General features: G+C 37.8%; 6 protein-coding genes across 21 annotated transcripts; 3 read left to right on the top strand and 3 right to left on the bottom strand.

Moving 5' to 3' along the window:
• Nucleotides 1-6,398: 6,398 nt before the first annotated feature.
• Nucleotides 6,399-42,238, top strand: mdfi (MyoD family inhibitor). 3 transcript variants are annotated; one of them, XR_003440322.2, is made up of 6 exons: nucleotides 6,400-6,862; nucleotides 7,619-7,765; nucleotides 22,119-22,250; nucleotides 39,090-39,380; nucleotides 40,208-40,559; nucleotides 41,105-42,238. XR_003440322.2 is itself a non-coding variant. In XM_027144174.2 (5 exons), the coding sequence occupies exons 2-5, from the start codon at nucleotides 7,657-7,659 to the stop codon at nucleotides 40,459-40,461; spliced, it is 786 nt and encodes a 261-aa protein (XP_026999975.1). In that variant the 5' UTR covers nucleotides 6,400-6,862; nucleotides 7,619-7,656; the 3' UTR covers nucleotides 40,462-42,238. The 3 variants fall into 3 exon arrangements, 2 of the variants coding, with proteins under 2 accessions (XP_026999976.1, XP_026999975.1); XM_027144174.2 differs by having other exon boundaries at nucleotides 40,208-42,238; XM_027144175.2 differs by lacking the exon at nucleotides 7,619-7,765 and having other exon boundaries at nucleotides 6,399-6,862; nucleotides 40,208-42,238.
• Nucleotides 42,239-104,996: 62,758 nt separating this feature from the next.
• tfeb (transcription factor EB) lies at nucleotides 104,997-137,381 on the bottom strand. Of its 5 annotated transcripts, none has more exons than XM_027144290.2 (9): nucleotides 136,869-137,381; nucleotides 117,474-117,721; nucleotides 114,685-114,966; nucleotides 113,298-113,372; nucleotides 110,346-110,463; nucleotides 109,896-109,952; nucleotides 108,654-108,729; nucleotides 108,334-108,481; nucleotides 104,997-108,203 (listed from the first exon to the last, which is right to left on the bottom strand). In XM_027144290.2, exons 2-9 carry the CDS (start codon nucleotides 117,657-117,659, stop codon nucleotides 107,667-107,669), a joined length of 1,479 nt encoding a protein of 492 aa, XP_027000091.1. In that variant the 5' UTR covers nucleotides 117,660-117,721; nucleotides 136,869-137,381; the 3' UTR covers nucleotides 104,997-107,666. The 5 variants fall into 5 exon arrangements, with proteins under 5 accessions (XP_027000091.1, XP_027000092.1, XP_027000090.1 ...); XM_027144291.2 differs by lacking the exon at nucleotides 136,869-137,381 and adding an exon at nucleotides 136,772-136,862; XM_027144289.2 differs by lacking the exon at nucleotides 136,869-137,381 and adding an exon at nucleotides 123,641-123,935 and having other exon boundaries at nucleotides 109,896-109,943.
• Nucleotides 137,382-138,940: 1,559 nt separating this feature from the next.
• Nucleotides 138,941-146,004, bottom strand: tmem183a (transmembrane protein 183A). The gene is made up of 8 exons (XM_027144244.2): nucleotides 145,774-146,004; nucleotides 145,445-145,534; nucleotides 144,987-145,145; nucleotides 144,469-144,628; nucleotides 143,711-143,891; nucleotides 143,077-143,157; nucleotides 142,821-142,976; nucleotides 138,941-140,050 (listed from the first exon to the last, which is right to left on the bottom strand). The coding sequence occupies exons 1-8, from the start codon at nucleotides 145,835-145,837 to the stop codon at nucleotides 139,865-139,867; spliced, it is 1,077 nt and encodes a 358-aa protein (XP_027000045.1). The 5' UTR covers nucleotides 145,838-146,004; the 3' UTR covers nucleotides 138,941-139,864.
• Nucleotides 146,005-146,429: 425 nt separating this feature from the next.
• On the top strand, nucleotides 146,430-239,746 carry ppfia4 (PTPRF interacting protein alpha 4). 8 transcript variants are annotated; one of them, XM_027144238.2, is made up of 30 exons: nucleotides 146,432-147,574; nucleotides 210,603-210,704; nucleotides 211,218-211,382; nucleotides 211,575-211,649; nucleotides 214,262-214,336; nucleotides 215,453-215,674; nucleotides 216,583-216,717; nucleotides 216,987-217,121; nucleotides 217,244-217,327; nucleotides 217,869-218,000; nucleotides 218,904-218,966; nucleotides 219,683-219,774; nucleotides 220,054-220,186; nucleotides 222,598-222,824; nucleotides 224,190-224,418; nucleotides 225,794-225,829; nucleotides 226,004-226,134; nucleotides 229,180-229,289; nucleotides 229,388-229,460; nucleotides 230,064-230,145; nucleotides 230,273-230,473; nucleotides 231,983-232,045; nucleotides 233,135-233,161; nucleotides 233,585-233,760; nucleotides 233,941-234,038; nucleotides 236,435-236,610; nucleotides 237,778-237,846; nucleotides 238,003-238,183; nucleotides 238,532-238,620; nucleotides 239,613-239,746. In XM_027144238.2, the coding sequence occupies exons 1-29, from the start codon at nucleotides 147,326-147,328 to the stop codon at nucleotides 238,588-238,590; spliced, it is 3,600 nt and encodes a 1,199-aa protein (XP_027000039.1). In that variant the 5' UTR covers nucleotides 146,432-147,325; the 3' UTR covers nucleotides 238,591-238,620; nucleotides 239,613-239,746. The 8 variants fall into 8 exon arrangements, with proteins under 8 accessions (XP_027000041.1, XP_047666531.1, XP_027000039.1 ...); XM_047810574.1 differs by having other exon boundaries at nucleotides 146,433-147,574; nucleotides 216,571-216,717; nucleotides 220,054-220,185; nucleotides 222,606-222,824; XM_027144237.2 differs by having other exon boundaries at nucleotides 146,433-147,574; nucleotides 216,571-216,717.
• A 3,393-nt stretch (nucleotides 239,747-243,139) lies between these two features.
• myog (myogenin) lies at nucleotides 243,140-245,934 on the bottom strand. Its single transcript, XM_027144245.2, has 3 exons — nucleotides 244,428-245,934; nucleotides 243,880-243,985; nucleotides 243,140-243,752 (listed from the first exon to the last, which is right to left on the bottom strand). Exons 1-3 carry the CDS (start codon nucleotides 244,962-244,964, stop codon nucleotides 243,634-243,636), a joined length of 762 nt encoding a protein of 253 aa, XP_027000046.1. The 5' UTR covers nucleotides 244,965-245,934; the 3' UTR covers nucleotides 243,140-243,633.
• Nucleotides 245,935-254,954: 9,020 nt separating this feature from the next.
• On the top strand, nucleotides 254,955-267,000 carry si:ch211-86h15.1 (uncharacterized protein LOC558435 homolog). Of its 3 annotated transcripts, none has more exons than XM_027144363.2 (5): nucleotides 254,960-255,272; nucleotides 256,416-256,846; nucleotides 263,333-263,424; nucleotides 265,786-265,940; nucleotides 266,078-267,000. In XM_027144363.2, exons 1-5 carry the CDS (start codon nucleotides 255,092-255,094, stop codon nucleotides 266,434-266,436), a joined length of 1,218 nt encoding a protein of 405 aa, XP_027000164.2. In that variant the 5' UTR covers nucleotides 254,960-255,091; the 3' UTR covers nucleotides 266,437-267,000. The 3 variants fall into 3 exon arrangements, with proteins under 3 accessions (XP_027000166.2, XP_027000164.2, XP_027000163.2); XM_027144362.2 differs by having other exon boundaries at nucleotides 256,410-256,846; XM_027144365.2 differs by lacking the exons at nucleotides 263,333-263,424; nucleotides 265,786-265,940; nucleotides 266,078-267,000 and adding exons at nucleotides 258,913-259,010; nucleotides 259,462-261,000 and having other exon boundaries at nucleotides 254,955-255,272; nucleotides 256,410-256,846.
• Nucleotides 267,001-288,358: the final 21,358 nt, after the last annotated feature.

Here is a 288,358-nt window from a genome sequence, read left to right as displayed (position 1 = left end):
GTCATTTTGCACAGCTGCAACAGAAAACAAAAAAAAAAGCAGGATTACGTCCAGAACAAAAACGTGTTCTTGATTAGCGTCAGGCAAAAAAGAAAAAGGAAAAAAAAAGCGTCAGATGTGACACTTAGCCATATCATGTTTGGCATGAGCAAATGATCGGGCCTCATTTGCTCACACTAAAGGCCCTGAAGCTGTTTACGAAGCACTTGCTGTACAAATTCTATGATCTGGACTGACTGCTGGATAAGGATGCAGCGTGGGGGAAAAGGGAAACGTATGTGCGTTCGATGGGATTTCAGGCTACAGAGTTCTGTGGTAAAAACATCTGGAGGGAGGTCTGTCCAAAACCTGGCTGATACAGTCCTTAACGTTAGAGTAATAGGGTAATGTTTACAAGTGCCACTTTGTCTAACAGGATCAAACTAATGATAGTTATTTGCGTTTCATTTTTACTTTCGTTGCGTGCACTCTTTTTTTCCCCCTCTCTTATAAGCTGTCTGTATTGAATGGGTGCCAAGGACCTTCATCTCAAAGGACAAAAATGATAGCTATTGTTAAATTGATAGTGATGCGTGACTCACGAGTGTTCAGGCTTCACAAAAGTACATTCAGTCACATAATAATAATAAAATTTTAAAAATCACGGCTTTAATCAACCCTTGCCAAGACGTGACACTTTTAGCAGATATATTGCTTTATTTTAGTGAATCACAATGATTTAAAGGTGATAAAGAAAAAATAAATAAATAATGTTTATTTGTGTCTGAATTTCTGTTGAGATAAAGGAGCTTTTCTAGAGCCAGTAATTTGAGATTTAAATATCTATCTATCTATCTATCTATCTATCTATCTATCTATCTATCTATCTATCTATCTATCTATCTATCTATCTAGAGAGAGAGAGAGAGAGAGAGAGAATAAAAACAAACAAACAAAAACAAACAAACAAACAAACAAATAAAATTGTAACAACGAATGGGGTGAAGCAGGAAATTGAGAAAAAACAATATTTAATTAATTACATAATTAAGTAATTACATGAGATTTAAGACGGTTGATATTATAAAATCTCTCTATATAAAATATATTTTAAAAAACATATACTGATATATATATATATATATATATATATATATATATATATATATATATATATATATATATATATATATATATATATATAGAGGGAGAGAGAGAGAGTGGGGGGGCATAAATAAAAAAAAAGCAATTATGACAAAAATGTAACAAGGAATAGGGTGAAGAAGGAAATTGAGAGAAAGTAATATTTATACAAATTTATACAAACAAATAAAAAGTGCACAAAAATAAAACTACTCAAAAGAAAAATGGCATATTTTGCTCTACTTGGCTCTGTCACTGCATCTTCTGTTCAGATATGTGCCTCAGGTCATGATGTCCTGGAGACATCTCAAAAATCCAGACTGCACCATTGGCTTTAGTTTTGTTTGCTGTGTTTCAGGCTCCGTCCACCAGGAGGGGTAAATAAACCAGTCAAAAAATGAGTGTAAAAAAAAGAAAATAAGAAAAATAGAGTAGGACAGGCTGAGCCAGTGAGCTTTCACACTCCTGAGAAAATCTCATGCTGACACACAGACAGGGTGTGGAGTGTTATTGCAACCTGCTTAGACTTGCGATCGGGTTCTCTTCTTTTACTTTTTTGGCTTAGGTGAAATATGCATGGCTTCAAAACCTGAATGCAGTGATTGCATCTATGAGAAGGAGTTGCTCATAAAAAGCAGACTGGACTTTTTTTTCTGCAGGTCCAATATGTTTAGAACATTTCAATAATTTTTCAAGAATTAATGGTTTTGTCAGTTCAGCCAGAAGAACACACCACACACACACACACACACACACACACACACACACACACACACACACACACACACACACACACACACACACACACACACACACACACAAACAGCAAGATTCCATGATTGATGTAATGCAATCTCATGCTGCTTACCATTATAAAGCCCTCATGGAGTTCATGACATAGAAGCACAGAGCATACTCCTGTAAGTCTATCCACCTCAGACTTAGAGCTGTTTATCTAATGACTATGTCTATTAAAATCCATCTTACAACACACTGTCCACATCGTGTCCCAGACGTTGTTGCACAATCCGCCTTGCTGTCCTGGCCACCCTAATGAGTCTAATTAAGAAGTCCCTGACAGACCAGGACTGGCCTGGATCACTGGCTCATACAGAACTCAAGTCAGAGAACAAAAGCATCTTTGTGAGTGATTGGAACCACATTTTCATCCAAGTCTTTCTGTCGAGCCGTTCTTGCTGAAAACAATCGACTTCAAAAGGTTAAAATAACACCTCAGAAAGTTCGGCTAGGTATCTGTGGTACGTTATGACTTTCTCTCACACTAACTCCTTCTGCCTTTTATCTCGCCTTAAAAAGAGCTGGGCAAATTGCTGTCAGTTCGACTGAACACTCTCATACACCTCTATCATATCCATGATGAGTTTGCTAAAATATCTTTTACCAGTAACTGTTGTATACACACAGACTTGTAGTCACTGGAAGACAAAGTCTTTCCAGTATTTCACAGTGTTTGGGGGAATTGTGGGGCCAAAATTGTTTGATTTTGCTACATGCTTTTTTTGTGGAAAACTACTTGAATTGGTGAAAATGCAAGAACAGGATTCTTAAACTCTTAACAGTGAAGAAACAAGTAATTACTTCTGATAGCGGTTTTCATGTTCAACACATTTGAATCGAAGGGAGTTTTAGCTGTATGTGCATTTTGATGACATCACACAAGTCATGGTCCAAGTCTGCAGAAAATTACAGTAATTTAAAAAGAAAAGTAAAGAAAAGAAAAGAAATAAAAGCAAGCGCCTTCGGATATTATACTTGATTGTGATTATTTCTGTGATTGAAAACTTACAAAACTCTAAAGGGACTGGGCAACTCTATTAAAGCTGAATAATCCATGTGACTCTGACATTTAATTTAGACAATAATTGCTTAGTCTATTTAAGTCTAGATTTTCCTCCAAAGATAAAAAATCAAGTTTTAAATCAAACTCATTCATATTTCTTACAACTGCTTTTGGATTTCCAGTGCATTTTCTTATAACTAATGATGACTTATTGGATTTGGTTTGTGTCAAGGCATCAAAGCAGGCTTAGATAAATAATGCCCAATACAATTAAATTTTATGCTATTCTATTTTTATAGCATTTTTAACAATGGACCATGTTGCAATAAAGACTAAGAAACACTACCGGAAGCAGGGGTCGAACCTGGAGCTCCAGGGTAATCACAATCAAATACAACATGTGTAACAAAACCATGGGAGCTGGAAAACACAACACAAAACAATGACTGACATAGACATACAAAAGGGCTGATACAAATATATAGGGCAACACATTACAGAAAATGAGAAACACGCGACATGGCATGAAGGGCAAAGCACAAATCACGTGAGAAATACCAAACTAAAAAGCACCCTCTAGTGGTCTGTCAGGGAAGTGTCCCAGAAGGATCTACAGTAAGTGATAATTGATTTTTTTTTTATTTTATTTATCCCTAAGATGAAATTGCCGAGGAAAATCAATGCACACACAATGTTGAAGCTTTATTATTTATTTATCTATTTATCTATTTATCTATCTATCTATCTATCTATCTATCTATCTATCTATCTATCTATCTATCTATCTATCTATCTATCTATCTATCTATCTATCTATCTATTTATTTATTTACTTACTTATTTATTTATTTATTTACCGAATGGGTGCAAATCTAACACCTAGGCTTGAAAGAAACCAGCTCCAGCTTCAACTTCATACTACAGTATACTGCATATTTTACATATAACAGTCAGTGATGCTTTGTGTTTTTTCTACAACGTTGGGAAAAAAAAATTAACAGCAAGTAAAAATATGATGTGTATGCCAGAAAACAGATCCTTAACTAGGCTTGATTATAACATCTATCTGAATGAATAAATAAAAGGTGTTGCACAAAACAAGACACTTTAAATTCACTCTTTTATTTTTCGTTATTCAGCTTCAAGCTTTTTCTCTTCTCTAAGCATATAGCATGCATAACAGTTCTGATGACTGGCCAAGCAGCATTGGGTATTCATTAAATTATTTTATTAAATCTTTATTTCATTCCTCCCTACTGAGCCTGTCATGTGGAATAGCATTCAACTTCCTCTATGGAACAATGTGTTAAACTGGGTCCTACAGAACTATAGTGTTTACTTCTATATAGGAAAATGCATTTGGTATACATTATGGATTGGGGTTGGGACATAAGGGCCTTGTGGTTAACTAAGAGGTTTACCTTGCATCATCAGGGTTGGGGGTTTGCTCTGGGTACTCTGGTTTCTTCCCCCAGTGCAAAGACATGTATTGTAGGCTGATTGGGATCACTAAATTGTCTGTAGTGTGTGAATGGTTGAGTGTGATAGGTTGGCAGACTGTCCAAAGTGTTGCCTTGTGCCCCAATTCCGCTGGGTTAGACTCCAGGTTTCCTGCAACCCCATGTTGAAAAAGCGCTACAGAAAATGGAAGGGATGAGATATAGTGCTTATTTTTGTCTCCCAAACTTATACTTTCTTTCTTTATGTCTATTAAGACAGGCATTATATGATAGCTAAACAAATGAGATTAAATTGTAATTGGAATTGCTTAGTAATTGCTTTACACTAGTCAAGTTGTCTATGGATCCAGATCATGACCAACAAAACAGCCCTTCTACTACTGTGTTTTCCACCATAATGGCAGTGGTGCTACTTTACACAAGGCGTCTTTAGCAATGACCAAAAAAACAATACTGATGTTCATAGTATGTACTGTATAAGATCACTTTCAAAGCTGAGGAAAAACATCAGACTGTATGCTTTGTCTTAAATAAACAGCTATGAAGATTAGAATAAAAAAAAAACACCCGAGCCCAACACTATGACTTGATTGTAAGTCTGAAATGATATGATTAGATGTGAGATTCACACTATTTCAAAACGGAAATATGCCATAGCCCTGCATGCAATTAGCCCATTTCACCCCAGATGTGATGACAGCAGACATTCACACACATTCACACATGGGGAAATTTAGAAAAGTTTTTCAACCTATCTGCATAGTTGTGCACACTTACAGGTAAATAGAAGGAAAAGTTTTCAGAAGAAAACCAATAGATGCACAGGGCAAACAAAAAAAAATCAAGGCCTCGGGATCAAACTAGGGTCCTGGGTGCTATGAGGCATCAATTATGTTATCTTTACTTGCAATATTGCACCACTCAAGTTCTAGGAAAAGTTTGAAAAAGAATAATTAGGGACAGAGTTCATGAATTAATATTAATGAATAAAAACAAACAAACAAACAAAGACAACCACAAACATTGTTCACTTAAACAGTGTACAGTACAGTATACTGTATGTACAAATGTTTAAACTAGTCATGAACTTTGCATGAACTTGATGGTGGCCTAATAAATATCCGTGGTAGTAAAAACAAAGGAATTCCAGATTAAAGCTGACAAAATAAGTTTAAATCGGAATGCGTAAAATCACCCAGATAAAAATGCGGTGCCAGCAGCAGCTAAAACTGATTTACGAATCACAAGACACCAGCCATTTCTTATCATGTCAAATTCACATGCGATTCTCATCTGTTGCACTTGAGGATCTCAGATCTGCTGTTGAACTCTGAGCTGGTCCTTTTACACGTACAGACCTTTTAGAAATTAATAACAAATTATTACAATTACAAAAACAACAATAGAAACTGCATGGTTAGAAACCAGGACGTTTAGAAACCTGTGTGCACACAAGTTGTCATGGGATTTTCCTTGTAAAATGTGAAGAAAGAGTAGCTCTTTGTATGAAGAAATAAATAAGAATCTGAATTATAATGTAAGGTGTACGGGGGAGCCGTATATGATACTCATCATAGTATTTATGATCAGGATAAAGTTAATGACAAAATAATGATTATTAATAATAATAATAATAATAATAATAATAATAATAATAATAATAATATAACAACAATAGTAGAATAATAGTATTATTTGTTTGTTTGTTTGTTTGTTTATTTATTTATTTATTTATTTATTTATTTATTTATTTATTCTTACATACATAGTTACTTACTTACCTAATTATGACTCAATTGTGAGCAGTAACTTTTCCTCTCCATATATTACACCTTTTATTATAAAAAATTAGATGCAATTTCCTGTTGAAAACTCTCTTTCCCTCTCTCTCTCTCTCTCTCTCTCTCTGTCTCTCTCCCTCTCTGTCTCTCTCCCTCTCTCTCTCTCTCTCTCTCTCTCTCTCTCTCTCTCTCTGTGTGTGTGTGTGTGTGTGTGTGTGTGTGTGTGCGTGCGTGCGTGCGTGTTTGTGTGCGCGCGCGCGCGCTTGTGTGTGAATCTCACTTTGAAAGTCTTGAAGCTGAAACTTAAGACTTGAAGCTGAAGACCCGAAAACAACAAAGCGTGTTTATCCTCTTAAAGAAATCCATAGATTCCAGTTTTTGTTTGTTTGTTTGTTTCTTTCTTTCTTTTGAAAGTTTCCTGAGAATAACGTGGACTTTTCTTTTTATTTTGGAAATGTGCGTTACAGAGAGGGCTGTCAAGTCTTTTGGAAGTTAGTGAACGTGGAGCGTTGTGTGGTGCAGACTGTCATTAAGAGCAGTTCAGAGAGAGAAATAAAAAAAGGTTCTGACACAAATGTTGGTAGAACATGTTGAGGACCGAGACTTTTCACCGCGCAAACGGGACTTGTTTGAGGTCCTCTTAATGTCGGAAGAATATGAGTTACTGAAACAGCTCTAAATAACATCTTGTCTTAAAGGTAAGGCTTGATTTTGGACATGATCAACAGGTTTTCAGCCTGATCTTAAGACTGTGTGAACTTGTTTGGACTTGTTAAAAAACGCGATTATTAAAAATTAATAAATAAATAAATAATAACTGTATTAACGTGCAAGAGATTTTCTTTCTTTTATTTTTCAGTTCAGAACTTGTTCTTTTTTCCACAATCACTGTCATTCAAATCTAGACATCTCATGAGAAAGTTGTACTTTAGGATTATAAAATAGCATCTGTCAAAAAATTTGTATTTCAACATATAGCAATGTATAATACTAAAGTCACAAAATTCCAGCAAAGGAAAGTGAGGTGTTTGGATTTCGTTCGAGTTGCAGATCAACATGAAGCCATGAGAAAAGATACGAATTAATGTATCTTTAAGAGTGTGTGTGATGTGGATTGTTACGAATGAAGTACAAACCCAGGTTGAAATAAACATTTTAAATTGTGTAATTTGAAAATTGTATATGATCAAAAAAACAACAGTGACTGAAAAAAAAAAAACAGAAATGTGATTTGCTTAGTCAGCCGCAGTCTAATCAATGTTTGGCTCAGATTATGCCCACTGGTGCCTATGCTTTTGCCCTTGCCAGTCATCACACCCCAAGCAGCCCACTGCTTTAAACGACTGGGAGATTTCCAGCACTGCGAGTTGGATTGCCTAAAATGCCAAACACAAGAAGGGCTTGTGTTGGCAAGGTCTCTGGTGAACCATGTTCTTGGCTGTCTGTGTGTGCAGGATAGATTCTGGTCTCCTGGCTCCCAGCTTCAGAGCAGATGTGGGAGGAGGACCATAGCCCGGGTGCCAGCTTGGCTCAGCCTCCAGATGGTGCCCATCTCGGCCCAGAGAGCTCACCAGAGGAGTGCTCCAAAGGCCCAAGCTCAGGTGGGCACATCAACAAAGTCTTTTGCCCTGTTGAGCATGTTTGGTTAGGACACAAATATGAAAAAGTTTTAAATTGACCTATATGATCTACTACTCCATTAGTAGTGTCTACAACTCCACGATTATTTGCAGGCTGATCTGTAAAGAATCCGGCTAGGAAATGGAATCATAGTGAACCTTCTTGTATACATATAATTCAGAGGCAATAAAGTTTGTGATGCAAATATCCAAACTAATTGAATATGTTACAATTGTCTTTATCCCTTGTTTGTTTTTTATAATTATTTTTGAAATAGGGCATTTGAAGTATGTTTTTTCTCAAACAGACAGAATTCTTATTCTACTCTGTCACGTTTCACATGCTTCTTATTTCTGTAGCAACATGGATTCTAAATGCCATACCTTGCATGCACATATATTTGGTTCAGATTACATAAATTGTACCTTTCTAAGTCCCTACTGCACTCTAGAGCACGCTCAGTTAGAGTTTTCCTATATGTACATAATGCCAGCAGCATGACCTGCATAGTGTTTTTGGTTTAGTTTGCAATAATTATCAAAGAACGAGGTGTGATCTGTTTTTTTCAGGAACGACAAAGATAGCAAAACATACGGATTCTTTTTACATCGCACTGAATATTCTACAGCATAATGCAGTATATGTCTGGGTCTGGGTAGGGATTTTTTTTGTTTTTGTTTTGTTTAAGAGTTTGCAAGATAAACCCATGTTATGAATCTTTTGCATAGTAAATTTACAATCAGAGGAATTTCATTTCAATTCAGTTCAGCATAGACTGATCATCTTGTTAACAAATTGAACAGCTGTGAGCAGTTTGCTCCTCTTACTTGTCGTCTTGATGGGGAATTGCTCTTACTACTAAGCAAGAGTTTGGCTATTTGTGAAGTGACTGTAACCTCATTTCTGATTGGAATTAAGTGGAAGCATGGTGCAGCATGATTCCTTCCCCAGGAACTCCCCAGTTCTGATTTTGACCATTAGGTGCAATAACACTCAGGAGCTAAATGACTGCTGATATCTTTGGTATGGAGAAGTAGGTTTCACTACAAGCTTTAGAATATACACGAACCTTTGACTTGTTTGGGGCAGGGAAAAAGGTCCAGGCGTTTCATCATAAACAAGGTTATTCGAGAGTTGTGTTTGAAACAGTTAATGACAAATAAACGGTGGAGTTTCACCCATTCAATTGTACTTTTCCTATGAAACTGTGTGACTCTAGGTCATGTTTATTAATGAAAGTGACCAAACTTTTTGATCTAAATGTATGGCCTGTGAAACTGTCTAGCAAAAAATTGCTATTGGGTATTGGTCTGAACTTAACCATGAGACTCTGGGGAATAGGACTGTTGGAATAATCCACTTGGGAATGACTGATTGATCTTGCCTGATTTGTCATCCTGATTTTTGCCAAAAGTTGCCAACTGGGTTGCAAAAGTATAGAAAAGCACGGATGTGGTCTGTGCTTGTATGTGGTATGTGCGTTCTTGCATCAGTGCTTGTATATTTAAGTGAGTGTATATTTCAGGCCTCGGTGTGCAGCAACTGTGTATGCTACCACACTTGTTTGCCACAGGAGTTCACTTAGCAGACGGAGTTTAGCAAGTCCTGGCCCAGTCCTTTGTTCGCACCAAGCCAAGGCGAGTCAGTTCCTGCACGGCTGCCACAGCCAGTGGGCCATGAAAACTAAACCACATTCAAAAAATTTGCCCACTAGGCCTTGTTTAAATCTGCCTCGTACCCACTAATTACATTTAGCTATGCATTGTTTTCAGCTCTCTGAGGCTTTGTCTTAACATGAACCTTAGTATTCACACCCAAAGTACTGACATCTTTCTTTTGCCTTTTGTTTCTTTTACAATTTTTGGTAAGTTTTATTCTTCTAGCACATTAGTTGTGTTGGCTAGCATGGCTTACTTCTGAAGGCAAACACCTGAGTTGACCTTACACGTGTACAAAAGCACCCTTTCATGGCTTGACCTCATAGGAATGCACATTATTGAGTACCGTTTCTAGATCTGTTCTTATTATTGACATAGATTAGTGCACTCTGCAAAGATCTGATCTCAGATCATCAGGATAAAAAAGTGCCTATTCTGAGATACATTAAAAATACAGGCTTCAGGCCAGAGCTTGATTGAAAATATGGAGCTTGTCTGAGCTTTAACACTAACTCCATTGACTTAGCTGGCATGTGCCGGTTTCACAGAAGTGTGTCTGTCTGCTGTCTCAGAAAGTCACTATTGAATGTTGATGCTTTGGTCAAATGATAGCCATAATATTCCTTATTTCACATAGTTATGATTTGGGCAATATGTGTGGAAAATACACTGTTATACTCCCTGATTAGTAGTCACTATGGATGAGTTCAATTAAAATTTTTATTTCACATATATAGAGATAGTTTAACAGTTGTTTTAACCTTGATCCATATGAGTGTAAACGGAATATTTGTATTGAGTTACATTGGTTTAAATCGAAGTCTGAGGGAAAAACTGTTTAAAGAAAACAATTCTGCATGCATTCCAAATACACAATTTATTTTTAATATGTTTTTGTATAGATGAGGATCATTCTGTGGAATCTTTTGCAGAAATCTTGACAGTTGTCGTAATTTCTTTTCCAGAAATTATAGGATAATTGCAATTATATACAGTACAATATAATGAGCAGACCTGTTTGACCTCGATTTCCGATCAAGAGGAAAACATCTAATTGTCAAAGACTGCTCAAATAGCTAATTTTTCAATAGAAAGAGTAAATATAGTGACAGCAGCGTTTCGATTTTTTTGGGTAAATAGAGGCTGGAAATTGTGGCCAAAGGCACACTGACCATGATCCTCGTGTGTTAGTGTGATATGTGAGGAAAAACAGAAGAGCATCTGTTCTTCAGGTGAGTCAGAATGTCAGTTTAGGGTGTGGTCAGACTGTAAGAACAGTCTTGAGAGAGATATTATAATAGCGCTGCAGTCCAACAGCAACAGTGAGGGCTGGTGTGTGGCGTAAACCAAGGGAACGTTACAGACCTGTTACGTTGTGGCGGCATTTATTTCGATGGCGTGGTTGGAGACCATTTTTGTCGTTATGAGGCACATTTCTATTCTGATGAGTGTGGTTTCTTCTAGGATGACTCCGCCCCATCCACAGAGCACAAGGGTTCACTGAGTCATTAAAACACTAAGATCATTTGGAACATTGGTGTTTATCCCTAAAATTGTGTATGTAACTATAACTGGTTTATGTTAATGCAATTTGAACTGATCACACTTGCTCTATTAATAAATAAACTTTAAACTTTGAATTAAGTTTAATTTAAGCAATGAAAATTTTAGTGTATGTCAAGGTGCATGAAGCTGTTTTGGTGACATGTGGTGGCCCATCACTTTACTAAGATACTTTATTTTGCTTTTTCCCAGTTTAATTTCTCACCTGTCTCTATAGTATACTGAGAGCCAGATGTGCATGTGTTGGAAAGTGTCAGGCAAAAAAAACTTGATGTACACTCATCATCTCATCATGCAAACTGCAACAGTTCAATCTAATTAAAGCTTCTGTATGTGAGGATCCAACTGCGGTTGTTGTGCACTGGTGAACCACAGAGGCATTAAAATAAAGACTCATTTGCTAAAATATGTACATTATTGAGGGCATTAGAACTTCTGAAAATTGGCTATTGATGGTTTTAATTAATTAGCTGCTGTGTACAGAATAAAACTTCATAATAAATTGTGCACTTTAACTGCATTATTAAAAAACATTGTTTCCCTAATAGTTCTTTCAACATGGTCTTTGTATAAATTAGTATTTTCATATACACAAAATTATTTGAGACTGACAAAAAACCGTAAACCCAATTCTGCAGGAAAAACATGTACCTGGCAACATTTTTATAAAACATATAAGAAACAAAGAATTTAATGTTATTTTACACCTGGATTCAGAAGCGTGACATCACGAACAGAACTGACTGCTGTTAATTTACTGAAATGAGCAACTTACAAACTAATCAGTTCCACCATTTTTTGTGTATTGACTTTTGTGTGTTAATTTACAATACCACTCGCTTCACACAAGCTGTTACATAAGGGTAATGCATGAAAGAGAGAACATATGGCTATGGCCCTGTATATACAACCCACATGCTTGTTCTGTAGTTGCTTCAGACTAAACGGAGAGAAATCATATATTTAAGTAAACAATTTTTTAAAATTTCAGTTCACTGTAAAGAATGAAAAGAAATTATGTTAAATAGGAATCGATTCATTTTTACATTTGCATTTGGACATTTAAATAAAAAATCTTGTGAACTGCTTAGTTTATTCTGGTGTAAATTTTATAATCATGTTATTACAACCAAAAGAAAACAACAAGCATTATTAATGCAAGTGCACATAGACATGTTAGGATGCCAAAAGTAAACTAGGACACATCAATATATTAGTATACTCATAGAAAACTCACAGAAACTTCCAGAAAGTGCAAGAAACATGTAAAAAGAGGATACTGTAGTTTTATACTGTATCTTTTCCATTAATGACTGCTTGAATAATGTTCTTTGACTGAGCAAAATGAGATATTGATCAGAAGAATGACAGAATAACGCTCCATGGTCATTCAGATATACAATAAGCTTTGAGATTTGATTCAGTTGCTCAGTTAGTGACAGATAACTGACTATTTTCTCACATTCAGGTATAAAGATACAGAATGTTTTCAATTGTTCATTACATGGAGGCCATTTTAGACTCTGAAGTACTGCTTGTAATATCATCCCTCCTCTATTTTTCTGTTCTAAAGCACCCTCATACCTTCATTTTCTTTTAAACACATTTTGTCTCAGGTTCTTCAGCAAGCTGATAGAAGTTCTCTTGGCACTTGTGTATCATGAGCAGAAAGCCTTTGCAGCAGGGACTCTATTCATCTTTTCTCTTTTTGCCTGCGTTTCTCTGCTTATGAAGCATCCAGTGTTCATTCTGGATTCTGTGTGGCAGTAAATACACTCCATATGACTTTCTTGGCCTTGGATTAAATGATTTTTTTTGTTGCCTCATATCTTCAGAATAAATTAATAACCTCATGACTGATGAAGGTATGTAAGTATGTGTGTATATAATAGAGATGACACAGATTGGATCAGATATCAGAAGAAAAGAAAATTATAAAAAAATATATATATGTTCCAAGATTTTAGGTCCTATTTTTAAATATCACCTCTATTGAGTGTTTAGTCCTAAGTATCTAAAAGTGTAATAAATGGAAAGATGATTGACAGATAAATATGTTTAGTAATAATTTACAGTAAAAAATAATTTACAAAAAAGTTACAGTTTTATTTAAGATCTTTTTGTTACACTAGCATTCTAAGCTTTATAGAATAATACTATATATAATACTCAAGTTCTCAAACTTTTTTCACAGACAAATGACTCTTAAGTGTAATTCTGCAGGCTCCATCTAAACATTCAAATATTTGGCTCATCGTGTAAACATGTGCACTGATTTTTTTTTTAAGAATTATTGATGTTATAGCCACTTTATTAATTTTGTAGCCTTCCACTGACAGAGCACATTTGGTCCAATTTGACATTATTTATAGGCTTATTTGTTTTTGAAGTTTTGATGACTCAAGTGGTCGAACAGGTTAAACAGTTAATAACAGGTTATAAGAAGTCAATAATAAACATGACCAAACATCTCAGAGGGTTCGATTCTGATCGTGGGGTTTTTTCTCCCTGTGCTTTGGGTGTTTTTTCCAGGGTTTTTTTCTATGGTTTCAAAGTAGTCAGTCCAAAGACGTGTGTTATAGACATTGGCATTTCTAAATTGCCTGTAGTGTGTGTGTGTGTGTGTGTGTGTGTGTGTGTGTGTGTGTGTGTGTGTGTGTGTGTGTGTGTGTGTGTGTGTGTGTGTGTGTGTTTGTACCATATTCACCTTCTCTACTGTGTCCCCTGCCTTGTGCCCCAAGTCCTCTAGGATAAACTCCAAGTTCTTGGGCAGATTTTTAGAAAGATACTAGAATCGAATTATACTCAGGTTTTCAGTATTAGAAAAGAAAAATCATACACACATATAAAAGTGATCTATATATAAATGTCTCTTGTGCAAGAACGTATAACAGTGTTCTATTATTTGTCTTTCATGCCCTGCTGATGGATTTCAGTCTTTCTGAGAAGAATTAGTCACCATGTGAGTCACAGTGACTGAGTGACAAACCACTAGTTAGTCTCCCCTGAATTGTGTGACACAAGAGAGAATAAGTTAGTCTCCCCTTTTGAGACACAAGAGAGAATAAGAAAAGGATTAGGAAAGACCAGGATAGGTACAACTGACCATTCCCCTGCATTGTTTCATTTTTAACCTCCTGTTGATTCGTGCTTGCCAAAGGGACACGACTGCACAAGCATATGTTTTTGTCTTTAAGCGGACGTAGATGGCTGCAGCGCACCACGTCTGCTTGTGTGTTTCAGAATCCCTCACTATTCACCCCCCTCTACCACCCTCCAGCCATCAAACCCAAAATGTACATTGAATAAATCCATCTAAAGCCTGTTAAACACCATCGAGTTTCTCATATAATGAGCTTACACTTTTTCTTCCGCTCGTCAATCCTTATCCTTTTCACTAAATCAGCGTATTTGGACAAATTCCAGCGTGCAGCTTTGAAGCTGCTCGTCAGGTATCTGTTTTCACTCCTGGCTGACTTACAAGCGCCGATTAGGAGCCTATTGTCTTAGACTTGAGGCTTAGTAAAGACGTCAAGACAGTTATCAGTTCATCTCACAGGCAGATCCGTCATGGAAGAGCTGCTAATTATTTTCTCTTTACCCCTTAATTGTACCCCTGAGGGGTCATATTGGTGAAATCAAGCAAAATTTGCAGGAAACGCAAACGAAGGGCGGAAGATGAATGCACACCTCGAATCCAGTCATGGCGTCGTTCTTTTAATCCATTCGAGACGTTCGGTTAAACAGCACCACCTGTTTCTCACAGCCCACTGCGCTGCATTTACATTCCTGCAGCTGGATCGCAATAATTTCTGACAGCCATTGATTGTCAGAAATGGTGTCGTTTTGTATTGGTCGATTTTTTTTTCCTTATCTGAGGAGAGCCGAGGGAGGCATTGCAGCATGTAAAATGTTATATGACGCATGTTAATGCTGTGAGGGACCATTGAAGATGAAGCATGTGCAGAGAACTAGGGCTGGATGGTTGGGATGCATGGCTTCACATGATCCTGATTTCTGAATGGATGACTGGAAAGATGGTTTGAAATGAGAGAGAGAGAGAGAGAGAGAGAGAGAGAGAGAGAGAGAGAGAGAGAGAGAGAGAGAGACGAGAGAGAGAGACGAGAGTGCTTGAGCAAGGGAGAGACAGTCAGTGAGAGTGGGCTTTACTGACGCATTTTCTCTGCTGGAATTACTGAGTGCTGTTTTCACTGTATCTATTCATCTACTACATTCCCTCACAGCCACACACACACAGACAGACAGACTGACAGACAGACACACAACACACACACATACACACACACAGATTTTGTTCTGATTCTCAAACCAAGCAAATTACAGAATATATATTATAGCTGACTCACAGATCACATGTTCATAATTATCATAATTACTTATACATTTGACAAAAGTCAGAAAATCGTGTAACTTTTTTTTACAGCTATTTAAGCAATGACAATTTTGACAATATACTATAGATTTACAGGATTTGTGTGGAGGATCTGTCCAATTAAGAGTGTCTTTTTACCTCACACCTACTGTTTCAGGGATAGACTCTGGACCAGTCGTAACCTTGACCTGGATAAAACCATAGAACTGAAGATGAATGAACAAATAACTTAATCATTATAAGAATCAAATACATTTTAGCAGAAAACTGAAGAAATTGACAATTTTACCTTGTGTGAAATCCCCATACACAGCATCCTTCTATCCTGATTAAGATCACTGACTACAAGCTGACGTGCGTGTGTGTATCATTTTAAGTGGCTTTCCACAAGCGATGGTTTAAATCAATCTAGGTAATTAACTTCTATAGCAGTCTCCCATCACAGTGGACTTCAAGGTCCGTCTTTTGATTTTGGCAGGGACTGAATAGATTTCTCTGCTCCTGCATTGGATTGAAACTGCAATTGCGACCTTTAGGGAAGTCAGACTGAAAAGGTTTTCAGATTGGTGTGAATAATTGCGTTTCATTAAAAAAAATATGCTTTCCATATCTTGCAGCTGCTATGTTTTTAAGGAAGGTCTAATGGAGCCTAAGTAAAAGTTTTGTCAGTGTGACTTTTTAAAAGTTTTTTTTTTTTAAAGCATCTCACTCTTGCCAAGTTCACTGTTTCATCTGGGTGTAAAACATCCCTAAGTCTCTTGTCAATTTCTTTTTTTTTTTTCTGTTGAGTCGACACATCTAAACCGATGTAGTTTTGTCTTTCGCTTCATTGACTGACTTTGGAACAGGTATTAGTGAGGAGTTGTTAGGAGACAGAGCAACCCTGCCACAGAAAGGGGGATAGGGAGGGTTTGGAGGGACTGGAAGAATTTCAAAGTGTCCCTGTAAAGCCACATGGCTCCTTTGCTTCTAATACCAGACCTCATACCTGCCTCCTCTAAGCTCCTAAAAGACTGTCTGTGCTCTCACACATCTCCAGAGAGTAAATAAGGGAGCACTCCCTGCAGGTATAAAGTCAACGAGAGAAAAACTTGAGAGAGAAGATGTTAAAGTTAGCCAAAGTCTCTTGGACATAACTTTTTGTTCAAGATCATAGCTAAACAACTCCTTCCATTCCACTTTATGAAAACATACGCCATACGTCAGTTTTACTATGTGTGACATCCATGAATACAATTGCTATACATATGTTTTTTTTGTTGTTTTTTTTTTTTTTTTCAGTTTTAAAATTTTCAGCCATCTTGGGCTGTTAGAAACAGTTGGCAATGGTATTGTTGAGATTCCTACTTGTTATTTCCTGATTAAAAGACCAACACTTTTAAGTTGTGCCACTGTGGAGATCATTAGAACCTTTAAGAGTGATCACCCTTTGGTCTGGAAATTAGGAGTTTGAATCTTGTTAATGACAAAGGAGCAAAATCGCAGTTTTGGTCAATAATGGGCATCTGTGAGATCATGTATGTAGAAGACGGTAGATAATGCTTTTCTCTGAGTGTGTCCCATGTGACCAACAGTTTGAGAAATTGTTCCTGGTTGACTTCATGTGTCTCAGAGGAAGATCTGGCTCTAAGCTTTGGTAGCATGATTAAGAAGAGCTAGCTGGTGAGTGAGAGTTAGCAGGTGACTAAATTTTGGGCTGCAAAATTAGGAAAAAGTCCAGAAATTTAAGGTACTGTAGTTAATATGTCACTGGTTGGTCCTGGCTGAGGTCGACCTGGAGGCTACTCCGTGAACATGGCATGTGGCAGCTTGCAGAAGTAAATATTAAAATATAGTATATCGAACCAGAAACTTTGCATGTAAATTCAAATCAGAAATCTTGAAAGTCACTCTGTTGGCTAGGTACAGTATAGTACTGTATGTATTGCTGGGGCTAAATCTCTTGCAGAGCAGTTGGAACATTAAATTAAGTTTTTATTTGGTCTTCTAATAAGAGGAATTGTCATTGACACATTTTATCAAGTCTCGCAAAAGGATACTTTGATTTGTTTCTCTTAGACTGCTATGAGGAAACCTACAGCAGATGGTTTCCCTGTGTGATAAGATATGATCCTGAGTAGATAAAGAACCATTATTTTCATCTCAAGAACCCCTGAGGAACACTTTGTTTCATGACACTGTTTACTTTTTCAGGAAGAATAATATTATAGAATCTGAAACATTTAATGGTTTATTATACTGGTTCTAGAGTGACCCATTTACATGTGTGTATACTGTGTTAGATCCAGTTGTTTACTTTTTTTTTTAACATCCCCCAATGACAGAGTGTTAAAGCACTAAGGTTTGAGTGAAGTATAAATCTCTATATCGCTGGCTTCTTAAACCCTGCAATCTAGTACAAGTGGTACCCATTATATCTTAAAGTGTGATATGCTACTTTATAGTTTCCAAACAACAATCTTTCTCAAGATACTAGCCTGTTTCTGTTACTGTGTGAAAAATATAATAAAACGTAGAGGCTTAGAACTCTTAAGGCTGAACAGGATGTCAAATAGCATACCAGCACTTTATGACCAACAGCCATAACAATATATTTTTATTCATACCCTTTTTTTTTATGAGGAAGCGTATGAGCTGTGTTTACAAGTTGAGTAAAAATTCCATATGTTTCTCACCTCAGGTGGTTCATGCATGTACTGTAGCATGCATATGGTGCATCCTGAAACCGTGGCTTCAGTCTGATTTTAATTAACTCTGACTTAACATGTCTTGGGAAGCCAGATATGGGGCAAGAGTGTAAGATGTTCTCATGTCACTTTTGTTCATTCATCACAGAAGCAACAGATTAGTTTTCTGACCCGAGCTTGAGTAGTATTTTTGGTTGATAAACTGACTCTTCTCTCTTCTCTCTTTTAGTGCAAGTTTAATCTTCCAAATCGGGTGAAACACATGGCAATAAAATATACCATTATAACAACAATGGCAATGAGGTAATCCTGATCTTTACTGACTTGCCTTTGAATGTTGGTACCAAAAGAAAATCATAAAAATAACAGCAAACAAATTACCAGCCATTCTTTTATTAGATTTTAGCCATGTATGTTTTAGCAGAACTCACACCATGAAGGTGACCTGATTACAGTAAATATTAACTACTCCTCTTCTATCAAACTGTGGGATGATAAGTTACTTCACCACACTCTGATTCAAACAACCCTTACTTCATCTAACTTTAAATGTGACATGCCGAATCAGTCGTTACTCGGCATGTAACACTGAGAGACAGTGGATAGCGTATACAACTGATCAGGATCATGCCAGGGTTTGGCTGAAGTAAACACAAGATCACTATTTTTAAGAGGACTAGGGATCGACTCTCTGGTTTATTGGCGCTTCACCAAATGCACACACCTTTAGGGAAAAATGCCAGAAAAATGCACACACTGTTCTGTATTAACTTACACTATAAACTCTCTGAATATGACCATAAACGAGCAAAAGGAAACACTTTAGCTAAATTAAAACACTTTTATTGAGAACATTTTGTCACTCTGCCTTTGCCATACTGAGCGAGCGAATCCCATAAAGGTCAAATAATCTGATATCCCCTAATGCATACTGCTTTTTTCTCTTGACTGTATTAGAAGCCGAATTTTTTGAAACCAATAGCTCGGGTTTATGTGATCTCCCCAGACTGCATTAGGAGTGGATTATGATGGAGTATTATGGCGTAGCACTTGATAATGGCTCAGCTCCAGTCGTTAATGCCCACTGATCCAGACCAGTGGGACTGTAGCAGCCGTGAAGCCTGCGTTCATGGGTAATGAAGGCTGTTTTTGGGTCACGAAGAGGAGCCGAACATGTGACGCTGAACATAATCTCAGTCTGTTTTCAGCTCCAGTTTCTCTGTACCGCACACAAAGAAAGCCACAGTTTAAATCTACCCTGTAATTCGGTTCGAGGAAGTTTCTCAGTCTCAGCTTCTCCGTCTTTGTCTTTTTGCTTACGTTTTCACAGTAAGATGTAACACACACGCTCATACTTTCACGGCATCCAGTCCGCAACAGGCTTTGCGTTCAGATTTGTGCGTCCCCTGACAATGAATTTTGTCTAGATCCTGGCACTCTCTTTGGCAGTAATGAAAAAGGCACAAAGAGAGAGAGAGAGAGAGAGAGAGAGAGAGAGAGAGAGAGAGAGAGAGAGAGAGAGAGAGAGAGAGAGAGAGAGGGGTTATTTTGAAATGTGCTCCACATGGTGAGAATATCCACCAGAGAGGGGAGTAAGAGGCAGTAAGTCCTGCAGTAGTTGGGGGAGTATCTCAGCTTTAGGTCTAGAGAAACACTTACTTTTATCTAGCACAGGATTTAGCACAGTTTGTGTGTGTAATGTACTACACAAAGGCAGAAATTATACCAGGATCTGTGCGGGCCAGTGTACAAATGTACTGTATATTTAGGTTTGATAGCATTCCATAGTTTCAGCAAAACAGTAATACAGCATTTAAAATATAAAATGTGATTTATATACTGAGCATTTGTGAAAATAAACCATTTACCTGTGTCAAAAAAATCAACACAAAAAGGAAAATATGTTCAGTCCGATTTAAGAAAAAATAATTAGTATTAGTAGTAAATATTACATTTCACAACAATGTGATTTCACTGCTTATACTACATTTAATTTAAACAAGTTTCTGATTAATAGATCGAAAGATATAAAGTGAGTACGATCAATTCATGTAGAATTAACATAAACCAAATAAAATAAAATTACGGGGACGTCATTGACTTTGGTTGGATTCCCAGCTTAGGTGAGAGCGGGAAATGAAATTTTATTCAAGGCTTTGAAAATACCCACTCAAATCCTGCTGTATGAAATTTCAATGAGATTTTTTTCTCAGCTCCACAGAAACGCATACTAATCTCCGTCAGCTACTTAGACATGGCCAGAAATAGCATTGATACTGCTGATACACTTAGAATGAAGTACAGCAATAGTAAATGATGAAATTTTCTGAGCTGTCCACCTTTACTGTATCATCACATGCTGTTTCATGAACACTTCAACTTTCTTGGAAATGTCTGCCAGTGTCTTGAAATGCTGGGAAATGTGGTCAATCTGTGTGTGTATAAAGAAGTGTCCCCATGGTCCATGGACAGTCCAGCTGTTGAGTTTTCAGGCAAGGAAATGAGGGAGGAAGTTCATTATAAGTTGTCTTGGTAACGAATTGTGTGTGTGTGTGTGTGTGTGTGTGTGTGTGTGTGTGTGTGTGTGTGTGTGTGTGTGTGTGTGTGTGTGTGTGTCTGCTGAAAGGATAAACTGGCTTGAGGAAAGACAAATGAAGGGATAGCTTCTGGTGTTTGGATGTCATGCTGACAGCATCCAAGTCTGTCTGCTGCATATTGTTTATGAAGTGCAATAACTCTTTGACCCTTCTCCTGTGCTTTACCGGCAGAAAAATATGTGTTCTCTGTCCTAAACTTTTAAAATAAATAAATAAATAAATGAACGTCGCCCAGAAAAGAATAAGGACGCAAGTGAAGGATGCCAAGAGCGAAGAAAAACAGAAGTCAGCGAGCGCGAGTGACTAAAGCAAATAAACAAAAGGCAAGCGGTGCTGCAAAGGGGGATGCTGGATATTTACCGGACAGCAAATAAAGCCCAGCTGGCTCCCATTTGGCCAGGAATGAGAGAGAGAGGCCATTGAGCAAAATGTAGCGTAGCACTGTTTTAACTCTCATCTTGTTTTTTCTTCTCCTTTTATCTCTTTTATGCTTTCCACCTCCTGTTTCTTCTTTTCTCTATCCTTGCTCTTGTCCTGTTGTTTATTCTCTTCTCATCCTCCATGCTTTCCTGCAATTTCCCCTCCAGTTCTCTTACTCCTCTTTTTCTTTTTATCTTTGCTTCTTTTTGTCCCCTTTCCTTTCCTTTCCTTTCCTTTCCTTTCCTTTCCTTTCCTTTCCTTTCCTTTCCTTTCCTTTCCTTTCCTTTTTCTTTCCTTTACTTGCCATTTTCTAAGTCTTTGACCCTCTTTCACATTCTGTTTCCTTTAACCCTTTAAGGGTTCTGTTTAACCCTTTCCTTTCCCTTTTCCTTTCATTTTCTATTCCTTTTTCTATCCTTTCCTTTCTTTTCCTTCTCTTATGCTCTCTTCTCATTTCCTCTCAATTTCTACAGCCTTTTCCCCTCATCGAAGCCCAAACCTGCACCGCTTTGAAGTCTGCTCAGTTCGGGCTCTTTCAGACAGCAGTGTGTAATTACTGGGCCGCATAATAAGCCCGCTTGGCTCCAGCATTTGCGTATAAAACACATGCTTGCCCACACACAAGTGCACACGCACACAAACACACGCACACACAGAGTGCGCATGAATGCTCCTTTGAGTATAAACATGCACAGTGCGCAGTGTGCCCCACATGCTCACGCTCACACATGTACAAGCACGTACTGTTGTGGCTACAAAAGTGATGAACAAGCAGAAACGTCTTGGACATGATGAAGCGTTCGTGCCATACTGCATTTTTCTAAACAGACGCTGTTCCGTTTTAGGACAAAACTGTTTGCTCTCCGTCATAAAATTAGCAACTGAAGATGTTGGGAGTTTAATATTTACCGTGTTCCTCAGTTTGCCCTCAACTCATTAACTCGATTTGGAATCAAAACTGGCATGAGTTTAATGTGTGTGTTGTTTTCCACCTTCCTGTGTTTTCTTACCCTCAGGCGGAGATGGAAGTGGCAGGAACGCAGAGCTGGAGCCACGTATGGAGGAAACAACAAACATGGACAATGTCGACAACAACAACAGTCTATCACAGCTGGATTTCAGCAACACATCCAGCAAAAGCATCACATGTAAGCTACTTGCATGTTGGTATATCATATAAGATGCTACTTCTGACTTACATGCTATTATTAAGACTATACATCTCCTTTAATAAGAACAGATGTACCTCGACTCAGTAATCCAGTAACAGGGTTCGTATTCATAAAGATTATAAAATCACCTCAGAGAGCTCCTAATTTAGTTAAAAAAATTTCTAACTAGGAATCTTTGCTTACGGGTGATTCAGGACCAATCTCAGAGCAACTCTGAGCAAGGAAAAGACAGCTTTTATCTTAGATAGGAGGCGGGACAGACCCCGTTGCTAGGTATGAAACATTCTTTTGAAGATTGTGATTGGTTGTCCAATAAAACAAAGATTCCAATATTGATCCAACATTGGTGAGAAGAATAGCTCAGACCCATGGAGATTATCTGTTTCTGTTATTCAACAATTTTAAAAACAGGCTATAGTTGGTCATTCTGTCTGAGAAGGAATGATGCAACATTAGCAGACTTTGTCTGGTGATGGAGCATAAGAAAATAGCAAATAAATGATTTGTCTGACTGTCTTCATGTGTCTTGGTGGAATCACATGTTTGCCTTCACCCAAGTCAAGTCAAGGAATATCAATAAGCTTTTATTGTCATTTCTACCATATATAGCTGTTGCAGTACACAGTGAAATGAGACAACGTTTCTCCAGGACCATGATGCTACATAAAACAAAGACAGAACTAAGGACTAAGTAAGTTTAAGCCACATAAAGTGCATCTGTGCAAGCTGGTGAAAACAGTGCAGGACAAAAGACAAAAAAAGACAGTGCAGGACAAAAGACAGTGCAAACAAAAAATACAAGACATTACACAAAAGGCAAAAGATAATACACAAAAAACAATATACAAAAACAGCGCCGACCAGTGTAAATACTGTATGTTCAATCATCATTACGTGTGCAGAAATACTGGAATGAACACATTATAACACATTAAACCTCTCTAGTTTTTAGCTATGGTCAGATAGGAGAGAACTGTGATTGGGATGGGAACTGGACAAGACAAATTAGAGCAAAAAAAGTATAGAAAGAAATCCTACATTAAAAAGAGACGTTTGTCAAAAGGTTTTATCGTGACTCTTAATGACCTCTTAGATTTAGTGAACCTGTCTACGTATGGACTATGAGAATACTAGGGGTACGTTTGAGACAGATGTTATGGTTGGCAGTTAAAGCGTGTCCTCTTCTTTTAAAGCACTAAATATTGACAAGTGTGAGATGATTATAAATAAATCAGCACTTTGGCAAACATGAAACATACAGGTAACGTGTTCAAAAATGTGCCTGCTGAATCATCATTGGCAAAGTGTACTCCTACTCATCTAGAGTGCTGAAAACAATTGACCACTTTCCAAGAGAAAAGAAGCAACTTGTGCAGAGAATTTGCCTTCAGCTTTCTCATTTTTCCTTCGAGAGCCTGCCTGCCTTTCTACAAGTCCCAGCTGTCATTCAGGCAATCTGAAAAGATTACAAATCGCCAAAATGATGACTGAAAGATAAAAAGAAATCAATTATGTCGAAATCCCTAATGAGTATTCAGAATGCAGCGTTAGTGTGTTTGTACAGATTGTGTTAAATGTGTTACGATTTATCTTGGATTTGGATACAGTCTGAATCGTAAGTACTGTATTTGGACAAGGACACAATTTTCTGTACACCACCACAGTGGATTTGAAATGAGCAAAGCAATCAAGATGTGATTGAAGTGTAAACATTCAGCTTTCAGTCAAGGGGTTTATAAAAATATTGCAGCAACTATTTTGGAATTAGAGCCATTTTTCTATACAGTTCCTCCATTTTAATAGGCTATAAACTTAAATGGACAAAAATTCCAAATATATCCCATGCGCATCAGCTGTCACATCATCAATAAACACCAATGACTGACTTCCATTGGCAGCCATACAGTACACGCTCATGCCATAACACTGCCTCCACCATGCTTGACAGATGATGTGTTATTCTTGGGATCAGCTCTTTTTTTCCTTCTCCATACTCTACTCTTCATATTATTCTGGTACAAGTCAATCTTGGTTTAATCTGGCCAAATAATCTTGTTCCAGATTTGGACAGTTTTTTTTAAAAAGATGTTTTCTAGCAATGTCTAATCTGGTCTTACCAGTGGTTTGTATCTTGAGGTATATTTATGAAGCCATTTCTTCATTTTAGTTGTTAACAATGACACGGCTACGACTTGGCTAGGGCGTTGTGAAAAGGCTTTTCTTCTCCAAGGAAAGAATTTTGAGATCATCCATCATTTATTTTTTCTGTAGTCTTCCAGACCTTTTGGTGTTGTTGAGATCGTTAGTGCTTCATTCTTTTTAACAATGCCAATTTGTTGTTTTGGTCATTCGACATCTTTTTTTTACCTGGACATGAAACTACTTATTAGTCAATTGTCCAGTTCTTAAACCCTTAGAATTAAAGCTGAAAGCCTACACGACAATCACATCTTGATTACTACAGTTCAAATCCTTTGTGGTGGTGTACAGAGGTAAAATTACATAAACTGGCTCACCTTCCAAACACTTATATACCAAAATGTATATCTAATAGTTTCGTAAATGTTTATCCATAAATGGATATGGAAATGCTCATATAATTCAGTTTTGTTAAACTTCCATGTGAGTGTCAAACAAAGTCAGATAGAGTGAAAAGAAAGCTTTGTGTCGTATTTCTAGATTTAGCAAAAGTACACAAGCGCTTGCTAAGACCATATGTATTTTCACCCTGTGGGACAGCTGGCCAAGGAAGTTGCTGATCTTGCGTTTTTTCTTCCTCACGCACAGTACCACTAAGAAGAAATTTGATTCTTCCGCTGGGTTCCATCGTCTGTCAGTGCTCTCTCCATGTGTCTGTGTGTGTGTGTAAGAAGCAATTTTATGTGTTATATAAATTCCAGGTGAAAATAAGGCTACATAGCTAGCTTGCAGTGCTCTTATCAGTATTACTGCAAATTGTTGAATGCCGTATATTAAACATGATACTATTTACCTGAAGGAAAGTGTGTTTTATTTTCAGAACATGCTGTGAAACATGGAATACATACTTCCTTTAGGCAAAAAGGTTGAGCTTGTGTTGTGAGATATCAAAACATTCTCAGACTGTTCCAGATGTGTTCTGTTTTCTGTGTTATAGTAACTCAGAGGAGCATGTCATTATAGCGCTTCGCTAGACTAAATGTGGGTGTGGGTGTGTGTGTTTAGGCGTGTGAGTGTGTGTCGACAGTTAGGTAAAGGCCTCCACTAGACTGTGACTAATTGTTCTGACTAAAGGTGCACTGATGTTAAGATCTGTTACTGAATCACACTGAATTTCTGCAGTCTGGTTTATACCAGTCCAGACTGCTGTATATTATTCACTTTTGCTTAATCCACCTCTGTAAAATATTTCACAAATTATTTGGCAATATATCACTCTTTACTCTCGACTTCATCAAACATAACAAGTTAAATAACCCAGTCCGGAGTTTACTTCTTTCCATGACTACTGTAGGTTTATGTACAAATTCAATTGTTTTCTGTGGTAACCACCATCGTTAGGATGTTGCCATGACACCAGCGCTACCAGAGTTACGTTTGTTATGGGTCAATCGCTCTCTTCACTCCTTCACATGATCGTTCATGTTGAACGTTTGGTGTTTGCATTTCACTTTGGTCCATAAAATCTAAGCTTATGTTTCCTTTGATTTATTATTGAATCTTTCAGCAGGGTTTGACATACGGGTTTAACTCCTCATTCAGTCACAGGAAATTGCTTACATGCCTCTGATGATTACAGCTTGCTCTTTGATTTTTAACATACTATCTTTAGACACTGTATTGTTTTTTTTTTGTTTTTTTTTTTTATAAGGTATTGGCTATTGGGTAGCAAACATGATGTAATGCCAAGCTTGCTATGTAGGTAAAATGATTACACGGATACAGACTAGGGGATTAACTGAGGCTGTGGTGTCCTGGGTAGCTGGTGGCCGAGCAACCGTACTCCTTATCTGCTCATGTTAATGTTTTTATGAAACAAATTGCATTTGTGATGACGAAAAGTCACCAAATTAGTTATATTTTTGCACCTAAAATCTAAACTTTGGGAAACCAAGAATAAAAAATAAACCTTACAATCCAGATGAGAACGTTTTCAGGGCTACCAAACTGTCTGACGTAATTAAATAAGGGGAGGAAATAATGTTCCTGAGCTGCTGTTAGTCATTCGAGCAATTATGTAATAGTAAACCACCTTCAGTATAAACCATAAGGCATGAACTAGGTGTCGCTGATGAGGTCATATCCTGCTTGAGCATCTTCAGCTTGCCTCACTGACACACTGCAGGTCTTTACTACATGTTATTCATCTAATCATATAATGTTATATATAGTGAGCAGCTCAACTGAACTGCTATTTGCTAATCACACGGAATGTCTGAACAGGGTGGCTGAGTAGCAGCGTCGCAATCAATGTAGAAAGAAAATTCCTAAGACTAAAAATTCAACATTGCTGTAATACTTAGAAGTGTTGAAAGTTTACTCTCAGGAATTCTGGGAACTTTGGAGAAGGGAGAGGCATGTGGAATGTGATAGAGCCTGGGGGAAAGAGGTGGACTGGGTGAGAGGGTGGAGGCGGTCTGATTCGTTGCATTGGCAAAGGAATAGAGGCAGAATGAAATGAGATATTGGGTGAGCTGATAAAATGGCGCCACCTCATATTATTCCTCATTCCAATGGTGCCAGTGAAGTTTTAAGTCTTACCTCTATTCCAATGACTTCTTCTTGAAGCCTTCTTCAGCTGAAGCTCTCGTGTGTCCCAGTAGGTTTATTAAAGAGGATATAATAAAAAAAAAACCCTAATCTTTCATACTAGTTAACTTAGAGCTCTTTGGTCAATCACTGTTTAATAGTTCAAGATTTTGAAATAGATGAAAGTGCAAAAAAAAGGAATCATTCTCAAGATATTTAGCAGGTGACAATACAAGGAGTATGAACTCAAGAATTACCGTGTGGTAACATACGGACAGTGATACACAGAAGACAAAGAACAGCTGAACACAATCAGCAACAGACCACTGAGAGAAGGTGAAGGAGACAGGAATAAAATGCCAACAAAGGCACATGGTTTTATAAACAAAAGCACATGGAAAACTAAGAACAAAACATATGTCACACCTCCAGGGATGTGGGTTCAATTGCTGCCTCTGCCCTGTGATCAGGAAGTTTGGGGAGGAAACTGAAGTACCTGGAGGAAAGCCTCAAAGACAGGCATTGCTGATTTTCATCTCTAAATTGTCCGTAACGTGAGATTTTGCCCTGCGATGGTTTGATACCCCATCAACAATGTCCCAATGTTCAAGGTTGCTGCTGAAAATATCTGTCAAGGCCACATACTGTACACACAATATTCTACATTTCTTTATGCAGACGGTGTCAGAATAATTCTCTGACATTACATGAGAAAGAAACCTTCACAAAACTCATCCTCTTTTAGGTGGCACCAAATAGTTCTTCGGCATATTGTATCCTGAGATGTGTCTTTATGATAACAATAACAGCATCGGATATCAGTAGGTACAAATCAACAGGATCCGGGTGAGATTATGTCAATCTTATCTGGAAAGGGTCAGTGTACAGTAGATGCAGGTTTTCATTTCAACTAAGCAACAACTAAAAAGTACTTCATAATATGTGTAAATTCTGAAACCGAATAATGCTTGATTTTTCATTCCTGGACTGACCGAATTGGGCTATATACACTAGACCCGTATAAGTAAGGAATAACATACTCTAGGGTGTTATGATGTAACCATCACAAAGCGAATATACTATATTGTATAATACAATACATTCTATAATACAATATGATGATCAGATAGATTTGGTCGATCTGACCTGCATTCCTGATTGGATTGTTCCAGACAGTCTTGATCCAAATCACTGTCAAATCTTAGATTAAATAATTCAGACTCCTTAAAAGTCATTCATGACATTTGAGAGTAGTGTAATATCGTGGCTCACATGTGCAGTCTCACTGCTTTTCCCTTCTGGTTTCCTGTGACGACAGCGCATGAGAAGTGTCTGTTTGGAACTTGTAAAATAGTGAACACCATTGCTTCATCGGCTTTATGAGGAGAATGTCTCTTTATAGATCCGTTCACTCTCTGAGGCATGTGCTTGCTCTTGTGTTTTTTTTTTTTTTTAAATCTGGTTTGCCCCATATGTCAATCGACTGGACAGTGAAGATAGGAAATAGATTATCAAGTTGTGTGTCAGATTGATGCTGACAGAAAAACCCTGAGGTCATATCACGTTCCACGAGGTCCAGATGCTCAGGCTTCAGAGCGATGATGTCATGAGGGTTGCATGCATCTGGACAAAGTGCCTCCGGCCGGCGTGTCTGTGAACAAAGTGCGGCGAAAGCCATGAAATTCAGCTAAACTGCTCTTTGTTGTATGTCTGTGAGAGAGCATCAGTTCCCACAGGGAGTCATGTGGATAAGAGAAAACAGAGGTCTTGTCTCACATCTGCATCTTTGTTTTTTATTTATCAACATTTACTCACGTCTTTCCAGAAATCCTGCTGTTTTCTGACGAAAAGGAGGTGCATATTTTCCCGACATGTGTGAGATCATTTCTAAGTTTATCCTCAGACCTCAGCCATATGTCCCGCGTTTGTCTGGAAGAATAATAAAACACTCCTGTACCTCAATTCCAGGCTGTTTACACCTCTGATAGTAGCATTTATTGTATTTTCCCCAAGACTAACATGGAAACAATTGGGATTTATCTAAACGTGTTGCTCTTCACCTACAGTATTTAATAGCACTAATGGGAATGTTTACGTTGTTGGCTTTCTGCCATTAGCAGCCTATAGCATTCTTTGTTACAGATCTGCAGCTTCTCTTGGTTTTTAAGCAACCTCATTGTTCACAAATATCTTCTAAAAACTGTGGTTTTAAATATCACTGAATAAAATCAAACACCATGGTCACACCTGAGTTGAGAATCGAACACAAAATGCTGGTGTTTTGCAAAAATACTGAATGAATTACTCACTCTCTCTCTCACTCCACTCATTTTCTACTGCTTTATCCGAACTACCTCGGGTCACAGGGAGCCTGTGCCTATCTCAGGCGTCATCGGGCATCAAAGCAGGATACACCCTGGATGGAGTGCCAACCCATCACAGGGCACACACACACACTCTCATTCACTCACACACTACGGACAATTTTCCAGAGATGCCAATCAACCTACCATGCATGTCTTTGGACCGGGGGAGGAAACCGGAGTACCCGGAGGAAACCCCAGAGGCACATGGAGAACATGCAAACTCCGCACACACAAGGCGGAGGCGGGAATCGAACCCCGACCCTGGAGGTGTGAGGCGAACGTGCTACCCACTAAGCCACCGTGCCCCCCCTGAATGAATTAAATAATAATAATCATATTAATGAAATATTAAAATAATGATTAAATAATTATTAAAAATGTAGTAATTCACATCAGTGCCAACATAGTTGTGAGATTTCCATGTAACTGGTTAACGTTAATACTGTGTACTGTACATGTACACCATTCAGTCTTGTAATTCGAAACTTTTCACGTAAAGGTTTCACGTTTAAATCACGGTTTGTAGCGAAATATAATATCTTCATGTAAACTATACGCAATATTTTTTCTTAAATCTGACTGACCACATGATCCCTTTTTAGTATGCAATCAGTACATGTCGCTTTATTATTATTTCACTCATTTTGCTTTTTTAAACCATTTTTATTATATTCATATATTCTTTTTTAATTCTCTCTCTACGCTTTTCTATTCTTTATATTATTAGTTGTTTTGCAGCAGCAGATCTGACCATCGTTGTTATTAAATGTATTATTAAGCTCCAGTGATTATTAGCTATTTTGACAGGACCTTTAAATTAAATGAGTTTAAACCAAACCTCAATAAGTAGGTTTATATGAATAATGTCACCAGTAATGTTGCTTAATAGGCACTGTTGGTGAAAAATTCAGACATAAAAATCTCTTTGGCTCCCAAAAAATAGCCAAATATTTTTGTACACTGCTAAATCATGAGCCCAATATTTGAATAGCTGGCTTATGTTCATTAAAATAACTTTATGCTGATGAAGACATTGGAATATATTTTAGTTTATATAAGTCCATGTCTGCATAATTTCACAACAGCTGACAGCTACAACAACCCACACATCACTGATAACACACAGCATTCAATCTTTAGCTTTGGCATGGGATTATCGTTTTAACGGTCTGTATTTCCCAGTTTCACTCTTCAAAAATGATTGTTACATTCAGATTTTTGACCATTATTCTTTAGTGTGGTTGTGTGTAGGCATTATTTTGTGTGTGTTTGTTTGACTGTGACTAAATAATCAATACGTTATACAGATACGAATGAGAGGAAGAAGGCTTTTCATGAGCATGTACTTAGTTACTTCTTTTGACAGTTTAATCCAGTGTTTATGGGGACTTCTGGTTTAGGCCACACCCATCAAAATTCAAATACAAATACAGATACAAATATAAGAAGCACTGAAAAGATACAACTACAGTAGGATAACATTACACCCCTAGTGTGGGAGTGAGAATGAAGGTGTGTGTGTGTGTGTGTGTGTGTGTGTGTGTGTGTGTGTGTGTGTGTGTGTGTGTGTGTGTGTGTGTGTGTGTGTGTGTGTGTGTGTGTGTGTGTGTGCGCGCAGTACTGAAAAAAGCCAGAACAAAGGCCTATGTTAAGACTTTCGTCTAATAGCCCATCAGGGATTTATATCCTTGGCTAAGAATATGCTCATCTCATCTCGTGTGATGGAATGCTTTCTCTTTTTCGCGCTCTCATCTTCATCTCTGGCTCAGACGTAAGAGAACATTTATTCAATCTCAGCAGGACTTAAAGCTCAATTCCGGCCATTTTTCATTCATCCATTATCACCCTTCAGAAGGGCCCTATCAGGGGAAATACACTCCTTTAAAGCAGGTGAAAAATGATGGCTTAAGCCTCAGTTCTAAAATTCTCTAATTAGATGTCTCATCACTGGAGATTGTCATTGAAATGAGCCATGGCAAGTGTGGATTAAAGTACGGTTTGAACTTCTTCACCATCTTTTTTTTTTTTTTAAGGAGTCGTCAGATCGTTTTTGTGGATCGGATCTTAATGAAGGGTCCAAGCAACATAATGTACAGCATCTGTAGAAGGATAATATGTTTCCTTTTTACTTTCCCAGTTCACACTGTTCATAAGATTTGGCACACTGATTTGTACTGTCCAGGACAATCTTCTCATCAGTTTTTGGGTGTGCTACTTATTCCCTCTTGTGCTACCAACAGGACAAAGTTAGACATATTGTAGCCCATAATTGTCAGATCATGGACTCTTTAAGGTTTGTAACAAAATCTTACATATTGAAATGGTTTTGCTACCATACCGCTCCTACTCAGTCTAGTGATCAGACTTAAATCAGACGTTTGTCAGTGATGAGCTAAAGATGACAGTGAAATTTTCATAATGAATTAAATTCCATTTTGCTCGTTAGGTTTAAGAAGACACCCTGAGCATTTCCTAAACATGCTGGATCAGTCTACTATTACAGTGAAAGGTGCAGTGTAAAACAGGAAGTCAGGCGTTTAACATTTCTCAAAACTCCATGGCCTCCGTTCAGTTTTGAGCTTGGGGTACTGTTTGTGCAGAGTTTCTTTGCATGTTCTTCTCATGCTTACTGGTTTCCTCTTAACCTCCAGACACACCTGGTCACTCTAGGTGTGAATGTGCATGTACAGTATGAACGAACAAAAACCGACTTGCACTATAGCTCGTCCAAGTAATATCTAAATATACAAACTAATAATCCAGATAGTATTTCAGTTGTACCTGTTAAAAGTTATAAAATTCATTAAAATGATGTACTAATTTAATCAACAGCAAGGGTTGGGGCAACATGGAGCCTATTCTAAGGGGTGGCAAACCCTGGAGGGAGTGTCACCCCATCAGACAAATGCTTTTAACACAACTTTTGACTGGGAGAGAAAACCTAAAAAGCACTGGGAGTAGAAGCAACTACATACAGTACATATACACAGCAAAGGCTGGAATCAAACCCCTAACCATGGAGGGCAAGGCAAACTTAACACTAAGCCACCTTGTCCTCCTTGATTAAAGACTCAAACCCTTAAATGTCTTTGGTACCCACGACTTTAGGTGTAGCTCATCAAACATATCCACGGGGTACATAATATTGTCCATGATATTTAAATGTGTGTAGGTCTCCAAGTCCAATGCTCAATAACTCAAAAATAATGTGCCCTGTGTATAGAATTGGAATATGGCTCCAATAAAACATCCTAAATATTATTCTACACATTTAAGTAATGTTCTTTAAATAAAACTGTAATAAGGGGTCCGAATTTCTTTTACTTTATTTATTTATCTATCTATCTATCTATCTATCTATCTATCTATCTATCTATCTATCTATCTATCTATCTATCTATCTATCTATCTATCTATCTATCTATCTATCTATCTATTTATTTATTTATATTACAAAAAAGATCCCCGGCTATAGACATTTACCATATGATTGAGAAATTTGGTTATCAATCCTGTTTTATGGAAAACATCTCCATCATGAAACAGAAAATGATTTTTGGAGACAAATGAAAAGAATCAAGCCTTGACATTAAAGCATAATGTTTTAAACATGCTGTGTTTTTAGTAATTGTGTGTATTTGTGTTGTAGCCCTTTAGCATGAGTCAGGGAGCACTGAGAGCACTGAGTCATTGCTCTCTGCTGCCATGTGGCTGAGAAACAGGGGCACCATTACTCACTGCATTTTGGATGCAGCAGGAGATTAGGGGTTTAGGTTTAGGAGAAAAGGTTCTTTTCTTTGTGTATGTGTGTGTGGAGCAGAATGTGCTTTTTCAGGGTGGAGTAGTCATCACAGGCTGAATCACCTTGCCTTTGACTCACCTCTAGCTCCCTGATGTTGTACTGCTCGACTACAAGCCTGATGTCCACACCCCTCTTTTATTCGCTCTCAGCATTCTTTTTTTCTTCTTCTTTTTTTTCTAAACTGTGTTTGTCCCTCTATCCACCCTGTCTGTGAAGTTCTCTGTCATTAAGAAGCAAAGTAGTGTATTTTTAGCCACCTGAGGGCTGAATCTCATTTGTTTTAATGTCTAAACAAGTTTCAGGCCTGCAATAAGGTGTTCTTTTTTGGTATTTGTTTCCCCTGCTATCTAACACACACCCCCCCCCCACACACACACACACACACACGCGCGCACACACACACACACAGACACACACACACACACACACACACACACATTCTTTTTCTCTCCATAGTGCACAACTGGGAGTTGGCAAGAGATGGACAGCTTGTCTCTTTTGAGATGTGTGACCCATAAACCAGACAAAGACTCCTTTCTCCTGACTGTACAGCATACAGCAGTTTGCAGTGGTTTGTGTGTGTCAGAGAGAATATTCCAGTGCTTGTGAACTGACACTGTGGTCAGTTATTAGTGTTGATTTGCATTCTGCCCTCTAGCTTTGATGAGCAGATGGCCATGGCTAAATGGCTAACACACACACACACACACACACACACACACACACACACACACACACACACACACACACACACACACAAACGTTTGTGTTACTCTCCTTTGCAGGACCTATTGAAGCTAAATGACATTATACCTTAACCTAAATCTAACCCTAGCCTTAGTAATAAAAATAAATCTTTTGGCTAGTTTAATGTTTTAAAAATAAGGCAACATTCCCATTAGGTCAATACTGTGAGACAGAACTATTCTTTTGAGGACTCCAACAGGATATAAGTACAGTAAATGCTCTCTCTCTCTCTCTCTCTCTCTCTCTCTCTCTCTCTCTCTCTCTCTCTCTCTCTCTCTCTCTCTCTCTCTCACACACACACACACACACACACACACACACACACACACACACACACACACACACACACACACAGCCAATGTAAGACCATTTACAGTTTTCGGTCTAGTAAACAACTTCTTAATAGACTGCTCAGAAATCTCAAGAAAACCATGTCTTGATTTTTTAAGTATGAAACATTTTCAAATTGCTTATTTTTTCACAAGGTTATAATTTTTTAATACAAAATCACATTTCCTTCCTGAGTCACGACGTCAGAGACTTTGTAGCCCTGATCGAAAACATCCAAATGAAATCTGTTAAGGATTTAAAGGGAATTACAGAAAACTGAAAAATCTTTAAAAAAAAAAAAAATTTTGAAATGTTTGTTTAGAGTTTATATTTCCTAATGTCATCAAAACAATCCCACTGAGGGTTAAATTACCTTGACTTGCTGTGGTCGTAAAGCCCGAAATGGACCAGATTATGGAAATGCTGTTAGACTGTTTCCCAAAAAAAGTTTTGGTGGTAAGCGTGTAAGCAGCGGGTGGTTCTATTTGTGTGTGAGAATGTGGAGGGTGTTTAATTTAAAACTGAAAAGCAGTGTGGTTTTTCTAAGACTGGTTCTTGTTAGCGTATAAAGCCATGACTGTGTGACTGTGTTGTTTTTTTTCACATACTAATGAGAAATTGGCTTTTTCTCACTGCTCATATTTGAACTCGTATAGCGAACTGGTTAAGAATCAAATTTCTTTTGCGAAGCCTACAGTACATGACATGACAGCTTCCAGACAGGTAGAGCATGATGCTGTTATGCACTTAACATCATGTCCTGCCCTGTGGCATGTAAAATCCACTGAGCAAGACCAGACGATCTGGATTTTGGACTTGTGTAGAGGTTTCATTGTTTGCAAGGAGCTTGTTGCTCAAAGAAATAGTGGATGTATGCCTGTGTGTCATACGTTCAGAAAACAGTACAGCTCTGAAAAAGTGACCTGTACCCCTTCATCAGCCCTGTTATTATTTTTGAAACATTTTGATCCAATTGTCACTGCAAACCGGTGCAATTCTTCTGTTTGATATTTATCCTTTGGTGAAATTCTATACCAATGCGAGTCGCCTCTTTATTGTTGACTCTGCCCACTTCCATATGGTTCAAAACTCACAGTTTGATAATGAATAAAATCATAAATCATTGTAAATCGTCATCTGTGGCCTTCACAGTAACCATATTTCCACACATACAGGATTTCAGATCTTAGAACACCATCATCAGTGGTGTTACATGGTGTAAAAAAAAATGAAATTTGTCAAAGGATATTTTACAGCATGGATATGTTCCCAAAATGTGTAAGAGGATCAGCTCCATAAAATACTTTCCTTTATAAAAATCCAGATATGCAACTGGCATGACCGAACAGGCTACACTTACACTTTAATGCTTAAGCATTAATTATTGTTTCCTGGCTATAAATAAGGCATCAGTTTGAAGCTATTACCACTAATAGCTTACCACTATTGAGTAAAGGCAAAGACTCTAAACAGATGAGGCATCTGTTTTGAACTAAATGTGGAGAATAATCACACATTTCCCTGTGTATGAAACATTCTGTTGTCAGAAACCTACTAAAGTCTGCGCAAACTTTTTGTTTTCTTGACGGATTGCTTTCGGAGAGCGATTTATTGAAAAACGTGATTGAGAGAACAAGAGAGGATGTGATTTTTTTTGTAAGCCACTTAACACCTCCAGTCTGACTGGTTCAATCTAATTGGTTTGTTATGTTTTTAAGTGGATGCCTGGAAATGTGAAAACAAACGATGTGAAATACAATTAAAAAAAAACAAAAAACCCACAGATAATAGAGGCTGGGATAAGTTCCAGTAGCAGATTAATAATAAAAAGAAGAAAACAATTTAATTGAATTATTATTATTATTATTATTATTATTATTATTATTATTATTATTATTATTATTATTTTATTATTATTATTATTGTTGTTGTTGTTGTTGTTGTTGTTACATTTTCAGTATTGCAGTGACATTTTTGTCTTCGGATTAATTTAAAACAAGTCTGATTAAATAAAATGTTTTTGTTTTTGTTTTTTTAAATAAAGTCCTAATCTTAATGCTGGGACTTTCTGCATTTCATTCTCCAGATGTCTTTCATCTTCCTATCCATCACACTTTCTTTAATGTGAGCTGTGTTGGGCATTTCTGCGGAAAACCGACACTCACTGTAAACGTGGCAAAGCCAGACATGTATACATTAGAGCTCTGGTTTTTATAGGTGGGTTTAGGGAACAGTGGGGGTGGTAGCCAATTACCATCACTCGCTCTTTCTAACTCCAAACCTATGGATCCCATAGTGAAATGCGGTCATATGCTTGTTTTCATTCCGACGGAGAGAACGAGAGACGAGGGCCTACTATGACTTTTTAGCAGCTTGAGGGATTTGACACGCATAAATGCAAACAAAAAATAAGAACTTTACCATCTTTCTTCTAACAGGTCAGACATCTGGAAGTTTGAAAAGACTGAATGAAAAAATATTCAGTCACACTAGATTAGTTGTTGCATAACCTCAATGGCTTCCCAAGAACAACAGAGCACTATTGGTCTAATGTAAAAAATTTTTTTTTCAAGTACAATTTCATATGCTTCAGGCCACAGTGTGTGGCAATCATGAGAGGTGTGTTTATCTACCCATAGGCGTTGGGACAAAATTCTTCTTCTAATGAAGTCCAAATTTCACTTTCCTCTCAGGATCTTTTCAGTGTGACCCAAAACCAGTATGCTATGGTCACGAAAATGTTCAGTGCTACATCAGGATTCTATAAAGTCTTATGATAAGTTCTTATTTCAGATTTATAAAAGGGTATTTCTTTTGGCAGCAAAGGTGTGCTTTTTCACTTAGTTTTTCTTTCGTCCGGCGTAATTAGGATGTGGTGTTCGGGAGTAAAATATATGCATGTCTGGCGATAAGCTGCCAAGAACAACTCGCCGAGTGGTTTTGCGGAGGAACACTAGAACATTTGTAGGTTGTAAACTTATGGGGAGTCTACGTCTGAACTTCAAAAAGCAAAGAAGGAAACCAGAGGGACTGACCCGAACTATATGACGTAAAAATATAGAAGCTGTCAGAATTTAGTCAGAATCTGAGTTTTTTAATAAATTGATTGTAAACAATTGGCAACCACAGTATGTCCTGAGCTAAAGTATTTGGTTTACAATTTCTCTGAGCAAAGTGTTTACTGCCTTCCAATGATACAAGGGGTATTATATTAAATTGTTAAACAGCAACAAAGTCCTTACATACAAAGCAACTAACATGGAGTTACTTTTTAATGCTGACTCATTCATTTTCTTTATTGCTAAAGGACATGCAGAGTTTGTAAGTGCTTTGGGGTTTCTTTTGGGATCTCCAGTTTCCTTCAACAGGCCAAAGACATGCATTGTAGGCTAATTGGCATCTCTTAAATGTCCATAGAGTGTGTTTGTGTGATTGTGTGCTGATGGCTTGGCAACCTGTCCAGGGTGTCCCCAGCCTTGTGCCCCAAGATTCTGTGATAGACTCCAGGCTTCTTAGAGCCAGTGTAGAATAAGGGCAACAGATAATGAATGGGTGAATAGTCTATAGACTATAATTTCGACTGTTTGAACTGGAAATGGTCAGGTTTCTATTTCTACCTCCATATCTCCAGTTTGTCACTGGACTAATGATCTTTCTTCAGCTAATTCATTTACATAAATGCACAGGTTTGGATAAGCCACAGCAGATGGCACAACATAGAACCTGCAAAGTTTTTTGTTGTTTTCAAACGTTAATCGGTTTTCTATAGCATGTTTTCTAATCCTCAGTCCAATTCATTAAAAACTGACTTAGCATTTGGAAACAATCTGCCAAGCTGTCATTTGCTAAATAGCATTTGTCACTAGCCAAATAACATGTGTAGCATGTTTAATAATGAAAAGCAATGCAATTGAATGATTGTATGGACCATTCAGAACATTTTGTAAGCTGTTTTAAGTTAGAATTGCTGCACTTTATTTATAGTCAGCAGGATTTTTTATGTTTGTGTCCCTCAGGTAAAGCAAAACGGTCCAATGAATATACAAGAATTGGATTTCTCTCCTTGTTTATTCTTCTGATTACACAAATGCTTCCAGAGTTTGTAATGATATTGTAATCGGTTCTTGCCTGATATGATTTGTTTAGCTAGGTGTTTGTGTTTATTTGCCATACAAGTCCCCGTGAATGAGCTGTTACTTTAGAAACTAGAACATTTCATGGAGCGCGTTGAATTGAATCACCGCCGTAACGAGTGACAGAGCCGTGCTGTTATAGAAAATTAATCAACACTTTCAGCAGCACTTTCTTCATGTTGCTATAAATTTATTTGTAGTGCTAACATCTGGTTAGTTATTATGGGATGGATATTACAAACACATGGACTTATTCCACCAAGACACATGGTCTTAAAACTGAAGGTCCCTGAACTGGTATAAATCTCCCACGACCTTTTTTCAGGAAAAAAACAACAACGATGCTATTTTCTCAGTGGATTATGTGTATGCATGGGAAGCGGATCTCGCAAATGCTGAGTTATCATTTGTGAGTGTAAGTAAAGTAAAGTGTAAGGGTAAAGTAAAGGCTTTGAACTTAGAAACTCAGGAAATCTACTATGAGTAGCATTCATTTTAATACTCATTAGCATTCCAGCCTGTTTTTGAGGAGGAAACAAGATACTTGATGGGTGTGTATTACAAAACTATGCAGTTTTTGGGATTATTTTTGGGTCTCTAGGCTATATGAGGAGAATAATTGTACTGTGGAAGACCTCATATTTTAACAAAGTGCTTGGCCACAGTGACAATTGTCTCATCTTTGTTGTATTTTATCATTCTTCTCTAGGTCAACCTCAGGCCAGGTCTACACCCCTGCACAAGTCTTTAACCAGCCCCTCGGAGTCTGCAGCGCTTATGAAAAACGGCAAGTCTCTGAAACAGCAGGTGCACAGCAATAGCGTCAAGAGTGGCGCAGCAATCTTGCGGGCAGCGGCGTCGACATCCTCATCTTCGTGTGCACATCATAAGACCCCCAAAAAGTTGCAATCAAACCCATCAATCAACAGCCAGAGCAGCAAGAGAAGTAAAGGAAGCTCCAAGTCCAACAGCTCACAGATCCCCACAGAGGCCCAGGATGGTGGGTACAGTTTACGTTTACATTAAGCATTTACACAGATCTAGAAATGGCTTATTGACTAGGAATACCAAAGCTAAAATTACTACATAGAGGGGATAGTGTGAGTTTTATTTTCACTTAGCCCTAACATTAAAAACACTGAAAGATAAAGTGAATTACTTTAAATCAAATTGCACCTTTCAAAAGGTGGTGGGACATTTTTTGTAGCAAATAAACAGTCAGTTGATGTTCTGGAAGCAGGAAAAATGGCTAAGCATAAAGACCAAATTGTGAAAGCTGGCCCACTGGGGCAGAGCATCTCCAAAACAACAGATCTAGTGGGGTGTTCTCGATATGCAGAAGTTATTACCTACCAAAAGTGTTCAAAACTGCACCTGTGACAGGGACATGGGTCAGAACGATTGCCCATGCTGAGCCCTGTTCACTGTTGAAAGCACCTACAATGTAGCTATCTCCATTAAACTGTAGCATGATATATCCTTAGGGAATCTACAGTAATTACTCTCTCCAACTTGAACTGATCTCGACCCATTTTTAAAGGTCACGTGGCCATTTTGGCGAAAGAACTTCACATAGATAGTAACCCTAGCTCAGGATTGAAGCAGAAACACGAGCTGTGAGACAGCAAAGGTACTGGCTGTGCATCATAGTCCACTAATGTCAGAAAAAAAAAAAAAAAAACCACTTTCGATGCAAATAAAAAACTTCCAGCATCTGCTTCACTGCCAGTGTGAACACAGGGTTAAACATCAAGCAAGTATTCTGCATCACACATTGATTTACTAATGTCAGAATTTTATAACGTCATTTCTCTGTGTGTGTGTCAGACTGCTGTGTTCACTGCATCCTGGCTTGCCTGTTCTGCGAGTTCCTAATGCTGTGCAACATCGTGCTGGACTGTGCAACATGTGGCTCCTGCTCCTCTGATGATTCGTGCTTCTGCTGCTGCTGTGGCTCAGAAGAATGCGGAGACTGCGAGCTTCCGTGTGACATGGACTGTGGCATCATCGACGCCTGCTGCGAGTCGGCCGACTGCCTAGAGATCTGCATGGAGTGCTGCGGCCTCTGCTTCTCTTCCTGAACCTCCTGTACTCCACTGCAGTGTCCGCTCAGAACTTCTTGTGAGAAGTTCCACGTGGGAAATTCAATCAGAGGACTTCTGACTTACTAGGCTTCGAGGTTGGTTTCCCAATGAGAAGCATGACAAATCCTGTGAGGGAGATCTGGTCTGTGTTTCCGAGCTTGCTGATTGTGTTCCAGAGACATTTAGCCTCAGATTTTACAAGAATTCTGGGACACTGGCTTTTTTTGCAGTCTGCTTTAAGACTCTCCCTTCTCACCCATCTTCTGTAGTCCGACATGATTGGGAAAAGACATCTTTAAGACATAGATACTTGCTACTGGTTGCAGATGTTGTAGGCTAAATTGGCCAATTTCACTCCTTCATATTGCATTACAACTTTTTCAGAGAATGAATATCACCATCGCTGCTTAATATTTTGGGGCACCAAATCCCAGTGTGAAAATTCATCAAAAATCTGCACATTATTATTATTATTATTATTATTATTATTATTATTATTATTATTATTATTATTATTAGATTAACCTTTAACAGTCCCACATTACATTCCCAAAAAATGATGCTTGAATGAGAACTCACTGACTTCTTTTTTAAAATATGATGTCATCTTTTTGAAGCAGCTTCCATTTATATTCTCCAGGAAACTGTAAGCAGATTTGACTTCATCCATTTGGCGACGCTGACGGCACTTTTCTGTCTTCTAAGACACTGACCCAATGTACAGTAATGCAAAAGGGTTCTATATATGCACACTTACTGTAACACTCTGCTGTCCATAAACTGTGAGCACAGGACTGAAGTGGACAGGAGTTGGAGAAAGGGCTGTGTTTATTTAAAGATTTTATGCAATGCACAGGTTTGATGATGCCTTGTATTTACTCATGTGAACAGAGAGATTTGTTGCTCTCTTTATCCTGTCCTGTGATATTTTCAGTTTGTTTGTTTTCACTTTTGTTCTTTTTCTTCCAATTCTATTTCTTTTTTCTTTTAAAGCCCTGTTCCAAATGGCCAAAATACCGTGCAAGCCTTACATATGTTTTTTTTTTTTTTTTTTTCAAAAAGTACAATTGGAGGCAAGAAATTAAGGGGGAAAAAATAATAAAAATTCACCTTTAATTTTTAATTCAATTTTAACTTATTGCTTGAAATTAATGTTATTGATTAAAAAAAGAAAAGAATAGACTCCAATAATAAGTATTATTATTAATTCCAAATTTTGCCCAAAATTTTAGTTTCTGCCAATAAATTTCTTTCTAAAATGCCAGCATCCGTGATTGTTCTGTCATTTGATTACATCCTTTATTTACAGTTTCAGTATACAGTATACAATGTTTATTGTGATCATGAAAGTTCTAAAATTGCAGATATCGGTAAACATGCATTAGTTTGAACCCTAAAACACGAATGGCTGATTCTTTATTTTTCAAGATTCTATGGTGATGCAAATGTTTCAGCTTATTTGTTTTAACATGTGTTCATTTCATTTGAGTTTAGCCTATACATCAAATCTTAATAGAAGCTTCTTATTGTAAGAAGCCCGATATTTGTTTTGTTTTTTCTTCTCTTTATTCTTTCTTTTTTTTTTTTTGTTAGCAGTAACACCAAATTAGCAAATCATGTTGTAGTAAGTAGTCAATAATGTTTACATCTTGATGACAATCTACAAAAAAAAAGGAACTGGATATTAAATATAGAAAATAAACATAAACTTGACAAAGAGACTAGATATGTAAAATTCTTCATATAAACTAAGGAATAAAGGACAGTGTTGAAACTCCTGTGTTTGTACCATTTTATTCCCACAGTATATTTGTTACATTTGAAATGATGTCAAATTATGTTTTACACAGTAACCTCTGCATTCAACTCAGTAACTAATGCATTTAATCATTAACTACTGCATGTGATTCAGTACAAATGGATTTTAATTCAGTACCTACTAGTTTTAATACCATACTATTGTCTGTGCCAGCATTTTATAGATCTCTGGATTGGATCTCTTAGTCAAGTCAAGTGCATTGTTTGTCATTATCTTCTATATCTTGTATACAGTGGAATGAAATGTTTCTTCAGGATAAACATACAATAAATAATACAGTAGAATGAGCAAGACTGGTTCAAAAATAGTTGTTAATAAAATATCTGGCATGTATGTCAAAATTCAATATGGTAAATTTTGTACATACTATATGACCAAAGGACACCTGATCATTTCATCTATACACCCATATTTTCTTAGTGAACGTCCCGTTCCACATTTGTCTCTCATTTGTGCTTATAATAACCTCCAATCTTCTGGGAAGGGTTTACTTTAAAATCTTTAGTGTGGTTATGGGGATTTGTTCATCCCAAAGGTATACAGTGGATTTGAGGACAGGGCTCTGTGCAGACCATTTGAGTTCTTCCACTCTAACCATGACAAACCATGTCTTCATGGAGCTCACTTTGTGAACATATGCACTGCTGGAACAGGTTTCAGCCTCTTAGTTCCAGTTAAAAGAATTTGTAATACTACAGCATACAAAGACATCTTATACAATCGTGTGCTTCCAAATCTGAGGCAACATTTTGGGAACGTTCCACATACGGGTGTGATGGTCAACATTTACAAACGTTTGTTCATATGTATAGGGAATTTCAAGGTTAGATTCATTGCCAATTGGGTTGATATTTAAGAAATCGTTAAGGGTACTTGTAGTATAATCAGCCTTCAACATTTCACTATTTTGCCAGAAAGTGTAATAGATGATGATCAAACTTGGATTTTGTCTTAGGGCTCAATTTCAACTGCTTTTCTCTGATCTGAGTGGCTTTTTTGTGAAACAGAGAACTTTAATGCACTTTTTATAGGATGCCAAAGTGGTTGAGGAGAAATGCCTGTTCCAGCCAATGCGCCAGTAAGGGAGGTGCAGGTTCTTGTTTCTTCTTTTTTGCTCAGGAGTTTTTAACCCTCTAATGTAAAAAAAATAAAATAAATCACATCTACGTTTCTCACCTGTTTTATAAGCAGGAATCTGCTTGCTTGATACCAAAGACTGGATGCAGACAGAGCATCCATTCGTTTCTCTTCAAGAGCGTCTACTCTTCAGGACACTGTTAACAAGAACATCGATGGGCATCCAACAGTTCAACAGTGTCCTGTATCCTGGACACCCAGTGCATTGGTATTCACACACATACTTTCCAGCAATCCCCTCAAGATATTCTCATATTCTCACACTTCACGAAGAGAGGACAAGTGGCTATTGAATATTAACCATGAAATTACAAAGCCTGCATTTTAATCGAGGTGATGGGGTCACCAGCTGTGATGAAAATCATAAATTAATACTCCTGACATAGAACTCGCCTTTGGTGCACAGAAATTTCGACTTCCCTTTTTCTCCAGAAGTCGAAATATTCCAAACACAGAACACAGCCTCCACTTTATTAATGTAGGGGTCAACAGAGAGCAATGGTGTCCACAGAGCTGTTGTCTTTCAACTAATCCAGTTCAGACTAGAAGGCCATTGGTTCTTAGGAGTGGAGGGTGATCTGTAACCTCTCAGAAACATGAACCAAGATGAGAAGTGGTTGATGAAGTGCCGGCTTCTTTATATTTTACAAAGCCATTGAGAAGTATTCGCTCTAGAATCGGCTTAAACAACGCAAACTAAACCTTACCGTCATATGTCATGTATGTGGAATAGAGGTCACATCACTTCGAAATGAACTCTACCATCTGGGAAGAATAAAAACAGGAACATTTAGTGAAATTCTTTGGTTTTTGCAAATGAGGACTGCAGTCAATCGCCCGGAACCTTCCTCAGTTACCACTAATATGTGCAGATCCAGCATATCTAGTGGTTTCTTTGTCATTTTGTGGCTTCTTTACACATGTAATGTACACTAAATAGCACACACACCATTGCAGATCAGTTTTGAAGAGTCTTAATGAGACACAAGCGCTGTGGGATTGGAGCCAGTCTCTCACTACGACTGAACATTTTGGATTCCCACATTAAAGAGATGTTAGCTGCCCCAAGGCCTGTTTCAGAGCCATCCCAATCTCACTCTCTCGCTCTCTCCTTCTCTTTTCGGCACATACTGTACGTGCCTTAAAAACATGTAGGCTACATTTACACACAGCCTGGGTACACTCACTGGCAGGCCTGACCACAAAAATATGTTAAAGATTAACTGTACAATTGAGATCAAAACAACAAATACAATATGACTCTGTTTTCTGTTTATAAATTTCCTTTGGGTGAAAATAGGTCAAATTTGAAACCTTCTGCCTTTTTGTTGTTTGGAACGCAGTCCTTTGCCAACTGGATTAGGACAAGGCTATTAATCTTCCTTGCAATATACAAAACACTGGCTTATTGTTTAGGACAGTGCTACATTCTGTCTCATAACACGCTGTTGTGGTTATTTATGTGGGAATTTAAAACTGCTCAGGCTTGCGCATGTCAGCTAAGACAATCCTGTTTCTTGTGCTTGTATTGTAATATTTTGTTTCTTGCTTAAAGTAACCATATAGAGAAAAACAAAACTGTGTGCAATCAGCTGTTTAACTCGTACCCTCAAGGTAAAAAAAAAAGTTTTATTAGAAACAGCTGTTCTTCAGATTGCCCATTGGCTGAAGAATGAGGCGTCGCTGTTTTATGATCATGAAACACTTTATTTAAACCAAATTGTTCATGAGAGACGAGCAAATCAATCAGATGATCAGCGCTCAGAGCACATGATGAGCCAGAGAATGATGAGAGAAGAAATAGCTTATCCAACACTTCTTTTGTGATCAGAGTGAGATTTTTTAAACCTTGCTATGTGCGACTACTCCAAAACTATAAGCCAACAAGCTTGGAGTCATTACAAGAATGCATTTTTCCAGTTAGTGAAATCTTTGCCAGTCAGACAATTTGAACCACAGCGTTTGCTTGCACAAGCTCCCCATAGGTTTAAAAAAATTTTGGCTCTGCCTTCTTGATTTGTTACTACTCCTGTCTCACGGAAGCAAACGCGTGCTGGACACCACTCTGCATGGTGGTGGAAGATTATCCTGGGAAAGCATCCCAGTCTGAGTTATTACTCAAAATGCAGAATTTTTAGATAATTAATAAAGCTCACATTGAAAGCTGAGCATTTATGTCTAATGAGTGAAGCAGAGGACGATAAATGTTCTTGTTTTCCTGGATGAACTGTCCTACAATGCTGAGGCAAATTCTGATAATTCTGAGTTTTTCTTTAGTAAAAGATTCTTGGATGTGCCAATCCACAGTGTAATTCATCAATGGTCTTGGCTCTAACATGACATACCAGCCATGGCACCCTTTGTAACGCTACGCCTCGTCCCCCTCCCTCTTGTTTTTCAAGTTTGTGGTCATGCACCAGTCCCGTGTGGCGTGGAGGCTTTCATAAGAAACACATGTTGAGCTGAGTTCTTCTTCTTCCACACAGAAAACGGCAGAACGCATGCTTGTCTGGACTCCTGTTGGAAGCTACAGAAAAGAACAGCATAGAAATAAACAATAAATGTTAGGAATAAAACCAGTCAAAGATGATAATCCACAAATCATCCTCTTCATATCAAATCAAAGAGGTTTTTTTCTCGTACTGAGGCACAGCCACTATATACGTATATATATATATATATACGTATATATATATATATATATATATATATATATATATATATATATATATATATATATATATACGTATATATATACATATATACGTATATATATATATATATATATATATATATATATATATATATATATACGTATATATATATATATACGTATATATATAAATATATATATATATATATATATATATATATATATATATACGTATATATATATATATATGCCTCCATACTTTTTTCCCCCTCTTCACTGATTTTTTTAATGTAATCATCTCCATGCATCTTCATAGATGCATGACAGAAAGATTAATCAGCCTATCCAAATATCCTTGGTGGGAGACAGATTGCGGAATAATGAATCAATTGATGAATGTCCAGATATATCCCTCTTTTTTTAATTGAAGTTTGCTAGTTGGACAATGGCTATGTGCAACTGCACAATGAAGGCGGGGAGGATAATGGCGGTTGGAAGATGAAGGCGGAAGATTATTTCCAGTGGACTGTGGCAAGCATCATGTGTGAACTTAAATTAGAGGCAGAATTTGCACAACAGATGTGGGGGGCAGCTGGGAGTTGGGTTTTAACAAACAGAGCCGAGCGGACTCGTGAGGCTTTAATGACCTCTGTGCAGTGTTGATTCAGCTCCAGCCACAGCCTTGCGCAATTAACAGCCACATCCACCCCATGGCTTCTTATTTAATCAAAGACATATCTTAGAGAAAGAGAGTGAGAGTGAGGGAGGGAAAGAGAGAGAAATTAAAAAGGGAAATATTAAAAGATGAAGGAGATACTGCAGAAGCCAGTGACTTTCATAATGAACCTGTCCTTATATGCATAATGCAACATTGAATAAAGTGAACATGACTCATAATACCAAACCTATGGAGCTCAGGGTATAACATAACTGGGATACAATTGTGTATTTCTGCACTCTTTAGACATCATTTTTTAATTATTATTATTATTTTCCCAATTCTTCAGATAAATACATATCAATCTGTGCTGTTAGAGGAATCGTAGCAAGATACCAGATGCCATTATTGCAAGATGCTTGTATAACGGAACTCAGTTAAGGGGCTTGGATACTAAGCTTGCTTTCATATTATTTATTACATGTCTATGAATTGTTTTAGAAAGCACCTTTTACTAGTACTAACTTACCTCGGCAAACTAACTAGACTTGTTGCTATGAAAATGTTTGCCTTCATTGTAGTATTTGATGCAGGAAATAAAGAGATGCTGCTTGTGCCATGGTGAATGTCTTAAAAATTGACAAGTTATTATTTAGAGTTTTGACAAAGAAATATTGTCTCACAATTGCTGACCATCACTTTTTTTCACCAACACTTTGTTCTCTGTTGTTTGTGAGCAAATAGTAAGTATTGAAAATATTTCACTTGCAGTATTTCAAGCAGCCCCATTCCATTGAATTTTAATGAAGCTTTCTTTCAAATCCATGACCGACAATGAACCTGAAAGTTGGATTCTTCTCCTTTTTCGTATCTGGAATGCCTGAAGATGTATCAGTGTTTAACAGGTATGACATTAAATCCTAGATGTCTCTGGGACACCCTCATTTTAGATGAGTTTATTTTAGAGTCAGAGAGTTGTCTTTGTGGGAAAATGGGTTAATTATATTGGAACACTCCCAAGGTAGAACTATGTCATTTAAGTGTTGGAAAGCACCTGTCCTTAATACGCCACCCAGGAATTAAACCACGTGCCTCTATTTTTGAGCACAGATGGCGATTCCATCCACAGACATTAAGAGATACAGTATATGCCCCTTGGTCTCGTTGTGCAAGAGTTAATGCCAGGTTATTAGGCTTGAGAATCAATGTTACGTTGCACTGTATACATTATGGACTCAACCCACCATTGTTTATGTTAAACACATTTTTACATACATTTTTGCATACTTTTGCATCACACTTAAAAGTGCATCAGAGAAAAAAAAAGGGTTAGAACTCTACGGATAAATTTGATGATGCTGTGTATCCATGGTAACTTCACACACATTTTTGGTGTGTGTTTGCATTTGTATTCTTTTAAAACAAATCATAAAATAATACAGATACAGGTCAAGAGATACAGTTAATATTCACGTCAAACATCAGTGACTTTAACTGTTGCATGGTTGTTGGTGACAGATGGGTTGATCTGAGTATTTCAGAAACTGCTGGTATGGGATCACACACAAGAGTCTTTAGAGTTTTAGTGCGATAAAAATCAAGTGATTGGCAGGCCTGAGCAGAAATGCCACTATTTACAGCAAAGATAAACAGAAAAGCATCTCAGGTTACACAAAATGCCTAACCTTTAAAGCAAGAAGAGGAATCTTAGGGGACAATTGCAAAACTGGACAATTGAAGATTGTCAATGAGTGCTAATTTATTTGTTTTCTAAATGTAAATTGTCATCAGTGAAATGATCGAACAAGATTACTTTGAAACAAATATGAAGTGTTTTGGTTGTTTAAGTGACATGAAAAGATCAGTGTTGGTAATGCAGAGAGTATTCATTCATTCATGAAAAATTATAAAGCAGTGAATGAAAAAATGTAAATATGCTGCATGTAAGTGAGACGAACAAAGTTATTATTCTTTTTGTTATAATTTGAGCCCCAGTTTGAGATTTCAGATCCTTCCATAAAAATATGCACTTTAAGTCCTGTTGCTAAATAACACACAGCATTTTGGGTATCTGTGCTAAATGTCAAACAAACCGTTTGCCAAAACAGACTGCCATTTCACCCGATGCTGACTCATAGCTACTTAGACAAACACTGAACACACACTGTGGCCTTGTACCATGCAGCGGCCCCTCACGGAGCCTTGCCACATGTAAACATTTTCTCACAGCTAACTGCTTCTCCGATCTCCTACTCATCTTAAACATTTGGAGAATTTTGTCTCCTATAATATTTACGCACGCTTGATTTGAAATGTCCCACTGTGAGACACGCTAAAGCATGGCTAGAAGCGAGTGCACAGAATGTACCAGCTTAATAAAATTAGCATTCGTCTGGCTGGTTTAGGTTCGTAGCCGGACTGTTGACTGGAGGTCTGGCTATTGATTTTGGAAGCATGAAAGCAACTTCATATCCAGCAGGCTTTCGGTCCCAAACTAGAGCAGATATTTGTACAGCTTTGTGAAGATATGTTACAGATCAGCAGCGTCTGAAGGTCCCCAGTGCTCAGATGGAGACTGTTGCAGGTGTTGAGAATACAATGGAATATCTGGGCATCCTGGGCTGGAGTATCAGCTTTTTTCTTTTAAACAGCCAACAACAGGAATATTGACTTCCTCAGTAAAAACCTAAAACAAAGTAAATACTTAATGAACAATATTTTGAGTTAAAACACATGGTGTGGTTGTATGTTTTTTTCTTCAATCTTTTCATTTTCAAAAATTCTGCAATGATTCAAGGCTTTATTCAAAAATATTTGGTAAAGCCACCACCTGGCCACAAAGAAGCAGTAAATTTGCTGAATATATCACGTTGTGTATAGCCAAAATATTTGATTTTAGTCTCTTCTAACCACAAAACACAATTACTATTGTAGTTCCAATGATGCTTTGTGAAAATCAGGCACTAAAATTGTGGGATATTTTAGTGAGGATTAAATGTGTGCAAAGTTTCCAAACAGCTTGTTCCTATAGACGTGGCGTATAATAGCTGATTTTATAATAACCCCAGTTCTTTTACAATCACTCTCACTGTGTGGGCAACTGAGTGTGTATGCTTTTTTTTCTAGTAACAGAACATCTCTTTAATGACCTGATTGAGTTTATTCATATTCAAAACTGTTTATGTATTTTTGCTTAGAGAACAAAAAAGCAAGAAAAGGAGCAATACAAAATCAAAGATTTCACAGAGACTGTAGACCCCATAGAAGCAGTAACAATATATATTTAACTGTTCTTAAAATGCACATTTTTATTGTTATTTTTCATGCTAGAGGAATGCTGTTTTTGCCTTTTCTATTCAAGTTGTGAGCCTTTTCAACTGAAGTTCTATATGCAGTTGTGTAAGAATATTGGACTATATATGATTTTAAGTGCTATATATATCTGTAAGTATGGACTTGATTACTACTGGATTGGTATTAGTACCTGCTGCCATCCATCTTCTTTAGCCTGTAGAGTGGTGGAGCCAGGGTCTATCCTGAGAGTACTGGAGTGGATAGGTAGACACCAAATTCCATGTCTACAGTTACTGTAGGTATCCAATCCATCCACTGGCATGTGTTTGGGATGTAGGAAGAAATCAGAGAATCTAATGGCAACCCATGTGAGCAAGATCTGATTTAAAAACAAATAATATGGAAAAAAAAAAGTAATTTGAAGATAATACAAATTGTTCAGGTTTGTTGATGCTGGAGTGGCTGGCTTCTCCCTTTTACTGTACTTATTATGTCATAGCTAGACTTGCTGGACACTTGCCTGCACCTGAGCTCCCAGAGTTTCTGAATGCTCCTGACAACTTCCAGATTGCCTGATCTATCCTGAATTCCTACTTCTAGTTAAAGTCTCGTCATTGGACTGCTGCTGAAGATGCCCCCACCTAGACACGGAAGTGCTGTTGGCACAGTCGGTTGTGAGTTTGGGTCTCCATCAGTGAACATTTGATGGCTTCAGCAGGTGGGAATTTATGTAAAAATCTACAATTATTTAGGAGATTACACTGATGCTCATAGGTTTCTCAAACATTAGTTTCCACAATTCCACTTGACTATATACAGTTATAGAAAGGAAATCAATTATATAATCACTCTTCACTATCACCCAGACAAGGATGGCTTTCTTTTTGAGTCTGGTTCCTCTCAATGTTTCTTCCTCATTTTGTCTCATGGAGCTCTTGTTGCAGCTGGCTTGCTCATTAGGGACAAATTTTAAATTTATATTTTAAACTTTTTTTTATTTTTAATCTAACCTGGACAGACGCTTTAAGATAATGTAAAATAAATAAATTCAAATTTTAATGAATTTAATAACATACTACAGTATGTGCCGTTCTAGTATGTGCAGTCATTTTAAGTAGGATTTCATACTAAATTCAAGTCAGTTGCAGAAGACTACGTCATGTAGCTATCTGTTTTGTTATCCTGTAATTTATCAGTGTCTCTCACTGGAACGGATAAAAGACCTAGTCAAAATGTGAATAGAATACCACCAGGGAAACTCAGGTTAATTCTGGAGTAAATGCTACAGTGCTACTGGGCATTCATCCATTGGGCTCTTAGAAGTGTGAACATGCTGTGGTACATAATCTATCTGCAAAGAAACCTGACATTTAAAAATTAATTTTTTAATGAAATTCCACTCATGATTTGTAGGACAGCATACAAGTGTAATAATTAAAAATGTTATTGATCTAGAACTTTTTATACATTTCCTGTCCAGCGAAAAAACGCATTATGAGATGGTACATGCCTAAAGAGAGCAAGAGAAGGAGCTGAACGGTGATAAGTTTAATAAATGTAAAAATATTTATTTAGAGAAAGAAATTCTTTCTGCACAAAAAACTTTCTTTAAAAAAGAACTGAAATTTACATTTTTGCCACAGATGAAACATCATGTAATCTTAACACTACACACCCTGGGTGAGAAATAAAATCTACAGACTGCAAACACTACTTCCAGGCTTAATCCCATGGGTAAAAAAATGCTCAAATTGTTAGCAAGTGCTATAGGAATTGGAAAATTCCCAGAATTAAGCAGCTACTTCTCATCTCTCAACATAATGCTGCCAAGACAAACTGGTGGACCAGGGAATGTTTTTGTCAACCTGGTTAAAATTTCAATATAGAAAGCTATTGACCTTGTTAAACTGTAAGGAAGGAACCCAAGAGTGTCACTTGTGTTGGTTCAAATTTCTTAAAGAAACATTTAAGTTTGACAGAATAGTTGGTTCAAGCATTTATTTTAGTCAAAAACTCACAGTTTGGATTTGTCCTTTCTTGTTAGCTTGGTTAAAAAAAAGGACAATTCAATAGTCTGTGTAATATCACCCAGATATTTAAGCACTTACCTAATTTTAAGTCTAGAATGCAGGGATTTATGGCAGTTCCAGTCTTCTTAACTTCTAGTCTCCAAGAGTAATGACCTTTAAAGTCCATCTTTACTTCTGAAATAAGTGCTCTACGATATTTAGCTCTATCGGCACTAAGCTGAGGAACATGTCCAATATGCCCCTTTGTCAGGTGGGAATTAGGATTTTCTCACTTCCACTCTGGGATGAGTGCAAGAGTGCCTAGAGAGACAGAGATAACTCAGATGACTTGAGAAGAGCAATGTGAACTTGTGATTGTCTCGCACATTTAGTCTGGTTTCAATAGGCAAGAATTTCATACTTGATCTTCCTCTGCCTTTTTTTTTTTTTTTTAAATTGGATGAAATGCTTTATTACAAATTCTGTGACCAGTGAGCTGGAATATACTAGGTGGAAGCTTATACCATCGCTATTCAAGTGAAATTTGTGAAGGTTCAGCTACATAAAATTCCTTGCTTATTAAGGTCCTGATAAGCAGCTAGCATGACTGAATGGTGACAACAGTTCCCTTTTCATGCTTCATAATTAGATATTAATTCAAGGCTATAAATTAGAAACATCAATTTGACTCTTAGCAGATCTGAAAAATAAGTAACAAATACTTCTCTGTCCAGTTGTCCTTAAAAATCTGATGAAAGAAAAATAAAACCTATGAAAACTCCTTGCACTCATTGTCATGAGCTGCCATCAGATAAATAATGTATATAAATGCCTGCCATTGGCTGCAACAGAAGCCGTACTACAGACAGTTTTTAAAAATGTTTTGCAGTTCGGATACAATATTTTTTCAAGTGCATATTATTTTTTTTACCCAGTTCAAAATATTTAGTTCGGTAGATACAGTATCCAGGCTGCCGAATGCAAGATTCCAACCTGTGGCTAATAATATGGATGCATTTACCTAGAAATGTATATTTCTAAATCCTCCCAGTGCTTTAGTGCTGCTGATTATCTTTTAGAGCATGTTGGGCCAGACACTTCCCACTGGCCAGCACAGGCATCTCCTACCTTTTTAATGAGGTCTGTATTATTGCAACTGTCAAGACACTCGAACGGTGAGCCACTTCATGCCCTCCGCTTCTCAACCCCCACTTCAGACCCATTGGTTCAGCCTGAGTAACTTTGTGATGTGCTGTGCTCCATTGTAGGACAAAAGAATTGCTTTGTCTTATCTTCCAGTGGACAGAGGGTGACCTTGTGGAGGAATGAGAGAGGCAATTAATACAGCAATCACTTCTGCAGCGTCAAGAGTGCTTCACCGGGTCGTCCATGGTTAACCATTTCAGAGAGACGCAGAAATTAGGTTGGGTGTAGTGTTTGACTTGAAGTTTGTAAAGATAACCGTTTATACCATTAAGTCCAACCGGCAAACCAACCGGGCAAAACTTTGTGGTTTGGGTTATGTTGAACTAAACATAAAATAAAATAACTAAAATTATTTACTTCACCACAATGACTTGAAGAAAGATTCTGAGGTTTACATTTACATTGTCTATTTACAATTCCAAATTAGACTTTACTTTGTTTTCCATTGTTCATTAGTGATATAACTGAATGCAAATATGTTATTTAGATTGCAGGACCAAAAAGCCAAGTGATGTGGGTTCAAGCAATGAAGCTCATTAAGATGAATGGCCTTAACTGCCTACTTAGCATTGTGATGGTTTAAATTAGCCTAATATATTTTGGAAAATAGAACCAACTTAATTTCTTAGAAAATATTGCAGACAAATAGAAATAATCACTGCACAAGCAGACTTTTAAAAATAGATCTAGTTAACCATTACTGTCTTGGTTGGTTCCAAACTTCACCCTGTGTGCTTTGTGTTTGCAAGTTCTCCCCATGATTTGTGGGTTTCCTTTGGGTTCTTTGGGTCCAAGTCTATAGACATCACTAGTTTGTCTGAAGTGTGTGAATGGGTGTGTGTGTTTGTGCTGCGGTGGCTTGGCTTGTGTCCCAAGACCCCAGCGATATTCAACAGGTTACGCAAGACCCTGTGTAGGATAAGTGGTACAGAAAATGGATGTATGGATGTATATGGATGTAGCTATGTTTCTAGGGATGTAGCAGTAGGGTTCATATTTCATTCCAGGTTTAAATCTAATTATATACATTTAATATAGAGATATTTGGAGCAGATACAGCCATTATGATAGCAACATATTGCTGTTTTACAAACAGGGATCCACCTCAATAACTGAAAAATGAGTTAATCCTGTGCTTATTTGTATTGTGCCAGGCAGGGGGTTATGCTGTCTCCAAGGTAAGCAGACAGAGCTGCTGTTTTGACAGAAGGCTTGACTTGCTCTTTGTATCTTTGTGTGGTAAGCTTGGCTGAGAAAAATGGAAAAAGAAAAAGAAATGCCATACCCAATATGATGAGGCGGGACTGACAGCAGAAACCCACTCCACCTGCTTGGAGGAGATAAAAAAGAATGGATCAATTGTGGTGTGTCAAACAGAGCATACACTACATGTCTCTACGTGCTTTCAACAGCTTTTGAAAACAATTTAAGAGCATGTGTTTGTGTGGATGTCTGTGAAAAGATCTCTCATGCATCGTCATCTTTCTGGATACATTACATTTTGTTTTAAGGGCCTGGAGTCTGACAAGATGCTGAAGGATTCTGGGAAATATTCCCATTGTATAATAATCAGATCATTAAAATGGGTTTTACTTTGCCAAGCTAGAATACATTTGTACTTTTAGTCAATGGTGACGAGCCATAGAAACCATTATCAATATGTAATATACTATAAGCTCGAGATCCGTTTATCAGAATGAGATTTGTTTGAGAAGCTTCACATCTCGACAAAGTAATACTCACCATGATTTATTTCGTCACGTGTGGTACTTTTTTCAAATAAGTGTAATTATACTGTATATATGTCTTTGTATAATATGTCATTTTAACCAATGCGAACATTTCTGAGATGTCCAACAGAGTTATTGTGAAGAACTTGGAGTGAAATATTATATTTGTGAATTTTATCCTATAGGTAAATGGGTAAAAAAAAAGGTTCTATGTAGAACGCTTGGAGATCAATGATTTTTTTTGAAAGAAAAGTTTTGAAATAAAATGTTTAAAGTCTGTGTAAGGTGAAATCAGTGCCATTATTTTCTGAAATTTTATCTCTATGTAGATCATACCGAGAGGTGTTTCAAACATGGTTTATGAATGATTTTTAATAGGATCAAATAGTTGATTAAATGTGAGATTTTTAAAATTTTTAAATAATTTTATACATGAATTCATACACAAGTTTAATTGGGAAATTTTGGAAATATCATTACAAAAAAGGAACGTCCCAAAATTACAGCCATTTCAACCTTCATAATGTGCACAGCTTAGAGACTTTAAAGAGTATAATCATTTTAAACACACACACCAGCAAATGTTGTCTGGTTAAATTAGTGGGGAGACAAGTTAATCAGCTCTGGCAAGAAATTTTGAAATAGCATAAACATTGCAGTTAAACTAAACAGTTATAGTCACGAAATGATCCATATCATTTCCCCAAAACACTAACTTCAGTCTGTAGACCCAGTAAAGTCTTTCAGGTCCTGTTAAAACTCTGTTCTCTGTCTGTATAGAGTCCCACTGTGTGTTATCTAGGATTAGAACGTGTTTGTCCAACTTTTCACGCACTGCTTCCCAAAAAGTGTCCTTCTGCATTTTTTTTTCTTTTTAAGGACACTGGCTTGGATCTGGATCACTCTCACACCACCCACCCCAAAGCACACCTGTCTCCATGTCTGCAAAAAGCATCACTCACTGTCTCTAGGTTCACACACACACACACACACACACACACACACACACACACACACACACACACACACACACACACACACACACACACACACACACACACACATCCTTATTTTAAATAGATGTGACTGCACATTGAGCCACTCAGTTCCAGCATTTATGCATTTAGTGAACTTATTTGGAAAGACCAATATGAATTTAATCTGAATTTTCTGGGTCACTGCTTAGCCAAAAAACACAACTGCCTGCATCCACCAAGTAACTCTGTATTCTGAGTGAAGAAGTGGAACATTAAGAAACAAGATGTTTGTGTGATCTATGTGGCAGTGGTTGATAGTAAAAAAACTTCACGTACTGTTATAATACTTTATTTACTGTAATTGGTTCATCATACTTAAAGCATTTTGCTTATACATGTTATTTATTTATTTATTTAGTCAAATTTACAGTTACACTTAAGCTTTGACACCATAGCTGTTTCCCGCATTAAGATTTACGGTTCAGCCCAAAATATTTTAGTCAGCAATAGCAATGTCTGCGACACTAGCTAGATTAGCAGCATGGTCTGATTTGTCATTTGTCATCTTCCATTTTATATGGAAACATTAACTTATAAACTGAAAATTATTCTGGCCAAAACCTGTAGAGATATCAGCATTTTACAAACACATACAACTCACCCATCGGCCAGCTGAGAGAGCTAGATTAGCTGGACAGATCTTTTGAGGCTTTACAGAATGAAAGCCTCGAATTGAACTTAAGTTGCCTGGTGTGGCATCATCAAAATGCTGCTAAAGCCTATAGGTAATGATCAGGATTTTTTCTTAGTAGCGGAGTATGTAGCTACAAACATCTTTCATGCCACTGAAACCACATGTTAGCTAGCCTGTTGATAATTACCTTTTACACTGATTGTGTTGTTCGCTTCAGCATATCTCACTTTGTTCGTTTTATTAATGCATTTCTCATTTGTAGAATGTTTACAAGATTAGTTGTGTGAATTATGGAGATGTACAAAATCAGTCAAAATCAAATCAAGTTTTTCAGCAGATCTATTTTTACTCTGTTTTGTACTCAACAACAAAGCTCATTCATACAGAAAGAATTAAGCAATTATTTTTTTGTCATTATCTGCAGGGAACATTACCTGAATTATTTTCATATTAATGCATAGAACAGAATAGTTAAAGCCTACACTGGGTGACATACGTAACCCGGTTCCCTGAGAAGGGAACAAGACCGTTTCATGGCTAGACACTATGGGAACGCTTCTTGTGGAAGTGGTGTCTGAAAGCACACCAATCTATTGGCTCTAAGTGGTCATGTGGTGAAGCAATGTGCACCAGCAAGTCCATATAAGGGCATCTACATCACATCACTCCAGCTTCTAATTGTCTGAAAGAAAGTATGAGTGGATGCTCAGATTGTGGCATGCGATGCAGTGTCAGGTTCCCTTTTCAGGAAACGGATTACAAATGTAATCTAGTATAGTTCCCTTTAAAGGAACATAGCTTGACACGATGGGAACGTCAATATCACCACCACATGCTGGGAGATGCCTGTCCTGAAGTGCTGAGTGAGCGGCATGGGCAACTACGAGAGGGGAACACCAAATAGCTCCATAAGATGCAGGATCCCGGACTGGGGTCAGTCACAACTTTTTCACAAATTTGATAAAGTCCAGCCTGCAACCGAACAGATAACAGCAAAATGAACATCTAGAGGTTCAAGGTGTGCTTGAAATGTTCCTACAGTACTAGATTCTAGTAGGAACATTCAAGCACACCTTGAACCTCTAGTCAAGGCACTGAGAGAGGCAAAACGTCTAGTAGAATGAGCCCTAATGCCTAGAGGCAAAAGACATATTGCGAACCTCATAGGACTGGAAATGCACTGCCACTACCAAGTGTGCTAGGCACTTCTTGTAGACCGGGTTCCCTTTATTGCTACTGGCAAAGCAGACTAGATGAGCAGAGGATTTACAGATGACACAGTGGGCATTGTGGGAACGTATCCCGACCTGGGTTGCAAAACAGTCTTGCAACGACAACATGCCTTGCGAGTGTGACCCAAGGTTAGAAACTGGTAAGAGGGTAACAAAGTGCATGACACACAACCCCAATGACCTTGAAAGGGGTAAAACCCTTGCTCCTAATTTGAAACGACCTCATGTGTACTGTAGCAGACCCAAAGGGATAATTCATTGGCTGCTGCTGCCTCCATGAGCCCCAATAACTAACTGACTGTGCCTGAGCAGAAGAAAGGTGCTGGCCTAGTGAAATGTCACCAGAGTGGGACAAGCATGCCTGCATTTAAGGTGGTTCTCAGAGGTAAAAAGCACACTCTTTTCCCAAATGAAAGAAATTTTAGGAAAATTCTTAGAAAAGTGAGCATTTCCCCTTAAAGTTAAAGAGAAGGTGAGAGTAAAGATAAAAGTCATTCACAAAGCATCTTATCCCTGGTCTTTAAGCAGACCTGCCTGCCTTTGTTTTGAAATGCTGATGTAGCACAACATGGCTTAGGCAGGGAGAGATACAGTAGCTAGCTAATCATGCTTGATTAGGCGCTGCTTAGGCAGGGAGAGATACAGTAGCTAGCTAATCATGCTTCAGGCGCTGCTTCCGCAAGAATCGTCCCATAGCGTCAAGACATGAATACACATTCATTGAAAAATTAGGACTGAACCCCAAAGCACATCACATGCTCTTAATAGGATGGTTAAAGGCAGGGACTCCGATTTTTGAAAGCCAATGTAGACATTTGAAATCACCAAAACAAACACGTCCCTAACCCAAATGGGTCCCACCCCTGTATTGATAGCTAAGCCCACACATACATACGTAACCCAGGCAACTAATGGAAAGAAATGTGTCTTTATCATAGCTGAAGGGAATAACAATACGATTGGAGATACTGTAAACAAACAATGACACACAAGCATAATCATGCAAAGGACGGCATATATTAGTTCTTTGTAACAAAGCAAAACCAACGTTACTCACCTATCGAGAAGGAAAAAAGCGCCTCGGCGTCGTAAGTAAAGTTGGCCGCATATTCACAAATTGGAGATTCCCGAGTCCATATCCTGAGCTAAACGCTTGTAGCTGCCTCTCTACATTACTACGATAGTAAAGAGGTGTTATTTGTGTAGTAACCGCGTTTAGCTCAGGAGTTATTGACTCGGGAAACTACACCAGGTTACGTATGTAACCCGGTTCCCTGAGAGGGGAACGAGACGCTGCGTCAGTGCTGACGCTATGGGAATGCTTCTTTGAGGCAGTTGTGTCTGAAGCTCTGTGTGCACACACGCCATTTAATGGCTCGGAAAGGACACGTGACGGAGTAATTACTCGCCAGTAAGTCCATATAAGGGCATCTACGTCACGCTGCTCCAGCTCTCTTTGTCTGAAGGAAGCGCGAACGGATGCCTGGGGCGTGGCCAGCAACGCAGCGTCTCGTTCCCCTCTCAGGGAACCGGGTTACATACGTAACCTGGTGTAGTTCCCTTTCGAGGGAACTCGACGCTGCGTCAGTGCTGACGCTATGGGAATGCCAATACCCACGCCGCCACACACCAGTCGATGACTGCGCCAGAGGCCGTGAGAGAGCACGAGCAGACTGGGAACAGCACATCATAGGCCCCGCAGTACCTGGGACCCTGGAGTGGGGTCCAAGTCCAGGTCATAGAATCTGATAAAGGTGTGCGGAGAGGACCATCCTGCCGCAGCACAAATATCTTCAATGGGGACACCCCTGGCCAAGGCACTGGATGAGGCGATACCCCTAGTGGAGTGGGCCCTGATGCCAAGAGGTGAGGCATGACCGCGCACCTCATAGGTCTGAGTAATGGCCTCCACCACGCAGTGCGCCAGGCGCTGTTTGGAAACTGGATTACCCCTATTCCGGCCCCCAAAACAGACAAAAAGGGCAGAGGAGTTACGCCATGAGCTAGAGCGGTGGACATAAGTCCTCAGGGCCCTTACCGGGCAAAGCAAGTGCAGCCTCTCCTGCTCCGCCGACTCATGGGGCGGGGGACAGTAGGCCTGCAGGATGATTGGACATCCCGCCATCCTGGGCACCTTAGGGACATATACTGGCCTGGGGTGCAGGATAGCCTTGGACATACCGGGGGTAAACTCTAGGCAGGCGGGGGCGATCGACAAAGCCTGCAAATCCCAGACTCTCCTGAGAGAGGCCAAGGCAAGAAGCAGAGCCGACTTCAGGGTCAGAAACTTCTCAGAGGCTGACTCCAAGGGCTCAAAGGGGGCTTCCAGCAGCCCCTCCAGGACCACGGAGAGGTCCCAGGAAGGAAGGCGTGGCCTAGAGGAAGGCCTCAGCCGCCTGACACCACGCAGAAAGCGAGAGACCAAAGGGTGCCTACCCAAGGAGGCCCCAAGGACAGGTTCGTGGTTCGCGGCAACTGCGGCCACGTACACCTTTAGAGTAGACGGGGACAGGCCCCGAGAAAAGCAAGACTGCAGGAACTCCAGCACTGTACCAACCGGGCAGTGAACTGGATCCTGAGAGTGCTCGTCACACCAGAGGTGGAAAAGCCTCCACTTCAGAGCATACAGTTTCCTAGTGGAAGGAGCCCTAGCATTCAGCAGAGTCTCTGTCACCTCAGTTGAGAGGCCTGCGTCTAGGAGCTGGTCCCCCTCAGGGGCCAGACCCAAAGCTTCCACATCTCGGGGCGGGGGTGAAGAATTGCCCCCTGCGCCTGAGAGAGGAGATCCCTCCTGAAGGGAACCTCCCATGGAGTGTCGTTCAGGAGGGAGACTAGGTCCGTGAACCAAACCCGAGAGGGCCAACGGGGGGCAACTAGGAGAAGGTTGACCCGGTCGTGGCGCACTCTGGCTAGGACTTGCGGGAGCAGAGCTACCGGGGGAAAGGCGTACAGACGGAGCCTCGGCCACGTCCATACCAGGGCATCCAGGCCCAACGGGGCCAGGTGAGAGAGGGAGAACCACAGCGGACAGTTGGTCGACTCCTCTGAGGCGAACAAATCCACTTCCGCCCGGCCGAAAATCTGCCAGATTCGCTTCACCACGTGAGGGTGAAGACGCCACTCCCTGGGCCTCAGCACCTGCCTCGACAGGAAGTCTGCCTCCCGATTTACACGCCCTGGGATAAAAACCGCTCTTAGCGAAAGAAAGCTGGTCTCTGCCCAGAGCAGAATCTGCCACGCCAACCTGAACAGGGGGCGTGAACGCAGACCGCCCTGATGGTTGATATAGGACACCACCGCGGTGCTGTCTGTTCGCACTAGGACATGACAGCCCTCCAGGTGCAGGAGAAAGTGTTGCAACGCTAGGAACACAGCCCTCATCTCCAGGCAATTTATGTGCCATGAGAGACAGGGGCTCTCCCATAGACCCTGGGCCGGGCAGCCATCTAAGGCTGCGCCCCAGCCCAAAAGCGAGGCGTCCGTCGAAAGATTCCTGCGACGGTGACACGCCCCTAGAATGGGACCCAAGGCCAAGAACCGGGGTCTTTTCCACATAAGGAGGGTACGAAGCCCACGGCGCATAACCCGTATAACCCTGAGGGGATGCCTGCGAGGATGAAAGCCCGCCCCCTTGAGCCAGAGCTGGAATGGCCTCATGTGAAGCAGACCCAAAGGAATAACGTTGGCTGCTGCTGACATGAGTCCGAGCACCCTCTGTGCCTCGGCAACAGAGAGGCTGCGGCCTAGCCGAATAGCTTTCACCGCTGACAAGATGGAGGCCACCCGGGTGCGAGACAGATGTGCCTGCATCATGGTGGAGTCCCAAACCACCCCCAGAAAGGTGGTTCTCTGAGAAGGAGAAATCACACACTTTCCTGGGTTCAGCCTGAGTCCTAAGGACCTCATGTGGACAAGCACAGCATCTCGATGCCTGGCTTCCATAGCCTCCGACTGGGCAAGAATGAGCCAGTCGTCCAGGTAGTTCAGTACACGGATGCCCTGGAGACGCAATGGTGCCAGGACAGCATCTATGCACTTCGTGAACGTGCGTGGCGAAAGGGCTAGGCCAAAAGGAAGGACGCGATACTGGTACGCTTCGCCCCCGAAAGCGAACCTGAGGAACTTCCTGTGCTCTGGCAGAATGCTTATGTGGAAATAAGCATCCTTGAGGTCGATCGTGACAAACCAGTCCTCGAATCTGATCTGGGACACGATCATCTTGAGCGTGAGCATCTTGAACTTGTAAGTCTTCAGAGTACAGTTCAGAGCCCGCAGGTTCAGAATCAGACGCAGCCCCCCGTCCTTCTTGGGAACAACAAAATATCGGCTGTAAAAGCCGGAGTCCCGCTCTGGGAGGGGAACATGCTCTATGGCCCCTTTCTCCAGAAGTGAGAGGAGTTCCTCCCGGAGGAACGCCACCTGGTGCCCGCCCACATTTGTGGGCAACACACCCTGGAAACACGGAGGACGGGAAGAAAACTGGATCCTGTGCCCCCTTTCCACAGTATTCAGGACCCACTGAGACACCCCTGGCAGAAGTTTCCACGCTGCCAGGCTGCCTAACAGTGACGTCAAACTTGTGCAGACCTCCCGGGCGCCCTGAAACAGCGCACCGGCAGGCGCGAACTCGGGAAGATCCGCACAAGAAAGGGGAGCCGACACAGGCCCCACTGCCCCCCGAAACGACAAAGGCGGCGGGGCTGGCAGTAGGGGGAGCGACTCTGAATAGGGCGCTCCCTGGAGCCCCTGCCCTCGGGCATCAGGACTCCTTTGTGGCCTGCTTGGCTGAGAGGACAGACCTAAAGTCCTTTCTTACCGGACGGGTCGGGTCCGGGCATGTGAACCGGCCTCCCTAGTTTTAGACAGGGGGGCTCGGGCCGCCACACTAGCTCTTCTCACTGCCCTGAGTGAGCTAGAAGGGGGGGGGTGGCTAGATGATGGCCCAGGCTGCTCCCCGCGGCGAGGGAGAAACTCCAAGTGCCTCTCCGCGGGAACCAGCGCAGCCATAGTATGGCCTATAGAGCGGGCCATCTGCTTCGTGGCACGGAGCGCGAGATCAGTGGCGCAGCGGAGCTCGGACACCGCCTGAGGTCCCAGCCCTTCACCGCCATCCAGCTCTGCTAGCAGATCAGCCTGGTAGGCCTGCAAGACCGCCATGGTGTGCAGCGCTGCACCCGCTTGACCCGCTGCCTCATAGGCCTTACCCACAATGGCCGAAGTGGTCCTACATGGCTTGGATGGAAGGGCAGGTTTTCTCCATGCGGGCGATGCAGGGGAGAGATAACTGGCTAGCGTCTCTTCAACCCTCGGCATCATCCCATACCCATGGTCTTCAAGCCCATTAATGGCTGAATAGTCTGACATGGCTGGAGAAAATACACGCGCCGTAAAGGGATTTTTCCAAGACCTCGATACCTCAGTATGTAGGTCTGGAAGAAATGGCAGATGCCTGCGTGCAGGTGGCTGACGGCCTGAAGTGAGAAAGCGGTCGTCCAGCTAAGAATGGGCGACACCAACTACCTCCTCAGGCCAATCTAAATTCAGCTTCTCAACAGCCCAAGTTATTACCTCGAGGAGCTCCTCGAACGCGACTGATTGCGTCGGCCGTTCTGAGGTGGAAAGCCCCTCCCCTTCGACATCGAGCTCCTCAGAGACGGACGCGGAAAGCAGCATGCTCTCTTCCGGGTTGGGAGAAATCGCAGCGCGAGCTCCCGAACGCGAAACCGAGCGATCGGAGTCAGGGGAGAGGGCAAGAGAAAGGGGAACACCCGTCTTTTGCTCCGCCTCCGCTAACTCAACCTGGGAACCCCATGATTGAAGCCGCCGCGCTGCCTCGGCAGACGCAGTACCCGAACCATGAGGCGCAGCCGAAGATGAAAACACAGCCAGGCGGGATCGGAGCGTTCGGAGAGGGAATCCCTCACAATGCACGCAGCCGGCTCCCTCGAGAGCCGACCGGGCATGCTCCTCTCCCAAACACACCACACAAAGAGAATGCGCGTCGTCCGCCGTGATAAAGCGGGGGCAAGGATGCACGCATCTCTTAAAGTGCTTAGACTGCAACATTTTGCCTAGTCTTTCCCTATTTTTTTTCTTTCCCTGCACTTGACAGACAGACAAACGACACACATGCACAGAGCGCTTCCTGAAGACAAAGAAAGCTGGAGCAGCGTGACGTAGATGCCCTTATATGGACTTACTGGCAAGCAAACTCCGTCACGTGTCCTTTCCGAGCCATTAAATGGCGTGTGTGCACACAGAGCTTCAGACACAACTTCCTCAAAGAAGCATTCCCATAGCGTCAGCACTGACGCAGCGTCGAGTTCCCTCGAAAGGGAACTCCAATCTGTGAATATGCGGCCAACTTCCGGCTCCTCCAGTTCTCTCCAGTGCTGGAAAAGCTGATCCTATATTAACACTGGTCCTGCTTCTTGCCTTAACGTAAGCCTTTCTTCGCTTTCTTTCTTTGTTTTTATCCTCCATGTTAATGTTGAAACCGCTTTCTGCTAATGTCACATGCGCACTGAACACTCTCCGCCGCATATTTACAAGCCCTGCCCCTTTCTGCTCATTGGCAACACGTTTGTTTTGATTTTTGTTTATTATTCGGCCCGACTCAGTTTTCTGAAGCATTTCTCAAAAATCGGAGACCTGCCTTTAAATATCAGTGATGACCAGTGTTGGGCAGTAACGCGTTACTAGTAACGCGTTACTGCCCAACACTGGTCATTAGTTACTGTCAAAAGTAACTGCATTACAGTAATGCGTTACTAGTAACGCATTACTGTAATGCAGTTACTTTTGACAGTAACTAATACTCTAATGCATCACTTTTTAAATAAATTAACTCCATTACCGTTACCATATTACCGTTACCGGTTATGTCATTCATTCATTCATTCATTTTCTACCGCTTATCCGAACTTCTCGGGTCACCGGGAGCCTGTGCCTATCTCAGGCGTCATCGGGCATCAAGGCAGGATACACCCTGGACGAAGTGCCAACCCAACACAGGGCACACACACACTCTCATTCACTCACACTGTTAATTTTTTTTTAATTAATTAATTTTGGCTGAAGTGTAGCCTACTTATTCAAGTATGTCGGCAGTAATGGCGAGTCAAGGCGAGAGCAAGACGTGTTTCTCAAAGTGGAAACATTATTTCACTTTAGTTGAGCATAAGACAAAAGCATTTTAGTTAAATGTAAGCTGTGTCTTTCTGGTTTGAAGGTCCTATCCATTAATATAAACATTAAAGAATGTTCTTTAAAAAAGTAACTAAAAAGTTACTTTTAACAGTAATGTGTTACTTTTTGGTGTAAGTAATCAACAAAGTAATTGAGTTACTTTTTGAATGAAGTGACTAGTAACTGTAACTAGTTACTATTTCTTAGTAACTAGCACAACACTGGTGATGTGTGTGTAATATGTAGTAGACTAGTGTTTGAGGTGTACAAACTGGAAGGTCATGAGTTTGAATCCCAGGTCTGCCAAGCTGCCACTGCTGGGCCCCTGAGCAAGGCCCTTAACGCTCAATTGCCCAGTTGTATAAATTGAACTAAATTGTAAGTCACTCTGGATAAAAGGGTCTGCTAAATGAGAGAAATGTAAATGTGTCTTAACCACATTTCACTTTATGTGGCTAGGACAACTTACTCTAAGGGTGTTTTTACACCTAGTTCATTTGAGCCCTCCAAACGCTCTCGGAGCGTTTCGGTGTGTATATGTGAACAAACCATGTGATCCGAGACCCCTCAAAAGGACCCAGAAGCGAACCGTACTCAGACCACCTCAGGAGGTGGTCTGAGTACGGTTCGTTTGTGGGTTCGCTTGTGGTTCGATTTGTGTGTGACATGTGAAAGCAATGAGGTCCCGGTCCGCTTTGCGTTTCGTTTCGCCAAATGTCCCTGGAGGCTTGCCATACCTGCAGCCGTGTTCCATCACTGTGACTGCTGGAAACACAAAACTTTTCGCCATGGCAGGTCGCGGAGTCGTGTGAAGAAATCTGTGCACTTATTGATATTTGGAAAGTATTATATTCTCAACACATAAAAACTGTTTTCTCAAAAACTGAAGGAAAGGGGATACAACAGATGAAGAAGAAGTTGAGGTGTGAACACGAAAGGGTCTGAAACCCCTTCAATACTAAAGAGGACCAAAAAGAGAACTGGGTTCTCTTTTGAGTCCACTATATTGTGAACACCAAACGGACTGAGGTCACATTCGGCTAGTACCTTTTCTGGTTCACTTTAAGTGAACTGGGTTTGGTTCTTTTAAAACGAACTACAGTATATGTGAAAACACCCTTAGTCCTTGCAACCTGGAGAAATTGAAGTTGTTTCAACTCTCTATGTACTGCGTCAACTTTATATAATTGAAATGACAATAAAAGCTTCATGACTTGTATTGATATGGTGAAATCAACTCTAGACTACATTACCAATCAACTCCTGCATGTCACATGACCTCGTGAAATAGAACTCTGCACTCTACAATACCGTGACTCTAGGGTAAAATGTGATATGGAACACAGCCAAAGTATTTATGATTCTGAAGATATAATTATCTGCTGAGTCTGCAGAAGTGGTATAAGAATAAAAGCTTTATAGATATTATATATCTACTAATTCATCTAATATAACCATAAAAGCAGAGAAAAACCTGACATGCACTCTTAGTAGCATGCTCACTAAAACAAAGCAGTATATAAAAAGTCATAGATAGTTGCAAACAAAATATACTATGTATAGTTGGCTAGTAGGTGGAATGTGATACCAGTTTCGATAAATACACTATAAAAATCACACACACTATGTACCAACAGACATGCCAACCAACATTCTTTTGCACCTGACACATCCACTGCATTCGATCAGGCATTATTCAACTAATTAAAACAGCTTAACTTACAAGTGGCTAATGATAGAATTCTCCTGAAGTTCACTTTCTTTCTCATCAAATTAGAGAACTGTGGTTTACGGTGTAAGAAAAAGCTAATACTCCATGAATCCTGGCTCCTTTTTTGCCTCTTAACATCCTGTTTACAATCTCAGACTCTGCACTCATTCTATAGATTTATCTCTAAAAAAGTTAATACTTTTAACATTTTCTTGATATTTGGGTTGGAAGAAAATAAATGTTTATTGTAGCACCATGGTCCTGGAGGAACGTTGTTTCATTTCAACATTGTACTGCATCAGCTGCCTATGGTTGAAATGACAATAAAAGCTTCTTGACACTTATTGAGGAGAGTATACATAATATTTATTTACAGTATTCATGAAGAAGTGGCAACATTTTAATATAAAAACATATGCAATTGTTAGTATCAGAGTAAAGATGTTGAACAGCTACATGAGTGGACTCCGTTACTCAAACTCTTCATCTCACTTTTAACATTGCACTTCTAACTATTTTTATAGTGGATACATTTATTTAAAGCCACTTACAAGTCAGTACAAGTTGAGTCTAATCCAAGTACATGAGCAGTTGAGATTAAAGGGCCTTGCTCAAGAGCCAAACAAAAGCTCTCAGGCTCTCAGTCCCGGGGTCTGAATTCATAATCTGGTCACTAGTACAGAACCTTACCCAGTGATCTAACACTGCCCAGCATAGGCTTATTGGATAAAGACGGCAAAATCATGTCCGATTCTTTATTCTTTTTTTTTATTCGAAAGTGTTCCAGCAGAAGCCCTGCGCTCCCTGCTGGCCAGCAGAGTGTGTGGGCGAGCGAGAAGAAAAATGAGAGCACGCCAGGCCTCATTTCAGTATTCCTCCAGCACCCAGCCCCAGCTGTTCCATAATTAACACTGGTGAAAGGAGATGCTCTTCATCCTGCCTTGATTAGATAATTAAATAATTAATTAAGCAGGGGCCTTGCGTAGCCTCTTCAGATCTGTCTTTCTCTGTGGAGAGAGGGAGGACAAGAGGGAGGGAGACGCAGAGAATAGACACCACAGATGAGTTGGTCTCCCTTCTGCAGAGTCTCTCAGCAGACAGGGGTTCAATCCAGTGGCCTTCTGACCACACACCAAATCATGGCCACACACATGCATCTGTCTTACTATCTTAACCTCATTCACCAAAAAGCAAACATTTTGTCTCTTTTACATTTATCTTGTTGCAGTTTTCCTTATGGGGACCAGCCAAATCTTCACACAAGGTCAAACACTGGCCATTCCCACAAAGCTATAAAAACACACCTCCATGCACATACAGTACACACTTATACGTGTCCTAGAGACCCTGCCAGTGCTCCTTATATTACTTTTTGGCACTCTTTGTATCCTGTGCGTCTTCCAGTACACAGTATGTTACAATGTGTGTTCCAGCAATTATAATCTTCATCTGCCAATTATGGTTTCAAGTGAATACGAGAAGCGCTTGTTGAAGCTTCTCAAAAATAAAACGCATGGCTTGACCAGCGTTTCCGCGTCCAACTGCTGACCGTAACAGATGTGTAAACGAATAGTGACTCTGAAACAACATATGGAAGGCTTGGTCACGCCCACTGTGTAATTAAGTGTTGGGGGAGAAAAGGAAAAGCAGCTGAGAGAGAAAATAAGTAATAAATGTCACTGCTTGCTTGTGGGTCTGGAAGCTTGAAGTCAGTAAAAATGTAATAATAATAAAAGAAGCCCAAATGCAGATGTAATGGCCTGTATTTATGTGTTTCATTTCGTCTTCAAAGATGAGTTGAAATGAAACAAACGTGCTGGCACAAAAGGCCACTTTAAAAATAATCCTCTTTTTTTTCCGCCCAAGAACGATCTCATCTCTCGATCCAAAGAGAATAGAGCTACCAGCGGTATGAGACGACATTAAGAGAAGAATACGTGCAAAAGAGAACAGAAGAGAGAGGGAATGAAAGAAGAAAGAAGCAAAAGAGAGAGAGAGAAAGAGAGAGAGAGAGAGAGAGAGAGAGAGAGAGAGAGAGAGAGAGAGAGAGAGAGAGAGAGAAAGGCAAGCGATGACAAAGATGTTTTAATCCCAGTTATTTCCGCCCGCATCAGGGCCCCCACACTTTCACACAAAGCCTGCGCCACTTCCTCTGCGGCTCCATTTTAAACACTCCTTCAGCCATAATCATTTTCATATAATTCACTTTCATACAATTCTTTCTCCTAATCATTATCAGGGCCACTAACGTCTTAATGACTTCATAAATTTAAGCTATAAAAAGTAATGGAGAAAGACAAATGAGATAATTAGGAATAAATCTTGGTGGAAGCCCATTTATCAAAACATCGAGAGCCACTGAATATTCAGAATCATTAGGCCCGGTGTGTAATTAACAAAGCCCCTCAGTTATGAAGGAAACCTGTTTCCAAAGATATTAAGATCCAAAAGGCTCCATGTTATTAAATTGACCGATGAATCTGCGCCATATAATATGATGTGGATTATTAGGATCCTTTTTAATTAAAAAGTACGTTCCATTTTTTTTTTTTTATTTAAATTTTTTAACACTTTAATGGAGGGTTGAATTCAGCCCCTTCAGTCTTATAGATAAAGGGCAGTAGGGGTCTCTCTCTCTCTCTCTCTCTCTCTCTCTCTCTAGATAGAGTTGAAATAACATACAGAAACCTAGCCCTAAGTCTCAATATTTTACCCTCCCTCAACGATGTTGTACAGCACACGGACGAAGAGCGTATTTTATTTTAACACATTTTTAATTTGTATTATCTTTAAGAGTGTCTAATGAAATGGACTCTTTTGATAAGGGCAAGTGAAAATAAAAATCACGTTAAGTGCTGCTAAAGGACTTTTTTGATGTAATAAATGAGAACTGCCCAAATATTACTGTTATGACTGCAAAGTATCCTACATTTAGAAAAGATTTCTAAAATCAAATTTCTTTTCACAATATATACACACTCCAGACTAGTCTCTTATATTTATTTTGAATTCGATCACAAGTTCAAATGCACTTTTAATAAACTTTGAGTTCAGAAAGTGAGAAACATCATACACACTTACAGGTCATCTAGTGTGAGTTCATTATAAAATAAATATAACATAAATCACAGGAATGATTAAATTAATGTCAGAATTTACTGAGAAGGATTCGCATGTTCTGTTTGGATGTAAGTAATAATCACAGGGATCTGTAACCCCCTGAAGAAGGGGGGGGGGGGTTTACAGAAATGGATGGCTCTTCTTCTCTACAAATATGTAATCAGCACACACACATAGACACACAGACACACACATAGACACACAGACAGACACACATACAGTCACAAACACACAGACACACGCACACAAAGACACACGCACACACAAACACACGCACACACACACACACACACACACACAAACACACACACACAAACACACGCACACACACACACACACACACACACACACACACACACACACACACACACACACACACACACACACACACACTCCCCTGTCGGCTTCACCGTGCACGGGCTTATCATCAGGACGCATAACAGCTCGTTGTTAGAGCATTAATTGAAAAAGTGTAATTAATCCAGCCACACTGGCCGCCTGGACCCCTGCCAGTTTCATCTGGTTGTGGTGAGCGAGAGACAGCAGCCTCGCCACACGGCTACCTTACCAAAGGGTGAGAAAGAGTGACGGATGCTGCAAGCTCGGTGTAATGTGACTCAATGCTGCCCCCTGTTGTCCGTCTTGTGGTCTCTCTGTGGGCGATTATGTGTGCATGGTGTAAGGGACAAAGCTACTTCTTTCTCTCTCTCCGTCTTCGAACGCTCAAGAAAGCCTGTGGCGAGTGAACGCACCTCAGACTGACACCCCAATGAGCTGCAATTACCCCCCTGACCAAACCTATTGTGTTCATGTCACCCCCCTGCTGACTGCGCACTCTAAGCAATCGTTTCTTTTCTCCTTCAACATTTGTACAAATAGCTTCCAGGAGCATTTGAGACAGGCAGAGAAATTAAATATTATTTTTTCCCTCTCTGTCTGACAGGCGAGTGGCAAGTGGTGAACAGATACACCTGGAGAGTCATTTTGAGTTACATTTGATCACAGGGGCTGTTCTTGCAAAAGAAAATATCACTGTTGCTAACAGAGGGGCTTTGGGAGAATTCAATCATTCAGATGTGTGATTATTCCAATCTGAATGTGGCATGTTGTATTGTCAAGTCTTATGCTTGGAGAGTGTTTCCAGTTTACCTGTGCCTTCAGTTCTGTACAAATCACTACTTTGCTCTACTAAGACCCATGTGACTTTTAAGCAGGTGTTGAAGTAGTGCTTTACAAAATCTTTCTGGGTTTATTCCATGTGTCAGACACATCACAAAAAATAGTAGCTAGTGTGACTTTTCTAAAGGATCAGAAATTTGAGGCTTGAAATTGCTCAGATTTATTTGATGTTAACTTCCAAATAGTCTCACATCTGCTTCCCACGCAATCAAACGGTCACTTTAAAGACTTGTGAGCTTACAATCAAGTCTCATTTCACTAATATAAATGTTACATAAATGCAGAAATAAACAATTTCACTTTTTACAGTCAACAAAATATTGAAAAAAAAGGTGAAACGTCTTGAGGACAAATATGAGTTTGATTCATGATTCGTTCATTCAATATAACAGTTTCTGAAAATCAAGAAGTAATTAAAAAGGCAATTAGAAACAAAAAAGTGCAATATTAATGAAGCTTATCGTAAATATGTCTGAGGAGGGAGGGGTTTAGAATAAATAGAGTAGTAAGTATTTTATTAGTAAATGTGGACATATCGTATGTTTTCTTCTATTTAAATAAAAAGTTGACGTCAGAAGGATTAGGTTATAATTATACTGAACACTTCTATTTTTAATTAATTTCTGATTGATTCTTTCCATTACAAATCACATTACCAGTCAAAACAAGTGAAAGGTTTTTTTAGTATGTGGTAAGTCCCCCTTTCATGTTAGGAACAAACCAGTAGAAGGGGAAAAGACTCAAAAAAATTAAGCAAATCCAACCTTATAAAGAGTTATACATAGAGTTATACATAGAGATATGTAGAGTTAATGTGGTCAGTCTGACAAATGTGCTTAGATTAAAATAATGACCTAGAAATAGTTTAACAGAGTCTTGGAAATTTTTTATAGTGAAATGTTGTTGTTGTTTTTTTTGTTGTTTTTTTTAGAATTATTCTAAATTCTAAAAGTTTCTGTTTATAACCAAACGAATAATAAAATAAATACGTTACAGAATTTCAACATGGTTTCAATTAAACTATTAATTGTGACATACAGATTTTTTGTTTATTGTTTAAACTTTCAGGCCATGTCATTGAGTCAGTACATCCATTCTCTTGTACTACAAACCCTTTCACTTTCACTGTCCATACCAAATATAAAAATATTGCCTTGACTGTACTAAATGTCTGTTATTTTTCCTCTTGATGTACCATTAAACCATACACCGTCACACCCCACCGGTGTCTGCTGTATGTGCACACCCTGTCAGAGCTTCCTCTGGCCTTGTACTGGATTCTCCCCAGAGAACTCCTTTTAACACACTCATATGAATGAGGCTGTAATTGGCTAACCCTGGACATATAGATCCTTCCGCAGGCTTAATTAGGTTGGCAAAGTGTCCCCATTTCTCCCCTCCTTTCTCACTCCACCAGGCTGCGAATGGCAGGTCATGATGTGTGAATCGTCATGGCGATGCAGTGTTGTTTCTGAACCCTTTTCCCCCCCATGCGACAGAGATTACGACTGCAGGAAGACGAGGTCCTAGATCAGCAGTCTTGTGGATGTCATTAAAAGTGCGGTCCTTGGATGCGGTCCAGAGTGAGAGATCAGAGCGAGTAGTGATGAGGTCATATTTTTATGGACACTGGCTGATGATGTGAAGTAATCAGACTCTTGGCACGGACTCCATGGCTGGCTTATTGATACTGCTGAACTTTGGGTTTGCTTCAAGAAACTTCACCAGGCTGTATTAATTGAGCTAGACTGCGTCATAAAGTTTCTTATTTCTTGCCATGCTACTCATCAAGGTTAGATATGTAGTTCAATAAATCCACCTACATACAAATAAATAAAGATAAATAAAGATTTTAATGTGTAATAAAGTAATACTTAGTTGTAATAGTGTACAAGAGTGATTCAATGACTGGAGTGCTGTTTAGTGCTGTCACTCTGTCCTTATAATCTACGAAACCATGCATTTACTATTCATAAATATAATCTCTGCTGGCAATGGTTGCATTTTGCTTCTACGTGAGTAAGGTTTGAACACTTTTTAGAGTAGAATCATTTATGCTAATGGCACGAGGACATTCAGGACATTCTAATCATTGTTTCACTTTAATTAATAACCTACTTTCAGGCTATAATGTGGGTGACAGTGCTGTACATTTCAAATGACACTGGCAGTCAATATCACAGTGTCACTAAAGATAAAGTAAAAAAGAATGATAGAGAGCTCGTTTCATCTCCATGAAACTTGGTATATCCATATTTTATGTGATTTGTGAAATACATAGATGAAAAATATTTGAGAAACTTGAGCTTTGTTAGTATACATATATATATATATATATATATATATGCAAATGTGAAATTGAATACTCATATTCTTCCTTAATTACCTTGAAATGACATCAGAACCCAATACACTTTTTTTTTACTACTCACATTTTTATTTAGATGTTCAAATTTGTTACGAAGGTCTCTTTCTCCTCCCATCTTGGCATCGACTGTAGCTTGCTCTACAGAAACCGAATGAGCTCCAGTGTATTTTATTAGCAATTCATTTACATCTCATTTTAAAGAATCCAATCTAATCACCAATCAAGCCAGTTCATCCTCTGCCATGACCTACGACATTTCATCACTTAAAAACATTTATTTATTTTTTTTTTCATTTTTAATACTCAAATGCATTTAAAAGTAGGACCTTTTTGACTTTTACTTGAACTCATTTGTGCCACGTTTAACCGAGTAGGATTTTGATTCATTATATATACTTTCACTTATACTTTTACTCATCTGTACTTTTCTTTTCATGGTTATTATTAGAGTTATGTGAATATGTGGGACTAAAGTACACATTTTTCATGATCACGAACAAATCTAATGGAAAAGTAAGTTTCAAGCACTAAAGGGATGTTAAATAGATTCACATTCCTTAAAAAAAAAGATTTTGGAGTATTTTATTGATTATATATCAAGATAAAGTGTAGTTATAATGAGCTGGAAGTGTTGTAGACAGGTTTTGTGAAGTTTTTCTGAAATTTACCCATCGGTTGGTGTGATTGAAACGGTTTCAAATGTAATTCAGCTTTAATTTACATGCATATTTATAAATGTAATATCAGTGGGACGCAAATGGCACGGCAGTCATGCAATCAGTCATATATAGACACATGGTGTGAACGTCTTTGCAAATCCAGTGTCATATTGTTTCATTTGCTGCAGGATATTGTGCGCATTATATGCAATACGTGCTATTTACACTGTCCAAATGATCACCTTTCCCATGCAGGTGGAAATTAATAAACACCTCCTCATTAGAATTTATTCTCTGCTTTTCTCTCTCTCTCTTTCTCTCTCTCTCGCTCGCTCGCTCACTCTCTCTCTTTTTCTCAGTAAGTCATTCAGGCATCATACAGAGACACAGAGGAGGGATTCTTTAGCTGGCTTCTTTGCGAGTAAATTGGTGGAGGAGCAAGGCTGGCTTACTTTATTATTATAATCCGCAGTGCTGTCTCGGTGACCTTTCACGAGATGATTGTTTCTCATTTATGAGTTTGAAGGTGCAATTTACTGAACGGTTTGATCCATAGGACCTGACCTTTGTAAATTGGCTGTTAAGCATATCAGGACTCGAACCAACCTGCCCCACACATGCTGCAGATACACAAGCACGTGCCAAGATGCTAAAAAAAAAATGCAAAATGCTGTCTGTGCTAATTGTGGCATCTCTAATTTACTCTAAACAAATAGCACCTAGTTCTCGCTTAATTGAGACCTGTGGCATTTTACGCTTTTAATTACTTTAAGGTTGTCCTGCCTGTCTGTTGAAGTTCTCTTTAACCCCAAATGTACATGTAAGTAATTGTTTCAGGCTTGTGTACAATTCAGTACCTTGTGAGACTATCAAATCAGGTCATTTACTTTCATTTGTTATGAAGCTGCTTATAGTACATGCATCACAATCTCATTGTAGTTCACAGAGCTGGAAAATTGTATATAATATAAAGGCAGAGGAATTTTTTTAATTCACTTATTTATTTTTTTACACTGATGAAACAATGCATAATTGTGGAGAAATTTCCATTATAAAAGAGCACTAAATTATCATTATGTTAATCAATCTAGAGCCAAATGAGTGCTCTTTTACCAACACGCTCCAGAACAGAACATTATACCTCAGGGCCGTGCTGCAGGCAAACTATTTAAGATGGAGCACCAAAATCATTTAGCTGAGCAATAGATTCAATTAACGTATGAATTACAAACCCACTTGCCCATAAGAGAAATTGCTTCAAACCAATTAGATTTCAGTTCTGGCGAGTGGACCTGCATCCTGCACCTTCTACTAAATAAAGTCTTAATACTTCCCCGTATATTCATCCTCTTTTTTTTTTCACTTTAGGCTCTGCAGGGTGTGCTGTAAGGTTTCCAAAAGCTGTAAGATTATAAAGGAGATTGTCTGGGATTAAACAGATGATTTCATTATGGATTCATGGGTGTCGGATGTCATTTCATGGATTAAATCTTTGCCGATTAAGTCGTTAGGGATCTTCTGGGGCATCTCATTAATATCTGATGGCAGTAACATGTAATTTGTGGTGGTAATCATTTGGATTATTCTGGTAAATGTATTCAAAGATAGAATGGATAGCATGAGCAATGTGGGATACAAAAAAAGAATAATAATAATAAGAAAAAGAAGCCTAATGCTTATTTCATATTTAATATACATGGAAAGTGGACAATGAAACTGTATACCTTTGCCACAGAAAGACCATATAAAACATAGTTGTCCACGTAGGCATTAAAATTGTAGATAAATCTGTGTTGATGTGTGATGACCAACTTAAATTGTAAGATTTCATCAGTGTCACATCGCCTCAAGGGACATGATCCTCGTTTGCAATAGAGCACCTTCCTATGACAAGCGACAGCCTTTCAGACATGAAGGACAGACGAGGAGGAAACAGTCGAACGGTTGAAGGGCAGGGGGGACTCAAGAAGAGGACAGGAAAGGAGCAGTGAGGCCACTTGGTCGCAAGTTGGCTGTAGGAAGCAGAGACATGTGAAATTAATGGTGATCTTCTTGCCATTAAAGAGAAAGAGAGAGAATCAGGCATTTTGCCCCATAGAGACCCGTTCGAAGGCATATGCCTCTTGCCAATCAGAGCTGCCTGGAAGCTCTCTGGCTTCACTGATGAAATATGGACAATGGCGCGCAAGGTGGGCACAAGGGGAAGCTGCCGACTTAATGAGGCAATTTCTCAGATAATAAGATTGGAGGATATGCTAATATTTCTACCTTAAGGAGATAATTATGATGTAGAATATTTTATCTTAAAGAAACAGTGCATGGCTGTTGTTCCTTTCTCTGAATCTTTTCTTTCTTTTAGAGTTGTTGGTGAGGATTTCTCCACAACAGGGGAAAACTAAGTCATTTAGGGATGCTTTAAAATGACCAAAAATGAGGAGGATTGACTTCATACATTAAGGGACAAAAATCTTTTAGAGCTCACTGAAGAAAAACAAGATGTCTGTACTGTGTGCAGTGATGTTTGTTAATTAACTCTTAAAGCTATACAAACGTAGACACAAACAACAGAAAACCTCCCTGTTGCTGTCAGTCTCTTTAAAATCTGACAGCATGTTTTACTGATTTTCATTGCTTCATTAGCATTCATCTAGAAACGACTAATGCCTTTAAAGATGTGCATTCTTTCCCCAAAATCCCCCACTATAGCCATAATGATAAGGGCACCCAGCATGCATCAGTGAACCTGTCACATGGGTATTAACCAGGTGAGATATCACATGATGACTCGCGGGTCGTTAATTGGTCAGCAGTTGAAAAGGGCCTATGCTAATACTGGCGCATATCATTTGCATTATAAAATGGTTGTTTGTCTCCTGTTGATAAAAAGCTGAGGGTCACCGTGAGGGTAAGGATCTCCATGGGCTTTTTTTTTTTTTTTTTTTTTTTTGCTTTTCCCCTTGGTCCATTTTGGATTTTATTGCCATCCTTCTGAGGATGAGACCGCTTGCACCGAACCACTCCAATTATAGCCCATAATGAACCCATCAAATAATTAAGAGCTCAGCTGGACTGAAAAACAAGAGGCCAGAGCTGGTGAGCCTTTTAAACGGTGATGACAATCTTAGCCGAGGCTCAGCACGACTCTGATTAGGGATGGAATTGTAATGAAAAATGGCAGTATTAAGAGTATGCATTTTTTTCAGTATATTCAAAAGAAGAGGACGACATTAAGCGGCCGGGAACGTGTTAAATTATTTCGGTGGGAAAAAAATTTGAATATTCTTTAATGGACATGGGTTGCTCATAGTATTTACAGATTTCCTACAACAATGGAGAAAAGTATGTTTTTGTCGATTTCATTTGACTTATTCAAGACCACACCTACGTTTGCTTATTATATATTTTTCTTTCATTATTATTGGTGCCATTATATTTACAGCTAGTTTCTTAAGTTGATCTCTTTAAGAACTTCTAAACCTCAACTTAAATAATTCAGGAGCTACACTGACATGATTATGAAACGTTTTGTTATGAGTTTGAGGAATTTATGTCTTTAACCAGTAGCAAATTCTGGACGCTAAGATGTTTATGTATGATTTCATCAGCATAACCTTGTTTTAAGGAACAAGCCAGAACGTACAGTATATAATGTCTGATACGTTAATAAATACTTTTCACATGTTAATCAGATACATTTCTTTATTTACAAACGGTCATTTCTATAGATTTCTTTAATCTATTGTGTTCATTTTAACATCCTGTATTTACACATGTAAAATTTCATGAGTCTTGATTTTTAACAAATTAAGTTTAAAGATTCATTTCATTTACCATGTTAACTTTTACAATTCTTCCATAAATAGATAGACTGATTTATTGATTTCACTTCTTCCAACTGTTAATTTTCACAATTCTGTTATCTCCATATGTGCATTTTCATAATTAAATACACATGATACAAACATGATTTTTAAGATTCTTTAAAAATAAAAGTCTGTTTTCAGCCTTTTTATATTTTCTATAGGTTAATCTATTACAATTTCATTTACGTTCGCATCATATTTCACGTGTAGCATCTCAGATTTTGAGTATGACGGTAAAATTCACGATCACATGATTTCACTGAGATTTACTTGAGTTCTCATGTGCATGGAGGAATAGATGCTCACATATTTCTCATATGTAGAAAATCATATCATCACATGTTAAATGTGTGGAACTTTTTTCCCCAGAAGGGGAAACACATTTCAATTTGTTATTCAACTTAAAAAATGGAAGTGGTGTCACACTACATACATCAATACCCTCTTTAGCATACTGACTGATGACTGTGAGAACACCGGCTCTAGGCAGCCCCGGATCCTTTTGTCAGCCGCCTCCAGCGCATCTAATAGAATAGTTTTTTGGAAGCCTTGCATCCTATTATACACAGCAAACTAGGTACTTTATCCTTGACAGCACCTGGCATGCTGGCAAAATATGCACAAGCCAATCTGCCAAACACACCCTGTTCAAATCAAATTTATTTAGTTAGAGGCACTTTCAAAGACACCCTTGTAAGCTATCGTGTAACACTGTGATTAGAATACAGACAAGCAGAAAAAAAAAATCATTTTCAATTCGGGGCTGCCCGGCTGCCTATTATGCGTCAGTATCAGTAAATTGTAAACGTGCCATCACGGCATTACAATTCAAGCATGGTTAGTTTTCTAACACCTGATTTGAATAAGCAGGGGTAAAAAATGAGAAGAAGAAGTAGAAGAAGAGGAAGATGAAGAAGTGGTGCTACATCCTTTATGTCTCGGCTGAGAGAAAGAGAAGGATAGATGCAGAAAGCAAAAGGCACGTGAGCAGGAGCGAGGCCTCTTTCGGAAAGGCGATGGCTCGGTGATAGCGCCCAGGGAAAGTGGCAGCTAATTTCAATGCAGCACCTGCAGCACAATTATTATTATTATCGGCAAATCAAGGAAATAAATTAAAAGAGGTGCTCCTAAAATAGAGCATCTGGGCCTTTGTACTTTGCAGGTACACCCAGCGGGGATTCAGAGAAAGATGACTTTGCCTCATTATGTAGTGTGTGTGTGTGTGTGTGTGTGTGTGTGTGTGTGTGTGTGTGTGTGTGTGTGTGTGTGTGTGTGCATGCATGTGTGGTAGAGGGCTGGTGAACTTGCATTAATGTGATCATGCAGTAGAGCCACCACCCTTCAACTGATGAGATAGGGGCTGTAATTTGAATGCCGGTGGGGGGTAATTTAAACACACGGCTGACAGAGAACATCAGGGCTGGGTGACACACACACACACACACACACACACACACACACACACACACACACACACACACACTGATCAGGATTTGCCTAGGACCACTCTCTCCAAAAGACTGTTCTCCTCATCAAAAGATGCCTCTCTTTTGGCTCTCAAAATAATGACTGTAAGTACACTAGTATACGTTCATAAAAATTCACATATGAAAAGTGACAAATGCTTAAGGTCAGGTCAAACCACACATTTAGCAGGCTTAGGTTTTCTCACGACTTTTAGAATCCTATGAATATACAGAGGCATAGATGAAGCCTTATATATGATGTTAACTAACCCCTTTACTGTACCTCAGTTTCCTATTAGTTTCACTGTAGTAACTTATTAATACAGAGTAGCTTCTGAATTTAAATACTTATGCTAAAGCTTTAAGGTGTTAAAAATGAGAATATAAAATTACAAATTTGTGAAAATATATATAAAAACATTTTTTTTCACATGAATATATAAATCATGCATATTGTAATATATGTAAAATATTTCAAGACATAGTTTTAGTCGATGATTAGTGAGTTATTAATCGGTTGGCGTTTTATAACAATCCTTTCAGTTGTAGTGGAAAATAAAATAAGACAGCACATTCCTAACAATATTATTCTAATTCTTCTTCTTCTTCTTCTTCTTCTTCTTCTTCTTCTTCTTCTTATTATTATTATTATTATTATTATTATTATTATTATCAGTAGTAATAGTAGAAATAATACCATGATTAGCTTTACATGTATCTTTATATTTTTACAATTCCTTAGTCACACATTTGTCACACGTTAAGCAATTTGTGAGTGAACAGCTAGCTTTTCAAAGTGAACAGTATGCCAACTTATAGCTTAGAACCCTGTTCCAATGAAACTAGGAAACTATGTGAAAAACAAATCATAATATCACACAGTATTGGTAAAAAACTAAAAAATTCTAATGTTAAAATCGTAAAAATCATTAAAAAAAATAAATCAATAAAAAAACCAGACAAAAGAGTGACTTTTGGTTCTCTTTTGTGAAGTAGAAATTCTCAACTTTATTTAATTTAATTCAACTAAGGATCCTGTGAGTCTCTATAGGAATGAATGGGAAGCATGGGTTTTTAAATACTGCTAGGGAACCTTGACACACACTTGATTTTTAATAAATCATGGTGCATTAAAATCTAACCCTATATTAGTCACTCTTGTTCAAATTTTTACTTAATTAGTTACACAAAAATGAAATAATCAACATGAGTGATGACCTTGTTGCAGTTGAAAGCTGAAGTGTTGTACTGAACAAGAATAACCCAAATAGATCAAATGTACATACTTGCCACATGAACACAAACTATAATACAGTATCATCTTATGCTGAGTACTTTTGTGTACTGTAGGTTAATCTAGAACCTCAGAAGAATATACACATCATCTTACTCATCTGAATAGCTCCTTGTTCTGCAAAGTAACCTGTCAAACAAGACAAGACAGGACATTTGACAGGATGTCAATCTTTTGGAACAAAGGCTCCATTAGTGTACCTGAAACACATGTGGTGTAATCTAATGCAACACCTCATAGCATCGAATATAGTGTAAGGAACTTTAGATCAGATAACCAGACATGCTCGGCAGCTGTCAGGTCCTGTCGTCGTCCATCCTTCTTTACTTCTTGACTCTTGACTGTGTTTTCATGCTACATATACTGGTCTTGCAGGTGTGTGTTCGCAAGTGTGTGTGTGTTCTGGTTAGGTTCTTGGCTCTACACTCTTGCAATCCTCTACCCATCCAAAAGCCAGTGACTCATTCCTCCTCCTCATCCCCTCAGTCCAGTGATTCATGGACTTGAAGCAGGGCTCCCAATCTCCCTAGAGAAATTAACAGTGATTTTAATTGCGTCGACGTCTCCAATTCATTACGGCCCACTCGTCCAAATTTTCACCCTCGCAGGTGTCAAATGGCACTTAACACCTCTGCCAATCACCGCAGGAATAGAGGAGAGCTGAAGGAGAAGGGACGAGTGAGCTATCTCTGGTTCAGGAACGGCACAAAGATGATTCTACGCCTCCTTTTAGTATCTACAGGATGACCAAAGCAGTCCAAACAGCCAGTTACAAATGAAAAGCAAATACACAAAGTCGACACAGACCTGAACTTGAATCAGGGTCTTGTTGACACCTGGGTCTTTTAAACAAAATAAAATTTCAACTTTTAAATATATCGAGTTCATGTTCAATTTCTCTCCGAACATCTCACAAGCTGAAAAAGCACAGCGTGTGTTGCTTTTCAGATAATCTGCGGCAGCTGCTTGACCTCACAATTTAACACTTAAATCCACTCCACTTTTCCCTCCGGCGCTGACAAGCGCTGAAGCTGAGTGACAGCTTCAGATATACAAACAACACCTTGCACATGGGCATACTCGATTCATACTGACAGGTGGAGATGGATTTCACATGTTTTTTGATTATTAACAATACGAACAGGAAAATGGCTGCACGTAATTATCATAATTTGCTTGCAGGAGATTGTGTGTTGTTTTTTTTTCAACACTTGGTGACAGTATGGTAATGAGAAGGCAAAGACACGGCATGAGTGTCACTGAAAAGTGTAAACATTATGGAACAGAAGAAAAAACTAAGCTTCGTCTCCTCGACTCACAACACTGCAAACGAGCTGAAAAGATTAGTGGCCTAATTGAAGGAAATTAATTAGCTGTAATTGGAGAAATATGTCACTGGGGAAATGGTTAACAGTGTCTTTTTTTCATTCACATTTGGATCTGAATTCTGCTAAATGCTCTGTTCTCTTACATTTAGTTTTACAGTCCATCAGTCATTACGAAGATCAGCAAATATACAAAAGGCAGCAAATGTCACATTCAGATGACCTGTAAAAGATAAATAAATAAATAGATAAATAAATAAATAAACAAATAAATAAGAATAAAATACTACATTTTTCAGGCATTTAATTATGTATGTTAATTTACATCAAATATAGAATAATTCCTATAAATAAATATATCCAGCATAATTATCAAAATAGCCTTGGGAAAAAAATAATTTCTATTAATTTTCTTTTTTCAATTTCTATTTTTTTTTTACATTTTAAAATAAACCATTTATACTATTCCAGTATCTAAATAAATAAGTACAATTTTTAAATGGCATTAAATTTTAATTATTATTTTTTTTTATATGCAGATGTTTTAACATCTGCAAAGGATATTTACAGAAAAAAACTACTATTGTGGAAAAACGGATAAAAAATGTTATTGTGAAAAAGATATTTAATGTAGTGTAAACCTCTCAGGCAATCTTTGGATGCTATACTGATGCTATGTTGTTAAAAAGAAATTCCTTGTATAGATGGATCTATTGCTATTTTTCTCACTGCTATTGTCTCTGTTGCCTCAGTGTGTTGCCGTGAATAGCTTTTCCGCTTCACGGCTCCATGGTTGCTGAACTCCATCCTGAACTCAGGCTATTGTCACACTTTCCCTGTGTCCACGTAGCTTTCCTCCGGGAGATCCGGTTTCCTCCAAAACACACAGACAGGTGGATTGGCTACTCTGAATTGTCCTTTGGCATGAAAGTGTGTGAGTTTGTGCATGTGTGTGATGGCTAAAGCAGTTCCTGAATGAAATAGTAAAAACTGCAATATGTCTTAGGCAATAATCTCACTGCTGTAACAGATTTAACAGAAGCGTCCCCAGGAGGTTTCTGTTGTTAGTTCTAAGTCGTCTGGCTCCTCGCTCATGTCTGACCTCAAGCTGACAAGGAAACACAAGGAAAATTTGCAGAAGGTTTGTTTTGGATCAGGTTTTTTAATTATTTTATTGACCGGGAAAGAGAGACATGTTTTTGTTGTTAGTGTCTGCTCCGCTAAAGAGAACAAGATGCTGATGCTCTGCAGAATCGTCTGCTCATCATCAGCAGAGATAGAAAAAGACGGTTTGCTATTTAAACTTTTACTGTAGGAGCGTCTCTGTGTTTTAGACTTCCGTTACCATTACATCCTTCACATTAAACACAGAGTTCCCCCTCCAGTGTTTATGTTTAACATTAAGTGTTGAACTTTTAGTTAAACTTTAAATGCAAGTTAATCAAATAATTCAATTCAGTTCAAATTTATTTAACAATGGACATTGTCTCAAAGCAGCCTTACAGAACATAAGAAACATAATACAAAAGGTTTAATATTATACAAAGATTAATATTATTCAAAAATGCAGGATATATATATATATATATATATATATATATATATATATATATATATATATATATATATATATATATATATTAGACTTATATTTAAATGTGTTTGTATTTATTTCTAATGAACAAGTCTGAGGTGACTGAGGTGACTGTAGATAAACTTCCTTAGATGTAAGAAACCTTGAGAGGAACCACACTCAAAAGTTAACCTCATCTTCATATGGGTGACACAGAGGATGTGATTATAAATATACAGTCTGCAATAATAAGTAAATATGTAAATAAGTAAATATGCAGGGAAATACAGTGTTGGTAGAAGAGAATAATGTCTAATAATGTCTTCTAATCAATGTTTCAATGTGTTCAATCTGCCTTGAAGCTAATTAGAAAAAAGTAAAATAAAAAAAAGTATAATAAAAAAGTAAACGCAAACTTTTTGGTGCCAGAAAACTTTCTGGCCTTTATATAACGCTAATATTGGAAACTCCATCCATAAATGTTGATCTCTTTACAGAAATTTTCTCCATATCACTGATAACATGTTTTTTTTGTTGTTGTTGTTGTTAAGTAAATAAAGGCTTAGAAATAAGAACACAATATTGCAACTTGCAGCCTCTGGTGCTGTGCATGATTTCCACTTTAATCAGGGGTTTCCTACCAGTTCTCTGGTTTCCTCCCCATTCCAAAGGCATGTGATTGGCATCTCTGAAATGTCCGTAGTCCGTGATTGTGCCTGCTGATGGATTGGCATCCTGTCCAAAAACAAACAATAAAGTCTTTGTGTGTATACATACAGTATACAGTACACATCTTTTACACTGGATTAGAAGATGACTGTACAGTCAGATTCCTAGAAAATATATCAGTTAAACATCAAGTCCAGGCCTTTGTAATAAATTGCTTTCTATAAAGAAATTCATGTCAGTTTTTCTGTAAAAAAAAAGGTCTCTGTGGCACGCTGTAGGTGGGAAAGACACATAGCTCAGGGTCAGGACCCAGCATGCTGTGAGGTTTTGTCCCATCGGTGAACCACACAGAATTAATTGGTCCTCATCACATGGAAAATAGGTGAGCAACCCTGAGAATCAAGGCACTGAGTGTTGAAGGCCGTACGAGAGTACTAATTACCGTAACACTCCTGTTTTTTTTTTTCCTTTATTGTCCTTCATCTCATCCTTTTTTGTGTTCCTGAAGAAAAACTAGTCACATTTGCACGTACACAGTTTTGGAGATTTGGCAAAATCATGAGGAAAATAGCTGTCTATCAATCATCAGCTTTTAATACTGCTACGACTGCCAGGGAATGACACGCAGTTAACGACTTCAAGCAAAATGTCACGATTCTGTTTCTTTTTTACAATCAGCTATTAATTATTGCAGAGCACAAGGCATAAAAGTCAGAGATTGATACATGGCATGCTCAGGCAGTTGACTACGATCTATCAGCGGACTTTCTTGATCATTTTCTTTTCTTTCTCAATTCAATTCAGTTATATTTTGTTTGTATAGCATCAGTAGAAATGGTCACAAAGCAGGTTTTACAGAAATCTGGTCTATGAGCATTGAAGAAAAAACACTGAGACAATAAGAGAAAAAAGAAACCAGATTCAAAAGGGAATAACATCAGGTAGAAGGAATATAAATAATTACTCTTCTACTCTTCTTTATATTGTGGATAAAAGTCCTGGGATAAGCACAGAAGAGTCTTTAAGAGTACATCAGAAGCACTTATGTTCAAATCTACAGTATCCAGGTGAGATTACAGACCGATTCAAGGGTCTTGGGCAAGAACTGTTTAGTGGATCTTTGGGGATCATCTACAACAGCAGCACATGAGTCACAAGTGAACAAGTGCAGTGGAAGGATGAATCAAGCAGATCCAAAGGATGAAAGGAGCAAGAACATCCTGAGCGTGTCAGAATGTCCAACTCGACTCCGCTCAAAAGAAAAGAGTAGATCATTTAAAATGACAGAGATCCTGAATGACAGTAAAACAAAAGAGAGATTTGTTTTGTTGCTCATTTATCTATTTGCATCTTATTTGTGGCATGTCCAAGTTCAGCATTGATTTTCATTGTCATCTCATGTTTTTATAAGTATTACTGTTTTTAAATAACCCACTAGGGGCAATATATTCATAAATGAGTTAAACAAAACCAAAAAAAGTTTCATTTTTAACACAATTGTATATGATGATATCAAACCAAAGATGCCCCAAGTGCTTATTCATAAGCATCTAAGATAACATCTTGAAGATGTTATATTCAGTCACTAAAATTCTCTGTACAGTTATTCCAGCACAGGTATAAACAGAATAAAAATGTCCAATAAGTCGATTTCCATTCCGTCTTCCGGTGCCTGGCTGCTTTACGTCGCATCCTATACGTGTAATGTATCTTCTGTATGCAGAATATTTTTCAGCCCTTTCCCATTAGCCAGCAGTCGAAAAATGTCAGGAACCCTCTTCAACGACACATCATGTAAAATGGCTCAAGTAATGAAGCCCCTAACTAAGAGGTGTTTATTTGTGTGTGCGTGTGTGTGTGTGTGTGTGTGTGTGTGTGTGTGTGTGTGTGTGTGTGTGTGTGTGTGTGTGTGTGTGGTGTGGTGTGTGTGTGTAATATGAGGTGTAAATCTTTCACATTTTTTTAAATGCCAAGCTAGATCAGGGACTACAGGCTCACACTAATTACCCATTGTGCCAAGCTTTTACAATTAATTAGCCCCTTAAGCTGCTTTTGTCAAATCTGGTAAACAAGGAAAGGAGAAGTTAATGACTTCCATCAAATGCTGAGGTTTTGTCTCTGTTTCTATGCCTGCATGTGTGGGAGGTTCAGTGCCTCGTGAGGCAACGATTTCCTTTCATCCCCGACATCATCATCATCAGCACAGTTAGATGCAATGAAAAATGAGAACAAGCATGAGTATTGAGTCCCAATGATCTACAGTACTTCATAAAAGAATAAAACAAATCTTTTTGTTTAGTCACAGTTCTTTAAAAGAAATAATTATCAGCAATTTTCATTATAGGGGAAGTATTTTCGCAAGATATATTAAAGCTCTGTACAGTAAGTCAAAAAAAGTGGCCAAAAAAAAAAAAAATACAAAAAACAAGGACACCACAGTGAATTATTATTATTATTATTTTATTTCTTTTAGTAGTCGGAGACACTTATTCTTTGGTGGAAAAAAACCAAGGTCACACAGTGAACTTCCTGACCATTAAGAGATCACAAAGACTGGCTGAGAGAGTGCATAATATCCTCTCGGCTATTTTTGGCCTCAAATTAAAATATATGACATGTTGAAATGACTGCAATGTGCAAGAAGGGTATTCAAACCAGACACTAATGATGCTTATTAATGGCGTGAATGAAGTCTTGACAGGTCGTGTGTCATTTTCCAAGGAATGCTCGACTGGCATAATGGCTAATGTAAGTGGGTGTAATTATATATATTATACCCTGTCTTATGGTATTTTGGCAGAGGCTTGAAGGAGTCAGGCAGTTAGGATGAAAATCAGACGTCTTACACTAAAAGAACAGAAGACGGAAGGGAGGATTGCACATTAAATTGAATTCTCTCTCCGTAAACTGGTCCATTTGTAAGACCAGAGAATGCAGTAAATGTAAATGTTTTTGCTAAACACTTACATGAAATAACACACAATGTTTCTGCATCTTATAACATTAAACCTATAGATGATGGATATATTAACCAGCACCATATTAGAACTAATCCCCACTAAGAGACAGAAAGAAATCGCATAGTGCTCTATTATTTTTTTCATCCTGGAAAAAATCTCACTAATTGGAAGCCCAGAGGTAAAGCCTTTCATTAATCGTTAAGCCTTCCAGTCTTTCCATATCCATAACAGATATAGGAAGCTCAAACACCTTTCTCATTTATTTTATATTTACACTTCCCTCCTTTTTTTTAAACCAAAGAGCAGGAGACCCTACAAGCTGACAACTCTTTTTTTTTCCAGGATCAGCCAAGAAAAAGGATCTACGAAAGCAGTAACTTGTGCTCACTGGGAATTAACAAAGCTCTTAGTAATTAAATCTAAATTGACATTCTAGTAATTAGCCCCTTCATTACAAGGAATAACACAATTAGCCAGCGAGTCTTTACTAATTGTTAATTAGCACAAGCAAAGTTCCTGTGTGTGTGACAGGGAAAAGCGTGTAACAGAACAAATGTTAATCTATCTCATTCAACGTGGACCCCCCCCCCATCACTTTCATTCACAGACACAAACTCCTGCTTCTGATGTTTTTTCTGTGGAAGTGATTCATGAATTATAGTCTACTGGATGCCACCAATACCAGAAACTTGTCTTTGAAACTTCGTTTTTTTTTTTGTACATTTTTAAATAAATACAATAAAGGACTTGTGGTTATTCGTAGAGTGTGCCATATCCGTCTGCTGAAAATCAGCATAATGTAGGAGGCAACCACTGAGTGTCTTTAACAGTTTGACAGATATCAAGAGCAATTTTATTCGGATTTGTATGAATGAAAGCAGGCAGAAACGAGTTACAAAGCTGCCTCATAACTCCAGGGACCTCGCTTCAGTCTTGTGTGAGGTTTCACATGATCTCCCCTTTGGCTATGTGGGTTTCCTCTCAGATCCTAGAAATATTTGTTACACTAAATTATCCGTAGGTGTGAATATGTATGCATCTGACCCTGTGATTATCTGGTGTTCCAAGACTTATGCAGCATTTGCGGTAACTTTAGGTTTAATGGGTGTCCTCCCACAGCCCCAAAGCATGTGTTGTAGGACGATGTGAATCATGTGAATGTGTGAGTGTGTGTGTGTGTGTGTGTGTGTGTGTGTGTGTGTGTGTGTGTGTGTGTGTGTGTGTGTGTGTGTGTGTCTGATTGTGGCCAGTGATGGATTAAGACCCTGTCCAGAGCATCTCCCACCTTATACTCTGAGTCTCCTGGTTCCCCATGACCTGTGTAGGACAAGTGCTACAGAAAATAGATGAATAGATGCATTTTAAAGCTTGGATAACTCAGGTTTCATAGTGTGGAAAAATACAAATCGAGACACAATCGAGTCAGCTAACATTAGTGACACACTGTATAATGTATCAAACCAGCAGCCTATAGTCAATGTTATAAATTTAACAATCTATTAAGTCTCCATAAATACTTTCCTCTATTGTAGTGAAGTGATCTTTTATTTCCTGTTGACATGATGCCATACACTGACCTCTGGATGTAAGAAAACGTTCCTGAATTTCGATAGGGATTATCATTAAGGTGTTTTACTTGTCAAACTCTCCTGTGATGACATCAGCTGTAGAACTTAAGTGCACATAAAATAAAATAAATTGTAAAAGATATAATGCTGTAAATATTAAAGTAAATATTTGGCTTTTTTTTATAAGAATATATAGAATTGTGTGACTAAAGGAATAGGTAAGAACATCTGATTGGGTGATACAGCAACCGGTTTTCATATTTAGCTGCAACAAATCCCAGTCAAGACTCTACATGTTAACTATACTGTATAACGTATAGGTATGAGCAAAGCAATAACATTATCTCTCTCTGTCTAATTCACTGGCTACCCATACTGCTTTCTGGAGAAAAAAAAAGAATGATTGTGAATGATTGTGTAAAATTGTGAATGATTGTACAAATAAACACACTACATATCTACACAGCATACATCCAGTATAATTAAGCATTTGGTTTTGTTTTGTTTTGTTTTCAGATCCATTTGCTATGCTGTAGATAGATTAAACGGCTAGTTAATCATTTCCACATTATACACAGTCAGTCAAGTTTATTCATGTGACCTCCTCAAACAAAACGATGTAACTTCCTGGACTTGAGATGGAGGGAGGTTTTTGAATCCATCCAGTTGTACAAGTTCACACTTGTTAGCTCATGCAAATTCTCATTCTGTCCAGCGACTGAGTGTGATGCTAATGCAGTGTGTCTGATCCGGCATGGCTTTGCTTCACCATGATCACAGCCACCTCTCCCAGAATCAGAACTGTGAGATAAGAGATTAGCCAGCACAAATATTTGGCCAACAGACAGGCCATCTTGGAATCCAACCGAACATGAAATTAACCAGAGATCAGGGAAGCAGGAGTGCAGAGCACTGAAAACATGAACAGGCCTCAGTTACCACAAAAGCAAGAGAGGTTAAAAGAGTCACAGGCTAAAATCTAAACTTTGCACTTTATTTCCCATTGTTTTCATCCACTCATTTTTAGTAAGTACAGTACCTATTACTGGTCATTGACTAATACATGGTGGATCCAGACACTATCCATGCGATAGTCCATTACACGGAACCGTACACACCCAGACATACACACACACATATTCCCACCTGGGGGCATTTTAGAGTCACCAGCCCACCTACAGGCATGTTTGTTTTGGAGGTGGGAGGAAATGGGTGAAGAGAGCAGGTGAGGTTCTTCACCTGTTATTTACTCTACCTGAGGGAAAATTGTGTGAAAGGGTTGGGGGTATCAGCTGCCCTAATATCAATCCACATTTTGGCTCTGACCATAGCGCACCTTTGTCTTTGTTCACGTCCTATAGTATTCCCTGGGGTTTGAACCAGCAACCGGAACTCATACCAGACAAGAAGTCTGCTTTATAGACCGTTTCACATTCATCTAAATAACCCTGACCTAAAACCAAAACAAAGACACACAGAGCTGATCCTCACACATGAGAGCCCATGACACTGTACTCTACATGACAGCAGGACAGAGCATGCTGTTGCTTATTGAACTTTCGTCTTAATAAACGGCTCAAAGAGAACCAGTGAAGTCTTTAAGGAAAGAGGAGGTGGTGGAGGTTCTATGTGGATCTTTATCTACAGAATCTTCAGATTTCTGTACATTTCTGTAAAGGTGTGACAGAGGTTATTGTTTAACGCCAGTCCCGTGTGCGTTTTTCAAACCAGCTAAACATCAGCAGAGCTAAAAAAAAATATATATCTGGATGTCTGGATTCACACATTTCACTGTCAGAAAAAAGACATGATAAGTAATATACAATACACACAGGTGTGTGTCGAAGAGGTGTTGATGTATTACTGATCACTAAACTGACTAACGGCACTGATATAATTTACGTCATAACACTCTGGCTCATCCCAAACTGCATGTCTTTTGAGTCTGTCTCTCTCGCTCACTTTGTGTGTGTGTGTGTGTGTGTGTGTGTGTGTGTGTGTGTGTGTGTGTGTGTGTGTGTGTGTGTGTGTGTGTGTGTGTGTGTGTGTGTGTGTGTGTGTGTGTGTGTGTGAGAGAGAGAGAGAGAGACAGAGAGAGAGAGAGAGAGAGAGAGAGAGAGAGAGCATGTGTGTGTATTGTGTATTTGTGTGTGAGAGAGAAAGAGAGCCAGACAGAGAGAGTCATTGTGTGTGTGTGTGTGTGTGTGTGTGTGTGTGTGTGTGTGTGTGTGTGTGTGTGTGTGTGTGTGTGTGTGTGTGTGAGACTGGCCCTCATTGCAGAGTGTGCAGAGGGAGTATGGAAGGCCCCCACTGTTCCTATCCAACTGGGCCTTTAATTGGATCCTTATTACCATTCCAGGTTCCCCAATGATGAATTTGTATGTGTGAGAATTTCATTAATCATTATTATTCACAGTCCACAGAGGGAAGGAGAGAGAAAGAGAGAGAGAAAGAGAGAGAGAGAAATTAATATTTTTTTGAGAGACTGGACTGAATATCCTAATGAATATTCATGCCTGCAGGATATTTGGGGTCAGCGGTAATCAGGCAGGTAATTTGTAATTTGCTGTTTTCACTCAGGACTTGCTGCACAGGTTAATATGCATTGATTTTTTTCCCGAGTTGTGGGAATTTGGGTAGCTCTGCATCTCTTCTTTAGAGCTGCACTTTTTAAGTAAAAAAAAAAAAAGAAAAGATATGAAATTGAATAGTGCTATGAAGAGAGTTGTGATTAATATTCATTATGGTTATTGAATATAAAGAGGTAATAAAGATGATTATCTTTTGGTGGTGAGATTGTTCTCTTGGTGTGACACTGATCTGACATCAGTAATACTACAGAGAAAAGGCTGACTTCTGCATGTTCACTTTTTCATTTTATTTACCATATGAACAGCATTCAATATTTCGCTAAAATGAAGTCCGCTAGATATAATCAGAGATACACTGCAAACTGGGAACGGGAGCAAGATGAGGAGATTAAAAAAGTAAAATATTCCAAAATAACGTAAATGAGATATACATTAAAGTCTGGCTCACTTACACTGTTTTCATACTAAGTGACATAGTTAGCATATATTTTCTTTTTTATATATTTATCCTTTTAAAATGAAAAGCCGTCTTAGTGATGACCTTTTTACTGTTTCTGTCATCTCAGTATTCAGTGCTTACTTTGATCTAGTGTAGCTGAAGGGCACAGTTTTATTGAAATAATAATAAAGCGAGATTTTATTCAAAGGGCGTTTATACTGTAGGACATTTAAAGAAATGCTGCACATTGTATTCATTTTTATTTTAAAATGTAGTTCGTATATTTTCTCTATTATAATTATCATTCCTATCCAGTCTTTGTTTAACAGCCCTAGCTGTTTTAGTGCATTCAGTTTTGTTGCTTTTGTGATTAAAAACTTTGCCCAATTAAGTGAAAGACCTAGTTTACAAGTCAGAGAAGTACTTTCAACATGAAAGACTCCTCACAGATCATCAGTGTATCCACTTTTAAGAGCTCATCCCATCCAAAAGCATTTTCTCTATTCTTTTTGAAATTAATCCCATCTGGCAACATTATTTTATGTTGCTCAATTAATAATTAATCAATACATTATGCCTGATTAAAATTCATGAAAAGAAAGTATTTTTAAAATAACATCCAAAGTCCTGTGGGAGGCTCGTGCGGTTTGAAGCCATCGCTAGTTCTTGCTAAAATAATTTACCTGAATGGTCAGATATATGCCACATGGGTGCAAGTGTGTTTGTACCATCACGCACACACACACACACACACACACACACACACACACACACACACACACACACACACACACACACACACACACACACACACACACACAAAATCAAACTCAATATTTTTTTCTGGAAATAATTTCAGAAGCTAACAATTAGCTTAGCCTTTACCCTCACTGTGTGAGAAACAAGAGCTGCATTTAGACCAGTGCCTAAGATGGTAGTTTTAGGGGGAAAATGATATGAAGTTTATCATAATGTCGGTGTGAGTTAATATAACAATGTGTTTTATGTCACTTACACCACAGCAATTGAGCCAATGAGTACTAAAGCTAAACTATTTTTAAAAATGTTGCTGCTATTGCTTATGTTGTAGCATTCATAAATGGTTATTCCTTCATAAAACCCTTGTTTTTTTTAAAAATCTCTCTCAAAGTTAGAAGAAGACAACATGTAGCTTGGCATGTTACTGAGAAAACATGAACAATTCTGTCCCTGAAGAGCTGGAATCTTTTTCAAGCTTGTCTCTGTAACTGGAATTCACACGATCAGACCATGTATTTTGTAAACTTTGAAAAGTCTTAAGGTTAATGTTCTGTCACATTTTGGATCTAAGATTTATTCAAGGCATGATCACCAAAAGGACTTCAGAAGCTTACAGTCAAAGCTTGTAAATGTTACAGACAGCTGAAAAGGAGTATCCTATGGGTCTGGCTTTCACCACATTTCTCTTTAATTTAAGCATGTCAGCTTAACCACTTTATAGGCCACAGACCGCTTTTTAATTATCATCCCAATACTACCAAATCCCACCTGACATGCTGCTAAGAGATCAATCATTCAAAATGAGGGCTACGGTGACTTGATAACAATTTGAAATGATTTCCTACTGCAAATAGTGAATGAGTCAGGTGAGTCTCCTGCTGGACACGTGTTACATATTAAAGGTGATGGAGGTTAAGGAAGCTGGATGTTGCAGACCTGAGGGTGATGATTGACAGGAGGGTGATTCTTAGCCACAAACAAGGCTAAGAAAGATTGTACTCGTTGCACCTCATTACACACTCATCTCTATTGTATGTAAGCGTTTGTGCTCTTTAATCAGTAATATAGTATAATGAATTATTCTAAATAATTAACAAGAAATTTAGCAAAGAACGATTTGCATCTGCTGAAAGAGAGAGTTGCAGCTGATGCCTATGCTTAATCAAATACTTATTTGAGATATACATATTTGATCTGCATCTTTGAATTTTTGAATTTTTTTTACATATGCTACATTCCAGAAAGAACAGAAAGGTTTACTGGCATGATGTAAGAATATACTATAAAGCCAGGGTTCATTAAGCAGCACTGTATTATTATTAAGATTTTCTTTTAATAAAAATAAGAAAATTGTGCTAATTAAACACAATAACAATTCCAAATGCACAGAATAATGAAAGGATTATTTTTTCCCCCCTAGCAGAGGTATGCAGCCTTATACACAGAATGATGCTATACGGAGCAGTGGCTCTATAAATAAAAGCATAAATCTTTTTATTTTGGATCTCAGTAACGCAGGATTTAGGTCAGGCTACTGGAACAAACCATCAAAAAAATAGTGCTGTCATATTCATAAAGGAACAATGTCTTTGTCCTACACTTTATGCTAACAGCAAGTATGAAAGCTTGTAAGAAAAAAAATTCCTACTCATAGAACTTCTCATGGAAGTCCCATGAGATTCCAGTCTCGACGTTTACCTCCATTCTACAATCTGAGGCCTTGTGGAAGAAAAACCCTACAATATCAAGCACTGCACCTACACTCTTAAAATAAAAGGTGCCTTGGGATTCATTAAAGATTTTTATCTGAGGCTAAGAAACGTATTTCATTTCTTGGTCAGGGAACAGGTGCCTACAAGGGGCACAGAATCCAGACCCAAAAAACTAAGCAAAAAAACAAAGGCTACAAAGCACATAAGACAGAGAACAAAACCTTGAACCAAGAGGCACACAAACAGATGCAAGACCGCAGGGATAAATAGGGGAGGTAATTGGGGAGACATGAGAAAGACACATGACGCAGGATACAAAAACAAAGTTTGCAAGAACGCCCCCTGGTGTTTGTTGCTTAGTGACATCCAAAACATTACAATACATTACAGTATGTCACATTCCACATTAATGCTGGTTAATTAAAACTGAAATGGTAGAAACACTTAGAAGATGGAAGAGTTTCTGGTATCTGTATGATAGACAACTTTTTCTTAAAACAGTGTTGTTTTTAAATAAATTTATACTTCTGGAAATGTGTAAAATTGTATGTAATAATAATAATAATAATAATAATAATAATAATAATAATAATAATAATAATAATAATAATAATAATAAAAGAAACTTCTAAATAGTTTTAAAAAGAACCATTGAACCTGTATTTAAATAACCGCACTGTTATCTTTTTTTAAATCCCATTTTACCCCAATTATATTTTTACCCCAATTTAGGTTGGAAACAAGCCCATTCCTTAAAGAGTGTACTGTATTCATTTAGAATGAAGTATCTGTTCTAATATACATGCATGTTAAATTGGTAGATTATTTTTTTTACCTTGACCTGGTATCACAAAAAAAGTTAAATAAAATAAATAATCAAATAATAATGACTTGCTTACAAACATGCCTTGCTATGTGTCTAATGCAGGAGTGAGTTTATGTATACTATTGCAATATGTATAAATGTATGTTCCATGCCCAGGTTCAAAAGGCCAAACACCCATGAGGTTTGAGGAGTCTTTTAAAGATACGTGCTCACTTAATCACTCAAGAAAAGGGCCCCCTTGAGCGAGCCTAATATTATAATTAATTAATTCACCCAAAAGGGTATTAAATTTCCTCCCTCTAAGGATATTATCTGAATTCATTGACCTTTTAGGAAAATGCCTCCTAATTGCAAGCAGGTTCTGTTGCGTTTGCAGAGTAACTTGTTTTTTAGCCTTATCTCTCCCTGCCGTCTTCTTTCCGCCAACTGTAATAACGATGATATTGAAGAATAGATTCTCCAAGACAGGGCATGCTGTTAAGATCTGGCTGGTGCACAATCATCCTTGCTTTATCTCCTGCAAGCCAGGTTGAAGAGTGAAAACTTTTCTTATTACCTGAAACCTGAAAATAGATTCTTGAAGTTTTGTTGTATCTCAATATCTGGTCCCATAGACATAGAACATGCTGGCACTGACATGCACTGAAGTTTGGGAAGTTTCAGAGATTGGGGCTTTAGACAAAGCAAGGTTATTTAAGCAGGTTGGTGTGGTGACAGTTTTATTTTTAAATCAGCAGATATGAAGAAATGGATTATACTGCCTAGTGTGTAATACTTCATAAAGCCCAAGATCAGAACTCGAGTGAATGATATATGAAGAATATGCAAAGGTGGATTTAGATTTCAACAGCAGGATCTTAAAGGCTGACTGTGATTTATGGGTACCGGATAACAATGTGCTCGTTCAACAGAATAAAGTTTGCATACATTTTATTTCTTTTGTTAAGTGCTATTCTGAACGCGAATGTGTGTTCTCCATGATTTACACAACGATATGAATTTCAGAATGCTAACTTTAAGAATAAGATTACGGTTATGGATGCGCTTAGCTTTTGTGCCTTTTGTTAACATCTTATTCATATGAAATTCAACTAAATACAACTTGATTGTTTAAATCTATATGCTTAAATATAAAGACATGATGCTCAGAACACATTGTTTGGGTGATTTATTTGAGAAGGGCTTCTTTCTTTTCCATAGCCCAGACATGTGAAAGGAATATGAAAGATTGTTGTAACATGCAGAGAGTAATCAGTACTTGTCAGATATTCCTGCAGCTTCTTTTAATGTTGCCGTAGGTCTCTTGGCAGCCTCCCTGGTACTATTTTGTCTTGTCTTCTTATAATTTTTTGGACGGTCTTGGTGATGTCACTGTACTGCTCCGTTTTCTCTATTAGTTGATAGACTTTACCGTGTTCCAACAAATGTTTTGGCAATTATTTTATATCCCTCCCCTGATTGATACCTTTCAGCAAGTGAAATAGCATACATGCTTGGTAATCTATTTGTGCACCATGGCTTCAGTAATCAGATGAAACCAACAAGATGTGAAGAAAATCTAACAAAACAGCTGATCTTCATTTGGGGTTCTGAACATGACATTTTTACATGACGGAATATTCTGTACACAGAATATTCAGAATACATCCCAAAAAGTGTATAAAATGTTTACATTTTTATACAATGTAATTTCACACTGAGGGTGAAAAAATTTGACAATTTATCTTGGTTTGATTTTTTATCCATTTGTAGATTTTTATATCCGTTGTCTGTTTAAGTCCATTTTATTCCCAAATCAATTTAAATATAACCTGAAACGTATATGTTATATTAATGTATTATAAGTTGATGTTCATGTTTATTGGGCCACATGAGACTTGCATAAGCACATCGTGGTAACTGACATTAAGGATCGACAGTAATCTGTCACTTCACATGATTGTTATGTCAATCTGATGGCAAAAACAATGTGTATGTAGGTTTATGTAGGTTTATGACATGGTGCTTGTACTCCTATGAACACTAGCCTTAAGCAAAGTGTTATAAAATCCCAAAGGTTATATATAGATATAAGTTCAACAATCCTTTAATATATTAGTGTTATATAAAAATACTTTTTTTGGAACTTGGAAAAATGGTCAATATGTTGAAAATGGTGTGCCTTAATTTTGAAAATATATTTTACTAAAACTGTGTAGTTGTGAGAATTTCACATACACACTATTGTCTTTTCTCTAAAGCATTAAGATGAACAAAAGGTGTTTAACCTGCCCTCTGATATACCTTCATTCTCACCATCTTTAACAAAGCCCTCTGGGTCAAGCACCAGTTGAATAAACATGAGTCTTCTTCACTCCTTCTCTTTTTTCCTTTTTTTTTTTTTTTTCCTTTTTTTCTCCTTTTGGCCTTTTTACCCCTGGAATCAAGACCTATGTGTAAAATGAGTAGTCTTTGCAGAAGCACATGATTTTATTGGGTTTTTGGACAATATTTTCTATCACAATTAGAAACTTATTTCAGACTCATTTCAAGATTATACGTGTATCAGAAAAATGCTAAAACTAATGCTGAAACATTTTTTTAATCCTGCAGTCTGGTACAGTTTATTTTCCATGACCTGTGCTGGACTTTTAATAACAAGGCATAATGAAATCTTCCTGTGAACTACATGTCTCATTTTGGACACCGAGGCCCAGGTAGCCGCTGAAATCCAGGTTCACCTTCACCATTACTCGGTCTCTGCTCATATATGGACCACTGCTTCCCCCTGTTGGATCTTTGTGTGCAGGTCAGTGCTGTCACTAGTGCAGTAGCAGGTAACAGCAGACATGCACAGTGCAGCTGCAGTGGTTTTGTAGAAAGCAGGGGTTCAGGTTTTAATCAGCCTCTGCTCACGGTTTGTGTAACTTGGAGCTCCATCCAGTCGGAGAGAGGCCCAGGAAAACACAGCTATATGAAGTATGCAAAAACACCCAACTGCATAGTTCACCATAATAGGTTTTGCAGTTCTGTGTGATTTCAAGTGGTTGGGATTTGAAAAGTTTCAGCACTTGCTCATAATGCCTCACAACGTGATATAACGATGACACGGAAGCCACTTTTGCAAAGGGATCTCTGCTCTTAGAGTGGGATCTCAGAAGGGAAATGCTGTTCCTTTGGGGTAGAACATAGCCTACTAATAACACTCAGAATGAAGGAGTGGATGCACTGAAGATATGGTGCTCTAATCTCCAAGGTCAAACCCTGGTTTCATGTGACCTTAAGGCTAATCACTGAAGTGTGGTTCTAAAAGAAGCCCATTGTGGCAGAATCCACGCTTTTATTCTCAACCGCTCGCCCATTAATTGCTCACGAGTCGATTTGATCTTCCCATTTTGCAAACAGTGAATTGGTCTCTTATTTCATCATTTTCCATCCGTGTTGCTTTAATTAGACCTATGCGAGGTGAAGAAAGGACTGATGGGTCATAACGGCTCGTCCTGAGCGAGTTTTGAACCGCGAGTAATGAAAGCAGCAGCGTGTTCTAAAGACTGGACAACAGCGTTTAGTCTTCAAGCCTTTACTTTCTATCCTAAAGGCAATGGCTCTGTAAAAAAGGACTAGGAACCATAGATATGATATTAAGGGTCCTTAAAAAACAAGGGACCCAAGGGAACCCTAGGGAAGAAAAATTTCTCAGTGCATTAACCTGTCAAGGGGCCTGAAAGACACGAAAGGTCTCCATGTGAAGAATAATATTCACCTTCTTTCTGCCAATTTGGGTTTCCTTCTGATGCTGAATCGAAAAAGGGATTAAATATGTAGTGGAAAAGTAGGTGAAGTCACAGAGCGAGTACCTATGAGAGAGCTGTCACGTAAAAGCACTGACCTTTCGGAGAAAAAAACCTGAAACGCTTCCTTTTACCTTCCTGACACAATACGGTGCACGTCAATCCTCCAACTTTATTATTCCCTTTCTAAAGAGCTCAGGCGCAGACAGGGGCCGTGGTTCTGTCAGCCTCATTAAAATAAGCCACGGCAGGTGGGCAGGAACTACTATTGATCATGGAGGATGTGTGAGAGGAGGACAGCACCATAACGAACACATAACTTTCAATTCTGCTATGAAACCTCACATTTCCATGAGCCACGTGTCAGGCCTGAAATACTGGCTGTCGATTCTCTGCCACGAGATCATAAAAAATGGCTTGTTAATGGATGTGCTAGGATCAATAAGCAATATCTAAAGTTTTAAAACAAGGCTATACACACAAACTTTTACGAACTTCACAATGTCACTCAGTGTTAATAAAAGTTTCTAGCATCTTTGGATGAAAAGAGATAAATCTGTCCCGACCTGTCAAGTTTTACAACCCAAACCCCCACCCCACCTCCCACCCCGCCCTCTTGATCATTTTGATGTGTGCCTATTAAGAATGAGAATGAGAGGCCTCTCGCGTCCAAGAGCTAAATTACCTCAATCAGCAGCCTTTCGACCCCTTGATCCCTTGCTGGTAGGGGGTGCGATGACATACCCTTCCCAGGGGAACTCTCTGAGATGACAGAGTAGGAGTCTGCACAAGAAGAGGAAAGGAAGAAAAGAGTAGTTTGTAGTAGAGAAAGGCAGAAGACAAGTGAAATAGCTGGAAGGTGGAAGAGGATAAATACACAAAATGCATTAGAAGTAACTTAAATATAGGTAGTACACATTTAATGAATTGCAATGGATAACTGGATTGTTGATCAAATAAAACGTCCGGCTTTAGCGCAACATTTTACACCATTGGGTACCAAACTGTAGCATTTTAAACCCATCATGAAAGTAGAACAATTGGGGTAAATGAAATAAATGGTGGCACTTTACATGCATAATGACTTGTAACTCCAGGCATCAGCTATCATAGAAACTAATTTCATCAATTTTACTGACTAGCTGATATAACCCCTAAGCTTCATATGACTTTCCAGTCTGTCTTAATTCAAACATCATAACAAATGTCAGATTTCAGGTTTCTTTCCAGACTCACTGACATCTCATAAGCACACTACAGAGCACTGAGCAGGAAAACATCAAAGACCATGAACAGGATAGATAACTGCTGTGTAAAACATGATGTGTAAATAGGTTGATGTGATGTTTCCATAACTCTGATACTTAAATACTTGAAATAGTTTGTCTCTATTCTAGTTTTTCATCATCAGTAATTTCGCTAATTAAATACTAATCAAATTGAAGTCATATCGTATTGGGTTGGAGCCTGTGGTTTGTTTTGCCCTGCAATGGACGGCAGTCTCTTCTGTAACTTCCTGTGAGATAATGCAGTTACTGAAGATAAAGTCATGATTAATAATATTCTGGTGATATTTAAAAAAAATGAGTGATCTTTTGTGAAAGTGAATCACAAAATATTTCCGCAATCGTGTTGCTATAGAATTCAACAGTCTGGTTCACACGTATATCGTTTAAACTGTATACACTTTGATCAGCAAACTAACACAAGAACTGCAACATCTGGAGCTGTACTCACTTCAGCAGTGCTAAATGCATAGACCACAACAAATGAGTGTTTTTCGCAATCCCCCCGGACCCTCCATTCTCACATTCAGAGCCACCCAGCAGTACACGCTTAACAGGCACTTCTCTTACACAAAGAACGAGCAGAAGAGAACGAGAGCACTAGATGGGGGGTGTTGTATTTGAGCGAACGAGCCATAACATCTCAGTACTTCAAATCTATAGGGATTTATTAGATATGGAAGTCAATTAGCATCATAAAGAAGGAGTGTAGAATGGTGCTGCGGTGAGGCTGGGACCTGGCATAGCTTAAAGACACAGCGATGTGTGAGTTGAAATAAGCCGATTTTCTTCTTCACGCCTGAGAAGGGCTGTTTTAAATGAAGAGTGCGGGAGATACATATCTGTTCGTAGCAGCAACCGGGCCTTGTAAAGAGCCAGGAGTTTAGAAGGAGTTAAAACTGAGGAAGTCTCAGTTTTGGACCTGTGTAGTAACCAGACAGAGGGATAGAAATAAAAAGTAAATGTGAAAGAATGTAGAATGAACTGAAATGCGCATGCGAGATTAATAGTAAAACGTCACAGAAGCTCTATTGTTCTACACATACAAACAGCTTAATGAACAGGGGACTGGCAGGGTCTCAATGTCTGGCCAGGTTGAAGGTCTCCCACTGGGTGTTGAGGGTATTTTACACTGGAGCTGTGGAAAGTCTTGTCACCATCTGGGTCACGGGTCAACACTGCCCAGGACCAAAAGGCACTGTCCAGAATGGTGAGGATAACAGAGAAGGTCATCTCCATCCAACAATATAGGACCAGGACCTGTGCCAGGAGAATTATTAAAGACTTTCTCCAGCCTGGACACAGTAACTTCAGAGTTCTCTCATTAGGGAAACACAACCAACTACACACACACACACACACACACACACACACACACACACACACACACACACACACACACACACACACACACACACACACACACTTATCAAATGAAGTGATTTCTGGGTGACATTTTCCTTTCCACCCTCACCTCAGTGTTTAAACTTTAACTATATTGCTATTGTGTGCATTTTTTTTTTTCAGTCAGCCTGAAAAAAATGATCAAAGTTTCTAGGGTTCATAGCACAGGTTCCTGACCCTGGTCCTGGAGAATCCTTCGTTCACATTTTATTCACATTTTTCCTTCTCTAACACACCCACTTCAACTCAGAAAGAGCTGTGATTTAGCTGATTAGGTAAAAGGACACAGAATAGGATAAAATGCACAGGACCAGGAGTGGGAACCTGTGATTTGTAGCAACACAATGGAATAAAGAAGTGGGCACTCACCAACACATGAACACTTCAACTGTAACAATTTTGTGTATGCTTAACACTCACCCAATCTTCAGTTGATAATCTCACATAGCTTCTGTAGATTTTTACCTAAGAGCTGCTGCTGTACTCATAAACACTGTCTTTTTTCCCCCACAATAAACTGGGCAGCATACTGAACAACACAATACTGTTTCTCTTTAATCTTTTGCACCTGTATTCAGTAAAGATATTGAATCCGACTATCTGTCACACAGAAAAAAACGTGTTCCTTTTAAAATCTAGTTCCTTTCAAGGTTTCTTCCTCATATCGAATCTGGGATTTTTTTTTTCAGCTTCTGGTTTGCTCATTAAGGATAGGAATATACATCTGGATTTCTGCAAAGCTTCTTTAAAATCCTTAGACAAATTCAATTCAATTTAATTCAGTTCAATAGGAAAGAATCTTCTTCATTTATTGTTCTTCATCCAAGCCTGAACTTTTTACATGGTGATAATTGGATTTGCCTCCAGTTTGACATGAATCCGTCTGTTTAGTGTTGTTTGTTTTCTCTTCCTAACTGAGATAATGTGCCTCAGCACTTCTATTTCAGATGAATTCCCTCTGTCATGCATCCTCTCACTTTTTAAGATTGATTTGTTTAAATAAAGCAGCAGACCCTGCTTTGGTGTTCAGACTGTATGTGTGTGGTGGGGGCATGTACAGCTGAACCGCATGCTACTTTATTCCTCATCTCATCCTATTTTAAACCTTCCCCTATCCGGGATAAACCGCCCTAATAAAATGGTATTTAAAAATAGGTTAATTGCATCGCAGGTCTATTTCTGTAATTGTTACATGGGGAATAAATGAGATGAAGCTCTTGGCAAGAAGAGGAGCATGGGGAATTTTATGGGTCTCTAGTGCCCCCTGGCGGAACCACTAGGAATGAGCACGCATGTGTTTTCTTCCCATTGAAGATGATTTCCACTTGAATCACAAGGGCTTAAGGAAAATCATTGGCCACGGCAAATTAACCATGATTGATGCTTGAATTATAGCTTTAAACCTAATTTTCTTTCCTTTCCCCCCCTCTATTTCTTCTGTTATGTGGTAAAAGCATGTGGAGTCAAGCCACATGTTCCAGCGAGCCATCATTACCAAGGTTACTGTATTTAAAGCAAATAACCACTTTTCTTATAATAAAAATGGATTATGCTTTTCAAATACAGGAAAATATATATTTATGTATATTTTTTTATTTATATATTTTTGTACAGTTATTGTCACAATTTCGTTCAAACAATTGATATTATAAAACATTTATTTAAAAGCAATATTTGTAAAACAATTTAAAAATTTTAATCAATGGTTTAATCAGAAATATTGTTGCTCTATTTATGATCAACTTTAAAATTATTAGCAACATTCATGATAAAAGATTATGTTTAAACACCTGAAATTATAGGATTTTTATTTATAATCATTACCAAACTTGTGCATGCCGTTTCTTTCATTTCAATTTTAAACCTTGTATAAACCCTTTTAATATTTTTGCAAAAAAGCAAAAATCAATAATGTCAGTAAAAATATCATTCCCTGTTTAACTGAGTTATTCTTTTTATTCCTTTTGTCCTTTTTCTTTTTTTTTTCTTTTTCACACCAAATTAAACATATTTCGAATTTCCTCCATGTTTCCAGCGTCCTCTGCTGGTTGAACCATATACAACAATCCAGCCTTCCTTCACATCAAGTATGCTTTAATTCTTTACTTCAGTGTAGGTTTAGAAGATTATGATATGATAAACAAAAAATACATCACGATTCTGGAATATGGCTTGAACTGCAATATGGCAATAAATGCAGTGAGGTGTGTAGGAGGTTTAGGGCAGGGGGCCAAAGACCAGACTAGGCATTTACTCTGTGGTGTGTTTTAACACACATTCATACCCTAACACTAAGACATGCCATTGAGCAACTTTTCCGATTTATAACCCACAGACAAAAATCACATGATAAAAGCAATGATGTTATTTTTATCTAATAATATTCACAACAATCGGTTCATGTAGTCTGTGTATGTTGTCTTAATTTTCTTTCTAAGCAACTACCGGTCAAAGATTTGGGCAAGACCTGCACAGAGCAGTGGATTTAATGGTTTAAAATACAGAATCCAGTTATTGTGACACAGTCATGGGTCATGAGCGTATATCAAGGATTTTACACCAGCTTGGAACAAGGCTTAGCTGATCATATTCTATAACTAAACCTAATGCTAGCTTTATGCACAGTCTGCTAATATTGTGCAGCAGCACTCTGTTCTGACTGTAAAAACCTTAGGTTTTAGAAGTGAAGTTAAAAACTTTTTCCCCCTTCATCCCTTTTTTGCACTTTCCAGCTTTACTTAGAAAACTTTGATAATTTCATAATCATTCAGGAAAAAAATAACCCCCCCTTCCATACAGTAGCCTATGGCTTGATATAACTATAAATTCACTATATGTCCAAAAATTAATGTATGCTTCAGAATAACACCCATATCACTCTTCTGGGAAGGCTTTCCACTAGATTTTAGAGTGTGGGTTTGGAGATTTGTGCTCCTTCAGCTACAAGAGCATTAGTGAGATCAGGAACAATGTGCACAGAATCAATGTGATGCTGGAGAATGTTTGTGCCTCTTAGTTTCAGTGAAGTAAAATCTTAACACTGCAGAATACAAAGACATTCTATGTACAAGTGCTTCTAGATTTGTGGCAAGAGTTTGAGGAAGAAGCAGATGTAGTGTGCAGTCAGGGGTGCACAAACTTTTGTATATATATATATATATATATATATATATATATATATATATATATATATATATATATATATTCTTTCTTTCTAGAGTTGATCTAGAATCGTACATTAGCTCGTTTGAATAAAATTGTATGAGCATATGTATGAGATTAATTAAAAACTTTATGGCAGAAAATAAAATGAATTCATAGTTTCTCTTATGACACACTGACAGTAGCCCAGAATAGACAATTAATAACAATCAAACACAAAACACTACTGTATAATCATCTTAAATACATTTAATAATAGATGTCATTGACTTTCATAAAATTTTACAAGATTGAATTCAAAAGGCTTTTGGATGTGTTTACTAAAACAGTAACAATCATTTAAATCACAATCTGCCTGTGTTATCTGATGAGAGGATATCATTCCTTCATTTAGAGCAAACCTTATCATTCCTGGAAAATAACATAACAAAAAATAGTACATTTAAGCAAAATTAAAAGAACCCCAACACTATAACAGCTCAGACTGATTCTAAATGTTACAGTTTACCAAGTCAAAGATTTGCATAGGAAACAGAACAAGTCCTTGAATGCTGGCGTTGGAGGAATTTTGGACTTTAGAAGTCAAAGGAAATGGAGGTCAGAAAGCTCTGAGCCACTGAAACACTGTAAAAACTATTTAAACTTTGAGGCAGGTTGTCTTTAATGGCAGTAAAAGGGGTATAGTTTTAGGAAAAGGAAGGCATCATGGGAAGAAGAAAAAAAATCATGCTGCTTTGCTTAAAACTAATATTTCAACTATTTAACTGTACAACAGGAAAAATTCACATTCACAAAGTTTTAATCCAAACTGATAAAATTACAGAATCATCACTCATTCTATATTTTTTTGAATAACTATGTTAAAAAAAATCAAATCAATATAAAAACATGATACATGTTCTTTTTTATGTTCTTAAAAGCCTGATAAATTCTAACATAAAAAATAATAATAATAACAACACGGCTCTGCTTGCCATGTACAATAAGGCTAGTGGTTTAAATATTTTCATATTTAAATGGCTCTGCAATCTGATAGCAAAGGTCATTTTTGGAAGACCAAATAAAAAAAGTTACATAAGATAAAAATACACTTAAGTGGCTTAGTGGCATATAAAATCTTTATATATGTATATATATTTTTAAATCATCTCTTATAAAGCCATTGAATCATAATTTTCCTTCAGTGCTTTGGGAGAGAGAAAAGAAAAGAAAACATTGCAAAGGCTATTTCTCTTATTCTTAAAAAAAAAAAAACTCACTCTATATAATGTTGTTTGTTTTTTTTTTTTTTAAATTTCCTAGCTGTAATTGCACATGAGATCCTTGCCCTGGGCCAGAGAGGAAGTGCACATAGCAATGAGGAGCTTAAACCTCATGTTCTGTTCAGGGTAAAATGACCCGAATCACATTTTAATCTTTTCAACATGAAACTTTATGTATGCTTTCATTTCGCTAATAAACATAAAAAATAATCTGAAAGGTCTTATATATATTCTTTCTTATATAACGTCTCATATATATTTATATATCAAAAAAGGGGTCATTTTAACCTGAATAACAAGGTAAAAGAAAAGAGATAAAAATGACTTATTCATAAACAAAAAAAAAAACAGATTACTGAGTCCATCACTCTCCATATTTATTTACAGTGCGCACACACATGCACACACACATGCGCATGCTGCTGTAAGGAGTGTATGAATGAGGACCACGTGTGTGATTATTGTTTCTATTGCTAATAGCTCAGATAAAGATATTGTAGCCGTGTTACTTTTAAATGAAAACTGCAAAAATGACCTGGGTCAATATGAATGAGTGGTGAACACTCATCATGGGGGATGTTTTACCTTGCTGAGGAAGTACACTTTCTGGATTAACAGGCTAGCTTCATAGTCTGTGCCACCTGCATGTTTTTTCTAGCACCTTGATCATCCTACTACACTAATCACCTAATGCATATGGCACAAATATTAAAACCAAGCCCATTTATTACACTATTATGTTCTTAAGTTTTACTTATTACTTTAAGAATCCACCTTGAAAGTCAATAAGTCAATACTTTAGGTACAGTTCCTAAAAAAAAACCTAAGGGATGCAGCAGAATCTAATCTACAATGATGGGTTGATGATAAGGGACTTGTTCAGCTACAGGCACTTTTTGTGGCTTATGGACACTAGCGCAAGAACCTTAACCTCGGAGCTACCATTAACCCACGTATTTACACTTATATAGACATCTTTATTAGGTCAAATTATACATAAAACAAAAAATCAAATAAACGTCTATACAGGATTACTGAATGCCTTCAAAAAGGGATCTTCAAATAAAGGATTACTTTAGATCCTTTTTGTTTGGGATGATCTCCCTGATGAGTTTTTTTCCCAAATGCCTGAGAAAAAGCTGCCATTCAACGATAATATTTAATTAAAAAAACATACTGTATGCATTTCTATATCAATCTATTATCAGTCTATGATCCTCTTCCTTCTTCTGTTGGTTTAATGCTGAAGGCACTGATTAAAGCTATATGTTTGGAGTGAGAACTAAACATTGCTCGCTACTTGTTTTATCACCAACAAATGCTTAAATGTTTCCTTCTGAATAAAATGGCCTTTTGGATTTGTGTTGTAGCACTGGTATGTATTTTACTTGGATTTTTTGGATGTATATATACATAAGAAATGTAAGTACCAGATTTAGTGTATGTATGTTTTTTTTTTTTTACCAGTATATGGCTATGTATGGCAGTGTATCAAATCATATCTAAGGTAATAAAGGTTTTGTTGACTGCTGATAATATAGAGATATCCTCCAAAATGATCTTGAAGACATAAAAAGTTGCCCTTTTTGTTTTAATAAAACTGGTGTTTGTATGTGTTAATATTCCTGCTGTAGCCATTTCACAGTATGTCCGAGTCGTCTATGCTGAAGCTGCTACGGCGGCTGCTGTCCACAGATGCTTCGGGCGACATGGCAGAGAGCAGTGGGTCTGTGCCCAGCGGCGATAGCCCCTCATCCATCCAGGACATCTCGTTCTTGCCTGCGTGAACCATAGTGCTACCAGCTGTGCCCCCTATAGAGCTCAAATCTCCCAGGCACCCCATGCCATCAGCATAACCTGGTATGCTGCCATCGCACAGGTCCAGTGCATGGCTGAAGTCAAAATGCTGTGTGCTGCCTACGGCCGAGTACTGCAGCGGTGGCTGGGGGTGGAGCTGAGAAACCTGGGGGTGGAGCTGTTGAGGGTGGAGCTGCTGAGGGTGAAGCTGCTGGGGCTGGGAGTGGAGTTGAGGGGGCTGATTAGGAGGAGGTCGCTGGTGGTGAAGATCATCAGGGCTGTTCTCCTGCTTCACAAACTGGTTCATGGTTTCAATGTTGTTCATGCCTGAGGGTGAATTGCTAGGCAGACCGTGCATTTGGGCTTGCATCTCCAGCTCCTGGACGAAAAACACAAGAAATTATTACATTTCCCAATAATGTAGTCTAACTGAATTTGAATACCATGTGCAAATCATAAGCTTTTGCTGGGTAACTATGACATGTTTTCACGTCTTTTTAATCATTTACCTGGATACGGAGCCACAACTGCTTATTGACCACCTCCATCCTCTTGAAGTTGCTCTCCACTTCCCTGGTTCTCTGCATGTCCTTCTGCATCCGTTTAATGTACTCTACTGAAGCCCGGAGAATAGTTCCCTTGTTCCAACGAACATCCCTAAGGAAGAAACAAGATGATGATCTACTACATTCTAACACATATCTAACACATTCAGTTTATTGTTGTGGAACTGAAAAGATATGGGAATAATTTTGTAAAGATACATTCTTGTTTTACTGAGAACATTTCCCAACTATACAGTATGAGTGATTGGCTGAAAAGGACTTACAGGTCATTCGTTTTAGGAATCATGGTGCCCAGCTCTTTGATGCGGTCATTAATATTGAACCTCCTTCTCCTTTCAACTAAATGATAAAAGAAAGCAGGACATGGCAAAATCAGTTATTTATAATCTGGCAAGCATATAGCAATACTTTGCTGAAGTTTTTCACCGTTCCTCCTTAGCCTTTTTGCTCAGTCCATTCCGAAAATTGTCTATGGGATTCACATCATGGCTTTGTAATGGGCACTTCAAAACATCTAATTTGCCAACTTTGGAGGTATGCCTCAGGATTTCTTAATAATACACTTTCCTCGTGATCTCATCTAATATTTAAAGTGCACCGGTCTTAGCTTGGTATCCTTTGGCTGAAAAGCCTCTTCTGTGTTTCTCCATAAGTTGTTCAAATCAATATGGCAAAATAGTTTTTTTGCTTCATCTGACTAGAAAACAATTCTCCACAAGCCGAGGTCTTGGTGACCACATGCAAGTCTTAAGTTTTGTATACTGGTCTTGGAGTATGGGCTTTTCTCCTAGATAATAGTCTTTCAGACCATAGCATACACACATATGTAGCTGATTCCTCCAAATCTTCACCAGTCACTTTATGGTTGACTTGGTGTTCAGTTGAACCTTTCAGTCCAAAATATATTCATATGTAGAAACTAGACAAGTGGAGTTCAACTGTGGTCTTTGCTGAGTTATTTTAAATTTCTTATAGTATCATAAGGCACTCTCTAAAAGCAGGCACTTTAAAAAAAAAAAAAACCTCTGATGTGAAGAAAGTAGATGCCTTAATTAAAATGGCAAAAGAAATTTAGAGTGATATGAAATGTGTATGTTAAAATCTTTGGCTTTGACTGTAGGCAACATTTTATGATCTCACACTATGACCGGTTCATTTGCAGCGAAAAATTTATAAAGCAGTATATATGATGCTATTATAGTATCCAAAGATGATCAGGTTTGGAACTTAGTGACGGTCCTGCAGCATTCCTGTTGCTTATTGTACCCATTCACTACCTGCAAATTGTCTCAGGCAATTACATTTTAATGCCATTGCAGCAGAATTGGCCTGGGTTAACGATACACCAAAGTGTTGTATGAAGTCAGCTAAATTTGCCCGGAGGTGGTAGGGGGTGGAAAGAAATGGAGGGTGTTTTGGGCAGGATAAAATGGGGCCAATGTACTTCAGACTGGGAGTGCTTGTAAATGAGAAAGGAAGAGGAAGGCAAAGAAAATAAAACTCACTCAGGTTGTGGTTGTCTTTTTTCTGTCTCTCCTTGGCCATTGCACGAGCTTCAGCATCTCAATAGAAATACAAATGGCAATCAGTCATGGTTGTTGCTGTGCAAGTACAAGATGACTTTATGACCATGTTTTATATATACGTATGTATAATGATGAAGCCTTTTCCCCATAAAAAACCTGTTTGGGAATGGTCAAGATGTCTTGTGGTTCATATAATAAAGTTACATAAACTCTTCCATTACTTATTTAGGTTTTAAAGCAGTGATCTTCATATAAAAAAAGACTGTCCCTGGTGACAATAATAGACTTATAAACAGGCACCTATCACATTTAACTGATACTGCCATATTAAAATGACAATCACTGCTCTTTACATACTGTCCAAACTCAGTCAGATATACAGTAACACATTATTGAACGGTGTGATGCCTTGGTTGTGATCGGTTCTACCTGATATCTCTCTTTTGTGATGTAGGTTGGCAGGGCAGGAGTTGCTAGTCATGCCGATGGCAGGACCTGCCATGCCAGGTCCAGTGTACACGTCCAAATGGCTGCTGGACAGAGGCAGCTAGGACAGACAAACAAAAGAGACATGAGAATTTGACAGATAGCCTTCCAGAATATTGTAGCATATATAAGAACACATTGGTCAGGGTCTAAGTAGTCAACATTGAAGAGATCAGGCAGGGTGACAGGCAGTGAGCTGTACGGACAACCAGAGGAAATTCGTTCTACCCCTGGGAGAAAGAAGATAGGAGAGACACCACTTTATTGTGTTTGAGGGATGTGGGTCAAGCCAAGCCATGGTATTGACTTGATGCAGTGCAGAGTTGGATAAGTGAATTCAGGCAGGTATGGTCTAGTCAATTTTTGGCTTTGGAGACATGCATCATGTGTGTTTTAGTGCTTTGCATGAGCATAACACCAACTGCTATACTGCATTTTGTATGCACCATTTCATGAAGGTACCACCCTTACAAGAGATGTTAATAGTTTTTTTTATGGCGCAGTATCTAGTATGACCTTGTTATATCATCATGATCGCAGTAAGAACAATAAATGTATATCTTTAGTGGTAAGTTGTAAAATTGACAGATTCTATGCTGATACACTAGTAACACATTGTGTTTTTTGCTCTAGAGGTGAAAGCAATGACTAACTTTGGCAGCTAGAGCTTAGGAGCTTTATAGTTTTATATATCCTGTATCTTTTATTCCATCTGAATGACTCAATATAATTCTTGGTGAGTGAATGCTTGGCTTCTAATGAGCCTTGACTGATAAGCCAGACTTCAATGGCCTCAGATAGCTTATCGCACGAGCTACTGGAGACCACAAAGGCAAACAAACACAAAATCAACACTAAACAAGGACCGGTAAAATCAACAAAATGGTTGTATATGGCTTAAATATACATTTAATAAAAAGCCATCTATTGTATACTTATTTAGTGGCACAAAAAAGCTTTTTTCACCAGACCCCAATGGGGGTCCCATCTTATGTATAGTTTTAGTGGGTAAAACTTCTAAAATGTCTCAGTTACATGCTTATGGAGGGAAATACCAGCTTGAATTTTTGAACTGGTTATGACTTTCTTTAAAGTTCAGACCCTTAATCAGTGGATAGGGACAATTGAGACAAACAAGCTGCCTCTGATTGTGCTGACAGACCAGAATTATGGCTGTAGTCTGCATTTCAAGAAGCACCGACCCCATATATATCCATCGTTCAATGTTCTCTGTTGATTTCAAAAAACAAATCTTGCATGTAGTTAACACATGCATGTATTTATAAATTGGAGTATTGGAGTTTTTCTATTGTACCTCTCCTAAGCTCTCTTTTTTTAAAACTTGATTTTCATTCATTAAGAACGATTTCATAAATAATGAAAACGCAAATCCATTGTCCACCCTCTTTATTTAATCTGTGTTGCATGTATGCAAATATATAACATAATGTACATACTCATAACATCTGTTAGTTTACAAAAACCTGGGAAAACACCAAATGCCAGTCTCCTTCACACACTCATAAGCATTCGAATTCAAAACCTACTGAATTCCTTTAAGCAACTTGGAGCAAAGATCAATCCTCACTACAGGAAATAGAGTCTAAGCATTCTGTTGAATGAGAAAAGCCAATCAATTGCTAATCAATGTGCAGGGAGGTCATGACAGATCTGAGCAAAACAGAGCAAACGCTCGATAAAGCTTGATAACTGCAGAACACAGCGTCAAAATATAGTTTGTTGATTGCTATTACTTGTGTTTTGGAGCCAGATACATTAATTGTGTGTACAGAAAAAAAAAGATTGAATTCAAATTAACATTACCATAAATTTTACTTTTAATATGTCAATATAAGTTTAAATTAGGACATTTATAGAGGTAATTATTGAGGTAAGAGAGTCAAACAATGCACATAAACTCAGTCAAAGAACTTAGCAAAAGCAACTTTCACACACCTACAGTACATTTTTCCTAACAGTTAAACACTCTCATTCTCTTTCTGTCACTCACACTCTGGAGCTCTGTGCTGTTCAGATAATCAACAATTTCTTCCCTCTCTAAAGCAAATGATGTTACCTCAAATGAGATACAAAGGAGAGAATCAGTGACCAGACCTGCCTTACCAGCTGGAGTTTCTCACCGTCGATCACCTCTACAATGGCATATGTCTTGTTCATGTCCTTCATGCTAGCTGCCGAGTCTCTCCTAGCTGCTTGAGCCAGCTGTCTGAGCGACTAATCTGACCTTCTGCTACTTTTTCCTCACCACAAAAAAAAAAAAAACGATGAACTTTCCCCTATCTGGACTTTCAGCCTTGTTTTCTCCTCCATCCTCCCTCCTTCCTCTAAAGTCTCCTCCACTGCCCCAATCCCAACCTAATGCCTTGTAAACAAGTTGAACTCTAACTGGAGGTGGCTTAATTGTTAATGCTGCACAGTTCTTTTAAATACAAGTAGAACATCATGCCATTCTGAGCAATAGGTGCATTACAAAAATTGAAAATGAGCTGTTCTGAAGTGCATATACAGTAACAAAACAGTATTGCAGCATCTCAGTTGTATGGAAAGGGTCTGTACTATAATCGGAATTTATTTGCTGATGACCAACAAAGACGCTTTTCTTTTTCCCCTAAGCCCAATAACATCTAGGCAACAAATGGCTCATCAGTATTGCACTGCTGAGTCACTGCATGCGTTGAAAATAGACACTGTTAAAGAAGTGGTGATTTATGCTTACAGTGTACGACTTAATCAGTCCATTTTCCACTTACCTTACATGAGTCATTCATTCGCGTTATTTATCTTCACAAAAGGGCCAAGCAGACTAAAACGTGTGTGTGACTCAAAAACAAAACAAAAGAAAACAGAAAAAAAGAGATCAGGTCATTTACTTACTGTGTTTGGCATCTGTACCACAGGGTCGTAGCTGGACTGCATGCTTATGATGTCCTCAATAACTTCCTCCATCTGCTTGAAAATATATAGAAACTGCTTCTTTAATGAGTTTTTTTTTTTGGTCAACAGAGCAAAAATAGTCAACACAAAACTTCATGGATTTTTTTTTTCTTTTTACATTAACTGCAGTATACGCGTTTATCTACTCATAATCATAATAAACATCATTTTATATATCATATAAAGCATACTGTGCCATATAAGGCATTATTTCACTCTGAAAACAAAGCGTTTCTAGAACGGGTATTCCTCTCTCACTCTCATATCGTATAGATTTATCGCTCAGTTGTTTGTCCCACAGACATCATACTACAGACTTAAATGTGAGAAGATGAGGAAAAAAGACCAAAGTCTACTGAGTTCAAAAGGACTCTGCAGTGTCTTCTGCCTTCCCTGTCACTCTTTAATCTCTAATTACACCACTGCAACCATAATTGGCCACTTAAACTCCAGTGACAACCGAGTTTGGCTAGTTAACACTCTGACCTTTGGGTGATCTAAAAAAATACATGCAAGAAATGGAAAAAGGAAAAAAGTCTGAATGCACTGAAATGAGTGTGGATATGGTGTGCAGTGAATTTTGGAATATTGTGGACCAATAATATAACATTTATTTATTTTTCTCTGGTACATTAACACACTGTTTTAATTAAAAAGAAGTCCAAATAAATTAGAACATGCATGAGGTCAACTGAACTCATGTCAAGTGAAATATTTGACCCTGACATTCAGTCACACTTAGAAATGTTCCTAATTCAGCACTACTGGAATATTTATAATACCTTTGGTTTCGATTAGTTATTATGATCTTTTCTTACTTACAGGTAGAATTAACACACACTGGTTAAAGCAGTTGTTAATTATTTGAATTAACTTCAATCTGTCTATTTTCTTCCAGTTTCACTGGTTTTTGCAACCCAAAACCCACCATTCCTTCCCAACCAAGTAATTTAAAATGTTATGATTCCCTAGGGTGTGTACAGAAACAACGATTTTATACATTAACGTGCATAATTTAAATCTGGTAAGTTTTATGCAAATTCATTTTACCACTCATGATTTATGGCTGTTTGAGTTCATTAAGTTCCACCTCACCACAATATTTAAAATATAATAGTTTACACATTTTTTGGAGGTCCACCAATGAGGTTCAAAGTATTTTGGGATTTCCAAGCTTTGGACAATCATTTTACATCAAATTTGTATGTCAAAAATCCTGGGACTTGTTCACAAACAAAGATATAGCATATTATGAAGGGGAAAAATACTTTGTGTCACAAAGATATAAGACACAAATATATAGTGTTCTAGGACTGGAAGTATGTACCTCTTTCTCATGGCTGCAGCTGATGTTCAGCATAGCCATAGGACTGTTGGGGGCGCTGTTCCCTGTGGGGGTGACAAGCTGTGACGCACATGGTGACGGCAAGGGTTGCACAGCACCGGCTGACTGGCACTGCACCATGCTGGGTGAAGAGGGGTGGACTATCCCAGCTGCAGCATGGACAGCTTGCTTGGGGGCGAATGTACTATGCAGGTACTCCTTCACCTGCTGCTTCTGAGACTGGCGGATGTGGTAGTCAGTGGGGTTCTCCAGATGTGTTTGTACCTGCCAGGGAAAAACATGAAAAGTCATCACTGGAGAAGGACCCAAAAAGAAATGTTAACCTAAACAGTAAAATAGCACAAACAAAATTTAACTATTGACTCAAAAAAAAATCCTGCAGTTTCGGTAGTGATTTTAGTTCCAATGTGTGAAAGTTTCATTGTTTTCCCCTAACTTCTACAAGTCTTCAGTCCAGGTGATGGGCATGAAAGGGGCATGGGCACGTTCATAAAAAATGTGGTCTTCTTCTGTGAGGTAACATGCCTGGCTTTCACATCAGATCTATCTCTCATCAACCTTAAAATTACATCTGCCACATGTGGAATGCCAAGATGTAATGACTAAAGGCGAATGCTCATTTCATTTCAAGCTTGCACTACCAGACCAACACCATTCAATCCTTTTAATGGCTGTGTTTCAACTTAACAGTAGACACGGTCACAAAGCAGCTTTACAGAAATCCGGTTACAGACTTAGCTCCCTAATCAGCAAACCAGAGGTGATGGTGTTGAAGGAAAAATTCCCTGAGATGACAAAAAAAATCTTTTGAGCAACATACTTCTTCTGCATGGCAACAAATAGTGGAATTACAACATTTATACCAACTGATCCTCAATCTACTCTGGCTTTTGCACAGATTTGGTCAAGTCTGTTTCAGTCTCATCTCAAATCCAATAGTATTGGATTACTTTTCTCTGTTTAAAAATGACCAGTAAGCATATGCTTGAAAACAGCACCACCCTACATATAGCAGAAAGTCTATATACACAATATCGCATCTTTGCAATTAGGAAAAAGAACATGTTAATTGGATAACATCCAAACAGTCAGCAGATAGTAGAATGAATCCTACAATGGCTCCGGGATTAGCAGTTAAAAGCAGCTCTACTTTCAGATTTGCCCAATAAGCATTAATCACTCGTGTACTGGCATACTTTAAATAAACTTAATGGTCAAGGAAATGCTTAGCAGTCAGCATTGACAAAGTGAAAATAATTCCACCAAGGGCATTTACACTTAGCTCATATGCCCAGCCCTGGGAAACAGTACTACATATATTCAGTTGCTGTGAGATCCCCGAAGTGAAATTCCAGAAGGGCAGTGAAGCTGGTGGCCACTGGCCATAATGCTTCCTTCCAGATTTCTCTACCCAGACATGGCAGGATGAATGGCTCTGTAAACTTTCCAAGCCTTGGCTGGCATATGCTGATGACTCACTCCTAATGCTTTCCATAAGTGGCATGAATCACAACACTCCCAGCTCCAGTATGGCATCCACAATGAGCACGCAGTCCAGTCAGAGAGATGCAAACATACGGCTACCATACTTTCTCCTAAAAGTCTTTTTCTCCTAAAAAGCCTCACTTAAAACAATGTCAGAATGCCAGTTAAGGTGCACTAGAGTTGCCTTACTTATGCAATCCTTAGTTACAAATTGTACTCAAAATAAAGCCACAGATACAATCGCTTTTTATCTGTTTAGTAGAAACAAATCACGTAACTAATACACCTGATCACTATCAGATGTAAAATTCCACCGTAAAATTCCACTCAAACCCTAAACAACAGGGCTGAGCATCTGCCGGTAGTAATTTCTAGCAAGAAACAGGAACCTTAACCGTAGACATTTGAGGAATGTCCAATACAGTACAAATAATCCACCTATAATCTAATGCTTGTGATGTTCACTGAGGTCACAAATGTCTATGAAGTGGAGAGGGGGCACAATCTCACCTATTATCTGATTCCATGACTTATCTCCCCATTGAGAACACATGATGGCACAAAGACTAACAATAGGGCTAAGCATCTGCCAGTAATAATTTCTAACAACATACAGGTACCCGTATTTTCCTACAACCTACATGATTGCTGCTCCACCACATTCTTCTTTAAAAGATTCATTGATCTTTTCCATTTCCTAACCTTGCATGAGCTGTGATCAAGATTTCATGAGTTAAATATGGCTTGAGCTACTGTACCTCTTAACCAGTATGGCACGTGAAAAAGATTACGCAAGTGCCCAATTCCCAATAATTTGGCCTCTTATGCCCTGTTGGGACGTCATCATACTGCAGCTCTTAGTAGAAAGTAGGATTAGGCAGTCTTGAAGGACCTCATACATGCCTCTAAAATCCTTGCTCGGAAGGAATATGAGACTTGGATTGGAACAAGAGTGCATACTCTAATGAGACTCAGCTTTAAAGCTTACATATCTACATTTACAGCATTTAGCAGACACTCTTATCACAGTGACTTACATTGTCTTCTATCAGTTTGTACACCTGAGCAATTGAGGGTTAAGGACCTTGCTCAGGGGCCCTGCAGTGGCAACTTGGTGGACCTGGGATTCGAACCAATGACCTTCCGATCAGTAGTCGAACATATTATTACAGCAAATATTCAGTATAGTCACAGAGGCGATGAGGTAGTAGTTGATAGTATAATGATTTAATCAAAACTTTTGAGATTAAAGTCTCCACGATGCCACATGAATGACAGTTTCTTACCTTCAGCACCTCGACAGGCACCTGCATTGGTGCTGGGAAGTGCACAGGTGCATTGATGGCGGGTGTGGGAGCAGATCCGGACACCTGCTGTTGCATTTGATGCAGGTGACGCTGACGTTCCCGCTGCTCCTCCTGCTGCAATTGTTCGCGCATGAGCAGCTGGCGCATGCCTACGCGAGACACCATGGCAGGGGGGCGTGGGGGCCGAGCAGCTGCCGCACAGTCCAGCCCGAAAGATGGTGTGATAGCTACAGGAGAAGTTGGAAAACAGACAGGCATGAGGATGCAAAGTGTAAAGAAAAAAAATATGTGCAATTTAATAACAAAGCAAATATGATTCATTTTACATTTGCACCAAGGAAGAATTTGCATTAGAAATGATTGCTGAAATGTATTAAGCTGTCTTAACAGATATGTCCCGTGGCCTACTGAAATTCATAGACTGTACTATAATGATCATCGGCCCTTTTCCTGGAGATCTGCCTTCATACAATCCCTATCTCACATCTCATCCAATACACCTGCTTAACCTGATTAGCCAGATGAGCTCTGTTGGAACTGTCAGGAGATTTCCAGAAACCAAACTGGGGTAAATGCTGTAGCATCGCTGCGTGTGCCAGGAGTACAGACTCAAGCTGATTGCAACTGAAATAAATAAAGCTTAAAGCCATGCTGCGTAACCTCGTCGCTGACTGAGGAAGTCATGTGAGCATCATGTGCCCTGCTTGTTTTCATCATGTGAGTGGTATGTCCTTGTGGGGCACACCCCCAAACATCCTCATGCTAAATCTCTGTCCCCCTCCTATTTCATCTGGAGGACTGGGGAGTCCCTACAAGGGTGAGTTCCCCTTTTTTGGTTCACGGTTACAAGCTGATGCAAATCGGCCATGACTTTGCTCTTTTCCAGCTGCTGAACCATAGAGGAATAGAGACAAACCATGAGCATTTCAGGGGATGATGGATCATAAAATCATTATATAGCCCACCAGAAAAGTAAAAGATCATATGTGCCAAAATCTATATTGCTATCGATCCATGTTTTGGCTGCATGGAAACCTAACTAAGTAACTGCTTGGTGGCTTTTCCAAGTGCAGAGCTTGGATTTGAAGTATCAGAAAGCCCTGTTACATTCTGAAGCAAAACAGAAATCAAAATAAGTGAACACGAATGTGCTGGATGAATAAAGTTGGAAGAAAAACAACAACCAATCTCGGTCTGCCTCTTGTTTCATACCTAGCTGTTTGGAATGAGCTAGCTCATGTGAATTCTTATGAATTTGGCAGTGTGGTGGCATGGCTGGTGCATGCCCAACTCCAGACTCCAGTTATTAGCACTTACCGCTGACCATGTTAAAAAAAGGAAGAAAAAAAAAAAAAAAAGACAGGCTGGATATGGAGAAAAGCTTATTGTGGACGAGGTACAATAAGCAAGACAGCTCCTATTGAGATAGGACTGAAGCAGCATTTAGCCCACTGTGTATATTTCAGTGGCTGATTTAGACACACACACACACACACACACACACACACACACACACACACACACACACACACACACACACACACACACACACAGCTGGCTTTGTGGTGATGGATAGTCAACGGACACTCTCAGGCTTTGTCACCAGGGCCACAGTTTGACTCCTTTCCAGCAGAACCAAGCTCTGGGACCAAGTGGCTCGAGGACAGCGGACACTCAGCACAGCTGGCCTGACTCACAGCTGCCAGAACACCTGGGCCTTAGTCCAGGAGATAAAAAGGTGGTGTGCAGACATGCCATCTAATGTATTAATAACCATCACAAAGTGAGGGATGTCATTCTTGACTGCTTGAGTAATTACCTAGAATAAATAGAGATGGAATAGTAACCCTGAAATGCTCCAGCCTGAATTTCTTAGTTAGGTTTGTATAGCCTTACTTCTCAGTTGTTCTTTACAATAACATGGTTAGCTTTCGGAGTTTTCGCTCAAAGCTTTCCCTCTGAAGCTCTCCCACTCCGCCCATGTGGAATGCCAAGCTTTTGAATGCACTGACTATGACGTTCAAACGTGCGAACCTTGCACAAGTTGCCTATTGTCAGAGCCGGGCTACGATATCACAGTATGTCCACATCAAAGGGGAGGGAGGGACGAAATCTCATGGAAAAGATGGGCCTAGCAATGGTAGCACAAACACACATGCTATGCTTTTTTTAGCTGTTGACACGTCCATGTTAAGTAGTGCCATTTTACAAGGCCGGCTTAATGCTTCTAAATCTAGGGCTGCACTTAACTGCATTGTGGGTAATCTTTTTTTTTGCTATCAGAGTATTCTTCTTTAGCCATGTCTATGATCTTAAACCTCACATTGAAAACATGTAAACATGGTCACTGTAAGGACAAAAGGAGAATTTCCAGCAAAATGGAAAGAGGAAGAGCTACAATTGCAGTTCTACATTGGATTTCTCAAGTACAATCCAATATGCATTAGCAACGGCTAAACCTGAGACTAAATTCATATCATTATCTTTATTTTGAAATCAGATACGTGACTAATCAATACAGATGTAAGCACGTTGGATATGTCCTTGATTGTTCTAAGTTCAGGTTCAGACATTAGCTCTTGTCCACAGGGTCATGAACAACCTGACATTGCCTTTAGGGTACACTCACCTTCCCCAACCATGTCTCCCTGTTTCACCCTCTCCTACTGTGTCTAGCATAACGGTGAGGCAAGAAGGACCAAAATAGCCTCACGCTCTTTCTGTTCCTCTTTTCAGATACACCCTTTTCCCCTGGGGTAGCTTTACCCAGGGCCTAAGTGTAATATGGAGCCATGTCTAATGTGTACAATGAACTTTCACTGACAGTTTTACGGATTGGATTTTACAAGCCTGAGCAGGTGATTTAGGTTGGGTGGGGTGAGGGGTTTGTTGATGGGGTTTGAGATGAGGAGTTTTGGGGAAAGGGTGTTTCCTAAGATCAGTTCTGGTACCTTGCTATGTATGGAAAATATCAAAAAAGAGTATGCCAATAAGCAGTTTTGCAAAATGACAGCTGATTCAAGAGCATTAGGGAAAAAAAGTGAAAAATGCCAAATAAACAAATAAAACAAATAATCTAAAACAAACTAGGGTAATTGGAAGGGTTGACCGATATGGCTTCTGACTATGGACTTCTGATTATGGTGGTGCTGTTCTGGACCACATTCCTGGTCTGGAAATCCAAATACGAGCCCTGATTGGGTGTCTTGTTCATTTGACTGCACTTCTGTCTTTGCAACCCCACACTTTTTTCCTTCCTCTTTTTATGTCACGCTAACTAAAAGCCTTCATTATGGCTAACAACAAAGTGTAAAAGTGCAGAAAGAAGTGTGACTTTCATCCATAAAGGTGTTTAAAGCGATGGAATTTGACACATAATGAATATCTTGGAGGTCTTCAACTTATAAAAAGACTTGATACAGTTTAACCTTGAAGTTTATCTGTAAGACTCATTCTTACTTCAGTGCATACTATCCTTCTAAGACTTACAACACTACTTATAATTAACAGCCTTTTAACAATGTCTAATTTTGTGATCCCTTGATCCGGTTTAACGCATAAAAGTTCCATTTACATTCTGGTTGTTGCTTCATGTCGTTCCAGCAATATTTTCCTTGCATTGCAAATAAATAAATAAAGAAATAAATAAAGCAAAACGAAACTAAATGCAATTTCTTTTCTCTTTTGTTTTTGAATACAAAACTTATTGTTTTTAACATACTGCACGTTATGTCCCATGATTAAAATTCCCCAAATGATGTAGCCATCATGTGCCATGAAGTCATACCAAAAGAAACGCCCATCCGAGTCTTAATGACCACACTGACGGTCCAACCTCCTCCTCCAAATAAATAAATAAATAAATAATATATATATATAAACATCACATTTCTTCTGACTCTTATTGGCTTCTGCTTTCACACAACATGAAGCAAGTGAGTTATGTCCTCATACCAAATAGAGAAGTGCACTTTTGCAATCCAGTCAGTTTCATTTTTCTATAAAGATCTGATTTAAATAAAACATAATTTAACAAGCCAACGGGAGCCTAATGGAAATAAAGTCATATTTGAACAAAATGAAATTTCTCAGCATTATGCATTTTTTAAAAAGTTTAAAAAATGGGAAGGAAAATGGAACAATTATTTAAAGATCCAGGTTTTGGCAGCAGTACAACCTGCGAAAGTGGCAAAGTCAAAATGTCATCAGTGTTGGTTTTGCTTTTAACAGGTCCCTAAAATTAACAGCAAATAATTATCCGCAGCTCAAACCATCAAGGTAGCACTTCTACTTGAGTGCTGTTCAAAATACTATTTGGGGAACCCAAAAAATTTCCCAAAGTCAACCTGAAGTTTCAGTTCCATTGCATTCTCAACACACAACTGAAGGAACTTCCAGAATCTGATATTATGCAGATTACAGCCTCTGTGGAGATTTATTGTTGCCTATTAGGTAGGCATAGCAAATGTACACATCAAAATATTTTCATTCATTTTTGTAAAAAAAAAAAAAAAAAAAATATATATATATATATATATATATATATATATATATATATATATATATATATATATATATATAGTTTCTTTATTGATTAGGGCTGTTTCAGTGTCACCAAACTGTCGACTGTTTCAGAATGTTAATTAAAAATTTCAAAAGACTTTGTGCTTCGTGCACTTTTCTGATATCAAGTGAGTTTGAAACGTAACACGATAAAATACAGACAACTTATTAAAGAAATCATCACTTCCTTTTACAGATATGGTACATATTATGGTCATGGGACTTACTAATGCTCAACTTGCACAGTCAAGTCCACTACAACAAGCATTTAAATCTGAGTTCAAATATTGCATTAAAATTTGTAATATATGTGTCATTTAGATTGTGGCATGCTCTGAAGACACTACCATCTCTATCATGTACACTGAAATCACGTATCTCATGCAAATCAATCAGAATTATTACACAATACACAAATGGACAATTAGTACTTAATTTTGCTGAACACGTCCTTCTATGCCTTTGCTGATTACTGGTTACTTGTACGTTATTGATGTGCATGTGAATATTCCCATATTCATATGTCCTCCAAGGCCTTGTAACGATTTACTGATGTATCGGAGAACATTCATACAAAAAAAAACTTTAATTTAATATGGTATATAGAACTTTGCTAGAGACATGTCTCCAGAGACTTTTACTAGTTTTACTGTGCCTCAGTAGCTAATGAATCATCACCCATTTTAAAACTCTTTTTAAAGTCTTATGACTTTAAATGTCAAACCATGCTTTAAATCTACCCTTCATCACATCTCTTACTGGCACACTATTAACAAACAAACCTAAAAGTTTCATGAATTACATACAGAGGCATAGTTCAATGCTGCCTTCTCTGCCGCCTTTGTATGTCCCTATTTATTTATGTCAGAGGACATGGCCACAATTATCTCTTTGTGCAAAAAAAAAAAAAAAAAAAAAAAAATACTGAAAGTGATCCGGGTGTCACTATGCTACACTGTGCTTTCTAGATCCCTGCGCCAAGCCGGGGCCAGGCTGAGAAATGGGAGAAAAAGTAACGCACAGAATGAGAGGTGATGAGTTCAGAGAAGATAGCAGTATAGGTGATTAGAAGCAAGACTTTACACACAAACATACACACACACAGCTCCTGAAAGGCCAATAACACTGTAACAGGTGCATGGCAACAATAGCATGTGGCTTATTAATAGAGCTGCAGTTACCCCAGGGAGGATAGCTAGAGTTACACGTGGAGAAATGTAATAGTAATTTGATGTTAATCACATAAACAAGCCATTTTAACACCTCAAAGCAGATGGGATTTGACTGCAAATTCTCAGTATATTTAAAAAAAAAACCCTAATAAATCTTAAACACAAGGCACCAATCAATAAACTGGTAAGAAAAATCAAGTCAAGGCCGGGTCATTTAGAAGACTGGAGATGTGTGTACATCGATGAAATGAATTCAACCATTCTATAGATGTATGATCACATGACATGTAACCTGCATCGTAACCTGTACATAAATAAAGAGTTCTAAAGATTCGAACAAAGTGCTTATCGAGCTATGACCTTTGAGTTCTTTTGAATATCTTCTAATTTTATAATGATTGATCAACTTACCTAGCCTTGTGTATTCAAGAGTCCCAGCCATCCATATTAATCAGATTCAAAGTTGTGTATTGAATCCAAAAATAATACCGAAAGAAACAAAAATCGCAAAAAACTCACAAATCGTAGCCGTAAATTGATGTATTATGGATCTGGTCACCGGATTGACGTGCTGTCTAAATCGAGCTCACAATGAGCATTGATACTGGCACTGCTCGCTTTAACGCTGCTGGAGCTGGTGGAGGCAGCCACTCTCCTCACGAGCCAGAGCAGTGGAAAATAAAGAGAGAGAAAGACCCACAGGAAAAGCCTTAGTCATGGCCTGTTGTCCAGTGTCTACAACTCCTGTCTTCCTCCGCCTCCACTTCCCCTAAATTACACAAGAGCTGTTAGGAAGATTCGGAGAGGAACAACAGCCCTTAGTGTCCCAATTCCCTTTCCTAGAGCAATATTCTCTTCTACTTTATCTTAGGGAACTAGTGTGGCTGTGGTGGGTGTCTGCTGAATCAGCCGGCGACATGTGTGATCACTGCACTTGTGTCGGACGAGTTCTGTTCCCATTTAATACATTAGCCTTGTTTTTATGCAATATGCAAAACACATCAGGTCATATTTTGTGTTTCCTTTAATCCATTCTCTATAGCATGTGGTAGCCTAGAGTTTAAGGTGTTGGGCTACCAATCAGAAGGTTGAGGGTTCAATCCCAGGTCCACCAAACTGGAGGGAGGGGTGTGAACTTGGAGATAGCGTGCAAATGGACAAAACAGAGGGGAGAAAGAAGGAAGCGACAGCCACAGAATCACACATGATGATACATATGAATGTCATGCATATTGCTCCACTTGACAAGAAAGCCTCCATTAGAACTATACTGTAGTATCAATACAATAAAACTAATATCTATATAAGAAAAACAACTTGGGTTAAGATTGCTTGAAGCTTAATTGTGGTTCTAAATATAAAAATAAATAAAAAGAGAAATAAAATTCCACCTCACCCATTCAGCATACTTTTAAGTAATGACTCCTGACTTTAGCATTTGCACAGGGAGTGTACACGCCAGTCGTGGGTTATCACTTGAAGGAATGTTATCATTATCTAGACAATGTCATACACAGTTCAGGACCTAAACACAAAAGTTCTATGCATTTATTTATTTATTTATTTATTTATTTATTTATTTACTTACTTACTTACTTACTTACTTCAAAATTAATTAGTAGTTTATTTCCTTTTTTTTAAACAATCCAATACAAGTTATTGTGTCAAATGTGATCTAAGGTCAATTCATCTGTGGAGGGAGATCAGAAATACAAATAAACCCCAAATTAATTTATTCATTGGGATTCGGGTATTCTTCAAAATCCTGTTATTTCGGGAAAAAAAAAAATAAAAAATTATCCTATATGATGAGAGATCACGAGTTGATCATAAAAGAATCATTATTTTAAACCTCAACTTGCTTTAAATCATATCGTTGGTAATGGGTTACTACTGTCACTTCAGGTGCACACGCAAAAAAAACATTTTGATTATTTTGAAAAGGAAAAAAATACTAATTTGAGAAAAGCAAGAAATATCCATGTATTAAAACAAATTGACAGCTTAAGTCATTAAAGAAAAAAATGTGTATAAAAGGAGGACTGTTTCCCTGGCATCTTCTTCGCATGTTGAGTAACACTTTATATCCAAGTGATCAACTAGTGACCCATCTAGTATGTCTCAATTTGCAGTGGGTTGTATAGTCCCTAATATCCTGTGTGTGGGCAACATCGGGTTCTTCCTGAAAACATCAGGCATCCTTATGACACATGTCCTCCTGCTTTTCCAACACGGCATCACTGACATTGGTGTGCGAGAGACTTCTGGCTGGGACACTTACAAAAAGCCTTAAAAATATATTTCTAATTTCTTGCCATTTTTCCCCATTTTGTGCTTTAAGCGCTCTCTGAGATTTAACTTATATGGAGTTATGTGAGTGTCACTAAATTGAAAATGAGCTTTGTCATGCACTTTTTTTGCCATTCATCAACAAACACTATACAGTATGGACAAAGGTTTGTGGTTATGGAGAATGTCTGGAGTGAAGTCAATGTTTCAGTTCATCCCAAAGTTCAGGTCATGTCCATGTCTTCATGCAGCTCGCTTTGTGTACAAGGGCATTGTCATGCTGGAACAGGTTTGGACTTTTCCCCTTAGTTCTTGTTAAGAGAAATTGCAGTGCTTAAGTATATAAAGACATCCTGTACAACTGTGTGCATCCATCAATAGTTTCATTTTAAAAGACAGCAAGGGTTTCAGACTATAAGCTGAGAAATGTTGTGATCCTTGGTACAGACATTGAACATTTCATAATTAGAGAGTCTGATTATGAAAAGAAACCAAGGTCTAAGTATTTTTGTGACAGCGATTGCTGACTCACAGTCAGCCGGTGATGACTTGGATATTTCTGTGGTATATACTGAAACTTAAAGGAAGCCAAAAGCTGCCTTTTGTATCTGGTGACATTTATGAAGATGGCAAACAAGAGCTAATTATTATGCAAGACAGGAGGCATTTGGGTTGCCAGATTAGTAACCTCACTCATCACTCACTCATTTTCTACCGCTTATCCAAACTTCTCAGGTCACAGGGAGCCTGTGCCTATCTCAGGCGTCATCGGGCATCAAGGCAGGATACACCCTGGACGGAGTGCCAACCCATTGCAGGGCACACACACACTCTCATTCACTCACACACTATGGACAATTTTCCAGAGATGCCAATCAACCTACCATGCATGTTTTTGGACCGGGGGAGGAAACCGGAGTACCCGGAGGAAACCCCCGAGGCACGGGGAGAACATGTAAACTCCACACACAAAAGGCGGAGGCGGGAATCGAACCTGGAGTTGTGAGGTGAACGTGCTAAACACTAAGCCACCGTGCCCCCCAGATTAGTGACCAAAAACAGTATTTTAAGAGTGACATTTCATTGAAATACTCATGTAACCAGCATTTGTGTTTCAAGTACATATTATTTTCAGCCAATTTCTGCTGACTTTCCAGCTGCTAGTTAGTTACCCATCACATGACAGCTAGTAACTGGAAAGGTAGATGACTAATACATGCTCCCTCCAAGACATGTTAAGCATCTTTAAAAATGGTGGTCCTGTGAAAAATTTTTCCTCACGTTATTTCACATTTAGGATTAATTTAGAGTAGACAATCCATCTACTGGATGGCTTTTGGAATCGGAGGACACAGAAGACACACACACACACACACATGCAGAGAAAACAGAGAACTCCACAGACAGTAATTTAAATATTACAGTAAATATCCCAGAATATATTATTATGGTAATATTCCATATTATTATTTCACCAGTCTGTATGTTTTACTATAAATAGGTTATATGCATGTGTGCAGTAAACTAGCATACTGCTGATGTATTTCTAACACGGAACTAAGCAGGAATAAACTGAACATTTTTTCTGAAAGAATTAAGAAGTTACTAGAAATGGAAAAATGACCTTTAATCATACCAGACATCATGTTTATATATTATTCAAAGGCATGCAGTCTTGTTTTTGCTTGTAGTACGTTTGCACACAGTTGGTTGAAAGAAAATCAATATAATATTATATGAACTAAACAAATTTATAGAACAGTAAGTTTCGGTCCACGAGTTTGTTCATTTTAGCATTCCAAGAGCTATAACGGTATATTTCCAATAACCACACCAAGACCTTTGACTGTGTACATTACTCTGCTCAACACTACGTAAAAAATTCCACTTCCTATTTTTTTCTTACGACCCCATTACTGCCGTTGACATAGCGACATAATCAACAGACTTGGCTAACGTTACTTTTCAGAAAAAATAAATACATTTCGACTTAAAATGTGAAAGCTTTTATGACTCCAAGTTTACTAGAAGCACCCTTATAGAAAGGAGCTAACTAGCCGACGTGCGTATTTTCAGGATCTAGTTCCTATAGCAGAGCAACAATAAACAGAACACTTGGCTATACTGTGTCTGATCGTGTCAGTTACTTGATTACTTGTTTATAGAGCTGTTGAATAAAAGCGATGTAAGATTAATTTGTTGTGAACTGTGTAAAAATGGGTCCAGTTTTCTGTATAAGCGATATTGACTCAATTATGCTAATTGTTCTTGCTATAGTACTGTTTATGAACTGAATCGTGCATTTTACACACAATACCATATATGTCAAGTGAAAACCGCTTAAACAGAAAACTAAAAATAGATTTACAAACCAGGACCAATCCCATTTTTACACAATACCAAACCATTACAAGCGAATCTCCTTTTATGAATCTTGATGCCAGCTGTGTCCTGAGGTTATACTGAGGTTCCAGAATGTTCCGATTGGCAACGTTCATGGCTTCCAAATGGGGAGTCAAGTTGCATTACATGTTGAGTCATATTCCTCTTCAAAACAAACCGAATGAATATAAACATGCTGGTTAATATAATGCATGAGTACAAATTTCTGGCTTGTATTTAATTCTGCATCTCACTCTTGGTGAATCAAACCCTTACATAGAGTTTACTAATCATATATTGATATTAAACAGAATGTTGTTTTTGAGTATGTGACAATCCTCCTAGTCCAGCCTTCAGTACAACACTTGATTACTCACTAATTTAGAGTATACTAGGAATTATAATGAGTAAGACAATTCAATAGCCTGTTACTCAGTCTGGACTCATGTCTGCTTTTTGGGAAGCAATTAGTAAGACTGAATTAGTAAGACTAATTCTCTCTTAAAAAAAAAACAATGTACATGATGTAACAATAAAGACCAATTTTCATGACTTTCATGATTTTTTTGGATTGCCATTTTGCCTTTTCCGCTTTATTGCAGGCAACAAAATCCGATATATGATATAACGGTTTGTTACTGTAGACAAAAAGTTACTCCAATAGAATAGACTATTTTTTCCACAGTAAAAAAAGAAAATGACCTGAGTGGCATCTGAATTAACATCTAAAACTATTTAGGCAGGTGTTATGAACTCGATATTAAGAGACGTTGTTCCGAAAGACTTGCACACTTTCCCTCCGTCTCGCCCACTATCGGGCTCCATCGATTTCTCTTGGGGTAAATGGAGAATGCTTTGAGTTCAGTAATATGAAAGAAAATCTAATGGTGTATATCCAATCTAGCATTTTGTATATATACGTACACACATTTATGGTATTTGGCAGACGCCCTAATCCAGAGCGACTTACATTTTATTTCATTTTATACAAGTGAGCAATTGAGAGTTAGGGGCCTTGCTCGGGGGCCCACAGCAGTGGCAGCTTGGTGGACCTGGGCTTCACATCTATAATACACTATATATATTAAAAAAAATGAAATGGGAGGGTTGCATAAAAAAAGAGTAGCTGGCGTAAATCAAAATCAAAATTTGTGGACTGGATGATCTGCTGTGGCAACCGCAAACAGGGAGCAGCTGCAGGACAACAACTTGCATTGTATGTGCATTTCCTTCCATATTATGTTAATCGTTATAGTGTTGAATATGTGCAATATGTCCCACTCTGCCACTTTATGAGTACACACATTGTTTACATCATTACTGCACTGTCTGATAGGATAGCATAGGAATTTCATAGGAAGCACACACACACACACACACACACACACACACACACACACACACACACACACACACACACACATATATATATATATATATTAGATAGATAGATAGATAGATAGATAGATAGATAGATAGATAGATAGATAGATAGATAGATAGATAGATAGATGCTTTATTCGCATGACCAATTTAATCTTCTTGTCGTTTTTTGTTCCATCTTTTTTATAAATAAATCATTTATCGCAGGGATAATTCTATACTGTACTGTGAACTCTACTGTGCCTGAGAACGCACTTTACAGCTCTATTTCTGCCAGTCCCAGGACAATTTGTTTATTATTAATTTTTGGAGGAATTAATAAAAAAAAGTATTGATTGATTTTTCAGATCAATCAATACATACATAAACCATTTTGTTGAGGGTATTAAACCTTGTAGCACTTGTAGAAATTTTACATCGAATCGTTACAGGAGTGTATTGTAACAAGTTCCAATGAATATTTGTGAAGATGAACAACAAATTTAAAAGAGAACATCATGAAGTGTTAATGTTTTGTTAATAGAGCTAATATAAGATTCATAGTTAAGCACAACCAGGCATGGTGTTTTGCCTTTGTTAGTTACTGTAATTCTAGGTTTTTTGGTTCTGTTGGACTTCTGATGTGGGCAAAGCTCTGTTGTTGTTTCCCCATTGTTAAGAAGCTGAGTGGGAAACTGTTAATAGGCTGGCCACCTTGCATTTCCATTCATTCTTGCTGACCTCCCTGCAGCCTTTGACCTGACTCAGGCATACACGCACAGAAAGAGTTTTTACGTAAATGCAAATCGTCACAGAAAAAGGGTCCGAAACTACCGACATTCAACTGCTGGAACAGAACAGCCCTTGTGTTTGCACACACCGAGGGCCGTTTCAATGCTCTAAATTGAGACAACAATGTATTTACAGTACGGTTGTGATGCAAAGGAAGACTCCTCGGCTACTGAGTAGGAGGTCTTAGCTATGACCAAGAAGCTGTTGTGTTCCTAACAATGGCCGGCGGAGACAACGAGATGCACACAGGATATTTCTAGGCCCCACTCGCATACCCAAGCACTCTAGTCGAGAGATGAAAAAAATGTTTCTTTTATTTATTGCCATGTCATTACTGGTATCTTATTGAAAGTGTGCCGTGCGGAGGAAACAAGGCACCACAGAAACAGGCTGTGCGACATTGCTGTGATTTTTTAGCACGGGTGAAAAATCAGACCGAGAGCGAGTTGACAGATTCTTTGGGAGATGGAGCCAGAGATTAGAAGTCGTACTGTATTCAGACATGTTCTGGACAATCGGTGACGGTCATATACAATTTGAATGGAAATTTTTGCTGCCTTAGAGTTTTAGCTGAAGAATTTCTGTCAATTTTCATGTCGACTTAAAAAACAAAATCCTGTTGAATTCTGCTTATACAAAATGCCTTCAATAATGTAGTAATTCACTCTTTGACCAGCTATTTTTTTATTGAAAAGTCTGTTGATTTGCCCAAGTGTCTAACTACATAACACCTTTTTACAAACCTTTTTACTTTTCAAAAGCTTATTAAAAGCCTAAAACCATCAAAAACCTTTAACCATTAAATTAGACCAATAACACAAATATGGATTTTCAGAGACATTAAAAAAAAGTATCAAAAGATATCAATGTGTTAGCGTCATATTACCAACCAGCAAAAATAAATAAATAGAAAAAACAATGAAACAAAAAAACACAACCCAAGAACAAAAGACATTCCCAATTTGAAAGAGATCCCTCATTGATATCAAATTCAGAAATATTACTTTGACTGGTTCCTTCTTAGTATTCTAACTGTAATGTTTTCGGGCATAAAAAAGGTTTTCAGTCAAAAAAAAAAAAAGGTGTACAAACTTTTGCACTCATGTGCACTGTGGCATTAAAAGTACACAATGTTCTAAATGCAGGCATTCAGAGGAGGCTGCTTATTAGGGAAGATTTTTAACCGGCTCGTTTTAGAACGTCTGTTGTTTAAGGAAGAAAATCTACATCACCTTGTAGATCAAATGCACAATGTTATAGGTGTAACAAGTCAATATGCCTGTATGTTGACTGTTCTAAGGCAAATACTTGTATATTTGTAGTTATACTTAATGTTTATCTGTACTTCGTGGTTGGAGCAGTCATGTTGACTTGACATCACTTTTTGAACTCTACGTTTTTTTCGGCTTGTTTTATGAATTATTAATGCAGCACCAAAAATGTACGAGCTATTGTGCAAGAAGCCATGAATAGAAATTCATTTCATTCAAATTATTCACTAGATAGTCCAAAATTCAAGCAAAAATTCAAACACGTTTGCCTGATGGTTTGTTTTTATGGAAACCTAACTGACTAGGATTCAAAAAGGTGGGCACTAATGTAATCTAACCCCAAAGGATGAGCAGCAAAATAGCTAGTTAATTGCATTAAGTAGGCAATAAATCACTTGTGGGCTGCTGTTATAGGAAAACGCTCACGGAGAGGGTGGTGTGATGTGAGCAGTTGTGTGGAACATCTTCCAAAACAAGTTAGTTCCTGTTATCCCCCTCCCTCCCCAGCCTCTTTTTTTGTTCTGTCTCAAAAGTTAACACACACACACACACACACACACACACACACACACACACACACACACACTACAGCTTGTCATGTTACTAAAAAACCACAAAGCCCTCTGTCCTGACAGACAAATTTCCAATGTCTGAAAACTGAAACTGGAAACTTACAACAACACCAACAAAAAAACTAACCATATCGACAATTTTGATTCAAACCATTCAAATGCGAAGAATCCATGAGGACGCCGGTGTAGTTATTAATAACTAATAATATTAGAGCTGCTGTTAGGAAATGTACCTTTGAACCAATCAGAACCAAGCATTCAGCAGCACTGTGGTATGATACAGATTCCCAGGAAGACGTGGATGTTCTTCCTGTTAAATTTGATTCCTACCTCCTGCCGTGTTTGTGGCAGCTGAACTAAACCACCTTGAACCTGTTATGAGCAATCATGAAGTGATAATATAACGTTAATACATGCCCAGCTGTGTGTAAGAGAGAGAGAGCAAGACAGAGAGTGTGATGCTTTACAAACTTTACACAGTAACTCATGCTGCCATTCAGACCCCAACAGCATGCATATATACATATACCCATACACAAATATATATATATATATATATATATATATATATATATATATATATATATATATATATATATATATGTATTACACACACACACACACACACACACAAAACAGTAATATACAGTGAATGTCAGGAGACACAGCACTGTGTATACAAAGACACACACACACACACACACACACACACACACACACAAAACAGTAATATACAGTGAATGTCAGGAGACACAGCACTGTGTATACAAAGACACACACACACACACACACACACACACACAAAGTAAAAGGTGTACACAAGCGATGTGGCACTTTTAATTCCCCACGCTTTACGTAATGAACCGAGTTCCTGCCGCACATGTAGACTGTGTCTGAAATTCCTGGGATGGAAATCTCTCTTATAAAAATTTACCACAAAAACACAAAATCGTGTCAAATAAATACTGCTTGTTACTGTGATTCCTTCACCAAACTTCAGGTAACTGCCATGATACAACTTCCCTTAAATCAGTTATTTCAAAATTGCTGCGTTTTTTTTTTAGCTATTATATTTATTAGTATGTATGACTTTTCATTTGTTTTGAGTGCATCTAATACAACTCACAATCGATTCAAAAACAAGCCTATATATAATAATTGGACCCTCATGTCTTCTGGCGGTGGAAGTTTCAGGAAGAAAAGAAAGTCTCTAAAAGTCGAATAAATAGTAAAAATAATCATTTAACTGTGAGCCTAATGTCTGGGTTGTGTTCATTAAATAAATACATGATGCATATAAAGACATAACGATAGTGCATTTGCCACAATTTGTTGCCTTTTGTTTAATTTAAAGTCTTCTTTATAGCTTAAAAGTATCAACAAGTGCATACGGTCAGCTGCAAAAGTATTGGCACACTACATGAATCTGGATGCAATGAGTGATGTTTTAAACATAATTACATAGGAGTAAATTATTGGTGAAATGATTTCCATTACATCTAAATCATTGCACTCCTCAGAAGACCAAGAGTGATGAAATGGGTAAGAGAGGAAGCCTCGCCCTACTTCTTGTACAGCCAAAATTCCCCATGGTCATACGGTCAAGCGTAATGCAATAGACTTTGTGCAACTGTTCAGCGTAAACACACAGCAATATGGCCATGCCTTACTTTAACTGAGCCACTGGGGGAGGATTAAGCAGTAAAAATCCACTTTAAACAGCCAATGAGTACGGCTCGTTGTGTTTATTGATATTTAGGGCGTCCCTGGACTCCGTGTCAGGTGGAAACCACGCCAAAACAAAGCCAGCAGTTTGGCAGTGAACCAGGAGAAGATCTGTTTGCTCAGACTAAGTGGCTCAAGTCAGAGGTATAAGTGTGAACATGTAGGGTACAATTTAAACAGGATCCTTTGACAAGAAACGAGATGGGCAGGTTTAGGCCGGGATTCATAATTACAGCACCTGAAGCAAAGTCTGGGTGAGGGAAATGAACCGCACATATTTATTGTTACATAATGTGGATCGTTGTATGACTGAGGACGGGAGGGCAGAGGATTTAGGTGCTCTTAGCTGTTCAGAGGACATGCAGGGTCTTAGTGATGGTCAAGTCAGTAAGTAATAAGTTGTTGAGGATTGCTTAGATACCCTACATCTCTGTCTCTCTCTGTCGCTCTCTCACTCTCACTCACTCTTCACGCTCCACCGGCTCTGAGGAACCAAAAACAGGTTGCACATTTACAGGAAAAGGCCACATTACCAAGAGGGCTGTATAAAATCTGTTTAAGTTAATAGTACAAACAGGAATTTTTGTGAACAGCTATTTCACAAAGAGAAACAGAAAAAAAAAATTCTTGAAAAGGGGCTATTTTATCTCTCTTATTTGACCTTTTATGCACTACATGACTGCTTTTTGTTTGCATTGCACAACAATGGACCATTTTATTTTGCATCACATTTACACATAAGCAGGTATCAAGATTAAAGAAGTCGATGTATAAATACACAACTGTGTCTAAAATACTGACAATTTTAGAAAGAGAAATTGAAATTTATTAAGCCGCCTCTTCTGATCTTGTAATAAAACGCGTTTTTTGCTGCCGTATTTCTAAAAAGAAACAAAACAATCTGCCAATAGAATAAGTCTTGTCTTATATTTGTTTATTATAATTGCACACTAGGTTTATTACATTTATAAGATTACATGCATTATTACATTTTCGGCAGAACGAGAAACAAATCAAATCAAAACAAAACCACTACCTAAAAGCAAGCAAAAATGATCATAATAGTGATTTCGCACTGGGATGGGGAGAAATAAAGGGAACCAAGTTACCTATTAGGCGATGTGAGAAGTTTCACCTTTAGTACTAGCGTAGTTTGTGTGGTTTGCATACAACCAAAAAAATGTCAGTCGTTCTGGTCGATGCAATAATGCAAACATACTTTATGTCTTATAATAGTGTAAATATATACTTAATTTTCCTCATTCTCCTGAAGTTACATTTTGTCTGACCACAATGCCTTGAGCTCAGCTTGTGGATTAGAAACCTGTCAGCGTGTAAGACTGAGAAAGTCTGTTCACCATCGCTGCACTCATCTCCTAGAATCAGGATGGAGAGATTTTTTCTTTCTGAGCTCTTTGACTATACCATATTTTCTGTCTCTGTTTTAAAGAATATGGTACCATGAATCAGTCAGAAATAATCCCTGATACTGCACCAAATGATAACCAGTGTGGAAAGAAGGATCTAATTTGACCTGTCGAAATTGTGCATTGGGAAGAATATACATTATATATACTAAATTCACTTTATTCAAAGCTTTATCTGTGTAAAAGTAAAAGAAGGGTTAAAATAAATGGAACATTTAAGGACGGTGCATAAAGAAATTTATATATGGATATTTTAAAGTACTGAAACAAACCAAATGCAACACAGGCTTCATGGTGAAGGCTCTGGATTAAAGGTCAGAAGGTTTGATAAGTTTCTGTTACTTATGTTTCCATCCAAGATACAGATGTAGCTTTTATATATATATATATATATATATATATATATATATATATATATATATATATATATATATATATATATATATATATAGACACAAACAACAGAATGTAACTAATTCAGTGAAAAATTGGAATATCATGTAAAGCATTTGCAAATAAACCATTTCCAATTCTTGTGTTCATCAAAACAATACTGTCATTTCTGGGAAAACTTTTTACTAATCACATGCTTTGTCAAAAAGTCACATGACGTATTTCAAGGAATTGATTCTGTAAATGTCCTACCACTGTAGTTTATGTACATGTCTTCTTATCGTTCAAATCCCAGGACCACTAAGCTGCCACTGCTGGGCCCCTGTGCAAGGCCCCACACCCTCAAACTGCTCAGATTAGATAATGTCCAAATAAAGGCACCTGCCAAATGCCATGAATGTAAATTATAGCGTTTGTTTTAAATGCAATATCCCAAACTCTGAATAGAAATGCATAAATAGAAACATAGCTACCCTCTCTGCTCCAGGGGCTCTGTATCATGGCTTCCAATAAGCAGCAATATGGAAGAAAAGCATTTCATACAGTATGTGGCAAAACAAATTAGGCTGCTGATTGGCTTTTAAACAACGCAATCCCTGCATCCTATGCAATGCCCTGCACTCTTATCAGCTTCCTCTGGTCTACATTAATTGCCCAGTTACCCCAAACAGTGCATTGTGGTACTCCATAAGTGACAAAACCATGTGATTTGTAGTGCAATGGAGGCAGTTTATCTTCTCCATCTTTTAAAACTTGCTTTGATTTCCCAGCTGCTCAGTTTTTTTTATTCATACAGGATATGTCGAGCCTGTAGACAAAAATAACTCAGTGCTCCACATTGTGCTTGACACCACAACCTGATTGGCTGATCTTCTGTCCGCGCACGAGCGCTCCAATGCCTCCTATTGGTCAGAACGCGTAGCACAACTCGCCTTCCCTAACGCTCATTATAAACTAAACATGGACACACACTTAACCAGGAGTAAAGCAAGAACTAATATATATATATATATATATATATATATATATATATATATATATATATATATATATATATATATATATGTAAAAGCACCACAACAAAACAAAACTGTGTACTGTTTATGAGCAGTCAGATAAACTAAACTATGTAAATAAAACGTTTATAAATAAACACGTGATAGATGCACGTCAACCAGTTTGTTTTTGTTGTTTGTTTCTTAATATATGAGCAAATAAATAAAATAAACTTTTTCCACTCTGCCTCCTTTTACCGGAGGTGTCTGATGTGGCAACTTTCAGTACAAAGCCAAAACCATTTCCAACACAATAACAACACAAAATACTGACCTTAAGTAAAGTCCTGAATTAAATCTAAACCCTATCCGATGTTCACGAGAGCCGCAGAGCGCGCGCACACGTATTAACGTGTATAATAAACACTCACCCGCTGAAGGTCAGAAAGTACAAAGTTAAAACCCGGCTGTTGCAGACGCGCAGCTCGGTGACGGTGTCGGAGCCGCGCTCTAGTATCGCTTCCTCCTCCGGTTTCTGGAAGTGAAACTGGTAGAAAAGTGTCCCCTGTGTGACTTTTTTTTGTATTTCACGTCGTCATACCGCTTCAGCGGCCCGCTTTTTGTTTTCGTAGGTCGGTCACCTGTAGGCGCGTGAAAGTGACAGCTGTGCTGACCAATCAGCTTCGAGCACAGAAGGCTTGCATGCGCTATTCATTTACATAAACATCATGCTTGATTAAATATGTTTTTTTTCTTTCTCAAATGCTGCCTTCCATAATGAACACCAATAAAAATTAATTATAAAACAAATAAATGATAAAAAAAATATATCTGCCAAATAACCAGGAATGAATCACCTTAAGTTTAAATGAGATTTCACAATTATTTATTATGTCTGTTTACATTCCTGTGAAGGCTTTTTGTTTAAACAGTGAAACACTCCTTCAACACACACACACACTCACAACTCCACACACACACACCTCTACACATCTCTACACACACACACACACACACACACACACACACACACCTACCTCTACACACACACACACACCTCTACACACACACACACACACACACACACACACACCTACACCTCTACACACACACACACACCTACCTCTACACACACACACCTACCTCTACACACACACACCTACCTCTACACACACACACACCTCTACACACACACACCTACCTCTACACACACACCCACACCTCTACACACACACACACCTACACCTCTACACACACACCCACCTACCTCTACACACACACCTCTACACACACACACCTACCTCTACACACACACACACCTCTACACACCTACACACACACACCTCTACACACACACACACCTCTACATACACACACACACACACACCTCTACATACACACACCTACACCTCTACACACACACACACACACCTACACCTCTACACACACACCTACACCTCTACACACACACCTACACCTCTACACACACACCTACACCTCTACACACACACCTACACCTCTACACACACACCTACACCTCTACACACACACACACACCTCTACACACACACACCTCTACACACACACACACACACCTCCAAAACACACACACACCTACCTCTACACACACACACACACCCCTCTACACACACAACCTCTACACACACCTCTACACACACACACACACACCTCTACACACACCTACACACACACCTCTACACACACACACACACACACACCTCTACAAACACACACACACCCCTCTACACACACACAGACACACACAACCTCTACACACACACACACACACACACACCCCTCTACACACACACACACACGCACACAACTCGACACATACACACAACTCTACACACACACCTCTACACACACCTCTACACACACCTCTACACACACCTCTACACACACACACACACACACAACTCTACACACACACACACAACTCTACACACACACACAACTCTACACACACACACACAACTCTACACACACACACACAACTCTACACACACACACACAACTCTACACACACACACACACACCTCGACACACACACACACGCACACAACTCTACACACACACGCACACAACTCTACACACACACACACACAACTCTACACACACACACACACACACACACACACACACACCTCGACACACACACACACACACACACAACTCTACACACACACACACACACAACTCTACACACACACACACACAACTCTACACACACACACACAACTCTACACACACACACACAACTCTACACACACACACACAACTCTACACACACACACACACACACAACTCTATACACACACACACACACAACTCTATACACACACACACACACAACTCTATACACACACACACACACACAACTCTATACACACACACACACACAACTCTATACACACACACAAACACAACTCTATACACACACACAATGGCAGTAGTGCTGCTTCTTTGCTCAAACAGGAAATGAAGGGTTGTAATATTTATTACAGTGAACATTTCTGACATCCCACTTTTACAGTGAAGAAATGACACCAACTTTAGAGCATTTCTCCAAGTGCAAAATAATTTAACATGTCTTAGGTCTTATGACATCACCCTAAGAAGCATCGCTTGGTAGCGGAAAAAAAATGCCAAAAGCATTGATCCAATAAACAGCTGAACCAATAAACATAAACGCAAAAACATTTGTACAATACATATCCTACCACACATCTTTTATCTAATGAAGCATGCATTGTAACTGCACACACGGTCCTAGAGGGTAAAGCAGCACCACCACCACCACCTCGGTCCTTCAGTCAACACAAAGTTAAAAGCTAATTTAAGAGTTTACTATAAGCATTGGACCCAACATGAAGCAGGGGAAAAAGAAAAAAAAACCTCATTATAGATTTACAGAGGAACGTTTAACGTGTTTCAGATGACTTGTTTTAACTTTAAACATTGCAGAAACACGAGATACAACTTTTCTTGTTTCATTTTAATCGTCAGCCAGAATGTACTCTAAATCTCTTCTGCATGGATATAGTTTTTCTGGAATCTCTGTTTTTTTCCTTTGTAATCAGTATGTGTTCAGACTGCAAGAAATAAGATGTGCATGCAAGACAACATGCTTTTTTCCTCATGTATTATTTTAATACCTGACAAAAGATGCTGGAAGTCACCCTCAGAAAGTAAAGAATTCTGAAACCAGTCTTTGACTAGAATGACTTGGTGTGAAGAACCTAATAAAAAAGCGACTTCAACCCTAAAAACGCACAACACCTGCATGAACCCAGATGTGCTCATGCACAAAACAAGCACACTAACATCAGAAAAGAAAAGTCCAGAAATGATTACTAATGATGGAAGGACGGCTTAATCTTCCTGCCCCACAATCTATGAAATTTTAACTGCAAACTGCCATGGGGAATTGAGGGTGCCACCAGTCCATGAGACGCACACTGTAGACAGGGTCAAGCACCACCTGTATGCCTTGCTCCCCTCGAAGCTTTTTTCCCCGAAGTATCGGGGAATCCTGGAACTCCAAGCGCACACGGTGGTGCCGCATGTCTGTGCTCACATTAATGGTAAACTGAAAGAGGCAGAAAGATGTGGAGTGAGTTCACTTTGTTTTCTATAGATACAGGATAAACATGAAATGCAGGGCAACAATGTGATTCAACATAAACCTGAAAATAAATAAATAAATAAATAAATAAATAAATAGACAGACCAAGTAACAACACAATAAGTAAAAGGGGTTGGATTCCTAAGAAGACTTGTTTCAGATAATTAACAATTTAACCAAACGGTATAAAATTCCTGTTCATTTCAGAGTTTAAGGAAAGGCAGTCCGCAGACGACACGTACTAGTGCAATATACTGTATACAGGAGGAATGAATATGTTTTAAATGCACCAAAATCTGAGTAAATGATGTCCCAAAATATCCAGTAGAGTTTCAGTCCCAGACATGTCAAACCCGAGTCCTTTAATCCTTTGTTTCACTTGTCTAAAGGACACGATGTATAATGCGTACACCCGTCAGCCATAACATTAAAATTGTTTAATATTTTTTTAAGTCTGACTTGTGCTGCCAAAACAGCTCTGACTCCTCAAGGCATAGAGCCCACAAGACATCTGTGGTGTCTGGCATCAAGACGTTAGCAGTCAATATTTAAGTCCTATAAATTGCAAAGAGGGCCTCTCAGTATCAAACTAGTCAGACTGAGATCTGACGAATTTGAATCCCATGTCAACACCTTGTCATGTTCCCAAAAGTATTCCTGAAGAATTTTAGCAGTCTACATTGACCTGCTGAAAAAGAAAGGAAAGAGAAAGTGTATGTGATCTGCATTGGGTTCTGATATTCCTGTGGATATTACTCTGACACACATCACCCGTCTGATTATTGTTCCAGAACATTTCCCAACACATCTGACTGCCTCCACGGGCTTGCCTTCGGTCCATATTACATCCTGGTGAGACCTTTTTTTCCAGGTAAGTGACGCACACCTACCTAGCTGTTCCCATGTAGTTAAAGAAAATGGGATTCATGAGACCAGGCTGTCAACTTCCATTGCTCTGTAGTCCAGTTCTGATGCTCAGATACTCTTTGTTGACATTTTCAGCAGTGGACTAGGTTCAGAATGAGCAGTCTGACTAGACCTCCAGATATGCAGCTTCATACTTTTTCAGTCATTTGTGCTACAGTAGCTCTTCTGTGGTTTTGGACCAGAAAGACTCGGCCTCATTCCCCACACACATCGGTCAGCCGTGCGCAACCCATGTACCTATTGCTAGTTCACCAGTTGTCCTTCCTTGGACCACTTATGGTAGATACTAACCATTGCATAATGGAAACCTGTTGTTTTAGTGATGCTCTTACCCGGTGGTTTAGCTTTCACAATTTGGCTTTTGAAGCAGGAAGGATCTGGGTGACTCACTGACTGTTCACTTGCTGCCTAATATATCCCACCCCCTGACAGGGGCCATTGTAACGAGATACGCAATGTTATTCACATCACCTGTCAGTGGTTTTAATGTTATGGCTGATCGGCGTATACACATTCCAGAACTGTGACACATTCCACTGTGACAGGCTGAGCTGCTCTGAACAGTGCAGGAGACCAAACACATTTTTAATAACTTCCTAATAACCACCACCATTACAAATCTTTGTAAACCAATAGATTCGACAGCGCAGACTTGTTTAATCCCTTTCTCATGTATGCTACTTTTCAGTTAATTGACCAAAACAGCAGTTTTTCCAAATGAAAAAAAGACACTAAGTTGGCCTAAACTTCTTCAGAGGAAACCTTAATAAATATTGTTAAGTATTAATTAATATTTACTATGTACAGCGTGGTCCAGTGGTCTGAGAGTGCACTGTATCTTTTTCCCCTTTATTTGACATTTTAACTAATCATTTTTAAATAGTTTAAACAATTTGAAATACTTAAAAGGTGGGGTGCACGATGTTTGAAAGTCAATGTTGACATTTGATCACCAAAACAAACACGCCCCTAACCCAAATGGGTGTCACCCCTGTTTTGATAGCTCCACCCCACACATATATACGCAACCCAGGCAGAACCTGCTGGGGCAGCTGGCCGAGGGATATTTTTATCAATAAATGAACTCAATGAGTAATACTACGGTAATACAGGTCAAATGTGTTTTTGTAGTACTTTGTGTTTATGTTTAGCTCTGTTTCACGCGGAAGACGACGTTCAACACCTAGAACCCTAGGCAGAGGTAACGGCAGAGGCTAATGTCAGACCTGCGCACTGAACACTCTCTCCACCTCATATTGACAAGACATGCCCCTTTCAGCTCATTGGCTACACGTTTGTTTTGTTAGTCGGCCTGACTCAATTTTCTGAAGCATTTTTCATACATCGTGCACCCCACCTGTAAAAGAATTAAGGTAAGCATTCAATATCTTGCATATATTAAATATGCAAGATATTGAATGCTTACATTAAATCTTTTAAAGTTATTCAGTATTCTGTACTTTTTCTAGATCCCTATTTTAAGCAAATTTGTATGCAATTTTATGATATCGACCATCTTCCTTCAGTTGTATCCATGTCAATAAAGCACATGTTCAGGTGACACTCCAGTGGATTTGATACAAAATGAATCATCAGTTTTTACAAACTAGTAAAGTCCATGCCATTAAGTCGTTATAGCAAGTGGAGGAAATCCAAATATGTACCATTACTGAAGCATATTATACGAGATTGTGATTTTAGAACACAGGGACATGAAAATATGGGGTTTCAGTGCCACCAGGCTACAATGAATGTACAAAGCCTTATAGTGTAACTCATATGTACATGGAAAAGTGGCGTCACTGACCAGGGACAGCGTCATGCCCATGACAACAGAAGTGAAGATGAAGTTGAGGGTGGTGACGCGCAGCAGGTAGCAGTCCGAATCCGGGTTTGTATTGACGTCCTTATACTGCCTGGGCAGCTGTAAACTGTGAGTGCAGCCATTTTTCACCTTGGTGTGCTGAAAGTTAAGAACAGCGGTGAAAACACGAACATCGCTTTTGACAGTGTGTCTGGGTGACCTTTAATGACCTTTAGGTTAGTAAATACTATAAAAATACCTGCTTTTCGAACTTGAAGTTGAATTCCCACATGGGCTCGGATCTAGCGCCGGTGACTTTGTTGACCCAAAACAGCAAACACTACAAATAAGGGAGAAGATGAAAACCAGTCATGCTGTACTCTTTATTCATGCAGTGTAATGAAAGAGGGATTCATTTTGAATAGTGGAGACACTATTTGTTTATTTATTTTTTAGCAGTACTACATAAGTGACTTTCCTATCTTCTTGACCATGTAAATGTAAATGTAATGTAAATGTTGACCAATTGGCTCAGCATTGGAGTGCTGTTTTTTTAACTTTCTTTTTTTTAAATACCTTTTGACCAATCAGGTCACGTTTCGGGTCCAGCGAGACAAAATAAACATGGAGAACTTGCTAGTGAAACATTAGAGATTATTTACAAGGAAATTTACAAGATGATGAATTAAAAGTATTTAATTGTCAACAGTGGGACGTTCAACAAAGTATGCAATGTGATGATTCACTTTAAACTGTAGCTGCATAGATTTCACATGCTTTTCCTCTTCAAAATCTACAGAAGCGAATGACCTCCTCATGACCATATATTAGCTATGACTGGTTATAGGTACTCATCATACCCACCTAGCATTATCTGTATTTCTGTTGCTAACCTTGGAATTTAGTAGCGTGTTTGGAGTTGATTCAGGAAGCGGTGGACTCTTGGACACTCGAAGACTGAATGGCTCATAGAGATGAAAGAGGGAGCGGATTACACGGGCACGAAGACAAAGCATCTTCAAAAGAGAGCCAGGCTGAAGGCGAGAAGGAAGGTCTGCATCAAGACTGTAATGTCTGAGAAAGAGAAAGAGAGAGAGAGAGAGAGAGAGAGAGAGAGAGAGAGAGAGAGAGAGTGTAATGGAACCCAGAGGCAACATACAGAGTTTTGTTTAGTGCCGTTACCAATGAAGTGGATGAGCATCAGCTCCTGATGAACAACTCTGAATATAGACTATAATAAACCACAATGTAATTTTCATATTCATCAAACCAATCATGCACTTTGACAGTTTTATGTCTTGGTAGATTTTAGAAACTTTAAACAAACTTCAGGAGGAAGAAATAACTCTTTGTATCACCACTGTTATAAACAAATCTGACTGCTATAATGGTGCCTTTGCGGGAAAAGAAAACAGTTTGGTATTATAATGCATTAGAATTTCTCTGATTTCTAATGATAAAGCTTACAGACTCTAAAATATATAAATGTTTCACCTACTAACCATTACCTGCATTATTGCTATTTCATAATCAATTGTGCTATGCTTATATACATACATACATAAACAGTTTTACTTGAACTCATGGTACATAAAATGCGCTCAAAAGATCATACATTATATATAATCTATTTGACCGACAAATGAAATACCTCTTATACAGTCTGGTCCAAAACACTGCGGTGCATGTGACTGCCCAGGCATTCTTACAGATCAATGCAAACCTGCAGACATCTTCAGGCCGGATATAGGCAGCAATAACAAGCCATATGTCAATGGGATACTCTTCCCCATCTGCGCCTTCGCCGTTTTCTACAACGTACACCACAAAGACCAAACTTAGGCAGCCAAAAAGAAAAAAAATTCAACTGCAACTACCTATGCATGTTTACTTCCTTAGCAGCCTAGGGAGGCATCAATTAACAAAAATGATCAAAGGACTTTTTTTGGTCCCAGTGATTAATTTCTGAAAAGACTGGTAGGGCACTGGACAGCATTTTTAGGCATCACTTAGTTGTGGTCCGATATGATTGGCAAGATCATTGCAAATCATTCTGTTTATGGTAAATAATATGATTATTCATGATCATTCGCATTGCCACACTGTAAGCACCATTTATGTTTATAGACTGCAAGTCATGGCTAGTGGCGGTTATATGAAAGCGGTTACCTTTGCGTCTCTTGTTCTTCTTCTTACGTGACCCTCTGATTTCTTCGTTACCTCCTTCGGAGTCCAATTCCTCACTGCTGTCATTCTCATCTTTAGCCGTTGACGACAGAACTTCCTGTACAGGACCTTGGGAAGCCTCCACCCCACACAGCAGTTTTACTGAAAGACATCGACCATAAAATCTTTTAACTAACGTTAAATCCATCGCACATAACACTTAACCCAAATATCTCAAAGCTCTCCTTTTAACCTTTGCAGGATTATCACATGGCTTGCAGTATTCAAATCAAAAGTTCTATTTTTTGTAAAATACATCTTTGAAATTCAATTGGATGATCGGTGCGAAAAGATTCGACTCAATCGACTCCATGACTCGAGTCACAAAAAAGAATCATTCTGCACGTTAATGAAGTGAAGTGCTGTTTAAAACAGGTATTCAGTCCCCTTTATAAGCTTACCCTTTTTTTCAAACGCATTCGCAACAGCTTTTTTTAGTCTTCCAGACTTGACGATGGCAGGATCGGCGTTGGCATAGTCAGCCACCGTTACTGCAATCAAAATGAAATGACAACACAGACCGGAAGTGACTCTTTCACATCAGTTCGGTTCAGTTAAATTGTGTAGCATAGACAGCTACATTTAAAGACAACAAGCAAAGATAACAATGATACATTTAATGAAACAATTCACGGGACTTAAAGAATCCCAAGCTTATTTTTTCCGATTTTGTAACACTGTTTTGCTGGAAGTTAGCCTGCATGCTAACAGTGACTGCTAGCTATAATACCTGACTCTGGGCAAACATCGTTGGCTCGAAATTTCAGCCGTTTTCTGTTCCCTTTCTTGGGCATGACGACAAAGCGAGTCTGTGACTGTCTACCGTGACTTCGTGCCCTGCCATGTTTCCAGCAGAGGTAACGAAAAACAGAAAAAAACGGGAGAGAAATTGAAATAAGCTCCTCCAGGATCTTCAGCCATCATGGAACTAGCCTTTGTGCTCACGTTGTTTCTCGCGAGAATTCGGATCTCTCTCTCGACGCTGATTGGATCGCGCTGAAGAGTCGATTCTTCATAACCAGAGTCTAGATGCGTTATGGATTACGTCATCTCAACGTTTGTTTGACTGTAGACTCTAGTTTAAAGGAGTGGCCGATGTTAGAAAAAATATTAATAATATAATGATGAAACATAAATCACGATTTATGTATATCAAAATGCACATTTAGATTAATTAATCAGGTCAGTATCAATATCAATCCAGAAACACCTATAGGTTTATAGTCATGACAGGGCAAACTAAATGTATTTAAAGTATCAGATTTGCCTGATATTTATTGGATTTGATATTTATCACTTATAACGAGTGATTAAGATGATGCATTAATGCAGTAATATATCTGACAGTCGTGTGACTTGAGGTCAGATTTGGGAATGCAGTGCTTATTTCAAGTATAGCAGCTGCCACCCAGACAAACCATAGTCTCATGCCACGCCCCTGATATAAACATATAAATATATAGTTATTTAGGCTACAGGAGAAATGATTCACTGTAATCCAGCTGGCTCACTTTTAAAAGGCTGCCACCAGGGGGCGCTGTGCAGGCCGCTATTTTAGTCCCCGGTCCTGATACATTAGTGTGCGTGACAGCCAGAGCGCTCGCGTGGTGCTGATGTGAGGAACACACCGGGCTGTTTTTTGTTTTCTTTTCTTTTTTTTAGGAGCGATCGCGGACGGACATGCGTTTCGTAATGCACGAGATGGCTTTTAAATATCGGCTCTGTGTCCTGCGTTATCGTGGATGAATCCAGGTTATGTGTTTATTATTGTGGAGATAGCGGATCGGCTGCGTTAGTGCGCGCTTGAAGGTGGAGGAGGAGTTGGCTCTTGGTGGATGGCAGATGGCAAAGAGATCTGGAGGATGCGATGGACACGATTACCGCGATAATCACTGCAACTGGTGGGCGTTAAATCAGCACGAATTTGCTGGACCATGCAGGCTGATGTGCCCCTCTCTTAAGTAATCTTTCCGTCAAAAATGCCACGGAGCTCTAGAAACAGGGTGGAGAATGTCAGGGTGGAGAAAGCCTACACCCGTGGAATGACTAAAGGTCAAGTAGTATAGGGAAAGTCATGGTTTGGAAATGAACAGGAAAGCACAATCAGTATGGTTGTCTTTATTTTGCCAACTCATGCGAATGTTAAGGCATCTTCAGTGAGTGCTACCCAGCATTGACTGTCCAAACCAAAGGACCTCTCTCGATAGCATCACCTCGTCTAACTAATCGAGGAAAGCATCAGACCGGGACTTTGAAGAAGGTTTTTGAAAAAGGTTGGCAAAATGATGTGCGAAGTGATGCCGACCATCAACGAGGGAGACTCAACGAGTTCCCAGAGAGGTTCTCAGAACGGCTCGGACGGGGAGTCCAATTTCGAGCAGCTGATGGTGAACATGCTGGATGAGAGAGATAAGCTGCTGGAGTCGTTGCGTGAGACCAGAGATGCTCTTGTACAGTCACAGGCAAAGCTTCAGGAGGCCCTTCACGAGAGGGATGCTCTCCAGAGACAGATCAGCTCAGCGCTGCCACAGGTAAAACCGTGTACATGTGCAGGGAGTGGGGTTTCGAGGCTTAGAAATTTAGTTATGAAGCAGTCTTTAAGTCACATATTCTCCAGTACCATTTCTGGAGAACAGTCTCTAGTAGAGCCTGATCACTTGTGAACAGATCTCCAAGAGAATGGTTAGTAGCTGCTGATAAGTACCATGGAATCTCCAGTATTGCTCCTGGAGGACTAGCATTCACTCAGGGAAAAATCTCAGGGAGGGAAGCGTGTCCAAGTGTGGCAATATGAATGAACAGAAAATAACAATTTAATAGCAACCAGTCTTTAAAAATGTTTTATTCCTGTTAGACAACAGCAATTTGCTAACAATGACCATTTTTTCATTAATGGCACATTGACTAGAATGACTAGCGCGACTACCATTTATCTCATTTATATAACTGAACAGTTGAGGGGTCCAGTGTGCAAGGGTCCAGCAATGGCAGCATGGCAATGGTGGGAACTTTTGCTCAGTAGTTCAAAGTCTTAACCACTTCCCTATATCCCTCTACATACAACTAGTGATGTTTAATGCCGACTACAAGCCTCTGTCAAAGATAGATAGATAGATAGATAGATAGATAGATAGATAGATAGATAGATAGATAGATAGATAGATAGATAGATAGATAGATAGATAGATTAAATAAAATGAATGTATTAGTATGGGTGCATTAAAACAATCATTTGAAATACAGCTGGCAGAACTCTTAAAGCCATGCTGTTATAAAAAAAAATCACCTTTTGACCAGTCAAAGGTTTGAGAAAGGTTTGAGACCAGTGCCCTGTGTGCTTTTATTGCTGTTCATTCGTGTCCCTTAATACATTTGTCAACGTTAATTGATCGATATGGTGAGGTGTTGCTCAAGGAATTTATAATGACCTGGGAGGCCCCTGCTTTGGAGACTATAAATGGTAAAGCCTTCCATTTGTTTGATTTTCAGAAATAGCTGGGCTGGAAATGACTTTATTCATTCCATTGACATTTGGGGAGGAATGTCACTAATTCCCTGTGTAAGAAATATGAAGGAAAACACAACCCTGAAACACATTAAATACGTGAAAATGTTGGATTTCCAAAATACCATATGGCTGTATAATGCATGCGCTTGCCTTGGCCAGTTATTTACCTACATTAACACTGGAGGTAATATATCAGTATAAAGTTGAAGGATAAGGAACCTGAATTAATTGTACAGATCAGCAGGTAGTTTGTATTGTATTGTGCTTTGTTTGTAATGTAAGAAACAAACTTAATATGGAAACCCTTCATGGTGGATAATTTTGACTTAAGTTAATTTATTAATCTATTTAATGCTAACATTTTAATTACGATTCTAACACTTTATTACACTACAAGTAAACATTTATCTTAGCTAGGATGTATGGTTTTATCTTACTTAATGTCAGTGTGATGCTTTCTTTGTCAAACAGAGAAGGAGGGAACTATTTGTAAATAACCAGATTTGTAATTACACTTTTCATAAGAGTATGAAAACACAATAATAACCTGTGTCATAAAGAAATATAGCTAAGTGTAAATGTAATGAAATGTTCAACATTAAGGAAGATGATGCAAATCTATCTACATCATGCATATCATTGGCTCTTTTTTATAGCAGTCAGAACTTTGAACTCTTTTGGATTATAATCATATCTTTCACCAAAATGTCATGGCAGCAAAAAAGTGTACAATTATACATCATTAACTTTTGAGGACGGGGGGCACGGTGGCTTAGTGGGTAGCACGTTCGCCTCACACCTCCAGGGTCGGGGTTCGATTCCTGCCTCTGCCTTGTGTGTGCGGAGTTTGCATGTTCTCCCCGTGCCTCGGGGGTTTCCTCCGGGTACCCCGGTTTCCTCCCCCGGTCCAAAGACATGCATGGTAGGTTGATTGGCATCTCTGGAAAAATTGTCCATAGTGTGTGATTGCGTGAGTGAATGAGAGAGTGTGTGCCCTGTGATGGGTTGGCACGCCGTCCAGGGTGTATCCTGCCTTAATGCCCGATGATGCCTGATATAGGCACAGGCTCCCCGTGACCCGAGAAGTTCGGATAAAGCGGTTGAAAATGAATGAGATGAGTGAGAACTTTTGAGGACCTCGAGATTGTTTAAGGTCTGAAAACCATATATATTGAACTCTATTAAAATTCTTCTAAGGACTGTTGGTTTTTTGTCGTTTTTATGACTGGTGTATAATGAGGGGTTGGCTAGCAGCGCTCACTTTAGATTTTATACAGAATGGTATGAAGAAGTGAGGCAGTGGGGCTGATTTCTTTTTAGCCCAGACTGTAGATTTACACAGCCCATCAGTGACAGTTGTGTCTGGTGATTACACAAAATCAAATGCACCAGATAGGTAGGTAATATTTTTGAGCACAAATTTCTGACACATTTGCATGTGTAATAAACATGAACATAATTTTTTTACAGATGCCATTGGATGAAAAACTAAAAAGCTAAGCAGCGTGAACATTCTCCAAACCAATTACACCAAATTACCAATGGCACAGAGAACAAACCTGTTTAAGGATTTTTTTTAACTTTTCTATTTGCAATGTTTAGTATTCAGTGGAAACATTGTAAAAATTCAACAATACAGACTTCAAACTGAATACAAGAATCAGCTGTCTAAGTGTGTGTTTGTAAGAGTGTAATAAATTACATCACATCATCCTTAAGTCATTGATTAGACCATGTGATCTTATGTATTGCTGAACATTTTTGATAGATAGATTAATCATTTAATCAAATATAATACATGTAATGTGCATCTGTATTAATTTCTTATTTTGCTCCATTTTAAAGTGTGAATTTGTCCATGTTAGTGTGCTTACTGTAAAAAGAAGTAATTTTACTCTTATCTGTGCAGGTCATGTAGCCTGCTGGCTTTGTTGTCTAATTATGGAGTCTCTAATTATAGTCCTTCAGGATGTAGACATTAAGTTTCTCTTTTGTCTCTTTTGTCACATTATGTGCGGGTATCTTGCTAGAGATGGAAAAAATGATGGTCAACTTTACTTTGTATGTGCATCTGCACTCTCTCTCTCTCTCTCTCTCTCTCTCTCTCTCTCTCTCTCTCTCTCTCTCTCTCTCTCTCTCTCTCTCTCTTTCTCTCTTCCTTGCGTGTTGTGCATTTTTTTACTTCCCAGTTCTAAATCACCTCAACTCAATTTATGCAGTTCATTCAGTCGGGTCAGAGCTGGAAAAGATGGAGCTAAGACCGTTCTGGCCATGTGCAAAAGAATAATGTATATCATCAGAGGATAAGTTATTGAAATCTTTTTCAATCTCCACTGGGCCGAGGAAGAGCAATATTTTCCTGCAATGGTTATTTTATAGTTCAGTGTGTGGTAGAAAATGTAAAACTAGATTTTTTTAGTGTACTGATGCTCTATGCCACATGATGAGATTTCACTGCACTAAGAAGCCATTTTGGAAAATGCTAGAATTTTACACACACACACACACACACACACACACACACACACACGTGTGTGTGTGTGTGTATGTGTGTGTAATTCTAGCATTTTCCAAAATGACGTGTGTGTGTGTGTGTGTGTGTGTGTGTGTGTGTGTGTGTGTGTGTGTGTGTGTGTGTGTGTGTGTGTGTGTGTATAAATAACACATAACAAATAACATATGGTGGAGCCCATGGTGGTGTTATATGTTATATGTAAATTATCAAGGATGCAGTCCAAAACAGTGCTGAATTATATGCAAATTGTTCTATATTGAACCACAGTGATTTTTTTCAAATGTTTTAGCTCTGGTTTCTTTCTCAAAGTTAATAAGAGCACTTATCTTGTGAGCTATTGTAGCTAATACGTTGTGAATTGTCCACCCATTGGTTGAGACTAACAATAAAATTTAGCTTTACCTCTAAGGTTTTTTGTTTTTTTTTACACTGTGCATAACCCCGAGTTTTCATTGTACTAAACCCCACTTTTAACCCAGGGAAAGGGAACATTTCACACTGGTAATTTAGAAGCAAGGTTAGCATCACTTTTTACCTGGGCTATGAAACTCTGAAGCAGGGTTAGCAACACTTTTGCAGTGTTAACCCCACATTACTTTGCCAGACGTATACAGTGTAAAATGTTAGAGTGTTACAAAGTGGCTTCTAAATGCTTAGCAACAGAGACTCAGCCAAAAGACAATGGTGGTGGCTCAAGTGGTTAAGGCTCTGGGTTATTGAACAGAAGATTGCGGTTTAAGCCCCAGCACTGCCAAGCCCTTGAGCAAGGTCCTTAACCCACTATACACCAGGGTGCTGTATCATAGCTGACCCTGTGCTCTGACCCCAACTTTTAATGTTGGGATATGTGAAGAAAGAACTTCAGTGTGCTATGATGTATGTGAGACAAAATAACGACTTCCATTCTAAAAGCAGAAGACCACTTTGAGTCCCTTTCCTCTCAGACAAAAACAGGAATCTGAGCCTATCCTGGACACAGACACCCAAACTGTACAGTTGAAAATTGGAGACAGTTGGAGAAAGTTAAATGAGTCTGTTCCTATGATAACCTCAGCCCCAGTTAAAATCACCACATTTTTTCTCTATTCTGATGTTTGATTTGAGCATTACCTTAAGCGGTCTGTATCTGTGTGATTTTACTGCACTGATACCACATGATTGGCTGATTAAGAAATTGCATGAACGTACACGTGTTGAACAAGTGTTTCTAAAAAGTGCTCAGTAAGCAGACATGCCTAAGATCCTGTCCTGCTCTGCAAACACCACCCTGAAGACACTGGGACGTGGTGGACATATGGATGTATGTCAGAGCTCTCCTGGGTTTATACAGTGCATTGTAGGCACACAACTCGGAAGCGGGCATCTCAGCAGAACTGTCTATCAAAAGTGATGACTGTAAATAGAAGCTGTAAACTAAGTGGGGAATACAAGTAGCAGTTAACATTTTGGATACACTTCATATGTAAGACATTTGTAATTACTTTCTCTGATAGCTGTACGCATGTTCAACATACGTGATTTGAAAAAGGGCTTTGAATGAATGCACGTTGTATTGATGATACAATGTGTACTGGACTAAATGACTATAGGCCTGTCGCTCTGACATCTGTCATCATGAAGATCTTTGAACAGCTGGTATTGGCCCACCTAAAGACTGTAACAGAACAGATGCTGGATCCCCTACGGTTTGCCTACCGAGCAACCAGATTAAGTGGACGACGCAGTCAACATTGGGCTTTGCTACAGTACATTCTGCAACACCTTGACTGCCCAGGGACATATGCCCGGATTCTCTTTGTCGACTTCAGTTCGGCTTTAAAATCAATAATTCCGAAAATTCTCCGCTCCAGACTCCTAAAGCTAAATATACCCCACTTCCATAATGTCATTGGATCACCAGCTTCCTGACAGGCTGTCACAGCGTGGGGATGAAGACAGACTCAAAGGCAGGAGAGCTCAAATAAACAGGTTTAATAACTTAAATACATAAAGCAGGAACACAGACAAAACTAGACATGATAAAGTACGACAGCAGCATGGGCCAAAGGTCCGGACTGGATCCTAACACAGGCAGGAATCAACAGGGGAGAAAGTTACCTCTCGTATTTGCACAATCAGCACTGGCGCTCCTCAGGGATGTGTCCTCTCCCCACTGCTATCCTCCCTCTATACCAATGACTGCACTTCAAGTGATTCAACTGTTAATCTCCTGAAATTTACAGATGATACTACGCTCATCTGTCTCATCCAGGATGGCGAGAGTCTGCATACCAGCAGGAAGTGAAGCGGCTGGTGCTACAGTATGGTGCAGTCAGAACAGCCTAGAGCTAAACACCCTCAAAACTATGGCCCCTCACAATGTCCAACAGCCCTATGCCATCTGTGGAGTCCTAAAAGTTTCTGGGCACTACCATTTCCCAAGACCTGCAATGGGAGTGCAACATAAACTCCATAATCAAAAAGGCCCAGCAAAGGATTTACTTTCTACGTCAATTAAGGAAGTACTGTATGGTCTGCCACAGGAGCTGTTGATGCAGTTCTACACTGCAGTCATTGAATCTGTCCTGTGCACATCCATCATTATCTGGTTTGGAGCAGCAACCAAACAGAACAAGAACAGACTGCAACACACAGCTAAAACAGCAGAAGAAATAATTGGTGTCCCCAGGTCTTGTACCATACAAGAACCAGAAACCCAGGCAGGAAAAATCAGTACTGACCCTTCACACCCTAGACACAGCCTCTTTCATCTCCTCCCTCCTGGCAGGCGCTACAGAGCTTTGCTTACCAAAACTGCCAGACACTGGAACAGTTTCTTTCCCCAGGCAATCACCCTGATTAACAACTCACCATAATTATATTCCCTGCTTCATATCTACAAGTACTGTATTATCAGAACTGTCAATCATCACATCATCCGTATAAGTTTCACACACTCCTGCTGCTGCATATTGCACAAAAAGCATAATATTGCACAATAGTTATTTGTACTTTGCACTTTGTGTACATACCTGATCAGTCATATATTCTAATATAATAATAATAATAATAATAATAATAATACTTAATAATGTCTATATTGTATCACATCGTCTGTATTGTCTAGTATAGTCTGTCTTGTCTTGTCTTGTATAGTATAGTGTTATTTACGACTGTACTTTTGAGAATCACAAACAGCTGGAACAAAATTCCTGGTGTGTGTCAACACACTTGGCCAATAAACCTTATTCTGATGATACCTGACACATCTAGAGAAAATCTGAGCTTCTAAATGCTTTTTCTGTACTTAAAACAAAATTTTTTTGGCGTCTGTTTATCCTGAGATTTATTGGGTACATTTGTCAAAACCTGGCAACCCTCACCAAGCGCTAGAACCCAGGAACAAAGAAAAAACCTCTAACACACAATTTTATTCCGTACTGTAGAATTCTCAACTGTTCTATTCTAAAACTTTTTAGCTTTTAAATCTCTCTAACAAAAAAGAATGCAAAAACCCCAACATATACTACACCTACTGTCTGTATATATATTCTCATTTGATTATAATTTATACATATATATAACAAAGTTTTATCAAGATGGGGGGAACAGTGGCTTAGTGGTTAGCCTTGTGTGTGCGGAGTTTGCATGTTCTCCCCGTGCCTCGGGGGTTTCCTCCGGGTACTCCGGTTTCCTCCACCGGTCCAAAGACATGCATGGTAGGTTAATTGGAATCTCTGGAAAATTGTCCTTAGTGTGTGATTGCGTGAGTGAATGAGAGTGTGTGTGTGCCCTGCGATGGGTTGGCACTTCGTCCAGGGTGTATCCTGCCTTGATGCCTCATGACGCCTGAGATAGCCACAGGCTCCCTGTGACCAGAGGTAGTTAGGATAAGCGGTAGAAAATGAGTGAGTGAGTGAGTTTTATCAAGATGCCGGCTATCTACCTATGAGCTTTTAAAATTATTATTGTCTGCCTAGTATGTACTATGAATTAAAAACTAGTATACTGGATATTTCTGTTTAAACATACAATAAATTCATCTACTACAGATAATAATTTTGAATACATTTGATCCATTTTTTAATCTAAGTTTCTCTCTACAATGATGACCTTTATATATATATATATATATATATATATATATATATATATATATATATATATATATATATATATATATAAACAGCATCCTGGATATATTTATATCTACAGAATTTTAATACGTACTTTTCCACAGCCCTTTTTTATGTGATCCTTTAATTTAAAATCATATCACTTTTATTCTTCTGTGATATAAAATATCAGGCTCATGTCTTGATTAGCAGTTTAAGATAGGAAAAGCATCACTGTGATGTTTTATGCATGCTAGCAAATTATGCTGCTAAAGGGACTGCATTAAGTACAGCTTTTTGTTATTAAGTAGCTTTGGGTGACAGAATTGTAATTGGGATTAAAAATCTGAAGAACTGCTCTTACTGTAATTTCTCTCCCCTTTGCTTGGTGAACTGAGCAGCTGTGTGTGTGTGTGTGTGTGTGTGTGTGTGTGTGTGTGTGTGTGTGTGTGTGTGTGTGTGTGTGTGTGTGTGTGTGTGTGTAACATGAGATTGCTTTTACACCCAGTCCCGCCCTGTCTGAGAAAGCTGAGCATTGCTATTTAGAGATTTGTGTGTGACTGTATTTCTTATACATCTGCCTACGTATGTGTTGTGTAAGCATGTGCATATTGAGGATATTGGCAATGCAGAGTCATGTACACATGTGCCAATATCATCAGGGAGTTTGCACAGGAAATCTCCACGGATTACCGTATTTGATTATCTTGTTTTTTTTCTCCCGAAGTCCTAGCTATACCAGATCTCATGGTTCCAAATGTTTAAAATTAAATGATTAAGGAAAAAAAGAAATAATTCATAATACATAGCAAAAGTTGCATTACTGAGTCTAGTATATTACTGATATATTGCTTTGAATTTATAGTCAGTTATAATGATCACATTTATGACTGCAAATTTGCTGTAATGTAACAATATGGCTTCCTTTTTTATGGACAGAATAGCACTTGATCCAGCAAATATTATTTTGCCTTTTAAAAAAATATATATATGATATATATATATATATATATGATGCTGGCAGTGACTTAATGTAGCTACTTTAAAAAAAAGGAATGCTAATGTAATTAGATGTCCTGTTTTAAAGACATCATGCTTATAATTTGAAAATTTGAAGCATTTGAAGGATTCCTCGCAATATTATCCATAAAAAATAAAATCAGTCTAAGATTATGTCTACACAGATGACCTTTTCATGGTCTTTAAAGGGTCAATACTGTTAACTGTGTCATATTTGTGTATTTACAGTAATAACAGCATCGAATGTCATTTCATCGTTTTTTAACGTGTATTTAGAGCCAAAAACATGTAATTCAGCATGACATACTGGGGTTACATCAAATTGTCAGACGGTGACACTTAAATCCAAGGTCAGATTTATTATTTACTGGGCCACATGTTATACATGAGGTCTGATGTGAACAATTATAGAATTTAATTCTCATTATGAACTCTTAATTAAACTCTAGATACAGCCCTGTTTTTTTAGATTTGTAGACGTCTAAGAGAAACATTATCTCTCTCACTTGTTAGAAGTACTACAAATATCCTATGAGATCGACTGGGATTTAAAAAAAATTACATCCTCAGTAAAATTCTTTGTTCTAATTTACACACCAATACATATGTAAATTTCTACAATTCCTGCCTAAGGACTTTTGTGTTTCTCCTTTATCTCAAACAGCAACTCAGCAGCACACACAGCTCAGTAAGTTCCCCTCTCAGTGATAAATGATCCTGATCAATATCTGCAATTTTCTCATCCATTCTCACTGGAGGATGTTTGATTTCTGCAGAGTCTTTGAAAATTTACACTGGCCTGGAAGAGGTCTTTTTTAGGGCAGCAGACAATTTATTTATAAATAATAAAGCCTATGTACAATTAATAATAATAAAGTTTAACTTAATAAAGGTTTTAAATAAAACAGAATGAGGTTCCAATCTAAAATGTTTGGAAATTGGACAGCGGATAGTGGATAAAACTCAAAGTGGATAGAAATGATGTATTGTCCCAGTTTATAGACAATATTAACTTTTTCATCTTTTAGGTCTATAAAATTGTTTTTAGATTTTTTTCCCATCAAACCAGAAGAAACAGGGAGTACACACAAAAATCACACAGACAGGAAGAAGATTGAACCAGAGACCCTGTAGCAATGAGGCAGCAACACTATAGACTGTACCCGCAGGCTACCAAAATGTTACAGCCACTTTTTTAGCCAAAATGAGTTGGAATATTCTGTAGCTGGACCATTGGAGGCTTTTCCACACTACATCACTACCACCTAGTATTGAAAAAATATTCAAACTTTTCACACGGCGTTTAACTTCAGGTTAGCTTCGTTCTAAACTCTTTTCTGAACCCTGGGTAGAGGAACATTTTACATTTATATTTTACAGGAGGGTTAGCACCGATTTTAAACCCGAGGTTATGAAACACTGCTCTGAAGCAGGATTAGCAGTGGTTTTGCAATGTTAATCCCACATTGCGGTGACAATCCTGAACAGTGTGAAATGATGTACTATTAGAATGTTCACGACTAGATGTTTAGCAACAGACATGCAATCAGAAATGCCTCATATCCAGTGAAAACCAGGACGTTGCAATATTTAACAATAACAGCTTGGCAGTTCGCATCAGTTGTCAAAACACTGGAAATGGATATCAATGATCAACTTGTCAACTACACAACAAAGTTAAAAAGGCCAAAAAATGTATAATGCTTTGAGAAATAAAAAAACATGTTTGGGCGCAGAACAGCAGCCATTTTCATTGAGTTACGGCAACTGGCTCGGCTTGCCAATGACTTTATTCTTTGCACAACTATTACTTAAAATGTTTGATGAAATCTTACTTTTACTTTCTTTTATTTACAAAATAACATTATCCGTTGCATTGAATTTCTTATAAGCTCTATATAAATGTAAAACCAGGACACAGTATTTGCAGTGATAAATTGCATTGCAGCATAAATATTATTGCGCTTGTTGTGTTTGTACTTAACTTTTATTAACATTGAATTTGAAGAATATTCCTCTTCCAACCCAATACAATAAACTACACTACATTATTAAGCAATGCAGTCTGACCTGCTTGCTGTCTCAGATCAGCTACTGTACACTACTCATCTGAATCAAACATATACTATATGGACATCTTTTCCTATCCAGCCCAAAGAACTTCTAGTACTAGAAAGTACAGGAGTAGGATTATGACTAGGTACATTTTTATCCATCCATGTTTATTAATAGGATCACTTTTTGTAATATTTATTAATTAAAAACCACTCTTTTACACACACACACACACACACACACACACACACACACACACACACACACACACACACACACACACACACACACACACACACACACACACACACAGATCTTCAAGTTCAATGCACACAACTTTAAATTTTGGCAACTTTAAAATTTCCCTGAAATGGAATTAATTGGCAAAAACCTGTTCCAGCATGACAATGTCCCTGTGTACAAAGTCTGAGAGGGATTACATGAACCACCTGAACAGAACCCTGACCTCGATCCCACTGAACGCTTTTGGGATGAACTGCAATGCCGATCATGCACCATTCCCCAAACTAAACCTAATCACTCCATAGCACAGCTCTACTTTTGCCACATAAGCATTTCTAATGAAAGCAGAATATGTCAAAAGGTTAATATTATTAAGATTATATCATTAATTCTCCATGATGAAAATGCAGGTTTACCCAAAGTTTGAAGTGAAGAATAAGAAAAATTTATAGGATTATACAAAGATATGCCTCATTATTTGAACAGTAAATGTATTATATAATAGCTAATCAGACCATAGTCACTTGTGGACCCTATGGACATTTCTAAACACTTTCTATATTAGTGGTACAAATTAGAATTTGTAGGCTACAAATTATGACTAATATTTAGCTCCTTAAGATAAACAGGGTCCCAACGCGGCACTGTTTTTAGGTAAGGAACATTTTTTGAAAATTTCTGAAAGCTTTGAAAAATTAGATTTTGTGGCAGGTGGTGCTGATTGCACTCAAGCACTACCAATAAAAATAATATTCTTACTACATCTTCTAACTTCTGTTACAGGTCAAACTTTCCATCTCCTGCTCAGATAGCAGGCAACATGGAAATGAGCTTCATAACTTTCCACCATCTGATTCAGCCTGCTATTGCTCCTGTGCCATGTACCACCTATCGCTTCTAGCAAGTTTAACCATCTTCATTGCGTTCTCCAGCCTGGAATCTCATCAATAAATGAAACGTCCATTAAACAGCCCATTAGGGAAGATTCTTCAGGCTGCTTTTAATCTCGTACAGCTTCTCAAGCTGTGACAGAGTCTTTTGTCTCTCTAGATGTGTTCTGCATGTACAAGCCAGCAGAACTACACACCCGTCTTAGGGTAACTGATTGGTACGGGTCATCTTCTGAACAACTGATTAAAGTGACACGAGGGAACTGAGAGGAGTTGGGTGTAGGGTAGGAGGAGCTCTAAATGAACATGGTCTGCGGAAGTTTTGCTTATCATGCTAATGTTTGTCAGATGGAAAAGCTGCTTAGAAGATTAGATTGGTTTTGTTAACTGCATTGCTCGTCAGCCACTCTGAGAAGTAGAAAGGATTAGAAATTCTGCTTTGCTGGGAATGGGGGGGGGGGGGTGATGGTAGTGTCTAGAGGATTACTCTGGGGTAACATTCTCCATCCAACATTGGAGACAACATCATATTCACGTCGTACTGGAAAATTGTAGTGTCAGTCTAGGTCTTGTGTATGGCTTCATTTTATCCCCCATGTTATTATTTCATTATTTGTCTGGAGTTATTTATATGCTATTCTAGTACATGACTCAAATATAGAGACACAAATATATTCAGTATAAATGGTTTCCTCTTGGAGATTTTGAAAGCTTGTCAGAAAAGTTCACAAGGCATCTTGTTGAGGCTAGAAGTATGCACTGGGGTTGAACAGTCTTTTAGAGTTTTTTTTTACTTTTACATATATTTTACTTGATACGGTATCTTGATACGGTATCTATTCATCCTTCACAAATGCCTGCTCAGGGCTGCTGTGGTTTAAAATAAGTCTACGTTTATATTTTGGGAAACAGAACCAAGTAAAACTGCATAAGCAGGACTTAACTAGTCCATCTTCAGTTTAAAGCAATTTTGTGAAAAAGTTGGATGATGTAGCTGAGTTGAGGAACTGATAGAGACAGTATTCACATACTATTCTGTGCCTTGTTTTAGACTCTTTGCTCTTTGAATTGTTCATATTTGCACTGTCATTCTATATTATCATTTCTGTATATTTTTGTCCATCTATATCCATCCATTCCTGTTTACCAAGAGTAAAAGGACCATGTGTTTGACAGACACTGGAATTTTGTATAGGGATCATTTCTTATCTCACAAGCTACAAATAATAAACTCTTCTCTAAATGGCTTTTGGTTTGAACAAATTTGTACATAACAGAGCAAATTGCTTTTTCCACATGACCAACCACATGTAGTGCAGTTTGATAGATGGCCTCTCTTGGTATGGTGCAAACACATAACAGATTTTAACTCAAACTCCGTTTAAACCATAAACATTTGAAAATCTTTCCTATTTTTCATATACAAACCACCGCATACAAAGTATACATTGAGATATGAGTAAAGATTAATGTTAAGATTAATCTCGAATGGCTGAGCGTAAAATTATGAATATGAAGATGAACAATTATTTTTTTCACTGAAGTGTCTAGTTCTAAGCACAAATGTTTTCAGTAAATGAATGATGTGGTTTAAATAATGAACTAGGACAAGAGAAAGAGAGATATAGAGTTTTTCTCTACATCATAATTGTGGACATTGTGTGTCTATAATATGTTTGGATTTTTGGTAAGTTTCTTTGTGTTAGGTTTTTGTAGTATTACGAAATTAATCCAGAATTTATCCTACCTTTGGTTTGCATGAAAAAACTAGGAAGTCCAAAGAAACAAATGTCTTGGGAATAATGTGGCGATTTGATGAAAGTATCTTTAGCTGGCCCTACTATCTCTAGCTAACAAGAATTATTGTTAGTAGTAATAAATGTCCTACAGTTATTAGGCAATCATATGGCTGCACAATGCAAAATATCATGCAGATACAATACAGGTAATAGCTTCAGTTAATGTTCACATCAAGCATCAGAAATTGTGAAAAAGTGTGATGGTTGTTGGTACCAGATGTATTTTAGAAACTGCTGGAAAATACAGAGGAAAATAGCAGAATTGTTGGAGTTGACAGGAAGGATATAATAACTCATATAATCACTCTTTACAACCATGGTTAGCATAAAAGCTTCTCAGAATATATCAAACCTTGAGGTGGATAAACTTCAAAAGCAGATCACCACATCAGGTTTCATTTCTGTCAAGCAAGAATAAGAATCTACCCCCACACTGGACAGTTTATGACCACAAAAAGACCAGATTTTCCCCGTAAATCTTTGTCTAGTTTGTTTGTGCTCATGACAGCCTCATGTTCTTGGTTGACAGAAGTGGAACCTGATGTGGTCTTCTGGGGTTATAGCTCATCCACCTCAAACTTTTATGTTTAGCGCATTCTGAGATGCTTTGTTGTTCACCATAGTTTAAAGGTTGCACATGCAGGGTTTTTTGTTTTTACACCACTTCTTACACACAATAAAATGGACTGTGAGTGTATATACAGTATTTATGTCCTCTACTCGGGTAGGGACTGGTTTAGGTGGTGATGTCCAGGTTAGAGACTTTTTATCTTTTCATCTTGAAGTTTTACCTTCTTCGATCTTTACAATGTGATAACGCAGCTGGAGTCAATTCCTTTTCAAAGAAAGCTGGCAATTGAGTTTAATAGATTCTGCTGGTATGTGTTTTATGATGCTGCCTGCAATAGGAGGCAAAGTGACTGTTTAAAAGATGCCATGGAGCAGCTATGGAATTGAATTGGTGAATACCCAAGGGAAATGTTAATCTGAAAGTTTTTATTTTTGGAGTTTTCTTGGACAAATCTCTCTCACAAAATCTAAATATATTGTTTAATTTTAATGTTTAAATAGAGGATGAAACATCAATAAAGAAGCTGACAAGAATGTGCATTTATATGTGATGCTCATAATCAGTGACATGTGATGGTTCAGTGGTTAAGGTTTTGGGTTACTGATCAGAAGGTCAGGGGTTCAAGCCCACAAGCTGCTGAGACATCAACGTTGGGTCCTTGAGCAAGGCCCTTAACCTCACCTGCTCCAGCGGTGCTGTACTATGGCTGACCCTGCGCTCTGGCCCCAGGGCTTATAATAACCTGGGATTTGCGAAAACCTAAAGCATTTCACTGCATGTCGTACTCAGTATGTGACAAATAAAATTTGAATGTTGCACAGTGCAGTTGAAGTAGAGCCAAGTGTTTCCAACTGTTACTTTGAATATTTAGTGGAAGAACATCTAATTTTTGTTAAAAATCTCATTTTAGCTGGTTCTTTTTCTGTTAAATTGCTAAATTTGATTATGTTCTAGCTATGTACAGTATGTAGTTTGTGTAGCTATACTGTACTGCTCACCCAAGAGCAGTGAAGTTGTTTATCTAGTGAATCTGATTCCAAAACACATGTCTTAGTTTTACAATATTGGTACCTTTTTTACTTTTATATATTTGGAGATTTTATGACCCCCAAAATGTTACATAAATCATTAATGAACTTTATGTAGTTTTACTCTGATTGGTTCAGACTCGGTTCTGGATTTTCAGACACGCTGTAGAAATTGGAGCTTGCTCAGCTTGTATTTTGTGACGAGGTAGTTCTTGGGATGGTAATAATATTATTTGGTTTGGTTCATAAAAAAACATTATATTGGTCTTTGTGCCCTTTGTGCTTTAATTAATGATTAAGTAAGATTCATTCATGCATTCATTTTCTACCGCTTATCCGAACTACAGTACCTCGGGTCACGGGGACCTTGTGCCTATCTCAGGCGTCATCGGGCATCAAGGCAGGATACACCCTGGACGGAGTGCCAACCCATCGCAGGGCACACACACTCTTATTCACTCACACACTGCACACACGGATAATTTTCCAGAGATGCCAATCAACCTACCATGCATGTCTTTGGACCAGGGGAGGAAACCGGAGTGCCTGGAGGAAACCCCCGAGGCGAGGGGAGAACATGCAAACTCCACACACACAAGGCGGAGGCGGGAATCGAACCCCCAACCCTGGAGGTGTGAGGCAAACTTGCTAACCACTAAGCCACCATGCCCCCCATTAAGTAAGATTAAGTTTTCTAATTTTTATAATCTGGCTTTTTCTGTACTTTTTCGTATTTTCTCAGGGTGCCAATCATTTTGAAAATAAAAGAGATTTCATATTTGGAAACCTGCTGCACATGAATTTACCCAAATTTGCATTCTAAAAAGAATGATGTGAGCATTGAAGGTGGCAGAGCACTACAGAGCTATATATTTTGTGCTAATATCAATATTCAGAAGCAGAATTGTACAGATTGCTCTCACAGGACCCACTTCCCAGAGCCATATTTTAAATTCAGACCTGTCTATCAGCTGGCAACAAAACACAAAACCTCCACCTTCAGGCCTCAGCTGTCAACCTCGCTGCCACAAGAAAGACTGACTGCAAACTCTTTCGTTATTTTTATGTCACTCTGCATACAGGATAGCTACATCAACCAATCCTTAAAAAATACTCTAGCTTTTAAGTCGTGTGGGTCTCTAGCAGGAAAGTCTGGAGGATTTGTTTAATCGGTGTCATACAGCTCATTCATGAAGAAAATCAAAAGGCAGCAAAAAGTTATTAGAATTGGATTCATTTGGTGGTTTTGTGAATTTGTCTCGCTTTAAGGTTTTTTTTTTTTTTGAGTCTTATGTTTTTTTGTTAAATGACAGCAGCAGTTCTGTTAAATGGACTGGGAAACAATAGGTCAATCACGTCAGAAGATAAATGGCTCGTCCATGTCCCCATTGCAGTTCCTAACAGCTGCTCTTTACAACATTATCCACTTTAGATCGCCTGATTCACTGCCTTATTACTCAGTGATAAGCATCAAGGCTCGGGCAATCCAGTTTTGATTTATTCACACCTTGGGTTTAGGTGTCTGAGATGGTGCTGCCGAGTCGACACACCGCTTTATTCAAAAGGGAGACTTATCTGTCAGTGTTATGGAAATGTGAGGAAAGTAATCTATTCAATTCTCTTAGATCAACTCATAATGGGCTCTTATGCTCTCCAGATACAGTCGCCAAATATTAAGTTTTAAAGAGGCATTTTCTTGGCCTGACTATAGAAAAAGGGCAATCTGATGATAAGCACCGTCTGATGCATTGTTCATAAAAGATGCAGGCTTTCGGAAAGCATGACATCACATTAATCTTTTTCCCAGATCACATTCCATTTCACATTCTCCAACATGGGCTAGATAATATCTTGTGCATTCATGTTTAAATTTCAAAGCAGCCTATGCTAGTCATACTCAGCATGAGCCAAACTATGAGTATGAGGCATAATGTGTCTACAGCATCACTCTACAATTGACTGTATTGTTTGTTGCAGGTATTTATTCTGAGCCGTTAAAACTGGTACCAATCAATTCTTCAGATATCTACTAACCAAGGAGCTATTTTTAGACTGCTGTTAGGGAATCGCAAATTCAATAATGCTGGCTTTGCTAATAGGCTGTAATTACAGCCTCCCATGCAGAGGGAATTTTCCAACATTATATTTGATTTTGATTCATGACTATTTTCCTTATAACTGGTGTTTTCTTTTGTGCAAAAGCATGACATTGGAATTAAGTTAATTTTTTCCTCCAGCAGAGGATTGATCAAATTGATTAGGCAACAGAAGGTGACAAGGTGACAATACACAGACAAAATGAAAAGCAAGAGACATCAATTCTAAACCTACCTGCCTGTGTGATGGGCTGCCTTACTAACCAATAAATGGTAGTGTCTCACCTCTTGACATGGTAATGGTTCTGTCTCACCTCTTGAGTGTGACTCATTTAAATGACCCTGTGACTGCTGGAGACTTGTGTTTGTGGGTGTGCATGTGTGTGTGCGTGCCATGGTTCTCAGCTTGTATTATCATCCACCATTCTGTTCTTGAGCTGTGAAAGCTTAATGCGCACTGCTGTGCAAATCACAGCCTTGTGAAAAGCATTCAGCAACCACATTCGGATATTTACTCAAAGGCTGATTCGTATAGTGTGCCTTTCATTGGGTACAGTGGAGAGAAGTTGTTTTCTGATAATAGGTGACCCTCTGTTTGGTTTATTCCAAAGTTTGCATTGCTCTTTTTTCTACACATTACATCACTTCTCATATCCATATCCATGCTGCCAGAAAGGTGATTCACTGAATCTCAAAAATCAATAGAGAAGAAAATAGCTTTAGAAGGTAAGCCATGTATTTCCTCTCAGTCATAGTAAATATGCCGTCTACTGAGTCAATGATTCAATTTTGCGAATGCCTCAAAGGTATAGCTGCAAATATCCAAAGTGATTACTCATATGGAAAGCCAGATTCGATGAGCTGCTTGTCTTGGTCTAACCTTCATTATTATGTAGTATCATGGGACCCTCTGGAAAACAACGGTTTGTATCAGCCAAGATGCCCGTCAATACTTGGTGGATAATTCAATATAGGGTACTCAGTTAAAACCAATGTTTCAGTGGGATATGTTGAGTTGGGATATAATTAAACTAAAGTGTACGTCGGAGTGTAGCCGTGATATCCGTAATGCTTTGGGATCCTGTAGTAAGTTTGACATGCTTTATGTCATTTATGGGAATATGAGTAATTATCACTAACATCTCACCTACATTTGGTGCCGTTGATTTTTGGTCAGGTTGATAAATACAAACATTTTGAAAAGAAGCGTGTTGCCCTAGCATACACTCTATATAGCACCACCAACAAAGTTTGTTGTCATTTTGATGGAGGAAGGTTCTGGATAGAACTGCTTTAGAAATGTTTAACAGTTAACCATCCAAAGAAGACACATGAAGCCCATTCATCAAGAGTGTATCGTGTTTGATACTTATAAAACAAAAGTTTTGATGAAACGTATCAGTGCTATTACTTTATTATTATTACTTCTCTTTTAGCCAAAGGATAGTGCTTGGGCCAGGATTTGAGACCTGCTGCTGTTCTGCTGTTCATTTATGGAAACTTACAAAACTAAGTGCTGCCAGTATGCACTAGAATTATAAGATTTATCTTATGTGGGTATTCACAGTAATTGTTGCTGAGAAATCCTACACATTGATCTATTTTTGCATGGCCACATAGAACAACACCTCCAGATTGCTATATATGGTATATTGCTATATGCAGCTTTATTTTAAAATGCTGAATTTATGGGAAAATTTGTGCCCCATTTTTATTTTGAAAACCTGGGGCATTGTCACAAATCCTCATTATTGTTATCTTTTCATCTGACCTCCCTGATCCATTCTGATGCCCTACTTCTTTGAAGGAGTTCTCATCACTTGGAGGGTGCTCACTGCTGTTGAGGATGACCTGATATGCACAGCCTAAAGATACATGGGATTACAGTGAGACAGTTTTGCAATCAAGTCCCCATCAGTGAACAATTGATAACTGGTTACATAATTGCACTTGTTGACCATATAATACAATTATAGAAGAGAAATTATTTATAATCACACTCTTTGGTGTCACCGTTGATGATGACTTCTCTTTTGAGTCTGGTGTCTCTCAATGTTTCTTCCTCATAACGTCTCATGGAATTATTCCTCTTCACTGACATGTCTTGTTTGCTAATTAGGCATACACTTTCAATTTATAATGTATATTCTGAATTCATATATTTTTATAAAGATATATAAGCACCAAATTCAGCAAATGCTCTGTCAATAAATATACCACATGTACAAGAATAACTTGCAAAAGCATGGATTATGTGCTAAATTATGCATACACATGGTTAATAAAGGCTCACAGAATGATTTACTCGCATCAGACTTTCATGTTACGTTATGCTTCACTATTGATTTCCTTCATCATGTCTGCCTCATATCATCTCTCAGAACCAACACAGCCTGGAATTTTATCAAGCGGTTGAGTTGCTTCCTCATCTCCACTGGCTCTTTGATGTATGTCTCTTGATATATGGTGAGCTTGCACCTGCTGCTCTGATTGGCCTAAAGTGTTCAAGGCTTCATTTCTTCCCCAGATGGATGAGTTTGGCAACTCAGGCTATGTGTCAGCTCAAGATAAGCTTGTACTGCCTGGCATTAATCGGAGCAAAGCCATGCATGAGTAGTGAAAATTGTAGCTCATGAATAGAATAATCCAGTAATTCGAAAGGAAAATCGACCATGGATGGTTTAGGTGGTTTGGATTAGATGTTTGCTTGGAAGAGAGCTAGATGCATAAAGAATATTTTGAATAGTCTGACATAGATACCCTAGAGATTTACATTCATAGTTTATCCTCAACACTAACCTATGCTTCAGTGGATAATTTCAAAAGGATACTGTAGATTTATATTGCTTTTGTAATCATAAAAACTGTCCTGCTCTCATCTCTTGACCCATGTTCACTATACGGGATATGATATATATATATATATATATATATATATAGAGAGAGAGAGAGAGAGAGAGAGAGAGAGAGAGAGAGAGAGAGAGAGAGAGAGGGAGAGAGAGAGAGAGAGAGAGAGAGAGATTTCAGTCTGTTTCCTGTCTTCATGTCATCTCGGGAAATTTTCATTCTTGCTTGCTTTCTTGGCGATCTACGTCTACATCTGGACTTCTGTCAAGCTATTTATTGTTAAATGTGCTGTACAAATAAAAATGAATTAAAGGAGTACTGTATGATTTATGGAATTTACTTACTTGCGCCAGTGGACTCCATGAAGACTGAGTGATTCAGCTGACCTTTAAAGTGGCCTGACCTTCACAGAGAGACTCCCTGAGTGATCTTTGGATGTGTTTCAATTTGGCGTGAATGAAGATATAAATCAGTATACACTGTTTTCTACTTTATTTTTCCTTTTTCTTTCAATGTATGATTTTTTCCCTTGTGCCTTTCATTGATTAATAAAGATACAATCACTGCTCAGCTTTGACGGGTCAATATATAATTCAGCATTTCCCTGGTGTCTTCAAGCAATGAGAGATAGAGATGATCATACTCTGATACATATTTTTTTAAACCATTATTTTTTCCAATAGTCAAATCAAGAATAATATACCAATTACCTTAAATATTGTACCTTGTTAACTCATGGGCGGATGAGAAAGCTTAGGAAACCCCAGGAGACTGATTGCTGGACTAATGAATAAAGCTTTTAACCTGTATTGCATCAAAATACATTGTCTTGTGCTAAAACACATATTTCTATTCAGCCCATTAAAAACAGGTCAAACTGCTTCAGGGAAAAAAATTTTTTTTTTCATGCTTCTTTGAAAAACACAGGTAATCTGTCACTGCCAGCTGGATGTCAGTGTTAAGTACTGTATAGTAGTCTAATTTATGTATTTAGAAAATATAAAACCTCACCAGGGTATTTATGCAAATATATAACTGTGGCTTGTATTATAATTATGATTACTATATGCGTAATATATGGTAAGCTTGACCTTCCACAGTGTTTCAGGATGAGGCAGGCACAGGAAAAACCCTCTCTAATGGCACGGATATACTGGGCACGCATACGTACCTTTCTGCCAGTTGGCACCATTTACGGATATTTATTCTCACTTGTTTTCTGCCATTACAGGGAAGCCGTGTGAATGCTGCAGTTGGCCTTAGTAGTAGTGGTTAAAGTCCGGTTCTGTCACTTCTGTTGTTTCTTATGTTATATTTATCCTAACTATTTCTCTCTGAGGAAACAGAGCCTTCACCGTTTCCAGATAGCAAGGCAGATTAACTATAGCTGAGATGGGACACTAAGGAGAAAAAAGGGTACAACCAATAGTGCATTGTTTCTTCATAACTATGTTGTGATTATAATATGAATCCTTATAAAGATGTTTATCAGATAAGCTACATACACACTGTATCTAATTTTAAAGCCTATATAGCTTGAGTTGCTGAACTAGACATCTTGCAACATGACTAAAGCCAAGCTGCCTACAGCTAGGTTACATAAAGGTCCTGAGGTCTCAACACTCGAGCAAACCTCCATCACAGAGCAAGAGCAAGGTGCAGTGGTTCTCTCTCTCCCTCTCTCTCTCTCTCTCTCTCTCTCTCTCTCTCTCTCTCTCTCTCTCTCTCTCTCTCTCTCACACACACACACACACACACACACACACACACACACACACACACACACACACACACACACACATTTTTCTTCTCTCAGCCACATCAGATGTGCAACATTGAGGTTGATAATGAAGGCCTGTGTAACTAGGAGGTGCCATTTTGTCACTTCATCTCTCTCTCTGTCTCAGTTAATGAAATGTTGCCTCTTACATTTACAGACAGCGAGGTGTTCTTTATCCTCAGGGTGGACACAAGTGTCGAGTCACAAACACATGCTCTCTCTCTCTCTCTCTCTCTCTCTTATATATATATATATATATATATATATATATATATATATATATATATATATATATATATATATATATATATATATATACATATACATATACATACATATACATATACATATACATATACTGTATATATCTCACTCACACACACACGGGGCTGTGTGTGCTTTAATTAATCCATACTAGATGGTCAGTGGAATGTAACCTGTTGACACAAACAAAGCACAGAAGTTCACTGACATTTATGCCTGATTGCACCATTTTCTTTCTGCTCAGTTAGAGCGTCTTAATCAGGAACTGCAGGCCTTATACAGGTCCAGAGGGTGAGTGTGTTTGAGTGATTGAGTAAGGGAGTATGAGAATGTATGTTCTATAATAATTCTAAACTGTAACTGAAAAAACATTGTGCTTCTTTTTAGGTGTTAGAAATGAATACATTGGATTTTGGATCAGGTTTTTGGCTAGGATTAGGCTAATGTGTAAATATAGCTGTATGTAACTTAATAAGTCAGTCTAATAATACTGTAATGATTCTATACAGTACATATAAACAGAGAGATAATGGAGCATCTCTCAGTTATCTCTCTGTTTATATGTACTGATACAACCACCTTGGATTTTCCTGTATATAATTATGGTAAATACCTAACTTGATTTAAAAAAAAAAAAAAGTTAAGTTAATCATGTATAAAGAATTTTAGATGTGTGGTTTTTATGTTTCAGTCATTCCATGATTGAATTCTTAAATTATCTAGAAATCATTCAATCAAGATCATTCTGTTAGAAAGCAGTTTAGAATGCAACATTTAGGAAAGGAGTCTCAGGTGCTTTGTGGCACTATCAGCTATCAGTTTCCCCACATGGAAGAGTTTTCAGGACCGAGGACTTTCAGGACACACAACAAGCTGCAGTTTGCTTAAGCATCTTTATGCTACCATTAGCACAATCATTTAACTTGTCCATGTTTGATATTGCCGAGATGTATTAATACAATGCAAAAGCAATTTGCATGCCAATAAAAATATTACTCTGGTTATAAAGTTCATAAACTTTAAACGACCCTCAGATCTCCTCTGCACATGCACCTCAGTTACTCTGAGAAATTTATCATTATTGATTGTAAGCTGTGATAAATTGATGCCCATCAATCAAATTCAGGTGATCAGTTAATATAAATACAGGTCATGCAATCGAGTCCTTGCAGACTTAAAGAGAAAAAAAGGGGGAAAAAATGTTATAGAGTAAGCCCGGAGTCACATTAATCTTCCGCTGGCTACCATGGAAACAGTTTGGTGTTGCAAGGGATCAGACTGCAATCTATTTTTAACAGTGGAGAGAGGTGCACATGCTGCACTCTTCTGTCTCTCCACCATGTCTATGGTTGTGGCAGAATCTGCCCTATTCTGCTGTCCTGAATATTTGTCATTGTTGCTTGTGCTATTAGAAATTGACCCAAATAGCTCCCATTAATATACATTTTGATAGAACATATTTAGTTCATATCTTTTTTTTTCTAGGTCACAGTGTCAGCAGAGGCATTTTTAGGTTTGGAAATTGTAATCATCTTTCCAGAGATGCATGCGTACAATTACGCTAACAGTAAATCTTTGCATGTAAATCAGTTATTTTCTTAAAACACAATAATACACAGTTTGTTACTTTGCTTATACTACAGTGATTTTTACAAATAAATTAATCACTTAAACAACATATCATGCTTTGAAACCATTTATAGTTACATTTATTAATCGCAGGACAACTTAGATCCTTCTGTTACACCAGTTTAAACAATTGAAAGAACTGTATGTTGAATGCTATGGGAGTAATTTGATGCAAATTGTAATGTGAAGACATACTGAAATATGCCTGGAACCATGTCTGTCTATTAACATACTTTCCCACATGAAATGTTTTCATAAAATAATTTCGCCTATTGGACTCAATGTAACTGATTATGCTAGGAGTCAAATTGCGCACATTCCAAATAATTAATAAAACTATCCATCCCTCCATTAATCTATCCAGCCATCCATCCATTTATCATTCCATCTCGGTAGCACTTAACCCACACAGACTTTCTAGGAACCTGGAGCCTATCCCAGAGGACTGGAGGCACAAGGTGTTGGACAACCTAGACAGGGTGCTAAATGAATTAACAGTCTTAGAATTATTCCCCTGAAATGATGCATTTAGGAGCAACATAATCAGAGAAACGAACTTGTTAGCAGGTCAATTTTAACTTAAAAAAGTATAGAATTTCAGAAACCTAATGAATACTTTTTTGGATGTGAAAGAATACAAAAACCTATTTTATTACTAATTTTATTGACCAAAACTAAGGCCGCAGGACTTAAATATATATTAAGAACACGGTAAGCCAAAAGCAATGAAAGCTTTGAGGGGAAGTCCTACTTTCAAAGCAGACTTTGCCTTATTGCATTCAGAACACTGCATCCAAGCATTGTAGACAGCCTGGGACAGTTTGTTTGTTTGAGTTCCATTAAGTCCAGAATCTATAATGATCACATTAGATCGGATTAGAACTGCTAGAGGATATCTTTGGTATCTCCTGTTCAAGGCCTTAACCATTAAACCTTTTAAATGCTAGTTTTTGATTTTAACAATAAAAACTGCAATAAAAACTTCTCTATAGGCCTAAAGGCTTCAACCTACATTAAAGTTATGGCCACAAATTAATCTGGTTTGGACTAGGGCTATAGTCAAAATGAGCATGACAAGCTCAACACCAGAACTAGTCAAACGAAAGAAGACTCAAGAGTCAAGATTGAGACCAAAATACCAACAATGCCTTTACTCCAATGAGTATGCTTCATTTGTGCCAGTGGCACTTTTTCTTTTTACTGGAGAAAGAAATTATATTACATTATTTTACAACCTCTTGACATAATGTCAGTACAAAGACTATGTCATAATGTCGAGACAAACACCATATTTAGGTAGGCCAATGCCCAAGATGGAGACAAGTCCTACAAAGATCAGTAAGTCAATACATTAGAGGTCTCAAGAGCAGAAGTAAATCCTACAGCCCATCTTTGACATATTTCCATTTAAAAAAACATTATTATTTGTCTAAATATTATAGAATATTTTTCAATTTGCTTTCTAACCTTGCTTTGACCATCTTGCATATATTAAGGAGGCATTTTAACAAACTAGAGCAGTAAATCCAATCAGATGTCTAAAACCTTACTACAGCAATTCATTTATCTCTCTTAGATACATTAAGTATAGTTACGTAAGCCTAATCAATCCAGTTTGTCCTCAGATCAAAGTTATTCAAATGTCTGGAATGATTTTGCTCCAGATCCAGAAACCAGAGTAGAGCACTTACACATTCTGTACACATGAATGAGAAAGAGTTTTGAAATGTTTCATGGTCCTAATTAAAAGACATTAGCAAAACAAAACTGAATTAATCAGTGATAATTTCCCCACCAAGTAAGCATGAACAATGATCAGTCAAGTGTAGAGGCAATGATAAGGGTGGTATTTCATGGCTATAATGTTTACCTCAGGTGATAAGCCAGAGAATCATATAGTTATACATGTATTTCTTTATCTGTATCTTTATCTATATTCATATGTATAATATATAATATATTATATTATTATGTCACAATTTCTTTTTTGAGCTGTTTAGGAACCCACATGGGCATTTTGATATTTGGATCCTCCTCTATGATAAGAGATTGGAGATTTTCTTGTCACCACCACTCTGTGCTACAGTCTTCTGCAGCATATCCCTATTTCTGGCACTCAGCCTGAGGGAAATTAGTTCTGACTGTGCCTGCTTAGAGATCCACACACACACACACAGTGTAGATTTTGTCACCCCTTGGCTGCATTCTCTATGACTGGGACATTAAGTACATATTTTCTTCCTTTGTTTTTCTCTTTGCATCTTTTTCAGTCCTCTTCCTCAGATCCCTGTGACAAATGTTCTTTTACCACGCAACAGTAATCTGCATTGTTGCCATAATGGGTTCTTGTTGGGTATAATTGATAGCATGTGTGCATTGGTGTGCCAGACAAGGCATGTAGTAATTAAAACACAAGGGTTTGCCAGGGCTGGAATTGCATATGGGAATTACTAAAGCCATGCAACCAGATTTCTGGTATTTCATTTGACTGTAAATATTTCTGGCGTGTAAATTGTTGTGACACATGATGATGAAACCTACATAGAAAGCAGTAGTTTCAAAAACGGGAGGCTTGTAACACTGCCTGTCAAAAGTATTGCATTTAGGTTAAGCTCATGTTAAAGCAAATTAGAAACTCTAAGTAGGGAATATGTTTAAGTGAACTGAAGCATGTTTGTGACTTTTCATTTTTTTTTAAAACAATCAATCTCTCTATTGATCTAATCTGAAAAAGCCCCAATCTATCTAATTAAAGCCTTTTATCTATGGGCTTAACTGGTTTATCCTCCAAGTGCACTTACCTTACCGATGTGCAAATTTAGAGTCCCATTAGGATCTGAAAGCGGCTTTTAAAAAGTCGGTGAATATGAGGATAAAGACCTTTAGTGGGACATACTTGTTTAATTAAATTAAATTGATTTTGTCATTTTATATTCTGTGGAATCTGTCTAAGAGTCCTAAGAAAGATAATACGGTATGATCATTATTATAGTACACTGCCTTCCGTTCTAGAGGCAGGTGTCTAACACCTGTATAAAACATGTTTGTGTTATTTTAAGGTTATTTTGGCTAGGACACGACCAGACCACCATTTGTTTTGTCTGTATTCATTTCAACAACTATTAACATCATAGATATACACAGGTGTATTAAATGTACTCTCTATATTTTGAGTTTGTGATGATCGATTTTGCATTTTTAGCCTTTTTTTTGTAGCTTTGGTTTTTGCCAATTGTACCATCATACCATGGTAAAGCATGTATGAGCATGACATTTCAGCACATGATTTCAGCACTCCAACTCCATGTTGGAGTGTTTGTAAAAGACTGTGGAACTATTTAAGTAATCATGATGATCTCATCTTTACAGCTGACAGATGATATGAGGCATATTCCAGGGATCATACCTCTAGCCCTGCCACATCTTTCGTTTTATGTTCAGGGATGTGTTTCTGTTTGCATGTGGCTCCTACCCAAGAGCCTTGAGAAATCTGTTTCCTTGGAAACGGCAGAGCGGTGTGGCAGTGGAAGTTGACTTCCTGCCACCCATCTGCCCTGAGAAGTGTGCACTTCTTGACTTGGCCTCTTTCTTTCTCCTTCTATTTCTTTCTTTTGCAGTCAGATGCAACCTGTCATGCAGAAAACAGTTGAAACATCAGTCTAGAGCCAAACATAATTTTTATTGAATGTGTACACATGTACATGAACATGCACGGTTGTGTAAAGCATGACATCATGATGTAAATGTTTGTGCATAACTCATTTATTTTTCCTTATTTCATATCCCATTAAGGAATTGGTTTTGTTTAATCTCATGGTATATATTAGATAAAGGCTCCTAACAAAATCCCTCATTTGATTTTTAACTTTCATGATATTACTTTGCATCTTAACAGCCAAGGTCACATACAGTTCTAAATGTACCTCTATTGTACATCACCTCCATAACAAAAATTTGTAGGATGCATTATGAAACTATCAGGATTATCTTTGGTTGCCTCATCCTCATTTTATCATCTGACTGCCATCTCTTAAAAGCGCTCTTGAACATCAGCCAATTTATGAGTTACTTTTTAAGCCAATGCCATAATGACACACCAGAGAAACATAAAGACTATACGTGAGTGTAGTTAAATAGATAGGTTTGATAATCAGGCAGCGGAAATTTGTGAGCTTATACACTCAGGGATTTAGGAGCACATGAATAATTTACGTGGCAATTATTTATATACTCACTATCTTTTCAGAAGCCTGTTAAGTGCTAATGCCATGTGTGCTATGTGTGTTACTGAATTGTTACCACAGTTATAGACACCTTCAGATTCAGATTCCATAATATAACACTTCTGTAATATAAAGTTATTTCAGGTCTATTAAACAAACTTAAAAATTCATGAGAAATGGCCTTTTATAGTTTTCTTAGCAGTTTTCCTTCTTAGATAAAAATGTATATCCATTGAGAAGACTTCACTTTCCGTTAATGTAATAAACAACTTGGGACTGCCCACGTCGGCAAAATGAAAAAAAATGTTTCGAGTGAATCACCGAAACTCATGGGAGCTGCTCCAGAACCTAAAGTGATGATTGCAGTTGGATTCATTTTTCGCACATGTGTGTAACCGTCATTGCAAAAATCTTTTTTAGTTTTAGCGACATACTCACATTATGACTCAAGACTGGAATGAAAAATGAAAACGCTTTAAAGGAAACTCTACATGGTTCTGAATATAGGATATACAGTATATGAGAATATTTGTCAAATAAACAACAACAAAACCCCTAATCTGATAGATGACACTTTTTCAGAATGAGGATGTGGGCTTACATTTATTGGCACTTACATACATTATACTGAATATTTTAACTCTACTGTGTAATTAATCGTACAGAACATTACCTGTGAACATTTTTTACGGTGCCTCCTGTAACAGTCCTGGTCTGGATTTAGTTCCGGATCACTGCTCTGAAGTCAACGTAATAAGGCTAGCAGTGCTTTGATGTTCTGAAAGGGCAGTGGCTCTGATTAAAAATCATGGTTGGAGCATTACGTCATGCTGACAGTAACGCAGCTCTGAGCGGGCACAGTGCCTCTGCATTTTTTATGGGGCGACAGAGTGCAGATGCATTGGTGTGGTGCCACGTGAGGCATGTGCCATGGCTTTAACACTTATTCACCCCACACACATACAGTATATACACACAATGTGTGGTGTGTGACTGTCATTTTAATCACCACACATTCTTTGTCTATCATCAAGCCCAGGCCTCATTTATTGTGCTTTAAATTTCAATCTTTCAGTGGTGATGAACTTGTAACCAGTGTAGACTAACATTACTGTTGTTGCCTCTCAAGAGCAGAATCTTGTGTGATGTGCTGTTTTTGTAACCTGTCTGCCCAAACGTTCATCATTTTGTGCATTCTGAGATTATTTTCTGGTCACCACGTTTGTCTAGAGTGGTTATTTGAGTGGTTATCTTTCCTTAAAGGCCAAATCAGTTTTAGTCATTCTCATCCAACCTGTCTCATAAACAAGACAAAACTGCCTCTCATTGAATGTTCATTTTTGTTGTGTTGTTTTCTTACAGTACCATTCAGTGATTCTGTGTAAATTCTAAAGACTGAGAAAACTGTGTTGTGTGTGAAAATCCTAAGATATTATCAGTTTCTGAAATACTGAAAAACTAGCCCATCTGTCACCAAAAACATGCCATGATAATTTAGATTAAAAAAAATTAAAAACCCAATTCATATTTTTGATATTTTCTTGCTTTAAAGCATTTTAGGATAGAACAGAGAAATGTTGTGTGAGAGTCGAGGTGGTCAATGTAGTGAATGTCCTGTAGTGCACTTTCTCTCTTTGGTTGCTAAGTAGGCAAGGCTCAAGGTCACAACATCCCGCCGTCTCATATCCTGGCTTTCTTCCAACACACCATGCACACACACACAAAACATTTGGACAAGCTCTGGTATACACAGCACACAAACACATGAATATTCATGTATACTCTCTCTTGCTCTGCTCCCTCCTTCCTCCCATGTTCTATTTCCATTTGCTAAATTCACATGGATTGTGCCAAATCCACTCTTTGTTAAGAACTTTAGAGGAGCTATGAGCCAATATATTAATGAAATATGGCCAATAAATTTTTGGCTCGTTGGCGGCATTATGAAGATATACTGTATGTTCCACTGACACAAACTGAAACAATGTCCTTTCACATGGTTGAGGATCCTTAAGATTGTAGACGTAACAAGGACAAAAAACAGGGACACACAAATTAGGGATGGATAGAAGGATGGCTGATGGGAAAGAAGTTTGGGTGGATGGATAGTGGTTGGTTTGGATAGTGGATAGTTTAGATGAATATATTGTTTCATGGATAGAAGCATTGAAATGGAGAGATAATTTGGATGTTTATGTATGAATGTATGTATGGATGAAAGGAAATGGATGTAGATGTTAAATGCATGGAGACAGATGGGTAGTCAGAGATAGATATATGGATGGATTAATAAATAAATGAATAAAGGTGATTAATTAATGTAGGAATGTATGGAAAAGGATATGTACTTGGAGGTGGATGGATGAATAAATGGACGGATGGGTAAGTGGATGCACGAATGGATGCATAGGTAGATTAATAGAAATGAATGAATAAACAAACAAACAAACGGAGATGGATGGGTAGCTGGAGATGGATGGATGAATATATAAATGAATTTATTATTGGAAGGGAATAAATGGATGAAAGAATAGGACGTGGACAGAGTGATAGTAATGAAGAGATGGTGGAATGCAGAAATACATAGAGATGGATGCATGGATAAACAAATGGATGGGTAGATATATGGATGAATGGATGTGTTTTATTGATCTTCGAGGGAAAGTTTAAGAGACAGCAGGATTCAGAGATCTTGAAGTTTTTAACTCATGTTTGCATAAGATAATAAGAAACACAAAAAAAATCATGTCAATAAACTATGACTGAGGATAGGAATATTTTGTGAATTTCTCTTCTGCTTTTGATGCTGCTTGGTTTACAAAAGCTGCTCTTTCTGGGTACCACACTATGAAGAGCTTACATTATGAAACCAGGCCCAGATAAAAATGAAGACCTTAATGACTAATGGGTCCTATATGTGTTTGGGTTATTCTTTGTTACTAGTGAATGAGTAATTAATCATTTGAGTGGCTTGAGTGGAGTTTTAATTAAGAATTATGATATAGATATTTTGATATTACAGGCAGATTGTGTTGTGGTTAGATTTGGTTAGGAAACAAGAGAGAGATGAAGAAATCACACAGCATCTATCAACTACAACTATACCAAGCTTTTTATTTCTGTGCCATAAAAATATACTCTTAGATGAGGTGGAACCGAAAATGTGTGTGTGTGTTGGTGTTTTTTCCACACACTGCACCCCTCAGCCCACTACCAACCAAAAACTATTGCATTTCCCCCACAGTGTAATTCTCCATGGTGTCATGCAATTTACTGAACCACATGACTCATTCTGTTTTAAGTCTCTGGGAGTGTGTGTGTGTGTGTCTTTTAAAAACTAAAAGAGCCAAAAGATTTCTTTCTGTTTATCGAGGTTAAGGTAAGCGTTTGTGTGTGTAAGGTGTGAGTTTGTGTGTGTGTGTTTGTGGGCAGAAACAGCATACAGTATGCCAATCACAGGCTTTCATATTACAAAAAAAATGGGTTAGTGTGTGCTCAGATGCCTTGGTGAGTTCCGCTACACTGGAGCAATTTTTCTTTTAAAAACTGAAACTGAAAATGAACCCATTTATTGGAAGCCATCCACCAAAATATCAGTGGTAAGGAGAGTATTAGTACTTAGAGAAGCAACCAAAAGAACAAGAGTAACTCTGAATGAGCTGGAGAGATCCCCATCTCAGATTTAAAATGCTGGTCACATTATAATCAAAATGTGCTTTATTATTTATATAAAATACAAAATTTTGAATTTTGTCAGAGGGCATGTCAGACTCAGCAAACTTGTAACTCTCTCTAGTCTGATGAGAACAAAATGTTTTGGCCATGGTGCAGAGTTTGGTATAAATCCAATAAAGAATCCATCACCCTGAGAACATTTTCCACAGTAGACAATTCTGAGACTGAGATAGGAGTCTTAACCTTTCAACAGATCATCCCAGACCTTAAACTGAGAATCTGGCACAGGACTGAAGCAATGTTCTCCAATCTGAACAAAATTAACATGAAGACTTACAAGTTATTTGAAACTGTAATTACAGACAAACAGTGGTACCAGGCACTGTAAAATACCCCTACAATAAAATAGTCTTTTTTTTTTAATGGTAAACTATCTGTTGTGCAATTTTAAATTATCTAGATGGGTGTTGTGCCAACTTTTTTTAATCTAAATTCATAATTCTTTTTCTTTTGAAATCGATCCAGTAAGCATTATAAAAATAGGTTAACCTACTATATACACAATATTCCATATACATATAATGAAAGGAAGTTACTTGTCTACATGATCTACATACAACAATAGCCAGCTAGATAAATTAGCTAATGTTATGACTTATAACTATGACTTAAATAATAGCAGGTTTAATCGCTGAGAATGTGACAATACAAAAGAAGACAATAGGCCTTTAGAAAATTGTCTGTAGGTGATGATTATCTCCCACCTGGATTACAATTATATTGATACAAGTTCCTATTGGGTTGTTTTTACTACGAACCAGGTTTTGTTTTATAACATTACACAGTCATATGCTGTTTAAGTTGCATTAGTGTTTTAAACGATTTCAAACAGCGGTTTGAAAATAACATGTAGGGATAGCAATAACACACACAGATGGTAGCACTGTTGCAGATATACAGTACAGCCGAACTGGAAATAGGAATGTCACTGGTACATGGTGTATGGTTATTTTCAGTTCTAGGAAGCATGTTTTCAGACTGAGGGACTAGGACAGGGTGTGAAGAATGAACGAGTGAGGCCCGAAGGGGGATGACAAGCCCTGGCGCCATCCTGGGTCTCTCACCCTTTTTTCTTCTGTACTAATCCCTTTGTCCCTTGATCAGTATTGAGTTTCAGCAGCTGTATCCCTCTCTCTGTGTCTCCTCATGGTCACTGTAAACTAAGACACCCAGTGAGTCAGTCACCTCTCTTGGAGCACTTGAAACAGTATTGCCTTTCTATATTTATCTTTCTCTCTCTCTCTCTCTCTCTCTCTCTCTCTCTCTCTCTCTCTCTCTCTCTCTCTCTCTCTCTCTCTCTCTCTCTCTCTCGTTCTAGCTCTAGTCAGTGTTGATGTGGTTACTTTTCAGAAAACCACTTACTGTATTCCTCTCTTTCACCTACAAGACCTTTCTTTACTACAATTAATAATGCTACACCGAACCACTAATCAGTGATCAGTACATATTTATTTAGGTTAAAGAAACACGTGTGCTGTTGCTGTGTTTGAAATCTTAAAATCGCATGCAATACACTGGAAGTGGACAACACGGATATTTTCAGGATGCCAAAGATAGCCCGATGATAGCATGATACTTCTCAGCGAGAGCTATCTTTGTGGGGCATGACAATCCCACAGACGATTATTATAACTTATTTTTTAAAATAAAATCCAAACCACTATTTGAGGAAAGAAACAGCAAGAGCAATACATGCAAATGTATAATACTGTATATTCTCATAATGCTGTATGTTTTCTTCCTTGGATCTGTTTACACACTGTTAGTTACTCACTATGGGCACCAAGAAAATCGACTCCTGAGTGTAACACAACTTTACATATGAGTAACTTTTATCAATTAAATATTGACATACTGTACAGTAACAGTATTACTTAGTGCTCATAGCAACAACTAGAGGTAGATATATAGAAAGAAAGAGAGCTAAATATAGACAGGAAATACAGTTACATGTGATCCAGCAGCGGTGAATGACAGTGCGTGTCTTATGTTGATTAAATACATTTGAAAACATTTACTTAAAGGCACAGACATTCTTCACTATATGTTAGAACTTCCTTTATGCAAAACAAAGTATTGTTTTTGTAGTTATCAAGCTATTTCTTACCAGTACCAACCATTTCTTTACAGTTTCTTTCAAAACTAAGATTAATTAAGTTCTTTAATTGACGTTTTATGCCTCAATGCCTCGGTTTTTGGCTTTAAAGGTTATGGGTGACAGTAACTGAAAATTCTGAAGAGGTCTATTGCAATTTATATATTTCAGTACTCAGTGGTGCAGTATACAATACAACAATAAATGTATAACATTTCAAATAAAGTCTGTGATCGCTTTTAGATGTACTTTTGACAGCTCTGACAGTTGGATAGGATTTGACCTTGAGAGATCCGATCCTGATTTCTGAAGTATATCAAATGCATTTAATTTCATGGCCAGCTGCACCTAAAGACAACAATTATTAGCTCATTGTTGACATTACAGTTGCTTACACAAGTAAAACTTTGTTTATTTTTATTGTGTTATCCCCAAAGCTGGTGTTGTCAGAAAACCGGGGTTAAAAACAGACCTAAATGGAGGATAGTAAAAAAAAAACACACAGTTTATTAATAAAACAAACAAAACCAAACACAGACAAGACAAAACAAAAGACACAAAAGGGACAGGTGTGCTGAGGCGGGAAGGAATAGACAAGGGTGGGGCAGACACGTGAACACAAAACGTAAACAAAAGGCACATGAAAAAAGTCCGGGCTAGATTCTGACAGTTGTTTAAAAATGTAATAGCTTTAGCATTCTAAATGTACTATCTAAAATGTCTTTCAATAATTAGCAACATGGCACTGGCTAACATAAAAAACCCAGGAACATCTGAGCTTTAGCTATATCTTTAGTATATAAAATTCCAGAATGCTGTGCAGCTGTACAACACAGTTGCACAGAGCTACAGCAGCAGACCCTTGGCTAGGTATTGAGCTACAAACTGACTAGCATGATGGCTTTGACTGTGATTACCCACATAACAAGGAATGTTGCTGCAATTTTTAGATGCTAGAAACATTATTCAAATAATGTTGATAGACTGTTCTTATAACTTTATGAATTTTCTATATAAGCTCTTGTAATCTTGAGAGAAATTTTTCTTACGATGCTATTTATACTTGATAAATGTTCTCAGAATTTTGAGAGAAAACATACTTCAAAACAACATAGCAGCTGAAAGATATGAATTAAGACTAAAGCACTGCTCTGCATTGGAGATTGCATTGGTGGAGATGATTACCAGTATTAGGCAAGAGCTTTTTTAATCTGGTGGTTAAAATGGAGAGGCTCTTTCCTCAGACCACTAGACTCCTCACCACAGACATGTCCATCATACAGAACATTTAGGAATCCAGTTTTGCTCCATCACTTTCTATTCCGAAACATTTGCACATTATTTACTGTTACTACATGTAACATAACTGCACATCATCTTTAACTGCTACTACATATAATATGTAACTTACTACTTATCATATTTTTTTATATTCTTCTTTCTTATTATTTCTTATTCATCCTATTTTAACATATATTCCTATATATAGGTAAATTATTTGCACAGTCTGATGGCAAGTAACCAGTTTTTCATTTTTACTGCAGTTGTATACTGTACAGTACTGTGTACATGACAAATAAAATCTTGATTCTTATAGTTAATATAGGAAATAGACATCAAAACTCAATGAAACATTTACAATTCAGTAATATTTCATTTGATATATTACTGAAGATCACATCTTGTGTGTACCGAATAATATGCAGGTCGTTCAAGGTGAGTTTGAGTCGGTAAGTCATGAGCAAAACTATTGTTTGCACTCTACTATTGTGGTTCATGTATTTTGTACTCATTATCACTTTTACATCTCTTTTGATTGTTATTTAGCTTATATCCAGTCAGAGGGCTGCAGATTGCAGAAGTATACCATTACATGTCAAAAGGAAGAAACACAGCTATGTGTTAATGTAGCACCCCCAAAACACTGTCTAAAATGTAAATCATGGATTTAGATGGATTAGACTATATGGTTTTCTATATGTGTTGTGTAGCAGTATGACACGTGTACTGATGTATGAGTGTGAGGACTGGGTTAATTACAGGAGAGATGTGATGCTGGATGAAAGCAACAGATTTGGCTGTGTAGATGCCTAATGAGCCTGATGGCAGACACATGACAGATGAGACTGGTGCAAATCCTGTTGTCATGACTGTATGTGTATGTCTGTATGTGTGTCCAGTATAGTGTACAATGGACACATATTCTGAACATAAGATCATCTGTTTTTTGTGTTTGATAAAAAAGTGATTGAGAAGAAAAAAGACAAAGATGCAAAAGGGCATGCAGAAAGCAAAGATTGTGATAGCAATGCAGAAAAGATAGGAAAAAGGAGAAGATTTGAGGCTAGCAGATGGACAGAATGGGTTTAAATTGCTTATGGTAATAGTATGAGTCACTTGGTTGGTGATCCAGCTACATATGTCTAAGCTGTTTTGATTCACATGCATGGTTTGTGTGTATGTGCTAACATGAACGATTTCCTTAGTCCATAATGAAAAGCCATTATGGAAATAGCAGGCAGCAGTCACTGTGCTGGAGTCTCGAATGCAGCAGATGATATGAACAGAACGAGCTAGTGGAAGGGTGTTATGGTGTTAATTGGTGGACTGTTCTATTATGCACTAACCCTTGAGGTATAAAACATTTAACTAGAAAATATGGTCTGCTGAACAAATCTTCACACAAAAACCTCTGTAAACAACTCTTTTCCTAAAGATCATTTAACTTGTTTAGACTACTAGAATATGTAAAAATTTGTCTATGGTCTTCATTAGCTTGTCAAGACTATGGGATGGACACATATAACATTAGCAAAAACTCTACAAATACGGTTTTCCAGGATCAGTATTGGCTGGGAGGCCCATCAGTGTTCAAAAATCTGAACATAGAAAGTGTAACTCTTAAATAAGGTTGTAGATTGGCAGGAAGTGTAGTTTATCATAGCATGCCATGGCCTCTTCCATGACTCTTCCATCACCAATAGAAGAGTGCGAGAAGATATCAACTACTGTACCCACACTCTCACCAGTGGAGCTCTTTACACCTGGAGATTGATAGTACAATCATAAGAATGATTTTTAAGAGGTTACAGTAGGCAGTGTTGAGTCAAAATGGGGTTACTGCAAGACAGGTTGAATTGGGTAATATGACTGGGAGAATTGAAGGTGCCTGCTGTATTGAAACACTCTCAGTACAATTGGAGAGGATTGGTGATATCTTCCTGGAGCCATGGGATATCCAAGGATATGGGAAACAGGATAAGTGTCTGATAAGAAAAAATATAAACATGCTCTACAGTATATTGTTGCAGTTACTGTTAGGGTTACAGTTTCGGTGACATATTCTCTCATATTCAGGGATTCGCGTTCAGAAAAAAAGGGTAAGTAAAGGAGAAAATGGTCCTTCACCTTTTACCTCTTTACCCTTTTGGGGAACTCTTACCAGTTCTGTGTCAATCTGTACAACAATGAGTTTACCATTCTGGAAATGTTCTGAGTAGAATTTATTTAGAAGCTTGCAGCATTCACTATTTAAACAACCCTTGTGGAACTCTTCCATTATATAGTTTTTGGTGTATCACAGAGTCTTAGATAAAAAAAATCTGAAACGACTGCTTCTCTAATTTGAATGTTTCCGAAAAGGAATCTCCAGAATCCTTGGGAGGCTTCCTACTAAAAGTCCAAGGGTAATCCACTGACAGCTCTGGTGTGTTTAATAATTGTAGGGTTTCTGTCTAATGGAATATTAAGTTGGTTTGCTGATAATGAGAAGAATTTTCTTCCAAAGTGAATCAGTGAAGGCAATTATGTGGATCTGTTGCTTATTCATGTGAACCATGATAATCACGTGCTCAGTTGGAGATGAGTGAACATAGAAAACAGCTCCAACTTCAGGTGAACTGCTTACTAGACTTTCAAATGCAGTCACAGGCATAATTTTGGAATAATTATTATTTCCTCCCACTGTAGTAGCATAGCTGGTGGTGTATTCTTTATGCTGTCTCTTAGCATGACACTTGGGATCAGGCCAGATGTACATGGGTAATGGAAGCAAGGTTAGTGGCTTATAAGCTAGTGGGGTCTTGGCTTGCTCTGCTTCTCTGTGCCAGTCTCGGTACCTGCGATCAAGTTGGATGTCATTGGAATATGTGAGACCCCCAAATCCAGTTTAGTGAGACTATTTTAATCTATTCTGGCAACTCGATAAAGAAAGGTGGTTGTAGAGCCACTACAGAGCCACAAGCCCTCTACATCAACTTCACAGGAAGCTCTGATATAATATGACACCTCTGCCCCAAGGTTCTTAGTCTTGACACAGCTTCTCTGCTGTGTGCCCTGTGCCATCTGCAAGGGTAATATCGTACAAGGAAGTCTTTATTGTTGAAATGTGGAAACTAGGATAGAAATCTCATACCTCTTTGATAGATGTGTCATATCATGATTGTGTTGGAACAACACTCTGAAAGATGGGTAAAGTACCCGGTAGGATTAGGTGGGCCAGACTTCTTGAACTGGATTTTGTCATTGATGTGTATTTCTCATACCGGCATCACTAGCTAAGACAGAATTGCTGACTTCATCTTGAGGAGTAAAATGGCTCCTTGCTCAGACAGTTGCTGAAGTGTTTCTCTACTTAAGGGACACCTTATCTGGAGAAGCGCTTTGTGAAAAATGACAGAAAAAGAGAGAGAGAGAGAGAGAGAGAGAGAGAGAGAGAGAGAGATGTGCTCCATGCAACTGCTGACTCCTGCCTCCTCTGCAGGGAATTTGCTCTGCTGAAAATGTGACAGTTTTTTTTTTTTTTTTGTGCTTGTATGCGAAACACTTTTCATCTTAAGGGTGCTCACTGTGTTGCTTTTTTGTGGCTACTTTGTAGTTTTTCTTTTTTGTAGATCAGCAGTAGCTCATCCATAGTGCCAAAGGTGGGGCATATATGTGGTAAAGTCTTCACATGTCCATACATTTTAAATTCTATTAAAATACCAATTTCCTCTTTTGAGTTTTAAAGAAATGTTCTTTAACAGATATACGCTGACGTTCCATTGACTTTCTAGATTATGTACATTTAGCTCAGTGAGGTTATTTATTTGCAAACAAAATTTGAACTGCAAGAAATGCTAATAGTGGGCCACTGGGGATGGAATCATGTTGCTCTGTGGACAGATAAGTAATTTAAGAAAAATAAATAAGAACTTGAATAATGTAAAAATATACTGTCGCTGTCAACATATTGTTTTATATCAAACAATCAGAATTAAATGTACAAGTTTCTATAAACAATGGCAAAATATTTTGTATGCAACAATAATTCCTTTATGCAGCAACCCATAACCACAAACCAGGCAGTCGTCTGGAATAAAACGATGTGTGTTTATGATTTACAGGTCTTTTTCTATTCTTAGATACAATTTTGCCCAAATTAGAGAGGAATTATGGACTGGATAACATCCCTACATCAGATTGGGACTTTCTAAGTTTCAGGGCTAATTTCAATAGTTTTGTGTTTTTTTTTGTTGTTGTTTTTTTTTGATGATGTTGGTCTAGATATTTTGCTGAAACTTGTCAACCCTGGTTAAAGCTAATACCTCTTCTTGCTCAGCTTGACTAGAAACACATCTACTTTAAAATTTCACTAGATAGATGCCTACAGCATAAGTCAACTGTGATAGCCATGCGAGTTAATTTAGTTTGAAGCTACGTCATTATTAATGTCGTCCTGCCACACCAAAATCTATGGACATGAGCCACTGCTGATTACCATCATCATCATTATCCATGGTAACTGCCATAGGTGATAGAAGATACATAAAGAGAACAATGAGAGAGCTTTTTGTTCTGCGGTAGGGGTATAATAAAATTAAAGTCGAATTGAATTGAGTGGGAAGTGTGCCACAAGCAAAAGTGCTCCAATAAATGCTAATAATGGGCTAGAAGATAAATGGGTTTGTTTTATGACTTGCTCCAAAATATGCACAGCTCCATCTAATATGGTGCTGTTTGTACACTCATGGGAAAAAAAGGATTGCTCATTGGTTCTGTGGTTAAGGGTTCTTATACAGGGAATCATTAACATTTTCCCTAAAGGTTAAGGGTTCTTATACTGTACAGGGAATCATCCAGTTGTAGGAAAAAAAAGGTTAGAAACCTATAAAAATTCCTACAGTTTGCGAGTGCATTTATCTTCAGTAAGCATTTTATCCTGCTCAGGGTCACGTGGGATCCGGATTCTATCCCAGGAAGCACTAAGCGTGAGGTGGGAATACACCGCCGATAGATTGTCCTAACTGATTCACACCTTGGGGCACTTTAGTGTAGCCATTATGTGAAACTTTATACAGGCAGTAACTTGAGCTCTGAATTAAACCAAGGCCCTGGAGGTGGAAATGATCCCAAACACACCACCATTCTGCTACTTTATACACATGCACACACAATTTATTCAACAATCATTTAAAACTTGTACCTACAAACCAAGTAAAGTATATGTAATTGTTCAAGTCTAATATCTGCATGAAATCAGCCCTTTCCTATGGTAATAGTATTAAATTTATGTTCAATTACTATTCTGTTACATGACCGGTCACTGAAGTGCATTATCTTTTAGAGGAGTATAAACTTAAACTGTACACCGGAGTCTAGCACAGACAGTAGTTCCACTGCTGAGTCACAAGAGGGCCTTGTCTCATTGCAGATGATTGATTTCCTTTCACACATTTCAGGACAAGTGGCAGTCAAAACAGGCTAAGAATGCTAGGGGAAAAGGCTTTAAACCTGGAAATAGATTTCAAACATGTATTAAGGTGTTCCCAAAAATTATTTTGAGGTTTTGTTAGTAATAAACCCAAATTCACAAGAACTCTATATGGGTTAGTGTCGCAATGGATTTTGGGAACACTTGGCATTTGGTGGGAAACATCCTGGATGGAATGAGTGTTCATCACAGAGCATCATAAAAAAAAAACAACTTAATGTGGACATAGGAGTGGAAAAAAGAAATGACTAACCAACAGAGACAGAAAAAGCAAAAATGTCTAACAGCACCCGGAAAGGTCACAATCTAGTGATAAGTTCCTGAAGAAGAGAATTAGGTGTGAATTAAGTGAGGCAACAAGAAAATGGTGTGTCATGAAAACATCTTTACCGAGGTGTTCATGGACACTGAGCAAATCACACAGGACAATGCCACTGCAAACAGAACCGATTTATATACCAGAGTTAATCCTGAGTAAATATCAAACACTCTTTCACTCAAAAACATCATCTTAATCTTCACTCGGCTCGACATTTGTTTACGGCTTAGGGCTGTGCGTAGACAGACCGGACTATTTTCCTTTAACACAGTGCCATTTCTTTTGTCATAAAAGGATTAAATATTTCTATTAATCTTTATTCATGGGTTTGTGTTGCCATGCTTTCTTTATGTTTTATATTAAAGACAATATAAAACTGATTGGGCTTCTCAATTCTTTTCAGAAGCCCGTGACCTTGTAAACTAGCATGATTTGGGTTTTTTGATAGAGACAATACTTCACTTCTACAAACTTGTTCACAAACACTTCTACTGTATATGTCTGACATAAAGGCATCTGCTAATTGCAGTAAATAATACAATTAAGCTATTTAAACTTGTGTATACTTTAATTTGATTCAATTAAATTTTATTTAATTTTGCCTTTAACAATGCTTGTTTTCACAAAGCAGCTTTACAGACATATATAAATTCAGGACATACATTTTAAATGTATACATTTATACATTTATAAAAAATGTATACTTTAGAGAAACCATACTCAAAAGGGTGACACCACATAGGGCGCTTGTAAATCATTTTCCTTCTAATACCCATACATTTATCTAATACTCATACATATTGTTTATCAACAATTCAATGATGGAGACTTGAGTTCAAAACTTTATCAATTGAAGTATAATGCCATCTCTATGGTTTCTTAATTACACCATCAACAGAATCCACATGTATCTCCAGGCTGAGACTCCCAAACAAAAGTAGGACATTGGAGATTTCCTATATCGGAGAATTTTACCATATATAAAAGTAAATACAATAATCCAATTCCTGCTTTAGGGGGGCACGGTGGCTTCACACCTCCAGGGTCTGGGTTCGATTCCCGCCACTGCCTTGTGTGTGCGGAGTTTGCATGTTCTCCCCGTGCCTCGGGGGTTTCCTCCGGGTACTCCGGTTTCCTCCCCCAGTCCACAGACATGCATGGTAGGTTGATTGGCATCTCTGGGAAAAATTGTCCGTAGTGAGTGAATGAGTGTGTGTGTGTGTGTGTGCCCTGCGATGGGTTGGCACTCCGTCCAGGGTGTATCCTGCCTTGATGCCCGATGACGCCTGAGATAGGCACAGGCTCCCCGTGACCTGAGGTAGTTCGGATAAAGCGGTAGAAAGTGAGTGAGAACAATTCTTGCTTTACATTTGCGACATTTGGCAGAAACCCTTGTAAAGCGGCTTACATTTAATCTCATTTTATAAAAGCAATTGAGGGTTGACATGGTCCAAACACTGGCAGCATGGTGGACCTGGTATTCTTCATCTGATCAGTAGTCCAACACCTTAACCACTAAGATACCACACCCCACATTATTTATGCACTTATCACAGGAGCTGCAGTGTAGTGAACATCAGCACAGCTGTAACTCAGCTATTGATTTCCACAGCAAATAAATCAAAGTAACTACATCGCTATCTATATTTTTAAAGGTCTTCCGTGCCACCATGTAAAATCACAATCTTTATCGAATGCATGTAGAGGAAACTGGAGACGATGGCAAGTCAGCTTAGATTTGATTTTACTGATAGCGACACCAAGTGTTGAAACTGGGAACTTTTTTTTTTACCTTCTTAATAACAGGACAGCTGTAACTTTATTTTACAAATAACCTAGCTTTGAGAGCTTGACTTATTTTTACATTTATGGGGAAAAAATGGCAATTATTATGGTGTGAAAGATGTGATATTGGCTCAAATCCTAATTTTCAGAAAGAAGATGCAGGATAAAAACCTGTTACACATATCCAATACTTAACAGTATATACTGTATGCCATAAATTTATATAGAAAGTTTATTTTTTAAAGGTGGTTGTGTTCTCCACAACATTCCCCTCTCATGGAGACTCAAAAGTGTCCAAAGGTGAGGTTGTGTGTTCTCTTCTGTAGCAGAAAATGGAAACAACAGAACAGCTAATGCATGTCTTAAAGCAGTTTCTTATCTTATCTTATATAGGGTCATTTCTGCACCAGTATGTCATGTATAAAGTGTGTCATTTGAAATGAAAAGGAAAATAACAACAGCAGTTCAGTTCAAATGGAGCAACATTTCAGCATGAGAAACATGACATAGATTAGTTTCCACCATGCAAATGATAACAGTTAACATGTAAACAGTGTTTAGAGATTGCAGCCTTCAGCATAACACGAATTCTTGAACAAGTTTAGCACAAGGTCAGAGGGAGGTTACAGGGCCGTGACTAAACATCTGAAGAGAGGAGGGCATGGGTGTGGTCGAGTTGCTTAGATGTTGAGTTGTTAACAACGTATGCTTGTTGATATTTAAAGGATTCAAATATTGCCAGTATCGCACTGCCGAGCTGTTTAGCTTTGCACCTGCTTAGAAGTCTACACACACATACACACACACATTACATACTGTACACCTGAGTAACAGAAGCAAAATCCAAATATACAGAACATGTCTAATACACATTAAATAAAATACTTGCAGTGTGTGTCATTTTTCAGAAACGAGTCTATCATAGGAGTTACTGTCATATTACAGAGTGGATTCTTTTTCAATAAAAAACCTGTTTTATTTCTCTTATCCTACAACAATGTTCTAACAGTTCTAATCCATTAATCATAATAATCCTGCTATTTCATTTGAGCAAACCATCCAGGAAACGAGTTTTATTTTTGTTATACTAGCTATAAAGTATTTTACCTTTCTTTTTTGTCTAGATTGTAATAAGACAAATATTATAGTATATATATATAGCTTGCAGTGTATTAGGAAATAACAGGGACATTCCAGCTGACACTGTAGAAAAGTGACACTCACACTGGAGACTCTTTAGTTAAATAAATGTCTCCTTGCACAACCAAATCAAAGCTTCACCAAACCAAAGATTACATAATTTTCATTCTTAAAAACAACATGGTTTTAATCCATTTATCATCATCATGGTGCTTAGATTATGTGGAGAGTTTGCTATATGAGCAAGCAAGCAAGAAAATGGTGTCTTTGCTAGTGAAAATATCAAAAATGTATTCAAAAGTATTGATTATTTCCTGTTAGAAGATTACAACAAATAAATAAATAAATGTAACCAAGCTTTAGTACACAGATATAGGAGGGAAATTATTTTAATCTGCTGTCATCTAGATGAGGATGGCTTTCCTTTTGAGTCTGGTTCCTCTCGAGGTTTTCTCATATTACATCAAAGAGTTTTCTTTCTCACCATTACCTCTGATTTGCTCATTATGGAAAAATCCATACATTCGCATACTGTATGTCTGGTGAATATCTTATACATGTCAGCTACAGAAAGAAAATTGAATTGAATTGAACGTATGCTTCCTTACTAATAAAGCTGAACAAATTAGGTTTAAATATACACCATTACTATAATTCACACATTTGTACTGCATAAAAAAATAAAAATAAATAAATAAATAAATAAATAAATAATAATAATAATAATAATAATAATAATAATAATAATAATAATAATAATAATAATAATAATATCAGTCCTACTTTACCATTCAGGAGTATGTTTCCAGATGTTATGATTATTTACACTTAATAGCCATGCCATGCTGTCACACTTCTGTATACTGCTACTTAGGATAGCTTATAATTACATGCAATTTGCACAGTCAGTGTGCACAGCTTTACACACTTACTGTATGTTATCTGATCAACACCTTTACTCCCGCTGGGCTGTGCTGTAGTGTGTAATTATCTGAAGTCTTCTGGGTAATTACTGTATAGTACATAACGCTTGTCTGACACTCTTTTAGGGATCTTTGTATTCTTTGTATGGCCCTGTACGGTTTTGTCAGTTAGACTACTATATCTTCTCATTATAATTATTTGTATATAAATGGGATGACTTTATATTAAAAATACACTTGTGCTAGATTTAGCTCTTACTTTGGCATATATTTAGAGATATTTGCTAAGAACCATTCTTTGGATTCATCTTCCTACTCTGAATAGCCAGCCTAACTAACTATATAAAAGGTTCGAATTAAACCAAGTAATTCTCTGAGAAGATATGGAATGTGATACGAGATTACAGAACAGAAATGTTGAGAGAAGCTATACTACTTCTTTGTCTTTTTCAGCAGAATCTAAATCAGATGTGGGGGATGTGGTAGCCTAGTGGTTAAGGTGTTGGGCTACCAATCGGAAGGTTGTGAGCTCGATTCCTACATCCACCAAGCTGCCACTGCTGGGCCCCTGAGCAAGGCCCTTAACCCTCAATTGCTCGGTTGTACAAAAAATGAGATAAAATGTAAGTCGCTCTGGATAAGGGCGTCTGCTAAATGCTGTAAATGTAAATCAGCTTGACACTTTTCAAATCAGTGTTGTCAGGTCTCATGCAGTCTTCTCATTAGCATAAGCATGTAGTTAATATCAATATCCTTGCTGTAATATGTTATTGTTTTTATAGCATCAACTTACACAGGGACTTGTATGGCAGATGCACTGTGTTAAAATACACTGGTTTACATATTAAAGTTTACTTAAAAGCAGCATTTATTTAGCAGGATCTGTCGAGGATCCTGTGCTTCTGCAGTGGAACTAAGCTCTCTGACTCAGAGAAGTCTTCAGGAAAAAGAGAAATGCAGGTTCTCTGAAACATGACAAGCTGAATTTTTTTTGTCTCATTAACTAAGAGAGAGAGAGAGAGAGAGAGAGAGAGAGAGAGAGAGAGAGAGAGAGAGAGAGAGAGAGAGAGTAGGATGCTTATTTTATTGCTGCTATAATTTTGAAAGAAAAAATAAAAAAAAACTTGGTGAGAAAAATGCCTCTTGACTTGAAGAGGCACTATGTATGCATTTATTCATGCCATGTGGCAACTGAGCATAGCTAATCCAGGTGGGAACCCAGACCCATATAAACAGAAGAACTTCGAAAAACTCTTCTCAACCAGGAAAGTAAACCAAGCTCGGGTCTGAACCGGGCGTACTGGAGTGTGGGATGGCAACATTACCTGCTACACTACCAAACCTCCCATGTAATTCTAAAAACTGTTGCCGTTGCACAGCAATTACTGTTGTATAAAAGAAATTGCATATTTTGTGAAATGTTGATCACTGTTGCTTTATCAGCATGCCCTGTCAAATTGGATACTTAAATTTACTTTATTACATAAGATATAACTATAAAAAAAGGTCACAGTCTCTTTCCGGTACAATATAGACATGATTGTCATCCATTGCTTTGTGAAATAAAATTGATCAAGTGAGTTTGAGTGCAAACTGCCTAATTAGTGGTTAGCATGCTTGCCTTGTACCTCCAGGGTTGAGGGATTTGATCCCTGTCACCGCCCTGTGTGTGTGTGCGTGTGGGTGTGTTTGAGAGAGAGAGAGAGAGAGAGAGAGAGAGGTTACCTGTTCTTCTTTTTACTTTGGGGTTTCCTCCAGGTGCAAAGACATGAGTCGTAGGCTGATTAACATAAATTGTTCTTGTATACAAGTGTTGGTGTGATTTTGCCCTGTGATTGGTTGGTGCCCCTTCCAGGGTGTCGCCTACCTTGTGCCCCATGTCCCCTGGTATAGATGTCAGACTCCCTGTGACCCTGTGTCCAAGACTTCCAAAGCAAATGTCCAACATAGAAGAGAAATGTTTGCACCAAAGTAAGGAGAGGGCAGAAAGAGAACATTAAGCAGTTTCTTTAATAGGAAAAGGAACTTTTCTTGATGGAACTTGATTCGTAATTAGATGCTTCAAAATACTGCAAATGAATGCTTCTTTGATGTCCAGCTTCCTACAGCACACTTTCATTAATGTGAAAAACCCTGTCTTTATAAGTTTGAAAGAATGTCTGTGTCACCATCTCATTAAAGAAGCTTTTAACTGTATTTGGTACTCCAGACTATGGATCTGTGTTAAGATTAAAATAGATGTCCTTGCTGTGTAAGCTAGCATTAATCCCAGTAACTGTACAACAGACACTGTGTTTCTTTTTATATAATTCTGCATTGCATTCTTGACTCGCAGCCAGGCGGCTGGTAGTGTCGGCCTTTTAAAACGGTTTCAATATTTCATTATAGACTAAAGGTGGAATTTGCAGTAAAATTTTTCTGATATATGTTATGTTGTAGTAAACCCAAGACTGACCGTGTTGAGTGTAAGGAGAAGAGCTCGGAACATGCTTAAGGGGCATTTATTCATTTGGCAGTCACTTTTATCCAAAGTGACTTACAAGTAAGGCAGAATCCAAGCGCAGAGCTGAAAAACCTACTGCAAGCTGGTTGGCCTGTCAGCAGTCTTTCAGTAGACCAGTCGTGAAATAATGAGAAGTGTCACATACTCCAGTGCGTATGTCTGATCTTCTTAATCATCCGTGATCATCTGTCTGTTATACTTGGTGGATCTTGATGGTAATAAAGATCACAAACTGCATTTTACAGTTAACGGTCTTGCCAGTGTGACAGGAGATGGCAATCCTTCATCTACTGAAGGGGCTATGTACTGTTAGAATGCAGAAAGTATTACATCTGTTAGAATGTATCTGTTAGAATGCAGAAAGTATTACAGCAGATTGATTCAACTACTTGAATATCAGCTTATATCAGCCAAAGTTTATTTGCTGGTCTTAGCTATTCTCTCAGCCTGGTCTAGCTGGTGTTAGGCTGGTCCGGCTGGTGGACTAGTTGCTCTCATATCCTCAACTAGACTGGTTGAGCTAGTGTTGGCTGGTCAAGCTGGTGAGCCAGATATTCTCCAAAATTGGTCTAACTGATTGACTAGTTGGTCTCTTATCCTCATCTAGATGGTCCTAGGCTGGCCCAGCTGGCAAACTAGCTGCTCTCCTAGCGATGGTCTCAAAAGCCGATCTAGCTTGTGTTAGTCTGGCCCAGCTGATATGCTAGCAGATCTACCAGCCTGTTCTAGTTAGTGTTTAGCTAGTTGGTTGGTCTGTTTAACTCCCAGAATGACCTGGCTGCCAGGCTGACCAACAAGTCTGGGAAATGCTGCTTAGCACTAAGTGGCATTCAAAGATTAAGTGGCATTCAAAGATTGACATATTTTCATATTCATATCCATATTTTCTTGGGTTGTACATCTGTTTAAGAGGAGAGGTATCAGATTTGGGGTCTGAAATGATGAGGCCTCGAACCCTGAGAGGTTAGGGAGGTTCACCAGAGAAACTGTGATCTGTACTCCAACATAGTCATCAGGTTCCACTGTCTTGACGTAGTCTTAGCACTGGATGGTGTTTTCCAGCATGAAGTGCCTGCCCACATGCTTATCCTATTATATCCTATTGTTCTTGTTCAGAGAAGATCATCACAGGCTGATTTGTGGAAAAAAGGGCACATATTTCATAGGTGGGGCAGGTAGCTGAATTTCACCACCATTTTTAACAAGTCATATCAACAAACAGTCACCATCTAATCCTCTAATTTACTCATGTCTAGCTTTTCTACTTAGTTTGCTTTTTCTATCACCATCTCTTTCTCCCTGTCTTCACTGTTTATTCTCTCCTTCCCTCCCCTCCCATTTCCCTCACTCTCATTTTCTCACTCCTCAGTCCTGCGCCCAGTCGGCTGAGTTTTGCTCCGCTGGCCAGAGAAGCTCATTTATTCTTCAGCTTACTGTCATCCATCAGAGATATAGAGAGGCTCTCTCTTTTCATTGTGCACTCTCTCCTCCTCTTCTCTCCCTCCTGCTTGCTTCACATTGTTTGCTGCTCCAACCCAGGTTCTGCTATGCTACTTGCGACATGACCCACCCTTTTTTGAAGATTCACCTGCAGAATGGCATAAACGTTAACCCTTATATGTACCAGGTAGGAACAAGATATTAAAAAATTATCAGCTTTGGTTGTATGTTGTTTATGTTGTTGTTTTTGGTTGTCACATGGTGTCAGCTTGTTAGGTCTTGCCGAGTCCGGTAGGGTTGTGTCTAAGTTTGGAGTGGGATGTCCCTTAGGGAATTATTCCATGCCAACCATGTAGACGATTTTCAGTAGGCCTGTTTTACTTTCAACTTTTTTTTAAATTTTGTCAAGGAATCAAGCATGAAAATCATATTGCTAATTATTTCTGAACACTGGATATGCCTTTGTTATATAATGTAACTGAACACAATACCTAAAATCTGAATGTTTTATCACATGAAGTCTCACAAGTCTGGTATATTTTGCTTAGAACTGACGACTTTTACATTTATTTACTTAGTCAAGGTATTGCATATATTCTCAAATAACTATTGGAGACAAAACACTTTTTAAAAACCTTTATTAGACATTATGTCTGGAACAATTCATGCTGCAAAGTGCTCATTGTGTGTAATTTTTTTCTTACCGGAAATGAGTATACAATGTACAAACTACAGAATTAATAATAAATAAATAGGGAGAACATTCAGCTTAGCAAACACAAAAAGGATCAGGCACTTTGTGAGGTCATGGGTGAAATATCATCAAAGAAGACTGGTACATGCATTCAAACAACAAGTGAAAAAAGTCCAAAGGGGGAAACCCAGGAAAACACAATTATAGTTCAGATGAACTACAAAAACAACCAGACACTGGCTTAGTAACACTCAAGTGGGAGCACAGATGGAGACACAAATGTGTGTGTGTTTTGGGGAAGTTAAACAGTCCATACAGTGGATTATGAAAGAAGTAAGCTTTGGTAAGACCAGGGAAGTGCTACTGTAGGTCACCACATTCTTATAAGCATTCACAACTTGCAAGCAAACATTCTCTATCCATCCATCCATTTTTTGCACTGCTTATTAAGGGTCACAGGGGACTGTTTGGCAGGAGACTCTCTGAACAGGGTTCCAAACCATCACAGAGCACAATCACATAAGCACTCACACACCCATTCACACAAGACAATTTAGAGATGCCAGTCAGTCTATAACACTTGGCTTTGGACTGGGGTAAGAAACCAGAGATCCAGAGGAAATCCCCAAAGCATGGGGAGAACATGCAAACTCCACTCACACAATCCTGGTGATACGATGCAAATACTGTATGCTAACACTATTGATTTTACTTACTATAGTGCCGTGAAATTCTTGATTCTGATTGGTCAGAAGGTGAACAGCAGCTCTGACAGTAGCTATACTGATCTATTCTGCTTAAACAGTGATGTGTATGATGGACAAGTTTAAAAAAGATAGCTTGTGTAATGGAAGATATGGTGAAGTTTTCATCAAGATGATTATTTAGCATTTTTCAAAGGAGTCTTCTCTGTCAGCATTTTGTTATAGCCAGGTGTAATGCTCTACGTTTTCAGATAGGGGAAGATCTTTAAGATCGATGACTCAGTGTTTTGCGGAAGATTGCAAGCTGCATGTTTTTAAGAAGTAACTTAATGACAGAGTAAACGAGAGACACTGCTAGGAGATTCAATGTTTATATCTGATTAACTAGATTGTTTTGTGGACGTTCATATTGTTATGTGGACATATTTATGTGTCGTAAATAGAGAAAAAAATAAAATAAATGTATTCATTGGCAAATTTCTGTGGTATAAGAGAAATAAAACATTTCCTCCAGTGTGTAATACAGCTGCAATATGGTATTGTCTCTGCATCATGCAGTTTTAGTAAGTTCTTCTAGCAACGTTTTTCTCAGCTATATGACGTAAGTGATGATGCATAGAGTGAGAGGCAGGATGTGTGAAGAGATGCAGTTGCTCTAGAAACGTAGTGATAAAATGCTGACGAGTGAATCATCTCAGCTCTGACTGTCACTGCACCATCTGTCAGTCACAGCTTTGCTACTGCAGCATCGCTGCACACCTTATATTCTTATTTTTTGCTGAGGTTTCCGCTCAGAAAACCGAAAGCAAATGCTCAGCTGAGAGCCATTATGTTTGTGGCATGCAGGGATAATCGTTTTATTTCTATCAAGACAAATCTATAGATAAAAAAAAAAAAGAGAGAATTTTGGAATGTTACAGTGACACAGCGATCTCATCGCTAATACAACACTTTTCACAACGGGGTAGAGGAACGTAGCAGTAGAAGCAGCTCTTTTCACATTCTGGTGCAAAAGTGTACAGTGTGAATTAATGAGAGAATATTACAACTAGTTACTTGATTGACTACAGACACCAAATCAGAAATTAAACACAGTGTGCTTCATATCATATGCTTTGTACAGTCACAGAAACCATGCATCTTGTATAAACAGTAGTTACAATATTTCAGGGGAAATAATAATAATAATAATAATAATAATAATAATAATAATAATAATAATAATAATAATAATAATAATAATGTGAAATAGTGAGGAAAAATTTGTCAAGTCAAGCAAAGAGGAGACAGATTTAGTTTTATGTCAGACAATCAAAGGCAAAAAAAAGTTTAGAAAGCTGTGAAATATAGCAATGCCTGCTTGGGCACATAATGGAAGACATGTCTTCTTTTTTCTCACTGATATGAAAGCATGAGTCAATCTGGGTGCTGTATTTGGTCAATCATGGTTGTTGATGGCGCAAATATTCAAATAAGAATGTTAAGCCAGGGATTAGGGATGCACAGTGTCAGACTGTAAACAGCCAGGATTAAGTGTTAACCCTGGATAAAGTTTGAACAGTGTGAAATGTCAAGCAAGATAACACAGGATTCTGTTTACCCAGAGTTTACAATCACCCAAGGGAAATATTTCAAGTGTGGAAAGCCCTGTAAGTAAAAATGTGTGAAAGGTTTACTGTCAATAAAGTCAGTAAAGACAGAATGCAATAAAAAAATATATAGTTTATCAAGCACAGTATTAGTCAGACCTTTGCAATTGCAGGCTTTTATTAATTCCAGCACACAATCAAAATAAGTATGAAAGTGTGTGTAAAAAATAAACCATAACACAGCAATGAATGAGAAGTAAGCTAATTCAAAATCCCTCTTTTTTTTCTTCTTTTCTACTGCCTTGACTCTGTGATGCAGTATCTGCACACACACTTCGAAATGTGTGCTTTTATGTTTTAAGATTAAGACTTTTGGTATAGATATTCAGTGTTTGGCGCTAAGTGATGTGTGTGTGTTAGTGTGTTGCATTAATTTTATACATTGAAGTTGTTTTGTCTCTCAGAAGTGTCTTAAAATGAATTGTCCATCAGCACTGTTGTGTCTTTATATCCTGCACTATTACTGAGATGAATGATCCATAGTAAAGTGAGGAAAAAAACTATTTGTGCGTTAAAAACTCTACACACCTCATCTAGAAGAAATCGCTGCATTTAGCTGAGCATACATTCCCCCATCAGGCTCTGTTTATTAAACTAGTATTTTTTTATTATTATTATTATATAATTTTCATTATTATAATGCTCTATTTTTTGCTCTTTGCCATTAACAAATAAGGTTAATTAATGCTGGAGCATTTTAATAGTACTATGTATTGTCTTAGGTGTCTGGATATCATTGATGATATTATGTGGTACCCAATGGCATCAACTGTAAATCAGTACTACTGTAAATTAGTTCGCAATTGAACTAGGTACATAAGCTAGCAAGTTTACCTTTGTAAATTAGCTTGTGACATTAGCTAGCTAGTTAGGTATCGTAAATGTTGTTACATTAGCTAGCTAGTTAGGATTTGTAACTTTGTAGCTTGTTATTTGCTGTTTACTTTTGAATACTTGTGTGTTTTCCAATGTAGATACAGTACTTTATGATGTTTATTCAAGTAGATTTTTGCCTTAATGCATTTAATTGACTAAGATTTTGACACAGTATCCATGCTCTTATGTTCAGTTTTGCTGCAGTTCATTCACTCCTGAATTTACTAATGTGTATATAGAGAAAAATACATTCGGTTTCAGGTGTATTTAAAGTTTGTGCTTGATATATGAATGTGTCTAAGTATACATGATGAGACGCACAATAGGTGCCAAGTACAGAAGTTATTACTTTATTTTTACAGGTAACACTACACCTCTGGTGGGGGCTAAATATACAGATTTATTCATATCAACTCACCTCAAAGCTCATGTGTGACATATATAACTATATATAAATTTTGCACTTAGCTAAACCATCTGGTGATGGCGTTGGTTAACTGAACATTGCTTATTTATTTATTTATTTATTTATTTATTTATTTATTTATTTATTTATTTATTTATTTATTATCTGTTTTGCTGCATTTTCTCTCACATTTCAGGATCACACTGTATCATTAATGAGCTGGTGCGCAAATCCGACCCATGTGTTGTGGCACAAGGCTGCAGAAAGAGATAGAGAAATATGCCCATGTGCTTAAGATGAACTTGATGCAAAAACTTTTTAGTTGCATCCATCTGTGTGCATAAGTGTGTATGTTATGACAGAAAATCATGACTAGATAGTGCATGTGTAAGTTAATTGTTTTGTGTCTGTAGCCATATGTGAACCTCCAAGTTGGGAGATGTTAATCAATAACATTTGCAGTAATTTGATTGCCTATTGTGTGTGTTCTGAGAATGGCCTCACAATGTTGTTACACTAAACACACCTTACTAAACCCTCATGTATGTTCATATCAGGTTATGACCTACTTTACTTTTTCTTCTATTAATACACCTTTAAAACCTTCATCACTGAACAACCTATTACCTGACACAAAAATGTGAAATACCCAGAGGAACGTTTCACTGGCACAGGGGAGAACAGGCTCAGACTGTAACCCGAGTTAATGATCAAACCTGGGACCATGGAGCTATGAGGAGGCAAGACTATCATCATGCTGCCATTTCAGTTGCAATTTGTAAAGATGTTTTGTTTTAGACATATTATAACAGGTATAGCATTATAACAGATTGACAAATTATATAACTTATGTTTAGGGTTCACTTTCCCAAACTACTTATATGCTTAAAATGGGCTTTAAAATAAAAACAACATTACTTTTGATGACATGGAATAACTTGTGGAAATACAGTATGTCGATGTCGAAGGTTTATTCATCTGATTGTTACATGCCTAATGGACCATTTTCTCAGCAGGAAAGGTTTTTAAGTTAAAATGACTTTTGGCTCTGGTTCTGTCTCAGCTTTGATAATCAGTGCCCTTGTATCTATCCATTTTTTAAGCACAGGTTTCTTAGACTAGCTTGCCCTTCTTTGCCCATCAGAACATGTGACTCTAATCCCTTCTGATACCTAAAGAGAAGCTTCCAGACAGAGCGATCCATTATCTGCTAATTTAGTCCAGGCACACTTGAAAAAGACCATGTGGTCAGTCAGATTTAAGAATAAAGTTTAATTACTTATAGTTATGCGTTTTTTTTTTTTACATTTACCTTCCTTACATTGTGAACTCAGTTTAGATTGAATGATGTACATTGAGTGTGTTCAATTCACATAAACCAATTACATTGTAAAATATCAAGAGGATGTTGGAAACTAAAGCATGTATGGTAGAATAGTGCAGTAGTAATGTACCGTATAATGTGTTGTGGGTTTAATTCTCAGTTCAAGTGAGCATGGTGTATTATTTTATTCAAATATTGTGTTGTTTAATTGGGTGGAATTGATGTACATGTGAAATTGAAATGAAATATGGTGCACAAATACTTACATTTGATGTTCAATGTTTGATGTTGTATTATAACTGGAGACTTTTCAGGACAGATTTACTTTTTCCTTTCCTGTTTTTCAGTAACATGAAAAGCTGACATTTCTATGCTTTTCTCTAGTCATTCATAATTAAAAAAATTATATATTGCTTTAGGATGTGCTTTTTCTGTGACAGTACAGTAACTACACCAGCTTACGTATGTAACCCAGTTCCCTGAGAAGGAAAATGCACATCCTGAAGCAGGACCGATTTACTTTGTCCTTTCCTGTTTTTCAGTAACATGAAAAGCTGAAATTTCTATGCTTTTCTATAGACATACACACACACACACACACACACACACACACACACACACACACACACACACACACACACACACAAATATATATATATATATATATATATATATATATATATATATATATATATATATATATATATATATATATATATATAGCTTTAGGATGTGCTTTTTCTGTAACAGTAACTACACCAGCTTACGTATGTAACCCAGTTCCCTGAGAAGGAAAAACGAGGCGTGGCACTGATGTGAAATCATTCCGATTTGTGACAAAGCAAAGCTTTATGAAACCTGGTGTAGTTCCCTTACATGGGAACTCGACACCATGTCATGGCTGACTCTTTAGGAACAATAAATACCAACTCATGGGGAAGAGGGCAGAAGGCCTGCAGAAAGATTGGAAGACTGGCTATTTTGGAATGTTCACCACCCAGGAGCAGACCCTAGGCAGGAGGAGGCAATTGATAGGGCCTGTAGAACTCCACCTCCCAATCATGTTCTCTGGAGGGTAAATTGCTCACATCAAAAGAAAATTCGTCTCTACCTAGGGCAAGAGCTGGTGTGCCAATCTGAACAGAGGCCACAAACGCAGACCATCCTAACAACTGAGGGGACCACCAAAGGTAGTGTTTCAGCACTAGAAACATGGCCTCCATTTTCAAACACTCTGTGTACCATGACAAACAGGAACCCTTCCAAATGCCATGAGCAGGGTGGCCGTCTAGGTCCCCAACCCAAGAGAGGCATCAATCGAAAGATTTTTGTGACAATGACACACCCCATGAGTGGGACCCAAGGTGAGAATGGTTTCTGACCACATAAGAAGGTAATAACCCCCTATTTCTGAGCCAGCATCGAAACAGTGTCATGGGTAGCAGACACAGGAATAGCTTTGGCCGCCATGCTATGTCGCTTGACTTAGCCAAAATGGGTTTGGTCTATGCCAACAACAGTGGGCAGCACACCTTTAAAGGAGGACAGGAGCACAGACTTTCTCCATGCAGCCGATGAAAGCGAGAGATCGCTTCAACCTTAGACATTGCAGCATACCTCTGTTCATCTAGGCCCACAATGGCTGAATAGTTAGTAGTGGCCAAGAAGAACAAGCAGGCAGATAAAGTATTATTCATAGGTATACACTTAGGTGTTGAGGTCTGGAGAAAATGGGAGACATCTGCATGAAGGTGGAAGGCAGCGTGACGTTAGGTACTGTAGTGGTCATCAAGCTTAGAGCAGACAGTCGTACCGTTTTCATCAGGCCAGTCTTAACTAATACAGCATGTGTAATCACCTTCAGGAGCACATTAAACACCACGGAATGCAGTGGCAATTTGACTGCTGCTTGCTTGCTATATATTGGTTATGCGGACAACCTTATATCCTCATCCATGTCGGGAGAATCGCAAAGCAAGCTCAGCAAGCCAAAGCAGAGGTATTTAAGTCAGCTGAGAGCCACGAGAAAGGAATGCATCCATCTCTCATTCAACTTCCGCTAATTTGACCTGCGACCTACCAGAGCGGAAGTGGAGAAATTGCCAATCAAACAACACAGAGAAAATGTGAGTCTCCCCGTAATATAGCAGAGGCACGCATGCATGCACTTTCTGAACTGCTTGCTCGCCATCTTTTCTAATCTTTGATATATATCTTTTTTCCCTTCTCTAGACAGACAGGACAAACATACATAGAGCACTTTCTGAAGACAAAGAAGCTGCAGTATTATGACGTAGATGCCATATTATGACCCGAGCTAATAAATAGATGTGACATCACCATCATGACTTTCATTATATTCTTCTTGAAACACTCATGACTGTGTTTTGTTCCTTTCATAAATATGATGTTAAATAAAATCTACTGACCAAGTTTAGAACAGTTTCTTAAGAGAGATAGACATTCCAAATTATCATTGGGGTCTAAAGGAGCTTGTCTTTCTCTCTTACTTTCTGGCTATGAAACAAAGAGCAATAATCGTTCAGGTGAAAATGAAAACCTTTTCAACAAGCCTTCTGAATACCGGATACATTTGCAGCACAGGGTGAAAGAGTCAAAGAATATGTGCAATTATTTAGTAGCAGCAATATATTATAGATTTATAACAGATATACACTCCTCAGACACTTTAATAGGAACATCTGCATAAAGCAGGGAATTGCAAATAATAATGCAGAAACAAGCCAAGAGCATCAGCATTGGGGAAAAAATGTGATTTCTATGACTTTATCTGTGGCAGAGATATCGGTCCCAGATATTTTGGTTTGAGTATTTCAGAATCTGCTGATCATCTTGGATTTTTACACACTGCAGTTTCTGAAGATACATACAAGCTCTCACCCATACGAATTCAGATTCCTGTCCTCTGCTGAAGCTCAATCATCTTGATGCGCTTCATTGTGTTCTAAGATGCTTACTGCCCACCACCATAAAGACTGCCTAGTTGCGTTACCATCACATTTCCTGCTCAAACAAGTCTGGACATTTTCCTCTGACATGTATCATCAACAAGCCTTTTTTTCTGCCTGGTGATAAAATTCATGGTCATAGCTTTTTCTTGATTTTCTGCTTACTAATAAGAGCTTCAATCAGCCAGCAGCTTTTTTTTTTTTTTAAATCTAATCCAATCAAATGTGGCTGATCCAAACAGGGTAAAAAAAAAACAACTCTGAACAGTGTCTTTTCCCAAAAATATTTACTTTGGGAAAGACTGTTCTTATGTTCTATGATGTAGCGTTTTCAAGTTATCCAACTCAAGGTTAGATGTTTTGTCTTCTATGATGCTTTTCTGCTCAAGACAGCTGTAAAGAGTGATTATTTGAGTTACTATATCCTTCCTGGCAACTCAAACTACTCTGGCCAGTTCCAACTGTAATTATTTTTTGTTGTTGTTACCACCAGGTGAAAATCCCCAGAGGTCAGCAGTTACTGAAATGCTTAAACCTGGAATCAACAACCATTTCATGATCAAATTGAAAGACATTACAAACTTTACCCATTTTGCATAATTTGACGCAGTGATGCATCAAATGAAATGAAAGCATAGAAGCTTTTTTTTTAGCACATATACATTACAACACAGTGGAATTCTTTTCTTTACATAGCCTAGCTTAGGAGGTTGGGGTCAGAGCACAGGGGCAGCTACTGTACACTGGAGCAGGGAGTGATACGGGCCTTTGCTCGATTTCCCAACAGTAGCAGCTTTGCAGTACTATGGCTTGAATGCAGATCTTCTGAGAAACAATCCAGACCCTTAACCACTTGAGCCACCAGTGCCCATGTGCTCTTTTCATAAAATTGGTTGTTTGGATAGCTGCATAAATGTGAAATGGGGCCGATGCTCCTAATAAAGTGTATAGAGTGTACATACTTCATGTTGTACTTGCAGCCATCACTTTCACTGGTCACAAGAATCAAATACCAAAACTATAAAAAAAAAAAAAAAATTGGAGATGGAGACACTAAAATCTCAATATTTTCATTATGAAATTAATGTGTAGCCCTCAGCTACAAAGAGCACCACATTTTGAGAGAAACTGCTTAAAGTATAATGAAAATGATGCTGTTAGAATTTCCCCCAGGCGCATTTGTGTACGAAACTAGATCTTATTGAGTTTTCAAAACTTCCGGACTATTCGGGGCGATTCTAGCAGCATGCAGTCATCACTGTGAACCTATTATTATCATCATTGTTACAGTCTTGTTATTCCCTAGGACTTTGTTCTGACTGTCTTTATCTCAAGAATAGAAATAAAACCGTCACTTAAACTCACTGTTAAATGGAGATCAAAGCTCATATTTATTATTCAGTGAAGTGGAATTGTTCAGTGAAACAGGCTCATTTGTGAGGGATGAGGGAAAGATCAAACATTACAGCATCTATCTATCTATCTATCTATCTATCTATCTATCTATCTATCTATCTATCTATCTATCTATCTATCTATCTATCTATCTATCTATCTATCTATCTATCTATCTATCTATCTATCTATCTATCTATCTATCTATCTATCGTCTGTAGTGCTTATTTTACACAGGATTACAGGGTACTTGGAGCCTGGGGGACTGGGGCACAAGGTGGGGGGGCATCCTGGCACACTACAGACAGTTTAGAGATATCAATCAACCTACAACACATCACGTCTTTGGACTGAGGGAGGAAAACGGAGAACCGGGAGGAAAGCCCTGAAGCACAGAAGAATATGCAACATTACAGTACATTGTGGGTTAATACTTACATAGTGATGATAATGGGAATATAATTAGATAGGACTGAAAGCCAGAAATGATTACAGAAAAAAAATAGCTTTTGAAGTGACAAACAAACAAACAAACAAATAAATAAATACATATTATTTTGAATGTTGTGTTATTTCCTAACTAAATGTTTTGTCCTTATTGTTAAGATTTCAATATTTTTAAATACAGTATTTTTATTTATTACATTTGTATTAATTTATATGTATTTATTTATTTAATTCATTTATTTTACAGTAATGTTTTTAACTATCTACAAACATCAGATCGAATTTCATTGTATGAAATAAGCTGCCTTTGTGGCAGTGAAAGTTGCATTTTGTACATTTTATAAAAGTAATTTATCACGTTTTATGTTTCTTTTTTGCACTGAGTGGCTTTGCAGAGGCAGAGTATGACCAAATCTCCTACTCTTAGACTGCACTCTTTTCGTTGATTTATACTGCCTTCATTCCTTAATCCCACAGCTTTTAGAGAACACACAGAGAAAAATCCCTCAAGTTGTTGGAGCTCAGGCTGAGCCGCAAAGCTGAATAATGTCACTTTTCGAGTTTCTCGTCTCCCATTTTTATCTCTTGGAGGTGCTGCATATGAAATCCACTGAAGACCGAAAGCCTTTTTAAGTGATAGCTTGTTTGAAAGTGTACAAACTTTCTGTTTTGTGGAAAAAGTGATGCTGTGTTCAGTTAGGAGAGAGTTTGATGACTTATTCCTATGTTAAACAAAGCATTTTCTAAAATGAGCGTCAAAAACCATTGCTAGATGTGGATGTGTCCAGTGACTTTTCACTTTTTCAGACTACCATTCACTACCAAACTACAGTAGGGTGCTCTGCTCTGTGAGTTTGTGTGTTCTCCCCATGCTTTGGGGGTTTCCTCTGGGTAATCTGGCTTCCTTCACCAGTCCAGAGATTCATCTCTAAGTGTGAGTGTGGGTATGATTGTGTCCACTGCCTTGTGTTCCGAGTCATCCAGGCTTTCTGTTACTAGGTAGTACAGGTGGTCTAGAAGATAGATTGGTGGATGATTGATGGATAGATGGATGAATAGATGGATGTATTGGTGGATGAATGGATGGATATATGGATGGATGGATGGATGGATGGATGGATGGATGGATGGATAAATAGATGGATTGATGGATAGATTGGTGGATAGATTTGTGGATGGATGGATTGGTGGATGGGTGGATAAATTTAACCCAGGCTAAATTTTTTTACAATCTGTTAATTTGTTTAAGGTAACATTTTTACATTTTTATTACCCCTTGACAACAAACAAACACACCAAACTATTTTCTAGCTTTCTCCTCTCTCACTGCCTTCTTTCTCTCTATCACTGGTTCAGCTAGTTAAGAACACAACACAATGTAACTGTTAAACCATTCCACAGCCTTTTCTTTTCTGCTGTAACCGTGGAGTGTGTCGAATGTACACAGCAGTGCTAATGTGGCATAAAAGTTGATACAGTTGCCCCATACAGTTGCCTCAGAGTTAATTATAGAGAGAAAGTAACATTCTGATACACCAGAATGCCTTCTACATGGAAAATTACCAGACAGGAGCAGAAACACGCTAATGCTCTAATCCTAATTTTTTTTTGTGTGGGAGGTCAAACAAGCTTAAACTCACCATTTTTGGAAGGTATAATTCTAGTTTGTTTAAAAAAAATAGCCCTTTTAAGATTGTCTTGCAGCATAAACTAATCCCAAAGAATTTCTAAAAACATCACTGTTATATCCATGCTGCTCCTTAGAGTGCATCTGTAATGAAATGTCTGCATTATATATTTAAATCTTAATGGATTTTGAAACTTCATGAGCAAGTTTTTAGCAGGTTTGTATTCCTGAAATGACCAGAATGATTCAATTATACATGTCAATGGTCTCACAGTAATGCATCATCAACTACAATAACTATATATAACTTCATGTTATTTGCAATATGTTTATTTAAGTTATAAATGAATAAGTTATAATGAAGTTAGTCTGGTAAGATAGAAGAGGATTTTACGATGATATTGCTTTAAAATGAGATGAGGTTGGGGAAACATCCAGAACATGAAGGCTGAGCGAGTAGAAAGCTGTAGGCTTTAGGAGACTGAGCCATTTGGATAGAGCAGTAATTACACTGTACGGGTCAGTGAATGGCAGTGTGGGATGGATCAGTGGCATGTGTGTAAACGCTGCAGAAAAATTCAAGAATGTATAAGCCATATTTCAGTGTTATTGTTATTAAGTATAAGTTGATCTGTAAGTATTTTTTATCACTAAACTGGATATACATTACTTCAAACTGAATTTGCACAACATGCAATTCTATTTTTTTTTCTGTTTTTCTACTGCAATCATGTTTTTAGAATAGAATATGATCAAGATGGATCTGTTTTATTGGTTCTCTGCTTTTGTGGCTCATTCACTCCAAGGATCAACTCCAAAGGCTTTCTCATATGCTTTTCTGCTCATCATGGTTATTATTTGTTGTTAATTAATAGAGTTGTTATTTGAGTTACTAAACTAGTCTGGGTACTTCAGCGTGTTTCTTCTGCCCACCGTCACTCACAGGATTGTGTTTGTGTGTGAATATGTGTGTGTGTGTGTGCGTGTGTGTGCATGTGTGTGTGTGTGTGTGTGTGTGTTTGTGTGTGTGTGTGTGTGTGTGTTTTTGACACCATTCTGTGTACACACTAGAGACTGTTGTGTGTGAAAGTCCTAGGAGATCAGCAGTTTTTAAAGTACTCAAATAAGCCTGTCTGAAAACTATGCAAAATTACTGAGCTCACATATTTCCCTCATCTGGATATGAGATCAATGTGCCATTTTCTGCTTTTTAATAAGAGGTACAGGGGTAAACAATCAGTTTTAAAAAATCTTTAACTTGTATGAGTGAGTCTGTGCTTCTGATTGGCTGAAAGGAACGGAAACCGATGTTGCTTTTCTGCTGTTGTAGTACATCCACCTCAAGGTTTGGTGTGCATTCTGAGATGTTTTTCTGTTCACCACGGCCATAAAGAATGATTATTTGAGTCCTCTAACTAGTCAGACTAACCAGTATTTCTGAACAAAGCATTTTCAGCCACAAAACTCTTGCTTGCTCAATGTTTTTTCTTTTCCCACAATTCTGTGTAAACTCTAGTGTGAAAATCCCAGCAATTTCTGAAATATTTACAGCAGTCCACATGAACCATGTCACAAATAAAGTCACAGATATCACACTTTTGTTTCATTCTGATGTTTGATGTGACATAAACTGAAGCTCTTGAACTCTATCTGTATAAAGTTGTTACGCATTGCACTGCTGCCACGTGATTGGCTGATTAGATAACGGTAAATGTGTAATCTTCCTATTATGTTGGGCAGTAAATACAGTATACATTTCTGCTAAAGTTCAGTTACTTACTCGTTAATTAGAATAAATGTACCTTTATTACCATTATCTGCTTGTACAATAACCTGTGTACTATACATCCTGTTCTTGGGAAAACATCCAAGAATTTCCAATGTTACCGAAACTGAGATCGTACTCCAATACACTGGGTATTAGACAAAGGAAATTAAGCAGTTTTGCATGAAATTAATCATATCGGTATCGAACATTATACTGTATGCCAGGAGTCGGCAGTAGGGGTTTAATGAGCAAACAACAGTGCTTAGAGATCAATATGAGTATTCAGACGGTAGTTAAAATAGGTTTATCAATACATATATGGTAAAATGCATAATGGGTGTTTTATAAGCAAAATCTCATTATCAGAATTTCTCTCTCTCTCTCTCTCTCTCTCTCTCTCTCTCTCTCTCTCTCTCTCTCTCTCTCTCTCTCTCTTTCTCTGTACAGGAGTTTACATCACTAACGAAGGAGTTGAGTGCATGCCGGGAGCAGCTTTTGGAGAAAGAGGAGGAAATCTCCGAGCTTAAAGCAGAAAGGAACAACACCAGGGTGGGTGTCTGTGTATGTGTGTGTGAGAGAGACAACGGAAGAGAACGAGAGGGAGAAGGAGAAACAGTGGGATACAGATAGAAAGAGAGGAGCAAAAGACAGAAAGTGAGAGAAAATAGAGAATGTGTGTGTGTGTGTGTGTGTGTGTGTGTATGTGAGAGAGAGAGAGAGAGAGAGAGAGAGAGAGAGAGAGCTACACCTGTCTTACATTTCACAATACTGTCATAGAGAGAGACTGTGTTTAACTACTTGAGCTCAAGATTAAGGCCTTGAACCTTAGGTGTAACTGCACGTCATTCAAAAGCCACGCCGATACAATTTAACGCTATTGATTTGCACACATCAGAATAAGATAACGTGATGTAACTGTTAAGTAAAACTATTATTGATGGCTGGCCAGTTTTTTTTAGTAGTATTTTTGATGTAAATTTTTAATATGAATGGAATATATAATAAATGAATAAACAGTTTCCTCAGAAAGCAGTATAGCATGAATACAGATTTCCTGTATAGCTCCTCCTAGAACATTTGGAGTGCTTGGTGTCGCGTCACGAACGCTCTTTAAGGATGACGGTGGTGAAGAGACAGGCTCCTCCACCCTCTGGAGTCTCCAGTGAAGTGGAGGTGCTTAAGGCTCTCAAATCTCTGTTTGAGCACCACAAAGCCCTGGATGAGAAGGTATGACATTACTATAGTGCTTCAACTGTGAACTTTTGATCTGACTAAAATACTAAGAAATATTTGGAGTGTTGTGTGCAAGTCCTTCACAGAGATCATTTTTATTTAGCCTTAAACCACTTTTTACTATTATCATAATAATGCTGCTAATGTTGAATGTGAGTGTGAGTTCAAGTACTTGTCCTGTCGTAGGTGCGGGAGCGGCTGCGCGTGGCGCTGGAGAGAGTGACAACACTAGAGGGTCAGCTGGTAGCCGCCAATCAGGAGGTACATGTGTGTATATTTGTCTTTTGTGATGACAGTTTTCACAAGAACATATTTTTCAGCATTTATATTATGAATTTCATTGATTAATATATTGTCTGAATACATTTTACCCCAATAATATAATTTTTATAAAAAAGCTTTTAATGAATACTTATTTTATGACTACAAATTCACAGTACCATGTCGAAAGATGTGGCAACCCAAAAGCAACAAACTAAATAGGTTAATTTATACACACCCCCACGCAAACTTTAGCCAACTGCATGTAAGGATAAACCATACTTGTAAACCTTGTGTATCAGTTAGAAATATGGTGACGGATAAAGGAAGTCATCTGATTGTCGATGAATTGACTAATCAACTAATTATTTGACGATTATATAAATAACAGGTTTATTCTTTGCAAAATACTGAGTTGACCCTTACTCTACTCTACTCTTTTTGAATAACCTACAGAATTTTGCCTCACGGCACAGTAGCTCGCATGTCCAATAAAATGTTGTTTGTAAACAAAAAACTGTAATTGATGGGAAACAATGGCATGTTATAGAAGTGCTTTCCTATAGTTTTATTTGATGTAAAGCTTTATTTCTGTCACTTTGTCTTTGCACATAGAGACTGTTATTTTCAGTGGCATGTAATTTTTGTTTTGCTTTTTCTCAGCAAAACCACAAAAAGATCAGCCATGAAAAAAGGGAAAATGTAGAAAATATATATAAAAAAAACATATAGAAAATGTTGTTGTTGTGCTTCTTTGAAATACTTCTTAGAAGTGCAAATATGTAGACAGGAAATACTGTATTTTAGAAAAACAATACAAACTTTTTTTGGACATTGCTTGAGTGAGCATCTGGGTCAAATCCTGCAATTCAGCTGAATCATTAAGCATTCACTCTGTGTGTGTGTGTGTGTGTGTGTGTGTGTGTGTGTGTGTGTGTGTGTGTGTGTGTGTGTGTGTGTGTGTGTGTGTGTGTGTGTGTGTGTGTGTGTGTGTGTGAGTGTGTGAGTGTGTGTGTGTGTGTGTGTGTGCTTGAGAAAGTGTGGCCTTTGCTCCCAGTAATGAGTTCAGATGATCTTTACCCTTGTCTTTTGACTATTTATGTTTGACCTCGACTATTTCTTCAATTGATTTCATTCTGATATAATTATCAGGTGGTAGGTGTGTGTGTGTGTGTGTGTGTGTGTGTGTGTGTGTGTGTGTGTGTGTGTGTGTGTGTGTGTGTGTGTGTGTGTGTGTGCGCGTGTGTGTGCGTGTGTGTGTGCGTATGTATGTGTGTGTTTGTGTGTGTGTGTGTCTGACTTTAACACTCAGGTTCAAATTAAAAGTGAGTTTATAAAGGTTATTGTTGAGCAAGCTATTTTGAGGCTTGTTCTACTTTTTAGGAAATCTATAAAATGGCTTCCTTTTCAGTAAAATGTCTAGACTTCTTTTTTCCTCCTGCAACAGGGTTGAGTTTCATAAAACATTTCATCATCAGATTGCTCACACTGTTCCTGATGCCAGAGGCTTCTGAGATGCAAAGCTGCAGGGACACCTTTAATTGCAAAATAAATCCCATTAATCCTCTCAGTAGAAATTGATTTCATAAGTATTATTTAATCGTAAAGTCCGTCTCATTAATCAGTCATTATACAGTATGTGAATCAATGTGTATCAGTCATTATTCAGTAAATGACTCAGTATATGAATCAACATATGAATCAGTATGTGAATCACTCATGAATTGGTATACAATATAGTAATTCATGAAGTTTATTTTATATTGTTTAAAGTAAATTATAAAAAATAGTCATGAATAATTGTTCTATTACATATGCTTCCAATTCACAACATTAAACATTAAAAAGTTAGTTTAGTTGTTATTATAACAATTCTAATTAGACCAAGTCTAATAACTTTGTTAATGTTGGGTTGTAATTTTATAAACTAAAAAAAATGAACTAATAAATTAACTCTTGATTTTCTTTCCTCAAACATCCATTCTCTCCCTTATTCTCATTCGTCCCGCATTTTACTTCACTGTTTTTCATTTCTCCCTCTCTCTTGCTTCTTTCTCTTCATACTCCATTTTCTTATGCCCTTTCTTTCCCTCTTTTTTCCTTATCCTTCCTTTCTCATCCTTTTATCCTCTCTAAACCTTTCTCTTCTTTGCATGTCTTTTCATGCATGTACTCCTACCGTTTACACTCTCTTTACTTGTCTTTTCACATATTTTCTTTTTATCCTCACTCATGTCTTTTTCCTGTCCCTTACTTTCTGTCATCTCTCTCTCTCTCTCTCTCTCTCTCTCTCTCTCTCTCTCTCTCTCTCTCTCTCTCTCTCTCTCTCTCTCTCTCTAATAATGTATGTAGTCATTAAAATAAGAATACTGAATACATTTGTTGATTTTAATAAACTTTAAGTGCTCAGGCTTGATGTCTTCAGGTAACACTGTCTAAGTGCCAGCTTATGGATATTTTCCAAAACACACACACACAAACGCAATTAATTAGTTACTCCATTCAAAAGCACTTGCATTAGGCAAATAATTAGCAAGCCATATTAGACAATTACTCTGCTCAATTTAGATTGCTCTAATACAGGCGGTTTATTTATTTTTTTGTGTCCATAGCTTACCATGGTGCGACAAGGAAGAGATGGAAAAACAGATGGGAACAAAATGGACAGTGCAAAACCAGCTTGGAAGGTTGTTAAACATCATCATGTCCAAAATCCAAGCTAATATACATTGAAAATGTATAATGCAACTTTGAATGAAACATCCTTCATCTCTGTGTTCTACACTGCAGTAGATTTTGTTTTGTTGAGATTTAGTTGCATTTCTAAATAATACAGAAGACATGGAGAATTATGAGGTATTATCTGTTAGCATCTTGTGTTCCCCTGAAGGTTCCTTTAATTAACTTTAATTAATGTACTCAGCTTTAAAGCAAACATCCATCTACACACATGGAATTCCATGTGAAACTGTGACACAGACACACATTTTCACACACACACACACACACACACACACACACACACACACACACACACACACACACACACACACACACACACACACACACACACACACACACACACACACACTCAAGTCATGATTGTAAGTCATGATTATTAAAACCATACTGCTGAATCAAGTGCCTAGGGAGGTAAACATCTTTCTGCTAACAGAGAGAAATTCATTTTAACTTGATCTGTGTATGTCAAACCTGTAACTGATGCTTCTTTGATTTCTTAGTTCTACTGTATGTCCTTCAGTATGTGACCTAGAAAATCAATTGAAAATCTATCAGGTAACTATAAAGAAGCACAAAGTCTTAAAATACATTTAGAAGAATCAAGGAATGAGGAAAGTGTAGGAAAGACAGGAGTTTGTTTGTTTATTTATTTATTTATCTATTTATTTATTTTTTATTTTTATATAATAATAATAATAACAATAATAATAATAATAACAATAATAATAATTATTGTTATTATTATTGTTATTATTATTATTGTTATTATTATTATTGCGCCATGTGATATAATAATGTAGTATATGAATGTTTCTTCAATAATAATACAACAATAATGTATTCACAAAAAGCAAATAAATCAAATCAGTTAATATACCATGCTATGTGAATGTTTGGAATATTTGCAATAATTTCTAAACCATACCCTGGACACACACTCCTGCTTTGAGCCACTTCTTTTATGTAGATCCCTCACATCGGTGTTAAATAAAATCCACAAGGACAACAGTATGGCAATGCAGTGACTTTCACGTCCCTACTCTTGTTTTCGTTCAATACAGCGGCTTCCGAATGGCTCCATAGATGTCCATGATGAATCGACTCGTGCTGTGGAGCTGCAGGAGCTGCTAGACAAAGCTAATAAAGATCTGTCAGCAAGTCGTGAGCGCTTTAACACGTTGAATACCCGTGTGGCTGAGCTAGAGAGTGAACTCGCCAATGTGCGCAAGGAGCTTCTGAAGAGCGAGGAGATCAGCACCAAACACCAGCGAGACATCCGTGAGGTTAGTGTGAGCCACATAATGCAGTAAAACATCCTACTTTAGCATTAGCTGAGGTACACTGTTGCTTGTTGCATGCAGTGTACCTGGTGTACTTTTCCTAAAAACTAATTAAAAATAAAATAATGCATCATAAATCATTCAAATGTGGCATGTGGTATATAACAATACACAGTATACATAATTCAAGTTGGAAAAAACAAAAAACACTCACAATCAAAAAATATAGTAAAATCTGGAAACATAAAACATCCTGAGACTTAAGGAATCATGTCATTTCACATTGGATAGGTTGACAGGATGTCTAATGTGATCTAATACTAAGCAGAGATACTGTTATAACCCCAGAAATTTCCAATAGTACTACATCCTGAAGTGTTTTATTCTTTTTACACCACAGCAATTTACTAAAGATTAGTGAAGAACATTCATGCACATCTCATATTTTGTATCCATATATATATATATATATATATATATATATATATATATTTTATGGTTTTATGGTTACAGATCACTGACACTTAAATGTTATATACATCCTATCTCCTCACAGGAACTTTAACGATAACTTTAACAATAATGTCATATCATTTCTTTTCTTATGTAATTATATTACACTATTACCCAACAACATATTCAATCTCTTTGTAGGTTGTTACTATAGCAACAATAATCTGACCAATCAGATTGGAGAATTCAACAACAAGCACTGGATAAACAAGCTTCTCAGTGTTTTCTCAAATACAGCCTCTAAAACATCACAAACTGTCACTTTAAATTACAGTGTATTGAAAGTTATCAGATATTATAATTAAATACAATTCTATCCTCTGTACATATATAAAGTTCTATATTCCTGGAGTGTGTTGTGCTCTTACTATGTGCCTGTTCAACAGGCCATGGCACAGAAGGAGGATATGGAGGAGCGGATCACAACGCTGGAGAAGCGCTACCTGGCTGCGCAACGTGAAACAACCTCCATCCATGACCTGAATGACAAGCTGGAGAACGAGCTGGCCACCAAGGACTCGCTCTATAGACAGGTTGAGTCCACCAGATATATATACAGATGTTTTTTTTAATTATAAAAATATCACATCACGTCACAAACACATTTTATTGTGAATTAATCCGCTTTACCTGTTTTACATGTTCTATGTTTATTTCTAGTTTAAAGTCTATTAATTCTCATGGTGAAGCTTTCTATAATGTGTAGTGTGTAGACACAGTGTGCGAGTATGCAATCTCCATATTTGCTTTATTGGGGTGAATCCAAAGCTTTGTAATCCAAGTCTAAATCGGTGTTTTTCAGAGCGAGGAGAAGGTGCGTCATTTGCAGGAGCTATTGGAGCTGGCTGAGCAGAGACTACAGCAGACAATGAGGAAGGCTGAAACACTGCCAGAGGTGGAGGCTGAACTGGCTCAGAGAGTGGCTGCTCTTACCAAGGCACGCACACACACACACACACACACACACACACACACACACACACACAAACACACACACACACACAAGTTTGGCAATATGAAAATTAAACACTTTTTTACTAGTGACATTCAATTTTGCAGGCAGAGGAACGACATGGAAACATTGAAGAACGTCTTCGTCAATTAGAGTCACAGCTAGAGGAGAAGAACCAGGAGCTGAGCCGAGTGAGTAGCATGTGCTCATGTGGCTTTGTTGATGAAGAATGTGTATTCGTGTATAAAAGCACTAAAGAAATGTATGTTTAAGCACAAATACAAAGGCTTCAGAAATCTGACATTACCAAGAACTGGTAATGTTGCCAGTCTACCCGTTTGTGGATAGTGGATATTCATGCAGGTTATTGCCATGGCAACCATAGAAAAACAATGAAACCTAAGTGATCTGTATTTTTTCTCCAACACTTCCTAAAATTTCTTCAGTTGAATATGTACCTCAACTTCAACAAGCTGGCTTCTCAATGTCCAGACTTACTGTGAGCTATCACAGGACTCTTGTACCAAGCAACAGATTACTGGTTTCACTGGTATTTGAGGAACTTCTTTTGCCCGTTTACCCATTTTTGAAACTCTTTTTTTTTCTCTCCAGCCTATGTACTGTACATGCTTGAATGAAAAGGCCTGCCATCTACTGGTTGCATTATATATCTTTTAAGCATTATATACTTCTTACGACTCCTTGTTGTATTCCCTCGTATATTTTTATTAGGCTCGTCAAAGGGAGAAAATGAACGAGGAACACAACAGGCGTCTGTCAGATACAGTGGACCGCCTACTTACTGAATCTAATGAACGCCTGCAACTCCACTTGAAGGAACGAATGGCTGCCCTGGAGGATAAAGTACACACACACACACACACACACACACACACACACACACACACACACACACACACACACACACACACACACACACACACACACAGATTTTTTGTTTTTAAGCATATAGCCTGAAAACAGCAAATGCATGACTAATGCTACATAAAAAGATTGCTAATGGATTAATTGGATGTAAAAAGTCTTATGTGTAACCATTTCATACCTTCTAGGCAGACAAAGAGGAGACCACTTTTTTTTTTACGAATCTTTGCTTACTTCATCATATTGAGCTATTTTACTGAGTTAATGCAGTCTGGAGGCTTATCCATCATCAGACATGCACAATAACTGTAGCATTAATTAAATTGTGCAGTGTGAGAAAGTCACAAAATACAAACTGACATAATTCTTAAAATGATGAAATGAAATCAATTCATGAAATGATTCGATGCTGAACTTTGCCCATGAGACTTTAAGAGGTCTAAATAAAAATGTATTTAAGCAAGAGTACTAGTATTTAATTTCAATGATACTTTTATAATAACTACATAACAAAATCATATACAGGTATCTGAAGTATTTTCCACTTTGTTTGTCACAAAAATCTGTATCATGACAAATTGAATCTCTAATTGAATCATAACACTATATTCTTTGCTAGCTCTGTATATAGAACATAAAGAACATGAAGTAACAGAATCCAATCCGATCCACACAGCATTTCCTTCAGAGTGAAGAAACATGAACAATAATGCTTAATTTTGAGTTTAGTTTTCTTGAAGGTAGAATAAAATTGAGTGGAAGGATAGTGAAGTAAACCAGCTTTCCATTTCAACTTCACTTTTCAAACAATACATCTTTGGTACTGATAAAGCTGCATTTTCAGAATGATAACCCACTGTTAAATTTCATTTTCGTTTCTAGAACGCACTCATTCAGGATCTGGAGAATTCACAGAAGCAGTTGGAAGAGTTCCACCACAACAAGGTACTGTTAACACATAAGAGTTTCTCGATCTGAATAGCGTATAAATTCAATTCTGATTTCTCTCTAGAGTATTAAATTGACCATTTTTATATTTCTAAATATATCATGGAAAAAAAACGAGTTACACATAGCTAAACAGCTCATATTTAAGCAATGTTGCACAAGCAACAGGGTGATTTTCGTTGCTAATTGCAGCTGTGTATTAATTATGTATTCAACATAAATGTATGATTAGAACAGTTCTTTAAACACGAGATTAATAATCAGTACGTGAATACAATATGGCCAAATATTTGCTTGTTTTTGCTCCACTAATGGAAAATTATCCTGGATAAGCTATGCTCACATAGCATGCTGCCTTGCTAACTCACAATGATTTGTACAAATCTGTTAAAGATGCTTCTGTTAAAATTAGTGTCCAATGTTCATTTTTGTTCTGATAAGCTTTTATCATCTATGTAAAATGTTATATTCTTGAAAAGTATCCTTTGTCTGCAAACAATGTCACTAACACTATAGTACCTATAGGGTGGATATTAATGTACACAGAGAAACGGAATGATGCACAGTGAGAAACATTCCCGCGTGGTTATAGTAAAAATAAGCACTCTTGAAACACAGTCAAATGACTGTTTTAAAGCTCAGAAATGACAGGAAATTGTGTTTTTTTTTTTTAGTTAACAATATGCTGTTTCTTACTGTTACTAAATTTACAGGAGAGACTGATAGGGGAAATTGAGAAGCTTCGCTCAGAGTTAGATCATCTAAAAAGAAGGAGCGGAGCTTTTGGAGATGGAACACACCCTCGGTAACATACTATATATAACTTTTACATATATTAGGATTATTTCACCAAGCTTTGGTGAAGTTAAGTGCTTTTTAAAATAAGTAAATTAATTTAGTGTTGTTTATTAAGGCTTAATCAAAGTTGTGGTGTTATTTCAACAGATAATTCTGCTAATTTCAAACTTTAGTTTATTAACTTGTATTGGATTTGTGAACATGCTAATATTTGATGCTTCAAATTGTAAGTATATTTGTGCAAGTATATTGTGTGTTTTCTCTCTTATCTATGTGTTTTTTCAAGGTCTCATTTGGGCAGTGCCACAGACCTGCGTTTTTCTGTGGTGGAGGGACAAGGGGAGCACTTTTCTTCTACAGGAGTCATTCGGCGAGCACAAAAAGGAAGAATTGTAGCACTCAGGGACGAGCCGACAAAGGTAATGAACTCTGTTTATAGAGTCAAACATCCATTCATTTTCAGTGCAAATTCAAGATAAGATCTAGATAACTGATCTAGATAGATAAGTAATGAAATAGCTATATGAAATAGATAAAACAGAGTACAACTTTGAAATATAACACACTCTCTTGTGATAGTATCAGGTCCTGTGTGTGCGCAAATGCATCATGAATTACAAGTTTCTAAGATTCCAAATTAACATGGATGAATTTGCATGAGCATCAATTGGTTGTGTTTTGGTTGATTTATAAAGAATAACTGTTTGAATTACACCTTGTGCAAACCCAGAATTGAAAGCATTATGTAAATTAGATTTTTGCATATGCTCTTTGTTCTCGCTAACCCTTGCAATTTTAGATATTAAAGAGACTCCTTTTAAATGCTGTTAGAATTAGAGGTGCAAACGTACACCTGTACCTAATATTTGCTCTGATTAGTGTCATTATTTTAAGTAACTGACTCTTGATCTTTTTGAGATACAGTAGCATGATCTTGCTAAACCCTTACATAAAAAAGCAAGTAAATGGTGTAATTCTTTTCACAAATTTAATACGACTCTAGATGTACACAGTCATGAGTCCTGAGAAAGTGCATACATCTGTCCTCACTTCTCTGAGTTTATTTATCAGTGTGGTCACCATAACTTCCATAAATTAACAAATAACCTGGATTTCTTTTTTTTATTATTTTCTCAAAAGAAGAAAAGTTTCATTCATTCATTCATTCATTCATTCATTCATTCATTCATTTTGTACCGCTTATCCGAACTTCTCGGTTCATGGGGAGCATCTCAGGCATCATTGGGCATTGAGTCAGGATACACCCTGGACGGAGTGCCAACCCTTCTCAGGGCACACACACACACTCATTCACTCACACACACACTACGGACAATTTTTCCAGAGATGCCAATCAACCTACCATGCATGTACCGGAATACTGGAGGAAACCCCCGAGGCACGGGGAGAACATGCAAACTCCACACACACAAGGCGGAGGTGGGAATCGAGCCCCCAACCCTGGAGGTGTGAGGCGAAGGTGCTAACCACTAAGCCACCGTGCCCCCAAGCAAAGTTTTTAAAACAAAACAATTTGTATGCTGTTTCTACTTCCACAGTCATTAAGAGATTAATTATTGTAGGAGCCTGGTGTTATTAATGAAATCATGAAGTGTGACTACTTTTACAAAAGAAGTCATTTTATCAATTTGGTACTCTGGAGCAGTCAGGTGTGAGTCTGTATCATGCCAAGAAAGGATGTGAGCCATGACCTCAGAGAAGCAGTTGTTGCTGCTCATCAATCTCACAAGGTTTATAAAGCCATCCCCAAACAATTTGAAATTCACCATTCTTCATGTGAGATGGATTGTTTACCTTGAACCCAGATTGGAGAGTCTTCAAAACAGTTGCCAATCTTCCCAGGAGTGGGTGTCAAAGCAAATTCAGACGAAGGTCAGACCGTTTAATGCTCAAAGAGATGCTTTGACAAAATCTTAAGAGAGCTGTGTATAAATGAATGCCTTCAATAAACACCACTGAACTGTAGACAAGATCACTTAAAAGATAGGTGTGAGAATGATAAACTCCTGACAGTCAAGTTATTGTTGTTAAAAGTGGTTCTTCATGTTCTTGCATTATAGTGCCATTATTTTTTCATCCTGGTTTCTAAATGTTGGTTACTTATTGGGAAAAATTACTATATATTGAAATCTTGTTATTTAGTCCCTGATAAATTGAAGGAGGGTTTTAAATTCACAATTATGTCTGTATCTGCTGCTGATGAATAAAAATGATTTCATATGTATGCTTAGAATATTGCATTTTCTTTTATACATAGCAAACTGTTGCTCAGAGGTAATATTATTAAATGTCTGCAGCTAATACCTTTAGCTTTACCAGAATAATGCTATTACAGTGCTGTTGAAATATAATATGTAGCCGTTACACGAAATTGCTTTTTCACTTTTAAGTTATATGACTATCGCTGCAAGGCAACACCTTGTAATTATAGGAGATTTAGCTTGCTAGCTCTATAAATTCCTACTGTAAATTCCTACTCCTACTGGCTAATAATATATTTTTGTAAATAATATAACAACCTGTAAAATTATTGTTATATAAAATTTATAAAATGATTTTTGTCTCTCTTTTACTGCTTCACTGGATGTTCCACTTACTGTAAGTTATAGTTTAAGATAGCTTCAATAGGAAACTGAAAGAAAATTTATAATGAATCCCTGTTGTTAGTTTTAATTTAAACAAATGTTTTTATCTTTAAGTGAAGTAGATAGTAAACATATAAGATTCCCATGTTTTTGCATTCTGTGACATTGAGTATTGTATGAAATAACGTGCTCATATGAACTGGATTAATCTCTCTCAATTTCAGATCCTACCGATGGTTGAGCAGGACTGGGAGCGATTACAGCCTTCTAGCCTTCGAGGCAGCCGCTCACACCTGATGGGCAGTGACACAGAGCTCTCAGACCTGGATGATGATGACCGTGAGACCGTGTTCAGCTCAGGGGACATGTTGTCTCCCAGTGGTCACTCAGATGCTCAGACACTTGCCCTCATGTTGCAGGAGCAGTTGGATGCCATCAATGAGGAAATCAGGTAACATTTGGCTCATGAGTTTGCATGATTTTATGATGTTTTGCTGTAGCTGACTGATTGGACAGTGGATATTTCTTATAATTACATAAATGTTGAGTGTATATTTTATAGGACCAGATTTTCTGATTATATATCACTTGTTTCTTGTTTTACTCAACTAAATATGACACAACATAACAAACACAATACATGAAACGTGACTGAAAACAAAAACACGACATGGCAAAATCCTATATCCAAAATTCCTAGATTCTTAATTAGGAATAATTAAGAATCTAGGAATAATTAACTTTCCAAACATATTCATTAACGTTTTAAAACTTATATATAAAATGTTTTAACCCTGTTCTTTTATCCACTGCGGATTGTTTTGTTACTTACTGCCACTAATGTTACTAATGAACTGATCTATATTTCTGTAAATACTATTTGTGGACTTAAGAGGAATGACATTGTGTATGTTTTTTTAAGAAAAAAAACCCCCACTGCATTTGTTAATGGCAGTGTCGGGGGACCGGGGTTCCTTCGTGGATAAAAAAGACCCAAATGCAGAATAGCTAAATAAAAACAGATTTATTAAACATAACAAACAAATCACAAAATAAACCGAAACTCAAAAAACCAAGACCGAGCCACACGAAGACGTACTGTACAAAGATAAAACAAAGACATAGGATTCCAGAAATAAATAAGGAAGACGATTAGACAAATAAGGGACAGGTGTGCTGAGGCGGCAGGCATGAACACAAAACGAAAAAAGTCGAAATTCCGGGCTACATCCTGACAGGCAGAGCAAAAAGCAGTGCATTCCCAGTGAAGTTTTAAAAGTAGTAAAATCTGATTAAATTCCACAAAGCTTTACACTGGAATATATTGTCATAGACTGATTGCACATTTTGGGCATTCTTTTCCAATATTTTCCTGCTTATTTTGAAACCATTTATCTTACTAGATGCCAGACAATCTTCTGGATTTCCTTTATGCAAACTCAACTATTTGCATTAGGATTTCTGTCAAATATGGCAAGAAACATTAGAGCAAATGATTAATTGAGATTGATGGTACCAAACAATCTGGAAAAGATTAGGCCCCACATTCAGACATTTGGCATGATTCATCTGATTGTATCTTGTATACGAGATTGATTCTCCAAGGACATCTGTTAAAACTGATAAAACAGGAAAATTTTTCCTGTGTACATTCTGTTAACACTTTAATTGCTATATAACACAACTATATCAAAACACCTTATTGGACCAAAAGCTACAAATTTATTGAAAGCTGCATTAAGATAATGTCTGTAGAAATCTCTGTAGTATATACTGTATGCTACATAGAAGATATTCTCATTTTTATTTGCTGCAGGATGATCCAGGTCGAGCGAGAATCAGCCGAGCTCCGGGCAGACGAGATTGAGAGCCGTGTAAACAGTGGTAGCATGGACGGGCTGAACGTGACTCTCCGTCCACGGTCCACTATCCCCACCTCGGTCACTGCCCTCTCCCTTGCTAGCTCTTCACCTCCCGTCAGCGGCCGCTCCACTCCAAAGATGGCATCTCACTCCACTGCCCATGAGCTCGGTGTTATGACTCTGGTGAGAAATGAGAACCGGCACTACACACGTTTTGGACCGATAATATTTAGTATACAGTTTGCATTACATTATTATCAATAATAATATAGTATATATGTAAATAGACACAAAGATTCATTGATATTCTTCATGCTCCTGATCTGCACAAATAAATAAGAAGCCAATAATCGGCTGAAGCTAACCTTATTATATATATTCATATACAGTATATATAGTATGTATATACAGTGGATTTGGAAAGTGTTTAGACCCCCTTTAGTTTTTTAAATATGTAAAAAAAAATATTTTTGTTCTCTCATTAATCTACTCTCAGTTCCGAATAAAGACAAAGTGAGAACAGAATTCTAGAAATGTCTGTACATTTGCAGCCCTCCACCAATCTGGGCTTTGGCAAATACAAAAGTCTCTCCTCAGTGCAAATGACATAAAAGCCTGCTTGGAATTTGCAAAGAAGTGCCTGAAGGAATGAGGAACTGTGAATGAGGACTGTGAGGAAAAAGATTCTCTGTTCTGATGAAACCAAGATTGAACATTTTGGCCTCAATATAAACGTTATATCAGGAGAAAACCAGGCACCACTCATCACCTGTGCAATACCATCTCAACAGTGAAGCATGGTGCAGGCAACATTATGCTGTAGGGTGTTTTTAAGCAGCAGGTACTGGAAGACTGGCCAGGGTTGAGGGTAAGCTGAATGCAGCAAAGTATAGACATATTCTTAAAAAAAAAACCTATTCAGCATTCAGTACCTCAGACTGTGCCAAAGTTTCATCTTCCAACATCACAACGACCCCAAGCACACAGCCAAGACAGCACTGGAGTGGCTTACGGACAACTCTGTGAATTTCCTAGAGTAGCTCCCGCCAAATTGACCCAAACACACAAGATTTTATTCCTTACAAATATGTATATATTTGAAACTAAGCAAGGGCTAATGATCAACATTAACTAATACTTTAGAAAGGAGCAAAGCATGTTTTTGCCATTTTTAACCTTCCAAATAATTTATTACACACAATATTCTCATGGCTACAATTTGACCTCATACAGATAAAGCTTATTTGTTTGTGTATTTACCAAATCAATTGTTTCATGTTTAAGTAAAACATTTCTGACATTTGTGTTCTTGAAAGGCCTAATACTGTTTATTAGATCTAAGTGATATAAACAATAACCTATGCAAATGCTCACTCTACAAATAGAACTAATTTATTTTTCATCTGTTATTCAGTTGTATTCTGGTTTTGGCCAGCAGACATAACAGAATCTCAGCAGGGCATCAGCATCCAATTTATTTTCCCTTATCTGACTGTGTGTTTAATCAGCTTAACCCGTCTGTTTGCATGCTTGTCTCTTTTCTTTCTAACACTACCAGCCTAGTGATTTACGAAAACACCGCAGGAAAGTCACTGTAAGTCTCTTTCAAAGTGATCAAAACAAAAATTGTTGTTGTTTTCTCATGTATGAGTCATTTTTAAAGTATTTGATAAAAATGGAACATGAATTACCTGAAAATAAGTTGATGTTAATACTAATGTTAGTAGATAAAAAGATAATAATTTTGTGTTTCATTTCATTGTTCTAGTCTCCAGTTGAAGCTCGTGAGGATAAGGCCACTATAAAGTGTGAGATGTCGCCCCCTTCCTCCCCTCGTGGTCTGAAACTCGAGCAGCTAAATTTTGCTCATCTGACTGGAAGCCTTGAAGATGGAAGAGGGTACACACACACACATACACACTCACACGTCCTGCAATAAATCCTGGATAAAACTGTTTTGCCATGTATTTAAATATTTTTGCCAGTTTACAGAACTGTGTAACCGACACAAATATTAGCAAAATAATAATGCAATATGGTAATTTTATTAAAAACAAATCAAGCCATAAGACAACGCTGACAAAAGTATACATGTAAACATCATAGATGTAATTTGGTATGTTTTCATCTAAATGGAGTACTGAGGTGACACAAAAATCCTGTTTATATAACAAGCTAAAGCTAATTCATAAGTAGCTAAATAGTTTTTACTAAAATAACTTTTCTTTAAAAACATGGGCTAAAGCAATATTTGACTATGTCAATGCTTTTCTTTAACATCTTATTGTAGGTTTTTAAACCTGGGGAAACAGAGAGCTAAAGCTAAAGTAGTTCTGAGGTAATTGTGAGGTAAACCATTTAATTTAGCGACTGTTTTGTTGCAATTCTGAGGTAAATGTGAGGTAAAATCTACGCTAGTTCTGTGGTACATATTTAAGTAATTTCTCTGAGGTAAGGCTGGAGTGTTTCTAGAGTGATGTTGAGTCGAATATAAAGTAATATTTAGGTAATTCTGAGGTAATACTAACATAATTCCACGGAAAATCAGGTCATTCTGAGTTAATTCTGAGGTCAGAGTCTCATCAGTGTAGTATGCCAGAGTTTAAAAACACTAGGTTAGATACAATATATGTACTGAATAATGCCAATGAAATTCAAATGTCTATATTTCTGATGCCTCTACTGCCACTGGCACTGAAGCCATTACACTACATGTGCTCGGTAAAGATGCAACCCAAAACATTTTTATTTTTTACATGTTCACCCAAATAGGTACAGCTGTGCTTATCATACTAACCTAAGCCTTTAAAGACCTGTTATTGAATTTTTTGTTGCTCCTCTAAGATCATTAAGACTTTTGTGAATAAGACAGCTATAAAACACAATGTAATTACCTACTGAGTTTTGCTAGACAGCGACTCTTTTGCGGTTGGATTCAAATCCCTCTCAATCATGAAACTGCCCTCTGGCTAATGTGTTACTTTCACAGATGTACCACATCACTTACTGAGTGTTCACACTGCAGCTGCCCTTAAAATTCCTCTCATACCCCATCATACTGTCAACCCTCATGCTTCTCATTTAATGGCATTCAATTATTATTAATGGTCTGATGCAATAGCTGGACAAAGACGTCTCCTTTTTGTCCCTGACTTTCTTGCTCTTCATTTGTTTCTCACATTCTCTCTCCCTCTCTGTCTCTCTGTCTCTCTCTGTCTCACACGCACACACACACACACACCTCCAAGTGTGGTTATAAATGAAGTTATCCCCTAATCTCCTCTGAAAGCAAAGTGTCTCTGTGGGAAGCAAGCACTCTATAAATATTCATGGAGGGGAAGTGAATTCAAACATTTCCACATTTCATTTTAATGGACATCAAATCTGAAGCAATAAATTACATACATAAAGTACATGCATATAGGGGAGCTAAAATATGCTAAATTGATAAGGCAGGATAAATATTAAATACACCTTACAATACTAAATGTTACCTCAAATAAGTAGGTAAGAGCCTGGTTATACTGGTTATACTGTATTTCACCTTTTTTCTCTTTCAAATCATTTACATTTAGTTCATTTACACTTACACTTAGTTCATAGTTAATTTTTTAAAATCCACTCAGAAGTGAGGCTTTTAGAATGAGGATACACCAGCTCTACACAAGTCTTTTTTTTTCTATGTTGCATGTGGTGGCAGCATATGCTTAAATTTTCCAATACAACAAATATTCAGCTATTCAGTTATTCATCCTAAACCATAATCATTCAGTAACTAATTAATTATAATTATATAATTATAATTAATCAATTAATTAAGCTAACAGGAATGCAATGATACAAGACAAGTCCAAGTCTGTACTCACTGTCGGGTCCCAGGTACATTAATATTGTTAATAATGTTAATTAATGCTAATTCAGTGTGTAGTCACAGCATGTTGTGTTTATTCACATCTGTTATGGCCAGTAGCCATAATGTAGCCAGCAGGTAATAGATAATAACAAGTCATTAATAAGTATTAAACCACAGAGCTGTTCTTGAATCTGATTAGACAAAAGGTGTTGATTAATTATCTGTAACAGCATGGCCCTGACAGTAGTGCCAAAGGAGTTCAAATGATTATATTATTGTGCTTTTCTAAATATGTTATTGTTCCTGCAGTAATACTGTAACTTCATTCACAGGGGTTAATTACGGTCTTGTTCTTTGGTCAGTAAATAATTAGACACTTCAGGCACTTGGAAATGGTTTATTAAATTACATTTTTTTTCTTTATTCAAAAACACTTTCTTTGCTTTATAAGTGCTAGATATGTAAAAATGACTATTATATGCATTATTAGTTGGGAGAGAGTTCATTGCCTTTATTATTCTTAAGTATTAATTATTATTATTATTATTATTATTATTATTATTATTATTATTATTATTATTATTATTATTATTGCTTTTATTGCTGAACAATTACAGTGCGAATTACAGTTTTACTTACTTACTTTTACTATGATTGTAGAGCAGGTACAGCACTGTACTATTATAACTTTGTCAGGATTTATAACCTCTTAAAGTGAAAAACTTCATATTTCTTGATGCTACCAAGAAACTCCACGTATAACATTTTGCTAAATGTATTAGTATAAGAGATAAGTGACTTAACAATGCAATAAAAATGTACATTATCACCATTAATAATGCTCATTGGTGCAGAACCTATATGATCATTAAGACAGGGAAATTTTTATGAGACATGCTGTAATTAATTATTTTCTGTTAATTATGTCTTTTAGTCCTTACTAAATCAATGGTTTATTCATTTATACAGTATTTTATTTTTTCAGAATCATCAGGGGATGTTTCTAAGCCATCCTTGTAAGTTATGCAAAGATTATCCTTCAGCTTGTCAGATATGTTATATTTATCATTTTTCCGTTTCCTTCTCTTCAGTGGCAACAAAAAGAAGGGAATCAAGTCCTCCATTGGCCGTTTGTTTGGCAAAAAGGATAAGCCCCAACCAATGGGCAAAGATGGCCAACTGACCCCACCTGTGATTCCAGGTCAGCACATTTACAGTACATGATATCTCTGCAACAATTTGGCTGATAAATCTTTGGGAGTTGGATTTTCAGCTCTGTGTATTGTTACTGAATTGCAGATTTTGAAATGAGCATTGGAGATACTATGACCCTGGGCAAGCAAGCTGAGAGAGACCGCAGGATGAAGAAGAAGTACTTTCCAATTTTATGTTTGTCAGATCAAAATGAATCTTCTTTTTCATCCTTGCACATATGATAGCGATTCGATGTGTACAAACAATAATTGAGATTTTTCACCAGATCGGATAATCATATTCTGCCTTAAAGTTAGTTAGTTATGCCTTCATTAATAAAACTAATGGTTAAATTGAACTCAATGCAAAATAGGTTTAGTTGAAACAGGGGGCTGTTACAAAACACACATATATACAGTATATATTCCCACATAATGTATCAGAGATGCAGAGAAGGAAAGAAGATCTACAGTATGACAAATATTTATTCTCACAATGAATACTGAAACTAATCCAAACTTTCTGACAAATTGGGAATTTAAATCAGTGATGAATAATATTCTGACTTAGAAGATGAAGAATTTATGTTTGCCAGAATGCAGGATTTCCTGTTTCTATTCCAGACACTGTTCAATCACTGTTTAATTAATGACAAACTAAATTGCACCCTAAAGCAATTATATCTAGCAAGAATTTCCTTGCATCCCAGTTACATTAAGGATTACCCATATGTGAGACATTATCTGGCAATCCAATGTTATTTTATCCCTTTGTCTCTCAGGCATGAGCTTTTGGAAGATGCACGGAGGAAAGGCCTTCCTTTTGCTCAGTGGGATGGCCCAACGGTGGTCTCTTGGCTTGAGGTAGAGCATCTCACTCACTCATTCTCACACCATGTAGCCAATACAGAGATGATTATAATTACAGCAATCGCACTGAAGAGATGATGATGATGAGGATGATGCCCATTGACTCTCTCCTGTCTCACAGCTGTGGGTTGGAATGCCGGCATGGTACGTTGCGGCTTGCCGTGCCAATGTGAAGAGTGGTGCCATCATGTCTGCGCTTTCTGACACAGAGATCCAGAGGGAGATTGGCATCAGTAACCCACTGCACAGGCTCAAGCTCAGGCTGGCCATCCAGGAGATGGTGTCACTCACCAGTCCCTCAGCACCGCTCACCTCACGCACCGTAAGAGCTTCACCCTTTAAAAAAAACAAATCAACACCTAACAAGATCCCCTCTGTATTATACTGTACCATCACATCTATCTGATAGACAGTATTTTGGCAATATTCTCACATGCTGACATACAAACATTTAGGTACAAAACTGAAGGTTAAGCATCTTGCTTCAGGAGCCAAAAGTGACATCATGACAGTGCTGGGATTTGAACTCATGACCTTTTGAGGTCTTAATAAAAGCAGTAACTACTGAGTTACCAGTACATTATTATCTGTGTCTAATACCAAGCTTATCTGTGTAATAAGCTTGGTATTAGATTGTTTGTAATAACCTACCCAGACTGAAAAATCCTCAGTCACAGAGCAAAAAATAAACAAAAATATCCATAAGGCAAAACATACAGGCCTGAAACACCCCCCGCGGACAAGAAGTGAGGCGACGATGATCATTGATGATCATCGATCACTTCATTTCCTATTTTACATGAAAAAATAACAGCCATAATTATTAAAATATATTTTTTTCAGTTGTTAAAATATTTTACAGACGCCAATAAAACCATAACAACTACCAAGCACTATCCTCACAGTACTAGATAGATAGATAGATAGATTTTTCAGAAAGTTTTTCCTGTTTATCTGTCCCTTTTTTTTTTGCATAGCAGAAGTTGCATCTTCTTCACTTTTTCTCCTATGTTGTAGTCTGTTGTATCAAACTAGAAACATCCAGATAACAAAACTAAAATAGGATTTTTAAACAATTTAAATCAATTTAGCCTCATAATGTTTAGACCCAATGTTATGGTATAATGTTAACATCATTTTGGACTAAAGTAGGTTTAGATATATCAGTGCTCTGGCAGAACATCATGCCCTAGAATAGAAAATGTCCGACCCCTGCTGCTCCACCCACGTGTGTGTATTTCTGGTCATGAAAATTCAAACTGGCTCACACCAAGCAAAATCAGCAATATGTTTATTCCTGATCCACACTAAAATATTTATACAGTCCTAACTGATCCTAGTCCTACATTTGAGAGATCCCAATTTTTTAAAGACTGTCCTTCAAAAACCCACAGCAAACCTACCACACTAAAGGATTTGGTAAGCACCACATAGTTTAGGCCCATTTCTTATAAACAAGGTTTTAGAGGAAAAATTAATTTTGAATGAATTTTGAATGGACTAGTAGATCAAAGGTATTAAAATTTCACACATTACAGAATAATCTGGGAATCTGATCTTTTACGATCAGGATAAAATCATCACTCCTTTCTTTAGCGATTATCATGCCAGAAATCTTCCCAGTTACTCTTTATTGTGGTCCAAGTATTATACCACTGCTAATTGTTTTATATATATATATATATATTTATATATACTGTAATATATATGTTGCAGTATCATCTTACTTTGACCTCTCTCTCTCTCTCTCTCTCTCTCTCTCTCTCTCTCTCTCTCTCTCTCTCTCTCTCTCTCTCTCTCTGTGCGTATGTGTCTGTTCTTTTCTGTGCAGTCTTCCGGAAATGTCTGGGTGACTCACGAGGAGATGGAGAACATGGCAACCTCCACTAAAGCAGTTAGTCCATCTGGGTCTCACCTCTGCCCCTGCAGTGCCAAACATATGCTACATTTCCTTTTCTCCATACCGCCCGTTTAACACCACCCCTAAACCCCAAATTCTGCAACAATGCTGCCTTTACGTATATTCTTCAGGCTGTTTTTTCAGACTATGGTTAAGTCTGATAATAACCTGAGAATCACCTTACTTTAAGATGACACTTAATCTGATCTGAAAAACATCCATTTGTGTGTAACAGTGGTGTAGTTTAGTGCTTCTCAGTGCTGCGTGCATGTTAAATGAATCTTTTCATCACTTAAATTATAAAAAATCAAAGCAGTCATTTGATCACCAGATTTTGTATCTTTTGAAGTTAATAAAATAAACAGCAAAAGATACGGTTCAGCATGAAAAACCGCGAAGGTCCTGAAAACTATAACAGCGGAACAAGATGGAGTTGGCTTCTTTAAACAAAATAAATACAATTCTATTCAATTCAATTCATATCAATAGGTATATAAAGAAATATTTTGTTGTCTCCATATCAATGATGGAATCAATGCATGTTGAATGTCCTCAACAAGTCCCTTTTGTAACTATAGAAATGATAATTTATTAAAATAAGAACATTACTACTGTATAAATCAGTTATATGTATAACTTATGGATGCAAATACTGTCAGGGATTCAGCATATTTTGATTAATCTGAATGGAGGACTCAACAGCACTGTGGTATATATTAATAAAAATTAATATTATTAATCTGCATTTTCTCAATTTGACCATTTCACATCCCCAATTTAAGCCTCTTCCTTGAGTAAAAGTATAGTATGGTACCAAAAAAAAAACAAACATCTGTAATACTCACATACTGTACATCAGCTGAAGGCAGTTAGCTTTTACAATGTTGTAGTGTGTTTAAATCCTAAGGATAATGCTAAATGTCATCTGTTCATGTGGCTTGTCATTTGTTTTGTTGTTCTGCTACTGGCATTGCACACTTCCTGTCCTTCTCATGACTGTACTAATTAAGCTCCGTTTGAAAATGGACTGATTCGCTCTCTGCTGTGCATTAACATGCTGTCACTCTGGGATTTGGCTGAAAGGAGAACGAGGAAGGGAGCTGGGCACAGGTGAGACAGACAGAGAAAGAGAAAGAGAGAAATGGAAATGTATCTCATTCGGATTAATGCCACAGCAGATCATTGGCTATGAATGACTTTTGGTGCCTCCAGTCATTAAATTCAACAGCAAATAGAAAGTTGCGAACTTTCATTATTTCAGACAAAAAACAAATACTGTAGCTTGAATGTGCATTTGGAGATTGCAGTGTTTTTTCTTATAGATATCTGAAATGGACATTGATGATTTTTTCGGTGCTCAAAATGAGGGTTGGTTTTAAACTAAAAAGTATAACCTGGTTTTCAATTCTAGTTTTATATAGGAAAACAAACAAAAAAAAAACTGGTTTAATAAAATATACTCAAATACAGAAATCCTCCATAAATCCTTTGTTGACACTTAAAATTTTAAAACTTCAGTCTTGTTGTTTTCAGACCCTGGCATATGGAGACATGAACCACGAGTGGATAGGAAATGAGTGGCTGCCTAGTCTCGGCCTGCCTCAGTACCGCAGCTACTTCATGGAGTGTCTGGTGGATGCTCGTATGTTGGACCACCTCACGAAGAAAGACTTGCGCACACATTTAAAAATGGTGGACAGCTTTCACAGGTAGGAGATACTGCTGCTTTTAAATGTCTGGACATAATGGTCTTCAAGCAAGTGATAAAGTAGCTCTGATCAATTTCACACATGACAAATAGGCTGAGACATGGCAATTGTTCACAGAATTCAGATTTTTTACCATTTTAAATCAACTTTAATTTACAACTTGCTTTTTTATTGAAACAGAGCCAGTTTACAGTATGGCATCATGTGCTTAAAGAGGCTCAACTATGACAGGAAGGAGCTGGAGCGAAGAAGAGATGAGTGCCACCATGAGCTGAAAGGTAAAACCACCATAACCTAATAATATCACAATTGTAATACAAGCAGGATTTCTGTACTTTATTCAGTTTCAGTTCAAATCAGTTGCATTCGTATAGCGTTTTAAACAATGGATGTGTAGAGCCATTCTTAGCAGCAGCAAATGATTTCCAGGTGACAAATTCTGTGTACAGAAGTGGGGCACTGTGATGGATCAGGCAGGTCCAGAGAGCAGAAGGAGCCAGGATCATTGTTATCTTTCACGTTAGCAGTGTATTAGGATACCTAGCATTAAATGTGATGTAGCCCAGGAAGGGCAGCATGGTAGTGAACCCAGGCTTACAAAAGGTGTTGAAGAAAATGATTTCCAGGTGACAAATTCTGTGTACAGAAGTGGGGCACTGTGATGGATCAGGCAGGTCCAGAGAGCAGAAGGATTAGCATTAAATGTGATGTAGCCCAGGAAGGGCAGCATGGTAGTGAACCCAGGCTTACAAAAGGTGTTGAAGCAAATGATTTCCAGGTGACAAATTGCATTAAATGTGACAAATTGCATTAAATGTGATTTCCAGGTGACAAATAGCATTAAATGTGATGTAGCCCAGGAAGGGCAGCATGGTAGTGAACCCAGGCTTACAAAAGGTGTTGAAGCAAATGATTTCCAGGTGACAAATTCTGTGTACAGAAGTGGGGCACTGTGATGGATCAGGCAGGTCCAGAGAGCAGAAGGAGCCAGGATCATTGTTATCTTTCACGTTAGCAGTGTAGTAGGATACCTAGCATTAAATGTGATGTAGCCCAGAAAGGGCAGCATGGTAGTGAACCCAGGCTTACCTGTAGAAGTTGGTCTGATTTTGGCTGCACTGGAACTGTGTAAAATAAAACTCATTCTTGGGTTCAGGACATCAAATAACCAGCGCATGTGTTTTAGCTGATGAGTACGTCATTATTTTCCACGAAACACACGTAGCATGAGTGGCAGGGGAATGTGAGTGATGGATCAGAGAAGAAGTGAGTTGCCTTCAGATATGATGATAAGAAAAGAGAAGCAGCTAAAGCAAAACTGATAAGAATTCAGAAGGCTTTTAAAAGCACCAGAATAATTAAAATATAGTGTGTAAGAATAAAGTAAATGCACCAGAGATTGGGAGAATCAAGTCTCAAACCAGATAATAAGGTTAGCCTGAGACAAAAACCTTCAACCTCCTCCACCATCAACAAACCTGAAAGAATGTTCAATAAAAAAAATTAAATAAAAAAAAGAAGATTTCCCTGCCAAACAGCATCATCTAGTGGTAACTACATTTGAAAGATTCAACAGCTGAGACTCGGTGTCAAATCCATTTAAAAGCCTCGTGCCTTGTTGAACTTGAGCGTGACACATGAACCTGATCCAGCTGCTGGAGCCTTTCATGTGCCACACTAGCTATGCACACAAGACACACTCACGCGTGCAGATTTTGTAAATGTACTCGAGCACACACGTGTGCTGTCCTTTAAAGTTGACTGGCCAGCTGTGTGGAAAAATCACCAAGAATATGCATCTGTTGACATAAGGGCATGATGTTACTATGAGTTCATTCTGTTCATTCTGACCAAGCACTGCACTATAAAATTATCATGTGCGTTGACATTATCAACGCCAGTCACCACAGAATATCTGTAACAAATATATGCACAGAATAGAATAACAAATATATGCTTGTTTAATTTGGCTTTTTAAATAAGGCATTTTAAAAAGTGTTCACTAGAAGCTGACGTAAAAGAATTGTGGTTTTTTGAAACCTTGCTAAATAAGTGTCATATCTATACTGAACAAAATTGTAAACGCAACACTTTTGTTTTTGCCCCAAGACATTTTTCTATGTACACAAAAGGCATATTTCTCTCAAACTTTGTTCACAAATCTGTATAAATCTGTGTTATTGAGCACTTCTCCTTTGCCGAGATAATCCATCCACCTCAAAGGTGTGGCATATCAAGATGCTGATTAGACAGTATGATTATTGCACAGGTGTTACCACAATAAAAGGCCACTCTAAAATGTGCAGTTTTTCCGTATTGGGAGGGCCTGAAAACAAGTCAGTATCTGGTGTGACCACCATTTGCTCACGCAGTGCAACACATCTCCTTCGCATATAGTTAATCAGGTTGTTGATTGTGACCTGTGAAATGTTGGTCCACTCCTCTTCAATGGCTGTGCGGAATTGCTGGATATTGGCAGGAAGTGAAACACGCTGTCGTATACGCCGATCCAGAGCATCCCAAACATGCCTAGTGGGTGACATGTTTGGTGAGTATGCTGGCAATGCAAGAACAGGGACGTTTTAGTGTTGAGTTTATAATTGTGTTCAGTGTACGAACAAGTAACAAAAAAAATAAATAAATAAACAGGTAACAGGTATCTGGTTCTCCACAGATGCTCTGGTATGGACTAATGAGCATGTGATGAACTGGGTGCAGACCATTGGGCTAAAGGAGTACAGCAATAACCTTCTGGAAAGCGGCGTACATGGTGCCCTCATCGCCTTGGACGAGATGTTCGACTTCAGCAGCCTGGCCCTCATCCTGCAGATTCCCATGCAGAACACACAGGTGATAAGCACTGACATAAAAACAGTTTTTTTGGCCAAATATGATCATTTCCATGAAATGTCATACACAACACATACCAACACATTGTACACTGCTTACACTAAAATCTACCTTTTTTTATAATCCAAAGTATATGTTCACAACTGTTTCTACCTTTAATGCAAGTTAAAAGCAGCATTTGTGTGTTGTACAGTACATGGTGTAAGTTGCACTCACGTCTTAAAACGTTTCAGAGGCATACTGTTTTGTGTCGTACAGTTTTGCTGATGAGTAAAATGAAACTGCTCAGTATGATGCACTCTGGAAGTCAAACAGCAATAGGAGCAGAGATGATACCAATTTGTTAGTTAATACAGAATGAATGAAATACTGATGGAATTTAGCAACTTCTCTTAGGCTTATGCTGGAGATGCTTTATTTTTTACTTGAATATGTGAATTAGGTGAATATGTGTTTATTCTTGTATTTTGTTTGACAACAGTATATTGTTCTATCCTGAGCTTTTAGACCCTGTACTTCATTTTAGCAGTGGCATTTGTCATGGAGTGTAAGAATGGAGGTGATTATAGTTCTGTTTAATGCTTATTGTTGTTTCTTGCTGCTTTCAGGTCATCCTGCAACTCTTTTTGAGTTGCCTTGACCTTCCTTATTATCAATTACAGAGTGTTTAGTGAAATCTTGTATGACACATGTCCGTGAATAAGTAGTTATGTGAATGTTCCATCTGCATATTATCCATTTGCTTGTACTGACACAGATGTTTATATTTTCAGAACTTTGCTATGGCTCTGTAACATTATCTATTTAAGTAGCTTTTAATAATGATGTCTAACCCTGAGAACAATATTGTGTACCTTTCACCTAATAAATTTATTTTCATGTTTTAGGTTTTATTTATATTAATTAAAAAACGTGTCTGAAATGTGTCTGAATACTTATTTCATCTCACTGTATGTGTAATGGGAAATAAGTAGGAAATGGCTGAAATACTCACTTAGCCCTGTAATATTCTCTTAACATCTGTTACACCATCTATAGTAACAAAGGATAAGCATTTTGTGATAATATGCAAAATGAACACTTACAATGTTCAGTGCATAAATAATGTAATCAAGATAAACGTGATTTATTGTCTTTCAAATACCTTGTATCTGTTCCTGATCTCAGGCCAGGCAGATCCTAGAACGGGAGTTCAACAATGTCTTGGCCTTGGGGACTGACAGGCGTCTGGAGGAGGTATGGCCATTAGATCTTGTTACTTTGTCATTAGTAGAAATGCTTAAATAGCCTGCAATTACCTTGTTGGTTCACATTTGTAATATAGACATATAGTCAAATTTGTCAAGGGGCACTGTTTCTGTACAAAAGGGCACTTTATTTTTTCCCCAACAGAGCGACGATAAGTCTTTTCGGAGGTCCCCATCATGGAGGAAACGTTTCAGACCGCGGGATGGCCAAGGCCTGGGCATGATGCCCGGTTCCATTGAGACGCTACCCTCTGGCTTCCGCCTCTCCACCATGTCCATTCCCTCCTCTATGAATATCAATCCCAAGAAACAGCTGCAGCCTGAAGGTAAAAAACGGGTTCCTGGGGTAAACAAGTTCAGCTTTCTTACTAGCTTACTGCATTCATCTCACAAGTCTAGCATCACTAACAACATGTATTCCTACAAATCTTTTAACCATGTACCACACACACGTGCCTGAGCATTTGTCTGGCTTAACATATGAGCCTGGCTGCTGAGGCTAGGATTATAATCTTGTGCAACTGAACTCGCATGCGTTAATGCTAATCACCTGCTTCTTTTCTAGTTCTTTGAGACGCAAAGTGAACGTACTGACGCTAAATCCATTCATAAGGCTGCTTTTCTTTTGCCTTCTCATTGCATGTTGTATTCCGTCTGTCCCTGTGAAATTATAGCTGGACCCCAAGCCCCTCAGAGACTTGACCCCTCTGCCATCAGGACTTACTCTTGCTAACTCTGCTTTACTAACAACACTCATTATCAGGTAAGCTGTTCCAATGAAGCTTCACCACAATTATATGTCCTCCAGTCAGGGATGAATTAGACTTAGCGGTTCTAGTTTCTTAAGAATTTATCTCAATGGAAATGTGTTTGATTCAAGTGCCTGGAAGCAATGAAACAAGACAATGACAAGAGTCATCTTGCCTCTGAGAATACAGTTTCTTTCCATGGGTCCTGAATTCCTTTCCATAGATCTGTTTTAATATACTGTACTTACTATAACTACTGTAGCCTACTAGCTCACTATATTATAACATTATGTTAACTAGCACTTTGTAGCATAGTCAGTTAGTTTTCTGGAAATGTTGGAGCCTCCGCTTGCCTAGTCATCAGCTAACTAATGAAATTAATTTGTCCATCCCTGAGTAAAATAAAAAGTAAAGTGTGTATAACAAGCACAACATAACATGTAGTCTGATATTTTCACCCACGAGAAATGTGTACAAATTAAATGCTTGTTAAAATAAAAAGAAAAAAAGACCAAATATATACAGTGTGAATTACGTTCAAAAGAATATTTTTTCCGTTATGTTTCTTCTTAAAACGTAATATTTGCTAACGGAAATCATGCTAAATTGTTGTAACAGTTGTTTGCAGTTGCACTTTGGTGCTAATTTGTTTACATACATAATTCAAAACTCCAGTGTTCAAAACATTGCATTGTGTATTCATATCTTTAAAGTATCATTAGTACAAATTACACATTTCTCATGAAATAGCGTAGGAATATTAGTTTAGATTAATAAATGTAATTGTTAACTGTGAAGCATGTGGAATTATTGAACATTATTAGAAATGTATTGATGAAATACAATCAAATCAAGGTTTCCTTGAATCAGTTTAAAAACCAACAAAACAGTACACACTAGTGTAGCTACAGTAAGATCAGCCAGGTTTAGACATTAGATTAGACTTTTTTTTTTTTTGCCTGAAATCTGTTTCCTGATTCCTGTACTCTCTGTTTTGTTATGCCAGTGCATTCTCACTACCTGTATGGACACACACTGGCGGCCTTTCGAGAGTGATATGCCAAATTTCGAAGGGGTATTGATGTCCTCCTACCAAATGAAACCAGTGCTTTCAAAAATGGGATCAAAAAAAAAACAAAACTCAAAAGCTGAAATTTGAATTTTTGAACGCATCTTTTGCGTAGCTGCTCTTAGAGGAGATATATCGTCGTGTGAGTCACTTTCTAGTAGCCACAAGTTATTTAGTCATTGTGATGGTAATTTTCAGCTGATGTACTTGGCCCTAGTCTGTCAGTTTTAGTCTACTTTCCAGGGTGTGTTGATGGCAACTTATTAGGCTTCCCCCTCTCTGGTTATGCAAGGTATTAATCAGTCTGTCTGTATATACAATTGATTCTAATTTTTTATATATATATATATATATATATATATATATATATATATATATATATATATATATATATATATATATATATTAAAAACTGCATATAAATGACATATATTGGAATTGTATATGGAAAAGATTATATCAATATGATATGAATACTGACGCTATGTCTCAGTTGTGACTGTTTCTGTTTGTTTGAAACTGTTTGACCAGTGTTAAACTTGTAGCTTCTGTTTTTGGACAGTGTACATTTTGAATTAAGCTGCCCTTTTCTGCTGATCTGAGACCTGTTTTGCTTCTAAAATAGTAGAGACCATGTACAAAGAGAAGGGCCAAATCCATCCCATCCCAGATCAGTAGAACAAAGGGCTTATAATATCAGTAGCATTGATGGTGTTATTCAAAGACGATTGTTTGCAATCACATGAACAGTGCACATCTATATGTCAGTTCATTCCAAAAAAAAGAAAGAAAAAAATGAAAAACCTTCCAAGACTTAAACATAAAATGCAGCCCTTTATATTTGACCGGAATTTGCTTAACTAGATGTATAATGCTAGCAGGCCGACACCAAAAGCAATAGCTATCCATGTTTTCATGTACTTCATACATACTTGACAACACAGTTCGAGAACTTGTGATATTAATGTTCTGTTTGAATTTGTAGAGAACATTAGCGCATGAATGAATGGATGATGAGACGTTTACATTGAAAAACTGCTTGAAGTTTTAAAGGCATGCATTTATACCATTGTTTTTCAGGAATGAGATACCAGATTTAGCAACCTACTCACTAACAATTGGGGATAACATCCCCAGTTTATATGGTATAACAGCCATGTAAAAGGTACACACACATTTTTTTTCATACACTTTAGAAACTTAGACTTAAACTTAGATTTCTGTAGCATTCAGTTGTTGGTTAATTAAGTGACCTATATTAGCTAGCTGCAATAGTTAGTTAGTTAGTTAGTTTGGAATATTGTGGAGAGTGGTTTGATCATCAAGAACAGCATCCTGGCTAAGACCTTCTGTTATTTTCATTTTCTTTTTTTTTTAAATTTACTGCTGTGTGCAAAGAACTTCTCATGCTGAGTTTTATGTTTAATGTGTTTCTTGGTTCTTTTATTACGTTAATATGGTTCTTCCTCTTGCAAAGTACAGTTTACAGTCATTGTAGACATGACAGCATACGCTAAGCTTATATGGTATTGGGTGTTGGTATAGAATATTTTTACAAGTATGACTAAAACTGCAGTATCAAAGCAATACCCAATACCAGCAGTGGTATTGATGCATGCCTAGCTTCAAAGTATACAAATATACAAAGAGGTCTATTTGATTTAAGGTATAAATGGCTCACTACCTTCAAATCACATAACTGTCACATAGAACCTTATCAAGACAAGAGTCTCACATTATTTGAGGAGCAAAAGTTTTTTCCTATTAGCATAACCAATTAATCTACCTGTTGAAATGTTTGAATTGCATAACTGGTATCTTTTGGTTTTGTGTATTTTTATTTATTTATTTTTGTAAACAATGATCCTATTTCAAGACGTGCCACTGAGGCAGCTATTTTGCTAATTTATGTATATGTCTGTATGTAAACATATATATATATATATATATATATATATATATATATATATATATATATATATATATATATATATATATAATGTGTGTGTGTGTATTTTAGTGTGTATTTTATGCCAAGTAATGAATCAAGCCATTTTTGCCTGTTTACTGAGACATAACTGAATCCAAATTTCCACTCAACAGCGAGTATATATCATGATGTGTATGTGAAGTGAAGTAACACTGGAATATTGATTTTCCTGTATGGGACACTATTGGCAGGAGGGGGACATGTTGGAGCAAGCATGCCACAAACCTGACAATCGCTCTCTCCCCCTCTTTCTCCCTCTTTCTTTTTCTCTCTTTCGATTTGTTTCCCAATCACTCTTTCTTTCTCATCGTGTTTCTATATTCACCTGATGAATCAATCAGTTGAACACTTAAACTTGAAACCCTGTGGTGTGCTGCTCTTTTTTTTTTATTCATTTATTTTTTAACTCTGTATCTGCCAAGTGTGCCTGATCAAATACAGCTCGATTCACAGCTTCACAGATTCACGGCCCAAATGTATTTTTGTATCTTTTTTGGTCCCCCTTTCTCTCTCGTCATCTGTCTCTCTGTCTATCATTTTAACAGATCGTAAACTCAAACTAACTTATGGCATATTTGAGTTGTTGAATCTTGACCTTGACCAATCCCCAGCGATACTCTTTAATCCAGCAGGTAGATGATGTGTGTAAATTTTGAACTGACAGTAACTGAAGCCATCTGCTTTTGCACTGTATTCTCTCGTGATTGTTGGTAGCATTTCTCACCCTGCCGTTCCTCTAGTTCATGACAGTAATGTGAAATGTAAGACAGGTGCAGCGCTCTCTCTCTCTCTCTCTCTCTCTCTCTCTCTGTCACTTGTTCTCTCACTCTCTCCCCTACTTCTCTATCTCCCCCTTACTTTCTGTATCTCTCTCTCTCTCTCTCTCTCTCTCTCTCTCTCTCTCTCTCTCTCTCTCTCTCACACACACACACACACACACACACACACAAGCATCTGTTTGTGCATCTCTATCCCCCTCCTACTGTACTTCTCTATCTCCCCTTACTATGTCTCTTACAGTCTTTCTCTCTTCCTTGTTCACTATCCAACTGTCTCCATCTCACTACCTCTCTTTTATACACGCATCTATGTGTGCCCCCCTTCTCTTTTTCATCCTATCACTTTCTCTCTTTCTCTCTTCACTTTTCATATTTCAATCTGTGTGCATGTGCGTAGGTTTCAGTGTCTGTAAATAGCCTATTTGTGTACAGAAATATGTATACAGTAGTTATATCAGATTCCACATGAGGCATGTGGGTGAAGTCTATTAAAGTGAAAATCCTCCTTGACTTGTTTTCAGAAGGAGACTATGTTCTGTAGGTTTTTTTCTTTCACTGTAAATCTATATGCATATATATGTACAATATATATATGTGAAATAAATATTTAACTATGTAACTGGTGTCTGGGTGTTTCATGGCATGTTTCTGAATGTGCGATACAAATATAGAAGAATTCTCGATGACTGAACCCATTTACAAATACACAACAATCTTTATTAAAAAAGTCCAAATAAATTATTCCAAACACAAGAAATATATAAAATAAACTAGCAGATCCACTCAGTAGAAAATAGGAACGTATTTACATGGCATTATGGAACTAGTTAAATTAAGCAAATATTGGTCAAAACAGTCAGAAAATATTGGCCCCATAAATGAATATTTGTTGGTAGGCATAACACACATGCAGAAAAAAAAAGAATGCAAAAACAAAAAAAATTGAGGAAGGACAACACATCAGTCTAGACTAGCTAGCTTGAACATCTTCCAAAAATAACAAAACAACTGGAAATATTTCTGATGGACCACTAAATTTGAATGGAAATTGTACCCAGGGTGTGGGGTTTACATGGATTGTTTGGATTTTAATGCTTTTGGTGTAACAGGTAGTGCTGTATTTCTAGGTTTTCTGGAACTGGGTGTTAGTATGGTATCACTTCCAACACTTTTTCACCCTTTCTCTTGTTCACTTTGTAATGTCCACTGAGTAAGCGACCTGCGCTCCTTCTGTGCCCGTGATGCTGTCGACGATAGACGTCAGAGATCTCAGATTGGCTTGCTCCGAAGAATCTTCGTTCAGCAGATCTGTGGGAATACACCAAAAGGTTAACCTTTAAACCTGTGAAAACATCTTGAATGACATGAGGGGAGGAAAGATTTGATGTTTTGCCTATGAAACTGTTAAGTGCCGTTTGGTTCAATGAGCCTTTACCGTCGTGGGTGGAGCCGTAGGCTGGGGTGCAGTGCTCTGATGCGGTGCTCCATTCTGGGCTGCTACAGCATGTGCTGCCTGAACCCTGCTCACTGGAGGATGACACCTGTTACACACACATAGCACACAAACACCCATTACTCACAACATTGACCAAGTTACATAAAACCAACACTTGATGGGGAACAATTTGTGTCCAAGAGCAAATATGCATCAGGATCTGTACAAATTTCCAAATGTAAGTATAAGATCATGGATTTAATCTAGACACTACAATACATTTGGAATTGTAAGCATTATTTTGTTACAACCATGTGTCCTTACATCCTACATAGTCAACTGTAATGTATTATGTAGCTCTGAACATGTCTCCATATAGGAACTCCATCCATCCATCCATCCTGATCAAATGCTATCACCTATATGCTACCATAGTCTACATAGGCAGTCTATATGCTACCATAGTCTACATAGGCAGTCTATATGCTACCATATACCTGGTATTTGATATTTTATCAAAATGTGCTTTCCTATTAGATATAACTTACCCTCTGAGCAGCCGTGGCCCGGTAATGCAAGCTAGCCTGTTCGTGCTCCTGCTGATTGAGCGAACTGACAAGTGCCTGTAGCCGCTCGATGTACTGGATAGCACTTCTGAGGATCTCCACCTTTGGAAGCCTCTGATTAGGATTGGTCAGTGTGCTCCGCTTGAGCGCCTCAAATGCTTCATTCACCTTCTTGAGCCTGCGCTTCTCACGCATCGTGGCTGCCCGACGCCGGTCCATGCTTACTGACTTGCGCTTACACACCTTGCAGGCCCATGGCAAGCACTGACCTGGGCAGTGCTCTTGCTCCTGGTTGGGTGAGAGTGACAGAGAGAGAGTGGAGGACGGAGATGGTTTGTCTTCCAGTCCTACATTGCCAGAAAGCAGTCTTCCATCCCCACATAGCCCTACCATGGAGCTCCGGTCTGTGTATCCTCCTTGATCAAATCCCCCTGAAAGCCTGGAAGGGAAGAAGTTCTCGCCATTTTCATAAAAGCGCTGTTCGGGGAAAAAGTACGGGTTGGTCTCAAAAAGCTCCATCTAGGCTGACTTAAGGCTGGAGAAGTGTGCACTCCACTGGCTTGCTCTCCTCTTTCCTCACTTGCTCTTTCACGTAGTAGGTCCTGTGTGGTGTGTGTGTGCACTGCACGTGTGTATCCCCGAGCTCGTGCCGAACAAGATCTGTGGGCGACAACTGCTCCACACCAACTGCAGGGGTGGCATTTAAACCCTCTGCCTGGTGTTAGATCACTAGGATAAATATAGCCAGGGCCCTGAGAAACCCGACCCCATGTTAAGCTGTTGCCACACATCTATACTTTACTATCTCTGTCTGTTGCCCGAGTCTCTCTGGGATGTTTTTGGGGTCCATTTTTGTTTAAGGAACTGCAGCAGGACACTGTTGTAGTTTGTGAAACGTGATCTCGGTGCCAAGGAAATCTAACAAATCACAGCTTGATTTGATCAAGCAATTCAGAGTGACTACTTTAATTAGATGAACTCTCAAAATAAAATCATCTCAAATTTCACAGGATCTAAAGATATGTAATCCTTTCAGATTTTTTTTTTTTTGGCTCTTTTGGTTTTTCTTGAAAAAAATAAATGATGTCCTAAATCTTTAATTAGAGCTCATTTGAAATGCACCTTATTGGGTGCTTTGTGTTCTTTTTCTTTGGAAATTAAAGGATTTATTTACCCTGTAATAGACAGTTTGCTTTGTTTCCTGTAGAACCTTTTTAGACTCTAAAGAACTATTGTGGAACACACATATCTGCATCCATTTCATCTTGTCTTTCATTGTATCTCAGTATTGGTACTATCCACTGAAACAGTCCCTGGCCTCGTTTAGCAAGTTAGCATTTCCAGAGAATAGAAATCCCCCATGTGTATGTCTAGTTTCATCACCCATTATGCTCATTAATTTAATCTTTCTTTTAACTCTTAATGAAGCGCTCTGGCTTATTTATGGTAACTGTGGCAGTAGCAGCTACGTGACACATTTCCAATACAAGCCAAAGGGAATTTTTTCACAATTCAGCTTTGTCATTGCTTACATACCATATGATCTGTGTCTTGATTCAGGGTTTGATAAGTTTGAGTAGATGTTTAATTTTTGACATAAGAACTGATTTCATATATGTATTCTTAAGCTTCCTGATGATTATAAGTTTAATTTATAGTTTTATTATCATTATTATTACTGTTCAAGTGGAACAATTAGGAAAAGGAGGAGTTCCAGCAAATTCAGTACATTTAACAGGAATGAACAAGCTAATGTGTGCTATGTAGCTAGCCAACTGTCTGAGGATCTATAAAGTGTGTCAGCTCACATGGTCTCAGGATCTACTTCTGCTATAATATATAAACAAAATATTTGGAAATATTGTGACCAAAATGTAATTTTATATTAGTTTCTTGTATATCAAACTTTTGTATAAATGCAAAAAATTGTATAGATGCTGTATATGAAATATATAAACAAATATAATAAATATTGTTTCTTTTCTCTAATATTGATGATTAGATTCAGTATATAATGCTTTATAGGTCATTAATATGATAAAACCTCCTTTATACTTTAGGTGTTTATATTATATATAATGTATAGATATGTATGTGAGTACATCATGTATAAGTATAAGATCATAATAATAAACTTAAATTGTGTTCTATACACTTCAGGTTTTTATGGGCAAGAAAGAAAGAAAGAAAGAAAGAAAGAAAGAAAGAAAGAAAGAAAGAAAGAAAGAAAGAAAGAAAATGGAATAAGGAACATATCAAAGATCAATACACAAAATAAAAAAGACAGCCTATGAATACAATACAATGACTGATATGAATATGGTGATATGAATAAAGTATGACTGTTTATGAATAAAGTGCTATGTGATAAAAAATCATGAAGTTATCAAGTAATCTGTACATAAGTTCCTAATTATACAAAAAAAATATTACAAATATATATAAAATGTTTTAGAACCAATATTTAATTATAGATAAAAAAAAGTTATGATAAACACATTATTTAATAATGACCAATAACTCATTCTGAGTTACTTTGGGTTAGTATATTTATTGCCTGTACAAACAGTTTGTAACCAGACTTTGATCATATGATCTATTATTCACTTGTTAACATGTCAGAGGGTGAAGTTATTATAAAGTTTATTGAATCTATCCTAAAATATACAGTATATCAGTATATTCACCTCAGTAGATGATGATATAGAAAGAATTAATGAAAGTACTGTGTGTTTGTGTATTGGTGGCGGGCGGGCGCGGGGGGGTTGTGCACAAGTGATCTGGAGAATGTGATCATATTTAGCCACACATCTGTACTACAAAATTTTTAAAGTTGATTTAAAAAGTAGAGAAATTAAGTCAGGAGAATTCTTTTCTAAAATTCACATTTCTGATAAAAAATTGTTGTTTGTTTTGACCAGAAAATAAGGTCTAAGCAACACCTTCACCCCGTCACGTTGGTACCACTTGCCCTCTCGTTGTCGTAACCCAAGATTCCAGGCCTGGCAGGATTAACAGGCTGTGCAGTTGAGTTAAAATGTGTCAGGTTAGAATGTGATGGATGGCCACTGATGGCTGAAGGAGCACAAAGAGCCCTCTGTGGCTCTCTGGGCTGGAAGGAGCACTGTGTCTGTATCACTCACTCAGGGCCTCCCTTTAACTCCATTGTCAGCAGGAGCAGGGTGGCAGCCGCATGCACCCAACACACACACACACACACACACACACACACACACTTACTTGTTTTTCTATCTTTGTTAGGCCCTTCCACTGGTACCACTGCAGCTATGGACATACCTACAACAAAATCTAACCTAACATTAATTACATTAAGCATTTTGAATGTAATAAACAAACAAACAAACAAACAAATACATTTCTGAAAACACTTTTGTCCCCAAAGAGGTTAACAAACACACACACACACACACACACACACACACACACACACACACACACACACACACACACACACACACACACACACACTTAAAAAAGGAAAGTACTTTTTCAGCATTTTGGAGAGGTTGTCCATCTGCTCAGTCAAAGTCACCTTACTCACCTCACATTACTGATTTTCTGTTTATTTTCCTGCATGTGACATTTCCCACATACTCTCAAGAAAACAAGTAAAGGTTTCTGTATAAGTGCGGGTTCCGATGAGAACTGCTTTAATAAGGAACACGTTTTCTACTCCACACTGACTACTTCTGTGGGTCAGCAACTAAATCATTTGCCATGGCATATACATAAAGACAAGGGTTATCTGGCAGAGCAAAAACATGGCAGTGCACAGTATAAACAAATAAGTATAAGCAGCTCCAGATCTCGCTACCCAAGTCTCCTCAACCAGTATTCCATCCACAGATTATTTTATTTCTTTATTTTCTTGTTTCTATACAAATTAGCATTAGTGTCACTCTCATGCCAACTCTCATTTTTATGTTTGTGCAAAAGTAGAATTAGGGAATCAGGTGTATTCTCTCCAGGTGACAGATGGTGTGGCGTGTGCCTCATTTGTGAGAGAGTGTATAATGTGCATATTCCTTACATCCACCGGACAACCGATCAAAAGCGATTAATGTCAACATTGTGGAGTGTGAAAAGGTTAACGATTCGTGTAACGAAATGTAATGTGCTCTTGGATTTATGGTGTATTAAAAAAAGTATGTAAGTGTATTGCAGAATTAATATTAGAAGTATTTTCAAAATATAACGATGAATATTATTAATGATTGTTGTGTTTACTTATCTAATGTTTGGTACACTTATTTTATGATTAAACCAAGATTAAGGCAAATTTTCCAAATTCCATGTCATCTGACTTACATAATACTTACACACCCTCTTTAGGTCATTCAGCATGGAGGCTTGACTCACTCCTCAAATGGACAGCTGATGAGAGTTTGGATCTTCGGTGTGAGACGGTGTTCGGTGCCTCTTGGAAACAGTGCTCTACTTCTTCCTCAGTGACAAGCAGCAGCACATTGCATGACAGCTGGTACAGGGAGGAGGGTACGAATTGGCTTGTTTTAAAGAAATGCCCAGAACGTGGCTGCATTAGCCACGGAATGTGCGCTCTCCTCTCATGCTTTACTCATGAGCTCCTAGAAGAAAAAAGATTAGGTCCTTCATTATTGCTTCAGCAGGAGAAGTGACTAGTGACTGCAACAGATGCTTGGAGGGGTTAAGGATGGCTTGCTGCTCGTTCACTGCTTTTTTTTTTCAATTGATTGGGTCCTTCTTTTCAAGCCCCTCTGCTCCAGCTACACGAATAACTATGCTATAACATGAAGAAACTGGCTTGTTGCACCACTAATAATTAATAGGGAAAAATTAGCAGTACATAAATGGAAAGAAAATAACCAGACAGTAGGGCAGAATTTGTATTTAATTACCTGTCACTATTAATTATAACTCTATTAATTATCACTCTCCTTTTTTATTATCTGCTGTACTTAATATATTCATTCATTCACCCTTCATCCTGGTCACGGTTGAGATATCCTGGGATCATGGAGTTGAAGAAGGATTATAAATGTGCCACATTTTTCTTTTTTAACTCCTTCATATAAATTCCTTTTTTAATGAAGGAATGTCATTAAAAACATGATTTTTTTCTTAAATGTCCTTGTTGTTTTATGAGAGTTGCAACACTACTGTCATTGTATGAAATAAAATTAATTGAAAGAATTATATACTTATCCTAATCACGAGGCATCATTTACTGTATACATTCATTTACACACTCATTCACATCATTCATAAATTTAGAGCAGCCAATGTAGAGGTAGGAGAAAACCGAAGAACTAGATAAACACTCATGTGGACAAATTTGGAGCTGTGCTACTGTCTCCCACTTTTATTATTTAATGTATTGAAGGCATCAATGAAATAATTTTCATAGAGTTCATAGTGTCTTAAATATGTTCTCTTTGATATGGAGACTGTTGTAGAATCCTTACACAGAGCCTTTTACAATTACCCAGAAAGTTATACAAAAATATTTGTAATGGTTTACATACAAATTTCTTGAGAATATTTGACATACTCTTACAAGTATAGTTTTTATATTTTTGTGACATTTGTCTCCAACAAAAACTTGTGCATTTATCAATTTAAGGTCAGTAACTCAAATCCATTATGTCTTTACCTGTTCATATGAACCATATCTGCAGACAGGGTGATGTAAGCAGTGAATAAGCATTCTAAAGCTATGCTAATCTGCGACTTTGCATTCTGGTCTGTCAGCACTGCGCCACTAATGACGCTATGGCCATTTACTGCAATGTGGTTTGCATAGACCTAACTCTTACAATCTGGCTTTAGTGACTCTCAAATCAGTGATTTAACTGCATAGGTATCTGTAGCATTTATGGATAGATGGTACATTTTATACAATTTATGGACATTATATCAGTATGTTGATAACAGCATGATAAATGTATAAGCCGATATCTTTTCAGAGACTGTAGATTATTACATTGGAGCTACAGTGGAAAAAATGTAATTTGGTTGATGAAACTATGAAAATAAGTTGTTACTCAAGCTTATTAGTCATTCTTAGTCTAATTCTTATTAGTCTTATTATAAAACTAGAATATTTTCATTGTCATATAATAGAATAATATTATAACATTTAAATAAATGAATAAAACTGGATTTTATTTTTTACCTGCTATAATGCTATATGGATTTCCATAGCAATGTGTTTTGGTATACTGTTATACCATCACACCTCCATTTCAAATTTACCTGTTTTAACAATAACCAGAGGCAACTGTGTAGTTACAATATTTACAAGGCCCTCTGCAAAGGATTCAGAAGTCTTCATAAGTTTGAATACTGTACATGGTCCCACAACACTACAGTCACTGAGTCCTTTTATTAGTTAATAATCCCCTACAACAAACAGAATGGAAGGCATGTGCATATGCAGCTGTCTGTGTCTTAGTGCAAGTGGTGTCATGTTAAGTCACAGGAATGACTGTGTGCCCTGCCTGCCTCACCCGACAGTGGCATTCTCCTTGCTGTTAGTAAAAATCCAAACCACAATCATATTGACAATTTTTGTCAGGACATTTGAGGAACTACCATGATGCAGGCAAATGGTAGGATCTATATAAATAAAACAACCAACTAACCAATCAACCGACCAACATTCAAACAACCAATGAACCAACCAATAAGCAACAAACAACAACAACAACCAATAAACCAACAACCAAACCAACCAAGAACAAACCAATCAAGCAAACCAATAAACAACTACAAACAACTAACCATCCATCCATCCATCCATCCACCCACCAATCCAACCGTCAATCTAACGGAATAGTTGGATGTAGCAATCTAAACATTACATTGAATCTTATGCAGTGTGTCAATTTGGCCTCTAATTGGTGGATAATGTACTCACTGTCAACTAGCCATCACTTTATGAGTATACCTTAATTGTCGGCATCCATGTACAGTTCATTATAGAATCCATTCACATACCGTGCTAACGAACAGCTGATATACCCCACTAGAGTGTGTTAGATTCTGAAAGAAAGAAAAAGTGCCTCATTTGGTCTGTACACTGCTGCATCATGGTGTATATCCTAAATCACCTACACTTATAGATCCCAGTGTAGCATGTCACAAATTTCCCAAAGTCCAGGATTTGAATGCTCATTTGCTTTATGCGATCAAAGCCATGAAAAGATTTATGAGTCATGGAAATTGTTATGTAGCTAAGTATAGTGTATGGAAATCCCCATCGAAATGTTTGAAGACATGTCACCATCTTGTCTGGGACATATTTTGGGTAGCTTCAGTAATAAAATTCATACATCTGGGACTTAAGCTCTTATTCTTGAGCATGGCATTTGTTTTACAGTAAGGGCAAGGCAAACATGGTGGCATTCAATTGTTTGACAGAAACTATGGCCTGAATTTTTTTCACTGTTCAAGTCCAGATTCCAAAAGCTGAGCCCCCTCCTAGGCTTTAGCAACAGAACAAAAATACTATCTACGAGCTTCTATCCTTGTCTCTTCTATGTTTATATGTGTCCTGGGCTTCATTGACCTTCTCCCATGTCAGTGAGGAGACAAATTTAGTGCTCTGGTTTCCGGAGAGACCAAATAGCCTGACAATACTGAAACCAGGGTGAGGATATTCACACGTCTTGAGATATGGATACTCAAATTTCAGCTCACCACCTCCAGGAATATCAAAGTAAGAATCTAGCATGTAGAGGCAGGATCATCTTGTAGAAGTATATATTTGTTCCTCAAAGTTGTATTGGCTGTAGGGTTCTTGAGACAGTGGCATGTGACTAGTGTGCTGGGAGTGGCGGGATGACAGAGAAAGGCAACCACGTTGTAGCTGTAATGACATGCCTGTTCATACCAGCGCTCTGGCGTCTGCTACGTCACTGTTGGCCTACAAATCTTTTTCCACCATATTCTGGATCACTGGGGTTAAAATAACCAGCTATGCGGTACCCGAAGAATCTACATCCACAACACATGAAGTCACATCCACTTTATTAGAAATAAATGTTTATCTCAATAAAGACAGTATATTTAATCATCAGTTAATATTCCAGGCATGAAGAATGTAAGAGATTGGTGTCACATACAGGGAGTGGCCAGATATTCCTAATTTGTCATATTGTCCTTTTGTCAATTTTTGAGGGACATCCCATTATGATGATGACGACCCATTATCTCCACTTCTTGATGTTATCTTCACAGTGTTCCATGGTGCATACAATGTTTCGGAAATTCTTTGGTACCTCTCTCTTTGTTCCCTAATCGATATCATAGAGACATCACACCTTCTTTGTGAGCTAATGTTTTTAGGTCCAATAGCTTTAGCAGGGAATTCGTTGAAAGCGATAAGATGTCATTAAGCTCCTCAGAGACATCTGATCTTATTTGGAGTTAATCAGACTCACTTCTTTGAAGACATGTATGTAATAGTTACATTTAGTCATGTCTCTTTCCCTCAACAATCTTCAATACATTCAAGTCAATAAATGCATCACAGTGTCAGTATTTAAAACCCAGTGAAGTTTCCAGCAGACATGATTTTTGCTTTATTGTGAATGAAAGTGTAAGTTTTTAAGATTCACATCCTTGTGTCATAGAATAAAGACTGCAATTGACTATATTTAGCTTCCATATCCTGTTCCAGGTTTAGGTTGTGTTGGATACTACTTCATCTGAATTGTTACGTAGCTAATTGACTAGCAAGCATGAAACTTTTAGCAACTTTTCATTCTGACATATAATAACAGCTGCTTCAACCTAATGTATATGATCAATACATTCTTCTGTCAAATACAAGAATTGGGAGATTTTTCAGTGCCTGGGCCACAGAGGCAGCAGTGTTTTGGCAGTAATGTGAGGTGGGCTGGAGAGAAAGAGTTTGCTACCATAGTTGGAGAATGGTGGGCAGGTGGCTGAGCAGAGCCTGTCGTGAGGAAGAGCAGAGAGGACAGCTGCTCCTGTCAAACAATGACTTATTCTTCACCATTCACTGCTCAGCACTGTACCACACAAGCTCCTTGCATGTATACTGTAACCAGGCACTTTACTCTGTGTGTGTGTGTGTGTGTGTGCGTGTGTGTGAGAGAGAGAGAGTTAGAGAGAGAGAGAGAGAGAGAGAGAGAGAGAGAGAGAGAGAGAAATACAAAGAATCCTTCTATATCTAGACCAGATAATTTTATCAGATTAATATGATCACAATCCTCTTGTACCAAAATGTGCAAGAAATAAGAATGTCTCTGTGCAACTGACCCCAGGTAACCTCCAATGTTTGTGAAAATCCTGTTATTTGAACACCTCTTGGAGATCATGTGAAGTGGTTAATGATGTAGTATTTGTAATAAATACTTCAGTCAATCGGCCATCTTTCCTTAGATGTGGCATGGAGTTACCATGATATTTGGCTGTGATTCAGCTATATTTATATATGTAACTAGTGTGTTGTTACAGCCCTGCTTGACTACAATGTCACAAGAAACAGGACTGCCCAGAAAGGTGCTCAGAAATAAGCTTCATGCTCACACCACAAGAACGTGGAGAAACTGCACGATGACATACAAGCCTCCTGTACCATTATGCTTTCAAGTCTATGATTAAGAGATGCTTGTTGTAGAGTAGAGAACTTGTTATGGATAAATGCACCACCAAAGAAGACATGCATCTATAATCTTCTGACACGAAGCTGGTGGAATGAACTTTTCTTCACAGTCCAAACAGCCGTAAGTGACCTGAATATTTACTAAATACTTTAGCTCTTAAGATACTACTTAATCCACTTCCTATCTACACTACTATTGCTCCTAGGTGTCAACAAGTGTGTGAATGTGTGTGCATGACATCCTGGTGAACTGGCGTCCCATTCAGGGTGAAGTCTCACATTGCACCCAGTGATTAGCGCTGTATCCCTAGCAACCCTGACCAGGAAAAAAGTGATTAAGAATGAATGAATGAATGAATGAATGTTTCCTATACTTGCTTATTGGTGTTAGTTTCAAGCCGACGTCTCTGCTGACTTTCTTTAATAAATACAAAATCTATATATATATAAGAGTGTGTGATGCCCCGTGATTAGGATAAATAAAAAATACAAAAAGTGATAATTGGAAATGTTAAAACATCACAAATAATAAAAAAAAAGGACAAAACAACTACAAAATTGTATATGCCATAGTATAAATTGATTAGAGCAGTTACTTATTCTTCTTCTTCAAAGATATTTTTGCTAATGTTTATATTATTATTGTTATTATTATTATTATTAGTAGTAGTAGTAGTAGCAGTAGTATTTTTGGTGGTAGCATGGGTCATGGGTGCTGGTATTCTCATCAATATTCTACATCTTCATTGGTGATAATTAATAAAATACTTTGCAAATGAAACAAACAAACAAACAAACAAACAAAAAACCTTCTTATTAATATTATTCATACAGTAGCTGTGTACCGAACCCGTGCTCCAAGCCACACGGAGGCGCTAAACAATGTGTTTCTATCTAGCATTAACACTGTTAAGCTGATAGGAGAAGAAGGACGGTAGTAAATCCTAGGTCTATTGTTGTCATTAAGTTTGCTGGTTATTTCAGCAGCTTTGTAAAGCAGTTTAACGTCACCATGACGAATCTGCAATCTCTGAGCATTTTCCTAACGGAACGTTTAATGCTGGCCGCCCAGGAGATTTTCAAGGCAGTGGAAGTTACCGTTACTGAATATCACGACGAAATTTCTCGATCCAGACAAGAAAACGAGCTTCTGAAGAGCAGACTGCTGGAGGCAGGTATACAGTTTTATCCAGGTGAGTCTGTTGGCTGTTTAAACCGTTACACATGTTACTTCGACCGGTTTCATCTGCTTTCTGAGTCGCTTATGTTTCTGGTTCACTTCAAAATTGCGCTACGGTCACTATATAAGTGCACTAGGTAGGGTGTAGAAGAAAGACCTAAACACAACACGTAGGGAATTAACCAATAGGGAGGGAATTGGGATGCAGCCAAAGACTGTTAGCTTTAGCGTAAAGTGTAAACACAGACAGACACTCAGGGAAAACGGAATGAAAATAAACACACCGGTCAGTTTTATTTCTACATACACACCCATTAAAACTACCTGACTAATACTGCAAAGGTTTATTGTGTGCTCTGATACATCACTAGACCTTAAGGTGTGCTGTGGTATTTGGCACTAAGACGTTAGCAAGCGGATCCTTTAAGTCCTGTTAGCTTGAAGGTGGAGCTTGTATGGATCAGACTTGTCTATGGATCAGACTTGTTTTGTGCTGCACATTTTATAGATTGAGATCTGGGTAATTTGGAAGCCACAACATTTTCATGTTCCTCAAGCTATTCCCTGTACAGTTATTCATCAGTCCAGGTCACTTTCTTCCATCAGTCTGCTCCAGGCTTCTAGCTTTCACTAATTTCCCCATGTCACACAGAATCACACAGATACAGATTCTTACACTTCTTCATTTCCCCTGCTTCCAAGTGATGACTTCACTTTCTGCCTAATATATTCCACCTCTTGAAATGGGCCATGTTTATTTGTAATGAGAGATTTATCTGCGGTTCACTTCACTTGTCAGTGGTTTTAATGTTAGGGCTCATGTATAAATACATATACATTTACATAAGACGTGCATTATCTAATTTTTTTAATATAGCTGAGCAATTGAGGGTTAAGGGCCTTGCTCAGGGGCCCAACAATGGCAGCTTGTTGGACTTGGGATCGAACTCACAACTTTCCGATTGGTAGTCCTACACCTTAACCACTAGGCTACCACATGTACTCTCTCTCTCCTTGACTAAACAAACGTAAATATAAGTCTAGTCACAATACAGAACTTTTTCTCTGTCTGCATGCCTTCTCATTTTTTCCCCTCACAGTCAGGGTGTACATAAATTATGTTCTATATCAACTTATTATAATATTTCTGTTTCAGAATTACAGCAGGGTTTGTCTGTCTTCCACGGAGAACCCTGTGTTGGATCTGAGAGAGGAGATCCAAGTGAGAAGATTCAGGTGAAGCAAGAGACAAGCGCTTCCAGGGAAGAGCTTCGAGTTCCACTTCCTCAAATAAACGTGCCTGAAGAACCAGTTTCCCCAAGTGCATGTCTAGAAAATGATCAGAGAATAGAAGAGATGCTACATCCACAAATGACGGACAACAGAGCGAGTCCTTCACTCCAGGCTCATCAGTGTATGCAGATTAAAGAAGAAACCGATGAATCGAAGTCTAGTTTGGGAGCAGAGATTTTCTGCACATCACAGAGCAGCATGTCTGATGATCAGAGTAGCGGACTGGCTTCCAACCAGACGAGTGGGCTGGAAACTGAACTGGACATACTTTCCTCAATGCATAATGCCTCAGAGGTAAGTGACCTCAATTTGTGATCTTTTGAATAAGCCATTACATTTACTGGTTAAGTGAATTTACTCTATACCACATTTGTAGATATACAATTAATATTGTAGCCTAAATCATTCATTGTGTCTAAGTGATGACAAAAATGCAATGCAACAGGGAATTACATTCACTTCTTCATGATGTCAGCTTTATTATTATTATTATTATTATTGTTATTGTTATTATTGTTATTATTGTTATTATTTGTAATGTTGAGAGAATATAGTGTAAGAGCAGTGCAACAGAAGTTTTGCTTTTCAGTGTGAAACGTTTTCTCTCGGTCATTATTGAAAAGCCTTAACTGGGTCTTAGAGTGAAATTCAGTCAGCAACATGGATTACTTTTTATTATGTACAGGTGTATTGCATTTAATATTTTCTTATTTTTTGTCTGGCATGGAATCTTCTCCACTTTCATTCTTTCAGGACGGAAGCGCTAAAATAAGTTTGATATGTAGGTCTATGTTTATGAACTTTTCAAATGTAGGTGTGTCTTTTGACTGTATGTAAAATGTATAAAAATACATACTACATAGTAAACAATATCAATCGAGTATGTTATGGCTAAAGGCAATTTAACCAAAATTTTTGTAGATTACAGCATTTTTGTAGATTACAAATCTGTTTGGCTCACCACGCTTTTGTGATGTAGCAAAATTGATGAATCGATCAATCTTAACAAGGCACCTTCAACAAAGCAATTATCCTACCCATAGTAGAGTTTATTTTGAAACTTGAAGGAAGCTACAAGAGTCAGCTAAACAATGATGTTTGGCTTCTTTTCCCATCATATACCAACCTACCCATAGTGTAGAAGAGTAGGCTAATGGGTCCTATTACTGGCTAATTTCCAATTTTTTGAGGCATAACACAACACACACACCTACAAGATGGATAATTATATGATACTCGTTATGATGGTAAATTGCGACCATAAAAGGTGCACCTGGATTGCATTCAGTGATCCATTGGCATCAAGGCAGCCAGTTTGTGCCAATAAAACATACCACCAGCAGCCTGAACAAAGTTGTGTCCAAGGATTCATTCTGTTCTCAAATTCTGGCTGTACCATCTGCATGTCAAAGAAAAACAAAATCAAGATTCCTCAAGCAGGGGATTCATTTTCAAGTCCAGTTTTGGTGACCCAGTATCCACTGTGTCCATAGATTCCTGTTTCTGACCGACAGGAGAGGAAGCCATTGAGTTCTTCTGCTGTTGTATCAGATATGCTTCAAGGTTCAATGTGCTGTGTCTTCTGAGATACTTTTCTGCTCAACACAGTTGCAAAGAGTCATAATTTGAGTTACTCTCAGCTATCTACAGGTATAAGTTTAGATGTACATGTGTTCATAATATGGTTGGTGGGTGTATTTGCCAACTTAAATTTTCCACTGATACGATTATGTGGTGTGACGAAGTGTTGCATTTTTTTTTCCAAACACTTTTGCACTTTTTTAAATGTGAATAAAATGTGTACAAATTTGTGCATTTTACGAATCCTCATCTGGTACGACCGTCAAGAAAAGAGCATTTTGAGACTTTTCATATCGAATACAATTCAGTAGCAGGAAGTGACATCATACAGCAACATGCCAAGGATCCTTGGAAACATCTAGAAGGTTTGTAAGACTTTGTCAAATTTAGAAAGTGTTCAACCTTTTTAAGCTCCGATACGTAGTTGTTGCATAGGGCCGTAATGAGGTATGAACTCAAGAAAACGCTGCAAATCAAATTGTATTTGTAAACCTAATCTTTTTTTTTTTAATAGAAATTTCACAATGCACACCTCAAAAAACCTCATGCAGTGCAACCAGTGTGATTTTTCCATTGGCTCTTTCTGTGGTTTCATACACATTATGATGTATTCTTTATTCTTTATTAAACTGTAGTTTAATTAGAAAAAAAAATCTTTACGTTTTAATGTCTTTTCCAGCTATAAATACTTGAGGATTGATTTTTTTGTTTGTTTTGTATTTGTAAACCTGTTTTTATTAAGAAAGCGTATATTAATCTTTTATAACCTTGTTTCCTAGATGCCACTAAGTAGCAAAGGAAAAAGTGCACGTCACAGGCAGCGGGTTAACTCTGACCCTAACGCACGAGCTGAATATCTCGCTAAAAGGAAAGAAAGGTAATGAAGCCTGTTAAAAAGAAACCATTATGACCATATGTTAATCAGGCCCAGTTGTATTCTGTAAAGTTTAAAGTGCTCATATTCTATATTTATAGACATTTTTAATTTTTTTTTACCCTCAAGCATCCAATATTATGCTGTAACGTAAAATAACGTTGTTCTATGCACTAAAAATAGTTGTAGCTTGTCCAGTTTACAAGCTCGTAATCCTTTAGGTTTAAACACGCTCTGATTGGCTGCCCTGTTTTGCAGCTTATTAAACAAAACCTTCTTGATCACTTAAACCTGAGTGGCTGTTTATATTTAAAGGGCTGTTTTTGTAGCATTTGCTTCAACATGTGCACTTTAAACTTCTGTTCTCCGGAATATCTCATATCATGTGTTTTTTTTTTTAAATTGGTTGTTTACAATCTAATTCATGTCCCACCGTTCTACACTATTGTTTTAGTTATCAAAGAAGAAAACAGATGGGAAAGATTAAATATATAAAGTCATGTGACCTTCCAAAGACCGAGAGGAAGAAACAGAGAGCACAATGGAGGGCTGCATCCAAACAGTACAGGCAGAGAAAAAAGATGACGGAGGCGGTGTTCAGTTTTATACCTCTGCCCATGGAGTGTGCTCCACCAAACCTGGAAGATGTAGATGTAAATAGCACAGCAGAAGAACGCTCGGCCAATACAGGTCAAGCTTTTACAGACGCTTGTCCTCTGAAGGAGGCATTTAGTCTACTTCACTGGTGTCCTCCAGACCAGAGAGCAAGCAGAGAAAGATTACTTCCTCAGCTGAGAAACAGTTGCGAGGAACTGCAAAGAGAACTTCAACTAGGAAAACTTGAAGGAAACAAAAAGTGACCATTCTTCATGAGCTTTGGGATCATCACCTGGTTCTTGAGGTTTTACAGCACGGTGGAACTTCTTTATTCCAGGTCTCATCATCACATCCATATCTGGGACTTCCCCAAGTTTGCATTTAACTGCATCAAAAAAAATGACATACTTTACACTATGCACTTGCAATATTCAATCTACAGTTTGGTGTATGGATTTTAGTAGGGTTCTATAGTATCATCTTAAATGGAACACTACCTTTTTTTTTTTTTACCAAGCTGTTTCCCAGACGACGGCAAAAGACACGTAATCGACCTCCGCTAGATTTAGCAGAATACAATTTTTTATAGTGTTTCAAATTAAATGGCAAAGTGGCACAAAATATATTTTTGAACTGTTTGAACACATAACTGACACTATTTATACCACACAATGGTGTAGAATAGCACACAAGTATGTGAATGGGAACACACCTTTTGTATGGTGCTGTAGCTTTACCATTTCCCTTTATTGGAACTAAGTGGCCCAGAAAGGTGCCCCTGTGCACAAATCAATGTCCATGAACAGTTTGCCAAGATTGAAGTGAAGATATTGAGTGAGCACTACTGGGATGAACTGGGACACTGACCTTACTAGTGCTCTTGTAGCTCGGAGATCAGATCGGAGCAAATGGGAGGCTCAATCTTGAATGGAATGTTCAGAAAGCACATGAGAGAGTTATGTCAGATGTCCACAAACCTTTGACCATATAATGTACTTTAGTGAATATATCCATACCTTGATATCAGTATCCGAGCCAACAACATTGTTCTCCTAAACGTTCAGCCGCCCATATTGGGTGAAGTTAAACATGCTGTGATTTGATTCTGTTGAATTTAAAACACTCTGATCAAATCTAATGTAAAGTTCACACAGTGGGCCTCATTTATCAAGATGGACATCAGCAAGTTTATTTGCAAATAATTGGTAGTTGAAGAAATGGAATATTCCTTAAACTCTGGTTTTACAAAAAACATCCATATCCTATGTGAGACTATAAAGACCATATTTTGACATGCATTCCACTTATTATAAATTATTTTGAAGAATGTTTGAAATGTATTTTTAATGTTCTATATGGCATTTAAGACCCAATAAAATTGGTTTATTCTGCTGTATGGAATTGAGTATTGATCTTTATTGGCAATAGTTTTATTAAAATGTTTTATTAAAAAGTTGTATCAACATACAGTATTAAGACAAATGATGCTTATTTATTAGCATCATTTGTCTTAATACTGAATGTTGATACATCAATAATCTCATTAGATAATGATTTTTTTTTCCCATTTGCTCTTAGCCCACAGCAACTCATAGGAGTTGCTGTGGGCTAAGAGCAAATGGGGAAAAAAATCATTATTTAAAACATTTTTAAAAATGATCAATTACTTGCACTTGTGTAAAATATGCTTTAATTATGGTATTATATATTGGTTCTAATGAGATTTGTTTTTCCCATTAGCACCAAGTTAAAAGTCCAAAGTATTCAGCTCCAACCACCATATTTATTTTCTTTTTTTCTGAATTACAAATAATAAATGCACACGTTTTTCCTGTCAGTGTTTTAATACAAGCTCAGATTCTCCAACAGTGAATTTTGAAAATAGTGTGTAGAACAGTGTATTCCAGATGAATTTAAAGACGACATAATATAAGTGAAGTGACGTATGGCTAAGTTTGGTGAACCATACTCAGAATTTGTTCTCTGCATTTGACCCATCCAAAGTGCACACACACAGCAATGAACACGCACACACCGTGAACACACACCCGGAGCAGTGGGCAGCCATTTATGCTGCGGCGCCCGGGGAGCAGTTGGGGGGTTTGGTGCCTTGCTCAAGGGCAACTCAGTCGTTGCCGGCCCGAGACTCGAACCCACAACCTTTGGGTTACGAATCAGACTCTCTAACCATTAGGCCACGACTGCCCCCATAATATGGTTGAATACTTCTATTTTATACAGTTTATTTAAAGAAGGAACAAAAAACCTTCTTGTGCTGCTGTTTTTGTTTTGTTTTGATTTTGTTTTTTCATTTTAGTAGTATTTTACTAAGAGAGAGAGAGAGAGAGCGAGAATTAAATAATAAACGCTATGCCTCAAGCTTTTTTCCCACTTGATCTAATCCACAGTTTATAATATAAGCTAACACTCCATGGAGGATCTTTGTGAAGGCTTGTACTGATTGTGAATGACTGTTGTATTGATTGCCATTACATTTGTGTGTATATAGCTTGATTTCAGATGTGGGGGTAAATTTCGTGTGTCATTTCACCTGGATCATTCAAGGAGTACTGTTGCACAAAGACATGTTCAAACAAATATAGAAATGACACATGGATATGTTAGTGTTTGATAGATATAATACAAAGGTGACATGAGAGAAAGCTTTTAACCGATTTGTATGAAACATTGTAGGTTTATTATCTCTAATACATTTCATGTCCTCCCATATATTTTTAGTCCTTCTGCACACCAAGATAATACCTCAATCTGCATATAAAATGTTCACATTATGAATGTAGGACTTAACCGAAACCAGAATAGTGGTTTCACTATGCCCGATACTACATACTGGCTCCTCAGAAGGTTAACCAGGTTTACAAATCAGCATGAGCATCCTTGTTTGAAGTTAAAAACGCCACTTGAGAATGGAAAATCAGTTTGTTACTCATGCGATCAGAATAATTAGAAATGAAAGCAGGTTTAAAGAGAGCAGATGAACCAAATCTGATTCATCAGTGCTGACCGTCGTCTATCTACATAGGTCGTCACAGTAACGATGAAGGCAGGAGAGGTTACGTGATTAAGAGTAGAATATAGAACATACTGTAGAACACGATAGATTTTAAGATTCTTATGTTATGGGCATAACCCAGAACGTTCCTAAATACTTTCTGTTTTCGAAATTTGTGCGGATCGTGTTGCAGATCGTGTTTATTAGATTTAAACCCACGCATGAACAAACATTTTGGAAAAAAAAGTCACATTTTCATTTAGAAATATCTGTCTGAACATAGCCTGTGTAGATGTTCTTGTAGCTGGTACACAGCATTTAACAAATATTTAGTGAAGTAGTTTGGTAAGCTAGTAGCTTTGTACTGTACATAATTGTTGCTGTAATGTCTCTTTTTGTGTTATACAATTACTACAACTTGTACTTGTACTGTTACTAGTACTACTTGTACTATTTCTACTTGTATTATATATTACCACTACTAATAGTAGCAATACTTCTACTTGTAAGTACTAGTACTCCTACTGTACTACTACTACGGTTTATTTCAATAATCTATAGTTAGATATGTTTATGTTGCCCAAAAATAATAACCACATATATTCCCAGTTGCTGCTTCTCACAATGTTATTTCAGCCCTTTTTTTTTATCATCATAGCTTTGGATTGTTTGTGAAAATCCTATTAATTCTGCCATTTATTCTTTCCTACTACAGCTTCCATTAAGCAGAGTGAAGGCCAGTCAACCTAAAAGATGTGTTAATTACAATCCAGCAGAGCAGGAAAAAGTACTCCAAAGAAGAGAAAAGTAAGTCTTAAGACATTTCGTATTGAGTAGTTTGAGTAGTATTCCTTTATGTTCGGGTGACACATTAGAAGAAGGAACCTGGTGGATATTGTTTTGGTATTAAGAGTTATTCAATGGAAGAATAGGAAATTCTACATTCTATAGAATTTTTTTTCGAGCAGCAGTGTCCATGCCACAATTTAAAATTAGATAAACGGTGTATAAAACTCACAAGATTAAACAAGCTCTCAGTGTGACGTACAAAAATACAGAGAAACTCATAGCACCTTTCGTTAGTCACAAGCTGGTGTCGTGGGTATTCTAGCTTCTATCGTCAGAAAAAAATATCCTGCAAAATACTATAATTCTGTCTCAGTCCCTCTCCTGCCAGTCACCTACCAGTGACGCAGTGCTGACTGTACATTACTGTTATAGTTTTGAAGACTTCAAATGTCACATATCCATAACAGCGAATCTCCCAGCTTGTTAGGAAGCCAGGGCCATAGCACAAGGTCAGCTGTGATACACAGCCCCTGAAGCAGAGAGGGCTCAAGGGCCCAAAAGTAGCAGCTTTGGGAAGTTCAGGAGCTTACAACCTTGACCTGCAGATCAGTAACCCAGAGCCTTAACCATTACGGCACTACTGCCCAGTGTACAGCGCTAATGATTCACAGAATAATAAGCCCTAGCATCTATAACTACATATCAAGCGATTATAGCTTTTATTGATTAATTTTATTTGTATCCTTTCCAGCAAAAATTATTCCTCTTTATGCCAGTTTTGATGAGACAGAGAGAGAGAGAGACAGACAGACAGACAGACACACAGAGAGAGAGAGAGAGAGAGAGAGAGAGAGAGAGGCTGTGAGGAAAGGACAAAAAAAACCAACACCACAGAAGTGTGCAGCTTCTTAGCAAAATAAACAGTTTTTTATTTAGCAATAGTCAACATTGCCATGTTCTCCTGTGCCTTTGATAGAGATTGAGTTTTAGTGCAGTCTGCATTCCTTTTGCTGGGAAATGAAGGGTAATGTATGATTTTGGGGAGTTCAGAAAGTTATCAAATCCGTCTACATTTTTGAACAGTTACCGAAGGACAGAAAAAATAGAACAAAGAGAAAAACTGATAGTTAAACGACAGGAGATGGAAATACACTGTAATAATCTGTAAAAGTCAAAAGTTGAAGATAACCACCTGAGAATACACCGAGATCAACCGTGAAACTGTTACCATAACAACCCTAATACAGTTTTTAAAGTATTCTAACATCTTGTATTACTATTATATGTTACTTTTGCTCCAAGTCACATACATCCAATAGTCAGCTAAATATGACAATTTGGAAGTTAATTTGTCAATGAGAACAAATGGATAAATTCTAAATGGCCATACCCATTGCACCATTTCTTGAGCCTTTCCTTTTTTTGCTGATCATTTCCCTTCCATCTAATAACCATTCCCTTGATTGCAAAATACTGCAAATTGATGAACTCTTAAAGAACAGTGACACTTATTGGGGGTAAGTGTTTATAGCGTTTATCAAAAGTCTCGCTCATTAGAATTCCTACGAATTGTGTGTCCGAGATTGAAACACTGACTTATTAGGAATAAGGGGGAAATATTAGGTTATTTTTTCCCCCTGATGAAAAGAAACATGCTTACCAAATAATTTTTTTTTTCCACACCTTCGTCCTATTCAGAATCGAATACTTTTGAGGTAAACAGTATCTAGTAGATATGCAATTGAGCCCTGTCTCATTGCATGATAGAATAAAGTTAAACTTAATGTAGTCCTGGAGTCTGGCTTTCATGCCATTAATTACTCTTAAGAAACATTTCCAAGGTGGAATGTCATATGTAGCTTAGTTTCCAATCCACTGGATATATACTGATCAAACATCATCACATTCATGGTGTTCAAATGTTTGATTTTCCTTCAAAAATATAACTACAGGAAAAACAATAACCAAAGGATCTAAGGCTTGTGGGTAAAAAAATGTATACAATAATCATTAGATACTCTGTTAAACTGTGACTGAGACTAGTCTAGTCTATGATTCTGAGGAGGTTGTCGATAGGCTGTGCTTTAACATTTAAGTAATGTTTCCTCAGGATCAGCATGTCTGAGTATGAGATGTGTTACTATATGAAATATAAATATTAAATCACACTGTTGAGAGTGCTTGGGCCCTAAACAATTGGGCCCTAAACAATGTGGCTGTAAACAACAAACAAAACATCACATTTAATTCAGCCTAGCCTAATTGGAACTGCAAAGCACCTAATGAACACTAAATAACTAAATAGTGCAAGTTAAAGGGGATAACAGTGTCAGAATATGTGTTCATGCAATTCTCTTTTTCACTCAATTTCAATTTTAGATATTCTATGATGAGAGCTCGTGGAATTGGCAAACTACCAAAAGTTGGAAGAGAAAGAAAAACAGAGCCGAGGATAGAAAATCAGAGAGCTTGTAGGAAGAAGGAGAGACTCCCAGAAGTATTCATGTTGGAGGAAGAACAATGCATGCCAAGACGTAAGCAGAAATCATCTCTCATACACATATCTATATCTATATACATATCTACAATCTACATATATACAATTATTGGCATAAATTGTTATACGTTATATGTAAATTGACTGTTTCTTTTGCCTTGTGCTGTGATTTAGAGTTATGCATAAGCACAGGGAGCTTGAATGAGAGGAACGTTCAACCTGGCCACAAACCTTCTGCAGTTTACCAAAGCGAAGCCGAAGCTAATCTGTGCGTGGTGTGTGGGAGGAGTTTCAGCTCTCGAGGACTGTTGAAAGTTCACCTGAGAGTTCACTCAGGAGAGAGACCCTATCACTGTCCCTACTGCGATAAAAACTTCAGGCAATCCAGTCACCTTAGTGTGCACATTAGGATCCATACAGGAGAAAAGCCCTATAGCTGTCTTTCCTGTGGGAAGAGGTTCAGTGATCGAAGTGCATGCAACAGACATGTTAAGGCTCATCTCGAAAATGCTGAACTTGGCCATCAGAGTTGAAAAGATTCAATAATTCAGAGGGGTGTTTTTTTTTTTTGTTTGTTTTTTTTGGTTTGTTTTTTAATTATGTTTTTCTTTCTCTTGCTGTTTTGCCTCTCTTTCTGTGATTATAGAAAAACAGAATCTAGTATATTTTATTTTTTAGAGGGTTTTTTTCCCTACTTGAAACTTTTAATATATTCCAAAAAAAATATTAGACACTGTATGGCAGGATGTTTATACTTTTTAAATATAATTACTACAAAGATGATTACAAGGCTAACAGATATACTAAAGGGGATTAGCATGGACTGTATTCCATAGGGCTTGAAGATGGGTCTTATGTTTTAGAACTTTTTAGCCTTTTGGATCAGTGTCTTTTACATAATAATGTACATTTAAAAAAAAAAACACTGATTCATCTTAGGTAAATGTAACAGTGTGTTCTTCCTTAGTTTCTGACGGAAACTTTTAATGTTGTAGCACTGTTTTTGTTCATTTCTAGAACCTGACTGTCAAATATTTGTAAAGCTGCTGTTTTTTTTTAACTAACATTATTCACAAAAATACACTTTGTAAAGAGTGTTCATTTGCCATTCATTGCACACATCATTACAAAAGCTGAGCGATCTAAGGAAGAGCTCTGTCATGGTTATAGGCATTAAAATGCACAGCATGACTTGTAGTTTAAATGTCATTAAGGCCTGGTTGTAATCCAGTCTAATATAAAGCAGAATATTCAATGAGAGGAAAATTGAACATTTATAAAGCAACACATGGGTGAATTTTGAATTTATCTAAAATTAATGACTGGAAACGGAATCACATCGAGGTGGAAAATAACATTTCAAAAGTGTCTTAAAAAAACTAGGAATTGTAATGAGCGAGAGTCGTTTCCCCCCATAAGAATGAATTCTTAAAAAAGCTACCTTTTTTTTTTTTACCCCATTGTAATTTAAATTCTTTGCCATTACACCAAGTTGAGTATTTATAACTTAAAGCTGGAGCTAGACATTTAGCTTTGTATCACTATGTCTTATCACAAAACTATGAACTGTATTTAAAACCCTTTAAATGTATTAAAGGGTTTTAAATACTTATCTCCATCACGAGTTCCACAATAACAGTTTCAGTTTAAGGCAGCAATTTATATATTTGTATATTAGCTGTTTCAAGCTGTTTAAGTGGAGAATGTTCTAATGTTGTACAGATAATGAATTGGAAAAAATGTGTTGATTTGGTTTCAGAGAGGTCAGATAATTTTGCATCAAGCTTTCACCATACTAGAGAGTTTCATTTCAGTTCTATATTATCATACATACAGTATACAGTGTAGACTTGTCTGTAGATACATAGAGCTCCACTCTTTAAGAAGGTTAACCCTGGTTGAACTGCTTATAGAAAGTCCTTCATACATATTAAATTAAATTCAAGTGTTAATAGAGGCTCTTTGGGCCAAGACTCATGCTGCCCCTCATGGGTCAAGCTTCAGACAAGACAGTGGCTTAGTTAAAAAAATATTCAACAGCTACCAAAATCTTGTTGCAAACATGCAAACCATTAGAATTAAGATTAAAATGGTACACATTGACAGATTGCCTTCTCTTAAACACACACAAATATATATTCTACAAATATATTCCAAAAAATATTCTACATTGTATATTCTGGGTAAATAAAATGCCTGAATAGGGAAAGGACAATCTTATTGCAATCTTCAATAGTTGTGAAGAATACCAGCTCTCCAGCTGCTCTGGGAAACACTGACCAGTATACAGGTGAAAGCTAAAAATGAATAAATACTGGAGATCTATGTCAGGAGATCTGTCAATGTGTACCATTGAGAGAAAAGAGGAATAGCTACAGTAGGCTGTTTATTCTTGTTTTCAAAGCCGCCACCAGCTATCTCCATATTGAAAAACCAGCTAGCCCAGATCAAAACTCCCATCAAACTGGCACTGTGCAGAACAAGTCCCATCACTGTGCAGAACAAGTGCCTCCTGTGTTCGAATACATATATAATCAATCCCTGGGTCACTGACCTGCTCCTACCTGCTTCATGATCTCTGCAAGCATCTTGGTTGCTAAGATCAAATATCACAAAAAGATGAACTGAATAGTCTTCCATCTACTCTCGCAAACTAAACCTCCCACTTTCGTTAGGATCTGGTACAATTCTTCACTAAATCAGAATAAACGGTTTAGTTTAACAAGAAAATGTCATTTGAGTGACCTCGCAACTGACCAGTCAGCAAACTTGTGAGAATGTTGTGTTTAATAATTGGAGTTGGTAAATAGATCAGATCCCATTGGATCTGATCTATCTTAATCACTGACCAAGCTCAGTGGTTAAGGTGTTGACGACTGATCGGAAGGTCATGGGTTCAAACCCCAGGTCCACTAACCTGCCACTGCTGAGCCCCTGAGCAAGTTGTATAAATTGAAATAAAACTGTAAGTCACTCTGGATAAGGGTGTCTGGTAATGATAGTGATCCTGATCACTAAATTCAAATAATGTTATATAGCTGTAAATTCAAATAATGTTATATAGCTGTACAAAAAATGTTATCCAATTATGAAATTCTATCAACTTCCATCCTTACTGTTGTGCATACATTGCTAATTTCTTGTTTTCCTTCTTCCCTCTGGAGGCACACCATCATGGCAAATTCTAACAGGACTCACTTGGTTGAAGTAACAGAAATGTGCTGACCTACTGGTTTAATTCCACAGTGCACTGCATTTTCTAAATGTACTCCAAGGCAAAAATTTGCATGATTCGTTACCAGCTACTGCAGCCGTGGTATGAAAAGTGACAAGAAGATTGAGTGGATTAAATAGCACCTTCTATGTGCTGACAGTTGGAGTTCTGGCAGGATAGCCACACTATCAAACATAGCAAAGAAACATGTTGATTCTCCATCTCTCAATCACTTCTGTCTTGGAGTCAAAATGGAGTCTCTGTTAATCAGTCTCTCATTCTTACCCCTGTACACTTTAAAGGCCTTCAGAAAATTGGACATGCTATCTTTAGTCACCCTGGTAACCTCTTTTGGCACTCTAAATGTATCATCTCTATCTAACGGTAGATAATACACATGTTGCTATCCTGTCTATTAACCTTTTGGTGGGCTGACACATAACATTTATGTGCTCTATCTCGAGTATATAATGAGGTACCCAAACATAATCTGGCCATTCGGTACTCTTTTCTCTTTCACTCCAAGAGCACTTTTCAAATTATTCTTCCTGACAAGAGTCCATTAGTTAAACCAACCACAGATAGAGCGATATTCTCAACAAAATGACATTCTCCACATTCACACAATTTGGTTGTTCTCCTTTAGGAATGCATGGAAACACCAGGTTTGCTCCAGTTGTTTTGTTGCGCTACATGCCCAGGCAGCTGTCAACAATCCTTGCGTATTTCATCACTGCACACGTTCACCATGAAATGCCTGCACCATAGTTTGGCACACCAAACCAGTATGTCAAGAATCCCCCTGTGTCTGCTTGTGCTAACGGTTGCCATGCCATGCCTAATCCAACCCCAATGTAATGAGCAGGAATGATGAGCGTGATTCCTGTTCCTTACTGTTCGAAAGATTTTACAGGAGTATGACGATGATGATAAAAGTTAATTTCTTTCTTTGTGTGGAGAATGAGTTTAAAGACTCCCCATCATATTCCCCTGCCCAAATGGCAGATCCCACACACAGTGGAGAATATGGACGAACGTTGACTTGCAGAATATGCTTAAGCTTTCAGCAGAAAAACTGGAGATCCCTAGGGTTAACAGAAAAGCCTGCAAAGGGGCAAACGCAGTGGCACAACAGCTCATGCCAGTTTCCTTGAGCATATGGAGGAGAAAGCAGTGGCATGGGTAAATGCATCATTCTACAACAAAATACCCATTCAAGGCCTTTCCACATGCCCCTGGTGGAACCCAAGGTGACAGTACACTTGCTTCAAAGATGCTCAAGACTTACCATGCCCTCCATAGCAGATCATTTTTCACTTATTTTCTCTTCAGATTTTGCATCTGCCCAAGACATAAACAGATCTGTTTACTCAAAGCAGATTTGTTGAGGTACCTCACAGACCTCAGCAGGATCTTCCATACCTTCACATGGTGAGGAAGTAGTTTCTCTGTTGCAGGATTGGCAGGTGACACCATGCTCTCTCTTTTGTTTTGTTTTTTTATCAAATGGTTCAGATGGAGCAACGTTCAGCTGCTTCTCATCTTGTTGGCAGCCAGAACCCAAGCACTGAGTTGAGTCTAGGTGGGTAATTAAAAAAACAAAAACAAGAATGTGAATCACACCCAATTTACTAGCTGATTCCAGCAAAAAAAGTTAGTAATAACACAAAAAGATGGCTTAAGAATTGTACTTTTTTCTTTACAAACCAAGCATATGTTGCAAGATGAAAGATGCCACCTCAGAGAGCTTTGCCCCAACAAATTATACAATGATCTATCTATTCCATCTTAATATCTTCTTTGCATGCACTAGGTGAGAAAGAATTTTTAGTTGTTTTTTTTGTTTGTTTTTTTAGAGATACAAGGCCACAGCTACTGTCTCTGTTCCTCAAACTCATCTAAGCTGACCTCTGTAATTTTTTTTTTTTAGAAGAGTTTTATTAGTTTTAATTAAGTTTAATCGATAATTGTCACAAGATCTGCATGTCTTCATTTATTCATTCATTTTCTACCGCTTATCCGAACGTCTCGGGTCACGAAAGCCTATGCCTATCTCAGGCGTCATCGGGCTCTGCATGTCTTTAAAGTACTTAAATCGCTAAATTACTTTAAACATTCATGACATTAGCAAGCAAACAAGCTAATTCTTAATTATCAAGGTAACATGATTAATTAACATGATTAACAGATCATATCTAATAATAAATGTTGCCTGAAACACTGTGTACATAAATACAAAGCAGTTTCTGCCTGCTAGTAGGTGACAATTAATGTTAGCAATTAGCATTATCAGGGGCACATAATTGTATAATAAGCCACACGGTGGCTTAGTGGTTAGCACGTTCGCCTCACACCTCCAGGGTTGGGGGTTCGATTCCCGCCTCTACCTTGTGTGTGTGGAGTTTGCATTTTCCCCCCGTGCCTCGGGGGTTTCCTCCGGGTACTCCGGTTTCCTCCCAGGTCCAAAGACATGCATCGTAGGTTGATTGGCATCTCTGGAAAATCTGTCCATAGTGTGTGAGTGTTTGAGTGAATGAGTGTGTGTGTGCTCTGCGATGGGTTGGTAGTCCGTCCAGGGTGTATCCTGCCTGGATGCCCGATGACGCCCGAGAAGTTTGGATAAGCGGTAGAAAATAAATGAATGAATGAATGTTTGATGTTGCATACTTGTATGCTAGCATGTATGCTAAAGTTTTTATGTTTGCAGTATATGTTGGGAAATATTTTCACTCTGTGGCAAGAGATGCCTTGTATTTCATATTTGTTTCTTTCAGCTATTGTCTGCCTACTATGACTAGCTGGTGAAATCATGTAATATTGATGTGATGAAACAAAGATGTAAAAACTACACACAGTCTGTGCTGCACACATACGATTGCACACACGATAACAGTTATATAAGCAGAGAATCCTAATGATCATCCAATCAGTTAAAGGTATGTGGGTTAAATTTAAGGCTATTGCTTGACAAAAGCATCTTGTTCAAGCAGTTCACAATGTGCACAGGGCACAGTAAAAAAAAACACAGACCCATTTGAATTGCTAATGAGTTTGACCTCATTTGTAGATCAGAAATTGTGGTCTTGATTAAGTGCTGAAATACCATGTTTATATTCTGTTCGACTAATGTTTATTGACTGTCTTTGCTTATAGCCATTCATTAACCCAGAGGCTTCTGGATGAAGACAGAGGGCAGCTGGTGCATAAGCCCAGGCAAATACACTGTAACAGACACTGGCCTTGCAGCACAGTGGACAGCCCCCTACAGTCTCCAGACAAAAATCAGTGCAAGCTGTGTGGTAAGATTTTCAGGCGAGTTTCTGATGTCAGGATACATGAGCGGGTCCATTCCGGAGAGAGGCCGTACCACTGCCCTTTTTGTGGCAACAAATTCAAACAACAAGGCCACCTTCGGACACACGTTAGGATTCATACGGGAGAGAAACCATTCATATGTCCAAAATGTGGGAGACGTTTTAAAGACCCGAGTGTGAAGAACAAGCATGTAAAGCGGTGTAAAGTTTACTCTGTATAAGTGAAGGAAATTAAGGTGGTCAATTTTTCATGACTTTACTATTGTAAACCTGTCTTGCAGTTATATCCTGTTAATGTCACTAGTACAGTACATTCTGTTTTGTATAACTCAGTAAATAAACAGTTGACATATTTACTGCTGCTTCATGCAACACTCTTTGTTTCATATAAATACAATATGCTCTTACAACTTTTTTTCCTGGAATTTCCTTTTTAGGTTATTTTAGTTGGCGGTCCTTTTTCTAAATTACCGTATTTGCATTGATTTAAAACATGCCTTGATACAATTAGCCTTGATACAGTAAGTACAATAATAATTGCAGTTAAAACACAGCAATTATGATATTAACGCTATAATGAGAATAAATATTTAAAAAAAAAAAAAAAAGAATTCATAAGGCAGTGTCTTTTAATAAACACAAGAGGGCAGACATATAACAGAGTTTGTGTTCCTTACACCAGGGATAATTTGTCATTTTGGACATTGGGTATGCGACGAAGCTTTGCAAAATATTCTTCTTCTTTCATACATAGATAGATATAAATGAAATTTTAATTGGCATTCCTGAACATATTACCCCAAAAATAATACAATAAACAATCAGGATAAGGCATGCTGGCAAAACAGTACCAGATGGAAGCAAACGGTGCAAACTACAGTATTGTCTGCTAGCTGATGACTACCCTATGCAGTAGGTAGAAAAAAGTTTTAAACCTTGCATTATATAAACCTTACTTAAACTGCATAGGGGTTAAAATACAGAAGAACACAACGTTACACAACACACCGTATATACCTACGTATACAAGCAACAAAAGGTGGTAGTATTTAATTCCTCAGTGTAGGTGTTTGCAGTGCTCATATTTTTGCTTCTAATGCTTCCAGGCATTTATTGACGCTTGCACATTTTCCGTATATCTGCCTGAGTCAGTCCTGATTTTGTAATTACTTGGCGTGCCATTTATTTTTCAACCTGTTGCATAGTAGTGTTTTTTGTAATTTTCAGTTCCCTTACCTTTTGTTTGTACTGAGCCTGCTTTTGGTGTTGTTTGAGCCTGAAGGGCTTTTTAAGCACATGGAAGTATAAACAACATTTGTGTCCTGAGTACAGCTAGGTAATGAATTCACACCAATTCAGCCATTGACTCGAAGTTGACCCCCTAGAAGAGCGCTGCAGTGCCGGGAAAGTGACTATGGTTCACTAATGGGCCAGGGAAGTAAAAAAAAAAGAAGCTTGCTGATGGTCATCTTTCTTTGTTAACCATCTCAGGTTGTGATACTTTATGAAAGCCGTAAACACATGTAGAGTCTAGATATTTGAAGCACATGGAAATGCACTGGAAATTTAAACCTCCTGGTCACTAACACAATTTTAAGAGCGCAGTTGCTTCTAGACCTAAAAATCACTTTAATATCCAACATGAAATTAAATGGATATTTTGTTAAAATTTGTGTTTTAGACTCTAGGCATCAGGAGCTTCAGGGTTGTGATCAAATCCGATCAGATTTTCACACTTCAGTGCACTGGATTTGTGGTCGTTTTCCCTAAATCACACACTGATCCGAAACGTCTTAAACTCATATATCGCTAATCAGGTATGTTACAGAATGCTAAACACTAACACCATTATTAATGTTTCTATTACATGGAAACTGTTGCAGTTGTGCCATCTGTAAGCATTAACATGCTCAAGACACATTGAGTTTGACACTTTTTAGGCCACAACCTTCAGAATCTTGAAGATTGTCTGATTGGCAAGAGAACATTTGCACACATTATGCTTTTGGCACAAACGGACATCAAACTAGGCTTAAAAATGACAGAGATCAGCGATTTTCGCTAGATCTCAGAGTTTTTGTGTGAAACTCATAGTGGTAACGATGAAACAAAAATCATCGAAGTTACATCATTTTAAATGAATTTTAAATATTTTTTTGTTTTGTAACTGAAACACTTGGAAATTAGTGTTGCAATGCAAATTGAATAGATTTAATAATGTAATTTGTAAAAATGTAATGTCTTTTCCAAATTCAATTCCAATGTTTTCCATTTGATTAATTCTATGATATCCAATCCGACGTCATTGCCAGTTCTGATACCGATCTGTGCCATGGTTAATGGTTAATGGCTTGATGGCATCTCTACTTAGTGGTGAGAAAACTATAATGTGGAAAGAGGTCTATAGCTGGTCATCTGTCATGTCAGTCAAATTGCCTCTTTCTCTGAAGTAGTTTGTGTGTGTTTAGATGTGTCACTAAAATCTGTTTACTGGAAGGTTCAATCGACAAACACAAGGCTTGTCAATAATTTCATTACCATTGCAATTTGTCGTACATGTTGTAGGGGTTTCAAACCTGACACACAGATCATTATTTCACTAATAGAATAATGAATAGAATTCTAATTTTATTGTATACTCACACTGCAACTAAACATACCGATGTAAATAATAGGTAAATATTTTCTTCTTCCTTTATCAATCAAATTTGTTTGACAGCTATCTGTTCTCCGTATCTTGCTCCTCCATGCGAGATGCGTGTCTATTCCCCGTTTGTGCAATTCAATTTTAATGTCATCTGTCACTTCACTCCATATAACACAAGCCTACAATTTTATGCACTATAATAAATTTGTTGTTACATGTTGCATTAATTAAAGAAAGTGTTTTCCTGTTTCCAGATAGAAATAGTGGTGAAGAGGGAAAAAACATCCTTCCCAGTTTAGGCTGTGCCCAATTCTGGCTCAAGTCCTTGTAGATATGTAGCACACTAAGAAGATACAGTTATTGTACTACATGAATCACTGTCAATTGTTAAAATAAAGTTACAAAAATAAATAAAATAAAAATAACATTGAATTAATCTCTTGTATAACATAGCAGGTAACAAACCTGTTCCTTCTGAGTGGTATAATGCTGGAGAGAGCCTTTAGCCAAAATAGAAAAAAGGACAAATGTCTTGAAAGAGTTCAACAACAAGAGACACGCAGCGAGGGCTGCGACTGATTTAATTGCATTGCCCTAAGGATGATTGGTATGTTTGAGTTAACTGGATAAAATTGAAGAAAAAAAAATCATGCAGAATTATTTAAAGCAGCATGTTCAGCCATTCTTTCTAATAATATTGTTGTCAACCAGCCTAATGAGTGAGCCTGACTTAGTTTGTGGTTGTCAGTAATTTGATTCACTCTTTAGTTATACTTAAATAAAATACCAGAGATTTTCACTTCTTTAACTATCCAGAAGCACAGCAGGCTTTATAATCTTTATCTGACTCCAACACTACTGGCTCCTCCTGTGTGTCTTATAGACTATCTTGAAATGAACACAAGTGGTTGGGATAGTCACTTACATTTATGTATAGTTTGGACACTGTTGTGGAAGTTCTGAGTTTCGAGAGATTTAAAGAATAAAGTATAACACTGGTAGACACGAGCAAGAGTAAAAAAGGTTACACAATTTATCGTGCTCAGCTGCGCAGCAGGACCCAACACTCCACATGTAGCATGAGGGATGAAGGGCCCTGATCATTGATTACATCAAGGTTTTATAGACAGAACCCAAGAAGAACAGAAGATATGTAAAAGCAAAACATCATCAATCATTGGCTCAACATTACCTCGTGCATCTCCTGACCAAGCTAATCTGACCAGGCCAAGGTCTTCTAGAGGACCTATAGGACATTGTTTATGGACAACTCGTCCCCAGTCCCTACTGCCCTTGTCATAATATTAACAAAACTTACTGATGACAATGTCAGTCTCTGGTCATGACACACACAGGGCATAGAAGCATAGAAGAACAAAGCCTTATGAACATCTTAAGGTTTGAAATTTCCACCACAACACGAAGTGGACATTTTCTATGCACTCATATGTTTTTTATGAAAAATGCACCCTTCATTCATTTTATAATCCATAACCAATAAGTAACAGAAGTCTTATCTGTTTTTAAATTCTAAGCTGACATTTTTTTTAGTTACAACTTTGATATGCTGTGTAATGGCTTCCTTTTGAGTTTAGCCATTTCTGGTGGGAAAGTAAAGATGACGCTACTCCATAGTTGAATCGAGGATGATTTATTCGAAAAAGTTCAATTCCAAAAATGAATGTCTCCCTTCCCACCTCCCCTTGCCACATCACTTCCTGTCTAATATAGCTACCTACAAGACATGCCAAGGCAGGTGCAACTCTTCCCATTCACCACAGGGGGAGCACAAAACACCATAAACAAGTGAACATGAACATTGAGATAGTAAACATTAAATTTACAATATTAAATACATATTTGACTTTATGGCTCCTACATGCTGGTTAACATTTTTCGACATTATCAATACGGAGTCAAACATCATTGTGAATAGTGTTGCAGTGGAAATTAGGCAGTGCATCATCTCTACCCAAGAGACAGAAGTAGCAGTACTTCAGTACTGTAGTTTGTCCAGCTTTTTGTCCATTCTACTCAAACAATCCAGCTTCCATTTTTTACTACCAATAATATTGTTTAATTGAATAATTTCCTTTTTTTTTTTTTTTTTAAACTTTCAGCTGCTCAGATTTGACACACTGGAGAAGATGTATGGATGGATGGATGGATGGATGGATGGATGGAGGACTTGAAATTCCCACTGGATACCAGTGAGGATGTAGAACATTTCGAATCCAGGCTTGATGAAACCACAAAGGCTTGACCCAAAAATATTTGTAGATAGAGATACTACACAAGTCATTAATTTTTACAAGCCAGTCACACAATTGACCAAAAGTGTGCCATCTTATTTGTTTGTTTGCGTCCTAATCATCCTTATCGTCCATGACACAGTGGTTTACTAAATTGTTTTCCCATTCTAACAAATAAAAATTCTATCAACACTTGGAGGGCAAGATGTCAGGAAAGCGAAACATATCGGCTAACATTTTTAGTGACAATGTTGGCAAAAATTCTGCTGGAAGGGGTCCAAAAGCTGCATGAACACAAATGGGATTCTTAACCATATGTATTTCTGTGGTTAATTAGGCATTTTTCATTTTGCCACATATGTGATTATAATATATACAGTTGTATGACAAACATTTGGACCCTCTGACTAAATTAAATATTTTGAACATCATTTTCAACATGTGAACACCTCTGCATAACATTTTCTGCAAATGATAATGCACAAAAAATAATAAAGAAAGAAATAGAATAATCATGCCATTGACTTTATTTTATTATTTAAGACTTTACTACTTATGTATGTTTTTACCTAGCCTACAATGGGAAATATTTTCATATAACAGTTCCCAAACTGTTATGTTGTTATATTCACTAAAAAGGGTCTCAACTAAAAACCAACATCCTTCTGACTAGTTTAATATCAGACTTGTGACACAAAAAAAAAAATACATTTTTATAATGGTAAGTCAGCGTACTGGTTAAAAGGGTTACATTATGGGATGCAAACTAATCACAAGTCACAAATTCTATGATTTCTACCTTGACTTGCTTTCAGTTGTCTATGACCTGAAACATGATTTGACTTCATAAAAGTCAGTCTTAAATTCTGACTGACGTTTACTTATGCTGCTATAACCTGCTGTAGTTAAGTAATCGTTAAATAAGTTAAATGTTTAGAAAGCGTGAGAAGTCATTCTCCTTCTGTAAAATATCTGTCATTCAGTGGTATTTAACTTTTATTTGAAAGCTTAATAGTAAGTTGCAACTGGCATCACTTTGTATATCAGTCAAAATGAGTAAACAAGCGTCTCATCCCATCCTATCCCCAAATGACTATAAACACTCCTATTTTCAATAGAGTTATTATTAGTACACTACAGTGACAGCTGGTTGTGATATTAGATGGGAGGGCTAAAATTTTCAATCTATCAGTAGCTTGACAATGAAACTATAAGGGAGGAGCAATATATTATATTGCAAAGCCATCAGTGGAATATAAAGAAGATGTTTGGCATCCTATGTGTACTACTCACACATAAAGGCAGATTTGCAGCTTCTGTAATGATTTAACCACACGCTATTTGACCATCCTCCTCCGCAACTGGATCCGGAACATTTTAACTGGGAGACCTCAGTCAGCAATGACTGGCAACAGCACCCCCAGCACCAGCACACTGAACACCAACTCTCCCCAGGGCTGCATGCTCAGTCCACTGTTGTTTACCCTGCTGGCTCATGACTGTGCTGCAAAGTACAGTTCAACTTACATCAGGTTTGCTGATGAAACTAGTGCTGTAGGCTCCATCAGGAAGCGCATTGAATCCAAAAAAGGCCAAAGCGAACCAGCTTGCAGAATGGTGTAAAGACAACAATCTGTCTCCTAATACTGATAAGGCAAAAATGATGATTGTTGGTGATTGAGGACACGAGGAGGCCACTGAACAACTATGGAGAGTCTAAAGCTCCTTTCTTGGTGTGCACATATCAGAGACTCCAGCCTAGCCAACAAGGCCCAGCAGCACCTCCATGTTCTATGGAGGCTGAAATGAGCTAAGCTTCCCCTCCTATCCTCACCACCTTTAAAGAGATATAATGTCTCACCATTTGGTACAGAAACAGCACCATTTCTGACAACAGATAACTGTAATAACTGCTGAAAAGTTTTCCAATCATTGACACCTCATACAACTGCCATTGCAAGCCTCCTGCCCCTGGCATTGACTCTTTACCCTCTAGCCATCTGGCAGAAGGTACCAAAGCATCCGTGGCACCACAAACTGTTTCTTTCCTGAGGCAGCCAGATTATTCAATACTATGCTGCCTTCTCAATTCTCACCTGGACTAGTCAAAGCCCTAACCCAATACAACTCGATACCACTGCACACCTGCATGTTACAATGCTGCATTAGACACTTTTTATTTATGCGACTCTTTTTTTTGTCGATAATATAGCTGCTACATTTATCACTGCTAGACTTCTCAGAAGTTTATAGTCCATTGTTCTAGTAGCATTCTGTGCAGTCAACATGCACTACACTGCATATCTAATGTCCTGTGTATTCACTGTTCTGTCCGCACTCACTTCACAATGTTGTGTATTTGCATCATATGTAGTATTGTGCTGGTGAAAATATGACATTTTGTTCTAATGTATACTAGTTATTTAGTGGAATGAAAAGACAACAACAACAAAAACACACATTTGATTTAACACACATTTTTATTAGTGTTTCAATTTAATGCTCTACTGATTTGATGCAGTTCTCCCTCCAGATAGTAAACATGATAAACCAAACAATTGTATCCTTTTCATTTAAAAAAGAAAAGCACAAATCTGTGGATATTTGTTCATCCTAAGCCATTTTATGGAAAATAATGATGATTGACCCCTGATACTGTATGTTGTGTTATGCCCTAAAGGTATTAGTGCATGTAAAGGTCAAATCTCATGTCATCTGGCATGACTATCACTGAGAAGCTGTATGAATCTACAGTCTGGATAAGAAAGAAATCAGCCACAGTATTGCTACAGGATTCTACTCTTGGTGCTGTAGCGCTTGGTCCCACAGATGACTTAATATTCTGATACGAATACCAAACAATTGAAGTGAAGCCTTTAAAAGACAAGATTTAGGCAGCCAGCTCTGGAACACTAATTAATCACAAAATTGTATTATTTATCTAGTTTTGTATTTTAATGCATTTATGTGAATTTGGGTGAGGTGTGTGTTTTTATTTTGTAAGCTCACCTTTGTACAGTATCTTTGTGCATGTTTCCTGGAAATGTGTTGAGGAGGAACGAATGAATGAGTGTAGAAGAGAATTTATTGTAAGCTCACCTTTGTACAGTATCTTTGTGCATGTTTCCTGGAAATGTGTTGAGGAGGAACGAATGAATGAGTGTAGAAGAGAATTTAATCGAATCAAAGTGTGTTGGGAAATTTGTACTTCTGTTCTGTACAGTGTTGAGATATGTTCAGTCATGAGTAAATGCTGTGTGAAATCAGAGAACTTGTAGTTAGCAAAATGTTATAGGAAGATACAGTTGTTTAAAAAAAAAAAAAAACACCCTGTCTATGTGTAGAAATTTAACTCATGGTGTATACTCCAATACAGGGCAGGGTCAGTTACTATAATACATACAATGTAATAAGCTAAACCAAAACAGTTAGGAATTTCACAATGAACCATCCTGTTAATTCAACTTGTTAATTCAATTATCCTATGTAATACTAGCTCATGTTACTTTATCTGCAAAAGTGTTTAACATTCTCACATCATTCTCACAGTGAGGAACTAATGCCAATTTTCAGTCACAAGAAATTGCAGAGGTGCTAGCATCTACAGTTTTAGACATAGCCTTTAAACTTTTAAACTATGGCCCCTTGCTATAGGGTGATATTGGAGCCACATGTAAACTCTGCTATTTCAGACAAAGCAGAGGTCAGACACTAAACTTTTGATGGTGAAGCTGAAAGACATTTGTTTCGAATATCAGTTACTTTTAATTTTCAGAAGGTATTATCTGGGTGAACTTTTACCTGGAAATTTGTACCTGGAACCTTGATTATGTGAGCCAGTAGAAAACAAGAGAGTGAGACGCAGTAAAAATGGAAATGTTGCTTATTATTACTGTATGTGCAACCACATCAAATATTTGTCTTGCTGTACTTATGTTTGGAGCACATCTGGGAAAACATCAGGGACAAAACAGAATTAACATACTGGTGATGCATGCAACTCAACTACTGTATATTGTGTGATCTTCTAGGGCAAAAAAGGCTTAATATCTGACATTAGTTCAACCAATATATTAGTTTTAATGATTTATCTTGTTAGCATTCATATTCCATGAATGCCTCAATAGAGGACATGATGAGGCGTCTATTGATAGACAAGAAATAAAAATTCTCACAGAATGTGGTTTATTCATTCTTTTGTTTTTTAGAAATTGTGCCGTATTTGAGTTCATCTGCCCTCTACATGTGTCCAAATTAATAGAGTGAACAAATGAAATTTGTTAGTGCCACAGCAGGGGTAAAGTCCTGTTTACTTTGTCATTAATTGGGTCATAAAACTAAATAGCTTTGTAATGATGTAATTTCCTGCGCAATCACATTTCACACTTAAAACTATTTGTCCATTTTGTTGTCTGTTGACTAATAAACAAGTCATATACACATGTGGAGGTCTAGGAAATCATACCAAATGTCATTGATGTGACCATAATTAGCATCAATAAATAATAATCTGTGCCCATAGAGAACATGGGTTAAGAAGGAGCTGGTATTTTACTAAAATGGAGAGATAAAGAGATACACAGTGATAAAAACAGTAGATGTTCAAGAGGATTTCCTCATGCAGGGAATGACTTATTTTGATCACGTTATTGTTCTACTCTGTGCCACAATGAATAGATATGCTTAACTGATTCAGCTGTAGATAATCTTGACATATTATGCAGTATGCACACACCATCGCTTACAATGTTACGACAGCAGAGAGAAAATATGTGTAAATTACCTAATAAAAAAATGGTAAATTTAGCCAACTCCATAGAACCCAGTGAATTAATTAATCGGGGTTTATTTCACCCTAGATGTTCAAGTAAATTGTAACAGTGGAGAAAATCGTGTGAGGATGAGGTTCTTGTTCTTTCCACACAGTGAAGAACTTTTACGTCAGAAGATGAGATTAGAGAGACTGTGTAAGTGTGAATTAGGCTCACTAAGTGATTAGTCATTACCATTTCCTCTTGTAATTTTTGGATGATATGTCAATAATATTTTTCTATTGCAGACAATGCTGAAATAGTGTGTTTGTTGTTTATCACCTGGGAGCACAGGATAATTTTAAATCTGGTTAAAGATAGTTTAGCATTTGGTTGTCACGCTTATCCAGAAAAACTTCTTGTACTCTGTAGCAGCGAATTGACTGATCCGATTTTGGAATTGATTCAAACAGGATCAAGATCACAGCAAGGTCAAATAGTAACAAAAAAAAATTAGTAACAAAAACTTGACTTGTATGTGATGGAGAATTCCCAGTTTCTACTTTTATTTAGAGCATAGTTCTACTTTTATTTAGAGCATAGTGTCAAGATGTCGAATAATGGGGAATATTGAGTATAGGAGTACAGGAGAGCCAGTTTAAATGAGAAGCGTTAGGTCAAAGAAATAGGCAATGGTTAGGCGATTAGCAAGCAGTGGTTAAAAGTGCAGCAGCTGAGTGCATGTCTTAGGATGGTGTTTGTGTTTGTGCTTAGAATGACTGAATGTAGAAGTGTGTGAGTGTATTGTGGTGCAGGTTAGGAAATGAGGTTCACAGGGCTGGCAGACCTGACATGGGATGGTTCTTTGCTTGCAGACAGCCAATTACTCGACTGAGATATCATAGAAACAAGTTAGAGTGTTGGATAGAGATAGTCTTGGCAACCTTGGGGTTGTAACCATGGCCCTCTCATCTGACAGTTAAAAATTAGTTTCTGACCCACTGAACCAGCATAAGGATGAATTTAAAGGTAGAGTCTTCAAAGCACTTCTGTAAGTCACTCTGAATAAGGCAATATTAATATTTGTCTGTAAATTTCATTTGCCCTTTTTTTATACAAAATATAAAAAGACTCCGCCCCCATCCACAAGGCAAAAAAAAAAAATCCATCTCACTTTGTAATAGTGTAAATCATATTGTATGGCCTTCACTATTCACCAGATCTAAATATAAATCAGACCCCTAGATTTGGGGCTTTTTTTTTTTTAATGGTGTTCATTACGCTAGTACAGTTCCAGAAACTTTGAGTATCCGAGATGCACTGAAGCTCTTCTGACGGCTTGTGGACACTTTTTTGTTTAATTAGTCACCCATCTGTACACTTTAAAAGTAGGAGAGCTTTTGATTTTTATGAGCATATGGAAAGCTATACTGGTATATGCTTGTGTTGCTATTATGTACAAAAGAAATTGTTTTTTTTCCCTTTTTCTTATTTTTTCCCCCCAGGTTGTCCAGAGCCAGAAGAACCGAGCAATATAATTCAGAATAAAAGGCTTCGTATAAAGTTTGTGTTATGTCTCTGGATGTATTCTGGTTCTCTCTCCTTTTATTTCAAGAGAAAGCTGCCTTTCGTAACATGAGCTATATTAAATGTGGTGTCTGGTCTCTTTCATTTATGCCATAACCTCCATTAATCACTGGCACAACATGCCTGATGTTTTTCAGATGCACTGAATGTTGAGTGTAGTCTCTTTCCACTTTCCATTGTTTATGTGGAATATGAGGACTAACTGCCCTCAGTATGTTCTCCAAAGGTTATTTACAAATCAACGACTTCACAGCTGGATGTAAGATTTTGTAACACAGGTTGTGCGCCGTCCTTCTCTAATGTGCAGATTAATCCGACAGCTGCATGTCCTACGTCAGTTGCACATTCAGTGAAAATTCATGGCATTGTTCCAAACAAGATAATGCACACTAAGTGATATACCTAAACACACAGATGGTGTTCTGACATACCACTTAGTATGATAGTGTACTGTTTGAAATACAGCCCAAGTATTTACAGCTCTGATAATATAGTCAGGTGCTGTCATTGTCGTTAAAAAAGTGCTGTTGACATACAATTCCTGATTACTGAATGAACACAGGGGGCTTAGTGGTTAGCACATTCGCCTCACACCTCCAGGGTTGGGGGTTCGATTCCTACCTCCGCCTTGTGTGTGTGGAGTTTGCATGTTCTCCCCATGCCTCGGGGATTCCTCCGGGTACTCCGATTTCCTCCCCCGGTCCGAAGACATGCATGGTAGGTTGATTGGTGTCAGGACTCAGCCCGGACTTTTGGCCATGTGCCTTTGTTTACGTTCCTCGTCACGTGTCTGCCCCGCCTTCGTCTGCCCCTCCCTGTCTCCACACCTGTTCCTAATCGTGTCTCAGTGTCTTTTGTATTTAACTGTGCCACGTTGCCTTGTGCAGCGCAGAATCAACTGTTGTCTTTGTCCGGTCTAGTCGGTGTTATATTTCATGTTTTTCATTATTAAAAGCTGTTATTTTTGCCATCCTGCGTTTGGGTCCCTTTTATCCTGCGTTCATGACAATTGGCATCTCTGGAAAATTGTCCGTAGTGTGTGAGTGTGATAGTGAATGAGAGTGTGTGTGTGTGTGCCCTGTGATGGGTTGGCACTTCATCCAGGGTGTATCCTGCCTTGATGCCCAATGATGCCTGAGTTAGGCACAGGCTCCCCGTGACCCGAGAAGTTCGGATAAGCGGTAGAAAATGGATGAATGAACGAACACACAAACACCGTTTTCTTTTTTATATCATATACTTTTCTAACTACACAGTTAGCTCATATTCTGACTGATTTGTCATTATATCAGTAGACTAGAACTTTTAAAAATTCTATACCATTGAGCCATAAATCGATTTGGAAAGTGCTATTTAACAATAAAGCTGTATGAACTTTGCTCTTAAGATTTTATAAAGTATAGAATATTTTAAAAAAAAAGAGTTGAAATCGGCACTTTGCTGTTAACTTTGCTTTAAGTTTTTTGCCGTGGGAAAAGTCTTCAGGGCAAAAGACTTTTGACATTGTTGTGAACGAGCAGTGTTTTTGTATTGTTTTGTTCTTATTAGCTTTAAGAAAGAGAAAGTCTGGAAAGGGAAGCGAAAATGATGGAACTCTATGTTAAAGGGAACAAAAGTTTAACACTGCCCTTTAATAAAATGATAATAAAAACCACATAATGGTTTCAATGGTAAACATGAAATACTCCTATTTCTTCCACCAGTCTAAATCCATGCAGTGTAGGTTAATCTCTAAATAGTGCATGAGTGAGTGAATAAGTATGTGTGTGTACGATGGGTTGGTCCAGGGTATCTCTCCCTGGTGAGCCAACTGTAACTCCCATCATACTGGACTCTGAATCTCTTACTCCCCTGATTGGTTGCTGGCTCTAACCTGTCACTGTGTAGTAATTAACATTATGGTATGAAACCTTATGAAATGTGACCGTGTGAATTACTTTGCCTTGTATTTCTGGTTGATGCTCTGAATGGTGAATCAAACAGATGTAACATTAAAGTATTGTCATTATCCACATATCCTTTCTCTATCAAACACAGCTCCAACGGTTAACCCGAGCGTAGAGGGCCGTGAGTCGCAATAAGGATCAGACTGAAACCTTTCATAAACGTCACTGATCTTTAGGACGACAGCTCTGTGTGATCAAAAATTTTCAAAAAGAATAAAGGGCTGTGGATGGTGAGACATCATTGACTTTATTATGCTTATACTCCATTTACTACATTGTGAATTTCATTTTTATATATGGTTCCTGAAGGAAAGGCAGAAAAAAAAGAAAAGTCAAGTCAGTTGGTTCAAACAAGGGCCAGTTATTTTAAATCATTCCTTCATTTCATATCTGACTGAGGCTGCTTAGGAGTAATGCAATAGGGAAAAGGCTCATCATTCCTCTACAGCAGAGAGGAACACATTATGAAATATACAACAGTTTCATACAGACATGCCACTTTCTATACACATGCACACACACACTTTTCCCTTATAGTGCTGACAGTGATGTTGCACTTTTATCCTAAAAAGCCTAAATTATTTATGGAAAATGTTCAGACTATCTGACATCTTGACACATGTTCATGGTGTGCATAATTGTTGGGATTTCTACTGCGAATTGTTAGATGCTCTGGCTCATTGGTATGTCCAATCCCCTCTTGATGGCTGCATAGCCTGAGGCAAAGCGCACTCAAGGAACTAAAATTGACTCTGCTATTGTACATGCATACATTATGACTTGTTCACCTTTTAGAAGTGATTAAAAATTAGGAAGAGTCATGAAACAGACTACGGAGGTAGAATGCAAGTGCAGAGATATCACATATATACACACAAACACACATATACATACACATATTGTCATGACTCAGCTCGGACTTTGGCCACGTGCAGTTTTGTTTACGTTTCTCGTCACGTGTCTGCCCCGCCTTCGTCTGCTCCTTCCTGTCACCACACCTGCTCCTCATTGTGTCATGATTGTCTTGTGTATTTAACTGTGCCACGTTGCCTTGTGCAGCGCGGAATCTACTGTTGTCTTGTCCTGTCTCTAGTCCGTGTCGTGTTTAGTGTTTCCTCTGTTATTTAACCCTGTTTTTGTTTTGCTATCCTGCGTCTGGGTCCGCTTCCTGCCACGCGTCATGACACATATATACACATAAACACACACAAAGTACACACATCATAACAGTTCCACTGGGAATATGAGAACAACCCAACAAGGGCACACAAACAGGTAAAACAAAAATACGAGGCGATTACAAATAAATATGGAATGTCCATAAATAACAGAACAGGAAAAAGAAATGGAGCACACACAAACACAAAAAACACAGGTCATAAACAAGCAAAGTTCAATCAGGGGCAAACAGCAATATCCAAGGGCAAACAAGAGCCAAAAATGAGAAAACACAGCAGAAATACAAAGGCTTAGTAACATCACAAATCAAAAGAACCTGAATGTGTACACCTAGTGAAGAGGCACTGAAACATTCACTCATTCATTCATTTTCTACCGCTTATCTGAACTCTCGGGTCAAGGGGAGCCTGTGTCTCTCTCAGGCGTCATCGGGCATCAAGGCAGGATACACCCTGGATGGAGTGCCAACCCATCGCAGGGCACACACACACTATCATTCACTCACGCAATCACACACAACGGACAATTTTTCCAGAGATGCCAATCAACCTATCATGCATGTCTTTAGACCGGGGGAGGAAACCGGAACACCCGGAGGAAACCCCCCGAGGCACTGGGAGAACATGCAAACTCCACACACACAAGGCGGAGGCGGGAATCGAACCCCCAACTCTGGAGGTGTGAGGCGAATGTGCTGGCACTAAAACAAAAGAGGCATAAATGGTTAAAACCAAACACATAAGTGGGGAACAGGTGAGCTCAATTAAAGTGCACGTGCCTGATGGGAGTTGTAGTCTAGACTGTGTTGGTCGTATTTGTCGTTGTTCCAAATCGGGAGGCAAGCCGTTGCATGCTGTGACAAGATGACTTATTGTAAAGTTATAAGGTTTTCATATACTTCAGCGAGAAGTGTACAGAATTCTTTTCAAGGTAGTAGAGTTTATTTCTCCAGGACAAAGTAATATTATTGCTGGTGGTGATGTGATTTATAATCTGGAAAACACACTCATGGAATAAAAAAAACAACTGCACATTTAACTCTTTACTTAACCTTACTTATTTCAAGCAGTGGTCAGATACACTGATTTTTTTTAAATATATATTTGTTGTTCCTGGAATCTTTTAAATTCGTTTTCTGATGGTTATCATGAGCAGACTAATAAGCAGCTCTTTAAAAACAATGCTGTCACTGTGATTGATTTGTAGCCTGAAAGCACTACAAAAGGAACAAACATCTCTCCTTGAAGGAAAAAAAATCTACCCTGGATGACTTGCATGTTAATCTTTATAATTAATATGATATTCAACAGCAGCTAAAATTTAATTAATGAAATTCACACACAATGTTATCCATAATGTCATGTAACCACCAGTTGGTAGTTCCACCTGTGGCATATTTACTTTGATCTATCAACATAGACACTTTATGTTGTCCGTAATTTTTGTTCCCTAGAATATTATTATTATAAGTGCTAACAGAGGTCCATCAAGGCTGAATTTTCTCTCCTTTCTGATTCTATTCAGTGGAGGAGAAGCAGGAGCAGACAAGATGGTTAATGACAGGG

Source organism: Tachysurus fulvidraco, chromosome 2 (assembly GCF_022655615.1).
Source record: "Tachysurus fulvidraco isolate hzauxx_2018 chromosome 2, HZAU_PFXX_2.0, whole genome shotgun sequence".
Lineage (NCBI taxonomy): Eukaryota > Metazoa > Chordata > Actinopteri > Siluriformes > Bagridae > Tachysurus > Tachysurus fulvidraco.
The sequence above is the reverse complement of the archived record's forward strand: the minus strand, read 5'-3'. Positions and strand labels throughout refer to the sequence as shown.

Bases quoted from the DNA above. Each gene is read 5' to 3' on its own strand.
- mdfi (XM_027144174.2), top strand. From the start codon at position 7,657: ATGTGGGAGGAGGACCATAGCCCGGGTGCCAGCTTGGCTCAGCCTCCA. The intron at 22,251-39,089 runs GTAAGCTACTTG...ATTCTTCTCTAG, and splicing joins ATCCAGCAAAAGCATCACAT to GTCAACCTCAGGCCAGGTCT. The intron at 39,381-40,207 runs GTGGGTACAGTT...TGTGTGTGTCAG, and splicing joins CCCCACAGAGGCCCAGGATG to ACTGCTGTGTTCACTGCATC.
- tfeb (XM_027144287.2), bottom strand. From the start codon at position 123,671: ATGGCTGGGACTCTTGAATACACAAGGCTAG. The intron at 108,730-109,895 runs GTGAGTTTTATT...TTTATCATTTAG, and splicing joins AAAAGACAACCACAACCTGA to TTGAAAGGAGAAGGAGGTTC. The intron at 108,204-108,333 runs GTAAATGATTAA...TTTTTCGTCCAG, and splicing joins AGTTGTGGCTCCGTATCCAG to GAGCTGGAGATGCAAGCCCA.
- tmem183a (XM_027144244.2), bottom strand. From the start codon at position 145,837: ATGCCCAAGAAAGGGAACAGAAAACGGCTGAAATTTCGAGCCAACGAT. The intron at 143,892-144,468 runs GTATTTCATTTG...TCTCTTTCTCAG, and splicing joins TGGACCAGACTGTATAAGAG to ACATTACAGTCTTGATGCAG. The intron at 143,158-143,710 runs GTTAGCAACAGA...CCTTATTTGTAG, and splicing joins ACACGCTACTAAATTCCAAG to TGTTTGCTGTTTTGGGTCAA.
- ppfia4 (XM_027144237.2), top strand. From the start codon at position 147,326: ATGATGTGCGAAGTGATGCCGACCATCAACGAGGGAGACTCAACGAGT. The intron at 210,705-211,217 runs GTGGGTGTCTGT...TTTCCTGTATAG, and splicing joins CAGAAAGGAACAACACCAGG to CTCCTCCTAGAACATTTGGA. The intron at 233,162-233,584 runs GTGAGACAGACA...TGTTGTTTTCAG, and splicing joins AGGAAGGGAGCTGGGCACAG to ACCCTGGCATATGGAGACAT.
- myog (XM_027144245.2), bottom strand. From the start codon at position 244,964: ATGGAGCTTTTTGAGACCAACCCGTACTTTTTCCCCGAACAGCGCTTT. The intron at 243,986-244,427 runs GTAAGTTATATC...TGTGTGTAACAG, and splicing joins GGGCCACGGCTGCTCAGAGG to GTGTCATCCTCCAGTGAGCA. The intron at 243,753-243,879 runs GTAAAGGCTCAT...GTATTCCCACAG, and splicing joins CTACGGCTCCACCCACGACG to ATCTGCTGAACGAAGATTCT.
- si:ch211-86h15.1 (XM_027144362.2), top strand. From the start codon at position 255,092: ATGACGAATCTGCAATCTCTGAGCATTTTCCTAACGGAACGTTTAATG. The intron at 263,425-265,785 runs GTAAGTCTTAAG...TTTCAATTTTAG, and splicing joins GTACTCCAAAGAAGAGAAAA to ATATTCTATGATGAGAGCTC. The intron at 265,941-266,077 runs GTAAGCAGAAAT...GCTGTGATTTAG, and splicing joins AGAACAATGCATGCCAAGAC to AGTTATGCATAAGCACAGGG.